The sequence below is a fragment of the Choloepus didactylus genome, chromosome 7 (genome assembly GCF_015220235.1).
Source record: "Choloepus didactylus isolate mChoDid1 chromosome 7, mChoDid1.pri, whole genome shotgun sequence".
In the NCBI taxonomy this organism is placed as follows: domain Eukaryota; kingdom Metazoa; phylum Chordata; class Mammalia; order Pilosa; family Megalonychidae; genus Choloepus; species Choloepus didactylus.
The window spans coordinates 96,888,383-97,176,740 of record NC_051313.1 but is presented as its reverse complement, the minus strand read 5'-3'; the positions used below and the strand labels follow the sequence as shown (position 1 = coordinate 97,176,740).

The following is a 288,358-nucleotide window of genomic DNA, read 5'->3' as shown; positions in this document are numbered from 1 at the left end:
AGCTAACAGAGGTTTTCTGGATACCATTGGCCATCCTCCAATTGCTGATGTGTTGCCTTGGACACTTTATGGCCTTAAGAATGTAACTGTGTAACCAAACAAACCCCCTTTTATAAAAGCCAATCCATTTCTGGTGTTTTGCATTCCAGCAGCATTAGCAAACTAGAACAATTCCTCTTGAGCTAATGAAAATCATTCTTTCAGATTTCTATTAGTTTCTTTAAAAGCAGGCAACATTTTATTTTGCTTGCCTGTCACTTCTTAACCGAAAGAAGTATCTTAAATAAAAATAATTAACAAATTGTAGTGATGCAAATCTCAGCATTACAAAACTGTGTCAAGAATTTTGTAAGCAATATTAGAACTCTCTATTATGAATTCATATTTAGTGTATTGTCAGTATTATTTTAATGGAAGACGTGAGAGAAGATGACAAGACTAGCAGTTTAACCCTTATTTTGTGGATAATGAGGTTGGACTATAGTCATAAATTACACTGCAATATCAGTCAAACCAGTTCATGAATCATAAGAACTTTTGATCTCTGGGTTTGAAATTAACTTCTTTGGGTTACATTATTTTATAGGCTACAATAGGAGGGCTTGGGGAGTGAATTTTTATTAACAGCATTGTAAAATAAATTTACTGGTTTTAAATTTTAGCAATAATAGCTAACATTTATTGAACACTTACCTTCTTTCTTTAGTAACTATTCCCATTTTACAGTGGGTGAATCTGAGCCCTGGAGAGTTTATGTAACTTACCCAACTTCAAATTACTAGCAAGTGGCAAAGCCAGAATCCAAACCCAGTGACTCGGCTTCCAGCCCAGCCCTCTGAATCACAACACTTGGTACGTATGAGGAAAATTTAAAATGGTACAGAATAAAATAGGTTGCCAAACAAATATCTTCCTCCTCCGTCTTTGACCCCTTGGGTTTCCTCAGTAGGTATTATTGCCTGTTAATAGATTTTTGTGTGTGTCCATTTAGAAATTATGTGCAGTTACATGTATTTGTATACATATCATGTACACTTTTGAAAGATGAAAATGATTGAATGCCTTAATCATTTAAATTTGAATACAAGCATTCCCAAGTGCATCCGTAGGCGTTCTTTTCTAAAAAAAAATTTTGAAATAATTATAGATTCACAGGAAGTTGCAAAGATGTGTCCCATGCACCCTTCACTCAGCCTCCCTTAGTGTTAACAGCTTGTATAATAACTATAGTACAATATCAAAACCAGGAGATTGACTTTGGTACAGCCACAGAGCATATTTATATTTCAGTAGTTATACATGCACTTATTTGTATGTGTGTGGGGGGTGGTTGTGGGGGTGGGTGGATGTATCTAACTCCCTGCAGTTTTATCACGTGTGTAGCTTCATATAACCACCACCACCACAGTACAGATACTTAAATATACCATCACAAGTCTCCTTCATGCTACACCTTTATAGTTAAACGCACTGCCCATCCCTAGACCTTAGCAGTCACTAATCTGTTCCCCCTCTATACTGTGTCATTATGATATGTAAAAAAAAAATTATATGAGAACTCATGAAATATATAACCTTTTGGGGTTGGCTTTTTTCACTCAGCATAATTTCTTTGAGGTTCATCCAAGTTGTGTGTATCCATAGATGTTTCCTTTAATTGCTGAGTAGGATTCCACGGATGGATGTACCACAGTTTGTTTAACCATTGACCTGTTGAGGGGCATTTGGGTAGCTACCAATTTTTACTTATTATAAATAAAGATCTTTGAATATTTGTGTGAAAATAGGTTTTCATTTCTCTGGAATAAATGCTTAAGTGCAATCGCTGGGTCGTATGGTAGGTCGGTTTTTAATTTTAAAAGGAACTGCCAAACTATTCTCCAGAGTGGCTGTAAATTCCTATCAGCAGTGTGTGAGAGTTCCAGTTTCTCCATATCCTGTCAGCATTTGGTGTTATCACTATTTTTTGTTTTAGCTATTCTGATAGATATGTAATAATCTTATTTTGGCTTCAGTTCACATTTCCTTGATAATGATGATGTCAAATATCTTTTCATGGGCTTATGAAATATGTGGTTTGCAAATATTTCCCCTGCGTGTAACTTGTCTTTTTATCCTCTCAAAGGGTCTCTTTTAAAATTAAATTTAAGTTCCGTTTTATTAGGATATATTCACATACCATACAGTCATCTACAGTGTACAATCAGCTGTTTACAGTACCATCATATAGTTGTGCATTTGTCACCACAGTCAATTTTTTGAATATTTTCCTTACTCCAAAAAAAGAAATAAATAAATAAAAATAAGAATAAGAATAAAAATAAAAGCATAAAGGAACACCCAAAGCATTCCACCCCCCATCCCACCCTATTTTTCATTTAGTTTTTGTCCCCATTTTTCTGCTCATCTGTTTATGCAATGGATAAAGGGAGTGTGAACCACAAGGTTTTCACAATCACACAGTCACACAGTGTAAGCAACATAGTTATGCATTCATCATCAAGAATCAAGGCTACTGGGTTGCAGTTTGATGTTTCAGGTATTTCCTTATAGCTATTCCAATATACTAAAAACTAAAAAGGGATATCTCTATAGCACATAAGAATGCCCTCCAGAGTGACTTCTTGACTCCATTTGAAATCTCTCAGCCACTAAAACTTTATTTTGTTTCATTTCTTTTCCCCCTTTTGGTCAAGAAGATTTTCTCAATCCCATGATTCCAGGTCCAGGCTCATCCCCGGGAGTCATGTCCCACCTTGCCAGGGAGATTTACACCCCTGGGAGTCATGTCCCGTGTAGGGGGGAGAACAGTAAGTTCACCTGCCGAATGGGCTTAGGGAGAGATAGGTCACATCTGAGCAACAAAAGAGGTTCTCTGGGGGAGACTCTTAGGCACAATTATAAGTAGACTTAACCCCTCCTTTGCAGTAACAAGCTTCATAAGGGCAAGCCCCAAGATTGACGGATCAGCCTATTAAGTTGGTAGTCCTCAGTGTTTGTGAGAATATCAGTAATAACCCAGGTGGGGAAGTCAAAAATTTCCTCATTTTCCCTCAGTTCTTCAGGGGGGCCCTGCAAATACATTTTTATTCTCTGCCCAAATTACTTTGGGATATATTGGGATTTGACACTAACCTGTATGAACCTATCAGATCTCACTTCCTATTCAAAGTTCCGTGTAATTATGGTGTTTGAATAAATTGACCATTTAATGTACATGTTAAATTATGTAGTGTTCTATAGAAAATATAGATCCTGCACCAAATAAACATCTCTTTCCTTGGTCTCACACAGCAGATGAAAATTTTAAAACACAGTCAAGATAGTCCTTTACCCTTTGGCCTGATTTGCCTTAGTCCTAACCAGATCTGCTTCATTCATATAGCTAATTGAAGTCTGAACTCTTTTTCAGCTTTTTAAACAGTTGCTTAACAGGGTCTTTTGTGAAGCAAAATTTTAAATTTCGTTGAGGTCTTGTTTCTCATTTTTTCTCTTTGTTTTAGGTTCTGAAGATTTTCTCCTATTTTTTTTTTAAAGTTTTATAGTTTTTCGTTTCACGTTTAAGTCCAAGATCATCTGTTTTGAGTTAATTTTTTATAAGATGTGAGGTTTAGGTCAAGGTTCTTTTGTGTGTGTATGTGTGTCTGTCTGTGTGTCTATGGAACTTCAGATGTTCCAATACCAGTACTGTTCATTGAAAAGGGATATACACTATTTTTATTAACAATAGATAGATTCCCATGTAATACTTGCTTTAATACAAATATTGTTTCATTATCTCAAGAACAGCTACTGATATGACTAATGTGATTTTACTATGTCCCAGGCATTTTTGCAATCTCTTCATATATATTTACTTACTTGATTCATATGATAGTCTTCAGAGGTTGATAGTATTCCTATTCCAATATATATATATAGTGAAATGAAGGTAAGAGACATTAAATAATTTGTCCAGTGTTATGCAGCTTGTAAAATGTAGAGCTAGTTTCAAACCCAGGCCATCTGTACCCTAATTCCATGCTCTAAACCACCAAATTACATTGCCTCCCAATTCCATTTTCCTTATGGTTAAATTTACACAAAAACATATTTTAGGGTAAATTTTATGTGGTAGCTTACCTGCCTTTTCATTAGTATTTGGATCCAAATAACAAATAATGCTCTTAAGGAACACTTAGAATGGGTTGCTTAAGTATTTAAATAGCCAAAATTGCTTTTTTAGAAGGATTATAGCAGACGTATCCTGAATAGGGGATTTGTGGTAACTCATAAACCTGAACTTTACATAGGAACTTTCTTTGAGATTTCCTTCTACCCCAAATTTCATAATGTTAAAGGGTGAAAATATTCTATAGTTTCAGGGGAATTTATCTTGTTTTTATGACCAACTATTTTAATTTCCTTATGATACTATTAGTATTTATTTGTAAGTATCAGATCTATTTACGTGATGGGCAGACTTATTCCTATTTATCCAGGTGACCATGTAACTTAAGATCCAAACCGGGATACTTTTGAGAGTGAAAGGGGCCGTATTAAAATTAGTTTAGGACAACAGGTATAAACCAGGTGTTTAACTTACCCAAGAATACAGCCCTGGCAACCAGTGGTTCCAGGGATCATGGCTGGCTTCTGGATTCTCTAAAAGTTTGAAGGACTTACAGATAAATGTCATTTGATTCTGTTTTTGGCCAAAGGGATGGAGGGGAACAAAAGAACAATTTGTGTCCAATTATTGACATTCTTTTTAAAAGCTTAAACACAGTTTTTTTTGTTGTTGTTGTTGTTTTTTTTCTAATTGCTTGTTGTGTTATACTCTATGACAGAGAGGGGGATGATTTTTTTTTTTCAGGTCACAGCTTAAGAGCTGCAGGATCAGTGGAAAGAGAGGGAAAACTAAGTCCACTTTTCTTAAATGTTGGTTAATTTCACTTGCCAAATCAGAAGAATCTAGGAGGAGAAAGACAAGGACCATGAACAAATAGGTCTAGTTCTACTGACTTCCCAGTGGATAGAATATTATGGTATTTTGTTCAGTAGTGTAAATGGTATTCTTGTTTTTTTTAACATCATAAATCTCATCATGAGGTTCCTTGGGAGTTAAGTGCTGCTTTTGTTCTTGGCTGGATCCTATAGTTTTTCTCTGAGTGATGCAGTGTAGTGTTGTGAAAAGAGCAAGGAAGGCTTAGTTTAAGCCTGGCTGGGGTGAGTTGTTTAGCCTCCCTGGGTCTCTTTATTGATAACAGATAATGTGAGGTTCTTCCCAGTTTTAGTCTGTATAATTCTATAAACTCTTGGGAGGGTGAACCTTTGATTATTGACAGTTCTGGCCCAGGAGTCATCATCTATAGAGATGTAAATCCAAAGCTTTTCTGGAATTCTTTTTTAAACCAGGAGGAATAAACTCTTGTGCCAGTACATTAAATTACTAATGTTATACCTTTAAAAGCATAGATCTATAAATAGTATGGGAGCCATATTATGGAGACCCCAAATTTGAAGTTCTTAAGAATGGACAGTAAAGTAAGTATTAAGTAGAGATTTAAAAATTTCAAAAAGAACAGTTCTTTGATTTTAAAAATTAAAATTTCTCAAAACATTTGAGTGGGTTTAGCCCAATGTACCTAGAGAAGAAGAAATTATATAGCAGATAAAAACACTGGTTTGATGGTTGCACTGTGTACAATCCCTGGCTCCTACCAATTGCCAGCTATCTAATCAGCTATCTAATCTTGAGCAAGTTTATTAGCTTTTCTAAGTATTGGAATCCTTGTCTATAAAAGGAAGGTAACAATAGTATCTATGCCAAAGGGTTACATGAAAAACATGTAAAAATCTTGCCAGTTTTGTTTCCCTGTAATCCCAGTTAGACACCAAATTTTTAATGGACTAATTCACTTGTGTTTGTAGGATGGCCTAAACTGCTTTTGCAAGTAGACCCAAATATGTTGATTTAACACAAAGAAATGAACTTTTCTCTCATACAACCACTCTGGGATGTTCCAGGCCTGGCATGAAATGGAGAATGAAGGACGTGGTTCTCAAATATGTTCTATTCAGTAATTGCAGAGTAGAAATCATTACTTTTTATGGGGCAGGGGGCAGGGAGCAGAAACACACACACCCTCTTGGCAATGACAGGACTTAGAAGTGTTCCTTCAGTATTAACCTTTAAGAGTTACAGGAGCATAGTAGATATTTATGATATTTATTGATCTTTTCCTTGGTTCACTTCTGGGATTACAAATAATCAAAAAGCTTGGCAGTCAGAATGGGGTTTCTAATAGACTGCATTACTTTTTCCCATGTCATATTACATGCTTTTGTTCTTATTTGGCTGGTGATTCTGTGTATGCTCTCCACAGGAATTGTGTTGATGCTCACCATGGTTCTATGATCCTAAGAAACTGGAGGCCTTTCATGCAGTTAGAGCTCCACAGGCATAGATTCAATGTGTTTGATGTCTGGAATCTTACCAGTCTTTCATGGCTTTCCTGCAGACAGCAGGATTAACTCTTTAACTCAGCATGATTAAGCAGGTCCATAATATAGGACATTTCTCCTCAAAGGACATTTCTGAGATACCAAAACTAGTTGTAGAGAAGCACCTGAGTGGATGTGTCTGTGTGTGTATGTGTTTGTGTGTGTTTGTGTCTGTCTGTGAGCAAAAGAGAGAGAGAGAGGGGAAGAGACAGGGGCAGAGAGAAAGAGAGGGAGGGAGAGAGGGATATTTAAAGCAGTGAAACAGGCCTTGATAGGGTTCTATAAACAATACTATTGTTTTCCATCATGATTCATCATCAAAAAGGGAAAGCTAGTCGACTAGTCCTTGGGAGGCATTGATAAATGTGCAGAAGTGTAGAAGACTTGTTGAGAAAGCAAAATTTCGGCAACATGGGGATACATTTTGATAGAGGAAAGATCATTCAAAAAGCAGATTGACCCTAGAGGGGAGGATTATGGGTAATGGTCAAAACAAAATTGCCAGTGCTGATTGTTTAAAATATACTGGATCCAGAGTGTAAGACTGAATCCCAGTTCTGAGGTTTTCCAGCCATAGAGTTGTCTTTGTTGACTTAGATCTCTTCGGTGAACCTCAGTTTGCTCTTTTAAAGTATGGTTAATAATATCTACTAATAATATTTTTATCATTTAATGTGAGATTAAATACTGAAACTACCTAGACAAGTGCATATGGAGATAAGAAAATGCTTGTTCACACCTCACCTCCCTCCCCCATTCTGTCAGAGTTCTGCCAGGGGCATCCTGTGGTCCTGCCATGTGGCCTGAGAATCCCTAAAAGGACCTGGAGTAAAAGGACATCCTGGGGCACTGAGTATGCCCTCTGATAACTCGTCAGGAGGCATTTATTCTCTGATTTGACTCCAGTCTATGTTAAGGATAGTAGTTTCATAGTGAGATTTTCTCCTAAGTATGGTCAGAAGAAATGAAACTCCTTGAAAAGAGGATGTTGCTTTCCTTTAAGGCAGGGAAGACTGATCTCAAAAGGATCTTGTTCATTCATGGTGTTCTCTAGAAGACTGAATGCCAAAAATGTTTTTGCTGATTAGTGCTTGTCTGTAACAGGGAGTTATGGATTGAATTGTGTCTGCCCAAAAGACATGTTCAAGTTCTAACCCCTAATCTAGACCCCAAGATCTAATGTGATCTTGCCTGGAAATAGAGTTTTTTAGGATGTGATTAGTTAAGATGAGGCCAAACTGGATTAGAGTGGGCCCTGGTCCAATGTGACTGGTATCTTCATAAGAGGAGGGAAATTCAGAGACACAGCAAACAGAGAAGATAGCCATGTGAGGATGGAGATTGAATTGCTGTAAAGCAAGGACTGCAAGGATTGCCAGCAAACCAGCAGGAGCTGGGAAGAAGCAAGGGAGGATTCTTCTCTACAGGTTTCAGAGAGAGCATGGCCCTGCTGACACCTTGATTTCAGACTTCCAGCCTCCAGAACTGTGAGAATAACTTTCTCTTGTCTTAAACCGCCGAGCTTGTGGTGGTACTTCGTTGTAGTGGCCCTAGGAAACTAAAACACAAGGTTTTATTCACTCTAGAGTAAAATGAGAAAAATTAGAAACATGTAGTTTCTTCCATAAAATAATTTGACTATTAAATTTATTTAAAGGACTGTCCATAAAAAATTTTGACTATTAAACTTATTTAAAGCACTGTCCTTTATTTTCAGATACTTCTTTTCTAATTTTTTGGTTTTAAAATTTCCTTTGATAATGTATTCCTTAAAAAAATAATTACTGGTCCATGAAATCCCATTGAAAACCACTATTTCTTATGTTTTGGACTCTGTTTACAGATGTCCTTAAAAAGGTGTACTGAACTTTGTTTTTGTCATTACCAAGTGTGGCTTTTTAGCATGTATTATATCCCATTTTCTTTTGTTCCTTTTAGAATCCTTATTTTCTTCTCCAGGTAACAATCAGTTTTTATTATATTCAAATATTCAAATAAAAAAATTCTACTTGATTTACTTTTTCTTTGGTGGAACTAGATGTAGCGTGAGCAGTAACTGAGATGTACTGTATTAGGTGTTCAGAATTCTACTTTGGATAAATTTTTATTAATGAAACTCCTAGTTAAAGTTAAGCTGGATATTATATCAGATCTCAACTCATAGAAACTCAAAGAGACTGCAGTCCCATTGTAGAAATTAATGGAAGTAGAGTTGCTATTGGGAAATTTATCTCTGGTTGAAGTGGAAGATGCATAATAACCCCAAAGATCTATAAACCAATTTAAGTAATTTCTTAAGATTGATGATCTTGCAACAATAAAAGCTGCAATTATAAAGGATAAGAATAAAAATGTATGAGATCTTTGGAAATTGTGTTTCCAGCAATTCTAGATCATGTTTATAAAAAGTTTAAGGGGCTTAAGTTTGACTTTCTTCTTAGCCACCTGGGTAATTTGTTAGAGGAAGAGGTACAGTGTGATGACATTTTATGAACTTTAAATCGTTTCTCCTTTGAAAATCATGCTGGGAGCTGCCATTTAAAAACAAACAAACAAAAATAAAATAACTCAGGAGGAATAAATATATTGGATTTAAAATGGGTGAATGTTATTGAAGTGTGTTAATGACCAAGACTGATCTTAAAACCAGAACTCACCTGTCTTTCAAGATGAAAAGTCCTTCGGCATAGTGCAAGTGTGGGCAATTGAGTCTAACGGCTTAACGGTAGATAAAAATGAATATTGACTACCAGAATGCAAATCAGAAAATTGTCTTTGTCATGGGGCTGTACTATGAACTTGGTTTCAAATGAACAAATGGGTGTTGGCCTCATTTTTGAAACTGTAGGATGTGGATTTAACTCACTGACCTAAACAAGGAACATAGGAAAAATTAAGAGCACTGTATTTTAATTTGCCTTTAAATCACCCAATCTCTTTAATGTTTTAAATCTACAAAACAAAGTGGAAAAGAACAGGGGTAATGTACCATATATGACAAGCATCAACTATGTCCATCTCTCATCCATGCGTTCTATGTTGCAGTAAGTTGTATGTTGAACCATGAGATGATGACAAAATGTTAACCATCTTCAGACCAAAACCAAATAATAACTACAGAAGTCCTCACCTTCAGAGAGCCAGAGCACTTAAAAATAAGAAGGTGCCTGCTCGGCAGTGAGTGACATCAACTGTGTTGATGGCTCAGGCGATTGTTAGCAAGTTTTATTTTTGTGTTGAACATAATATACTCGTGAAGGTTTTGAGACTGCCTTTAATGACCATTTCTGAGCACTTACTGTGTATGAAGCAACTTACTCTCATTCATTACTAATTCATCCATCTATGTAAAAATATTTTTGAGTGTTTACCACGTATTGGGTATTGTTCCAGATCCTGACGTACAGCAGTGGATATGACCAACTGCAGCACAGTGTCATGGGTTATAGTGGAGGGTGGGGAAAGAACCAACAATATTAAGTTAAACAAATGAATAAACAAAATAGCAAATGAAAAAGTAAAATAGAACAAGGTGAAGGAATAGAGATTGATGGAGGGAGGAGAATAAACCTTGACTACTCAAGATAGTATCTTCAGAAAAGCCTCTCTTAAGAGCTGACATTTGATGGGGAGCATTCCAAGCAGAAAAACAAGTGCAAAGGGGTTTCAGCATCTTGTTTTTATTTGTTTCTCATTTTTAAAATGAGGAAACAAATTGTACAAGATCAGCTTGTCTGAAGTAGCACTGTAAAACACTGTCATCTTCTTTTCCTAAGGCATGTTTGACCCAGAGCCTTTGTTTTTGGCCATTATTCTATAGTGCTTAGTGGAGAAGGGCAGCTGACTAGAGCCCTACATTACGAAGGCAACGAAACAAACAAACTTGAGTTCTGGTGACCAGAGGCCTGACATGGCTACCACAGTGGAGATTCCAGACCCTAATTCTTCCCCCTTAGAGCCTCCAGAAGAAAGGGGAGTGTTCTAGTTTGCTAATGCTGCCAGAATGCAAAACACCAGAGATGGATTGGCTTTTATAAAAGGGGGTTTATTTGGCTACACAGTTACAGTCTTAAGGCCATAAAGTGTCCAAGGTAACACATCAGCAATCGGGTACCTTCACTGGAGGATGACCAATGGTGTCCGGAAAACCTCTGTTAGCTGGGAAGGCATGAGGCTGGTGTCTGCTCCCAAGTTCTGGTTTCCAAATGGCTTTCTCCCAGGACATTCCTCTCTAGGCTGCAGTTCCTCAAAAATGTCAGTCTTAGTTGCACTTGGGGTATTTGTCCTCTCTCAGCTTCTCCGGAGCAAGAGTCTGCTTTCAGCGGCCATCTTTAAATTGTCTCTTGTGCAGCTCCTCTTCAAAGTGTCCCTCTTGGCTGTGGCTCCTCTTCAAAATGTCACTCACAGCTGCACTGAGTTCCCTCTGCCTGTCAGCTCATTTATATGGCTCCACTGATCAAGGCCCACCTAGAATTGGTGGGGCCATGCCTCCATGGAAATATCTCATCAGTCATCACCCACAGCTGGGTGGGGCACAGTTCCATGCAAACAACCTAATCGAAACGTTCCAAGTTAATCCCCACTAATATGTCTACCCCACAAAATTGCATCAAAGAATATGGCTTTTTCTGGGGGACGTAATACATTCAAAGCAGGACAGGGACATCAGGTTTAAAAATATTCACTTCTCTCCATTTCGTATATCCAAATTCTAGCAATCAAGAGCAGTTGCAAATTGATGAGTACAAATGAGTGAAATAAATAAAAATACCACTGGAGAAATAAAAGATATATGCCAGATGAAGATATAGAAAATGCCAACAAGCATACAAAAAGAGATTTCTCACTTAGTATCAAAGAAGTGCAAATTAAACCAAGACATATTTTTAATCTCTTTTATTAGCAAGCATGATAGAGACCATTAGGATCCAGAGTTGGTGAAGTTTCTATCACAGTTGAATGTAAATACCATATAATCAAGTGAGGCCATTTTTAACAGTCTTGCAGACTCTTTGTACACTATATTGGGTTGAATGATGGCCTCCTCGAAAGACATGTCCATTCAGAAACTGTGAATGTGACCTTAACTGGAAAAACAGTCTTTGCAGGTGTAATTAAGTTAAGGATTTTGAGATATGCTCATGACAATTGTCCTTATGAGAGAAGATTAGTGGAGAAGGAACACAGATAAGAAGACCCTGTGATGCAGAAGGCAGAGATTGGAGTGGCACTGCCCAGCCAGAATGCCTGAGTCACCAGATGTCAGAAGCCAGAAATGTGCCTCCTGGAGCCTTCTGAGGGAGCACAGCCCTGCCAACACCTTGCTTTTAGACTTGCAGCCACCCAAACTGAGAGAGAATATTTATCTACTGTTTTAAGCCACCATATTTGTGGTAAGTTGCTACAGCAGCCCTAGGAAATGAATACATAAGATAAATAAACCTTTAATGTAATAATATTTTGTAATGGCAAAAACTGGGTACAGTTTAAAAGCTTGTGAATGTGATTGGTTAAATAAATTATAAAGTCATTAAAAAATACAATAGATCTGATTATACTGAAAAGTCATCAATGATATTAAGAAAAACAAGATGTAGAAATTAAAAATCTGGGATATATGCCATTTGTATTAAAAATAAAAGAAAAAACATATTTGCATATATATTGAACATAAAGTGGCCTAGATATGAGGTGATTCTCCATTTTTCTGATAGTGACACTGTAAAATTCTTTATGGCTAACTTGAATATGTAAATATTTAGGAATATGGATGACATAATCAAAACTCTACCCATAAATTATTAATTTAGCTAAATATGCATATTCAACATCACATATATAAAATATTAACCTAGACAGATTCATTTTTCTACTCTTGCATTTTGTGAAATTTTATTCAAATTCTTGATATGTTATATATTAATTGAGATCATTTAGGGCTAATATTTCTTCCTCCCCAAAAAACTGTTCAGAATAAACTTACTGAGTCAGTTTTAGTGACTGAGAGAGACCATAGAACTGAAATCTTCCCAACATATTCTTGAAGTGTGGTATAGAGAAATCTGAGAAAGTGTGGTTGCAGACATTGGAGAAAAAGAAAATCATTTCATGTCTATACTCCAGTGAGTTCATTTTGGTCAATAAATTGCATGTATTCAGCATTGTATATGCATAGAAGAATGTTTGGGAGTATATAGAGGAAGCCATATCCAAGCTAACAGTGGTACCCTGGAGAATGCAATTAGTAGCGTCTGGGTTTTGCGTGTGACTTTCACATGCATTTTATTTTACACTTCTGTATTGTTAGTCTGTGTTGCATGGGCAAGTAATTCTGTAGTACCAGTACTAATTATAAATATAATTTTTTAAACCTACCGATCCTTCAAGATTCAGCCTACCTCTTACCTGTCACCTTCCTTCATTTTTCTCATCCAGAAATGATTTCTCCCCACAAAAATCTCCCTTTGGATTTTCTCTTTTATGCACTTTATACTTTCTAAAATACATATCTATATCTTGTTGAACAATTTAAATTTCCTCACAACCCTGCTGCAAAGTGAAAAGCTATTGAATAAATAAATGCCAATTATTTTTCTTACTTTCAATTTTATTTTAACACACATAATTGATTTTTTATGTATAGTTTTATAAATTTTAACACATATCTAGATTAATATAACTAACACCACAATAAGATGAAAAACAGTTTTACCACCTCAAAAAACTCCCCTGTGGGGACAAAATTTGAAATTTCAAAACTGCTCTTTTGTAGTTACATCCCCCACCCACCCACCCTGGCAACCACTGATCTGTTCTCAAAAACTATTTTTATTTCTTGTCTTTTCGAGAAAGTCATATCAATAGAATTATACATCATGTAATCTTTTGAGATTGGCTTCTTTCACTAAGCATAATGCCTTGCATTTGAGAGACATCCGAGTTGTGTGAATCAATAGTTTATGTCTTTTTATTTCTGAGTAGTATTCCATTGTATGGATATATCACAGTTTGTTTAACCATTCATCCAATAAAGGACATTTCAGTTGTTTCCAGTTTGGGCTATTATGCATTGAGCTATTATAAACATTAGCGTACAGGTTTTTGAATGAACGTTGGTCTTCATTTCTACAAAGTAAGAAAGTAGGAGAGGACTTCTGGGTCATATAAGTATATGTTTAACATTATAAGAAATTGCCAAACTTTTCCAGAGTGGCCAAACCATTTTGTATTCCTACCAACAATATGTGAGAGTCTTGGTTACTCTGCATTCTCACCAGCTCTTGGTATTGTTAGTGTCTTTTACGATAGCCATTGCAATAGGTATGTGTTGGTGTCTCATCATGGTTTTAATTTGCATTTCTAATGACTAATGATGTTGAATATCTTTTCATGTGTTTATTTGCCGTCTGTACTTCATTGGTGAAGTGTCTATTCAAGTACTTTGTCATTGATTAGTTTAGATCAATGTTTTTCATCAGGTCCACTATTAGCATTTTGAGTGATAATTCCTGGTTACACAGGTTGTTCTATGCATCAGCATATTTCGTATCCCTGGACCCCAGTCACTAAATGCTCAAAGCAACCCAGTCATTGTGATGACCAAAAATGCCCTCATATATTTCCCAAACCTCACTAGGAGGATGGTACCTCTTAGAACAACCAGCTTGGGACTTAGGATGTTTTCCTGTCACTGGAATCAGGTCAGTTTTCCCAAGTCACACGGATTTTGTGTGGAAGAGTGGCTCCCGTAACAGTATCAACGTTCTAGGGAAGAAGGGGAATGAATGCTGATCAGGCAACCAGCAGTCTCCACTATGATTTAACTCAACTGCTTTCCACAGCAGTCTATGCATCTTTCTGGCTTTTACTCATCCTCTAATAGGCACAGAGTGTCTGTGAATGAAGAACTGATAATATCCTCTCCAGATGTAATAAATATTATCTGGCCCAAGTTCCTCATGTTACCTAAGATGCCTCTTGTAATTTCTGGCTAGGATGGATAGAAGAGGGATGGAATAGTCCATATCTGTTTTTATTTATTTATTTTGCTTTCAATTAATGTGCTTATAGATTTGCAGTTGAACTTTGAGCTTGTTTCTTTAAAAACTGATTTTAGGATCCCAAATAAGTGATTTTTTTAAAGTCATAGATCCTTTTATGACATAGAAAGTGGAAATTGAACAATATAATAATTGATATTATTACCGGAAAGTCAGAGTCTAGTTGGAAACAAAATGTTAAATTACATAAGAGCATTTATAAAATATCTGTGAACTAGTATTCTGTGATATAAGCTAAAGATGTTGAGGAAACAAAGACCAGAGGGGTTGCAGACAAAGTCTTTGACTGGAAAGGGTAGCAGATCTGGAATCACAGGGCTCCATCCTAACCAAAAACAATTTACCTAACCTTACTCTTTGGTTTCTTCATTTGTAAATAAGGCATAAATGTTTCTCCTTTATAAACCTGTCATAGTAACCAAGATCAATTATATAATATATGCTACAATGCCTTGTAAACTGTAAGAGCAGTAGGATTCTGTCCATCACCACTGTCTTCATCATTTCCTTCTTTGTCATCATCATCATCTTCATTCCTTAGTAATGAAATTTTAGCTAGGTTGGGAAGTAGTTAAGGGACTAGGGAGAAGGTGAGAAGGGGAGAAGGTGACGTCTTAAAAGATTTAGAGCAGGTTATGTGTGTTCAGCATAATTTGTTGGCAAAGATCTCAAGATACTCAAAGATTTCTACCAATGCTCCCATGATATATCTGCCATGTAACCCTTCACCATACCCTTTTCCTACAACCGCCCCAAAGCTTCCTTAGACCCAGTACTGCTTCCTCTGAGGTAGCCTGAAGTCAGAGCAATGAGAACAAGAACCTCCAAAATACCTTATCACCTAATGCTGTCTTCTGCAAGTTGGAAATTATTTAAAAATATTGTAATTTTATCTTAAAAATGAACGTGAATTTTGAATTTTTCTCCATTGTATGTGTGGAGGTGGAATTATGTACCTCAGGAAAAAAAATATAATCTTAACCCACATTCCTGTGGGTGTGATACCCCCTGTAGATAGGATCTCTTGAAGATGTTCTTTTTGGTTAAGATGTGGCCAACTGAATCAGGGTGGTCTTAGTCCTGTTACTGGAGACCTTATAAAGATAAAAGCCATGGGAAGGAGCTGGGAGCCAGAAATCAGTGGGAGCCCAGATGATAAAGGAGAGGACATTGCCATGTGATGGGAAAGCCAAGGAATCCATGATTGCTGGCCAGTCAGTATGCGATGGATCCCGGGAGGAAGCAAGCCTTCCAGCCTCCGACACCATGAGACAATAAATTCCCATCATTTAAGTCAACCCATCATGTGGTATTTGTCATAGCCATCTGAAAACTAAGGTAGGTTTATATTTGTTTTAAAGTTACAAAGTGCTGTTTTAGTAATAAGAATTTTTTTTCCCTATCCTCTTGTGGTTAGTTAAGATGTAATGAACTGAAATTTTAATCTTGAAGATCTGAGCTAAATTGAGGAAACTTAAAATGTTAGGCTCTGCATCTCTGTAATTTCCCTTCCTGGTCTTTGGGTTTATTCTAGACATTTTTATGTGTGCCCACCCTCAAGCCTCTCTAAAGAAAGGTGCTCCACCGATAGTCCCATGGTTTTCAAGTTTTATACAAAGCATATCCTCACCCACCTCTATGTAAAGCTAACTGAGTCAGGGCAGCCAGTCAACTCAGAGCCAGTACAGTGTTTTATATCTAGCATAGAGATGGACTCTCTTACAATTAGGGAATAGGGTGCCAGTTGAATTCCCCTGAAGAAAAGTGATGATATGAGGGAGCTCAAACCTTGAATAAGTAGTAGAAATCCACAGTCTTAACTGCTTTAAGGGATAGTCAAATGACCAAAATGCTAAAAGATAGCATTATAAAAAGCTTGATATGTGCTAGTGTGTGGAATGAATGAGTAGGAAGATAAATTGGAAGCAGGGAGAGAGGTAGAGGCTCACTAAACCCAAAACTGTAAGGTTAAGGTGGATTGAGATGGGGTGTTGGCTGTGGAACCAGGAAGATTCATATATATGGGAAGTTGTGTGTTTTGCTACTTTAAAGAGTTACCAAAGTGGTGATAACTTTGAATGCTTCTTTCCTTATTTGCAAGAAGAGTAAAAATCAAATTTCTTGAACTTTTCTTATGAATGCTTATGCTCATTCTCTTGCAAATGCAGATTCAGCAATTCCCAGCAAACACAGAAAACAGTCTGGTCATTTTAGTATTTAGTCCTTAATTTTGAGAAGTATGCCAATTACTTGGTGCCTGGTTCCTGGTTCAAGAATTAAAAGCCACAATCAATTTTAAAAGCTGCCACCGTGCTTTTGGGAGTGAATGAAAGCAGAATGCCAAGTAGCCCTCCTCTACTGCTTCGCCTTGAGTTGTCTTTTTTGAGCATAATGGACTGAATGTTATTTGTGTGATGTGGAACTGTTTTCTTTTCCCATACAAGTGGGGCATCCTGTGTCCCAGGATCTTGCAATAGCTGTTTTAAAATGCACCTGAGTTTATTTTTTAAATGTGCAGTGGTTAGGAAATAATTTCAAGCAAATGGGTCCTTGCTCACTATTGTTGAAGTGTGTAGGTCAAATGCACAGCTGCTTTTGCCACTTTTTTTAGATGTTTGAAAGCAATCTATCCCATTAGTGGCAGACTTTTTTTCAATATCTCATTATTTCAAAAAAGGACCTTAAGGTTCATTCTAATAGCATTACTTAATTTATACTTCCATTATGAAGCCTTTAGGGGTATTACATCAATGAAATTAATGCCAGATGTGTTAAAAAGAAATAGCAAGGACTGACCAAAGGAAAGAACTCAGGGAACCAACAATTACTATTTGAAAAGTTCCTCTAAAATTTTTCTCTAGCATTGCTTGGGTGCACCAGCTTGCTTCCAATATGCAACAGGCAAGGGTAGATGTAAATTTTCATGTTGAGGTTGTATAAGAGGAAATAATTCATGGGATTACATAAGATATTTGACATATAGGGAATTTTATTTTTTTCATTTAAAATTTTTATATTTATTTTAAACTGCTATTTAAACTTGGCTTCAAATTGTCAATTTATATTTCCCTCATTAGAAATTCATGAGGAAAGATGATGAGTATGCATGAACAAATTTTGAGAGTTTTAAACTTCTCAAGGAATATGCTAGTGGTGAATATATAAAGTTGATTTCCCTGTGAATCATCATGACCTAATTTATTACACAGGTAGTGTTGCCATGGATGTTGAGAGAATAACAGCATATTTGGCAGAGACCTCTGATTTTGCATTTCTTTAAGGTCAGCTGTATTTGGTGACAGGCTTGCTCTAGTTCATATTATTAAATTGGGAAGCTGATATTTTTGTTCCCCCCTTTCTTTGACCGACACCATCATGGCTGGCTATGTTTTCCCTTACTTCTAGTATCTTCAGAAACTCTTATCTCCTCTTACCCAGGAGTCTATCAAAATATATTTTCCATGAAAGTCAAATAACCTAATTTATATTAACTTTAAATATTGATAAATAAAGTTATCCTTAGCCATAGTTAGTACTTCTTTTTTGAATTGTTATTTCTAATGAAAAGAAAACTCTTTTCCCCCTATAACTGAATACATCTTCATTGTGGAATATATAGAAAATATGTGCAAGTAAAAAGAAAACAATTTCCCATGATCCTGATCCCATCTCTATGATTATCTCTGTTAATGTCAGCATATATTCTTCATATAACAAAATGGGATCATCCTGTGTGCAAGTTTTACACAATGTTTTTTCATTTATTGTGATATTTTTCTGTATCTTTAAATATGTTGATAAACCATATTTAATATTTTCATAGTTTTCTGTTACATGTCTGTACCCTAGTTTATTTAAACAATCCAATATTATTTGACTTTTAGATTGCATCCATTATTTCAATAAAATAATTTGCCATAATTAACATTGTTTTGTCTATTTCTTCAAATATGATCATGACCATAGAGAAAAATAAATCTTCGTATGTCGTATTTCACTCCCAATGAGCCAGTGACAGAGAAATTTCTTGCCTCCTGAAATAATATCTAGTTTTTCAGTCATTTTCTCTGCTTACTATTGAGGATAGCCTTGTTTGTCAGCACACAGAAATTAACGAAAATTGAGCTAATTTGGCAATCACTAAGGCAGAAACGTAATAGCAAACAGTTGAAAGTTTGAAAGTGCTTTATATTAGATTGAAAACTAAAAGTAAACTATCTGACCCTTATTCAACCCAAGTAACTCTGATGTTTGGCAATACTGTAATAAAACTCAGATTACTGCATTTGTAATTAGATGCAGAACCTTTCACATGAATATTCATGCCCAAAATATTCTATCATGGTTTCTCTGAAGCCGTGATTCTTGGATACATGGTAGGTGGATCAGAAACTTTGCTTCAGAAAGATGCTGGGGAACTGAACAAGATAAATGGTCAGTGAGTGGAAAGGGGCTGGGTATTACTGAGGCAAAAATTTTGGTTCTTGATACATCATTGGCTAAGAGGAGCAAGGGAGAAAGAGAAGTGAATAATGTGACCCTGGAGGTAGAAGAATCGTCTGTCATTTGTTGAGTGGGAGCAAGTTTTGTGGCTATAGAACAAATTCTGTTGCATGTGTTTAATCTGAGCTTCCACCAATTTCCAACAGTGAGTTGGAAATGCAAAATTAGAGCTATAACAGTAAATGCTTACAAGTAATAGCTCTAACCAATAGACAAAATAACCACCCCTGTAGGGAAAGAATGTTTATTTGAAGATTGGAGGGGAAAATATGATTACAGAGAGTGAGCAGTCAGTGGAGGAGAAGGAGAGTACAGGGTCAAGAGGATCCCAGGAAGACAGAGCTTTGGAGAGCGATAACGATAGAAACTGAGGGTGTCTAACGGTATGTGAATATAGAAGCCAGATAAGAATGGAAAAATAATATCAACAACAAAAAGAAAACCTAAAATGTGTTAAGAGCTTACTCTGTGACAGCTATTGTACAAAGTACTTCAAATGCTATTGAATCCTCACAGCAATGGCTGTGAAGTGCAAGTTTTTATTATCCCCATTTGTAGAGGGGAATCTAAGCCTAAAGAGCTTACATATATTTCCCAAGATGGCATAATGTGCCAGATGGAGGACACAAATCCAGGAGTGTGCTGTTCTCTACTGACTGTGTCATTTAGCTAATCAGACTCCAACAGAGAGTATAGTAAATGGTTGGTGAAAAAGTTGACACAGTAGATTGGACTCCTCTTAAAAGAGTTTTTTTAATTGAAGGGAATGATGAGAGTCCTGTAGGAAGAAGGGAGGTGGTAGCATAGAGGAGAGTTGCTTCCAGAGTTAGGTCTTGGAAGAGGAGTGATGGTCTGCCAGTTGGTGGCTGATAAGCAGTGAGAATAAAAGCCATTTTTGCTGAAAAGGTCAGATTCTCCCTTGAGGTCAGGGTTCTGTACATGTTACTAGCATCAATACTAAAGGGACATAGAAGGAGTGGGTTGAAGACTAAGAAGTTAAAATCATTAAAGATGATAGGCAAGGGCCCCATAGGCAGAACGTGACATACACGGGAAGAAGTGGTGCATGCCGTGGGTACAGATTTTGAGGGCATAGAGTTTATTAAGAGATGACAGAGAACACTGATTGGAAATAGTAGGAGGGATTGAGGAGTGCTTTGACATGTTACCCATTGCCAGTAAGTGTGTGCTCAGGGACAGGAAGGTGATGGCAAAGCCCAAGAGCCACTGGCTTTCATCCACTCTGCTAGAAAGTTGTGTAACAGAAATGGGATCATGAGGGAAGGGGCAGGTTTCATTTATTGGAGAAGAGGTAAAAGCACTAATCAAAGCACAAACCTGAGCCTATGTTTCATCTCAAGAGGGCACAGTTGAAGGCACTGCGCTGAGTCTCAAGTGTCATTGTGTGAAATATTTGTGGGTAGGAGTTTGGGAGTAGACTGGTGATATCTGTTAGGGATGGTGACTGGACAGGATGGGGAGAAGTCCTGTGAGTTATAGACTACATTCCTTTTGCTCAATTTTGTAAAAAGAGTTGAATTTTTGGATTTTGCTAGGCCCTGATACTGAGTGCTTCTCTTGAGAGAAAGATGAAAATAGCAAGGAAAGGTAGGGTGTCAACTTTGTAAAGGAAATGGTGAAGCTGTTCTTGGTTGTCTGGATAGTTTTAGACTCTTCTTGAAGGTCTATGTAATAAAATTACAAATTTCTTAAAAAATTTCATATTAGTATCTTGAGTTTGGATATGCATAATCCTAACACTGAATCAGGATCCTCAACCAGTTTTAGTGTCTAGGCTGCTCAAGCAAATATCAATGCAATGGTTTGGGTTAAATAATGGGAATTCATGAGCTTACAGTTTTGAGGCTAAATTAAAGTCCAAATCAAGGCATCATCAAGGCAATGCTTTCTCCCTGAAGACTGGCATCCTAGGGCTGGCTGCCTGTGATCCTTGGCTCCTCTATCACATGGCAAGGTGCACAGCGGCATCTCCTGGTCTTGCCCTTATCTTCTGGGTTCCATCAATGTTCAGCTTCTTGCTTCCTGTGGCTTTTTCTCTCTCAGTCTGAATTTCAGTCCACTTATAAAGGACTCTAGTGATAGAATTATGACCCATCCTCACTGCAGTAACCTCATCCAAAGGTCCTACTTACAACGGGTTCACACGCACAGCAATAGATTAGATTTAAGAACATGTTTTTTCTGGGGTATGTACAACTTCATGCCACCACACTCCACCTTCTGAAACCCCAAAAGATCTGTTCTTTCTACACACAAAATACATTCATTCCCTCACAATATCCCAAAAGCTTTAAGTCATTTCAGAAACAATGCTTGGTACAAAGTCTCATCAAAATTGGTTATAAGCATGGTCTGTCCAGGGGCACAGTTCCCCTCTGAGTACCTGTGAACCTAAAGAACAAGTTATCTGCTGCCATTATACAATGGAGGGACAGGCATAGCGAGAAATTAGAAGGAAACGGGTCCCAACCAATTCCAAAACCCTGTGGGGCATCTCCATTAGATCAAGATCTGAGAATTATCTATAGGACTATGTTGTATCCTCTAGGCCTGATGGAGCACTTGCGGAGTGGCCATGCTCTCCCTGAACACTGGGGTGAAGTCTCCACTCTCTCCAAGCATCGGAATGGCTGCCAGTCTCTTTACAATCCCCGGGAACAGGCTCCACCCTCTCAGAGCACTGGGGTGACAGCACTCTTACTGAGTTAAAATCCTTTGGGGAGCTTTCAGAAAATATGGAAAACTAATCTCTGTGGGTAGGGCCTTGCTATCCCATATTTTCACAATGCTCTTCAGGTGCTTTCGACCCATGGTGAAGGCAGAGAGTGTCTGCCATACATAAAGTGAGGAAAACCAGGAATCCAGCCAGACAGCAACCCTTCTGTAGATGTGAACCCTCCACCTACATGCTCACATCCCTGCAGGGTCCGAGGTCTTGGTATCACTTGTCATCCATTTATGGTTAAATTGTGGAAACATTGGCACATGCTGGGTTAGTGCTGATGGTACTTGTTTTACAAGTAATATTACCCTATGCTTTTCTCACACAAAGATAAATGCTAGGTGAAGGAAAGCAAATTGAGGAACACGCAATTGTGCGTGGGTACACGTGTGTGTGTGACTAAGATATAGGGGAAACTTTCTTACCCTGGAAGAGGGCTTCCATAGTGCACTGTGAAATACCACCACATAGCCCACCCCTAACTCCAGGCCCTATCTTTAATGTGTTATTCAAAATTATATAAGTTGAGTTCTTACGTCATTTGCACTTTATATATATTTAATAACTTAATAGCTTAATGTAAACTATTTGTGGCTTCAATGAAGTAATCATTAAATAGTTTCAAAGTATCCTTGTGAGGTAATATCCAAAGGAAATTTAAGAGTATAATTCTTTATATATATATATGATTTATAATATATAATATATAAAATTTATCTTCCAGTTATTTAAAATACACATTATATGAAATTTTATTATGCTAAAGTTCAATGTTAAGGTATTCTGATTAAAAAGTTGATGATAGTTTAGGAATTGTGTCAGCCTTAGAAAAATGAATTTAAGGTAGGATATTGGTTTGAGAAGGGTGTGATGAAACTATACAGTGAGTAGACAGGTTTTTTACATGAGGAACTCTTGTTTCAGAAAAAGAGAACATTATTCATTCATTCATTCATTCATTCATTCTCTTACTGGGTAGACTTCTGAATCCCTGTATCTACTTTAATTTTACTTTCTCCTAGGTAAAGAATTAAGTCTTGCACATATATACATACTTACATATAAAACCTATATCTATACCTACGCATATATTTTTACTTTTCAAGAGTAAAGCATGTTCTCTATAGAAAAGGTATAAAGTACATATAAGCAAAGAGAACAAAATAAAAGCACTTGTAGTATATTTTTACCTTATCATTTGGCAATAACCACTGTGAATGCCTTTTATACACACATGCAAACACACACATGCATAACACACATGCAAGGGATTAATTCTGTATATACTATTTAATAACGAGGTTTTTTTTACAGACACTGTATTTGAGCATATTGTTGTCATAACATATTCTGTAACGTGAATCATTTGGAGAGTAGTCCATGGTTTGAATATTATAATTTATTTGACAAATAATCTGCCGCTAGGTTTAGATATTTAAATTTTATATTAGATTTAGATATTGGATTTAGATTAGATTTAGACTATTTAATAGTGTATAATTTTGTTTTGCTTTGGTTGTTTTTTGGCTTTACTTTTGTTAATAAAAATAGTGCTGGATTGAATATCTTTGTAGTCAAATTCAATGTTTTCAATACTAAATCATAAAATCGTGAAAGTGAAATTTGTCTTGTGCCTCAGTTGGTTGACATATGTAACAGTGTGCATTGTTTGTATTCTGGGGAATTGCATGGGCATTGTAGGATTATTCTCTTAAACTCCTGGAGATTTTGAGGATTCTGAAAGCCTGTTGAAGATAGTAAGATCTTCCCCTGATATTCCTACCTAACCCTGGCTACTTTTATACGCACCTTTAACATTAACTCATATGGATCCATGGCCTCTGTATATCCTGAACTTTCTAATTTTTGTACTCTATGTTGTTTACAACATCTATAAAGCTTTTGTTCCACCACAATTCCAATTCTGGCTTTTGAAATCCAAACCTTTCTGTTAACCAGCTCAAAGGTCACTTTTCAATAAAGTCTACCGCAGTCTTCCAGGAGGAATTTGTCTCCAACTCCTATGTGTTCTTCCAGGCCCCTGTACTGTGAATCTTTATAGTGGATCTAGTACAGTTTATCCAGAGTTCTGGTTTGCTAGAGCTGCCATTATATGAGATAGCAGAAATGGACTGACTTTTATAAAGGGGATTTATTAGGTTACAAATGTAGAGTTCTAAGGCCATAAAAGGTCCATACTAAGGCATCAACAAGAGGATACCTTCACTGAAGAATGGCCAGTGGTGTCCAGAACACCTCTGTCGGCTGGGAAGGCACATGGCTGGCATCTGCTTGTCCTTTGCTCCCAGGTTGTGTTCAAAATGCCTTTCTCCAAGATGCCTCTGAGCTTCTGTCTTTGCTCTTCTCTCTAAGCTCCTCTGTGTCCTTGCTTCTTTCTCCTAAGGTGTTTCTCTCTAAGCATCTGTGGGTCCTCTCTCAGCTTCTCTGGAGCAAACTCTGGGCTTCATCTTTTAGCTTAGCATCTCTAACATCCTTCTGTCTGCATCTTCAGGCATCTCTAAGTGTCAGCATCTGTGTTGGCTCTTAGCTTCCCTTAAGTAGTTCAAGTGAACTAATCAAGACCCACCCTGAATGGGCAGGGTCCACACCTCCAAAAAAATATCAAAGATCACACCATGGTTGATTGATTCACATCTTCATGGAAACACTCAATCAAAAGTTCCACCCAACAAGACTGGATTAAAAGATCATGGCTCAACAATAGAGAAGACGGTGGCATAGAGAGGAGTGGAAGTTAGTTAGTCCCCCTGGAGCAACTAATAAACAACCAGAACCAACTAGTAAATGATCTGGAATATCAGCCGGGGGACAACCGTGACTGTCCACACATCATGCACCAACCTGGATTGGGAGGAATGCCTGAGATCACATCATGGAATCTGTGAGTAGAAACTGTGGACCTGAGCCAGGAGCTCCCTCCCCCCATGTCAGCCTGAACTGCAAAGCCTCACTGTGATAGAGAGCAGCATTTTCTGAACAGGGAAATATACCTCAGTCCAGCTCCAGCTGGGGTTTTAATTGGCAAATGTGGACAGCTCAATACAAGCTATAAATCCCCCACAAGCAGAGAAAGGCTTTTAGTGATGACTGACCTTGAAGAGCCAGGGGACTTCTCTGACCCAAGAGGGGGAGCCCAGAGGACTGGGTGCTATCTATGGCTGACGGTGAAACTGGGGGCCATGGACTGGCTGTGAAAGGGGGCTTTTTGTCCCTTTTTCTTTCTCTCAACCTAAGTGGATCAGAGGAGAAAGCCTCAGCCATTTTCATTGTGCAGCACTCTGACCCAGACAAGGGTAGAGATAGCAGAGTCAGAGAGACAAAGAACCTATTTAAATACAGATGAAAACTCCCTAGGGGATGTATCTTCCCTAAGAGGAAGGAGGTGGTGCCCAGCTCTACTACCCACCTTCCATTCAGAACCAGACCCCAGAGCCTAGGGGAAAACAGCCAAAACAGAAACTAAGGAGGCCACACCTCCTTACACCAGTCAGGAGTTACAGGCTGACAGGTGCCACCTGCTGGGCAGAAAAGCACAGTGACCTGAGGCATCACAGGGTGTACCAATTTTCTCAGGGAAACCTGATACTGAATATATCACCCTTCTAGGACCTGAACCTGTTCTGGTCTGGGGAAACCTGATTGGGGTAACCAAGGAAACCAGATGCCTAGACAACAGAAAACTATAAGCTACACTAAGAAAAACAAAGTGATGGCCCAGTCAAAGAAACAAACTTACACTTCAACTGAGATACAGGAATTTAAACAACTAATGCTAAATCTTTCTTTTTTCTTTTTCTTTTGTCTCTCTACCTTCTTTGACTCTTCCTCCTGCTTTGTGGAAGAAATGGAGATGTCCTTATAGAGGTAGTGGTGACGGTGGTGAAATACATAAATACGTGGCTATCAGGGAACCATCAACTGTTTAGTTAGGATGGAATATATGGTGTGTGAACAAAACTGTCTTAAAAAAATGGGTTGATGCAAAAACCTTGAGGGCACTATATTGACTGAAATAAGTCAGACATATAAGGAAAAACATTGCAGGGTCTCACTGATATGAACTAATTATAATATGTAAACTCATAGACATGAAATGTAAGTTACCAGGATATAGAATGAGCAGTTGCTTATTATGAGCAGAATGTTCAACTAGGCTGAACTTAAATGTTTGGAAATGAACAGAGGTGATGGTAGCACATTGTGAGAAAAACTAACAGTACTGAATTGTGTGTGAATGTGGTGGAAAGGGGAAGCTCAGAATCACTTATGTCACCAGAAGGAAAGTTTGAGGTTGAAAGATGGGAATGTATAAAACAGTGAACCTTGTGGTGGGCAATGTCCATGATTAACTGTACAAATATTAGAAATCTCTTTCATGAACCAGAATGAATGTATGACACTACAACTAGTAGTTAATAATAGAAGGGCATATAGAGAAAAAATATACCTATTGCCAACTATATACTACAGTTAATAGTATTTTAACATTTTGTCATCAACAGTCACAAATGTACTATACCAATACTATGGTTAGGGGTATGGGAGGATTTCAGTATCCTTTTTTTGTCTTTATTTCTTTTCTGGAGTAAGGAAAATGTTCCAAAAATTGAAAAAAATTGTGGTGATGGATACACATCTGTATGATGGTACCGGGGGGCAATTGATTGTACACTTTGGATCTTTGGATAATTGTATGGTATTTGAACAATCTCAATTAAAAACAAAACAAAACAAAAAAAACAAACAGATCATGGCTCTTCTGGGGGCCATAACAGTTTCAAACCAGCACACCTAGTTTTGTCATTTGATGAGCTTTTATCTTATAGTAATTCTGTTTCAGTCATCTTTGTTTTGTTTTTGTAGTGTATTGCACAGTGCTTTTCAGATTTTGGACATCAGTACACATTAAATTCAAATTGGATTTAAATTTAATGAAGCCACTGCAAATCTTAAATTTTCTCTTTCTTTTTCATTGGAACACAAAAGTAGGAAATGGGTAGTGATAACAGAAATGGAACAAATTTTAACTTTCTGCTTATCTTAATCTTATCTCAAAAAAGTACAAAACACAAACCATACAAGACATCCCCAAACTCAACTTGGAAGTAGGCTGTTTATTTTTTCCCTCTCTACCTGTGCCTGAGACCTTTTAGTATACTTCCTAGGTCTTATAAAGTCCTGATATGGTCACCTGTATATATGGGAATATAACATGTAGGATAAAGCAAATCTGGATTCTGATCCCAGAGGTGCAAATAAAGAGCTATTTAATTGTGAGGAAAACTTTAGCCTCCATGTCTCAACTTCTTTAGAAAATGAGGGAACAGGAATAGAAGATTTTCATGGTATCATCTAACCATAAAAGTCTATAATTTTCTAACATGTTTGTTGATATATATATATATGCATATGTATATATTTTAATGAGGACTTACTATGGACTAGGCATTGTGCCAAGCATTTTATATTTTTAGATTATTGGTAACAGAAATCCAATTCAATATGGCTTAAAAATAAATTTATTGGTTTATATAACTGGGAAGATAAAGGGTATAAAGGCTTCAGGCTCAACTGAATTCAAGTGCTTGGATGCTGTGGTAAGTTCTTTGTACTTACGATCTTCTCTCAAGGATGAGCGCTTTCATTCTCCCTATTTTACAATGAAAGAAGCTCTAATGGAGAGCAGTAATAATGTGCCCAGGTCACATAGCTAGAAAGTGGCAGTACTGGGACTGGAACCCAGGTCAACATGGCTCTGAAGCCCAGACACTTAAGTATCACTGTGTTATTTAGTAAATTGAACCATATGAATTCACATTTTTGTGCTTCAAAACACTAATATCAGCTATTTCATAAGGTAAAAGAATGCACATGGCAGCAGAACTTTTGAATTTAGAGATATGGTCTTCATATTTTCTATCATTATGAGAATGATGAGCATTTGTGATGTCCCTTCTTTCATGGTTCAGAGAAATTGTCTTTCTTTTCTTCTAATTCTAATGCTGGCTGAATGCAATATGAAGTTTGAATTTATAGTTTTATCCCAGGCAGAGACTTCTGTAAAATCTCATTATAAAGTTCTAGTGACATGATATTAATTTCTTGATTTACCATAGCAGGTGGTCATGAAGTTAAAATGGAAGAAAATAATGCCCAATTACAGAATGCTATCATGATTACTAGTTTTGTCACCTTGGGCAAGTAACTGAACTTAATTTAGTCACAATAATCCCATAGACCTTGTAAAGTTATTGTGAAAATTAAATTAGAAAATGCACGTAAAAGGTTTAGCATAGTGTGTAGCTTAATGAATTTTACCTGTTATTATTATTTTCCTTTTGTATCCAGAATTTTTAGTGCATATCTTTGAGAATTGTATTCATTTGAGACATTCTGAGATGATTTGCTGGTGCAAGTATACAATTGGCTTGTATTATAAAGATTATTTAAGCACTGTTAGGTTTTTTAAGCCTTGGCTCTGCTGTCTAAGCCTGTGGTACTGTTTATGACAGAAGCTCACTTCAGAGATTAAATTTTCTTTTGATGGAAACCAACTTTGTTATCTGAGCTTCATGGGAGAAATTTGGTCACGTGCCACTCACTGATGTTCAGGAGTGCTGCCTATCTGCAAGTTTGTTCTTTCTCACTGAAAGACCAAAGTGCTGGAAGTTTTTACAATCAGAGCAACAGTTAAAAGGGTCTCTTTCTCTCTTTTGCTGCTGAAAGTCTCCTTCTTTATCAGTGCTCTCACAAGAATTTACATCCCATGGTGAGTCACGCAGTAAGTTTATTGCTTCCCGGCAAGAAGCTTAGAGTCAAGTTCTTGCAGCTATTCTTAGCTGTTCCACACCCTGCAATGGATGGAAGATACAAGATGAACTTGCAAATGACACATTATACTGCTGACAAACAGGGTGGCTTGTGTTCAGATTGAATTCCTGAGTCTTTTTTCTTTGGTGTATTAAGAACATAATGGAATGCACATGGAAAGCAGAAGCGTGCTTCTTTGCAGTTCACTGGGGTTCCACAGAGTTCCCCATAATCAGGGCTAAATTAACAATATTAAAGCAGTTATGATCTATGTTTCACTTCCAAGATCTCATTGTGATTGTAAATACATTGCCAATAGTGGCTTTGCTTTTGAATGGTAAGTAGAACATTGCATCATCATGTGCACGAACAAAATAACATTTCTCCTGGCAGCTTGGCCATTAAAGTCAGCATGCATATGGAAAGCATGTCTAATGAGATAACTTTTCCCACCTATCCCTACCCATTTTCTCAAGGAGCCATGCTTCTAAAGCAGAAGGAATGCATGTATATTTGTTACAGTTCTAATCACATTGCATCCTCATTACCTTTTTATATGTCTGTTTTCTGAGTACACTTTTTTCCCTTTATGTGTTCCCAACTTCTAAGATGATGTTAGGCACACAGCAAGTATTATGTATTGATATGAATACACAAATGTGTATTGAAAAGGGGATCATATTGTGTATATTCTTTCATAATATGAATTTGAAACCTAACAAACTTATCATAGACATTTTTCGAGCCATTAAATATACTGGTATGTATTTCTAATATATTTAATGTACTAAAGGTATCATAACTTACCCAGTCCTCTCTTATTGGACATGTAGTTCATTTCCAGTATATCATTATTAGAAAAAAATACATTGCAGTGTGTTTTTATTCAGTAACTGTTTGATCGTTATTTTAATCATTAATTATTAATTTTTAATTAGTAAATATTTATTGGGTGCCTTTTTTTGTGTCAGGCATTGTTTAGTGTCTGGGAATATCATAGAAAACTTTTTAGTGAGAGGAGAGACCCAATAAACAAATTAAGAAAAATATATAGTATGGAATCAAGCTAATCATTTATGGTCTGTTGCTATTCTTAATGTAAGTGACACACCAATAAATATGATTATACAAAATATATGGTTCAAAGGCAATCAGTTGTATGGAGAAAAAATAAACAGGGCATGTAGGATGGAAATTTAAAATGGGGTTCTAGGGATGGCCTGAGAAGGCAACATCTGAGTAAAGACCTGGAGGAGAGGAGTACCTGCTGAGCTCCTCAAGGACAGGGATTGTGCCAGTTTGGATATATTATGTCCCCCAGAAAAAGCCATGTTCTTTAATGCAGTCTTGTGGGGGCACACATATTAGTGTTGATTAGGTTGGAACCTTTGGATTAGGTTGTTTCCATGAGCTGTGACCCACCCAACTGTGGTAATACCTTTGATTGGATTATTTCCATGGAGATGTGGCTCCACTCATTCAGTGTGGATCTTGCTTGGTTACTGGAGCACTTTAAAAAGAGCCATACAGGCCAAGATGCTAGCTGCAGCTTACAGAGATATATTGGAGAATGCCATTCTGAAACATAACCTAGGAGCAAGCAGATGCCAGCCACGTGCCTTCCCATCTAACAGAGATTTTACAGATGTCATCGGTATTCTTCAGTGAAGGTACCCTACTGTTGATGCCTTTGTTTGGACATTTGCATGGCCATAAGACTGTAACTTTGTAACCAAATAACCCCCCTTTATAAAAGCCAATCCATTTCTGGTGTTTTGCAGAATGGCAGCATTAGCAAACTGGAACAGGGATCTTGCCTCTTCATTTCACCCTTAAGTGGAGATCCCTGCCTTCAGGGACCTCAGGATCTAAGGACTAATGTGATTTGGGTTATCTCCAAGTTGTGATATTTAGGATGATTTTCATATTATATTCAGAGATACTCAACCTTTTCTACAACCACCATGTATCACTTCTAAAGTAAGAAAAATGACATCCTAATTTTTAAAATTCTTGTTTAGATTATTTTGTTACAGTTGTTGCACTGTCATGGTTGTAAGCAATCTACCCCCTCAGCCTTACCCACGTGAACTGCTATGGAACTAAGACTCGTCCATCATGCACCTAGGAAGTCCTGTCTTTGGCTTTTCATTTGAACACTGTTAAGTTTTGGTCCTACGTTGATCAAGTTTGGGAAACTAAGATTTCAATGAAACACTGAAATAGGACACACTGTACAGCAGCTTGAACGTGAAAGGTCGAGCAGACCTTTGGGAGCAATTCATAGAGCCTTTTGCTCATCTCTTCTACCTTCCCACCTCCATTTTTGGAGGATGTTGCTTTCTCCCTTTGTTGGAGGCATACTGTTCCCTTCACCTCTGAGAGACTGCTCTGTGAATTGATGCACTAGGGAGTACTTGCAGAAGTAAACAGTGGGAGACCTAGGAGTGAGAGAGACCGTCTTCTGCTTCTGATAAAATGCTTTTATATTTTTGTGTAGCCTGTTTTAGTTCACCCTGTGATACTCAAAGCCCCAGTCTTCTCTGCATAGGAAAAATGTTAAAATCCATCTCTGGAAGCTTACCAGCAAGAATGCCTTTATTTCTACAGCTATTGTCTACTTTGATGTAAAATTCCTAGCTCTTTTTAGTGAAACATTTCTCTTACAGAGCAAAGAAGAAAGTTTTTTTTTTTAAAAAAAGTATTTTCAACCAAAGGAGGGAAAAAAGGAAAGAGTTTGCTTAGCAGTTCATGATATTAGTTTTATTCACTCCTGGCATTTGCATAGAAATTGATATATTCGAAAGTATTTTTACATCTCTCCTGTGATTCTCACAATGGTGTAAGGCAGGAGTATTATTTTTCTGCATGGTTTACAGATGAATAAACAAAGATGCAGAAAAGGTAAGGAAATTGCCTAAGGGCATAGGGTTAAAATTTATTGAGTGCTTAGCGGTGTCAGGCACAGCTCAACAATAGCCCAAGTAAGGTTGGAATTATTTTTCAGATGAGGAAATGAGGCACTGAGAAATAGGTGATTTGCCCAAGGACAAGCATAGTTAGTGACTGGCAGAGATGGCATTTAAAGTCTGCAGAGCCCTGGTTCTAACCCAGAATACTTAAACACTCTTCTATATGGCCACTCCCCTGAGTAGAAACGTGAGTCTAGGACTATAGTCGTGGGATCTGAGCAATGGAAGATCTCTAAGTTGCAACCATGGCGTGACTACTGCCTTGAGATGCAGAAGTAAGCCAAACTGGTCTCAGGAGTTTTATATTATTACAGTGAACTCACAATAAAATGTATGCCTAGAAATTCTATTATGTTCTTTTATACATAAAACTTTCCATAAAGGAGTAAAATGCCTATACATTTGCATTGTGAATAGTAGTTGCATTTATGATAGCAGGACCTGCATTCTTAGGTACTGTAGTTAACAAAACAGACCTCCTTAAACTTCCCTCCTTCCTGCAGGAATTCTTTACAACATCCATGACCAATACTCAAATCATTTCTGCTTGATCATACCCAGTGATGGCAAGTCCACCATTTTTTTTGAGGCAGTTTGTTCTATTTGGGGTTAACTAACCATGGAGAATTTATTTTTTTTTATATTGGATTGAAATCAATTTTCTAAATGCAGGAAAAAATTTTCTTTAAGGATTCCAAGATACAGTATGAAATCTCTGCAGTTAAATAAAACTCTAGTTTTATTGAAAGAAAGCAGAAGAACTTTACAAACTATTCAGGGCAGGGAAGTAAAAATAGAAACTAAATGTTCATCAAATATATTAATAGTCTGTAGGAGAAACAGTTTGAGAAAATGTGACCTGTAATGATATACTGTGTTAACTTGCATGGTTTCTTTCATCTTACCTCTGAAACTTTCATTGCACAGCTATGTTCTAATGGACAGATCAATACAAGCATATAATTTTGGATGACAGGCTTATGATAGAAAGGAATTTACACTGTGTGTAGTGATATCGTGTGTGTGTGTGTGTGTGTGTGTGTGTTAGGGGGATGAAGAGTGAAAGATGTAGGAAAATGAATTGGGAAAATTAATTGATGGGCTGTATTTTAATTAGCTCTTTCAGTGTCAAATTGAGATCCTATGTATTACATATTCTCACACATCTTCTAGGTGTCAGACTTCAAGGTTAGGTACTAGGGATACAGTGGCAAAAGCACAGAGATGAACTCTACCTTTAGGGCACTGTGTGTGGTTGTGCATAGTCACCACCAAGGTGTGAGTGGGGCTGAAAAGCAGCCAGCATTCCATTTGATAAGCCAAGCACCAGAGCACTCAGCTGTGTTTGCTTGGGGTGAAGGGATCTTTTATCTTACCAGCACAGATGCCTTTATAGGGCTTACATTCTAGCAAGAAAGGCAGTCTTTGATCAAATAGCTATCTATGTGATTAATGTTATAAAAGGGAGGTATAAAACATTCAATTTAGGTCAAAAGTCTCCTTGAGAAAGTGACATTAAAGATATACACAAAGGATGTGATTAGGAATTGATACCACATTGGCCTAGATGAAAAGTACCAGCTCACTTTTCTGTTTGTCATACAAAAAGTTGTAGGTGCATTGAACCCTCAAATATCAACTCTTGGCTCAGTGACAATAGTTGTAATCCAGTTAGTTGGGATAGAAGCTAAATATCTAGGGGAAGATAACGAGATATAGAAGGAGTAAAAAGAGGGGATACAGGGAAAGATCCATGTACGTTCTTCCACTGCAGTAAATTGAAACTCACTCCTCTGCAGTTTAATGTAGGTGGTTTAAACAACCACAACGACAAAACTAGGGAAGTCCTACAAATCCATAAGGACAGAACTGCTCTACTACAATTTAGAAACTGATGTGTTGAGTTCCTTGCACACCCTTTGCTAATGGTTGAGTATATGTTTTCACGCAGACAGGAGAGAGAGCGAGAAAGAGAAGGAGAGAGAGAGAGAGAGATTGTCAATTACTGTATCTTTAAAGATATGAACGAGTGTATTCAAAGACTTCTCTAGGGACCTAACTTGTTTTCTGTCCTCTCTCTTGATCCTGTTCAACCTGGATGTGCTGGTTCTACTTTAGTGGATAAAGTAAAAGACTGTGCTTAGCCCTCACATCAGTTCAGACCGTTAGTCCAAGCCCTTCTATGGGGAGCCCAGAGTTTTGGTGGTTATTAATAAATAGTATTTTGATTTGTCTTTGTGTGTTTGGCTCCCTTGGAACCCCTTGGAGTTGAAGTGATGGGCAAATTTGGGCATTCCTGTGTCTCTTGACATAATACTATTAAAATAGCAGCTGCCTTTACCATGTCTACTTTATTCTCAAAATTGAGAAGGGACTGGTATCTGAGAGGGAAAATACTTGAGTAAACAAGATGTGAATTAAATTTTGATACCGACTCATAAAATTTTTGAATGTTAATCTCAGATGGGAAATACTCATCTTCAGATTATCTCTTTATGAAAATGATACAGATATGATGGTGCAAAGTCACACAGTGAGCAAATGACCCTGGACACACCAGTGAACATTGTTTTAATAACCTTCTGAGCATAAATTATGCTACTAGTAATATTGCCATGTCTAAAGGCTAACATGTCTTTATAGTGTTTGGACATTTAGTTCTTGGGTGTTTAGCAAGAAAGAGTAGTAGAATATGTCTAACTTCATCATCTATTACTCTGACACACTCAAGGTAATCGCTCCATTAGCAGGCCAGAGTTAGTTTATTTTTTCCAATGAGTGTTTCCTAGTCTAGTTCTCAAAATGTTTTGAAATTTGATTGACTGAAATGAAATCTACTTCATATACAATGCATTTGCATTGATTTCCCAAAAAAAAATTCTGTCCAAAAAAGTAGACTTTTGTATGAAGATTTTTAAGATAGTAATTTTAATGCCCTTGCATGATACTATTGCACTCAGTTTATAAAAATAGAGAGTTAAAGTAGTGGAAAAGTAGAAATGACATATGAAATTACTAGGTGTCTGGAGAAATCTTTTGTAGTTTCGAATCTTCTCCCCGAAATGTCTGGATATCTCCAGAGTCACTGAAGACCACAGTTATCTACTCTTCTTTTTAAACATGACAATATTATGTCTTAAACATTTGATGTCCTTGCCAAGATTCTAAAGTGCGTCATGCTTAAATGACATTTTCTGAATCACAGTCATTTTAGCAACTCTTTCTTCTAAAGTTCCACTGATACATGATAAATCTTAGGAGAGGTTATTTAACTGTGTTGTAATTTGCTCTTTCACTGTTCAAAACAGTTTTCCTGAACATCTCCAAAGGGCCAGTTCTGTGAAAACAGGAAGCAAACCTCAGCCGGATGACAGTGTTCATTGGCTACAGGTTTAGAGGTTATGTGATGTGTTCAGAGTCACGAGATGTGATTCCCACTGTGTGTTCTGACTTGAGCCACACCACCTCATTTCCCACACCCCCAGAGTTTCAGCTAATACACATTTCAGTAACATTTAGATATCTTTGGATGAAAATGAAAATCCATGGAGTACATGTAGGAAACATTTTTGCTATTAAGGACAAAAAATCAGTCAATTGTTATATAAGAAAATTGCTCTAATTTCTTTTTTTGGAATGAGTTATCTGCAGAAGGGGGCAGAGAAGAGGGGCAATAAATTAGCAGGAAGAGTAAAAGGAAAGAAAGGAGGATGACTTGCAGTATGAGGTTGGAAAATACATATATAAATATATATATATAAATATATAAATATATATATAAATATATAAATATATATATATAAATATATATATAAATATATAAATATATATATAAATATATATATAAATATATAAATATATATAAATATATATATATATAAATATATATATACATATATAAATATATATATTTGCTGCAGAAAGAAAGACACACGGTGACTAGTGCACACATAGAGACAGTGCCTTTGGGAAGAAATCAGGGCAGAAAAGAGAAGAGATCTAAAGTTGTTCACTAAGGATGTGGACTGAGGTTTAGAGTCATACATTTTTTGGCTAAAACATTTTAAATCTGTGCTGTGTTTTCACAAGTCTAGCCATAGTTAGTGCAGAAAGAGGTGGTAAGTCTGCAAAAGATCTAAAGGGACTGAGATATCGGGGAGAGGTGTCTGGGACACTAGAAGCAGTCACCAGCAATTTGTCAATTTCACTCATCTGAGTAATTTTCCCAACTCATTAATGTTTTAACCAAGAATCTCATCATTTTAGTAGAAACACAGCTGGCTCTGGGAAGCGATGGAGGAAAGAAAGTGGAGAGAGAGAGCTAAGCTTACTGAGTGACTTGCTTCGAGGATAAGGTCTATTTGATAGGCAAGTGACAAAACTGTGTCAGGAGAGAGCTGAGTTCTAGCCTCTGTACTAATCAGCTATGTAGCCTTGAGTCAGTTACTTAAAATGTTAGCTTGTTTGTTTGTTTATCCATACAACAGAATAAACCTTAGTGTATTACATTACTTTGAAGATCAAATGTGGTAGTATAGGTTCTTTCCTAACAGTAAAGTAGAGAAAACAAGCAAAAAAACCCTGTAACCATTATCCCATTGTGTCAAAGCAGTATACTAGGCCCCAGACTCCAGTTTTTGAAAAATTTATATAATTCTGGAAACAAAGCATACGCATTGAATTTAAATTGGTCTTGAATACATGAGAACATTTTTGTGTTAAGCAGTATGCCAGTGTAAGGATTCAAAAATGAATAAGATATCATCCTTGCCTTCAAGGAGTCTACAAGGGAGAATTAGAGATTAATTCCAAAAATGAATGTAAATTGTATGTAAACAATGCAGATGTGAAAAACTAAAGAATGATTAGAGTGTTACAAGGTTAAACAAGGAAGTCATTGGTAAATCAAGCAGAGGTCAGTTTGGTAGTCCTGGTTGGGTTCTCGCACAAAGGATTCTCTAAGGATTTGGGTCAATCCCGTTAACTTTCTCAAGTTGGTTATGTATATTTTTAAGCCCCTGCCTTATAAAAGTCTTTGCTTTGAAATGTACATATTTTTCTGCTTCACGTTTTAAACATTTCATTTTAGGAGATTTCTGAAATCTTTTCCAGCTGACCTGATTTTACATTGGACACCTTCATGATCAAAAAGGTAATAGCGTATGGAGATATAAATTCCAAATCTTTCTGCATATGAGTGACAGGGCCAAATGAGCCATAGGGGAGAACAATTTATTTTCAGTGTTAGAACTATGTAGATTCTTTGTAGTGTTCTTTATTTCCAATCCAAATACTGTCCCAATGTATTATTTCTCCCCAAATGGGCTGTTCTTCCTCACTCTCTTTCTCTGTTAATAATACCATTATTATCCTATTGCAATTTTTACTTACTCCTTTTCCCCACCCCTCCCTTCATCCTATTGCCAAGTTCTGACAATGCTTTCTGTAAAATGTTGTTTGATTTTAATCCATCTACTCTTTGCGGCTAATATCCTGGAATATTTTAAGGGCCTTTTGTCAAGTTTCTCTCTCCATCCCACCAAACGTAGTATAGCCAGGTCACCTAAATACAACTTTAAAATAAACCAGGCCACTTCCTTATATAAAAACTTTACAGGGTCTTCTCTCTGATTGAGTTGAAACTGCTTTAGACTTTAAGACCATCTACGGTCTAGGCTAGTCTCTAATTGCTCACCCTACTCAACCCTTTGCTGTCATCTGATTTACTCACCTTTCCCTGAGATCAGGGCCCTTTCTTTTTCTTTTTCCCCAGGAGTATCAGAGAATGATGAGAAAAGAAGGAAGAGGGAGGATCAGGGAATACTGAGGGGGTGTTTACTCATCCCTCACAGAACTCTATCTAAGCCTCTGTTAATCAAGACTTAACTTTAATACTTATTTTGCTGTTTTTAAAAAAATGAAAACAGTAATAAAGGAAATTATCCATGGTATTATGGGAAACAGATGAAAGTAAGGAAACAGTCATATTTTAAGACAGTTATCATATATATTTTGAACAGAGATGAGGTCTCATGCCTGTCATTTACTGGGTACTCAGTAAATATTTGTTGAATGAATAAATGAATTTCAGGGGCAGAATTAAAGTGGCTCACGTTGTGAGGCCTTTTTCTTCTTCCCCTGATTCCTCAGTTCCCTCATCTTTCCCCCATCACCTTGTCTCTTTTAACCTAAGAATCTTAATACTCTCTGTAAAAATGTGCCTCTGTGTGTGTGTATGTGTTTGTGTGTGGGTATGTGTTCTTTTAAAAATTAATAGGAAAAAAATTCCATTTGAAGTTCACTTGTTTTGTACTATTTACAGGAAATATTTTTTGCATATGATAAAGATATTATGACTGATATTTAACAGTGGCAGGCTAACCCTGTACATATGACTAATTCTGTTGTTTCTCATTTAGGGGTAAATGTACCGCAAATAGGCATTAAGCAATTTAAACCATTTGGCTTTATCTGGCCAAATATTCCTATAGTAGGTAAATTCATTCAAGGTAGATTCACCCTAAAAAGCATAAGCTTTTTATAAATAGACATGATCAGGCCAGGGGTGAGGGATTCGGCAACATTCTTAGCATATAGTAATGAACAACTTGTTCCAAATTTTATTGTCCAAGGCAGATAGATATTTGTGCTTAGAGACTTCATTTTCTGCTTTTAGAATTCTACCTTGAACTTAATTGGTACAATCTAAGATCTAGAAAGGACACTTATGGCCTTAAATGAAATCATTTGTTCTATCAAGAACTTCTAGTTAGCGTTTCACTTGAAACAGATATGCCTACTTGGAACTTGCCTCTGGCTTGGACTTCCTTGCTTGAGGTTAAGATATTGAGGGGCCCCAATTTCCCAACTACTATATACTTTTGGAAATAACTCAAATGTATGGGGATAATTTTGACTTAAGGAAAGAAAATCATATAAGTAAGAGACAGAGAAATGATGCTGTCCATCAGCAATTTTTTATTCATTTGCCTACTCTTGTGTGTTTAGCCCCAGTCAGTCCCAGGGTCAAGAGTTAACAACAAGGTACACAGTTGCTTGTAGTTCAGGGCATGTGATTACATTTGTTCCATTTTGAGGAAAGGAGTGTTAGAAGTTTGAGGGTTTGCATAGTATCAGGCCTCTGGCTGCTGATGGCTAAAATACAACAGCCTGGAGCTTTGTCACCCTTCAGTTTGCTCCTCCCCACCATCAGTATTTGATACAGTAAGTGTATTTAATGTATTAGCACAGTGAGGAAGAGTGTGTGATACAAGTAACGTGAGATGGGAAGTCTTCAAAAAGCCCTTCAAACTTTGGTAACTACAAGATAAACATATCTCCCCCTTTGTGAATGAAGGCCAGATTGTAGATTTTGGGGACTATAAAGAGGAAGCTTAGAGGGAAAAGATTCAGGAACACCAGAGACAAGGAAGTTAATTAATTTATAGTAGGCCTAGTAGCTCATCTTCAGCAATTATAACTTTAGAAGTAGCAGGGCATTTAATGTATACATACACCGTACTATAGTTACTTCTGATTTCAGGTATGGGAGAATCTGGAATTAACAAGCAGCTGCCTATCAGAGGATCTCCCTTAATAGAGCTCTTCAACGTTTCTGAAGACTCATGATTTTTAGCAGGAGGGAGTCAGTGGTTAGGAGAGGCAGTATTCAAGGTGACGAGCTGCTCTGCCTTCAGATGTCGGCCCCAATCCCAGTGCTGCACTCACTAATTATAAAATGTTGGGCAATTAACTTCTCTGTCATTCAGATCCCTAATCTTGAGAATAGGAGCAATAACTGTGCCTACATCATATTGTCACTGTGAGGCTAAAATGAATTGATCCTTTCTAAACACCTAGATCCTTGCCCAGTTATCTGGACTGAATTATAAAAAGTCATCATTTCTTATTCCATCCAAGCCACCTCTAGTGTAAGAAATCAAGGGCAAATCTTTTAAAATATGATTTAGATGCATGCTCAAAGATAATAGTAATGTATAAAAGGATTTACGCCAAGGATGAATGCTTACTAAAGTATTATTTCTTCCCAGGGAAAAGCAATCACAGAAGTCTTAAAATATGGCATAAGGGCATTAGAGAAAATATAAGGATGAATACACCAGGGAGATTTATGGGTAATTCTAAATGAGCTTATGAAATCTTCTGTAAAGGAGATCCTTGCCTTTCTGGGATGGTTCAGGCAAGTCAGCCCTAGACAGCATTTGAAATGATTGGGGCTTGGGGGCACCCTCCACTATCTCGGGTTCCTGGGTCTTTCCACTAGCTGCCCAAACCCTCACTGGAACAGGCCACCTCCGAGTTACCTAGTCAGTATAAATTCTCACTTACTCCGCTTTGTCCTCATGACAAACATTTTGCAGATTTAATAGTTTTTGCTTATTTAAATTATCTTTTCAATGGAAGCAAAATGGATTTCTGACTCTGGTAGCTCTGTAAATATAATATTTTTTGATGATCCCTTCCAATTTTTATACATATGAAATCATATATAGCTGTGATAAAAATATATATAATTTTGTATTTTGTCTTCTCAAAATTATTCTGTATAACCTTTCTCTATTCCTGTTAGCAATAGAATCACTCATCAAATTGATACATGAATCTTGCTTAACAATATTCTTATGGTTAAGCATTTAGGTTGTTTTTATAATTTCCTTATAAAATGCTGTTATCAATGGCTGTCTTCATTTTGTTTTTTCTTTTTCAGTTTTCAAACTATTTCCTTAGAATAAATTCTAGGAAGTTGTAGTCCTAAATCAAAAGCATAAACATTCCCATATCCCAGGTACATACGAATATGCACTTTAGAGGGAACACAGCCAGAGTTCCCCTAAAAGTAGTGGGCTAATTCGTATTTCTATCAGCATTAAATGCATGCAATATATTTGGTTCTTAAAAACCCCATTATCATAATTCCTGAGGTATTAGGAAACAAAAAGCTTCACCAAACTAATTCAAATCGACGAATGACTGACGGCCTTTCGTCCTTCATTTTAGACAGAAATTTTAAGTAGTATATGTGTACACACATATGCATAACCTTCTAAATATCTGGGGACAAAGGGGCTTTCCCAGGTATTTAGATGACATCATATAGTAGAGTCCCAAATTTGCTTGGAGAGGCCAGTTTAAGTTGAGTTTAGGTAGAAATTAACTGAACGGAAGCAGTTATAATTTCTTCCTGCATTATGGTTTATGGAGAAACAGATTAGTTTCATAGGTGATTCGTTAATTCAGCAAACACTTAGGGAGCCTCTCCAAGGTATTAAGTACTGATTAGGTGCTGTGAAAATGAAAATGATACCTAAAGCATACTCATGGCCCTCAAAGACTTTCCAGTTGGAAGGGGGTGATAACTCATGACCATAAACTGTCATAATACTAACTAAAAAGTGATGTCTCAACAACAAAAATAATGTGGGAGTTAAATTGAAAAATAAATTATTTTGATGAAGTGATAATTTATATTAAACTTAAATATTCAACAGGGGTTCATTTCCAGAGGAAAAAATTCCACTTTCATTTTCATTTTAAGGTCAATGAAATTTATTTTCAAAACTATTTAAGTTTTTCTGCATGTATCAGTGGCATTGACACATGAATATATTTGGAAAACCTTATGAAATTCCAGCATCCTTGTGGAAAACAAACACTGAAATTTATCAAAGGCATTTATTTATCGAGGCACAAACTCGTTTGGGGAAGAAGGAGGTTGGGATTAATGGGAGAACCACTCGTGAATTTTAAATTTCATTAGTTGGCGTTTGATCTTTAGCATGACACTAAGATTAATTCAGTGTATAGTAAGTAATTATAGCTGAATTAATCAAATATACTGAAATTGATAAAAAGAAGAAAGAAATTGACTTTGCCATGCTGTTTGATAGTTGTCATTACATTAAATGCCTAACAAGTTCAATAAAATACAAAGTCAGTGCAGAAATAAAACAAAGGGGAAAATCCAAAATCAGTACTTCCTTTAATTCCCTAATTAACCTTCAGGAGTTGCTGCAGAATCCTTAAAGGAACAGTTTCTTTAGAGGGAGACATAAATGTCTTTTGTCTTTAGAATTGTCAGCTCACTGCTATTCAGTTTTCTAGGATTAGATTTGATCACTTTCTCCAAGTTAAGCTGAAATGTACTGCTCCTTTCTGAACAGGCAATCAGCATTTTGAGACACCTCAGGTTGAGGGGCTAATTGCCTAAAGTGAATTCTCTATTTTAATATTCAAGTCACAAAGGCAGGGAAGTTAAAAGGTTTTCTGCACATACCCTATACCTTGAACATTGCAGGCAGAGACCGGGAAATCCAGGATGCCACAGAACTGTGAATCTATTCACTGTGTTAATCAGGACAGGGTGCAAGTCATAAAACTTGAACTTTATAATAGTTTCGGCCCAAACAGAATTTACTGACTTGAACATACAAGGAAAGGTTGAAAATCCAGATCTCAGCTGAGATTGGGTTGCACAGGTCCACAGGGACAGTTGAAGCTGGGATTCATAGTAGCGAGTTAATTCCTGGGTACCCATCTCTGGTCCCTTCTTCATGTCGGCTTCCTTCTTTCCCACAGAAGACCGGGGTTTGCGACGTGGCTGGAAACAGACTACCAATGTCTCTTGAATTTTATGTCTCAAACCCTGCCAACAATGGGGATAGGCTTCAATAATCCATTCCCTGGTTTAAAGAATCCAGAAGAAAATTCTTATTGATCCAGCTTAGGTCAGATGTAAATACTGAACATTTTTTAAGGAAATAATTAATGGAGTGCTTTCTATCAAACACAGTCTTAAGCACTTTAAAAGTATTTTTAAACTTGTTTTTCACAACTCTATGAGATGGGGATTAATAGTATTTTTATTTGATACATGATATAATTGAGGTGTAAAAAGTTGATTAACTTGCCCCCAAACACTGGCTAGTAAATCTCAGAACCATGATTGATGGGGATGTAGGAGTTGACTCCCGGTCTCTTTTTTTCAGAGCCCCCTGCACTGTCCTTCTCTGTCTATCTTTGCAGTTAGCCTAGTCTAGGTCAGGTGCTCCTTCTAGCCTGTTGCCAGGTGGGGGGCCATGAAAGAGCATGTCCACTCCCAGAATAGTCAAGGTAGAGGTAGGGGTTGAGTTACAGGAATCTTCTGGAGCAAGGACAGTATCACAGATCCTTTCTACACTCATACCATCGTCACATTGATCTCAGTGGTGCTTGTTAACCCAACTAGCGTTGTTGCCCTGCCTAACACAGGGACACGTTTAGTCAGTTAGTCACTTGATGTTCAGCAGTGCTCCAAGTGTCCTAAGAATCCTCAGTTTCTCCAGGTCTCCCACCCAGAGGTCACAACTTCACTTCATGTGTATTTTCCTCTTTCCTCATTTTATTTAATTACTTATTAGAAGTTGGACATATGTTCATTTCTTCTTGAGATGTTTTCAAGATTAGAAAACTCATGAAGAAAGGTTGCCTGGGCCTGGAATTCAGAGATTTTTTTCCTTTCTTTCTCATTTAACTGGGTTAAGCTCTCATTTGGATGATTACAGATAACAAACAGAACCGATATATTCACATATACACATTTAGGTTGGGGTCTTTACAATTGCTTGATAATGAAAATGATGCTTCTTACTACAAAATTAATTAAAATACTCAAAATTATAAGAAAATGTCATTTTTTTTCAAATACTCAAATCGGCTATATTTATTTCAAACATAAGAGGCTGAGCCACAAAGCAAGTTTAATTACATCTTATTTCTCTTTGAAACTGTACAATTTATCAAGATAATTCTTTGGAAACTTCTTGTAGAAAATCCTGGCAAAATGTGGAGTGTTTGAGCTCAAAGGTGACTCTTTTTTGTTTACACAATGATCATTTTTGCTAAGAGTTTTGTATATCAGTGTATCTACTATGCAGTTCCTCATTTAAGTTTAGTTTTCCTCTTTTGTTCATTTAGGGGATAAACCATACCAAATATTGTTTTCTGTTCTTAAGTATTAAGAGATGGGTCATTTATAACATCCATGCACCTGTGCTTTATTATTTACCATCATAGCTATCCAGCTTACCCCTAAGCCAGTCTCTCTTCCTCATTCATCATTTTTGTTGTTCTTCCTTCAATTTTCTGTTACTTATATCATGCTGGGTTTCGCATAGCTTGATATAATGTCAGCTTTCCCATTACTTTTTGTGCCATTGTTTTTTATTCCCCAACAACTGATAGACTAGATAATGGTAAATTGTTAAACAGGATTGTTTTAAGCATAGATTCTCTGCTAACTTTTGACCACAGAGATACTACGTATATCCAGCTAATGATTTCCAAGCTGATAGCTTCTGCAGTGTACCTCTAGAACCAAGTTGCTGCTTTCATTTCTGGAAAAGTCAGGTCAGGTCAAATTTATTGCATGCAAAATATGCCTTCCAACCTTGAGGTGCTTTTTCCACAGCTATTTTAATATTCTGGGGTCTTTTGCTCTCTAAGAGAAAATAAATATAATAAATGAACTTACTTTTGAGTCATGCATCTTTTGGGGAGTTTGAGGAATCCTATAGTCCCCTTTTTAGCATATTGGTTTTAAATGCATGAAATAAAGTGAAAAACATTAAAGGAAACCACTCATATTGAAATACGAATATCAAAATATTTTAAAAATTGTGATAGAAATACGTGCTTCTTTAATCATGCATTAGATAACAAGATCTAGAGATGGGTCTGATAAATATTATCATTTCAAAGTAGTGATAAAAATAAGTGATATTTTGCTAGATCTGCAACACTTGTGATATAAAAATATTATTCATATAGTACCAAAATCACAGATATTGCTAATTCTACAGTGGTTGATTGATCACATTTAAGATGAAAGGAAATGTTAAATTTCAGTTAGAGACTAGTAAAATATAATTTTTCCCCATTATGGATCCCTTGAAATCTATCCATGGACCTCTTGGATAGAATTAGGTGAACACTTCAGGTAGCATTAAGAGCCGTTGCTATAAAATGTATGATGTAAGATATTATTTCCTTCCTAGGTTTTTTTTTCCCATACTTGTCTTTATTTTATTACTCATCTAACCATACATTGGATAAAAGGGATGTCAGACACAAGGTTTTTACAATCATACAGTTATAAGATAAAAGCTATATAGTTATACAATTATTATCAAAGATCAAGGCTACTGGGTTACAGTTCAGCATCTTCAGGTATTTCCTTCTGGTCATTCAAATACACTAGAAACTAAAAAGAAATGTATATATAATGATTCAGTAGTCATAATCCATTGTTAAATCCCAACTTTTCAGTTACAACTCCTACCTCTCAGTTGAACATTCTCTCAGTCTTCAGGGATATCTGGACAGTGACCATTCTAACTTCTTCATGCTGAAAAATGCTGTCAATATTATGGGGTAGAGGAGTGAAACTGGTTGATGTTCTTGGAGAGACTGGTACTTCTGGGTTTCAGGGCTTATCTGGCATAGGAACAATCCGGAGGCTTTAAGTTTCTGAAAAATAAACTTAGTAAGTAAAATTTTGTATAGAGTCTTAGATAGAGCCCAGGATATTCTTCAGTGTTTTCAGGAACACTGTTGGTTGTGGCTTGGCATACTGTGGCAATTTGCAATATTTGATTGAAGCTTGCATAAGAATAACCTCCAGAATGACCTCTGGACTCTATTTGAAATCTGTTAGCCACTAAAACTTTTATTTTGTTTCATTTCTTTTCCCTCTTTTGGTCAAGAAGGCATTGTGAATCCCACAATGTGACGGCCAGGCTCATCCCTGGAGCTGTGTCCCACATTGCCAGGGAGATTTACACCCTGGGAGTCTTGTCCCATATTAGGAGGAGGTCAGTAAGTTTATTTGCAGTTTGGCTTAGAAAGAAAGAGGCCACGCCTGAGCAACAGAAGAGGTTCTCTGGGGGTGACTCTTAGGCATAATTATAAGTAGGTTTAGCTTCCCCATTACAGAAATAAGTTCCATAAGGTTAAGATTCAAGATTGAGGGCTTGGTTTATTAAATTGGGAGTCTTGAGAGAATATCAGTAATTCCCCTGGTGGGGGACTTTAATGGTTCTATGTTTTGTCTCCAGTCCCTCCCTCCTAGGTTTTTGCCTTTTAAAAAACCTTCAGGAAGAGAGAAAATGGTTTACACAGATAATAAATTTATAATAACAGAATTTCAAGCACTGCATGGTCCTTTATTTTAGGGATATATATGCTTTTCTGTAACAGTGGTATGCTTTAACAAATGTTACAGCTTATAAATGCATGAAAGTCTCTATCAAAGTTGTCACCTTCATGAGTTGTTATCATATTGCATAATTTTGCTAAGACCAGAAATTTCCTAGGGAACACTTCTTCCTCAATTTTTAATAGCCAGAGTCCTAATCTTTTGAGTGCTTGATAATATTGTCTTTGAATAGCAAAGTTCATTTTTAGAAAGAGCCAAAGTCATGATGTATTAACTTGTTTGGGGTTTCAAAAAGGGTATAAATTTAAGTCCATTTTTAAAATTAGTTTATAAGTTAATTCTAAGAGAGGAATTTCAAAAACATTTAGAGAAATGGTAGAAACATCAAACAAACCTAGAGACTACCCAAAGTAACCTCTTTGTAGGAACAATGTTCATTAAGACATATGGTTTTAAATAAATCTTACTTTGTGAGCCATGCTTTATAATTTAGGGGTAGAGAGAGACCCTTCTGTAGAGCCTCAAATCCTACTCATGATTTAGGCATCTGTCTTTTCTGCCTCAAAATGAACCTAGCTCTGGCTCCATCTAGACTCTGCCACATTCTGAATGCAATGAGTTGCTGCTTATGGTAGTGTCCTTAAAATTAATCATTGTGTTCTGGAGTTTCCCAGCATTCCACTGCTTGAGGCACACTGTAATTTACATTGAGATGCAGCTGTAACACCTTTTGAGAAATATTAAGCACAGTAGAAACAGATTTTGTCTGAATCTGTCATCAGAAATAATCTTGTTCTACTTCTCTGTGTGAATATTTTGGGTTAGTGCATTGAGTGATTGATGTCCTAAAGCTCTTCAAATTTCATTTGTCCCTGCTTATAAATACCTAAGTAACAAAACAGCCCATACACAAAAATAGATGTTTCCAAGCATCCCTTTTTTTTTTCTTTCTGCCTCAGGGGCTGCTATAGGCTTTGATAGCTTCTCGTGGGAACCAGTAGCCCTGAAATTCCTGGGGATTTTTGCCCTCCCTCTCCCACTATTGCCCAACTATGTCAGAGGCCCAGTGGCTGCGGTCGTCACTGACCAACTTTTCTCTAGTAGCTTCTCAAAGCTGCCAGAGGGGTCCCAGTCTGTAACTCTGCCCTGATGACTTTCCTCAAGTTCCCAATCTCCATTCTCTTTTCAAATCTCCTCCACCTGTATGGTTAGCTCCAGAAGTGGGAGTGGGAGAAATGGGGGGTGGAACTCAGTGCATTTTTTTCATTAGCAAATTGACCTTTCCTCATAGTCCTTGAACAAACACCTCATGTATCAGCTTTCAGCTTTCTGTGGTTTCCTCTTCTGGAATGGCATTCCATTAGGGTGCTCTTAGATAGTGTTGTTTGTATGATAGCTCTGGTTTTATAAATTAAACTGGTTTGTGGATTTGAGAATTTTAGTACATTTTATTATATTACGGAAAAACAACAATTACAAAGTAGTTTGCAAGTTTCTGTGAGTTGAGGATTGCTATGATTTACTTTTCCTTTGGTTAGTCTTAAATGCACCTATTTTAACCAGTTCTTCTAAACCAAGTCATTCAGTTCACAGGCTCTACAGCAGTGGTTCTCAGACTTTTAAAATTTCCTGCTGGGTTTCTCCCTCAGAGTTCTTCATTCAGCATGTCTGGGTTGGGGTCTGATAATTTGCATTTCATAAAAGTTCCCATGTGATGCTGATGTTGCTGATCCCAGAAGCAGATTTGAGAATCACTGGCCTGGAGGACAGGGTACAGACCTAAAACTACTGTTAATCTCTGTAATTCTTACTATAATCCAAATCTCAACATTTCACTAAAGTGTGAATTTTAAATTGCTTACGCAAACAAAGGCAAGACTAAATGGAGGTACATCAAGCTCATTTATTATCTATATTTAATGACCTCTTTTCAGGCTTGCCATTATATATTCCACAATATATAAAGAAGAATTCTTACAAACTGGCAGTGAGTGGGCTACTATTTATGAATTCATATTTTTCATCTGCTACATCAATACCCTAAATTCTTTTTGTGGTTGATTTTTCTCCCAGCCATTTCTTTTGCTTTCAAGCTACACTTCCTTTGGGTTATGTTTTTCAGTGGTTTAAAAACTAAATTTCCATCAAGTTTGTTATCTTTTGAGTTTGAAGTTGATAGGTTGTTTTATTTACTTTTTTTTGAAACACTGTTGATAAAAGGCGCCCAGTATGTGCCTGCTGCGCTAGGTGGAAAAATGTAATTGATTTTATAGTAGTGCTGAGTGTTCAGCTCTGGGACTTGCCTACCCTTTGCAGATGTGTGAATTGAGTTGGAATGGGAGAATTTGGTGCTAATCACAAGCTTCTAGACTTCGTTTGGGAGGTGAATGAGTTTGGGATTGCTTTTCTTTTCTGGAGAAAAATGAAATCAAACCATAGGTATATTTTTCCTGTTGGCTCTCATGTCCTTACTTTAAAATATGAATACCTTTTGATTATAGTACAGGTAACTTAGCTCAGTTGTCTTCCTGAAAGATCCATAATTTTGATATTTTAGATTGAGAAGATTTGCATATAAGTGTTTGACTTAATATATGCAAATTAATGGGTATATTCATACCCATACTGGAAATTCCTGCACACTGTTTGGTGTTCATACAGCGTGTGAGTGGGGAAGCAGAGAGGCATGAAAGAATGAGCCCAAACTTGGGGCCATCAGTCTTGGGTTCAAAGCCCAACTGTGTTATTTGTTAGTTATGTTACCTTGGGCAAGTATTCAATTTTCTTGTCTATAAAAATGTACAGGGCCTGCAGGGCTGTGAGGGATTGGAAACTCTGAATGTAAAACACCTGGCACATGGTAAGGTGTTATTAAATAGAAGTTGCTATTATAGACAGAAATTCTTAAATTTGCCCATGAATTCCAAAACGCTCTTAACATCTTCATTTCCAAAAGCACAGCTGCTGTATTCATTTGAGAAAAAAATTTCCTAGATCACTGAATAATAATCAGGGCAATAACTACATGCCTCTTACTGAATTTTTATTCAAGATGATTTATGCTTATTTTTCCTTGCTTTTGTCGACTGCATGGCGGTGGATTTGTGATTGGTTTGTTGTTGAGTTTTAATAACCACATCAGAGTTTTTACCAATCCAATCAAATTCTTCAAAGCAACTTTTAAGTATGTAATAGTTATTAACAAGATTGCTATTATAAGTCTGGTATGTAGACTTAACCCAATAAATATTAGTGATTATGGTTAGTAATGGTAATTTTAAAGGTTCCATCACACATGCTTCTGACTGTAAATGCTTTAAAAAATGAAATAGCTTTATTTCTTTCATCACCTGCATCGGTTCACAGTCAGGGTGCAAGCTAATGATTGCCATAACTCTGACCTGAGTTCCTCTCTCCCATTTAAGATATCACTCTGGAGATATCTCAAAAAGAGCTGTTTCCCTTTCATTCCATAAGAACTCCTGGTCTCCCAACCACCAGGGTAGTTTTCCCAATTACTCTGAGCCCCAGAACCAAAGCTACTGCCTTACAGATATTTTTTTAGGCTCTCTATCAGGGACTCAACCCCAGAGATCAGCCCACAAAGCCAAGGCACGACTTACATTTGTCATCAGTTTCATTACTCTTAAAAGAGGGGTTTTTAATATGTATATTTCATCATTACTTAACCATTTTATTTTCTTTGTGTGGTTGACAAGTGGTTCAAAAGGTAGGAAGAAATGAAATTGGATCCTGGTTCAGACTGTTGTTCAGTACCGGAGTGAATTATCACTGGCTTTTAGCCCACTGCTTGGGTGGGCATCATGAAACATGTATTTCTGTTCTCTCTGCAGAAGCATTTGCTCCTTTCTACAGCCACCCACACTCCTGCCTCCCCCTGCTCCCCTTCCATGAACTTTGGAATCGCTGGATGTGCCAAGGGGTTACTTAATGCTGGGAAACCTAAGGGCCCTCTCTATAATCTCCATCAGTCTTCCCAAAGTCACTATGAATAAGCATAAATCGAACTAACAATCTCATGTTGCCTCTCCAAAGATTGGCAATGTCTAGACAATGTTTCTTTGCCCCCACCAAGCCCCATCCAAGCCAGATTGCTGCCTCTGGGCTCTGCCTGAACAGAGCAGCATTTGTTGACTTCGCTGTTGGCAGGAAGTCCTGACCTATAATTTAGAAAGGCTACTGTGCCCTTTCTGGAAGGAAGTATCTCTAGGACCCTGAAAGTAAGATTTAATTAATAGAAATGCAACAAAATGTACACATTTTCTGAAATGAGTCATGTCTGTAGCCAGTGTTTGCAGGATTTCCTGCCTGAAACCAAGAGAAGCCCAATAGGCTGCCTCTGGGTCACTTCATCCAGGCTTCAAAGAATAAATTTTATTAAGTGTCCCGAAGTCACCGACAAGATCGAAGCCTGAATACAATTTCATCTAAAACAGCCCTGCATGAAAACTGTGTGTCTCCTATATTCCCCAAATGAAAGTATATCAGCTGATCTTGGGGACTGATTGGTATTATATCTAGATTAATTTAGGCCAGTGTTTTCTGGGGATGAAGTGGAGGGGGGCGGGATTTGCCAGTGGCATTCGAATGAACGAAATAGCCCCCTTTCATCAAATTTAGTCTTCATGCCAGGCATTTTTATGTTAGCAGTTTTTAAAACTTTGTCTCTCTCCATTATATAAGGCCTGAATTATCAAAGCTGCCATACTATCCATCCAGATCAGCTCCAGGGAAATCATCAGTCCCCTTGACTGTTGGTAAATATCTATCTGGACCAGGGGTTGAAAAGCCTTTTCTGTAAAGGACCAGATAGTCAATATTTTAGGCTTTGCAGGCTATAAAGTCTATGTTGTAACTATGTAAACCTTCTCCTGTAGCGCCAGTAATCCCAGACCAGATGTAAATTAATGTGTGTGTCTGTGTTTCAATAAAACTTTGTTTATAGAAATAGATGGAGGGCCAGATTTGGCTCATGGGCCTTGGTGTGCCAACCTTGATTTAGACCTTTCCTGGGTATTCCATAAACTGTAGACTATATTTAAAATTTCAATATATAGTTATTTATTAGTTGTGATCTTGCTTGAAAAACATACCAAGGTGTCCTTTTCCTTTAAGAAATTAGAAAGGGGAAGAGGCAAGGGCTTTTAAATAGCAATTGGAAACTGTGTGTCTTACTAATATGAGGAAAAGGCAAATACCATATATTATGCACCCTGATGAAAAAAGTAGGACTGATAGCTGCATAAACCACAACACTGAAAGAAATCAGCACACCATTTATCAAGTTTGTCAGCAAGCAAATATTTTAAGAAGCAGATATATAAAGCTCAACAGTAGCATTTATATTCAAAATACATGGCTGAGGACATATTTTTTTCTTGCCAGATATATAGCTGGATTATTTAAACTATTATTGAGAATTATGGGGCATTTTTTCATTGATGAGAAAATAGCTTTATATACAAGTCAAAATGAACAGTTTTCTGAATTTGGAATCCACTTTGCTGTGGTCCAGACTGTTCTCAGCAATTTGACAGAAAAATGGAATAAAAACCTGAGTAGGTTGCATGTCCACAAGACCTACTGATATTTTGACAGAAATATTTAAATTGGTTGCATTTACCTTGCCAGACAGGCAGGAGGTTCTTTTTAGTATGAAAGCTGAAGACTTTGAGACACCTACTCCTCTTACATTCACAGATAAGGTTAACGTTGTTTGAAAATGTATTTGTACTCAACCCATTTTCTCTATTTTCTATCTAAAAATTTGTGCTTATAAAATGCCACACAGGTCATAAGTAGGTGAAGCAGTTCTCTAGCACTTGTTGCAGTCTAGCCCAAGGCACAGACGATTACCCGATTTTTCTTTCATTGTTTATCTGAAATTAAAATTTAACTAGGTGTCCTAGCATCCATAAGTATGATCTAGTAAATGGAACTTTCACTAGACACTATATTTTATATTGGGTATTTTTAAATGTAGATGCTTCTAGGAGGCAAGTCTTAAAGCTGCATCTCTCTTAGTTGAGTGCCTACTCTTACATCATGTTGCTAGTTAGGTGAGAGTTGGTTCAGGCAGGTAAAATGCCTCTTTAATGCAAGTGTAGGATACATTCAGTGTGAGACAGTATGTTTTCTCATGATGGGCGGGAAAAGTTTAAATTGGTTATTTGAATTTATTCACTCTTCAATGATTTGCAAATTAGGGGTAAGTAAAAAAAAAAATAGAAATTAATACTCACCCATACTCTTACTATCCAGTCTTACTATCCAGAGAAAACCACTATAAACATTTTGGGGTTTGTCTTTTTACATACATACATATAATAGGTAGAGTAGCTCAAATGTATTGACTACTCTGAAGCACTTTAGCTCTGAAATATTGCCTTTACATTTAATTTCCAAATAAACTGGCTTGATTCCCCATCCCACATATTGGCAGAAGTACAGGGCTCCCAGAATATTTAAAGATTCACCAAAAATGTCTGTCTTCAGTCCCATATAACCCCTTGCTCAGCATTCCTCCTTTAATGGATCCTCAAGCATCCCTCTTGCTGTCTCACTTCCTCTTTTCATGTTATTTAATTTCCTATTAGAATTTTCCCCTCTTCCTTCATTCCTAAAACCACTAGTAACACAGAACTCTTGTATGGAGTTGACTTTTACTGAAGGTTAGGAAGTTAGTGGAGGTGGATTACAGCACAGCACAGAATAGAAAGTAGTTGAGTACTATTGTACTTGTTGGGTAATTGTGTAATATCAAGTACTAGACATCCTGTGCCTAGAAGTTTCACTGCCATCCCCAGCAGTAAGGTTTTCTTACTGATTGACCTTTCCCTTGGGCTCTGGTCATCTGCCATTTTGTAATTCCAAATCCATTACCCATCTTGCCCAGGACCCCTTCATCTTGGTCCCCTTTGTCCTCATTCTAGAGCTTTCTCCTCATTCTAGAGCCCTGATATACCCATCCCCTGGTTGCTTTTGCTTCTCTCACCTTCTCTAGACTCAGTCTGAAAATTCTCATTTCTTTATTATGCAGCGGATGTAGACTCTTTGTTCCATCTCCTCCCCCACTTGGAACTTTCCCAGGGGTGTTAGACTTTCTCAAACTAATACACATGCACGCACACACACACACATACACACACATTTAAATAAAAAAGCCAGCTACCCTTTGGCTACCTAAAGAGCCAGAAGAAATTTTGAAAATATAGTATTTCTTTAATGTGAGCCAGACAAAATTCTTGTTCAAGACTTCCTTCCTCACCAGTCATCTCTGTCGGTGCAAGAACATTTATTCTCCTCTTTTCATCTTCTCTCTGATTTTCCTCACTCTGACCCCCACAGAATTTTTTTAAACAAGCTATGTTCAAGCTCTAAGGTTGATAATTTTGTGGTTCTACCTAAAATGCCCTTCAAGACTCAAGTCAAGGGTCATTTTATTTTCTTTTTCAGGGAAGCCTCCTCACCGCCTCATCTCTCCCTGCAAATGTTCTCTCCTGGTACCCTCTGACACTGATGTATCACTTTATAGTCCCCTTATTTGTTCACTTGTCTCTCCAGGGGCTTTCAGAGAGCAGCAGACTATGTCTAATTCGCCTCTCTCCATTTGCTTACCACAGTGGCTGGAACATAGTGGGTGCTCAATTCATGTTTTTCCAATGAACTGTGTGCATATTCTCTCTCCTTCCCTGACTGTCACCTGGTATGATCAATCAATGTGTGATATCATGGAAAGGATTTTGTCCTGAAAATGAATTGCTGTCATGCAGTTTAATTTTGATGAGGGGCAAGATCCTGGGCCAGGCCCTGCCTTCTTGGTCCTAAGACAACTCAGGTTTCCCTTGGTGGTAGGGAAAAAGGGAACCTCCACTGCCTGTGAAAGTTACACAGTATTTGATATCAGTAACTGTTCAGTTAAGAGTTTCAGTTGCAAGCAAATGAGAAGAAAGCAGTGGAACCAAAAATCAGTGTTTGAGTAAAAATGTGTTTATCAGAAAACTTTAAGACTTTTTGTTTACAGCAGATAGTTTTGATACCCATAATGACACATATTTAATGATTTTATTCATTATAATTTTAGAATTATTTGCATAGTATAGTTATGTATTCTCTTCTATGGCTTTCCGTGACATCTTTAAGCAGAATAGATTGCTCCTTTACATATGCTTCTGTTGCATTTTTGAGTTTATTATTATTTTTTAAAATATTTCAGACATATGACAAAGAGAAGTAATGGACCTTCAGTATTGGTTTAAACTTCTTGTGTACCCCCTTCCTGTCTCATTTCCTTAACTCCCACATGGAGTTTACTATCTTGGATCTAGTGTTTATAATTCTAATGAGTAGTTAACACTATTACTGTATATGAAAGCATCTATAAAATTAAGTTTAGTTAGTTTTGTGTTTTTAAAAGCATTAAAAGTAATGTTATAGTAGTTATTCTTCTGTAATTTGCTTATTTTCACAATATTATTTCTGAGATGTAGGTGTGCTGATAAATATAATTCTAGGTAATTTATTTTGTTGCTATATATCACAATATATTTATCTTCTCTCCTGTTGATAAGCATTCAGATTTTTTCTTCTTGTTTTCCTCTAATTTAAAGCAGTAGTAAAACATTCATATGCATGGTTTCTTGTGCTAGGTAGCAGAATTTTCCTAGGGCATATTGCTAGAATTGCTAGACCATAGGGTGCACCTATATTCACGTTTTCTCAGATATTGCCCAGTTGCTCTCCAAAGTGGATTTTCCAGTTTATTCTTTCTCAGGCTATGGCATTCATTTTCTGTTGCTCCACATCCTTGCCACCAGTTGGTATTGCCACTTTGATGAGTGGCAAATGATATTTCATCCTGCTTTTAACTTGCATTTTCCTGATTACTAGTAGGAGTGACTGTCTTTTCATGTATTTTTTTAGCCATTTACACTTCCTGTTTTGTGAATTTCCTCCTCATATAATTTGCTAATTGTTCTATTGGGTTATTTATCTGCTAAAATTAATTTTAGGGTTCTTAAAATATATTTTTGATTTATAATTTTTTTTTTTTTAATTTTATGTACTGCAAATATCTTTTCCCCATTCTTTGGCTTACCATAACATTTTTTTCCCATGGGTCTCTAGGAAAGTAGTTCATACTTATTGTGCCAGTTTGGATGTATTATGTCCCCCAAAATGCCGTGTTCTTTAATGCAGTCTTGTGGGGGCAGGCATATTAGTGTTGATTGGGTAGGAATCTTTGGATTAGGTTGTTTCCATGTAGATGTGACCCACCCAACTGTGGGTAATACCTTTGATTAGATTATTTCTGTGAAGGTGTGGCCTCTCTCATTCAGTATGGGTCTTAATTAAATCACTGGAGTCCTATAAGAGCACACAGACAGAAAGAGCTTGCCAGAGCAGCTGTGAGTGACATTTTGGAGAACAACTGAGAGAGACATTTTGGAGACAGCCATTGAAAGCAGACTTTTGCTGACACTTTGGAGATACAAGCCCAGAGTTTGCCTTGAGAAGCTGATGCAGATACATTTTGGAGAACGCATTTCGAAACGCAATGTGGGAGCAAGCAGACGCTAGCCATGTGCCTTCCCAGCTAACAGAGGTTTTCCGGATGCCATCCACCACCCTTCAGTGAAGGTATACTCAGGTTTATGCCTTGGTTTGGACACTTTTATGGCTGTAGAACTCCAACTTTGTAACCAAATAAACCCCCTTTGTAAAAACCAATCCGTTTCTGGTATTTTGCATAAGAATAGCATTAGCAAACTGGAATACTGGAATACTTATAATGAATGGTCTTTGTGTTTGTCTGTCCCTCATATGGTTATGAATTCAAGTAGGAGAAGGGACAGACTTTTTCATTTTTATTTCTTCAGTTGCTGGTGCATAGATGACACCTATCAAATATTGGTTGAATTGACTTCAGAGTGCTGTTTAATTTAATGTAGATGCTACTGTAAATTTGAGTTTTTACTTAAGACTTTCAATTTGAAGGCATTTCTTCCAACTATTATTGGTTCTGTGCTATATAAACATTTTTTCCAACTGAGAGAGTGATACTTTTGCAACCAAATCAGATTAGGCCCATTTATTAACCTTTAAAACAGGGCTCCCCTTAATTTCCTGGCAAAGAGTTTCTCTTAGAACACAGCTAAGGTCGAGATAGGTTAATATATTCAGATAGGATTGAAATAACAGATGCAGTGCTATTTCCAGTTCAGACTTGTTGGAGAAGCAGGGAGGAAGAAAGGCATAATTTGTACAATGCTTTGTCATCTTTGCAGCTCATCAGTATCAGCAGCTGACACAGGCAAGTGGTTGTCAATGAATTTTATTGGCTGACACTGACCTTGTCGTTGCAACCACTGCTTTCTTGACATCTGCTAATTTGACATGTGGCACCAGACTTGGTGTGCAGATGGTACCTTGGATTTGATGTACTGTGAGTTCTGTGACATTGTTAATGCAATTCCTTGATATTGTCACCATGTCATACCTTTGACATAAAAAAGAGCTGTGTACCGTCTATGTGAGTGTTTCTTGTTCATATTGCAGCAGTTATGCTTCAGCTGATATAACCATTTATAATGGTAGCAGACAACAGATGTCAAATTAGCTACGGACTGATGCATGCTCAACTTTGGAATTCCTCCAGGAAAACTTGATTTTATTATAACTTTATATAACAAGGAATAATTTAATTAAATTGTGGGTAGGAGTGATTATCTATGAATTTAAAGAATTTCTGAGTGTTTAAGCTATAACTGTTTTAAGACTAACCTTACACTGTAATTTTTTTAAAAATTGAGATAGGAAGAACTTGTCAATGTAAAGATGTATCAAGATTTAAGTGATTGATCTTGGGATAGGTTTGAAAATGCAATTCTGACTTTTTAACATACTTTTAGTTATGCTTTGGGATTGCAAAATAGAGAAACCACAGTTCTCACTATTCCCTCTTTTCTTTCCTGGAACTTCTTTCCCTCTCTCTCTGTTTCTCTCCATCTCTCCCTTTCTCTCTTTTCTAACCTGACATCTGAACATCCTTACACTCTTCAGGTAAAACTTAGGACTCCATTTTAGGAGGAGTAATTACCTGGTTTTATTCAAATAGTGTCCCTTGAAACTAAGAATTGCCCATAGTAATAACTGGTGATGACATGTTTATGGTGCTGCACATAATTACATTTATTGTAAGGTATGTCATCCCTTGATGATGGAATAATAAATGGGTAGCGAATGTTCTTGCAGCTTTTATTTGTGAGGCATTGTTCAATCATTAGGGTCATATTATCTAGATGTAAATGAAATAAGACAGGGAGAAGAGGATTAATCTAATCCACCCTGAATACATTCCAGAGTGATTTGCTTGCTTTTCTATACCTTCCAGCAGGTGGGTATGTGTACATGTGCAATAGCTGGGAACCTTTTTATAATTTGATTAATAAGGAGAGAAAAGTACACTTTGGTTTGCAAATTCTGGCATTTTTTTCTTATAGAATTCCTTAAACAGGGAAGAGTAGCACATTTTCACTTCCTTTTCAGCTTATTCCCCCAAGGTAGTAAAACTTTCACTGTTTCTAATATATCGTGGTTACTGTAAAGGCCTTTTTATCTCAGAATCAAGGGAGAAATTGACTAGTAAATAAAAGATCCGGAAATTCAGCTGTTATAAATGCCTGTAAAAATTTGTCTCTGTCTTATTTATTTTCTGTCTAAAGGTATGCATGTCAAAACTTGAAGGTTCTTTGAGATGATGCCGGACATGACTCTCGAAATGTGTTCAGATTCTGTAGCAAACACCAAGTTCTTGGAAGGTCCAGTAGCATGGATAGACCTGATGTCAAATCTACCGCATTTATCTTGTAGATAGCTCTTCTGTAGGAATTGTGTACATATGTTCTGACTTTAAACACAAACTGAGAGTCACATCACCATCTTAACCTTTCTCCTGACTCTGGTTCCACATTTTCTAACTGGCTGCTGTTCCAAGAGCAATTCTGAGTGGTGATCTCTGAGAGGCATTGTAGGATTATAGTTAAGATCACATGCTGTGGAATCATAAAGACCTGGGTTTGAGTTCTGGATCTGTCATTTGATTGGTGTATGACCATGGGGGAGGTTATTTAACAACTTTTAAGCATCAACATTCCCATGTGATAAATGAGGATAATACCTGTCTCAGATTTTGGGGAGGATCAAATGAGATAGTACTCAATGAATATGTAGTACAGTAAGAATTTAATAAATGTTAACTTCTAACTTGATGTTTATCATGATATCATGATTTCTGTCATCATCTCTGCTCATGTCAAAATTCTATGGGGGATATTTGAAGACAGTAGGTTTCTCATTTGTAACTAGGATACAGGCAAACAGAAGGAATACATGAGATTAAAGAGTGGGAGCCCAGCAGGGTGAATCTTAACAGATTTACAAGTATAACCACCTTATTCTGTGAGATGCCTTAAACTTGCCAAGTGAAGATCCATTTCTTTGAAAAAGTTATTGTGCATTGAGCTGCCTACCAGCAGTTGTCCTCACACAAATATCTATTCTTGCTTACTTTCTTATTCATTCCCCTAGAGTTCTATCCTCATCTCATGCTCTCTGTTTTCTTACCTGGGCTATCTTATCTGCTTACTACACTTCAGCTTCTTTTATGTTGGTGACTTTTAAGTTTACATCTGCTGTCCTCACTTCTGAATTTTGTTGTACATTTCCAACTGATACCTGAGCTCAGTTGCACCTCAACTGTATTATTTCTATAACTGAATTCATAATCTTTTCCTTGCCTCCTCCTCCAAATTATTTCTTTTCTTTTTTGCTAGTGACACAAATGTTTCTCAAAACCTATTTCTCTTTCATTCCCAGAGTCAATTTCTAAGTCTAATCTTCATTTTTCTATTTTCACATATGTACATATTTCATACCCTTAATGAATGTGCTCAAATATTCAAGAATGAGGGACTGATATCACCCATGTTCCCACCCTGAAAATCCTACTAAAAACATAATTCAAATAAGCAAGGAACAAATTGAAATCAGAACTCCTACTGTGGAATTTGTGACGAGAATTGAGTGGTATGAGCATTTTCCATTTGAATATATCTAAACTATTGAAGTAATTTTGATTATAAAACAGCATAAAAGTTTTACTTCTTTACACAAAACCTATTTTTTTTTTTAAAGAAATGTAATAGATTGGGACAAAATGGTACCAGAGCATACATACTAAGTGTTTCCACGGTGTATGGATAGGCAAACTGGGAGGAAGACAAGGTGGAAGGGTTTCCTCATTTTTAATGGTAGGACTGGCCACTAGATACAATTTCACTTCCAAATCTGGTAGATTAAAATATGTTTGTTTAAGCATGTAAGTGAAAATTTTACAGGTCACCTTTTATTGAAGTTAAATTATCGGAGAAAATTAAATCAAGGAAAACACAGATGAATGTCAAAACAGAAAATGAAGGAAATAACAAGGACACATTAAAAATGATAGTGCCAAGATCTAAAATATTTGTTGCAACAATGAATGTAAATGGAACAAATGTCTTCTTTAAATCCTTAATGGAATTCTGCTGCTTAAAGAGTAAAGTCAAAAATTTTAGGGCTGCATTCTAGATTTTCTGTATTCTATCATGTAGACGTCATACCAGCTTGAACGCCACTGCTCAGAATTCATGTAACCTAAATTCTGGAAAAACTGAACTACTTGCTGTTTTCTATTCAAATTCCAAATTCTTTGACCTTCATTCTCCTCATATTTGCCACCTTTGCATGTTTGTTCATTTGTTTTTTATCTGAAATTTTTAGACGATATAATTCAGTCTCACAGCTTTAAAAACTCATATCTTTATAAGTCCCACATATATATCTCCAGACAAGACCTCACATCTGAACTTTAAATCATATACCCAACTCCATATGCAGTCTCTTCATTTGGATATCTAAAAAGACCTCTCCCACCTAACATGTCCAAAATTGAACCCTGCTCTTTCTTGGTGTCGATTATCTACCCACAGTTTCTCTTTACAGTTAATGGCAACTCCAACCTTCTAGTTGCCCAGGCTCCAAACCCACCCACATCTAGTCCAATAGCAAATCATCTGGGTGCTACCCTCAAAATATATCATCTCCCTACTGCCCCCATTACCCTAGTCCAAACCTCATCCTCTCTTGCCTGGATTAGTGCAATAGCCCCTTCACTGCGATCCCTGCTTCTGTCCTTGCTTCCTATAGTCTATTTTCTATTTTTAAGTGCAAACTTATTCTGTGAAGTTTAGACTCCCTTATCACTGCCCTTTCCCAGGACATCTGGTCATAAAAAATCAGTTTAAATAAACCAATAGAATTAGTGTCTATTGACAAATAATTACTTGTTTGTTCAACATAAGAAAGCAGTGATACTTCAGTTGTATTTTTGCTTCAGGTTAATGAAGAATTCATTACAGGTTACTGAAAATTGATATTTGTGATTTGTTAGAACTAAGTAAAGCATATTTTTAATACCAATTTTTAAATATACATCTTCTTTTAAACTTTTTAACTTTTTTACTTAAAAAATATCAAAGCTACAGAGAAGTTTCAGGAATAGTATCATGAACCCCAAATACACTTCAGCTAGATTCACCAATTATTTAGCATTTGCCACATTTGCTCTATCTTTTCTTCCTTCCTTCCTTCCTTCCTTTCTTTCTCTTTCTTTCTTTCTTTCTTTCTTTCTTTCTTTCTTTCTTTCTTTCTTTCTTTCCTTCCTTCCTTCCTTCCTTCCTTCCTTCCTTTCTCTTTCTTTCTTTCTTTCTTTCTTTCTTTCTTTCTTTCTTTCTTTCTTTCTTTCTTTCCTTGCTTCCTTCCTTCCTTCCTTCCTTCCTTCCTTCCTTCCTTCCTTCCTTCCTTTCCTCTCTCTCTTTCTTTCTCTCTTTTCTTTTTTCTCTTCTTTTCTTTTCTTTCTGCTTACTTGCCTACCTATCAATCAATCATCTATCTGCCTACCTATCTATCTGGTTAGTTTTTGCTGCATCAATTGAGACTAAATTGTAAATATCCTCATATTTCATCCCTGAATACTTCAGCTTGGATCTTCTTAATATAAGAAAATATTCTTAGATAACACTATTATAGTTATTCGATTTAGAAAATCTAGCAAAGATACAATTCTGTTTTCTAACATACAGTCTATCTTCAAATATCACCAATTGTGCATTATAGCATTTCTTTTCAATCCAGAATGCACTCCAGGGTATTGTATTTTTGTTTCATAGTCCTTTAATTTATGTGTTTTTTTTTTTTTTTGCTTGTTTTCTCTTGTTTAAACTCATGTTATTATTATTATTATTTTTGGCCAAATGGAATGTGTGTTTTTATCATATCGTATCAGAAGGCACACGATATCAATTCGTTCAGTTATTGGTAATGTTAACTTTGATCACTTGATTAAGGTGCCAACTACATTTATATATTATGAAGTTACCTTTGTTCCCTTGTAATTCATGAGCCTTCCATAAAGTATCAGTGAGGAGATTCTTTGAGACTATATACTCTGTTTCCAGACAAACTTTTACCTGATGGTTTTAGCATCCATTGGGGATTCTTGTCTGATCCATTTATTATACAGAGGGTTTTGAAATTGTGATTTTTCTAGTTCTAACACTCTGTTTTTAGATGGTATTCTACCACTAGGAAGAACCTTCTTTCCATACCCCACTCATTTATGTGTATATGTGTAATTTTTATTATCATCTTGAACTTTTCCTGCATAGACCTTGGAATCAGCCATTTCTCCAAGAAGCCCTTGTTCTTTTTAGAGGGTATGGTATAGAGGAAACAAGATCTGGAGGATAGATATGTTCATTGCTCTTGGACTATCATTGCCTCTAGATTTTTTCCATGGACAAAAGTAAGGAAAAACAAATGAATTTTTATTGATACCTCTGATACCCAACAAATCAGATTCTTTCTTATCTCTCCACTTCATACTTATATCTCTTCTCCCACAGTGAAGGATCTACAATTACACACAACACTGTGGATTAATCTTACAAATACAATGTTGAGGAAAAAAAGCCAGACTCAAAAGAGTACGTACTGTGTTGAGTCCATTTAGATAAAGTGGAAAAGCAAGTGAAACTAATCTATGCTGTTAAAAGTCAGGATAGTGATTACCTTTGGGTAGTGGTGTGGTGGTAGGGACTAGAAGGAAAGAAGAGAGGGATTCTGGGGTGTTGATGATTTTCTGTTTTTTTCATCTAGGGACTGGTTGTAAGGCTATATTCAATACTTGTAAATTCTTTGTATTGTACTTACGTTTCATGCAATTTTTGGTATGTATTTTCAGCCTCAAATGTTACCTGGATTAATTTCTTTAGTTTTTCTCTTCATGGTTATACTGTCCATTCTATATCTGATTAGGTTCACTTGTTTTTGTTTATAGTCACTTTTAGGATTCTGCCTGTTCTCCTCCCCATTCTTGATGATTTAATTTTATCTTTTTGAATATGTAAAACAATAACATGATTTGAAAAGTTAAAATTATACAAAAAAAGTATATTCAAAGTATATTCCCTCCTCTCTCCCTTCCACTCTTTTTCCTCCCACGACTTGTAGGAAACTGATTTTATCACTTTTCTGTCATCTATTCCTAATACAGCAGCCAGAATGATCCTTTTACAGTATGAGATCACATTACTGGGTTTCTCCAAATACTCCAATAGTTTCCCATCTCTCTTAAGGTGACTGACAGGGCCCCAGCAACCTGGCCCTGTTTCCAAGCTCTCATCTCCTACGGTTCTTCCCCAGAGTCACAGGCCAGATACTCTGCCACCTCTGCCTCTTGACTTTGCTGTTCCCTCGTCCTGGTGTATTTTCCCCCTAGATATCTGCATGGTTGAGTCCCTCACCTCCTTCAAGGCTCCTCTTAAAAGCTACTTTCAGGGAAGCCTTCCCTGCCCAGTCTATTTAAAATTGTCCTCCTGCCCCACATGCTGGCACTCCCTATCTGTTTTCCATACTTACTTTTTTCTTAGCACTTACCACTTTCTAATTAATATATTATATAACATTGATTTTATTTATTGCCTGTCTCTCTCCTCTAGAATAGACACTCCATGATGGAAGAGATTTTTATCTGTTTAGTTCACTGTTATATCCCCAGAACCTAGAACAGTACCCAGCACATAGGTAGCATTCAGTCAATATTTGTTGAAGAAATGAATGAACACATGGTTAAGAAGGTAGGAATAGAGAATGGCCTTGGGAAGGTCAATACCAATATGGTATCAAAACCCAAACAACATACTGCAGGCTCCACACTTTAGCATTTGGAGGGGTGGTGGGTCGATCGGTGTGTCCTGCCCCAGGTGGGAAAACTGCTGATGAAGTGGATGTTTCAAATTTATAGCAAATAGCTTTGTGGTTTAGATTATTTACATATTAATAGAATGGACTCAAGGATGAAGTCAAGGTGGTGTTTCATAGAGGGAAAAGAGGATTATGAAAAGGAATGTCATTATAAATATATTCTGTTATATATATATATATAAAAGAAATATAATTTAAAAAGGAGGGAGAAGAGAAGGAGGTGGAGGGTCTGGGTGAAGATTGCTGAGGATGAAAAGCTGAAAGGCGCTAGGGCCAGATACTGAGATGAACTGTTTGTGGAGGCCGTTATACAAGATGCCTACTCCTGTGCTCAACAAGGGAAAAGGAGAACATTCCAGAGGAGAGATTTGGGTAATGCAATAGAAGTTGTGGATGAATTTCCTCTTCTAGAAGGAACTTGGGATTGATTGCTGAGCTGTGCGGTTTTGTGAGCTTTCACCTGCACCCTTCAGCTAGCCCCTCTCCCGTAGACCTCAGCTTTGAAGAACACTAACTTTGGGATATTGCATTACATGCTCTTCTTGTTGTACCGTCACCAAGCTGGGATAAGCAGAGGTCTCAGCTGTTCGCTTTTCTCTGCAAGATCTTCCACTACTTGTGTCTATTTTCCAATTTAGGGCTGAATACATCTGCTGCTGCTTGGGGCAGGGATGAAGAAAGTATTGTGTATAATTCATTTAATGAATAATGAAGATCTGAATAAAGGTTAATGATCAACTTCAAAAACAAAATAAAAGGAAATCAGGAAGAAAAATAAGGGCAAAGTCTAATGAAGGGGCCAAAGAATTTCAGATAACTAACGATGCTCTTGAAAGCTCTTGGTGGCTCCTCTTGAGTGCTCTGCTTCTTCATCATAGGGTAGTTGAGGAGGAAGAGGATCCAAGCTCTCAACTAGGATGGGTACATTTGTTGGGAGAATGTTATTTTGCCTAAATAAAATAGATTTGACTTGGGTGGTAATGCCATTTTCTGAACTGATTAAGGAAAAAATATGAAAGACACAAGATATTTTTAGATGCTTGTGGGAAAAATACTTTTTTGAACTCCTTTACTGTGTGAAATACTTGCCCTTTGCTAAAAGGCCCCATCTGCCAATCTGCAACCAGATTTGCTGTAGAGAAAGCCTGAATATCTGCTTGGAGAATGTGTCTACCTGGGTGGGTTGAACTTACTCTTTACTTAATTCAATTTGTTGAGCCTAGCATCGCCTTTGTGAGTCTTCAGAAAGGGCTTATGGTATTATTTTCACTTTATCCTTGGTTCTAAAGAGGAAATGTGAATATTCTTATGCTAGTGTTTTTTCCCAACCTCACACATATAGTTTAAGCTAGGTGGTTTTGTAATTGAGGTAAAATAGCCTGTCTTTTCTGAAGAAAATCCAGGGAAAAGAGAGAAGCTTCTAATAGACTTCAAAGGGATAAAATTTCCAGAAAGATCAGATGCTGGAATTTCAAGGAATAAAGAAGTAAGAAGATTATCTGTGAAGGAGATCCAAAGGACAGGACAAAGTACACAAATACAGGAATGGCAAAATTATTGATTTATTTTACCCTTCCATGCTTTCCCTGAGTTTTGTGGCCTATGAGGCAATTTTGATGGCAGAGTTGAAAGAGGCCAAAGACTGAACCACTACTTAACCTTATACTTTTAGTTCTATGCCCCTCATTTCCATCATCTCTCTAGTCCATTCTTTAAATTACAGGAGCTTCAAAGGATGTCTTTCAAAGCATATCTTTCTCTCAGATGTCAGGGCAGAATGGCTTCTCAACTTTGGAGGGTATGGTTTACCAGTCCTAGTTAAGCTCAAAAAGCCTCTAGTCTGAAAAATCAGCTACTGTGCAGGAATAACCCAAATTGAATAAACCAATTTTGGTCTCAAAATTGGTAAGTACATCTCAGAGGTTGAGCATGGCAGTCCATTAGGATGTGAGGAGAAGTTTTTAATTTATGCTAATTTTTATTATCACCATTTTTATTTCCATTTAGGTGCTTTTTTATATAATACATCTGTGCAGGAGTACTTGCAAATGGTTGATAAATACATAAATGTATAAATAAACAATAAATAGATAGATATTGTGTGAGGTGCTTGCCCTTTGCTAAAAGGCCCTGTCTGCCAATCTGCAACGTGATTTATAAGAAAGTATGTGCTCAACATTTTTACTGATGGATGCGTACTCCAGAAACTTTGGAGAACACTGCTCCTTTGACACCCCTACATTAAATTAAATAATCCTTGTGTGCTGATGCTCTGAGGCTGACACTTCCCCTTTCTGTGTTTAATAAACACTTAAATTCTTCCTGTATACTCAATATGGTAGAGGACACTGACTGCCTGGAAGGGACTTTTTTTTTTTTTTTTTTTTTTTAAATGAGCATGCTCATTGTTGTGCTATGGATGATAACTGAGTAAATTTCCTTAAAATTTTTTCAAATTAAAAGTTTTATTTTCCAAAATTAAACATTTTTGAGGTCAATAATATAGAATTTGAATCATTTCTAGTGGAACCTAAACCAAAAAAAAAATGGAAATAAAATATTTAGACTTCAAATTGTGGTTTATTTTTAAGATAAAAATTGTGTTCCCATAACCGAATCATTAGGTAAATACAACATAAGCATCTTTCTTTTTGAAGAAACTTGATGTTGTATAGTCGCCTTCACTGAATTAGTAAAATATTGGTTCATAGTAGCCATGCTGAGTTATATAACTTTAATTATATAAAGTTATATAAAGAGAGAAGTTCCTTCATAATAACATTTTAACAAGGCTAAAATTCCCATTTTTAGGATATAAATACCAGTGGGAATAACTTTAGCTGAGCTTGATTTTTAGGTGTTTGGTACTATATATTAACCTGATTATTTTTGATACCAAGGCTATAAGATAATTTTACTCCAAGGATTCAGAGACATACTTTTTCTTTTAATGGAGTGTATACTTGAAGTATACACTTCCTTTCTGAGCAATGACGGGTGAGCAGAAGCACCTGATTTTCAGGACAGTTCTATTTCTGATGGACTGCTTTTGCCACACAGTTTTAGCCCTGAGTCTGTCCCTTCTACAGGAAGTTCATACCTAACTCTTTGAGTCTTTCAGGAATCACAGAGGATTAGAACCCCCTTGAACCAACACCTAAAAAAAATAAAACAAAACAAAATGAAACAAAACACTGTGTCTATGTAATGTAATGTAATGTAATGTGATAGTGATAATAAAAATATTATCACTGTCATTAATACCAAATATACTTGAAGAATTTGCTAAAGCCTAAATTAAACTCAAATAGAGTTTCTATTTTAAACTAAAATCTGTAGTGAATGTACTCATTTTTTTAAAGTATCTAATTTGAAGTGTATCTAATTTGAACATTTTCAAAAACTATGGTAGTGTAACAGAACTAAGCCATCAAAACATTCTCTGAGCAAAATTGCAATTGATCCTGTGCATTTGCCTCCAATCCCTGTATTGAACCTCCTCACAGCTCAACAAACAATTTTCTCATTAATCTTTACCAACTGTAGCTCTCCCTGCTTTAAATAACCTTGTCTCTAATTTGGAAGCATCATTCTTAGAGAAATAAAAATAAGTTGAATGATCTATCAGTAATTTGTTTTCAGATACTTTATTTCTCTTCTTGTGCTGTTGCATATTAAAAGTGTGAGGAAACATGAGCAGTCATCCTCCAACTTTGCTTCCCCACCATCAGAAGGAATCTGATCACCCAGAGATTTAAGTTTATTTTCAACTTTTCCATTGGCAATAATCCTCCTGCCATGTACCTTCCAGCAGAAAATACTTAGACAGTTGAATAAAATGTACTGACCATCTTATTACGGTGTCTTGAGGTATAAAAAGTATGCACGATAATTAAATCAAAAATACTAATTCTCAGAGTCAAATAGCCTTAAAAATTACTCAGTCTCCTTTGCCACCCCACCCCAAGGAAAATAGCCTAACCTCCCTTACCAGGTAGCACATTTGACAGCCTCATTCAATGTTTTCTACTCTAGTTTGTTTGTTTTATCACTTTTATCCAAGCAATTTCTTTGACTGTTAAGACACTACTAATCCTTCTGATACCTAGACAGTCATTTTACCCTTGTCTGTCTGAGCAGCTGGTTGATATATGAACAACCTTCATAATGTAATGGGCACCAGTTGTGTGTGAAGCACTCTTGTCAATATTAAGTATTGCATGTGTGTTTGTGTTTGTTTAAAAGAAGGTGACTTCCGGTTTGCTAATGCTGCCATTATGCAAAATACCAGAAATGGATAGTCTTTTATAAAGAAGGTTTATTTGGTTACAAATTTACACTCCTGAGGGCATAAAAGTGTCCAAACAAAGGCATCAACAAGAGGATACCTTCACTGAAGAACGGCCAATGGCAGCTGGGAAGACACGTGGCTGATGTCTGCTATTCCTTTGCTCCCAGGTTGTGTTTCAAAATGGTGTTCTCCAAAATGTCTCTGGGCTTGTCTCTCTCAGCTTTTCCAGAGCAAACTCTGAGCTAGCATCTCCAAACGTCAGCAAGCATCTGGGTCTCCTGGCTTAGCATATCTCGGGGTGTTTCCTCTCTCTGCTCTTTGAAGGACTCCAGTAAACTAGTCAAGAGCTACTCTGAATGGGTGGGGTCAAATCTCCATGGAAACATTCAATCAAGAGGTCACACCCTAATCAGAAAGATTAATAAATCTGCCCCCACAAGATTGTATTAAAGAATACAGCTTTTGGGGGGACATAATATATCCAAACTGGCACAGTGACACATACACAAATACATACACATGTGTGACTTTAAAATACTCAAGCATTCCTGAAGGTCCAAGCTGCTGGGTCATGGAGAGATCTGTAACTTTGCTGAAGCATGAATTTGAATCCCATTATTTTGAGGTTAATGTTGGGAGCAAGTCACTTAGCTAATGATTGAGACAGCTGTATAGGCCAAAATTCAGCTTTTATTGCACTCTATTTGTTTTTCCACATTTTTGTCAGGAAAATACTGGAGAACAGTGTTTCTTACCCTTGGCACTATTGACATTTTGGACCAGAGAGATCTTTGTTGTGGAGACTGCCCTGTGCATTGTAGCATGTTGAGCAGCATCACTGGCCTCTACCCACTAAATGCCCATAGCAGTCTCCGCCCCTGTTGTGACAACCAAAAATGTCTCCAGATGTTGCCACATGTCCACTGAGAGGCAAAATAGCCCTAGGTTGAGGACCATGCTGTAGAGGAAGTTCCTGGCTGATGAGTGAAAGTTTCACCATCATAAACTGTACCCTTATTTCCTATAGGTGTGGCGTTTTATGTTGGGGTGTTAGTCTTGAGAACATATTCCATTCATGAAATTACGGAATTGATTTTAAAATTTTGTTTTTTCAAAGGCACTTAATTGAATATGGAAAACTAGAGTATAAAATCTGTGTTTCTTTTAAGGAAGACATTTGATAGCTGAGGCTTCTTAACATTCTATTCAGGGAGGTTTGGACTGAATATTATCCTGTTTTCCTGTTGGATATCAGTGTATCATATATAAGCACTCATATTTGACTTTGTTTGGGAGAAATTATTTTAGCAATTAAATAGGGGATAAAATGGAGAGTGTCAAGGATTCTGGTCAAGAGACTGGGTTAGCCTTGCCTATGAAGACAGGAAGAAGGGTGTATTTGTAAGATCTTGTGGAAGAAAAATCAGTGAGTTGCAAATAAATGGTAATTTGTATTGCTATCAATGAAGTCTAACTGTCCCCAGATTGTAGTGGGGAGCAAGCAATGACTTGCCTCTTTGTGTCTGGGCACGGCCCTGTGAGCCCAGTCACTGCTCAGAATCAACTCTTGTGGTCCTTCTGAAATGGTGACCTCCACTATAGACCTCTTTTAATGATAACCACACCTGTTGTTTGATAACTTCTAAAAATTCAGCACATTAAAAAATTTGTATTTACTGTCTTCCTTCTTTTCACTGAATTAATTTTGTGATTATTGCATTTAATTCTTCAGTTTGGGAGTCATTTCTCTATTCAGCAAAATTAACATGAACAGTTCTTGTGCTTCTGAATACTAATCCAGGAAGATTGTTTTCAGAAGGGAAATTGCAGCTAAGTGAAGCACTGATAATTTGTCAACCTGAATACTTTCTACAACATGACTTGACTAGGATCTGGAATTAAATACCAGAGAGAAAAGATTAAAAATAGAATAGGTTTCAGTTTCAGAAAGTAAATTCTCGAAGTGTCTTTCCTGTCCTTTTCATTCAATATACCACACACACTGGCACTACCATTTTGGCAAATGAGGCAATATTTTCTCTGGGGCTTCCAGATTGGAATGGAACTAAAAGGGCTGAATTCTTTTGACTGGATTGTTCTACATATTGGTGAGTTGCCATTTCAATACAAATCATGACACATTGGCCTAGAAACAGATTATTCAAATGGAAACAAGAAGAGAAAAAAGGGAAAATTTTCCCTTTTTTATGTATATTGGTGCAAGTTTGATTCATTTCAAAATGGTCCCATATTTGAGGGGCTATGAATGTCTAATTTGATCATCTTGTTTTATTTATATGTTGGCAAGGAGTACTAGAAGAATCAGGCAGATTTTGCAGGACCTATTTCTTTATTAATATTTTTCCAGTCAAAATATATTTAAGCATAGGTATAATTATATTATACTTATAAAGTAACAATAGTGTCATTACTACTAATATATTAATAGAGTTATTAATTGATATACAGTGATGTACATGACAATATAATAGAATTCATGATATACTAATAATAGAGTGGTCTCAAAACAATTTCTCAACAATTGAAAGATTTTGAGGTGCTAACAGTACTTGTAAGAATTATAATTCTATAGACTTCCCATCATTTCATTAAGTAGTTTGACTTTATTGCAGTGAGGATGGGTTATAGAGTTATTGAGTCTTAAGCCCTCAGGTCATCTGGTGCAGTTGCTTTCAAATTTTTGGACCACAAATAGTGTGTGTATGTGTGTCCATATAAATCTGAAACAGAATCTGTGAAATAGTGCTGCTTCTGATATTTTCTGTTAAATTCTATTGTTCCACTCTATTCTATTTTCTAATTCATTTTAAAAAGGGCTGAACAGGACTCACACACAGTCATGACTCATGGTTTGAAAACATTGAGCTAGCCCAGCTGCTGTGTGTGACACTTGGGGAATGTGGGGTCTGGCAAAATGAAGTGACTTTTCTAAGGTCAAACAGCTCATTAGCAGCAATAAAGAGTGGTCTTCTTAAAACACATATGGAGTTTCAGGTTCAAGTCGTTTGGCATTTGCTGCTTGCAAAATGGTTTATTTCTAGTACAGAATTTAGTTTCAAATGGCTCTGATGGAAATCAGGCGTCGGGCATTACCGTCTACTGTTGCACATGCACACACGCTGGCTCTCGCTGTTTCCCACTGCCACACCCCAGGCCAGAGAAGCCCAACCATGTTGTTGACTTTTACTGACCTTCAAACATGTGTCACCCTGTGGGAGGAACAGGGAATTACTGAGTGTGACTATTTAAACTCTGAGCCTGGAGAAACCGTGTGGACAAGCCTCAGAAGGATACTCTGGAGAGGTGTCAGGTGAACTTTTCCGCTCCGTCCCAGGCCACCACACCAGCTGTGTGAATTCTGTGGGCAAGTCATTTCATTTCTTTGGATCTCAGGTTTCCATATCTGCAATAGGGGATAATAACATCACTCCAACCTTCCTCCTTGGCTTTTTGGGAGGATTAAATGAGAGAAAAGAATGAAAACGTCTTGAAAGAACAAAATAATTTATGAATACAAAGTATTTTTTAAAAATATCTCTACTTGTCAAAATCAGATAGAGTTTTTCCCTTATTTTTTAAACATGGAAAGGCATGAAAACTGCTATTTATGATTGTTTGATTTTTCATCAGGGACAGCTTCTGGCTCTGATTTTCCCTTTCTGCTAGTCTAAAAGTGGTTCTGAATATAGTGTAATTGACAGTGAGGAAGATAACTGCACTCAGAGAAAACACTTGGCTCCCAGGCTGCTACTGACAGAGGGTGTAATGCAGATTCTCAATTCCCCACTTAAAAAAAAGGCCTCTAAACTGCACATCTTAAACTTCAGGCTGGTCTAAGATATAATAATAATACAAACAAACAACAATTTACAAAGCACTTAGAGTTGCTAAACACCCTTCTAAATACCCTACATATATTAACTAATTTCATCCTTCCAGCCACCCTAGAAAGTAGGTATTGTGATCACAATCACAATATATGTTAGGCACAGAGAGGTAAAGGAACTTGCTCAGACTCACACAGCTAGCAAATGACACCCAGAATCAAACCCAGGTGGTCTGCCCACTTCCAGAGCCCATACTCTTAATCAAGGATTGGCAAACTTTTTCTTAAAGGATCATATAGTAAATATTTTAGACTCTGTGGGTCATCTAGACTCCATCTCAACTATTCAACTCTGCTGAGCATGAAGCAGCTAGGTAATACCCAAATGAATGAGCATGACTGTGTTCTAATAAAACATTATTTATGGACATTGAAATTTGAATTTCTTTTAATTTTCATGTGTCACAAATTCTTCTTCTTTTGATTTTTTTCACCCATTTAAAAATGTAAAAACCATTCTTAACTCATGGGCTGCACAAAAACAGGTGATGGGCTGGCTTTAGCCTGGGATCACAGTTTGCTGCCCTCTACTCTTAACCATTGCAGTAGACTGCCCTATGTGTCCTGGGCACAGTAGAGGAAAGGGATGACACTGGGTTGCAACCTGAGTGTTTTAAAAGTTTCTGTGCTCTCTCTTTGGAGTGTGGTTGTTGCATGCTAATTACAAGGCTACCATTTTTTTTTCTTTTTAATGTTTTCCCAGGTTTGGTTTTCCTATCCAAACTCTAGAGAAAAATGTAAAGTAGATAGATTGGTGTATATAATGTAATGCAGAAATCAGTCATATTCATTTATTATCTAGAAATATTTTTCCTTAAACTTTCAGGTTTTTTTTTTGTTTTTTTTTTTTTTACATATTCTTATCTGAAGATATAAGTAAAATGAAAGGTTGGATTTACTGGTTTTATTTTTTTCATACATATGAAAATAGAACTATTAAAATGTATCCCCTAAAAACATCTTGAGTAACAGGTGCAGGGGTACATGTATCACACTTAGGGATACAGTGGTGAAGACCAGGTTTGGACACTTGCTTTGGCATTGGATAGACCTAGGATCTAACCCCTGCCCTTCGCCTGCAATTGTGCCACCATGGACAAACTGCACAGCTTCTGGGAGGCTTGGTTTCCTCCTTAGATGAGGAAGAGCCTACTTATCTTGTAATGGTGTTAGGATACCTACGAGATAATGCAGGGGTTGGTAAACCACAGCTGGAGGGTTCACCATCTGGTCTTGTAAATAAAGTTGTGTTAGAACCCAGCCAAGCCTATTCATTTGCAAATTGTCTCTGTGCTTACAGTAGCTGAGTTCAGAAGTCCTGACAGTGACAGTGTGACCCTCAAAACCTAAAATATTTACTATTTGGCCCTTTACAGAAAAAAAACTTTGTCAACTACTGAGAATTATCAGATAATGATGTAAAGCACTTAACAGAATTTCTGGCACATGGTAAATACCCAGAAAGAGCAACTAGTTTTATTATGTTGTGGTAATAGTGACAACGAAGATAAGGATTATGATGATAATGTTGGTGATAATAATAATAATAGATTATGATAATAATGGTGATGAAGAAGATGCTGATAATGATAATGATAATAATGATGATAAAGCTTTTCTTTGGTACCCAGCTTCAAATTCTTTTAACCTATTGTAGAAACCACTCCTCCTGTTACCCAGATGTCTAACACTTGTGGTTTTTCCTAGTTCCCTGGTATCAAAATTAATTCTCAGGAAAGGATCTGAAACTTGCTGTCAGATAAAAGGAAGGAAGCTCTAGATGTTTTTAGGTGTAATCAGCAGGTGTGGGGAGATATTTTGAGAAGACACTCTGACCTTCTCATTGTCCATTTTTGTATAAAATGGCCCTCTCATCTTTTCATAATTATTTTTTCATTTTGGACATCCACTTAGAAAATAATTGTGAAGTATTCACCAGGGATTTCTGTTTTTCTCCTAAGCTCACTGTAGTAGCGTTCACAAGACACAGCGCTGACAGGATTTACACACACACACACACACACAAACTCAGAGATTTATTGTAGGAATTGGCTTGCCACCAAAGGAACTGGTAAATCTGAATTTGTAGGGCAGGCTGCAAGTTGAAAATCTGATGAAGGTAGAGTTGAATTCCCCAGGAGATGCTGTCTGTCTGAAGCAGAGATAGAAATGATTCCTCTGACTGCAGAAATCATCGGCTCTTCCCTTAAGGTCTCCAACTGATTGGAGACTCCTCTCATTGCTGAAGGCCATGTCCTTTGTTGATTGTAGATGGAATTAGGCACAGATGCAATCAACTGACTGATGATTTAAATCCACAAAATACCCTCAAAGTAACGATCAGACCAGTGCTTGCTTGAACAAACAGCCGGACCCTGTACCTGGCCAAGCTGCCACATGCACTTACCCCTCACATTCACTTGATCAGCATCTATCAGAGGCCTTCGCCCATGTAGGGCTCCGTGGTGAGTCTGGGTCGTTTTCTGGGATCCCTTGGGCATCCTGGGAGATATGAGTTTGCATAGCCTGGCCTGGACCAGTTTTTTGAGATTTACAAAGCTCAGAAAAGGAGAAGGAATTTCTTTTTTGGTAATCCTAATATCTTGGCCATAGAAAGAACGTTTTCTACAAATTGCATATTTTTGCTGTGTCTATGACTAAAAAAATGTAACCCTTAATCTCACCACCCATGGACCCCAAATACATCTCAAAGTAAATGAGACCTACTCAGAAACTTATCATCTGTGTTTTCTTTCAGTTATAAATTCACGAATAGGATCTGTTTCTTCTTTTAAAGTGGTTTCCCTAGCAACTAAACCACCCTTATATGATCAGAGCAGTTTGTCACTTTTGAAGTTTGACTTTCTGACAAGACTTTCTGGCTCAGGGGGATGAAGAAACAACAGTCACATCCAAACATTTCAAAAACACTCAAGTGGTGAATTACAACTGGAAACTACATTTTAGGTGACTTTTCTGTAGATCCTGCGATGGTCCCCATCAGCACCCCCACCCCCAACCAGAAGATAGCCATCTCTTGAATAGTTATCTTTGAGAAAGACAACAGATGGGAGTGATTCTTTAAGTGCCTAAATTACCATAAAGATATATTCTGGGAAGCAACCGGAAGACAGAGAAATAGAAAGATTTGCAGCAGGCAGCCACACAAAGTGAACTCACCTTGTGATTGCTCTGTCTTGCTCATCTGTAGGCTAAAATAAACATTAGTCATGACCAGGATACTTCATGGAGCACAGATTTTAGCTGCCTATACTCATCAAGGGCCAGGACAAAGTGAGAGGAAAGGTGTTTTAGTTAATCTGCAGACTGGCTTTTCATTTATTATTATTATTATTGTTGTTGTTGTTGTTTATTTAGCTCTGGTGACTTTTCCTCTGTTATTGTTGTATTTACCAATGACCAGAGTCAGAAACTCACCAATTCTCAATCTCCTTCACCTCCATAATCTTATTCTGGCTCCTGCTATAACTAGAGCACAGGTGGGGTGGACAGAGCGATTGAAGAAGGAAAGAAGGGAAAGATAAACAGGAAAGTTGACTTCTTTCTTATGTCATTTCCTACTGACCTCTCAACAAAGGAGAGAGAGAATTAATGAATTCTACATACTAGTTGGTTTCTATAGAGACCCCGAATGAGCTTACAGTGAAAAAACAAAACAAAACAAAACATATGAGCAGAAACAAGAATAGCACAAGACTAGTCAAAATTTTCTCATCATAATTTGTTTTGTGATGTCATGATGAAGGGCACATGTTTTAGTTTGCTAGGGCTAATGTCCCAAAGTGCCACAAACTGGGTGGCTTAAAACAGAAATGTATTATCACAGTTCTAGGGGCTAGAAGTCTGAGTCAAGCTGTTGGCAGGGCCCTGCTCCCTGTGAAGTCTGTAGGGTGCTGACAGTGGCTTGCTGGCAATCCATGGCATTCCTTGGCTTGTGGTATAATCCAGTCTCTGCCTCCTACACATGGGCATCTTCTAGCTCTGTTTGCCTGTTGGTGTACAAATTTCTTCTTATAAGAAGGTGAGTCATATTGGTTAGGGCCCACCCTAAGCCAATTTGGCCTCATCCTAACTAATAACATCCTCAAAGATCTTATTTCCAAATAGGATCATGTTCTCGAGGCTGATAACACAATTCAACACACAACAGCAAGTTTTCTTCCTTGGAGCCTGTTCTCCAAGATTACAGTGCTCATAGTAAGAAAGTCAAATGGGAAGCCCCTCCACCAGCTCACACTTTAGATGGAGTACGTCTGGAGGCCCCCGCAGCAGCTAGCTGGCTTGGTGTTAGGCCATATATGGAGATAAATGAAAAAGGCATTTTCCTCAAAACAAGCAACTTAAATATTGAGCAAAATGAATGCCAATTCCAAGAATCAGAAGAAAAATGCTTTGAAAATATTATTTTCCTTAAAAAGGAAATTTATACTTTTTCCCAGGGGTCGGGACATAAGTGGGTTCATTTCATGAACTTTATGCAGATTATATTTCTTAGGTCAGGCAAAGAATATGTTTTAATGTAGCATTCTGTAAATATTTATCAAATGCCTATTTTATGTTTAATATTACACTTGGTGTTGTGGAAAGAGCAGCATGGAATGCTGACTCAGTGTGGTAGACTGTGGCACTCAGAAATGCGAACCCAGATCCGTCTTCAGGAAGGATCTTGCAGCAGAGTTGAGGGGAGTGGAGTTGGCAGACAGCCTCCAGCTGTCAACTTTAGGGTCGGTCTCATCTGCCCAGAGAAGCTTTGCTGAGGTCACCCTCCCCCAGGTAGCCCATATCTGGTGACTGAAAGGCAGTGGTGAAGGCCTGGCCACTTTGGTTGGATATGGGATGCGCTTACAGGTGATACTCACTCCAGAGCTCCCTATCTGATCAACCCAGGCCCTGTTAGGTCTTCATCACAGTTCAAATCCTGTTTCTGCCCAATTCTACTTCTGCCCTCTTCTTCTCATGGTTATTAAGCTCTTATAAACATCTTGCATTGGGATCTGTTTCCAGAGAACCCAACCTTTAACACCTAGTTATGAAGGCTCTTACAAATCAGGAGAAAACACTATTCTATTTAGATCCTTGACAGAGAGGGACGGGATAGAAATTCTGTAGGTATTCAGATGTGAAGGAGAGAGCTGAGAACTACAAAAATCAGAGATGGCTTCTTGGTAGTTCTGAACCTTTTTAGTTGAGCAGATCCAAGATATGTGAGAGTGAGCTGCTCCAAAAGGAGTAACCTGAGCCAAAGCAAGTGTGACTGTGAGGAAACTGACTTGTCTTAGTTCTCCAGGGCTTCTGTGACAAATACTACACACTGGTTAGTTTAAACAACAGGAATTTCTTGTCTCCCAGTTTTGGATAGAAGTCCAAAATCAAGGTCTTGACAGGCCATGCTTTCTCTCAAAGTCTGTAGAGTTCTGGTCCTGGTTTGTCAGCAATCCTTGTTCCTTGGCTTGTAGATGTATCTCTGTTTCCAGCACATGTTGATCCCTGCTTCTCTGGTTTCTCCTTTGGTTTTCTTCACTTCCTGCTCAGTTATCTCCTTATAAGGACTCCAGTCATAATGGATTAAGACCCACCCTCATTAAGTTTGTCCTCACCTTAACTGGGAAATAGTCAAACATCCTATTTACAAATTTGTTCACACCCACAGGGATTAGGACTTGAACATGTCTTTTGTAGGAAATATTATTCAAACTTCAACATGGCCTGACTAGAAGAAGAGTGCATATTAGGGGAAATGGAATTGTTGTTAATTCAGTTAAGATTAAATATGAGTGAGTAGAAGAGAGAAATCCCCAAGATAGGTGTTTACTCCTCTCTCACATAAAAAAAAATAGTAACCTAGTTTGGTGGCACCTCCTGCCAATTCATCATTCTGTCATCGGTAGGGTGAAGCCCATATCCTCAGGGTCTAATATGGTTGCTAGAGCTCCAGCCATCATATCCCAATTCTAGACAGCAGAAAATAGAGGATGAGATGAAGAAGCGCATGCCCCACCACTTTAAGGAGACTTACTGACAATGATACCTCATTGGTTACAGCCTAGTCACATGGCCACACCTAATAGGAAGAGAGGCTGGTGAATATAATCTTTAAACTGAGTGGCATGTATGCAGCTGAAAATTGGGGGTTTTATTACAAGTGAAGAATGTAGTACCATGTTTTGTTCAGATGATAGAAGTGAGACAAGAAAATAAGAAGACTTAAATTTGGTATCTTGAAAATGATAATGGCAATAAAACATTTCTAGAAATTATAGGGCAAAGGACAGTAATTTTATATGTGGCTGTGGAATGATAACTGATTTTGGACATTTTCCATTGAATATTATATTAATAATAATCGAACCTATGTTAAATGCTTTTTGTGTGCCAGGTACTATGTCAACTACTTTGTGGTATTATTTAATGAAGCTTATAAGTTAGGTCTAATAATTGATCTATTACAGATGAGGAAATTGAGTTTTTGAGAAATTAAGGAAATTGAGCAAAGTCAGACACCTTGATTGGTAGGGTGAGGACTCAAACCCATGTTTGTGATACTCCAAATCCCAATGACTGCACCATGTTGCTCCTATCAGAGCCAGGAAGTGACACCTCAAAGAGGAGAGCATGGAGCTCAGGAGAAAGGGCAGAAGGGTAGGTGTATTCTGAGGGTCAGCCACCTCTCAGGTATGATGAAACCATGAGGGGAGGCGTGGGAGGTGGTGGTGCAGGGAGGCATCAGAGTAGACCAGAAGAAAGATTTTCTTGAAGGTGAAAGGGACCAATGGTATATATACACAGAGGTCCAGAAAAAAACAAAGTCAACAATTTGAACAGTAAGAAGTCATTCATTTGCTTATCCTTATGAGTGCTGAAGGTAGGATGTGGCAATGGGTGGAATAAGTCCAGAAATTATGGATGAACTGTTTAAAACAAATAATCCTATTGTTAGTAATAGATGGCAATAACAGCTAACACTTACGGAATACTTAGTGTGTGCCAGGCACTGTTCCAAGGGCTAATGTGTACTAATTCGTATAACCACAGTGCTTTAAGGTAGCTACTCTTTTTTATCTCCATTTTGCAGATAAGAAAATTGAGGCAGTGAGAGGTTAAGTAATCTGTCCAATGTCAGGCAGTTATTGAGTGGCAGAGCTGGGATTCAAGCCCAAGCAGTCTGGCTGCTGAGCTCATGGTTGGTAGTCTGGGCAGGCCAAAAGTCCTTTTAAAAAGTAATGAATTGGCAAAGGTCCACAGATTTTTCTCTGATATAAAATCTCAGGCACAATTTCAGGACATGTGCTAAAGGAAATGTTAAAGGTACTCAGTGATTATCCATTCTTCTTTTCCTAAAAAACTCATTTTGAAGAGGGATTAGTTTTGTTTTGTTTTTTCCTATGGCAATTTCTAAAGGGAAAAATAACCAGTGTTTTTTTTTTTTGTTTTTTTTTTGTTTGTTTTTAATAATTAAAGTGAAGTTTGCAATTCTGAAGGAAAATACATAGCATTTTTACTAGTAAGCTTACTGAGAGAATTGCAATGATACATTATGGACCTTAGTAAATGTCTCCAGAAAGAAAGAAGACATTCTAGCTTTATGGGAAAACATTTTAATAATTGTGCACTGAAACAATGATTTCTTGTATCTCAAAATTCCTTTATGCCTACAGACTGCTCAACTGAATGTCATTAAAACTTCTAGAACTTATTTTTGCATAGTTTGAAGGTTCACCCTTCTCCTACACAGTCATATGCTGATTAAAAAAAAAAGTATGTATATAGCTGTACACAATATAGTATGGGCAGTATTGCTTAGTATTGGAATATAAGACTTACAGATTGCCGGCCTGCTCGGCACCCCTAACCCTTCTCAGGTAACCAGATTTATTAATATCAATATGTGTTTTCAAAAAAGACTGAGTGATCTTCTTTCCTTCCTTCCTTCCTTCCTTCCTTCCTTCCTTCCTTCCTTCCTTTCTTGTTTTTTTTTTTTTTTTTTTTCACTTTTATCCCCTGCCTTCTGACTTCAATTTTCTCATTCTTAAAATGGGAAAAGTTTCAAAATTTTATAAGCTTTAAAATGTAGATGCCTCCTTTCTTCAAAATAGCAATAGCATTGAATGAGACAAGGTATTTAAAGCTCCTGGGATTCAACAGTATACAATAAATAGTAGTATCTGTTTTGATTTTGTTTTTTCAGCAAGGAGATTCCCTGAGAGCATAAAGGAAGGAGCTCTCCATTTGAGGAAAAAGAAGCAGAAAAGTTTTATGGGGGAAGTGATGCTTGAATTGACTTCTTAAACTGAGTAGTTTTACTCTGACAGGTACTAAGGAGAAGTATATTCTAGGCTAAGGGAAAGGGCATGAAAAAATCAAGAAGCATTTGGTGAACTTCAAGAAATTATTGTTAGAAAAATATGGAGTACTGTGGAGGAAATGTGGGAGATATTTCTGGCAGGTATCATAAACACGAGGTGCTTAGAGCCTCACGGTTTTAGATTTTCTTAGCTAAATAAGAAACTTTGTAAGGACCCTGATTATCTGCTAGATCTAGCAGAATTCACTGCATCCTATGTGCAGCCAAAGTTTGGTTTTTATGAAGTACATTTGTCATGGCTCTAAGACTACAACTGTAAAATACCAGCATTTTTAACAGAGACCAAGAGTTGTTTAGAACAGCTTCCTGAGAAATCACCTGAAGTTGTCTTCAAGCCAGCTTGCATGACCTGTGCTTTCATCTCTGTGTAACAGAAATGTAATCTCTTGTTCTGGTTAGTAAATGCTGTACTTTTAACCTGAGAGTGTAGTGCTAGTAAAGGGTTGAAGGTTTCCAGTAGTACCATATTTGGTAACTATTAGCTTATTTGAGACTTGTATTGACTATTGAAAGGTGGTTAGTTTAGTATCATTTAAAATATTCTTAAAATATTTCTGCCAGGAACAGTACAGTTAGATTTTTGAATAAAATAGTTCTGTGAAAGAAAAGACTTATTGAAAAGTATTCATGTCTAGAATTTGGAGGTAATTAGAGTACGCAGATCTGAAGGGAACAGGTTTGCCTTCCCATGTAGACTTATCAATCAGCAAAATTCTTAGAATGGAGTTTTGTAATGAACCAGGATGAAATGGCATAAATATAAAGGCAAGAAAAAATCATAAAATTCAAGCAGGAAAAAGAGAAATAAAAATTCTATTTTTAAATAAAAGAACTTTGGAAGCCAATACTTTATATATTCAGTAACAATAATTTTAAGACATTTAAAAATAATGACTATGCCACTGGCATGCTTTGGTTTTAAATACATACTTAATGTTATATTGCTAGTTACTTTGGGAAACTCAGTACTATAACACAGAGCAGGGAATTTTTATTGAGAGCTTATCATGTGTGAGGTATCATGTTGGGAAGTCCCCATGTAAAATTGTATTTAGTTCTCACAAAATCCCTAAGTTTTGGATGATCTAAGTTCTTTATGGAAATGAGAAAGATGTTCTTCATTGTGTATTTTGATAGTCTCTTTATTTTAAATTTTGGGAAAATTTGATAAGCAGGTAAGATGCTTTTTCAGGTAAGCTGCTTGCTTTCAGTTTTCCTTTTATGATGCACAAAATACCTCTAAACAGTCTGCTATTTTATTAACTTGAAATGTTTCCTCTCTTCCATTCTGCATATTGCTTCATCATACCCTGAGAAGAAAATATTATCTTCTAAAGTGCTTCTTAAATACCTTTGAAACAACAGCCATTCCTTGGAAGCTTTCTTTATCTTATGTGATTTAGTCAGAAAAGTGCCAGTTGAATTAGAGTTGCAGCTACCACCCTACCATTCGACTGAGTGAGTCCTGGGAGACTTGCCTTCCCCTTCAGTTTTTGTTCCTTTTCTCTTGACCCACAGCACCCTTTGTTTCTTACCTCTTATTTCTCTACGTAGGGCAGGCCTACAGTATTAATTAATTAATTCAACAAATAATATATTAAGCATCTTCTATATGTTAAGCACCAGAGACGCATGGTGATTCAAAAAAGCATAATTAATTCTTGTCTCCATGGGGCTTACAGGCTGTGTTGGTCCCCAGACATCGCCCGTCCTGTGCGAATACATTGGCACACTGCAGCCATCAACTTGGCTTTTTTTATTTTTTGCCCCTGGATAAAAATTACTAAGGGCCAAATCTAAAATTGAAAAGAAAAGACAATCCCAGACATACTATGGTTTGCCTGCAAATCTTCACCAACTCAATTGATCTTTTACAAATGCACATGCATCTTCATTCAAAACAAGCTTTCAGTCTAAATGGTGATTGATTCCAGAGGGTATGGAGCAAATGTTAGATCCATGAACTTGCCATGATGACTGCATAACTCTTGATGAATCAGGTTTTTAGCAATGTGAGCATGAGTCACAGATTTAATAAAGTCTCTAGGAAAATGGTAGACAAGGGTCAAGCCTCCCCTTTCACGTTGGAATGAAACCATCAAGGGAAGGAAAAGGAGGAAATCATGCAGGTAAACGTGACAATCTTCTGATTACTCATCTCAATTAGAGATTTTTGTTAAATCTCATACATTTCATCTATCCTAAAAAGAAAGAGATACTAATATTTTTTTGGTGCCTGTTATGTACTGGGCTATACACAAAGGGTCTTATATGTCATCCACACAATAAGGTTTAATTTAATTTAATTTACCTTAATTTAATTTAATTTTCACATCCACATTATAAGGTTTTGATACTTTTATTATGCCCATTTTACAAATGAAGAAACTAAAGCTCATGGAATTTAAGTAACCTAAGATAATCAGTTAATAACAGGTAGATTTATTTAAACATGATTCTGACTCTAAATGCCATTTTATTTCCATTTGTAGAATTAATACATTAATGATGTAAAAACATCAACTTAGAGATCACTCATTAACTCAGATAACTCTGAAGAGAAATACTGTTGACTATATATAATGAAATAATTATGGTGACCATATTTAGTTATTAAACAATTTGTTTCAGTGCCAATGTTATACTATCCATACATGTGTAGCTTTAGCATTCACACAATGACAGTATACTTGTATTCTTTGGTTATTTGTCAATTCTATTTTAAACTTATGTTCCAATAAGCAAGAATTGCTTTTATAGGGAGAACTGACACAACAGTGTGATAACAACAGTCATGAGAGGTGGAGAAGTCTGATGTATATAGCCACATTTTGAGAATGAATACTGGAGGTTTGGGAAAAGTGTCCCTCACAGTCCAATTCTCCCAGGGTGGGATGATGTTAAAAACAAAATCCTTGCTGACTACAGCATTTTAATGTACCCTGTACTACCACCTTTCTTATAATTTTTTCTGGAAATGAGTATTTCTAAGATATGGCTGGCAGGAACAGTGAACAAGTAGACAACATGAACCTGGGTTCACCTAAACAGATCTGAGGTCAAATCCAGTTGCATCACACACTGGTCCAGCAAGTTGTTTAATCTCTGTCTCATTTTTCTTACTTCTATAATGGGCATACTATATCTGCTGAATTGTGAGAAATAAAAGAGATGGCCATGTTAGGTACAAAGAACAATGTCACATAAAATCACTAAATGGTATTTGTAAGGATTATACATAGGATAAAGTCTGTTCTCGGGATGAGTAGATGAGGTGTGCGAGGTAGCCAGGTCTACCAGGAGTGGGAGGAGTGATCCAGATGGGAGATGATTTTTTTTTTTTTGTCTTTCTTCATACACTCTGGCCCCTCACATGCTGCTTTGTTGCTGGTTCCTTGCATACACTCCTAAAATATCCACTGGGTGTTCCACAGCTTTGGAATTCAGTGTGGTTGCTATTTTTATATGGGCTGAATCCATAGAGCAACAAAATTATATAGTCGTTAAATCACTCTTCCTTCTCTACAGACCCCGACACTGTATGTTCCTTGAAGGCAGAAATCTCTTGTGTCCTCTCCGAATCCTGCCCCCATGCAGCACGAATGCATGCAATCATTCATTTACTTTTTTTATTTTTTTATTTTTATGTAATTTTATTGAGATATATGCATGTACCATCCAATAATCCAAAGTATACAATCAGTTGTTCACAATATCATCATACAGTTGTGCATTCATCACCACAATTTTTGAACATTTTCATTACTCCAAAAAAAAAAAAAACCAAGAATAAAAATAAAAGTAAAAAAGAACACCTAAAACATCTCATACCCCACATCCCTCCCTATTATTCATTTACTTTTTGTCCCCAAGCATTTATGACCCCCTCCTATGTGACAGGCACTATTCTAGATGTTAGGGATACAATGGGAACAAAACAGGAAAATTTCCTGTCTTGGTGCATACACTGAAATTGTAAAGGATGTTCTACATAATGATATAATTTTAATAGCAGCAAATGCTATGAAAAAGTACGAAGTGCTAAGAGAGTATACAACAGGAGGTTGTACCCAGCCATGGAGTTGGGGTGGCCTTCTTTTAGGTAGTAATTTGCTTCCTATATAGCAAATTATATCATGCTGCTTTAATCCTTACAACATTACTGAGACAGTATTATTTTCATATTTCAAATAAGTAGCTGATTATTTCTTGATTCATTCAAAATAGTCCCATTTGGTAGTGTCCCCCTTTCCGAATGTCCTGATTTGTGTGGAAATTCTATAGTCATAAATAAAAGAAGCTCAGGGAGATCAAGCAATCTGCCTCAGGTCAGTCACACAGCAAGTGGCAAAGGGTAGTGGGATTCCACATGGGTACTCTCTGACCTTAAGCCCATGTTCTTTCCACTATATTGTGAATACAGTCAGTTGGTTCTATTACTGTATTGCTGTCTATTTTATTCTTCCAGGCAAGATAAGGTAGCTTGGGACAAAGCTGACAAAAACTGGCTTTCTGACTTCTGCTTTCACTAATTCTGTTGTCATTTTTTTAAAAAAATAAAATACAAATGAAAATAAATGATTGATAAAAATCACATGTAAAAGGTCTGTAAGTATTAGTTGTTTTCTTAGTATGCATGTCTTTACACTTATATTTAGCCTGCTTTTTCTGTTGCTTAAGTATGAGGAAGCTAATATAATATGCGATTGCTTCTGAAATTCAAGATGTGACTCTAATGACAGAACATCAGTTATTGTTGTTCTTTTCTATGACATGATATCCTCCAGGCTAGGTGGTTCATGAGTTGCCCTGGTGAGCAGAACATGAATGTAAAGAGCATAGAGCTTTTAAAAATAATCAATTAGACTCCTCTATGTTTGAACAATTTTAATAACACTTTAAAACATAAACTTTTTTTTAACATTTTCAAAACCAAGTAAGACATGTATAGTTTTTCTGTGGAATATGATGAAGACTTTTTAAGAATGCATTCTTCATATGTAAATGTATCAGGAACATAAGTAGGGTGTTGCTTCCTTTTTCCTTTTTGTAAACTAAAAGTGCATATAAATCATATTATACCAACAGTCATATTGGAAACAAATACTATTTTGTCATCTCCCTTTATGGAATTGTAGTATGAACTCTGAGGATGCTGGCATTACTCTATCCACTTAAAAACAAGATTTTAGGAAGTGTACTTTGTATCAGAATTTAAGTTTCCTTTATGATGTAAATAGAAATGATTCACTGTGGGAATCTCAGAGCATTTCTATTAAATGATACACTTTATCCCAACTGTTTCCCCCAATCTTTATTTGTACCTCTTAAGACTTGTTTCAAGGTATTCTGACCAATTCATTATCCATTTATTCAATTTATATTCCTGCTGTCTCTGAATGGGTTGTTCATGAAGTGTTAGCACAACTAGGTTTATAGTTGTTACACGTGAAATCTCTATCACCACTTCTTCCTTTCTTTATAACTCTGCTGATGTACTTCTATCTCATTGTGCTTTCTATCCCATCCACAAATAGCATTTCAGTTAATAACTTTATGAAAAATTCTTTTTAATTGGAAACTACCTCTTTTATTTTGAACATGGACTAATGTTTAATATAGAAAACGAAATTATAGTCACCACCCAGATTTAACAAATATTAACAGTTTGTCATGTTTGCTTCAATAGGCAAGAACTCGACTACTTTTTTCTAATTTTTAAAAGTCATATGTATTTCCTCAGTGAAATTATCCTCTCTAACCAAACTACCTTGTTTTCATCAGCTATTACAGCACAAAGAAGTCTCTAGGATTGCCCAGTTCAGCAGTTCACACTGCAAGTGGGATGATAGTGTGCAAACAAAGGGTTCTGTGGCTAAATAAATGTGAGAAACTATGGGCTGAACAAAGCCTAAAAGGCCTCTTGACTGTGAAACTCCTCCAAATGCGGATATGGAATGCACAAATTCCTATATTCATTTGAACATCGAAACTCTTTCTCACTATACTTCTTGCAAGGCTGGTATTCTAGGGAAGGTATATTGGGTAACACTGATCTAAAACCCTTATTTTATGGACTAAAAAATTTCCCTGAGAATTTGTGATTCTTTCAAGATTTTTTAGCCATTTTAATGGAAAAACTGGAACTAGAATCTATTTTATCTGCTCTGACTTGGACATTCTAGGTTCTGAGTGCCCTATTATCTCTTCCTTGGTGTATTTATTTGTGAGAGTCATAAGTAGTGATTGTGGTTACTACCATCTTGCTACCTTTTTTAGCCTCAGAGGAACACTAGTGATATCTGTTCCAGTGGAACTGAGAAACTTGAGAAGATAGGACTGATTCTGTTTTCTTCTGGAAATCAATTTAAGGTCATCAAAATTTCTATCCTTTTGATTAGAAGTAAATAAGTTTAAGAGACATCCACAAAAAAAGAGGTCACCATCAGTTAAGAAGTTCATTGAACAAATATTTATGGATTAGTCCAGGGTTGGCACTATTCTAGGTGCTAGGAAAATAGCATTGATCACAACACAACAAAACAAAACCAAAAAAGGAACTTGCTTTCATGAAGTTTAAAATCCAATGATGACTGGTCTTTGTGGAGACAGTATTCATGATTTGCAATGGGTGGAGGTGACCTAAGGGTACAATGACTGGGGAACAAAATGGTCAACTGTAGTGTAGGCATACAATGGAATATCGAGCAACTACGAGAAGGAGTGAAACTGTGAGACTTGCAATGAGGTGAATGGATTCTGGGGACAGCATTTTGAGTGAAGTACGTCAGAAACAAAGGTAAACACTATAATGCCTCACCAATATGGACTAACTACAATGTGTAAACTCAGAATTGAATATGAGAGAACAGCCTAACAGGGAAATGGTTATTGTAATGGTCCCTAGATTGTAAGCTCTTACAGCAGTCAAATCTGTTCCCAAATTGTAATGGCTGTCTCCAAACTCTGAGATGCTGATCCCTTGGTGTATAACCTGATTGGTCTCTGGAACATTGGGTATCTGTGTGACACCTGAAACTCAGAGCTAGAGCTCGGCATCTATGAGTGTCAGTATTAAGGCATACAGCAACTGTTAAAAAAAAAAAAAAAAAAAGCTGAAAAAGAGCCCAGACTTCAGTTAGAGATATGAGTGAAGCAGATCTGGTTAAGACTAGGGCAAATCGGGCCAAAGGGTAAAGGTTAAAACTGACTGTGTGTTAAAACTTCAACTTCCATTTGAGACCAAAGGAAGAGATGTTTATTTGCTGTAGGATCTATATTTTCTAAACAGTATAACTTCTGCATTCAGAAATTCAAACACCACAATTACATGGAACTTTGACTAGGTAGAGGGATATGGTAGGTTTGCATCAGTTAGAGTGAAATAGCAACACATCCTAAAGTAATTTGGGGAGAATAAAAATATATATGCGGTGCCCCCCCCCCCCCAAGGAGATGCGGGAAAATGCAGAAGTGTTGGACTTCCTCACCTGGATTGTTGCTGATGTTCTCACAAACATTGAGGACTGACGGCTTGGTATGCTGAATCCTCTGTCTTGGGGCTTGCCCCTAGGAAGTTTCTTACTGCGAAGGAGAGGCTAAACCTGCTTATAAATGTGCCTAAGAATCTCCCCCTGAGTGCCTCTTTGTTGCTCAGATGTGGCCCTCTCTCTCTAGATAAGGCAACTTGGCAGGTGAAATCACTGCCCTCCCTGCTACATGGGATCTGACACCCAGGGGAGTGAATCCCCCTGGCAATGTGGGATATGACTCCCAGGGTTGAATCTGGACCCGGCATCGTGGGATGAGAACATCTTCTTGACCAAAAGGAGGATGTGAAATGAAAAGAAATAAAGTTTCAGTGGCTGAGATATTTCAGATGGGGTGGAGCAGTCACTCTGGTGGACATTCTTACACACTGTATAGGTAATATATTTTAGGTTTTAATGTATTGGAATAGCTAGAAGTAAATATCTGAAACTATCAAACCCCAACCCAGTAGTCTTGACTCTTGAAGATGATTGTGTAACAATGTAGCTTATGAGGGGTGACAGTGTGATTGTGAAAACCTTGTGGATCACACTCACTTTATCCAGTGTATGGATGGATGAGTAGAAAAACGGGGACAAAAACTAAATGAAAAGTAGGGTGGAATGGTGGGGGGATGATTTGGGTGTTCTTTTTTACTTTTATTTTTTATTCTTATTCTTATTCTTTCTGGTGTAAGGAAAATGTTCAAAAATAGATTGGGGTGATGAATGCATAACTATATATGATGGTACTGTGAACAGCTGATGGTACACCGTGGATGATTGTATGGTATGTGAATATATCTCAGTAAAACTGAATTTCATTTAAAAAAATCCAATGATGGAAAATAGATAACAAACGTGTCAGAGTTTGGTTAAGTGCTCTGGAAAAAAATAACACAGAGTAAGGGGAATAGAGGCAAAGGGCTGGTGTTAGAGTTACAATTTTATGTAGTGTGGTAAGGGATGTTTTACTGTTAAGGTAACATTTGAGGAGTACATCACTTGAGGACATGAAGGAGTGGTGACAGGCTCAGGAAAAACATTTCAGCAAGTGGGCTTAGCGTGTTCCAGGAACATACAAAGGTAAGCGTGGCAGGAGATGAGTGAGCAAGGGGGAGCGTGGTAGGGACCAGATCATGTCGGGCTGGGTAGGGCATTAAAAGGATTTTGACTTTTACTCTGGGTGACAAGGGAAGTCATTCAAAGATTTTGCATAGAAAAGTGACATGGTCTGACTTCTGTTTGAAAAGGCTACTTGGTGGAAAATAACGGTAGGGTGATGTGACAGATTGGTTTCCCCAGAAAGCAGTCTCTGAGACAGACATAATCATGCAGAGAGTTTATTGAGTTTATTAGGGAGTGCTCCTGGGAGTAGCAACTGTGGGAGAATGGCAGGATGCAGGATAAGGCAAAGGGAAAAATCAGAATGCAATGAAGTCTCAACAGAAGCCTCAACTGGGATTGGCCTTTAGTGTTGTCCCAAACTGGAGTCTGTACAGAAGCATCGACTTGCCATTGGGTACTGGTCACCCCTAAGGGGGAATGACCTTGGGCAGGGAGCTTTATTCAACTGGGAGCAGCTCCTGAGAGGACTACAGCTGAGTGCTGCCACATAGTCCCAGCAGCTGGGGACTAAGTTCTTCAGGTGTGAAGAGGGAATTGCATGGCTTATCAGAGCATCCTTTGCAGGAGGCAAAGTGGAAGCAGAGGGAATTGTTAGGAGGCCGTATTTCCAATAGAAGATGATAGTAGATTTGACTACTGGACTGTTAGAAGTAGTGGTAGTGAGATGTGTTCATATTCTGGATATCTTTTGAAAGGGGAGCCCACAGGATTTGTTTGATGAATTAATGGAGAATTATGAGAAATCAAGAAAAATCAATATAAACCCACAAATTTCAGCCCAAGCAACTAGAAATATGTACATAATAAATGCTGAGGTGGGGAAAATTTTAGAGGGTAGGGAACAGCTTCAGGGGAAGTAATTCAGTTCTAGATGTATTAAGTTTTGGATGTCTGTGAGATATCCAAGTGTAGCTATCAGTTGGATGTATGAGTGTATGATCCAGGGGAGAAATCGAGGCTAGGGATATAAATTTGGACTCACTGGCTTGTGAGTGCTATATAAGGTTATAGATCTGGTGAGATGACGTATGGAGTGACTGCTAGGGTACTTCAAATCTCAGGGGTCAGGTGGCACAAAACAGATGGAAAGGAGTGTCCAGAAAATAGGAAAAGGATCAAGAAGAAATGGTGTACCAGAAATCAAATGGGGAAAGTCATTCAAAAGACAGAGAGTGATCCATGAACACATGTTCCTGATGGGTAAATGTTTCTTATTATTTTCTGTGTTCCTTTGCCAAATTCAACCATGTTTAAGGCTTACTAATTTCTTTGGAATAACTAATTATGTTAAAGAAACAGATTCACTTAGGTGGTAAGTATCTTTTAATACTTTGAAGCTTCTGGTTTACTTTAATTAAGGAGGGCTGCTAATATCTTTTTTAACTGCAAGAATAACCCAAGGAGAAGAGAATCTACAAGCAGTAATAGAAGTAGAAGACGGAGTCAAATACAGATGAGTCCAAATTTAGTCTGTGATGTAATTTCATGCACCTTTGATAAGAAATCATTGTTCACTTTGAATGTCTTACACCCAATTCTGAGTCTGTGAATTAGGTCATTACTTACTGAGATCCCTGGATTCATTCATTACTTGGGAGATAGATCCAAAGCCCTGGTGACTCCCATCTTCAAAAGGAAAAGATGACTGAGAAGCAACCCAATGTCAGTCCCCAGAAGTAGAATAGCATCTCTGCTGAAACTAGAGTGAAAAATCACTGGGAAAAGCTTGAGATCACCACCATGCAATCTACTCTCAGCCCGCTACCTTTCACTCTCCCCTAATTTCATTCATCACCGGTGTCACCTGTGAGAACGGGTCCAAGTCTTTATCTTCATGTCTCCCAGAGCTTAGAACTGTGCATGGTACTCAACCCATGTTTATAAAGATAAATGGGATTTCTAGTACCTTCTTTTATCAGGCACAAGGCCTAAGGACAGACAAATGGACGTCTGAATAGCCTTGGCAGTTAGATCTATTTAATCACTTATATGCTTCTTGCACACTTTTGTGAACTAATCTATATTTTTTTCCCTCAAATTTGTTTCCCATGTCAGAAACAGAGACTATTTGTTCTATATTATTAATCTTAAAAGCAATATTTTAAGAGTCTTCTGGCTTGAAGGTATTGCTGTAATGTCTGTTCTGCTGCAAATTTTAACAAACCTTGCTTTTGGAAAAAGACTACTCAACAGAGCAGTTTGTGTTCCTTAGTGGGAGAGAAATCATTAAAACAGTTTGTGTCTATAAAATGCTTAAGGGTCTAGGGCATACCCTGGGGAAGATGACTTCTTATCTGTAGGAAAAGTGGTTATAATTGGAGGATAAAGAATCTTCCTTCTTCTCCCTACCATCTGGTTTAAGTAACTAACATGCTCTTTCATCATCCAAGACTGGGGCCTGTTATTTTCACTGGGTACTGTCACTTTCTATTCAAGTGAGAATGCTTTCTATAGAAATTGTCCTAGATAGGTGTGTATTTGAGGCTGTATGTTGTTACTAACCAGATGGCCGAAGCATGCTGTTATAACGCATGGATGGTATGTGCTTTGTTTAAATTCAAAATTATGTCTTCTCCTATCAATATAAGAAATAATCTTTAACACCAGTTATTATTAATTCATAAAAAAGGAAAGAAAATTATTAGGGAAAAGTTGCCCTTTAGACACAGAGCAAAATTGCAAAATTATAGATTAATTAATTTTCATGTAAAATGATTCAAGAAAGAATTTGAGTAGGTAAAAGGTCACGGCTGAAGTATTTGACTGTTCCAATCTGCCTAAATATTGCTTTATGTTTGGGGAAGGGAATGAGAGAAAGAAAAGATCAGAGGGGGAATGATGGAATGAGATAGAGAAGAAGCTTCATAATTTTTTGAATCCATGTAGAATAAATTGATTGAGCCTTTGATAAAGGACTGTCATCCCCCTTAGGGAGCCACATACTAGAACTTTGAGAGAAGAGTGATCTTCAAGTTTTTTAATGCTACCCTTTGATATTTTTATTCTTATGTTTTTATACACACAGACACACACATCCCTATTCCCCACTGAATAAAGTTAAAATATTTTAATACAAGACCTTTGATGATCTAGACTTACTCTGCTTTCCTAGTCTTATTTGCCTTTATTCTTGAGGCATTAAGAATATGTCATTTACCAAACTGAATAACAATAGTACTAACAGGAGTAATATGCAGAGAGTATTTGCCTGGACAGGGTTAAGGCTCTACATGCTGAATTTAATTGTGATCTTCACAAACACTCTGTGAACTAAATACTATGATTACCCGCATTTCCTAGGTGAGAAGACTGAGTTTTTGAGAGGTTCAGTAAACTACCCAAGGTCCCACAGCCAGTGAGTGGATAGGGCAGTGGCCCAAACCAGGGCAGACTGACTCGAGCCCTGTGCTTGCAGCTACCCGGGCTGCTTACCACTCTTGCTGTTCTGACAGGTGCCTCTGCTCAAATTCTTCTCTCTGCTTGTAACAAGTGTTATTCCGTCCCACCTTCATAGGCCAATGTGCCCCTATCATTCTAGGTGCAGCCCCAGTGCCACCTGCTCCATGCATTCCTCAGGTGACTGTGATTTCATTGCCCTTGGAAATTCCTCTAAGTTTTTCCTACACAAGCCATCAAAGCCCAGCAGATGGGCATCACTTGGAAGCTTGTTGGAAATGCAGACTCTGAACCTGCACCCCAGATCTCGTGAATCAGAATCTGTATTTTCACAAGATCCACCAAGTGACTGTATGTGCAATAAAGTTTGAGAAGGACTGTGATATGGATATGTTTTTTTCTGTTGCTTTGTATCTGTTATTTATATATATCTAGTTTGTATTCTCAATTATGTTGTAAGCTCTTTGAGGACAGGGAGGGTATTATAGTCTTTTTCGAGTGTCCGTAAACATACATGGCATAGAAGGTGGCACTTTGTTTAGGGCTGTAACACAGTATTTCAATTCAGAAATTTAAATCATTTTTAAATTCATAATGTATAGAATTATTTGGAATAGTTTCACTTTTGACAATTACTTCACTCACAGTGTTTCCACACATTCAGGCTTTTGATAATGTTGAAAATGTTACAAGGCATAATCTAGGTCCCTAAAATAAAACCTTCCTTTCTATAGCCTTTGATCTATACTGAGCTTTGGGGACACAACATCTTTCATTGCCAAAATCCAAATATGAATATCACAGAGTTGGAGAAAAATCAATACTTATAAAATATAAAAATAGAAATACTAAAAGCTGGAGACTCCAGTCAATTTCATGTGTGAAGTTATGAGGTTGGTTTGTCTTCAAACAGGACATTCACTCTCTTCCAGGAACCTTGGAATGGAATTTTGTTTTGACAAAAATCTGATTGCAAGCTTTATTTTAGAGCTAATTTTGTTAGGTAGCAAACCTTCAGTCACTACAGATGCTCCTTTGTCATTGCTTGCTATTTATATGCTGTGGAGCGATAATGAAAATTATTGATTTTTCAAAAACAATCACTGCATTTTATGGTCTTGATTTAAATACAGTGTTTGAATGTGGTTGCACCTCTAAATGCTCTCCATGAGCGTGACCAATGATCATCGAGATTGGCAGATACTGGGGCTCTCCATCAGCCTCTCATCACTGCACAATCTGGCTTCTCTCTTCCTTTCACAGAATGTATAATTGGAATACTCGCATGAAGAGAAAAGAGGGCAGACACATATAGGTGGAATTTTTTTTTCTTTACTTCTGATTCCATTTCAGCAGTCAATATGAACTCTCGTGAAGTTCCAAATCTAAAAATTATATGAACATAAATCTACTCTTTGGAGCTGATGAAATTCTCCAATTAAGGGAGGATTCCACTTCACCTCTTTTTAGAATTCCTTTTTTTTTTTTTCCGTGTGAGTGTGTGTGTGTTGTTTTAGTGAGAGGCTCCCTTCCCACCTCAGTCATTGGTTTGCTCACTCCCTTATGTGGTGAATCAATGCTTCCAGATCAGGGGCTTCCGAGTGACTGCGGGAACAATTACTTCCAAATGAACCAGTGCATCTTAGCAGGGAGCATTCAGACTACACCCCAGGTAAAAGGAAGTCTTTCCTTAATGCTTTCAATAACTTTTAAAGGCAGTGCACTGTGCTGATGGTGTTTGCTGCAAGAGGCTTTAAGGGAGAGCTGCCCGGGTGTAGATACATTTGGCTGTACAGCAAAATGTAATGTTATCTAGCAGTTAGTGGAAAGGGTGAGCTGATAAAGACAAAACAGTTGCTTACTGGGCAACTAAAGGAAATGCTCTTTGGTGTGTTGTTAATGTTAGGACACTCTGGAATGTCTCTTTTTAACAGGAGGCTAGTGGCCATCTGTGAGTGTGGGTGTCAACATCGGAAGGGAGAGAACTTCTAGAGAAATGTAAGAAATGAAGGCAGTACAGCCCAAAACTGAGCAGAGGAGCAGTTAGCTTGCATGACATGGGGAAAAACATCTCAAATTATTATTAGGCTGTCGAGTGAAGAGGTGACAGCCTCAGAGGTTTCAAGCATGTCAAACTGTACTTAGGAAAACATTTTAATCCTTTCAACTCTAATTCCATTATTAAAATACTGTCCTAAGGATAGGAACTAAAATGTTTAAGCAGCATTGACAACTGAAAGTGTTAATTGGCATTTAGCATGTGCAATGCTATTAACATGCATCTGTTTCTGCTTTCTGTGGAAAATGATTTTTCATCACCATAGCAATTCATTTCTGGGCTCCATTGGAACTTGGCCACAGAATGCAGTGAAACAGCAAATATTTTTTTCTTTTCTAAACAAGGGATTCAATAGTCTACTTGCTAACAAGTGACTGTACTGAATGCTGCGTAGTGTGGCTAGTGAAATTCCAATCTGTCCTCCAACTGCAATTCTGGGCAAATGAACATTGGATCCTTAGTAAGAAAGGAGGATGCCAGGAAAAGAAGGTGGAAAGAGTCTCATGGTAACATTGTACTATCTTAAAAGTGAATACCAAGCTATTGCCCTTTTTGTGTTGCTCTTCTGAGGCTATGTGTATGGATAGGAATTTTATCCCTGGTCTTTTTCTCCACCAGTAACCCAGGAAGAAGAATAAGTCTTTAGTCCTGTTAGATTTTCTTTTCTTTTGTTTTATTCTTGATTGACATCATGTGCTGGTCCAACTAAAATTGGAAATTGTGCTCTTGCACTGGTGGAGAAATTTTATGCAGGTTATGGATGTTTCTGCATGAAAATATAATAAAGTAGAAGGAAAAAATTTACTTCTTTTTAGTTACCTCAATTGTCAACATGCAATTATGTTTAGAAATTCAGTTGTTATAAAAGTACATCTTATTCATTAAAGCATCAGTTTTCATTCATAATTTGTTCCCATTTTATTCAGTAAAGTTATAGCTAATAGCCTCTAGAAAGTCTATGGTTTGTGACGTAATGATGGTGGAAATCTATTTGTATTTTAGAGGTTTATGTAGAATTGAGCTATGCAAATTGTGCAAGGCTTTTGGAGAAGTAAATGTATATGTTTTAGAAGGCAAAGACATCTACTGTTAATAATGGTTATATGTATTTCATAACCATGGGACACATACACTGTATAAGTCCTTTATATATCAGTATTTAAATTTGCACTGGATGGAACCCAAGATAGACCTATAGTCATCTTATGAGGAGGTGAGGGCAGGCCCATAGATCCTGCGGTCAAGGTCAGAATTTCATCTCTTGTTCCTTGGCTCCTAAAGAAATATCTTTCTTTCCTAGTCAAATGATATTCGATGACTAATTATCTAAACTACCCTCAGTTTTAGCTAAAACCACTTAGCAATTCCACTTTCCATTCCATCATGACATTGATGAGATTGGTCATGCAAAGAAATCTCCCTAGAAAATAATCAACCTAGGAAGTGTGTTGTTAAGCATTTTGTGTTGTGTAGTGCTTATATGACTAGTGGACTTCCTAAATCTTACAAGGTATCTAATGTTCCTACATACAAAGGAAAGCATTGTTTTATTATTTTCTGATGAACCTTGGAATTCTGACATGATTGCAATAGTGAAATAATTACAAATAGCTTTAAAGACAGAAAAGAGTATTGAAAAATGAAAGTTGTCTCAGAAGGATTTGTCTGTGTATTTTACAACCCCTAAAAACATACTTGTTTTTTTCTAGAAGGTACAGGTGTTTCAGTTATCGGAAAGTTATACCTTATAATAAGTGGTCTAGAGTTAATTTGTTAGGCTCTTCTAGAACTTCAGTGAAGTCTCCTACAAGGATATCCCTTCTCTTTGCTTGGCTTTATGCTCATCGAGAAAAAAACTCTCTGGTTGATAATCTTCTGTCCCAGGTACCCTGTTCCAGGTACGTTCTGACCCTGGCCTCACATTTATTGAAGATTGTGCCACCAAGCCATTTGTCTCCCTTTCTAGCCCAGCCTTACCATCATCCAATGTGGCTTTTATTTCCACATAGATGGCCCTGTCAACTTTCTCATATCACAGTTCCTTGACCTTTGCAACCTCTGTATCCTTTTTGTTTTCATCTTAGATACTCAAGGTCAAAGTCTGAACTTTGTAACCATCTAGAATTACTATCGCACTTCTAAATTTTAAAATCCCATAAACCACATCATGACTTCAGGTAGTTCTTTTGAAAACTCTCCATACCATCAAAATATTTTTCCTGAACCACAGAGACCTCTCCTCCCTTGAACCTATCTAGATGGAACTCCTTGGTTGATCATTTGCTCTACTCTCCGTGGTGCCCTCAATCTCCTTGTACTCTAACTTTCCGTCAAAACTATCTCCAAACATCAACTCTGTAAAGGCTACAATTCACTGTCTCTGTTCCTCTGAGAGGCAGCTGAGTATCCCTGGAAAGAATATCAAACAGCCAAGAAAATTGCTTCACTACAAATTCATGGGTTTATATTTGGGCTGGGCCTTCAGTCTGGTCTGTCAATTCATTTATTTGTTTCTGGCCAGACCTCTTTCCCATTGCTGTCATTGATGGTCTAGGCTTTTCTCTTTTCCCAAAAACTCTGAGTCACCTTTACCAGTTCATCTTCAGCTACCGGACCACTGAATGTTAGAGTCTGTAGGGTCATACATTTGGAGTGAGACCAGTAAACGTGGTTGTGCGATTTTCTCCAACACGGTTTACTTCTGTGGTGCAGGAGTCAAGTATGTAGAGGGTTAGATTTAGCAAGGACTTAAATAGGGATGATGATGTGAGAGAGGACAAAGGATTTGAGGGGTATTCAAGGGAGTGATTGTGATTTACTGCCATTAAAATGGATTAAGAAAGGAAGTGTGGGAAAACAAAGTGTTGGAAGGATCAGTGTACTTTCACCCTAGTGGGGTTCGAGGAATGTTGGCATTGCAGTACTAGAGGGAGTTGAAGAAGAGAAAGGGGATGGTGTTCAGAGAATAATAAAACCTGAATTTATGGCAAGGTTGCAGCTGTGGTTCTAGGCTAGGGCTATGAAAGGCAAGGAAGAGTGGAGATCAAAGAAACATGACATTAGAAAGATGATCTATTGGCATATCGAAATAGCCAGGTATTGTAAAAAGAATAGTGTTAGAGAGAGCAGTATGAGCCAGGAATTAAATCTTTGAGGAAAAAGCATTTGATTTGGGTGAACAGATGACTAAAACAAGGAGGGGTAGTGAGAGGTATGGCGTGAGATTCAAAGCTGGAGGTTTTTAGGTAGGAAGGAAGAATAATGGTGTGGCAACTTTAAAAAGGAGCAAAGACAACATCTCTCCTACTTCCAGATCTGGAGGTACAGGGGCTGTGGAAAGAAGATAGCTACCACTGAGAGCTTCTGGAGAAGTAGACAGACAAGTTTTAGTTAGAACTATTAGGTGAAGGGAATATTCAAAGAAGAGGGTAAGAGTATGGGGGATTTTGCCATTATTGACTGAATTACAGAAAGTATAAGTGAAAGGTTTCAAGAGTTGGAGCCAGGTACAAGATGGAAAGAAAACAGGGATATGCATAACATAAAGGAATAGAGGGGTGGCTTGTAGCTCTAGTTTTCTCATGGGCTGGGCATGAACAGGGTTGAAGGGCATGCTGCGGTAAGGCCCTAGGGGTCCAAGGCAGAAAGAGGTGACATAGCTTGAAGGGAGAAGAGGGTGCGGTTTTGCCAGGGTTCATCATAGTCCTGCTGACATAGGTCTGGAAGTTGCAGAGGGACAGTGTTTTCTGCCTAGATGGGGCTGGTTTTATCAAGAAAATTGATTATCTCAATAGTGATTTTCCTCATCGTTCACTTCTACTGCTTCTCCCACTCTACCAATTTCGTGAACTTTTTTCCGTGTTTATTCATTTCTCAAAGGAGGCCATGTTCCTTCTTCTGTTCCTTTAACCTAGTCCTTTTCCTTCTTCCAGGACCTTGCTCCAACTCTGACCCTTGCTTCCTTTATTGGTCCTTCCCCCAGCCTATAGATCTGTTTAAGTATACCTCATTAAAAATAAAAATAGTAAAACTGCCTTCTTTGACCCTACTTTCCTCTCTCATGGCTCTCAACCTGTCTCTTCATTTTTCAGTCAAACTTCTTGAAAGAGATATCTAAAGTACCATCTCTTCTTCCTCCCTTCCCATTTACTCCTCAGTCTATTGCTCTTGGCTTACTGTGCCTGTCTCTAGCCTTGTGTCTTTTAAAACCAGAATTATCTACCTAAAATTCTACTATGATTATGCCATTTACCAGTCTGTGGTGCTATAATGTTTCTCTGTTGTCAATAAGACAAAGTCCAAGCTTGGCACACACCCCACTGCTGCTTTCCATGTCCTGATTCATCTGGTTTTGTCAGCCTGGGATAGCCTTAGCCTCCTCTTCACCTGGACTTCACTGTCAGGTGTTGTCTTTTGCGGAGCATGTCAGGTTGGGTGGACACCCCTCATCACTGTTCCCTTTGTATTCTGTGCATGCTCTTGTTCTGCTTGTGAGTTATCTGTTGCCTGTTTCCTATTCATCATTGTATCTCTCAATCCTGAGTGCTTGCGGCATGGCAAATACTTAATAAAATTATGTTTGAATGAATAAAAGAGAAGGTATATCCTTGAGAGCAGCACTGGTATTCTGGTAGCCAGAAAGGCGTAACTTCTTGTTAAGGATAAAATGTTAGAAGTTTTTGCATGTTCGGTGACTGTGGGTCAATAAATTGTGCCTGCTAACCAGGGTCAAATGGATACAAGTTCATTTCAAAACTGAGGACCAGATGCTGTGTGTGGGATGACTCCACTGAGGTGGAGATGCCCTGTGATGGTCCATCTGATCGGCTTGCCAACCTACTGCTTTATTGCCATTCCCTACAATGGGATCTGCCTGGGGTTGTATTGCTTTCTCTGGCATATGATATCATAAGGAAAGGTTTTGATACATTTTGACTCTTCTTATAGCTGTTTTCTTTGGCAGTCATACACATGATCACAGGGCAATAGGCAATTTATCAAAATAAATGAGTATAGAGGAAATAAAGTCAAGATAAACCTTTGACAAAACTGAAAGTCTTATTTATTATGTATCTCATAGGTCTCTTCGGGTGATTCTGAAGCCAAACCTCTGGTCTTCACATTTGTCCCCACTGTCAGAAGACTACCAACCCACTCTCAGTTGGCTGACACCTCTAAATTCCTTGTTAAAATTCCCGAGGAACCAGATAAGAATCCAGAAACGGTAAATAGGGTAGGATTATGTTTATTCTTTCTTTCTTTTGAACACTTATATTAAATTGTCCATAGTAATGACTTGGAAATTTGTATGAATGTTTATTTCTTATGCTTAAAGTAAGATGAGTGTGAAATTTAAGGTTGACTAAAAATATAATTATGCAAAAGGTTATTAAATGTTATTAAATTCTAGGTTCTCTGAATGTATTATTCTCAGCCCTTTTGAGTTGGAGCCCTATTATTTGTTACTTGTGTGATATTCTGTCTCCTGGCACATACCCTCCGAAATGTATCTTACTATAATAAAAATGGACTTCAAAAAAAGTTTAAATTTAATCTCAAAAGAAGATACAAGATAAAATAATGAGGTGTTGTTTTACGTGTAATAAATTAGCAATGCTAAAAAATGTAATATTCAGTGTTGTGGCTGTTGTAGATATACTACCATGTTCAGACTTTGCTGCTGGTACGTGGCTTTGCTCCTAGCAAATTGATATAATTTTGTTGGAAGACCTTTATCCACAGTCATGAAACTGCCCATAAACTTTCTTGGAACTATATCCTAGGGGAATATTACAAAGGAAGTATAATATTGTATAAGATAATAACTAGGGGAAAGTAAAAACAACCTAATATCTAACAACCAGAGAAAAGGATTTGATAATACCTTGACAAAGCTATAATTAGGGTGATTATGCAATTCCATGGAAAATGTTAACCTTACTATATTACCTGATAAACTGTAAAATTATATTTATATCCTGATTACACTTATCTAAAATGAGACCAAGAGTGGAAGTGACATTAAAACAAACCAATAAAAACCCTGAAAATGACCTAAGTTAGAATAGTGAAATTATGGGTAGCTTTTTTTCCTCTTTAAAATGTATTTTAATATTGATTTATTATAGGTAAAATAGACTGGGGGAACTTGAGTCAACTGGAAAGCAATAAAATAAACTGATTTACCTTGTCTATGTGAAAACTTCTTATCTAGAAGATAGTAATGTAACTGGGATCCCAGGATTTTCAATGCTGCTATCTTATTTCAAAGACTAATAGGACCAAATTATTTCAGAGAAATCCTGAATACTGCATAAGGAATTTCTGGGAAGTTTGTCTCTGACAGTAGTCAAGTACATACAATATGTTTTTGGGATCCTTTGTTTTTAGGCCCTATAAATGATGTGACACCATAGACATAGGAATCATTCTCTGTTGTAAATCTCCAAAACTTCCTAAAATGGATTATTATATTCATTTGCTGATTGCAATTATACGTTTACAACCATATCTTCAAAAGGCTAAAGATTTTCTTCCCATTTTGTAAACATATTAATATTATAATAGAGTAGGGCAAGTAATCATTCACATGTATATTTAAGAACAATTTACTGGACATATAATATGGGCTTGGGACTGTGAATTCAAATATGAATAGCACAAATTTTCTCATATGACTTATTGGTTATTGGGAAGGCAGACAATGAAATAAAATGAAAAGTATATAATAAAAACTAAGGTAGTGATAAATGCTGTGAAAAAATACCACAGAGCAAAGGAGTAGAAGACATGGGAGTGTGGGGGAAGGGAGCTATTTTAGATCATTGATAATGTTTTACAAAAACCAGGTGTTTTTTTTTTGGCCGGCTTTTAATATTCTCTGCTACTCTCCATGATATGCAATCTGTCTTTGAATCCTTCTATTTTTTAATTTAAACTTCTTAGCAGCTTGGGTTTTGTTAAGATCTTGTAATTTAATATGTGAAATGACCATTGGCAGAGAAATCCTAATCACAGGTGTTTTGTGTTTTATCTTCACTATATCATCATTTGTCAGCTGAGAAGAGTAGCATGGGAGTATAAAATCAACTCCTTAGTTTATTTATATCTAATCAACATTTGACTTCTATTTTCTCTTCACGCATATAATACATACACATGTATTAATACATACTAAATTGACCACCAGTGCTGAACTTGTTAGCTTGTTTAGTGTTTTCTTTAGTTTCTTATTTTGAAAGAATTTTAGACTTAAAGCAGAGTTGCAAAGAAAAGAAAAATAATGGCCACTGAATAGTTATCAAAACCAGAAAATTGACATTGGGTTTTTTAAACACAATCGTAGTGTACACTGTTGCTTTCATTTAAAAAAAAAATGTTTTGGTAGCTTGGTAAAGCTGTCTTAGTCTCAACCTCATAAACTGTGTATTCATAGAAGATTGGCTGGGAAAAGATTTAGAATTACAAATCCAAAATAAAATAACAGTAAAAAATACTTTGGACTAAAAATGCCTACATTTTTTGGTGTTCTGTTCATGAGTTCTTCCCAATTAGTCTAGATTGTTTTGTCTGAATATCTATGCATTTTGTTCCAATTTTGCTTATCCTCTCAGACTTTTAGAGAGATTTATATTATTTCAGATCTTTTCAGTAGGATTTCCTTCCTTCCCTAATTTGTAAAAGATATACAGGTTGCTTGACCCTCATCTGAATCCTTGTCCAATCTCTGTTTATTTCATGAAATCTACTCCTTCAGGACAGATCTTCATGGAAAAAAATTTCAATTTTTTTAATCATATTTTATTTGGAGGCAATTAGATTTGTTTGTTGATGTTGATTCTGAGCCCTGTTTGCTTGGGCTTGGATGGACAAACAGAGGGCAGTAACAGTAAACCATTAACTTCCACCCAATCTCTCCTAGGCCAATCTGATCTTTTAAATATGGTTTCTAAAACTCTTGTCCTTGGAGATTATAATTGGGTTAAGCTTTTCAGTTTACATGCCGGGGGGAAAAAAAAAAAAAAAAAACTTTTATGAAACCTATGCCAATGCTTTTCCCTTTCTACATTTTTTCAGTCTAATTCCAATGACTACCTGACCTTGAATGCTGGGGGGCAACAAGGAAGAAACCAAGGGACATTAAATTATTCTTCAAAAGTTAGTGGAAAGATTTCACAAGGAAGAGGATTTAAAGCAAACGAACCTCAAGGAATGCAGCAAAGTGACCTCTTCAAAGCTGAATATGTCTTTATTCTGGACTCCGAAGGGGAAGATGAAGCCACAGGCAGAAAAGGTGACCAAGACCCCCCAGTGGTGGGGGGCACTGGAATCACCCGACCCAATACTCTAGCAATCTCCTCCAGTCTAGTCTCCGATGCCGTGCGTCCCAAGACACGGAGTGCTGATCTCCCGGCCCCATTGCATCCTGAAATGCCTCATGGGCTGGTCCCTCAGCAAAAGCACGGGCAGGTAAGTTTTATCTTCCTGCCATTAAAAAAAAAAAATCAAAATCAAGCATTAAATACCCTCTGTCTTTGGATGTCTGAGGCATACAAAACTCTTCAAGAAAAAAGTACATTAAAATCCCCAAATCCCAAGACCATATATCATCACAGTGTAATCACAGATAATAAATTCATAAGATAAAAAGATTATGCGATTATACTCTACAGCTGGCTGAACAGAAAACATTTAGTAACACATTTAGCTGGAGGGGATTTGGAGGAATATTACCTCTTCTTTTGGAACAATTTTTGGAGAAGCTTGATATTGGGAGTTTCTTTATTCAGGAGAGAGTGAGTGCTTGGTGAGCTGGGTGCATCAAGACACATTTGAAATATGACAAGAATCTAGTGAGAAGACATCAATGGATATTAGATATAGATTCATTGATCTTAATCTAGTAAAAGAGTAGTAAAAGGATAAACTAGGAAAAAAGAGTATGTAAGGAAAATAATTTTGCCATGTGTGCCTAAAGGAAAATGCCTGGTTCACTGTGGTCTTGGAAGTCACCAGAGTAAGGCTGGACTCAGAGAAGTAGGGAAAAGATTCTACCCCAAAACTTAGCAAGATTGAATAGTTTCTTCAAAGTGGGGTGCCTGTGGTGTAGAAGACCCATATCTGTGGTGGCAGGAAAAAATGAAGGTGGGGGAAGGATAGAGAGGCATTTTGAAGGGAAAAACAGGAAGATTTTGCCATTGATGGCTATTTGGTGTAATGAAATGTAAAAATGATCTTGACAAGACATAGAATGTCAGAAATGTAGAGGTTGGCTTTGGGAGAGGGTAGGTGATGTGAGTTCTAACTCCTCAATAATGAGCATGAGTCGGTACTGCAAAGCCCTGTTTAGGATCTACTAGATCAGGCATTTTCAGGCATCCCAAGGTAGCTTGGAGAACATGAAATTAATGAATTGGCTTTTTACTACTACTAGGATTCATGTAAAATTGTAGAGTAGGCAACTTACTCTTGGTGCCCTCCTACATTTATTTCTGCAGCCTTCCCTGACTTACTGATATTGTATTTATATTATCTTGAAGGATCTAAGCATCATGTTGTCCTCTAGTAATGGAAGACTCTCACTTTGGTGTCTCCATCCAGGCCTACTGGACTAAAACATTTATTTCCTTTTGAATTTTATTCAAAATATTCTAACCTTATAATTAAAGGTATTAGTAGTCAGCTGTGATAGGATAGGCTTAAACTTTTATTTCTTGTCTCAGGAAAGATGATGGAATAATCAAGAGGAAATGTGGGGATTTCCATTGTCAGTAGAGGGTAATTTAATGTGGCCCTTTTGAGGTAAAAAAAAAAAAAGGAAAATATTCTTAATGAAGCAATTTTTGGGTCTTTGATGTATCTTTTTCCTATTTCATAGAATTTTTTTCCAACTGAGCTAGATATTTTTTTTTTTTTCATGGGACAAACATATGAAACTAGAGACACAATACATATGCTGGGATCTTTTACTTTATAAAAGTTTATTTAGGACTAGGTTATAGTTCATGGTTTCAAGTCTCCATATACAAAGGCAAAGATCAACCTAGTTCTTTGGTAGTGGCTGAAAATAATGATTACCAGTAATGGAGGAGTACTGGATCCTGAAATGTTTGGAAGCAGCCATTGTTCCTATCTCTAGTACGTGTAATAATACCTTTGAGTGATGAATAGTAACTCATAACAAAATAAAAATAAGATGACCATTACTGTAATAGTCAGGGTTCTCTAGGGAAACAGAACCAACAGGAGATATCTGTAAATACTATGAGATTTTTATAAGAATTGTCTCACACGACTATGGGGATGGGCAACTCCAAATTCTGTAGGACAGGCCACAAGCTGGGAATTTCTGATGAATTCCTCAGGAGAAGCTGGGTACCTGAAATAGAGATGGAAATTCTCTCTTCTGACTGCTGAAATCATCACTTCTCCTTTTAAAGCCTTCAACTGATTGGATGAGATGTCTCTCATTGTTGAAGGCAATCTCCTTAGTTGGTTGCAGATGTATCAGCCATAGATGCAATCAAGTGACTGAAGATTAAAGTCCACAGAATTTCCTCACAGTAACAATCAGGCCAGTGCTTGCTTGACTAAACAATTGGACACCATAACCTGGCCAAGTTGACACATGAACTTAACCATCATGGTTACCTGAAAATAAAAACTAAAGAAAGATGACCAGAGCACCAAAGAAGGTAGTTTACAAAGCTTAACATAATCAGTAGTATAAATAGAATGTAGATCTAAAGAACATCCCATGATCAGGTTATCTGATGTCAACAACATAAGTTTTTCATTCAGAAATACTGTCAATTAAGTGAGTTTATGGTGTATCAGAAAAAATGGATGTATGTATAGAATTGCCAATGCGTTAATGCTATCAGTTATGCAGCAATAATTTATTAAACTATTCCTAAAAAGTATCTTTAGTTCTTAGTCTGACCTTTAAGCTTTCTATAATTTAGCCAGTACTCCCTTGTCTAGTCACGTCTTAAACCTCTTCAGCTATCCTGAACTCTCATCAAAGTACACACTTCATATCTTTCCATCCCCAAACCTCTGATTCCTTTTCTTAGAATGCCTCTCTCTTTCCATGCCCCCCGTCTCCACTTTGGGTGAGGCTCAAGTAGCACCCCTTCAAAGAGATATCTCCTTTGAGGAGGATTAATGCTCCTACTCCATTTTTGTGCCTTTGTTTATATTTTGTAGCCTTTTGTGAAAATCTCCATTATAACACCCTTTACCAGGTTGTATTAATTGATTTTGTCTTTCTTTCCCACTAGACTGAGAAAAACTTGAAGTCAAGGACTGTCTCTTGTTAGCTTCTGTATCCTTAGCACTTAGTGTAGTACTTTGCACATTGTTGGGGTTCAATAAGATGTGTAGAAAAAAATAAATATTCAAAAGTTCATATCCTGCTTGTCCTTAAAGGCCTAGCTCAGATTTTGACTCCTTCAAGAAGTGTGCTTGACACACTCAAGTGAAAGCAAAGTCTCCCTCAGTACAAATCTGGTAGCCTTTTGCTAAACTTCTTTTATAATAATTATCATATTTTAGTTTGCATTGTAACTCTTTACATAAGCCCCTTATTTCCCCTAGCAGACTGTAAAGTCCTGAAAGATAAAGTCCATGTTTAACTCATTTTTATTAAACTTATAATTTTATATTTTTCTGTTTCCTACAGTGGTTGCTATATTATCTTGAACATAGTCAATATAAATACTGGGTTGAATGTATAGAAGCCCCAGATACATTCTTTAAAGTGGCATGTTTAAGTCAAAACATTATTTTAAGAGAATCACTAAACAATTTAAAATTTTAAATGTCAGTCAAAAGTAGAACTGCTCTATAAAATAAGCAGTTAAATAAAAATCCTTTTAGATAAAATTAGTAAGAAAAGACATTGAATGTTGATGTAAAAATCTAAGAATTGCCTCACTTAGGGGTAGAATAGTGTTAAAACAGAGAGAAAACACACACAAACACACAGTGATTTATCTGAAAGTACTATGATAAAGGCTGGAGCTAAGGCAGTGGGAAGGAAAAGAGAGATTTGACGGGTAGAATTAACTGGTCTTGTTTATTGACTGTATGTGGGAAGAAACAAGGATTTGAATGTTTATAACCAAGGAGATTGGACTCATGTTGGCATCATTAATTAACAGGTCTTTGGAGGGGCTAGGAAGAGATAAGAGATCTGATGTTGAGCTTGAGATGCTTTGCTGGTACCACATGGTTGCTCGAAAGGAGCTGAAGGATGAAGGAAGAGAAACCAACAAAAGAGACTGAGAGAAGGGAACAAAGAAATTGGAGAGAGGAGCTCCATGAAAGAAAAGCTAAAGGGACTTCCAACAAAAATAGGATTCTGTAGTGTAAAAATAAAACAGGTTGACATAAAGTAGTACCCCTAAAATCCATTGAATCTAGAACTGAGGAGGTCATTTGATCACCTCAGTGGGAAAAGTGTTAATGGAGTGATAGGGACAGAAGTCAAGTTGAATAGGGGTATTGAAAGAAAAAAAATTAAAAAAAGAAATCAAGTTGAGAAATGGTTGGGAGGTGAGAGGACAGGGAGGTCATGTGTGGGGGATGGGATCAGATAACAGAAAAGAGACAGAAAACTTACTGGCCATTTTTCTCTGGATAAATTACCTAAAATCATGAGTTTTGCTTGCCTCATTTTTAAAACGGGGTGATAATATCATCCTTCCCGGTTGTCAAGATAAATGAGATAATATATGTAAAGTGCCTGGGACACTGCCTAGTCCATTTTAGGTTCTCAATAAATGTTTGCTTTAAGAGAGCAAATATACACTGTATTTAAGAAGTTTGAGATAGCAGCATGTTTCGAGGCACAGGGTAAGGAACATGTCAGGAGAGAGAAGTTTAATACATTTGTTAAAATGTAGCTTAAATGTAAGAACTGGGGAGAGAACATGGAAAATAAGGTCAGAAGAACTAGCTGGGATTAAATAAAGGAGGATTTTTGAAAATGCTGGGAATTCAGACATTAGCATATGTTTTTATTAAGTACTTAGATTTCATGGATCCATGGAAAGGATTAGAACAAATGATTTGAATGGTGTCCCAAACTTGGAAACCTTCCTTGTATTCTGGGCTTTAATTCTGTGATGAAATATCCTGCTCATATCAACACATTGCATTACAATATCCTTTTATGTGTCTCTTTACCCCTACTAGATTTGTGAGCAACTTGCCCCCAATTTTTTTCTTACTTTCTGTTCCCATTGCCAAACACAATGTCTGAAACACTGTAGATGTTTAGAAAATGATTGATTAACAAATGAATAAATAAACGAATGATCCTCCCCTTCACAAGTTGGTTCTGTAATGATCTTGTGTTACAAACGGGATAGGCATTCTTAAATGAACTCTTTTAATAAGCATCCATATCTGACAGAAAACTATTATAGAGTGTGGAAAAGACTGAAAGACTCCTCCCTCATAGTTCAGGGTTGTCTTCTGTGTATTTTGTTCACTTAAATCCAATCACCCATGGCTTTTAGCCTTAAGGTTGAAGGCCTTGAGAGAAGCTGAGAGGTTGAATTTCCATGTTTGATTCTGCTAACTGCTGGCCTGACTAGCTTAGAGTGCCACCAGTTGTGCCTGAATAATGACATGTTTATATTACTATGCCAGGAAGCAATTTGTACATGACCATCAGCTGGATGACTCTCTACCTGCATGCAGAGCAGAGCCACCTGGGGCCTGACTGCAAAGTTAAAAAAAAAAAGGAGTCTGACCTTGCCCAAGCAGGTGCAGGTGAGAGATGATTCGAGTAGTTACTCAGAATCTAAGTGGATCCTCTTGATCAAATAATTTCCTGTAGCAGTTGGTGACTATTAAAAATTTAGAAGTCTTCATTCTTTTCATTGATATATACAGTCCTGGGACAAGTGATTTATTGTTTTAAAAACCCTTTGTAGGGAGCATCCCCTTGCCACCTCTCCATTTCCCTTCTTGCTTAGGTTGAGTGTACGATTCCCTCCTCTTTGTTGCCTTCTGTGGTGAGTGAGACCGGATATGCCTAGGAGAATTTGTCTGAATCAGTGGGAGATCCCGCGCTCTGCTCTGAGGATGGCAGAATCCTTGCAATCCCTGGCTGATGGCTTGTTGTCTCCTCTGGGTAAATTAATTTGTGTCATTAGTCCAAGGCCCAAAGGAAGTAAAGCCCATACTCATTATTCACAGATTCTGTATTCATGGCACTTGTGTGGTCATTTGCGGACAAGCACAGAGTGGTGAAAAATTAGAGTTGCTTAATGTCCATGTTCCCAGCCGAGGTTGAACTAGGTTACACTCTGCCTTCTTGTTTCAGCTCTCCTATTACTGCAAATAAGTGTCCTTTGTGTGGTGTATTTAGTGCCACATTTTTCATATTTTTGTGCTTTTTGTTGGGTCATCTTGCTGTTTAAAATGGCCCCCATGTGTCGTGCTGGAGTGCTGCCTCGTGTTTCTAAGTGCAAGAAAGCTGTTATGTGCCTTCTGGAGAAAATATGTGTGTTAGGAAGTTTCATTCTGGCATAAGTGACAGTGCCATTGGGTGTGAGTTCAGTGTTAATGACCCAACAATATATATTAAATAAGGTATACTTAAACAGAAACACACATAAAACAAGGTTATGCACTGATCAGTTAATAAAACTGTTGTAACCAGAGGCTCGCCGGAACCTAATCTTGTATTTCCCATAGAAGCAATGGTTCAGTATATGCTAATTCAGTATTTGTGGCAACTTTATAGAAAACAACCACTGTGAATAATAAGACTTGACTGTACACTCATGGAAAATCAAGTTTCTTTGACTATTCCAGCAGAACTGTGATGTAGCCTTTTAAGAGCAGGGTAGCCTGATTTATTGATGTCAGAACTCAAACTTCTCTCTGTCTGGTGAGGCAAAACCACCCTAACTGAATCAGACATCAGAACCCATGATTCTCCCTAACCCCAAACCTTACTGCCCAGAGACTAGAGCAGAATAAGAGAGGAGAGTCCCTGACTAGGGTGATGATATCCTCTTCATAGAAGACACCATATCCCCACTCTCTGTGTCCTTTAGTTCTTGCATTTACTAGTCATGCCATTTCTTTATTCTTTCATGAAGGTAATATGCTATGCACTAGACATTAGGAGGTACAAACTTTAAAAAACATGGTTGCCTTCAAGGAACTTGGAAAGCAGGTATAACTGCAAACAATTGCAATGAAAATAACATGTTCAGAAACATGGAACCCTAGAGGCAGGACAGCTACCTCTGCCTGGTCTATTCACAGAAGCAATGTTGTATGAGGTGCAACTTAAAGGGCGGGTACAAGTTTCCCAGGCAGACAAGAAGTGTCCGGGCATTCTAAACAGCGGAAATAGTCAGGGAAGTTCTGACATATAAGAAGAGGATGGAAGAAGAGAAGCCCACACAGGCATATAAAAATGACTCATCAGAAAGGTAGGAAATAAACTAAGAGAGAGTGATGAAATGGAGGCCACAGATAAAAACAGTTTTGAAAGGGATGGAGAGACTGGAAATGTCAAATTTTACAGAGAAATCCAAAAAGATAAGGGATCCAAATTCTTGTTGGATTTCGGAAAAAATAACTCATTGCAGACCTTGGTGATGTCAGTATATGTGGGGTTGGGGTGGTGGGGAGAGTGCTGTTAAGAAGTCAATGGGAAGTGTATTCATTTTCCATTGCCACTTAACAAATTACTACAAATTTAGCACCTTAGAAAACATTTATTGTCTTCTGGTTTCTGTAGTTCTGAAATTCAGGCACAGCTCAGCTGGGTTCTTTGCGCACAGTGTCACAAGTCTGAAACAAAGGTGCCAGTCAGGCTGCACTGTCATCTGAAAGCTCAGTTAGGGAAGGGTCATTTCCAGGCTCCCTCATGTTGTCAGCAGAATTCATTTCTTTGAGGCTGTAGAATTCATGGCAGCTTGAGTCTTCAAAACTAGCAATAAAGAAAGAGAGTATCTACTGTTTGGAGTCTCACTTTCAGATCCTCTTTGTAAGGGGCTCACTTGATTAGGTCAAGACCCATAAAGCAAAATCTCCCATTTGATTAATTTAAAGTCAACTGATTAGAAAATGTAATTTTACCTCTAGAGTCTCTTCACTTTTGCCACATACTATTAGTTAGGTGCAAGTCATAGTTTCTACCCACACTCAAGCAGAGGGGATTATACAAAGGCATTGCTCTTTGTGAATCACCTTAGGGCTTGTCTGCACCAAGAAGTAAGGAAATCATTACAGAAATGGTACAGTACACACTTGGCTATTAAGAGAGCAAAATTGGCTGTGACTATGAGAAATATAGGATCCAGAAAGGCTTTGGTGTATGTGTATGTGAGTTTTTATCAGTTAGTTTTTGCTATTTAACAAACCACCCCCAAATTTAGTGTTTAGCTCACATATTTTGCAGGTCAAAAACTTGAACTATGATCACCTGGGTTGTTATGCAGTGCTGTGTCAGGCTCATCTGCTCTTTGCTGAGGCTCACTCACTTGTCTGTGATTGGCTGCTGGGTTGGCTGATGGCTGGTTAGCTGTCTGTTGAGATATGGTCTCGTATCCTCCAGTAGATTATCCTGGGCTCGTTCATGTCATGGAAATGCTCCAAGCCCGACAAGCCAGTGAGCCCCAATGTGCAAGTGCCTTACAGCCACTGCTGGCATCACATTTGCCAATGGCCTATAGGCCAAAACAAGCCATATGGCCAACCCAGAGGGTGGGAAAAAGGACTCTGCCTTTTTAATGGAATGAATAGAGAATTGTGGGCATTTGTACAATCTGCTAAAGTTTTATTATTGTATTTTTTAAAAGGCTGGGTGAATTTTGGGTTTATATTTATGTTAGAATGAGAAAGCTGGTAGAAAAGAAAAAAAAAAGATGAATACATAGACTGTGGAGGAAATGGATCAAATGATATTCCTAAGACAGCAAGAGCTGCTGTGATTCTGAGCACAGAGAGAACTACCTTTCAAAAGGAGAAATAAAGGTTAACCTTGTTTAGAATGAAGGAAAGTGGATGAGGGTGGATCTAGAAAAATCTGGTTTTCCTGGTAATCTCAAATTTTCTTGGAGAGAAGAAATCTAGGTCATCTGTTGAGTGTAATGGAGAAAGTGGCACAAAAGGGGTTAGTGGAGAATTTTAACCTTTTGGAGAAGCTGTTGTGCAGAACAGGTCAAAACAAACAAATCAAAACAACCAGTAAAAAAGCTGAGGGGCACAGGGCCCAGCTGAGACTACAGATCTTGAATTTGTGAAAATACCAATCTGCAGTGCCTTACGTGACCCATAGGTGAGTTAGAAAAAAGCGCCCCCTCTGTGCAGATGCAGGGAAGTTCAGCCCCTACTCTCAGCGGGCGCTTTTGTGCAGAGAACAATTCATAAATCAAGTGCAGTGGTCCTGCCAATCAACATGGTTGTTTTAAATTTTTTTGCACAGAAGCTTTAAGTGGACTGGGTTTAGGAACATAATGGCAGCTGGTGGGATTGTTTCAAGGGTGGGGATTTGCCAAGTGGATTGGCAAGAGTGAGTTGGGAAGAGACCAAGATGGCTGGAATGTTGACAATACTGACAAGAAGTGTGAGACTGAACAAAGTATTACTAAAACCTAAAATGAAATATAGCAGAGGGTGAAGGAGATGTGACTGATAGAAAGAGAGAGACTCTGTCATGAAGGAAAGCCCTTCAATTCATTGTAATAGATTAAGACATGGAGAAAGCATTGATGACATTTTGAAATGTTTCCAATGTTACTGTGAGGAGAGACCAATCATAGGAAAAAATTTAAAAAGACCTCTCCTTTTGTTTGTGGTTAACAATACCCTGAGTATACTATTAACTATGAGAGAATGCTTTCTTAAACATTAACTATTAATTCTACCATAAATGATCACATAACTGAATAAAAATGTTGTCATTCTCTAGTGGCAGAAACTTTCAGCTGCCTATCTAGTAGTTCTTTGATTTGAATATGTTCTCTAACCACATGGATCAGTTATGTAAACACTGGCTAAGCACAGTTGTTTCTAAGTAAAACTTGGGTGAGAGAATTGTTAAGCTTTCATTCTCAATTTGATTGAATTCTGCTTGATTTTTCAATTATCCTTCATTTTTGGGTATTCTGGGTTATGCCAATATATTCAATCAAATATTATTTATGTTGCAAGACTTCTGTGTTGCAAATACACACATGAATTTACATAGAGAAGAAAGGAATATTTTGGCTATATTTTCCTAGAAACTCAGAAGTTTGTGGTGAGTTGTTTGAACTTATCAATTTTAAATATTTTTAGAGCTCAAAACTGTGGTATGAACATTTTGCAGTAAACCTGTTCTTAACATGCTGTGAAGCAAAATCAAGAAATCTCTTTTAATGTATTTGTTAACGAAGTTGTTGCTAAGTTTAGTTGTTATTTTCATATATATTTTCCTGATATGTGTCTAATGCATTATATATATCTGTGACACAAAATATTCCTTAATATTTTGAATGACTTCTGTTCCCTAAATTCTTTATTAGACATGAGTGTTTATCCATTTATAATGATAGAATCAATAAATACTCTTTGAAGGAAAATCTGTTTAAAAGATTTTGCTTTAGAATCATTTATGGTTTTAGTTCATGTCCTAAAGTTCTAGATGATTTTTAAAATAGCACAAGACTACACCCATTTATATCAGGGGCTATCCCAAGCCTGCTTGTAAATGATACAATGTTTCTTTATTTTCTCTTTATTTGGTTGGGATTCTGAGAGGTAGATTACGTTTATAACCTGGTCTGGCTTTGACATGAAAGAGAACCTATTATTTTCCCCACAACCCATAGTATTTCTTAAATATTCATTCTGGTAAATAATTAGGGGAATATCTTTAATGAGCTAAAACACCCTCTAATTTTTTGGACTTTTCTTTTACTCATACAATTTTTCATGCTATGTTTATTTTGGGTGTTGTATCTTTTGACTCTGGGTAATATTTCAGATTTACAACATGTTATAGTTGTCCAAGTTTTTAGAATTTTAAACATTTGAAATGTGTTAAATCTTTTAAGGATGGTAGTCATTATTAGTATATTGCGGTTTATATTCTTACAGTGGAAGAAAATTTATTTCGTATTCCAAAGTAAATTTTGAAATTTATACTGATGCTGATTTATATCTTTTCAAATCACACAGTTCTAAATTAAGATAAATATTTTACATTTTGCCGATGGAATTATTTTCCACATGGAAACATAGACACAATTTTATATTGGTTTATATTCTGGGAATAAATGAGATTATAGGATATAATACTTCAGAGTTTATTTATACTTTATTTCAAATTCAAAACAATGCCTCATTGGCAAAACAGCATTTTCTTCATTTTTATGGAAGTCTAATATGCCTCTTCTTGTGTAAACTCATAGAAGGACTGTTTGCATGAACTCACAAGTTGACATAAATATTTTTATAGTTTCACAAATAATATCCTGTTTCAATCTGTCTGTTTCTCTTTCCTCTAGTTAACTTCTCCCACTACCTCTGATCAGCTTGCCTGTAAACCACCTGCTTTCTCCTTTGTTTCTCCAACTAATCAGAAAACACAACCTGACTCAGTTAACCTCGACCAAGCCTCTGTCCTAGAGGAGTTCCACACTAGGAGGCTGGATGGCAGTGGGGGCTTTGTGGAAGAAACAGCTTCGTATTTTCAAACTTCTACTCACTCTTCACCCTCTTTTGCATCGAAAGGCACCTCCTCGATGTTACAGTTTCCCCAGCTATCAGGTTCTAATTTATCCAGTCCAAGTGCAGCAGTTCAAAAACCTGGACTGACACCTGAAGTTCTGAAGAAGACGACGTTAACCTCGCATGTCCTTAGTCCCAGAGAAAGTCTGAGAACCTCTTCTCCTTCACCAGCCTCCGGTGCTTCTCTGAAGTCGAATTCAGCCTCATACATACCAGTCCGTATTGTCACGCATTCACTCTCTCCAAGTCCAAAGGCATTTACTTCCTCTTTCCATGGCTCTTCCTCCACCATCTGTAGCCAAATGTCATCTAGTGGAAATCTCTCAAAGTCAGGGGTGAAATGCCTGGTGCCCTCTAGGCTTTCCCTTCTCACTGCTATTCTCAAGTCAAAGCCTTCTCACCAAAGACCCTTTTCCCCTGCATCCTGTCCAACGTTCTCTCTCAACTCCCTGACGTCTTCCACGCTCACACTCGATCAAAAAGTAAAGCAAACCCCACCCACACCTAAGAAATCACTCTCAAGTTGCTCTTTGAGAGCTGGGTCTCCAGACCGAGGGGAATACCAGGTTTCTGAACTTACCCAACAATCCCTTCACTTACCTTTTTTCAAAAAGTCTACTCCCCTTTCTCAGGCGCCCTCCATTTCTCCTACAAAACATGTCAGTAGCAACCTTGTTTCTTTGAATGTGGAAAAAACACCATCACCCACTTCTTTGAAAAGCAATACAGCACTGTCCCCTCTGCAGCCCAATATGTTGAGTTCTGCTGCTCTTCCTCCAGTTCCATTAAGCTCTTCTCATCTTTCTTCTTTGAAGGCCAGACAGGACACTGATCTCAGGCCTCCTGAAAAGCCCAGGAGACTTGACCCACACCCTTCCACTATAGCCTCATCTACATTATCTTCTGTATCTTCTCCTATTAACCAGAGAGCCACACTCTCCTCTCCAGAGAAATGTTTCCATCCTTCCCCAGCTCTTTCAAACCTAATTAACAGATCTGAGAGGGCATTACCACAACTGTCAGGCCAGGGGAAGAATCCTTCAACTCCTCCTTCACCCCCTATCTTAAGTGCTAGTTCTGCCCCTCTTCCCAGCCAGGGGTCCTCCTCTCTCCCTCATAGTAATCTGTCCACCCAGGAACTCCAGCTCAGTCCCTCAGCACTGCTCCCAAATTTTGGCAGTAGAACCTTGCCTTCAAGACCTGGGAAATCTGAAAGCACAACATCCAACTACAGGTCATCTGTTTCAACCCCACCACCGCTCATTTCTCTAACAAGAACCAAGGAGCCAATTTCACCTTGTACATTGTTCATGTCAACAGGCCCTGAAAATAAGAAACTCAAGGTATTTTTTGCATGTTGCATGGTGCATGCTTATTTTAAACTATGGTGGAATCTTTGTTTTTCCAGGGAAAAAATCAATAACTATGATATTCATTTTGCTCCTACGAGGAAGTAGAGAAGTTGAAAGGGGGGCCAGTATTTGGTATATTTGAATGTGGAGGCAAAATGTGGAGAACTAAAAGCAGCTAGTTGAGATTTAGGAATGTGTTACAATTCTGATTCCTTAATAATGTAGACCCTATCCCCCCTCTATCAAAATATGCTATACTGACACAATAGTAGATAGCGTCAGTTAAAAATGGAATACTATCTTAGAGATAGGGCCATATTATTGTCAAATAATTTGGGTAATTTGGAAAACTTTCTGTTTTCCCTGTCCACATTCATTTATTATTATTAACTTTCTTTCCCTTCTATCAGGTTAATTTTTTTGGTTGCTCCCTATACAACAAGCTAAATCAATACGGATTTAGTTATATTTATATATATAGGGCAACAAGGAATAGAAATTTCCTTGGTTACATGAATATTACTTGATTTGTTATAAGCAATGAATCTTTAGTAATTTTGGAATAGAGAAAGGGTGAACAGGGTGGGTAGAAAGAAACAGAATTAAGAAAGGAGAAATGTTGGCTTTTAAATTCTCTGCAGCAACCCATTAATCAAGTATATGAAAATGGCACTTATTTTAGTATGGAAAGGGAAACATTTGAAGGAGCACAGTTCAACTGTCCTGATGGAAAGTACCTCTAATTTGGGGCATGATATCTTCCAAATTATTCTCAAATAATTCAGATTGTGGTCATATGCACTCAAAACTTGGGAGCTGTTATATAAATAAAATTAAATTATGTAAGTACCTGTATTAGAAGGGAGTGGGGAATTTCAGTTGGGTGCATTCAAGCAATGAAGTTTTAGAACTTGTAAATACCTTGGAGAGCTAATTCAACTCTGTGACTTTTTGAATGATGAACGTAAGATTGGAAAGCTAAAGTGATCCACATGATCTTGTTAATGATGTTGCAATACAATTAAACTTAAAAAAAACTTGCATTAAACACCTGTTGTATGCCTACCACTACACTAGTTTTCTTGAAATGTTTTTCTTTTTTATAGAAAAGCAAGAGGTAATTTTAGTTCATAAAAGTTCTGATTTTATTTAGCAGAAAATGTGGATAACATATATGGAGTTATTAAATCTGTGATACAGCTAGAAAAGTAATTATAGGCATATAAACCTGTGTAGTGCAGATTACATGCACAATAATTGCTGAGTTCAATACAGCAGGAATGTTATTATGGGATGTGGTTAGTAAGGAAAGTTATTGTAATGTCAGACCTATTGGAAACATTTAGGGTTTAACTTAACGAAGAAAAACGGAGTTGGCATTTCAGAAATGGAAAACAACCTGACAGATATACAGAACATGATCCTAAAAGACTATATGTGGAGACACAGAAGATTGGCCTTCAAATTGAGTAGTAATAGTAGTAATGATGATAATAAAGAGATACATACTTTCTGTAAGTTGAGAACTATGCTATTAGTTATACAAAACAGTAAAAAATTAATTAAAATGGATTATGTCATTTAATTTTTATAATCGTATGTGGTTGGTGATATTATTATCCCAATTTAATATAACAAGAAACTGAAGCTCATTGAATAACTTGGCTGGGTTACATATCTTGTACTGACAGAGCTGATGTTTATATTAATTTGAGGCTGCTGATTCTTGAAGCCATGTTCTTTATTATTATGATTTATTGCTACAAAGTAATAACTCATATTAATTAGCATTTAGCCTGATTTATTAATTCTCATAAAGAGAATTGTCATTATTAAGGAATAATAATCAGAAATCTCAATTTTAATAAAATGGGGTATTCTGAAAGCTGTCATAGCTTTAGATATTATTAATTCCTTGTTTTTTAAACTCTCAAAATGTGTTGGAAAAAATCTAAGTTTCTATGATTCTAAATTTGAAATGCTTATTTATTCATGGTAAAATGATCTGGTTATTATATTTTCCATACATATGTGCTTTTATGGAATTCATTTGCGGTGTGTTTTTAAACCTAGCTAATATTTCATTCCTTGCAACTAAACATTGCTGTTTCTTGAATTTAACAGTCATATCTTAAACTGTCCTGTCACACATTTAAATTACTCACTACCTTTGTGAAAAGTAATATTACCCCAGAAATTTCTACAAAGTATTTCTATTTGTGCTTTATTCATGGCTTGTCCTGTTTCTGCATCTAGTCAGAGGGTTGAAAGAAGGTAAGCCCAGAGGGGCTTTTGGAAAATAAAAGCCTATTTTTTTTTTTTTTTTTTTTTTAATCATCATTTTATTGAGATATATTCACATACCACGCAGTCATACAAAACAAATTGTACTTTCGATTGTTTACAGTACCATTACATAGTTGTACATTCATCACCTAAATCAATCCCTGACACCTTCATTAGCACACACACAAAAATAACAAGAATAATAATTAGAGTGAAAAAGAGCAATTGAAGTAAAAAAGAACACTGGGTACCTTTGTCTGTTTGTTTCCTTCCCCTACTTTTCTACACATCCATCCATAAACTAGACAAAGTGGTGTTTGGTCCTTATGGCTTTCCCAATCCCATTGTCACCCCTCATAAGCTACATTTTTATACAACTGTCTTCGAGATTCATGGGTTCTGGGTTGTAGTTTGATAGTTTCAGGTATCCACCACCAGCTACCCCAATTCTTTAGAACCTAAAAAGGGTTGTCTAAAGTGTGCATAAGAGTGCCCACCAGAGTGATCTCTCGGCTCCTTTTGGAATCTCTCTGCCACTGAAGCTTATTTCATTTCCTTTCACATCCCCCTTTTGGTCAAGAAGATGTTCTCCGTCCCACGGTGCCAGGTCTACATTCCTCCCTGGGAGTCATATTCCACGTTGCCAGGGAGATTCACTTCCCTGGGTGTCTGATCCCACGTAGGGGGGAGGGCAGTGATTTCACCTTTCAAGTTGGCTTAGCCAGAGAGAGAGGGCCACATCTGAGCAACAAAGAGGCATTCAGGAGGAGACTCTTAGGCACAAATACAGGGAGGCCTAGCCTCTCCTTTGCAGCAACCGTCTTCCCAAGGGTAAAACTTATGGTAGAGGGCTCAACCCATCAAACCACCAGTCCCCTATGTCTGTGGTCATGTTAGCAACCATGGAGGTGGGGTAGGCGAATACCCCTGCATTCTCCACAGGCTCCTCAAGGGGGCACTACATCTTTTTTTTTTTTTTTTTTTTTTTCCCTTGTTTGTCTTTTTTCTTTCTTTTTTTTTTTTTTTTTTTTAACTTTCCCTTCTTTTTTCAAATCACCTGTATGAAAAAAAAAGTTAAAAAGAAAACAAACATACAATAAAAGAGCATTTCAAAGAGACCATAGCAAGGGAGTAAGAAAAAGACAACTAACCTAAGATAACTGCTTAACTTCCAACATGTTCCTACTTTACCCCAAGAAAGTTACATAATATAGCAACATTTCAGTGAACTTGTTCCTACTACAACCTTCAGAAATTAACAGACCATAGTCATTTCTGGGCATCCCCAGAACGTTAAATAGCTTATCTGTTCCCCCTTCCTTAATTGCTCTCTACTGCTAGTTCCCCTACATTCTACATTATAAACCATTTGTTTTACATTTTTCAAAGTTCACATTAGTGGTAGCATATAATATTTCTCTTTTTGTGCCTGGCTTATTTCGCTCAGCATTATGTCTTCAAGGTTCATCCATGTTGTCATATGTTTCACCAGATCGTTCCTTCTTACTGCCGCGTAGTATTCCATCGTGTGTATATACCACATTTTATTTATCCACTCATCTGTTGAAGGACATTTGGGTTGTTTCCATCTCTTGGCAATTGTGAATAATGCTGCTATGAACATTGGCGTGCAGATATCTGTTCGTGTCACTGCTTTCCGATCTTCCGGGTATATACCGAGGAGTGCAATCGCTGGATCGAATGGTAGCTCTATATCTAGTTTTCTAAGGAACTGCCAGACTGACTTCCAGAGTGGCTGAACCATTATACAGTCCCACCAACAATGAATAAGAGTTCCAATTTCTCCACATCCCCTCCAGCATTTGTAGTTTCCTGTTTGTTTAATGGCAGCCATTCTAACCGGTGTTAGATGGTATCTCATTGTGGTCTTAATTTGCATCTCTCTAATAGCTAGTGAAGCTGAACATTTTTTCATGTGTTTCTTGGCCATTTGTATTTCCTCTTCAGAGAACTGTCTTTTCATATCTTTTGCCCATTTTATAATTGGGCTGTCTGTACTATTGTCATTGAGTTGTAGGATTTCTTTGTATATGCAAGATATCAGTCTTTTGTCAGATACATGGTTTCCAAAAATTTTTTCCCATTGAGTTGGCTGCCTCTTTACCTTTTTGAGAAATTCCTTTGAGGTGCAGAAACTTCTAAGCTTGAGGAGTTCCCATTTATCTATTTTCTCTTTTGTTGCTTGTGCTTTGGGTGTAAAGTCTAGGAAGTGGCCTCCTAATACAAGGTCTTGAAGATGTTTTCCTACATTATCTTCTAGGAGTTTTATGGTACTTTCTTTTATATTGAGATCTTTGGTCCATTTTGAGTTAATTTTTGTGTAGGGGGTGAGGTAGGGGTCCTCTTTCATTCTTTTGGATATGGATATCCAACTCTCCCAGCCCCATTTGTTGAAAAGACCATTATGGCTCAGTTCGGTGACTTTGGGGGCCTTATCAAAGATCAGTCGGCCATAGATCTGAGGGTCTATCTCTGAATTCTCAATTCGATTCCATTGATCTATATGTCTATCTTTGTGCCAGTACCATGCTGTTTTGGCAACTGTGGCTTTATAATAAGCTTCAAAGTCAGGGAGTGTAAGTCCTCCCACTTCGTTTTTCTTTTTTAGAGTGTCTTTAGCAATTCGAGGCATCTTCCCTTTCCAAATAAATTTGATAACTAGCTTTTCCAAGTCTGCAAAGTAGGTTGTTGGAATTTTGATTGGGATTGCATTGAATCTGTAGATGAGTTTGGGTAGAATTGACATCTTAATGACATTTAGCCTTCCTATCCATGAACATGGAATATTTTTCCATCTTTTAAGGTCCCCTTCTATTTCTTTTAGTAGAGTTATGTAGTTTTCTTTGTATAGGTCTTTTACATCTTTGGTTAAGTTTATTCCTAGGTACTTGATTTTTTTAGTTGCTATTGAAAATGGTATCTTTTTCTTGAGTGTCTCTTCAGTTTGTTCATTTCTAGCATATAGAAACATTACTGACTTATGTGCATTAATCTTGTATCCCGCTACTTTGCTAAATTTGTTTATTAGCTCTAGTAGGTGTATCGTTGATTTCTCAGGGTTTTCTAGATATAAGATCATATCATCTGCAAACAATGACAGTTTTACTTCTTCTTTTCCAATTTGGATGCCTTTTATTTCTTTGTCTTGCCGGATTGCCCTGGCTAGCACTTCCAGCACAATGTTGAATAACAGTGGTGACAGCGGGCATCCTTGTCTTGTTCCTGATCTTAGAGGGAAGGCTTTCAGTCTCTCACCATTGAGTACTATGCTGGCTGTGGGTTTTTCATATATGCTCTTTATCATGTTGAGGAAGTTTCCTTCAATTCCTACCTTTTGAAGTGTTTTTATCAAAAACGGATGTTGGATTTTGTCAAATGCTTTTTCAGCATCTATTGAGATGATCAATTGATTTTTCCCTTTCGAGTTTTTAATGTGTTGTAATACATTGATTGTTTTTCTTATGTTGAACCATCCTTGCATGCCTGGAATGACCCCCACTTGGTCATGGTGTATGATTTTTTTAATGTGTCTTTGGATTCGATTTGCAAGTATTTTGTTGAGGATTTTTGCATCTATATTCATTAGGGAGATTGGCCGGTAGTTTTCCTTTTTTGTAGCATCTTTGCCTGGTTTTGGTATTAGATTGATGTTAGCTTCATAAAATGAGTTAGGTAGTGTTCCATTTTTTTCAATGTTTTGAAAGAGTTTGAGTAAGATTGGTGTCAGTTCTTTCTGGAAAGTTTGGTAGAATTCCCCTGTGAAGCCATCTGGCCCTGGGCATTTATTTGTGGGAAGATTTTTGATGACTGATTGGATCTCTTTGCTTGTGATGGGTTGGTTGAGGTCTTCTATTTCTTCTCTGGTCAGTCTAGGTTGTTCATATGTTTCCAGGAAATTGTCCATTTCTTCTACATTATCCAGTTTGTTGCCATACAGTTGTTCATAATATCCTCTTATAATTTTTTTAATTTCTTCAGGATCTGCAGTTATGTCACCTTTTTCATTCATTATTTTGTTTATATGGGTCTTCTCTCTTTTTGATTTTGTCAGTCTAGCTAGGGGCTTGTCAATCTTGTTGATCTTCTCAAAGAACCAACTTTTGGTGATATTTATCCTTTCTATTGTTTTTTTGTTCTCTATGTCATTTATTTCTGCTTTAATCCTTGTTATTTCTTTTCTTGTACTTGGTTTAGGATTGGTTTGCTGTTCATTTTCTAGCTTCTTCAGTTGATCCATTAGTTCTTTGATTTTGGCTCTTTCTTCCTTTTTAATATATGCGTTTAGTGCTATAAATTTCCCCCTTAGCACTGCTTTTGCTGCATCCCATAGGTTTTGGTATGTTGTGTTCTCATTTTCATTCGTCTCTATATATTTAGCAATTTCTCTTGCTATTTCTTCTTTAACCCACTGATTGTTTAGGAGTGTGTTGTTTAACCTCCAGGTATTTGTGAATTTTCTAAGTCTCTGATGGTTATTGACTTCTAATTGTATTCCATTGTGGTCAGAGAATGTGCTTTGAATAATTTCAATCTTTTTAAATTTATTGAGGCTTGTTTTATGTCCCAGCATATGATCTATTCTGGAGAAAGTTCCGTGAGCACTAGAAAAGTATGTGTATCCTGGTGATTTGGGATGTAATGTCCTGTAGATGTCTGTTAAATCTAATTCATTTATCAGATTGTTTAGGTTTTCAATTTCCTTATTGGTCTTCTGTCTGGTTGATCTATCTATAGGAGAGAGTGATGTGTTGAAGTCTCCCACAATTATTGTGGAAACATCAATTGCTTCCTTTAGTTTTGCCAATGTTTCTCTCATGTATTTTGTGGCACCTTGATTGGGTGCATAGACATTTACGATTGTTATTTCTTCTTGCTGAATTGCCCCTTTTATTAGTATGTAGTGGCCTTCTTTGTCTCTCAAAACATCCCTGCATTTGAAGTCTATTTTATCTGAGATTAATATTGCTACACCTGCTTTCTTTTGGCTGTAGCTTGCATGAAATATTTTTTTCCATCCTTTCACTTTCAATTTCTTTGTGTCCCTGTGTCTAAGATGAGTCTCTTGTATGCAACATATTGATGGTTCATTTTTTTTGATCCATTCTGCGAATCTATATCTTTTAATTGAGGAGTTTAATCCATTTACATTCAACGTTAAAACCGTGAAGGCATTTCTTGAATCGGCCATCTTATCCTTTGGATTATGTTTGCCATATTTTTCCCTCTCTCTATTAATATCCTTTATTGTACCCATACCGAATCTCTTTAGTACTGAACCTTTCTCCAAGTCTCTCTGTCCTGTCTTTGTTTCTCTGTCTGTAGGGCTCCCTTTAGTATCTCCAGTAGGGCAGGTCTCTTGTTAGCAAATTCTCTCAGCATTTCTTTGTCTGTGAAAAATTTAAGCTCTCCCTCAAATTTGAAGGAGAGCTTTGCTGGATAAAGTATTCTTGGCTGGAAATTCCTCTCTCTCAGAATTTTAAATATATCGTGCCACTGCCTTCTCGCCTCCATGGTGGCTGCTGAGTAGTCACTACTTAGTCTTATGCTGTTTCCTTTGTATGTGGTGAATTGCTTTTCTCTTGCTGCTTTCAGAACTTGCTCCTTCTCTTCTATGTTTGACAGTGTGATCAGTATATGTCTCGGAGTGGGTTTTTTTTGGATTTATTCTATTTGGAGTTCACTGAGCATTTATGATTTGTGTATTTATGTTGTTTAGAAGATTTGGGAAGTTTTCCCCAACAATTTCTTTGAATACTCTTCCTAGACCTTTACCCTTTTCTTCCCCTTCTGGGACACCAATGAGTCTTATATTCGGACGTTTCATATTATCTATCATATCCCTGAGGTCCATTTCGAGTTTTTCAATTTTTTTCCCCATTCTTTCTTTTATGCTTTCATTTTCCATTCTGTCATCTTCCAGGTCACTGATTCGTTGTTCAACTTCCTCTAGTCTTGTACTATGAGTGTCCAGAATCTTTTTAATTTGGTCAACAGTTTCTTTAATTTCCATAAGATCATCCATTTTTTTATTTAGTCTTGCAATGTCTTCTTTATGCTCTTCTAGGGTCTTCTTGATTTCCTTCATATCCCGTACTAGGGTCTCATTGTTCATCTTTAGTTCTTTGAGTAGCTGCTCTAGGTGTGTCTCTTCTGGTCTTTTGATTTGGGTGCTTGGGCTTGGGTTAACCATATCGTCTGGTTTTTTCATATGCTTTATAATTTTCTGTTGTTTTTGGCCTCGTGGCATTTGCTGACCTTGATAGGGTTCTTTTAGGGTTTGTAGACCAGTTGAAGTCCTTATCTCTAATTTATCAGATCTACAGCTTCGTGGAGTACACTTTCTCTAACTAACCAGCAGGTGGCGTCCACGAGCCACCTGTTCTCCACAAGCCAGATCTCCCCTGCTTAGCCTTTTTGGTGAGTGGGGGAGTGAGTCTTGTGGGGCCCAATTGGTGTCCCAAGCTTGCGTGTGTAGTTGGTGTTGCCTGCCCTGTATGTGGGGCGTGTTTCTGGGCAGTCGGGGAGGGGGGGGTGGCCCTAAGAATCAAATCTCCCTGATGATCCTAGAGTTTTAAAGCTACTGCAATAGTCTAATCCTTCAGTTCAGTCCTGCCACAGTTTGTCTCTGCCACTGACCCACAAGTCTTTGGTATTGGCGTATGGCTCCTGAGACTTGCAAGTGGGCCCCTCTTCCAGGCTGTGCACCCCGGGTCCTCTGTTGAGGGATGACTGTGCTATGTCACAGGTGAGTGCCGTCCCCCCAGGGCAGTTCTGGGCTGCTGGGCTGTGTTGGGAGGCTCCCAGTCTGCTCAAATGATGGCTGAATGGGGCTCTGTTAATTCACACTGCTCCCCCTTCCCAGCTCTGGGACATTCAGCTGAGGTTGCAGGGAAGGCTAATGTCCACGCCCAGTTTTGTGGTGTGTGCCTGTTATTTGAAGCACTTCCGTCACACTGGGTTGTCTGGGGCAGCTCTGGGCTATGGGGCTGGCGATGGGCAGGAGTGTTTCCTGTCCACCAGGATGGTGGCTGTGAGCGGACACCCCCCTTTTCTTGGGAAGTTGTGTTGTTTAGTGAATTTTCTCAGCCACTGGATTATTGCCTTTTGTCTCAGAGCTCTCTTAGTTCTGCTCTTGACTTGACGTGTCCAAATTTCAATTCTTTGAAGCTTTCTGTATTGAGCTTCTTAGAGTAATTGTTTTAGAAAAAGCAAAAAGGATTTAAAAAAAAAAAAAAAAAAAACGGCCCTCCTCAGAGATCTAATGGGTTATTGAAATGCTAATAGACAAAGCAACCAGGGCCATTAAGGAAAGGTGCCCAGGGCAGAGAGATCAGCCTTGCTTCGGGATTTGCATATGCGCCTCAAGGCCTGATCTCCGCCCTTCCCCTTTCTGTGTTCACCAGAACTCCAAAAATCCTCTGCTTTTACTTTGGAGCTTCTCGTGTTGTTTTCCTTCTATGCCCGTCTCCTCTCTGCTGGGCTGGCTGCTCTCAGAGTCTCTGGTGTCTGGCCTCAGTCTATCTATGGTTGGAGTTTGAATCAGTAGAATGAGTTTCCGATAAGAGCAGCCACTGCAATTCTCCCTTCTCCTTCCTGGAGCTGACAGCCCCTCCTCCCCCGGGACTGAGCCTGGCAGGGAGGGGCGCGGGTCCCCTGGCCGCAAAAACTTACAGATTTCGCTGATCTCAGCAGTTCCACGTTTTCATGAGTGTTGTATGAAGTATGCCCAAAGACAGATTGCTCTGTGGTGTCCAGTCCACGCAGTTCCTGGCTTTTTACCTACTTTCCTGGAGGAGTAACTAAAACATACAGCTCACCAGTCTGCCATCTTGCCCCGCCTCTCCTAAAAGCCTATTTTTGAAGACCTGTTTCTTCCCTGCTTTCTTACTGCTCATAACATTTACGAGTTTTCAGCATTTGCTTCTTTTCTGTTTTATTTTCTTTAATACCAAGTGAAGAAAATTCAGCCTTACAGAAATATATGATAAAATAGATGAACATGAAAATAATAAAAATGATTATATTTTGCCTGCCATAAAAAATATTAATCTATTCCTTGGAACAAAAGAGATAATATTCCTTATCATGGGTAAAATTGCATGGGAAAAATGTAATAATTAATGATAACTTCTGCAAAAATACTATCTGAGACATGCTGCTCTTTGTCATTTTTGTTTTCTCTTGTTTTTTTGCTATTATCTCTCCAGGTAAAATTCAACCTACATTTTTTTTTTATTACAAACTATTATTTGCAGGAATTGTGACTTGAGTTTAAAAAATCCACTAAAATTGATCCTGGGATAAGTAAATCTTACCCTAGCCTCTTGACATTGGACTAGTTTTGTTTAATTGCTAAGATTATTTGATAGAATTATAGAAGGAAAGAGAAAAAAGCTTTGTGATATCAAAGAATTTATAGGCTTTTATGGGCTGTTTCTTGTCTTACTCCTTCCACTGTGGTGCTAATCCGAGCACAGGGTTCTCTTTGAAGTCACAGAGCTTCAGATTTAGATTGGCTTCACTCAGTCCCAGATCCTGAAAGAAAATAGGTCTTAGAACACAGATGGCCATCAAATTAAAACATGAATGTTTGAAGGATATCAGTTCAAAGTCTGGGCCCTACTGTCCTTTGATATTAAAATAAAATAGAACAGAATATTCTGAGCTAGATCCTGATATAAAGCATGTTTGATGTTTCTTTTTCGTAGATAGAATCTTAAAGGTTCTGAATCTGTTTGTGCTAGCATGATATAATTGATATCATATTTTATTTGGGGTACATTTTAAATACTATTTTGCATTATAATCATGGTCTTAGACAGGAGAGGCATCTCCTTGAATGTTGCCTGGGCTATTTTGATCAAAATCCATGTTGAGAACTTTCCTTCCCTTAGGAAAGAGTGGATATCATAAAGACCACCCATAGGGCTCTATTTAGGTTACAAATGTATATGTATTTTTAACTTTTTATTATAGAAATATATACAACTAAAAATTTCCGATTTTGACTTCATTTATAAAATAGTTTAATTTTTTTTCTCCTAGTGAGTTATCATGGTGTTCCATATGGGAATTTGAGGTTACCATGACATCAAAGCCTCATACAATCTGTCACTCACTGAAGATGGTCTGAAGATCTCTTCTAAATATGAGGGCCTCCAATGGCCCTAAAAGCTATTTGGACACAGCTTGTTTAGAGATTCATTTGGGACCTTTTGATGTTTCATGAGCCTTTTTGCTGGCATTTTACTTATAAAACCCTCATTCCTTTTAGGTGTCAAAACATTTCTAAATACATCATTCTGGAAACTTGGTGGCAACAGTCAGTACATGGACTTTTTCTCTATTTCTAGAGGGCTACATGTAATCTGGGAAATAAGCAATATGGAATATGTCTCCATGAGCTAAAATAATCTGTCTGGGTTCAAAAAAATCATTCACTTATTCAACAAATATATATTGAGTACCCATTCAAAGATGTGGGGATATTTTAGTGAATAAAACATTCAAAAAATATGATGCAAAGAATTCTTATATTCTAAGTAAAGGAAGGTAAAGGGTGTGGGGAAGGGATGGCATTGCAATTTGAAATAGAATAGCCAGGGTAGGTTTCTTTGAGAAGGTGACATCCAAGGAGATGATGCTCCTTAAAAGGGGGCAATCACAAAAAAGCCCTGAGGCCAGAGAGTATTTGGCAAGTACAAAGAACAGATGGGGGCAGGGTGGCCTTGATGGAGGGAGTGAAAGAAATTGAGGTTGTGGTCTGGTAAGCCAAATTAAGTCTTTGATTTTTACTTTGAGTAAGACAGGAAGCCATTGTAGTGTTTTGAATATAGTGACATATCTATCTGGCTGCTGTGTTGAGAACAGACTGTAAAGAATGGAAACAAGGAGACTAGGCAAGTGAGGATGGTGGCTCTAGGCAGGACAGAGCAGTGCAGGTGGAGAGAAGTAGTGCGTTCTGAATATATTTTAAAGATAGAGTAACACACATTCAGAGATCATTATGGTCAGCCATATGCAAAATTATAAAACAGGTGAAACTAGACTTGTTTTCTTGTTCTTTTTTTCTTCTTCTTTTTATCCACTATCTTTTATTCCACCCCTCCAAAAGGTTCTTGAGGCCGCTTTGGCTTTTTCAGACGCCCCAGGATTGTCCTCACTCCTATGTCACTTCCATATCTGGACCTACCAGTTCTATTTCCCATACCCTTTGCTTCTATCCACTCAGGTGTCAATGACTGACAAAACTGTCTCTTACCCTTCACAGGAATATCTGCATTTTAATTAGGGGTGGGGCTGTGCTGTTAACTCAAGGAAACTTTACAAGGGAAACAGAGATCAAAGGTCATGAGTTCAACTCTTGGAAGTTCACATCATGAGGCAACAGATGACTTCAGAAACTTAATGTTGGAAATGTCCTTCAGGGAATGCTTTGAGGAGAGAAAGAGGTCTCTAAGCCAGGTTTGTCTGGGACTTGACGATGGATGAGGAACTAAAATCTGTCTTTTTTCTTGTCCTCTGCATCTTATTGTAATCTTCAGTTAAATACTTGAAGTCAAAAAACATTTGCTGAACATCTATTCTTTGCCAGTTTGGCATTAGGTATTGGAATAAAGGAGAGGTAATATAACATCTCTCCTCTAAAGTAACTTCCAGGCAAATAGGGATGGTAAAAAATTGTAATACGATGAAATAAATACCATCAATTTAGGGTGCCAGAAACAAACAAAAAGTCATGAAGTTATTTCAGGATATTTGTTTTTTCCCATTGCTTTGCTTTGTTTTGTTTGGAAATGTTTTTTTATTTGATAAATAAAGTGATTAAATAAAAAGTCAGTCTTGGAGAGGGGTCCTATAAAGAGAGTTGTTCAGGGAATTTTTCTCATTAGCTACCTCTCTCATCTGCATTGCCAAACCATGGTCTACAGCCAGTTTTTGACAGTTCTATCCCTAGTCCTTCAATTATCAGGGCCATTATAGAGATTATCTGGGCTCTGCTGGTGATTCAGATGAAAAGGTGGTGTCTTGTATAATCTCCTTCTGTGAATTGGATCTGAGTTTGGGTCGGGCTTCATCTCAGGGCTGTTATCAGAGAGATTCTGACTCAGGCAGTGCAGGCATGGTCACTGAGGAGCAGGAGGCATATGGCTGGGTGATGCTCTCAGTAATGCTTATGGGTGCTTCTGTCAGGAGAAGTTGACCGTGGAAGTTGAGGTTGTCAGAGGGAGATGTACCTGGGAGCCTGATCCCGTAGGGTCCTGCAGGCCACTCTAAAGTCTTCGACGTTTACTTTGAGTAAGACAGGAAGCCACTGGAGGGTTTTGAATGGGGAGAGATTGTGTACCAATTCTAACAATTGGATATGAATTTGCTTTCTTGGAATGTAGGCTCTTCCCCAGATTTCTCTCTTCCTATTGTTTATGAGGTCTAAGGTCTCCATTCACCTACACTTAAAGTGTAGCCATAAGTCTAAATGCCCTTGTCAAGGCAACTAACATAGTTTACTTTGAGACCTCATGGGTCTTAATTAGTGGAGACTGTGTGGAACTTTAGACATCAGTAATAAGCTGGGACTAGGATGGTGATGGGACATGTTTTCTGAAGGCTGTTATTCAAGTTAGTGAAAAATTCCCTGACTAGAAGGATTTATAATTTTAAACCAAAGAGGGAAATTAACAAATTTGGGAAATTAACAAATTTTGTTCAGTGTCTGGAAGCCCTGCAGCACAGAAGAAGAAATATGTTCCAAATTAGAATAAAGAACCCCATTACTTGAAGTGTATATTGTTAAGGGAACCCATAGGAAAGATGGTGGACCCAAAAGGTATTTTTTATGTCAATGAGAGTGATTTTCAGACTGAAAAGGAAAGGAGTCATATGTTTTGGAGGAGCTTAAAGCCTAAGGTAGGTAAGGAACTAGAAAGACTATCTAGTTGCTCTAAATAAGCTGGTATCTCCTGGTCTAGAAAAATTTTATCTCAAAACACAAAATTTCTATTTCTATTGCAAAAATATTGTAAATGATGGAAATAACTGTGTTACAAGAAAAAATGGAGAGAACTATATTTCCAATTTTCACCAAAATGTAGAAGGTAAATTCTGAAAATTGTGGCCTGTATTCTTAGATTGTGAATGTTTCCAAAATGTTATAACTGGAAGTAAGACATTTTCTTCAAACAACAGGCATTTATTGGATGCCTTTTGTGTTCTAATTTTTGTGATAGCTTTCATGATATTGGGAACAAGAAGGAAAAATATGAGAGAGATGTGACATATTTCTGTAAATTCACAACTCTTCCCTGAGCATCCAATCCACAGCATTCCCAAGGGTACTTTCTATCCCATCATCTTATTTCAATTTTCTGCATAGTACTTATCTCCACATGACATTTATTTTGCTTATTTATTTGTTTGTTTATACTTTGTGTCCCTTCATTAGGATATAAGCTCTAGAGAGTAGAAGTTTTATATGTTTTGTTTACCACTGAATCTCCAGTACCTGAAGCAGTGCATGGTAATGGTACTCAACAAATATTTGTTTGAATCAATTAGTTGAAATGTCATATACAAATATATTTAAGGATACATTGATATATTTACAGAAGAACCCACTGGCAATAGTTTTATCCTTGGTAAATGACTTGAATGAAGATAAAAATGTCATGTCTAACAAAGTAAATCATGAAATTATACAAAAATCCTTATCTTTATGGTCTACAATGGCAAACAAACCTAATGAGAAGCAATTGGATAGATAAAAGTGCTACTTTGGTGTCCAGGAAAAAAAAAGTGTAAGTACAGGATAGAGTTTAATATCAACAAGTGTTAAAAAAGAAAGGATAAAGTGATTAGAAATTTTAGGTGATAGTGTGATTCAGCAATATAAAATGACTCCTGCCTCATTCTCATATATTTTAAACTCTCCACATAAACCAACCAAGGAGACAATCCTATATTCTCATCATTGCATTAATTGAGGTTAGTGTCAATATCATTGAGGAGATGAACATATTTTACTTTTTGTTAAACTTACATCTGGAAGATTGTACTCCTTTCAAAATTTAAAGGGATATTGACAAAGAAGAGTGATGAGGACAGTGGAATTCTTCAGTTGCAGATCAATAAGGAGGGAGTGAGAGAAGACAGGACAACTGCCATATAGAAGAAAGCTCTTGGCATGCACCATGGTTCCAAAGAGGGAGATGGGACCAAAGGAGGTTAGCAGGAGACATATTTTGACTCAATATAAGGGAGAGTTGTATACCAATTCCAACAATTAGACCAGAATGTGCTGCCTTGGGATGTAGGCAAATATTTTTGTGTTGATTGAACAGAGGAACAAAGGGATTTATGTCTTGGATGAGGGGGGTGAACCAGATGGCTTCCAATATCACTTCTATTCTATAATTCTAAGACATTATTTTCCAATAACAAGAAATTTCTCTTTATAGTCCTCCCCAACTAGATTCTTGAGGACAAGGGAACAAACATTATAAATAATATGCATCCTGAACTGAGAAGCAAGAAAATATGATGATAAATGCACAGTGTTGAGCTACACGGCCTGTATCCAGATTACAGTTATGACTTATTAGCTCAGTGACCTTGGATAAATTAATTAATGTCTCTTTACCTCAGTTTAGTATTGGTATTATGAAATAATATAATAAAAGTTGTGTTATATAGTATCAACCTAATAGGCTTGTTGTGATAATTAAATGAGATAATACACATAAAGTTTTTAGAATGGTACCTGGTCTATAGTAATGACTAACTATTGTTACTATTATTGCAACTGTTATTACAATTAGGTATATTAAAGCCATCATAGAATATTAATGGTATACTGTATTCTGCATTATAGATATGTTTAGATGTCCTGAGAGAGAAAATATCATCTTATATAGAGTATGGATATTAACTCTAGGCTGGTCTGAGTTCCAACCCCATTTCTAATCTTTATGGACTGTGGAATCTTAGAAAAGTCATTTAACCTTACCATGTTTCTTTTTTCTAATGGCTCTTCAATTAAATAATTATACGGCTCTTTGGTTATAGGACTTTTGTAAAAGTAAATGAGATAATATATGTAATTTGTCTAGTAATAAATATCAACTCCTATTCCCCAAGAAGAACTGGAATTTCATTCTCAATTCTCATCCAAAAAGGATGTTGTCTGGAGACCATAGGAGTGAAGGTTCAATATAGAAATTTAGGGCTCAGTCATCCTCCAGCCACTGTCCCTCATGTAGAAGATGGAAATGAGTTGAGAGTTGAGAGATGGTAGAAGGCCACACCTAATTCTTAAGGGTAGAAAGAGCTAGTTGTTGGGGATTTTGGGGAAGAATGTGGAAGATAAGTAAAAATTGAGGTTCATTCCTTGGAACAAATGCATGCAGGTTCTGAGACGTATCTTGTGTATGTTTTGCTTAGTGTATGTTTATGTATGAGTGTGTGTGTGCATGTTTGTGAGTGTATGAGTGAGGTTGACTGAGTGTGCTGAAGTCCAGATTATCTGGCTAAGGTGGCTTTCTGTGTCACCTGCTGGCATCTAGGCCTCAGGGTGCTACTTCCTTTTCATTATATCTACACAATAGGTGGAGAGAAAAGGAAAAAAGTCAAAAGAGGGAATGAGTTCTGCTTCTACATGCATACTGGCTTCCTTCCTCCTGGTCTTGCACTTTACTTTCTCTCTGCTTAAACGTCTTCCTAAGAAAAATGAATGTGCCAGTCTCGTAACTTCCTCACATCTGTTTAATGAAGATTCCTTCAATTACATCCATGAAACTCAAGGTTTTGTTTTATTTGATTACCCTGTTTTTTCTGCAGACACTTTGGTCTGCTTTCCAGGGCACTCAGAGAGCCTGGAGCTTTGTGGCAGTTTCCCCACTGGGCCCCTGGCAAAGTTGTTTGAGATGTGAGCTTTGAAATGATGGGAGTCTTGACCCTCATTGAGGATCATGTGACCCAGGGCAATATAAAAATTGGGCTTTTGATTGTGCTTTTATCCTGAGCTCTACAGCTTCCTCTTGTTTACCACCTCCACAAAATACTCCACAAAATTGTACTATATTACCTTGGGTTTTCCTTTAAAACTCAGGTAGTTTTATCATTTGATATGCCTCTGTGCCCTTTATTAACAACACTGTATTAGGAAGTATAGGGACTATGAGGAGATTTTTACAAAATGAATTTAAGTTCAAAGGCTTGCACTCCTAGTTTTTCCATTATGAAGTTAAGTTGCTCAGGTTACTTATATTCAAGGTATTGACTACATTGATGCTTGTTAAAAAACTTCCTCCTACATTTCATGTGTTTCGATCTTTGTTTTAATGAATGATGCAAGACTATGTATCAAGAATTCAATTAAATTTGTTGGTATAATATTTGTTAATTATGGCACTAAAAAAAAAAGAACCGCTTTCCTTTGAGGATCAAGCAGAAAGAAAACATACATTTATAGACGAGTACTCCTATGAGGGTCTGCTGCTAATGAGAAACTTATATATGTTTCTGGAAATGGTTTTTTTTTTTTTTTTAATTAAATTCAGTTTTATTGAAATACATTCACACACCATACAAGGAAATGGTGTTTTTAACTTCTAAAACTGGGTAACATATAACTGCCCATAACCTCTAGGTGTTTTACTATGGTATTTCTTTGCTTCTCATTCTAATAAATTATTAACACGGTGAGCTCATTTTTTCTGCTGAAACAAGTTGTTCAAGCGCAATAACTTTTCTTCATTTGATAACCTGGCACTTAACTTTGTAGAACTAGTCTAAAATTATGTCATATTCTTTCCCCTTTTCACTTCCACTCTTACTTTCTGGTTACCCATTCTAGCAATACAAGATCAAGTCAAGCTACAAGGCTTTTGCAGGAATCCCTACAAACACATTGCTTTTGGAACAGAAGGTCAGTGTTGGCTCATAAGTAGAGTAAATTTTATGTTTCTAATGCCGTTTTTAAAATGTTTTCTCAAATTTCTGTTGGGAAGATTTGTTATAAAATTCTGCGTTTACTAAAATAAAATGCTGCTCTTAGTTTAGGATGATATAATGAAAGCATCTTGGGGGATAGAACTGGAGGCATTATTAATTTATCACTAGAGGCTGGATGGGAGCCTAGAGATGTACAGGCTGCTGTGAGGCAGCCCTGTGGAGCTCGGTTCAGATTTGGAGAGATCCTTGTCCTTTGGAATCCTATATTGCTATATTCAAGATCTTCCACCTCGACCCAAAATGACCAAAAGAGGAGAGATGGAATGAGTTACATTTGGGCAACTGGACAATTTGGTTATTGACTGATCAACACTTGGTGATTAATAGCGACTTTGATTGGGTAGAAACATATTAGCGGAGTATCCAGCTTAGATGCTTAGATCCCATCATGGCTAGACCTTTTATTCCTTCTTGCCAAGCACAGATCGTGCTTCCATAATTAGGAGGGAAGATTGAGCTTGCTCCCAGTGACCTAGCTGCTTTCAGATGGTTCCAGGATATTTTCGCATTGCTGTTAAGTGCTATTAATTATAAAATTACAGGATGTTATTTCAGTAGGTTAGTCTTTTGTTTATGAGCACATTGCACATGTTCAAAAATGGCCCAAATTGAGGACTGCATCAGAATTGAAGTCAGTTACCAAGTCTGTGAAATTCTTTTTTAATATATTCTTTTTATCATGATTTATTTAGGCAATTTATCTCTTAGTGCATTAAGCCAATATTTTTTTTTTCTGTGTGATTATAGTGTTTCAAATACTGTAACTATCATTTGTCAAAATGTTAATGTTTGTCAACCAGGTGCTATTTTAATCACTGGTTTATGAATCGGCGTTCTTATCCTTTTAGCATGAGCTGGGGAATAAAACCTTTGTATGAGCTCTTGTCTAAAAAGAGGAATTGTTAGTGGAAAATGCTAAGTGACATATAGGTGAAAATTAAATAGATGGCATCTCGTACAGCTTACCACTCCAATAACTATATCCAAATTAACTACTGGTGTTCCAGAATCTATGTTCTATATCTGAAATCTGAAAGCTTTGGATTGGAGAGTCACTTGGGTACAGGGAAATTTGCAGCTTTTTATCTGGCTTCTCTTCTGAATTTCTACCTCTCATAGCTCTTTTAAAGACCAGATGGGACTAAAATGCTGATTTCAGGAGGATTCAGAGGTGGGTGCATGGAAAGTGGCACTTTCCCCAGTTGCCCCTTGTCCTACTGTCTAGGGTCATCATGTTGAGTCATCGTGGCAGTGTTCCCTCACTATAGACCCTATAAACTATAGACCCTCTGCTCATTCGGATAGACATTTTGGAAATCTGGTCAACAGCTTGACAAAGGGGAAATTAGGGCCCTGCTGTGTCATGTTTTCCTGCCATGATACTTGTCTCGCCTAACTTTGGCATATTCTTCTGGAACTGTGTGGTATCACTACATTAATTTTCTATTTAGATAAACAACAGGTAATCCTTCTTGAAAGGCTTCTGCAAGATAAGGCTGGATGCCAGTATTGGTTCCAGAATCTCTGTCCAACCTTTCATTCCTCTTCCAATTATCTGGATTAAAGAGATTGTAGTCTATTAGGTAATAATTACAAAAGAAGAATCATAAATTTAATTTCCAATTTCATCACACGTTTATGCCATTTCATAAATGTACATGGCAGTATCAATGTATGTTCAACCTAATGCAAGTTCATATAGGAGAAGTTTTGTATTTTTAATTTTGAATAAAATATACTCTGCAGGAAAATAATTATTTTTTCTTCTTGATACCACAAAATGTAGATATCATGATACCTATCTTTAAATAATGTTATTTTGGGTGTGTGTGTGTGATTATTGTGTAAGCACTAATGCAGGCAGTTGTCTCTCAGCCAAGATGTATTGTTTTTGAACCATAAGTATTTGAATTAGTCAAAGGTCACAAGATATGACATGAGTGTTCCTTCTTTAGTTCCTTTATATAATTCTCTCTATATTTTTTGCTGACTTTCCCATGTTATGTGTTCCTCAATGAGAAACTTCCTTTGTAAGAATTTTAAATAACAAATTCTTATCCCAAGAATTAATCAGTTTCCTTCAATTTTAAATAATATTCCTTAAATTATATTTTGCTGCTCCTTTCAGTGTTGTAGATTTTTAAAATAAATCTGGCAATTTAGGCATTTTTATCCATCTGTTTATACAATAAAATTCATCCGATGTCAATGAAATCAAAAGGACATTTTTCCCGAATTGAATGGGAAAATTAAGACTATAATCTTCAGAAACATCTATTTGGGGAAGAATCAACATTTTGACTATTTTAAATTGCAGAAGCTTTTCTGAGATCCCTTTAATATCACACAGAATACCACAATAAGGGGTAGGGTGAATGTTGCAATCTCCTTTTAATATTGACTTAGGGTCCATTATGTTAGAATGCCTTGAGTATAGAACTAATGTGCAAGTGTTGGATATTTCAACAATTAATTCTTTCCTCCAACCAGATTAAACCTATGGTGGCTATCTTATACCACATTTTGTTCCATAATGTATAGTATTATTGAAAAGGAGCCAGAATTACTTTTGAAAATAATACTAGTTTTAAAAGCAAGATTTTCTCCAAATTGAAATTCAGACATCCCTTGCAATGGATCTGATGTCAATATTCAACTTTGCAAGCATTAAGCTATCATTGAATCACTAGCTTAGTTTCAGCTTTAATCATTCTGGATGAAGTCCATCATTTTCAAAAGAGTAAATTTTGTTGGCAGGGGACATGAGGTTTCTGGTACTTCTCATCTGTAATTCATTGGCTGCATCAATTCTTAAATTTATGGTTTATCCCATATTCTATCTTTTTTTCTCCTGTGAACATTTAGTAGGAAAGTACTTTTAACTTAAGGTCTTAACAAAGGCTCTCCAGGATGAGATAAATGTAAGACATATTTTAACATATTGGCTTCAGGGTTTTAGGCTTAATCTCTTGCCAATAATCATCTTCTCTAAGACTGACACAAGGATGAAATACAAGTGATTGTAAAGCAGGAACAAAGTAATCAGATCTACTTGTATTTGTGACTATCCGCAGACTTTATTACATTCTGTTCAATATATTGTGCTCTGTAGAGAAAATAATTTTGAAATGGACATTTCAATATTGATATGTGTACTGCTATCCTTTGCAGAAAATGTTAAAGGTCTTTCTCTCTTATTGCCTAATTTTTCCTTCTGTCTTCTAAGTCTGATGAGCAACAGGTAAAAAGTTAAAATTAAACTTTTGGACACAAAGTAAAATTCAAAAGTAAATGGATTATGATATTGAAAGGAAAGATGAAATCAAATAATATGTTTCTTTATTGTCTCACAAGTAAATACTATTTTTCCATGAATGTCTTAATTTTTTCTTTAAATGTAATTTTAAATTCTCTCTTCCCTTCCTTATAAGTATTCCTCAGCATAAATCAGGGCTAGGGTTATGTACTATTTTACTAACAAATGGCATTGTTATCTGTTATTTTCAAGATTCTTTTAATTCATAAGTATGTGTGGTTTGAAAGAATTCTGGAGCAGTTCAAGTCTATAACAGCAAAAAATACATAGGGTAAAATATTTAAATGGAGAGTTATGGGATAAAAATGCTACTTTTTCTGGCAGAAGGAAGATAAAAACAGGCATTTTGAAGACAACAGTAAAAATTATGGTATAAAAATAGAAAAGGGGAGTTCTGAGATGTTTTTTCAGTTGTCAGATCAATTCATCCTAAACTGCCAGTTTAATTTTTAATGCATGAGTTGGTAAACTCCAATCTGATTAAACATATGTCTTCAGGCAAGAGTATTTTAAGATCTCTGCATTTCTCAAAACTGTAACATAAACCTCGTGAGTAACTTAACACATGTGCTGTATTAGAGGCATAACTTTATTTAGATTAGTACAAAATGTGAATGCATTCTCAATTTCTTTAGCAATGGAGAAGCACCCAGTATTCAATTCTAAGCTAATCAGTTCTGTTGTCTACCATGCATGTTCCTCTTTTAAAGCACTTGCTATGCCGTATTGATTTATGTTTATTTGTTGGTTTCTTTCTCTACCATGAACTATTTGAGGGAATATAGTAATTTCTTGTTAAATGTTCACTGAATGAGCATTTTCTCTACAGGATCTTAAGTCAGATTTTTGCTTATAGGAATATAAAAATAAAGGGGCCTATGACAATTGGAGGAATGATAATCAAGAGTCTTCCTCATGGATGCTACTTCTTTGGAAAAGATAAAGGGCCTTCTGCTGAAAGGGAATTTAGTTGGTTTTAGACTTGGTGACTAGACAATAGAGTCACAATGGATGTCATATTGAGTACTCCAGTGTATCAGCTACTGAGCTAAATGCTTTACCATCTTCACAACTGTTTGAGAAATTGGATACTTGGAGAAGCTTGGTAAATTTCTCAAAGCATCAGGGCTAAGTTACTGCATTGACCCTCAAACCAGATCTGACTGTCCCCCTACCTTTTCCCTGCTCACCATGCAACACTGATATCTGGCTAGCTCAAGTCAAATACCAAGCAGGAGATGATGATTTTTGGATTCCTGTCTACAAACCACTTTCGTTACTTGATAAAATGTATTTAAATCCTCATTAAATTAGAACAACAAAAGTAGTTTGTCTTTATGAGGAAAGATGAAAGGAATTGGAAATGTTTTAGGTCTGAGAATACTTGAATGAGTAAGAGGTTATAAACAGCCTGATTCCTGAAGGTACTCATAGAGATGAGGCCAATTAGAGGGAGGCAGTGCTGGCTGGAAATAAGGAACACTCTTCTGATATCCTTAAGTAAATGAAGGAAAGTTTTGGGTTCTCCTGCCATTTACCTACGATGGAGCAGGCTCGAAGCTGGCTGTAATGGTTTGCAGAAACTCCCTTCTGTGTGAGCAGGTGGGACATTTAATCCACCAGAGATCTTGGGACCAAAATGCTAAGTAGATTTCCTCAGTCCTTGAAATTTATTTTTAAATGAATCATATGAAAATAATCTACTGGTAAATATTTCTACATCTTTCAAGAAGGTGTACTTTTATATATCTGGAAGTTCCTTTGGCTTGCAGTGTACTTTTTCTCTTTTCTTCAGTGCTGAATGCTATTCAAACCCTAATCCCCAACTAAATAATCTAAGTGAGATTTCATTTGTTGAGAATATCATAAGTCCTCCAAATGGTTTTGTATTAATGACTGAATATCAAGCAAGCTTTTTGTAGTCCTCAGGGGATTTATTCCAGCAAATATCTGGTCAGATCCACAAAGTAAAGGAACATTTAGGGCTTGCATGAATCAATTTTGGTGGTGAATTTGATCATTACTAAAATACATAACTTGCCTATGAAATTTTTGAAATCTAGTTAGACATCACACAAAAAAATTATAGGCTGTTTTAGGTTACTCTTCCTTTAGAAGCAGTTGACTTTCAAACTCCATTTAGAGTGTAATAATTCATTCTTTTTTTTGGATTCTTAGATCTTAATCCTATTTCCTAAAGGACCAGGTTAGACTGATTCAACATATCTAACTAAAAATATGACTGCAATTCTATTACAGAGGCTTCTTTTCAGTGGGTAACATCTATTATAATTTATTGGCCTACTTTCCTGTAAGGACTTTGATTTACAATACTAGTTCATAGTCCTTGGCTCTTAATTAAAATGTAGTGCTAAACTCAGAAACTATTTCCTGCTAAACATCAGTTTTACTATGTCTCTTTTCAAAAGTTGGGCCACAAAGTTGACTGTTGTGATAAAAATATAAACATGTCTAATTATAGAACATTTCTTGTAATTTATATTATTTGAGAATCTTTAAAAATGTGATTCAGTGCCTGCCACATTTATCCCTCCATTGGATATAGTCCAATATGGCAGAAAAATATTTTTTAATAAATATTTTTATTGGAGAATATTTGGGGAGAACTCCACTTAAAATGAATAAATCTAAAGAAACATCATTACAATACTGTTGGCTAAGTTGTCAAAAAGCAATCTATGGTCAGACATCTTGTTAGTGGAGATTTAAACTATTTTCTTTTGATGCATTTTTGAACTACAATGGGAAAAAAGCTATTTATTTTTTATGGTTGCTGGAGGGACTGGATTAGGATGATGCATTTGACAAACGACTCTCAATAAAAAAAAATCAATTCTAGTAAATTTCAAGAATATTTAAACTCAAAACTGTTTCCCAAGAAATTTTAATGCAGTCTGAATATTTGCCCCATTTCAAAGTCTCAGCATTACTGACCTTGCACGAGCTGTCTTGCCTAATTTTCCAAGGGATCTGAATAGATATTTTCAGCAATCCGTGAGTGAATGTCAGTAATTTAAAGATATCTGCCTGCAATAAGTTTCCATAGACTAACCAATATATCAACCTTATTTGGTTTTGGCCGAAAAAAATATCGATACATTATGCTAACACTGATTACATGCTCAGATTTTGATGGCAAATAAATGTAATTATAATATGGGAAGAGAAAAAATGTATTTGTTACTTAAAATATTCAAAGCATTAAATCACATCTCTAGAGGATTTTGCCAGAGAGTCTTAAAATCTTATATCCATTATTCACTCATTCATTCAACTTCTACTTATTCATCCATTCATCTCTCAATCCATCAGGAGGATCTCTACTGAGCACCTATCACGTGTTCTATCTTGTGGATACAAAGCTAAATGCTATGTTTTTTGAAAAATGGTCCAGTAGGGTAGGAATGCATTTGAAAAAAAATAGTCATGATATAAAATGATTGAGGTATGTTAAAAGTACCATGGTGCCCCCAAAGAAGGAGTGACCAGCTGTCTGGTGTGAAGCCCAAGAACTATGTGGGAAGGAGTTTGATGGGGTTATTGGAGTGAATGGGGTTCTCTAAGTGGACTGAGAGTGGGGGAGGATCATCTAGGCAAAGTAAATAGCATGTCGTAGAAAATGTCACCATATGTTCAAAAAACCCAATTTTTTCTTCACAGTTTAAGGGCAGCATGTAAGTAAAGAGCAGATGGGAGGTATTTTTGGAAAACAAAGCAAGGTCCAACCAAATTTCTCTCCTCTGGAGTTTGGTCTCAGTCTTCGTCTTTCATTTCTGACCTTCTTCTTCTCTCCACAATAGTGCTATAGTTAGAGGCCGTGTCAGAGAAAAGTTTAAACTGAACACCGCCTAGAATTTATTATTATTATTATTTTTTGGAATTTTTTATTCCCTGCCATCTATTTCCCTTGATTAATCAAAAATTTAGAGTATGAAAGAGGAAAGCAGAAGAGAGACTTTTATGGTGAGTGTCTTAGTTTTCCAGCTGCCAACACAGATAACGTGCAATGGGTTGGCTGAAACAACAGGAATTTATTGTCTTGCAGTTTTGAGGCTGGGAGAAGTCCAAAATTGAGGCATCGGCAAAGTGATGCTTTCTCCCCAAAGACTGTGGCATTCTAGGAGTTACTTGGATTTTCCATTCACATGGAAATGTCCCTCTCCTTTCTCTTCCAGGTTCTGTTGACTCAAGGCTTCTAGTCACAGATTCTTTTGTCTGAATTTCTTCAGTAATCCAGATTAAGACCCAATCTCATTCAGTTGAGTCACACCTTAATTAAAAATATCTTCAAGTGATCCTATTTATAATGGTGGTTCACACCACCACCAGAATGCAGATTAAGGACATATATTTTAGGTGTGTGTGTGTGGGGGTGTGCATGATTCAAACTGCCACAGTAAGATAAGAGGCAGCCCTGTTTTTCTATTAGATTATCATAGCTACTGTTCCAGATTTCATTACTCAATATGGAGTTGTTGATTTTGAAAAATATTCTCAGTCAGTATTTTCCTTTCTGAGCTATTGATATGTGGGGAAAGATGAAATCTCATCTACTTAGATGTCACTTTCCTGAATTCTAGGGGGGTAGATCTCATGCCAAAATGACAACCTTACATAGTGCCCGTTGGAAGGTTGCATTAATATTGGGTGAAGGTTTATAGTTCTGGATCTGTATATCCCTGTTAGAAGGAAGAAAATAGTTACTGGAGAACAGTGAATTCTGTGGTTCCATGACTGATGTGACACTTTCTAGAAAGGTATGACTATATTAGAATGATAATGAGGAAATGAGGAATAGGAGACAAATCAAAAGAGGACAAGGCAGCCTGTACTTTTTAAAGTTTCACAAGACATGACAGTAGAGAGCTGAGAGTTTTTGTTTATTTACAAATTTGCCAGAACATATTTACGCAGGTAAATTATTTTTCTCTTGAAAGTAACTACCTTGAGAACTAGGCTACTTCTTTCTAATTAGTCTACAACTGCTTAACTCATTTGTGTGACCTCTTTTGGAATTGCCTTCAGACTCATGACACATAGTTTTTGAATAACCTTAAGATGTCAGATTGTCCAACTTTGTAAGTGGATTGGAACTGGGTATCTTGAAAAAACTTCCTATTGTAAAATACCCAGAATTGACCAAAATAAAACAAACATGCTTTTTAAAAAATAAATTAAATCATATGAAATTGCCATTTTTGAAGGTTATTGTCACTCAAATACTGGCAATTTCATGTGGCTCAACCCAGTATCAAAATGGGCTCATTAAAAATCATGGGTAATCCTCAAGGGTCAAACACCAAAAGCAAGCTGAAATTAAGATTGTTAATCAGGGTGTCATGCTCTGGTTGTTCTGGAGATGTGGGCAGATTCATTAACCATGGGGATTGGGATTTACTGTCAGCTTGGCAAGAGGGGGAGAAGACTTGGTACGAGGTGAGATGGAGAACTGGAACTTCATTCCTATCATAAGCTAGGACCTTGAAGAGTTACATGTCCAGTTACAGGATGGATTTGAAAAAAAAACTTGCAAAGGGAAATGACAAGCAAAGTTTCTTATATCAGCCTAGGTTCAGGGTAGGGGAAAAAATGGGGAAAAATCTTTAATCATATGCTTTACCTCAGGTGAATTTGGAATTTGAATTTATACAACCTCTATGATAAGGAAAATTTGTGCTGAAAATTTAAAATTAAAATTAATTTGCTTCCATCTCCTTCTGGAAATGGAAGAGGAGCTTGTATTGAACTAACTGCTTTTCAGATAACAATGATAACTCTGGAAAAATATAGAACAGAACTGCCTGAAGGTGTTGGAGAGAGACTAAGAGCAGATAGAAACCGCAGGGGGTGAGCACTTGGAAGAAGGAAGTCACATCAGGTGGATTTCTAGATTTTATGGTTTTTTACCTAAGACTTCTCACCAGGGAGCAGCTAAAGCTCATATGGAAACCTGAAGACTGCTGGTTGGAGAATCAGGGGACACGTTATGGGGTCATAGAGGAACTGGAGAGTGAGAGAGGGAGAACTCCGACAGAGGACAGAACCACCGAAGGGAAGCCCCAAATGCTGTGTAAATCCTGTCCAAATTTCTAGATAACCCCTGAATTATACAGGCACCCATTAAGCCCAGCTAAGGATTAAATAACTTAAAATAGATTTCATTTGCTTCCCAATACCAGGAGACAGAAAGTTTTGAGTTTGAATTTAGTTAAATTAATTGCCTGCTAAAACTAAGCACACACAAAAATAATATTCTTCAGGGGAACATAAGAGAATCTGGAGTTTTTACAGAATATCCAAAATGTCCAGGCTATGATCCAAATTTCTAGACATGCAAAGATACAGGAACATGTAGCCTACCTCAAGAAAACAAAAAACAAAAAACAATTATTAGATGTGTAGTGAGTTGCTCCATGGTGCATTGTGGGAACACAGGCTTAGGCAAAACAGAATCTTTCAGCAAATGACTGTTTTATTACTTACACAGCACAAATGGTCCAAAAACTTCATGTCAGAGAGGGCTAAGACACAAAGCACTATTTGGGATATAGAGGTTTACTTCATAATGCTAAATATTTAATTCATGAGAAGTTGTACTATTTCTAATTATGAATATAGCTGATAAAATGACCTCAAAGTGTGTTGAGGGAAAATTCTTAGGAGTATAGGGATAAATTAGTAGACCTGCTACAGTTCTGTGAGATGTATCATGCCATTGTCAATTATTAATAGATTAAACAGGCAAAAATCCAGTTAAAAGTAGAGATGATTTGAACAAAACAATTAATAATCCTGATCTTACACACACACACATTCACACAAATACACAGAAAATTGCATCCAACAGAGAATAATTTTCTTAGGCACACATGGAATATTTACAAAAATTGAGCACATCTTATACCAATAAATCTCAGAATACATGAGACATTTCCATTATGAGTAAGGAATTCTCTGGCTATGATATAACTAAATTAGTAGGGAATATTAAAAAATTGAATAAAAATCCCCATATATTTAAAAATTAAAAAGAAAAACTATTTTTAAATAACCCATAGATATAAGAAAGATAATGGAAGTTTTAAAAATGTATTTAGAATTGAATGTGAATGACCATACTTGTATATCACAATTTGTGGGGATTGGGAAAACAAGATAAATCCAAAGAATGTAAAAGGAAAGAAATAGTAAAGATATGAACAGTACTTACTGAAATGGAATACAAGTATGTAAAGAGGATCAAAGCAAAAGGTTAATCCAATGGAGAGACTAGAAAATTGATAATTCTCCAGAAATTAAGGTAAAAAGAGTACACACAAATACATTTAGATATGGTAATGAAGATATAATTACATGTAAAGTAGATATTAAAAATAATAAAGAACATTATGAAACCATATGTGTTGTTAAACTTAGACAAAGGCATGATTTCCTAGAAAAATGTAATATAACAAAACTGACTGAAGTAAAATAGATAGCCAAATAATTCCTAAAACCATTGAAGACAGTGAATTAGTAGTTTAAAAAAATCTTCCTACAAAAGCTTACATCAGGCCCAGATGATTTTATATATGAATCCAATCTTTAAAAGAGATTATATTTTATGCAAACTTTTTAAGAGGATAGGAAAAGAGGTAGTAATTCTCTATAACTCATGTTGTAAGGCTAGGATAATTTTGATATCAAAACCAATGAAGAATTAGAAGGGAAGAACAAAGTCGATCTCCTTTAAAAGCATAAATGCAAACAAATTAAGAAAACATATTAGCAAATGAAACCATCATTGTGTGTGTATATGTGAGCATTATAATTGAATTGGGTGTATTCTAAGAATATGACATTGATTTATGTTATCATATTAACTAATTACAAAGTAAAAGCATGGTTATCTCATGTAGATATAGATATCTCATATGGAATAAGAGTGTATATATGTAGAAAAAGCGATGATAAAGTTTCAGCACAAATTCACTGTAAAAATTTTTAACAGATGAGAAATGAATTGCTTTTCTTACAAAAGGGTTTATATCTGAAATTTTGGCAAACATCATATTTAATGGTAAAATAAAATAGGTATTCCTTTTAAAATCAGTTATTAGATAAGGATATTTGTTCTTCTATTTAACATATTACTGACGGTTTTAGGCAATAAAGGGAGAAAAGAAAAACAAAGGTTTGTAAGGAAGAAACAAAAGCTATACTTAATCTGATATGATTTCCTACATAGAAATTCCAAGAGAATTTACAAAATTACTAAAATAGCTAAGACAATTTACCAACTTCAATGAATATAGAAAGCAATTGAAATCCCATATTCCATAAAAAATAGATGACAGTTTTACAAAGGTACAATTTACAATTGCAATCATTTATACAAGATACTGAGAATTCATCTAATAAAATATGTACAATAACTTTTTGAGAAAAAAAATTTTATTGGAAGGTTTCAAAGAAATATTTAAAGAGCTATAGCTATGTTCATTGAAAAGATGCCAATGTTATTCATATTGATCTACAAATTAAATACTATTCCTACTAAAATGCCCCAACAATATTTTTGTGGAATTTGGCAAATATATCCTAAAATTAAATTAAAAGAATAAAGGGCCAAGGATTAGACAAGAGGTTTTGAAGAAGAAAAAAGTGAAGAAAACAACTCTATCAGATATTAGGGCTACTATGAAACTATGGTATAAAAATATGTTATTCATAAATCAGATAAATGCATAGATAATTAAAGCAGAATATAGAACTGCTCACATATATGCAAACTTGATAAATAGCAGTATCATAATAAGATGGGAATTGGTTATTCACAAAGAAAAATTAAGTAAAATGTAATTGTAACTTTTTTCCATGCACAAGATAAATACCATGTGCATTAAAGATTTAAATTTAAAGCAAAACTTTATTTAGGACAAAATGTTGGAAAAGATCATTATGATCTCTTGGAGCAGGGAAGAATTTATGAAAGAAGGCTGCAAGCACAAAGGAAAATATTGACATATTTCACCACATTACAGTGAAACACTTCTAGATATAATCAAAAGACATCATCACAATATGTGATAAAGGAAGCCAAGACTAGGAGACAACATTTACACCAGATACAATTGACAAATGATTTGTATTCAGATTATACAAAAATTTCCCCCCCCAAAAAACAAAAAAACAAAAAGCAGACTACCCAATAGAAAAATGAACAAATATATGAACAGAAAATTCACAGAAGAGGAAATGTGAATGATCAGTAAATCTATGAAAGATGCCCAATCTCAAATATTATCAGGGAAATGAAGTTCAAAACCAAAGTGAGATCCTATTTCATGTACATTGGAATGTTAACATTATTTTAAAGTGTGAAAATATGTGGTGTTGGTGAAGATATGGAAAAAAACAGGAACTCTCATTCATTGCTATTCTGAATGTAAAATTATACAATCATTTTAAAGAGCAATTTGACAATACTGATAAAGTTAAAATGGCCATACTCTGTTATGCTATTATGTGGCTATTTCAGTCTTAAACTATGAACAAGTGTGTAAGAAACTTGCTCATGGGTGATGGCTATTGTACAGTTTGTAATGGTGAAATTTGGAGATAATCTAAGCAGAGAGGAATATGCGTTGGCTTCTAGAATTTTGAATATTTTACTTCTTATTCTTGATGGAGTGTTTAGGCTTGTTTATTATATTATTCTCTCTAATGATATATGTGAAATGTATCATAATAAAAAATGTTGTTTCATTTTGAAAATGGTTAAATGTCATTTGAGGCCAAGTCTGATGAGTTAGGTGGTCAAGACATTTTGGATAAAAATGATGAAAAGTGAGGCATGATTTTAAAGTAAAGATTTTTTTTGCGTGTTTCTTGTAATTGTTATTTATGAGTGTAGCTTCCCAAAGTGACAGCTTTTAAGGGGATAGTGCTCATCTAGGTGTATAAGATGTCCAAGTTCCTTTTTGTGTATTTAAAAGCTCAGCCTCATTTCTTGATCGTGACACCTTACATCAGAGATTAATTTCACAGGAGGAACTTTAAAAATGTGCAACATGCTTCCAAATTAGAAACATTAGAGAACAGATCATCAAGTGTTTCATAGATTTTTTTCCTTATAAATATTGACATATACAGAATTTGGTTGAGATATAAGGCTCCTTTTGATTTTTTCTTTGAAGAAACTTTTCTAATGTGATCATATTTGACTAAAAGCCTCATATTAGAACTGTTTTATTTACCACTAGGCACTAGATGAGCCAGTCAAGACTGAAAGTGTCTCCAAGGACAACGTGTTAGACCCACCTTTGGAGGTAAAAACTTCATATCACCCCCACTTTTTGTATGGGATCCTGAAACTCATTGCTAACCCAGTACCTGGTTTCAATTTTTCCAGTTGTTTTCCCCTGCACAGCTCAGGCAGCAAACTGAAGAGCTCTGTGCTACCATTGATAAGGTCTTACAGGATTCCTTGTCTATGGTAATGCCTTAGACTAGAGTGTGCAATTCAAACATTTGCTTCGCTTCTCATCATTTCCCTGTACTTTAGAATTATGCATCATCATAGGCTTGTCCTTTTTCTTTTCCAGCATTCTTCTGACTCTCCTTCAAGTTCCTCACAGATGATGAGTTTTGATTCAATCAAAGTATGTACATATTTAATAAATTTACTGAACACCAGTGATTTACAAACTGCAAGACAAAGGCAAACAGTGAATTGGGAGATTAATTGAGTGGATAGCAATAACATTTTAAAAATAAAATAGGAAGAATGTAAAATATCACACTAATATATTACAAATGTAAGAATAGGCACTGTTTTATGACATTTGTTTCAATTTGTTTACATGTACACATATAGGTATGTGTGTACAGCACTGCAGAACAAATTGTATTTTTGCTGTGGGTCAAGTTCAAAATAGTTTGAAAGCCAGTGTAGTAGACTATGTTTTTATATGTTGATATCTTAAGAAGCTGGATAGAGCCAGGTGTAGAATTTCTAACTTACTCTCGTCTCAAAGCATTGCTTCAGTATTTATGTAATTCACAGAGCCACTTAGAATTGTAGAAGTAGAAAATGAAGAAGACTAAAGTAGCATTAGCTAAGGGCTTTAAAACAAATGTTATTTCTGGATTTTTTTTGTTTGTTTGTTTGGTTGACTGAATTTATTTCATTGTTCTTTGACTCAGAGGGACAGAGACTTGGATATTTTAGATTGTTAGAATACTACTAATAGATTAATTGTTGCAATTAAATTTTTCCTTCCTATATGTAGCCATTTTTATTTGTTGGGATAAAAAACAACATTTTCTCCAAATTATATTTTTAAATGCTTCATACATATCTTCTTATTCAAACATTTCAAATGCTTGTGGTTTTTCCCTTACTGATAATTTTTAGTTCTTTTTCAGCCTTATTTTTTCTCTTGGAATTAGTATTAATACTTATTGCATGTCCTTTAAAAAATGGAACATTGTGTGTATATGGAGTAGGTTTTCAATATGCAGAATTGCTCATATCTAGAAGAGTAATCCCAATTTTTAATTAGAGCACTATAAACAAATATCAATTAATAATGACATAGAAACCCAGTAACCAAGCATAGTCATTTAGGAATTATATTTTAGCAGAGGACCCACCATGGATAATTATAGTTTCTGTATTTGAAATCTCTTTTGTTGTATATATCCTTTAAGACTTTTAAGCTAAAAAGAGAAAGCTTTGTTAGATTTGTCAAAGAGATAATATATATTTAAAATATATTTTTATTTCATTTGTTGAACATGTTAAAAAAGACCTGCAATATATTGAATGCAATAGGAAAAGGTTTAAAAAGCAATATGTGAATAATAATCTATATTATCAATTCACATAGGTATGGTATTAAAAATATTGTTCTAGATCACTAACTTTAAAGTAATTATTTCATTCAACAAATAGTTTTCAAGTGCCTACCATGGGCATGGCTCTGTGAGGTACTGAGAATATCATGTTGATCAACGTAGAAAGGTCTAAAGGGCCTGCTTTGGGTGTAGAGATCAGGAGGTAGAATTCAAGCTGAAACCCAAGGGATGGAACAAAGACAGCTATGCAAAGATCAGAGAGAGTAGCTATCAGGCAGTAGATAGGTATGTACAAATTTCCTGGGGCAGGAAAATGCTTGTCTTGTGTTAATATGGAGAAGGCCAGCATGGCTGCAGTATAGTGAGCTAGGGAAGAATGGTACAAACCGAGGCTGTGAAAGTGGGCTAGAGAGAGTGATTTAGATACTTATTTGCCATGGTGAGAAGTTTGGATTCTAAGGGAAATGGGAAGCCATAAAAATATGAAGGGAATAAGATAGGCCAATAAAAGGTTCACAGTGGCTGCTATGAGGAGTCTACTGAGGTCCCTGTGCCAATGATGGCCTGGATAGGGTAGGTTCAGAGGAGTGGGGGAGAAGCACGTGGTTTTGAGTTATATTGCAGGGGTAGAATCGGAAAGCTGTGCTGAGGGTTTCAATGTGAATAGTGAGGGAGAAAGAATCATGGATGGCCCCTAAGTCTCTGCCTTGAGCATAGACCACAGCGCAGGAGGCTTAGAGTGGTGGAGGGAAGAGGTTGCATTCATTTTGGACAGGATGAGTTTGAGGCATGCATCAAGGAAAGCTTAGACATGTCTGTCTGGAGCTGGAAGTTACCAGCTCATGGTCACCAGACCTGGGAGTCACCAGCGCATAGATGTTGTGAGTGCCCTGTATGGAGCTCCAAGGAATGAAACAAAACAGGGGCCAGCAGAGGAGCTTGAAATGGCTGTCATGGTAAAGGAGAAGAGGGTGATATCATGGAAATATGAGAGGAGAGTGTATAAACAAAATACATAAGCAAATATATAACAACAATTGCATCTGTTACTACCAAGAGGAAGAGAAAAATAAAGCTAGAGAAGTGTTTATTAGATTTGGCTTATGCATTTTGAGACTATATTGTTGGTGCTTATGTGTTGGTAATCTTTACCATTTATTTCTCATTTTTATAACTTTTACTAGCACCTATAATCCTTCTTGTCCCTGGGGTTTTTCTTTTCAGTCTGTGAATAAAATAGTGGCCTTATGTTTATCATTTTTAATTCATGTTTTTTCTCAGTATATCCTTTCTGTTAGTTTATTTTCTATGTTTTTGTACTCTCTTGCCTAAATTTCTTCAGGACAACATGTTTCTGGATATTAATTTTATGTTCATTTTCATTTATATCAATTCTTTTTATATTTGGACTGACTTCTGCCATCTTATTTCATGTTCTTGACTCAAGTGTTTTCTTTTGTCTTGTCTTTCTTGCTTTCCTTTAGATATATGACTTTTACTGTTTTGAGAATTTTACTTTATATTTTCGTTGCTTTTGATAGTTAGCCATCAATTATTAAAGCCACTAATTATGTTTATTTTCCTGTCAATTTTAAAGCTTATCAATATCTTATCTTTTTATAAAATTAAGTAAGTACTGTAGCATTTTTTTCACTTTCCACTAGTTTTTAATCAAGCCATACACACACACAAACACACACACACACACACGCAATATGTTGGTATTTTTTGGAATTCTACATCTGAATTTTTGTGGTTATTCTTTTTCTTGATTGTCTCTTAATTTAGACATGTATCTTTATCTAGGTTTTTATTTTTCACATATCCATAACTTTCTCCTGGATTTAATTTTTCTTCTTGTTGGAATCTTGCTGAAAGATTGTATTCAACACAGTCTTTATGTGTAGATTCTGAGGCTTTGTACCCCTGAGAATATCTTTATTTTGCCCTTTCTCTTAGATTATAGTTTCACTGGCTATAGAATTATAGGTCCCTTTTCTTTGATGCTTTTTCCCTTGGGTTCTTTTTCTTCAACAACATACTTGAAAAGTATTTGGACAGAATGATATTTGTTCATCTGTTATGGAGTGATTATATACAGAGAGTTTCTGTATGCTTTTAGAATTTTATCTTTATTTTTAATTTTATTGACTTTTAATGTAATGTGACTAGGCATACTTTTTATTCTCTTATGTATCTTGATTGATACTTCTGTGACTTTTATCTGACATCTTCAGTCTTTTCTTTTTTCCTTCACATTATGGATGGTTTTTTTTAATGCATTTTTTAAAAATTGTGAACTTTAACATATATACATAACAGTGATAACTTTCAAAGTACGATTTAACAAGTAGTTAGAGAGCAAATTTCAAACAATGTCATGGGTCACAGTTCCACAACTTCAGCTATTTCCATTATTTTAAAATATAACATACTTACAGAAAGGTGTTAACTTTAAGTGTACAGCTCAACAAGCAGTTATAGAGGTTATTTCAAAAATTGTTATGGTTACAGTTCCACAGTTTCAGTTCTTCCTTATTATGCAATATAGGGTATATGCAGAAAGGTGAAGATTTTCAAAGCATAATTCAACGAGTAGCTATAGAGCAAATTTCAAAGGATGTTATAGGTTACAGTTCCACCATGTCATTTACCTCCTTTCAGCTATTCCAACACCCCGCATCTAAAAATATATATATATATATTTAATATGTTTATATAAAGCTTCAGGATTCATAGACCTTTGTTAAATCCCATCTTGTTTGTTGCTGCCCTTTCCTTTCACTTAGTCTCTTTCTCCATCTTCGTTGATACCTAGGCAGTGAGTACCCTAACTTGTCCATACTGAAAGTTGACAGTATGGAGAAGGGGGCTGCATCAGATTGTGGTTCTTAAAAGAGGCTGTTGCCTCTGGGTTTTAGGACTTGTCTGGCATAGGAACACTCTGGTGGATTGAAGGTTCTGAGAGATAAAACTTAGTGAGTGAATCTTTTGTAGAATCTCAGGTAGGGACCCTAGATATTTGGGGACTGCTTTTGGTAAAGGCATGGTGTACTGTGGCCATACATTATGGATAGTTTTTAGACATTAATTCTCCACATCTTCCTTTCCTCCTGGGACTCCTATAATACTGACTTTGTCACTTTTACTCCTGTACTCCATAGCTCTTATTTTTTATTTGCCTTCTATTTATAACTTCCTGATTCCCTCAGGAGAATTCCTTGATCTGATTTTCCAGTTCAAGGATTTGTTCAGTATCCATTCTGTTCTTCAGCCCCTATATTAAGTTCTTCATTGTAGCAGGGCATTTTTGTCTCTTTTATTCACTGATAAATCCCAAGTACATAGAATAGTGTGTGGTCCACAGTAGATACCCAATAAATGTTTGTTGAATAAATGAGTGAATGAAATACCTATCTCATCTCAGAGAGGAAAGGTGGGCCTATAAGAGAAAAATTGTGGGTTCAACAAGCAGTACTGAGTGCCCATTTGAAGTTGATAATCACAAATTTAAACTGAAATCAATTAGCTTCGATGAGATAGTTTCCTTGGCAATGTTTGGTTCTCATTTGCAAGTATGGATAAAATGGATGGTGTTCTAGTTTGCTAATGCTGCCGGAATGCAAAACACCAGAAAAGGACTGGCTTTTATAAAGGGGGTTTATTTGGTTACACAGTTACAGTCTTAAGGCCATAAAATGTTCAAGGTAACACATCAGCAATCGGGTACTTTCACTGGAGTATGGCCAATGGTGTCCGGAAAACCTCTGTTAGCTGGGAAGGCACGTGGTTGGCGTCTGCTCCAAGTTCTGGTTTCAAAATGGCTTTTTCCAAGGACATTCCTCTCTAGGCCACAGCTCCTCTTCAAAATGTCACTCTCAGTTGCTCTTGGGACATTTTTCCTCTCTTAGCTTCTCCAGAGCAAGAGTCTGCTTTCAACAGCCGTCTTCAAATTGTCTCTCACCTACAGCTCCTTTCTCAGCTCCTGGGCATTCTTTAGAGTTTCCCTCTTGGCTGTAGTAAGCCCGCTCCCTCTGTCTGAGCTTATACAGTGCTCTTGTAAACTAATCAAGGCCCATGCTGAATGGGTGTGGCCACACCTCCATGGAAATTATCCAATAAGAGTTATCACCCACAGTTGGGTGGGGTGCTTTTCCATGGAAACAACCTAATCCAAACGTTCCAACTTAATCCCCACTGATATGTCTGCCCCCACAAGATTATGTCAAAGATAATGGTGTTTTGGGGGACATGATACATTCAAACCGGCACAGATGGTAAGGCCCATTCAGGGTTGATTTTTTTACAGGTGACTGTGTCACAGAGAGAGAGAGAGGCAAGAGAAATGAAGGTATTAAAATCAGTGAGAATATGAAATCTCTGCAAACTAAGAGACAGTAAAGCCAGAATGGAACTGGCAGAAATCAGTGGTTTGGAAGTTCTTATGTGGCTGAAGAAATGTCACATTTGATGTACTTGAAAAATTAAGCTGCTGGATAGGAGGTAGAGTTCTGAGAGTGGGATGTTTGAAATTGAAATATCAGAGGTTTTGCATTTTATTGGGGAAGGCAAAGTCCAGGAATGATCCTGGGAATGGATGATTGAAGAGGCATGGATGAGAATATCTTTGGAGTTGAACAGCTCAAGGAATCAAGAAGACAGACTTACACATGAATTTTAAAATTGCAAAAACTTATGTAAGGAATGGGATGAAGTAAATAAGATAAAATTGCCAAAAGACTGATAGAGAGCTGTGATGAAAAGAAAATTAAAGTGAAATCATTTAATGAAGTGATTTTCAAAGAAATAGGGGAATTTGTATAGAAAAGAAAAGAGTAACGGTTTGAAAGTCTCAGTAGGGAAAAAAGTGAACACTTATCCCAGAAGTTGGATTCTTTTAGTGTTTTTGATTACTTTAGTAGTATAATTATTTTTTATTTTCATACAGATGCCTACAACTCTTCCAAGAGCAGCTGGTAGAGAAACCAAATATGTAAGTCCCTTTATAATTATATACATACTTTTTTAGTTGGCGCATATGCATGTTTTGGAGGGTACTCAATTATAGAGTCATTTAAATTGAATTAGTTAATTTTTTTCATAAGTGAAAAGGGGTAGGATGTTATGATTGGCTCAGATGTGGAAAATCAGGTAATGACTGAGATACTATATAAAGTAAGTTTATTGAATAAATTCCTTCTACTTTGATTAGTTTGACTAAAAAAATAACAACAACAACAACAACAAACAGAGCTCCAACACTTGATTTCTGTCTTTCTAGTTAGATGACATATTTATTTTTCTTATGGTTTATTGTGTTTAATACAAGAACATTTGACTCATATTTGAGACATTAAGATTTGCCCATTTCAAATGAGATTGCCACTTTATTTGATTTTGACTAGTTTGTTACTTTCCTTCATTTAAATTATTAGCAAATAGGTAAATTTCCACTTAAGAGCAAAAATAGATTAATAATGGTTGTGTAGGTATGGACTTGTACACTTAATTCTCTAAATAAATAAATTTGGGGAGTTGGCTCTGTTAGGAATTTTCCTAGATACACACACACACACGTGCGCACACACACACACACAGCCTCAACCTATCCCTACTCTCAGCTCACTTAATAATGGCATTTTCCATTACGTGGTCACCTTCTGACTCTGAATAAACATATTCTAGTAGGAACAACATTACTTCTTAAGTAGATGCTTAGTTTTCTGTGTGAAACAAACTAGTAAATTACACACTTTAATTACACATTATATTTCCTAATTTGTAGTTTGGGTGATCATCATCAAGACTAAATAGCTACTGTTTTGGTTTGCTAAAGCTGCCAGAATGAAATATACCAGAAATATGTTGGCTCTTTCATGGGGACTTACTAGGTTGCAAATTTATAGTTCTAAGGACATGAAAATATCTAAATTAAGACATCAAGAGGAGGATACCTTCTCTGAGGCAAGGCCAATGGCGTCTGGGTTTCCTCTGCACATGGGAAGTCACATGATGTCATCTGCTGGACCTTCTCTTCTGGGTTCTGGTTCAAAATGGCTCTCTCCAAAATGTCTCTGGGCATTTCTCTCATATATTTTCTGAACTCTCTCAGTTTCATCTGTCTTTTATCCTCCTATAGAGGCCTCCAGCAAGGGGATTAAGACCCACCATGAATGGCTGAGTTACATCTCAATGGAAACAACCTAATCAAAATGTCCCTCCCACAATAGGTCTGTCCTAACAAGATTAGATTAAAATGGTTTTCTGGGGCACATTACAGATTCAAACCTGCACAGTTATTAAATGTGTATTTTGTGACATATTGTCATTGCAATTTATACATTTCTGCCTTTATTTGAATTTCCTTATGACTAATTAATAAATGGGTTAAATTACTGAGCTCTATCACTTCAGGAAATAATGTTTAGAGGGTATGGGTAGGAACCCTGCTTAGATACATTTTTAGAAGCTTTCATCACTATTTTTTGTTATTTCTGGAAACCCTTTGGAGTAATACTTAAAAACAGTAGAGTTTGTGATAGCCTAGACCCAAATTCAAGTCATAGTACTGCTGCTTGCCAACTGTCTCTTCCTATGAAAATCACTTGGCCTCTCTGTGCTTTAGCTTTGGCTCCTGTAAATGAGAATACTAACAACTTCCTCGCTGGGTTGCTGTAAGATTTGGATGAGCAAATGAATGAAAAGCCATTAAAGTCATCCCTGAACCAAGGCATTTCTTAATGAGTGATAATTCTTCCCTTTCTTCTCCTTTGATATTGCTTTCATCCTCCCCTGTCTTCATTCTTCTCCTACTTATCTTTGGAAGATGAGAAGCACTGTGATTTTTCTGAGTTTCTTGTTTCTTTAGCTGGGTAGAAAAAAAGAAAGTTGCCCAACGATGTTCTAATATTCTTGTGGCAAATAGATTCTAAAAGATCTGATCCCAAGAAAAAGTAGCTAGAATTTTTACTTTACCACCTTTCTTTCCCATCTAGTCCTACCTTCCAAAGTGCCTCTGATTAGACTAATTTACAGTAAGGTGTGGATGTCTGATGCTTTCTCCCATCCCTCTCTAGGGATGATTAATTTGATAGTAATTGGAATAATTCTGGAGTGACTGCTTCAAACTCCATAGCCAGAGGTTACTTTAAGTTATTCTTCATTTTCAGTCAGTTATCAGACTTGATTAAAGTAGGTTTTTTCTCCCTATAATCTGGTGAGAGCATTTGAATCATCCAAAGTTAATATTGAATCATCAAACAGGTTCAATATAGACTAAAACAAATATAAATTCTGATTCAGATCAGGTTCTTGATTAAATTTGTTTTTTGTGAGAGAAGCTTGTCTTTACTTTCTCATACAACATGACATTTGAATTGTTGTTTGTGACACCTCATCTATGTCCATGTCTTTTGGAAGACTGAAGGGTAGTTTTACAATGGAAAGTGAAACCCAATTATTTGGTGCCAATTCATAGAAAAATCACACTGTACATTCTGATGCAATGATTACATTTATTAAGCAATGTCTTATATACTTATTTTGGGGAGAAAAAAATATTTTCTCAAAGTGAAATTTTAGAAAAGAAGTCCACCTCAGCTATAGGCATTGATCTTCTGTGAACAATGTCTTAAATACAATCCATTCTGGTTTTTTAAAATAGAATGACATTGTAGTATTTTCTTCTGGAAACTACAATATAAAATTGGCTCAGCTGTGGAATGCCACAAATACGCGTGATTGAGTAGCTTTCTTTCGATTAATTACTTTATTTGTCACCTATGTTTTTCTCCTTTCCTCTCCCATGGATACTCAAAATCAAATTTGAGGAGTTTATGGACTTTAACATTTCAATTTTTCACCTGTCTCTTCAAAACTTTGGAGAAACTAGTTGTCTTCACAGTATGCACCTGCTGGAACTAACTTGGTGTGTCATTGAATATAGAGGTTCTTGGATTAGATTCAACCAAGGATCACTCAGTTTACCAACTCCTTCTCCACTGAGGAGGTTGTAACAAAGGGAACACTTAAATTAGAATAAAGGAAGAAAAAGTTTTTGTTAACTTGAGGAAATCCTCAACCCCAAATCCCTATTTCTGGGGGTTCTTTAAAGCATAATATATATTCAGTTGATCATGGCTGGTGGAAAAATTGGCCAGCATGTTCTAGCTCTATTGTTCAACCTTCCGCTTTTGTACATTAATTCAACAAATATTTAGGGAGAGTCTGCAGTGTACCAGTCAGTGAGCAGTCCCTGGAGGGGGAGAGAGGAAAACAAAGGCTAGGTCCCCAATCTCTGAGGCTTTCATTCTGGTGGAGGAGACAGAGAATAAACAATTAAACACATAAGTGAGCAGAAATTAAGGAAGAATTGGCCAGAGAATTGGTTAATGTTAAAACAAATGTATCAATGTTTCAGTATTTTCAGAATATTTCCAACTTTCCTGGGAATATTATAGTGGCTTAATAAAATAATGAGAAATTGATTGATTGACTCTTCTTTACGGGGCCTTTGTTGAAAGGTTGACTTTTCCTCATTAAAGAAATGAAAATCAATATAAAAGAGTTTCCTTCTTTGATACTTTATTGCATATTGTTACATTTCTTATAATCTATTTTTTTTTTTTTTTAGGATGAGCCAGGTGCAGTAAAGCACCATCAATTCAGACTAATAAAAATAAAGATTTGCTTCAATTCTTGTTATGCCAACATTACAGGTTGTTTTAAAATTATTCAATTGAGGTTCTCTTAAGAGTAACAAAGTTGAAACCAGACTCACAACATGTTGCTTAGTAGTGATTCTTGGGAAACTAACAGGGTTTATTAGATTAGTTTATCATCAGTATTACACTTGATTCTTTTTAATAGATGCTAAATTCAGTAGCAATAGCTAATATTTTGAGCTTACTTTGCAAACAGGCTTAATTGTCTCATTTAAACCTTAAAAGGCAGTATGAAATAGGTATTATTTATACAACATTTTCATTTACAGAGGAGGAAACTGAATCTCAGAAGTCACAAAGCTAGGCAAAATTCAACCCAGTTCTTCCTCATGTCAAAGCCCCAACCGTGAGCACTCCTCTGTACCTGCAGGAGCTGGAAACAGTTTGTGTTCCTTAAATATTTTGTCCATTTGTATTTATACTCTGAATATGAATGCAAATTAGTTCTTTATGCCCAGTAACCTTCAGTCCAAACTTAGGATGAATGATTTAATATTTGATCATATTAACATATATATTATTAATGATTTACTATATTTCCAAGGTTTAAATCACTCATTTATATGTAAATTAACTCATAATTTATAATATAATGAATGAGTGATTATTTCTCATAGCACTGATTTTGAAATAGATTGTATTTTCCCATTTGTAAATGAATAAATTTTCCATTTCAATTTCTACTTCATTCTGTTTTCACTGTGTATCATCTTTGGAGGAGAACATCATTTTTTTCTTTGTATTACACTTATCTTTGTAAATATTTACTATTTTTCATTAACTGCTACCAGTGTAAATTCATTTCATTCATATAAATCAAAATCACAGTGCGCTTTCTTAATACAGCAACTTCAGAAAATAAGGCAAATATTTTGGGCCTATTACTAATTTATCAAAAAGCCCTTAGTTTGAATCACATTCTACAGAAAACAATTTATTTCATAAACTCTCTATATTTTATGTCTTATTTTAAATGCCAGGGAACTGACTTAGACAGACTTACTGAGTACTATGTAGTATACAGGTAAGATCTCATTTTAGAGAGCTCTAGGGGCAGAATAATGTCACTGTAATGGAACCATATTGCTTCCAAAATATCAAAGTAACATTTAAAATGTGTCAAACTTTATTTAGAATATTTCCCGCTATACAGACATTCAATAAAGGTCATCTCCAATTTGGGCTTCTCTTGTACTCCCCTCTCTGCTCTGCAGGGAAATGTTCCACCTGGGATGCTTCAGCAGCGATGTGGACTAACGCAGTCATGGCTCGCAGGGTCTGAGTTGGCTCTAAATGCAACTCCAGGTCCATTTTGGCCTCCCTAGGACAGAGCCAGAGGTTTGATGGGTTACAGGAGGAGTTGTGACCTGGAAATAACAAGAATTTCCAGTCTATTTCTCATTCTTTATTTCTTTTCTGCATTTTGCAGAACTATTTCTGAGATATGTGTGGGTGAAAGGGGATGAGGAAATGAAAGAAGGTTGGAATGGGATGGGTTTTGCTGAGGAGGAAGAGCAAGGGATTGAATGAGCTACACTCTATGCCTTGTACCCTTCTTGTCACCATTTTAAAACTCTTCATGAAATGTGAAGGTGCCACATTGCAGCCAAACTTCCCCTTGATCTGATCTTTTATTCCCATTTGCATATATGAACTATAGTTGCCATTCATTCTCTCTACGAATTGTGTGCATGACAAGTTGGAATCATCAGTCCCTAGCTCAAACACTCAAACTTTAAAAATATCTCTTAATCTACTTTCTACATTTAGTTATATTAATAACTTAGAAAATGGCTTTTAATGAGATATTCATACAGGACAAGATCTACAGAAAGTAGAAATGATGCCTCATAATACCCTCCACATGGCTTGGTGCCTAACATTCTCACCATAGGATTAATTCTGGTGAGTAGTGTCTTATGTACACATGACACAAACACTTTCTGGGTTAAGAGTAAAGATAATGGCTCATCATTTTATAATTTTATATCTTCTCAAAGCCAAGCTCAGCATTCACGGATTATTAGGTACACAATTCATATTTTGAGTGTTGTCTTCCTGTTACCTCTAGATCAGTCTTGCCTGGGAGAAATAACATAATTCAATTAAGACATTATGACTGATTAGGGTTCTCTGAGTCTTGAGAAAGAGAATAGTTTAGAGGACAGTTAGAGTGAACAGAGAAAAGATCAAAGAGAAACAACTTGCTGTTGAACCTGTTGTTATATGCAGGTGGGAGGAAGATGACTGCTGAAAGGGAAAGAGCATGCATGGCCAAAGTGGAAGTGGCAGAGTGCGGATGGAGAAAGCAACCTTTTAATACTTTTTATCTGATACAGCTTGATTTTGTCTCAAGCGCCCAAGAGTGATGCAAGCCAGAACTGTTGTCAAATGTGGGAAAAAGTTGCAGAGAGTACAAGGAAAAGCAACTCTAGACAGTGACTAAGATGCTCAGATTTAGTGCATGGGCATCTGGTATCAAGTCTATGGGTGAGGAAAATGTGTTTCTACAAAGCTGCCATAGCACAATTGGTAGTCTTGTGTAGAATTGACTTTTCAGTGGATTTCAAATCCTCATATTTTTTCCTTAATTTTCATCCTTTTACTTCCCATGTAACTTAACTACTTAAAAGACTTTATTTAAAAAAAGAAATTTTGGCTGTCATGATTTTTTGACCGCTGTTAGGTTTTGTTATGACCTCTTCCCTCTCTTTCCTATTTTTCCCTTCTCTTTCTCATCTCTCTCACTTTTCTTTTCTTTCTTCCATACTTAAAATGATGTCAAGGTCTGTAGAATATAGTTTACGGGATTTTGTTTCACACAAGAGTCATTCATAGATTTATTGTAAATGTCCTTCAAAGTTAGTATTAGCATGTATAGACATGAACAAGCAAGAACTTCAATGTTATTCAAATACAGTTTCAAGTTTATTTTTAGGTATTCCAAGTTGGTTCTCTGCCTTAGCTTAAAGGAACGATTGGCAGGTGTTCAAATGTAGCAGCCTTCTCCTACCATCTGCTGCTCCAATCTCAGCTCATCAGATATAATCTTCCCTTACTTTTTGGAAAACAATTGTCATGGTATTGATAATTTAACTATAAACACAGCATTTAATAAACAACATTAACCTAAATTAAGCAAGAATAAGGAGACTTCTCAAAGGATTTACACAAATGGTTGGGTCGTAGAAAGATTCTGATTATTTTAGCGATGATATACACAAGCCTTTATTCTTCCTCTCTGGAAGAGATATGCCATTATCGTTAATAAATATACATTCAATCCTGGGGTTCACATTTAATGTTCTCTTTTCTCTGGGAACATTTCTATAATAATGATGAAGTCCATTATATTAGAAAAGATAAAAATGTATTGGTAGAATCTAAGGCATATGATTGTTATATAAGGATTCCCAGTGAAGGAATAATTATATTATTGGGCTTTATGGAGATTGAATACAAAGACTTTTAGGTTTTTCCTAAGTGAATTAGTATATTTTCTAGAGCATTTTGTTTTGTTTTCCTAAAATAATCTCGAATTGTTTAGCACAATATACGGATTAAGTATCAGAAATCTAATGAAGTTGTGCAAATATTTTATTTTTTAAGGTGTAATTCTCCTTTCCTATAATTATCGAGATACATTTTAGTCATATTTTATTTCTGTTAAGATAGTCACATTTAATTCAACACTGAAGTTATTCATTATTATTGACAAAGTGCATTTTGAGGTTAAAAGCCAAACCCTAGGTGAACTGAGAAAACCATGAAGGCATTCGCAAGGGTAGTTTTCTGCAGCACAGAATATCCTTAAACCTCAGTGCACACTAACCTGGCTCACAGCAATTAGGGATGGTGAGTGTTCAGCCAAGAAACTCTGCTGCTGTGAAGCCACCAGGAATGGCAGCAAGTGGTGACGATCCCTCTGAAGAATGGCATGAGTAAAAAAGCAGAAAATAACAAGGTTGAACACAGAGTGAGAAGGACTGCAGGTGTCTTGCCATTAAGTTTGGTGACTCACACTCCTACGTACTTGGCAATACCAAGAAGAAATAGTTAAGCTTTTAGTTTTCAGTTACCGTTCATCTCTGAGAAAGCAAAAACAATATTGATATGTCCATTTTACACCATGAAAATACTTGAAATTTCAAAAAGAATAGAAATATATTAAAAATACCATTTTTTCGTATTTTAGCCAAGCATGTTCATAATTACGTATCTGTATGTTGACCACCCCTGTCAACACTGAAGGCTGAATTGAAGTGGGAGATGCAGCTTTCCATCTAAATGCATAAATTCTTGATGAAACATAGCTATTAAAATGCATATAACTAAACCTGAAAGAAATGAAAGGAAATCTCCTTATACCAGAAATGAAGTAAGAGTTCTGTAAGAGAGTAATAAGAAGATGCTAAACTCTTGGTAGAGTACAGATGCATCAGAACTTTGGTGCTAGGAGCCAGGAGCTGAGGTTTTAAATTTTAGTCCATGGTAATGCTAAGAACTGTGAAACAATCCTTTGGCTAAAACCAGGAGCCCAGAAGGCCACAATGACCGTGAGGCATGGAAGAGAAGAGAAGGTAAAGCCCTCCTCTATCCCTACTCTATACTCTTGAGTGGAAAAAGAGTCACTCACAAGAAAATGGGAATCTCGGTCTGTGAAATTGGAAGATCAGGGTGGAGTGGGGGCTTTAGGAGCAATAGGATGGGGAAATAAAATGGAAACTGCTCTAGAATGAGTGAAACTCTTAGGACCCCCACAGAGGCATACATTAAATACATTGTGGAGATGATTTCCCAACCCAGGACTTTTTGGACACATATGGAAATCAGCACCAAATTTACCTTGACTGAAGAGCTTAAACACACACACACACAATTAGTAAAGAACACAATGGAGGAGAGGCATGAGGAGAGCCAGTAGATACGACCAATAGGAGATTTAGCAGGTACAGAAAAATATGAAAAGAACTATAAAATAAGTATATTTATAAGGTTTAAATAGTTAAAAGGAGTTACAGACACTGAAGGGCAATATTTGAAAAAGAAACAATTTCTAGATGTGAAAAATAAAGTTATTAAAATTTAAAATTCAATTGGCACATAAAACATACTTATATATATCTATATAGTTAATGAAAACATAGACTCTCAGGCTTATCTGAAGATACCATGCAGATGTCAGCATAAATAGATTTTAAAAATATGAAAAGGAGTTTAAGAGAAATGGGGAATGGATTGAGAAGGTCCAATACATATTTAATAGATGTAATAGGAGAAAGATAATATTTGAAAATATATTCACTGAGAGTTTTCCTGGATTGAAGAAAAATATGTTTACTTAGAATGTAGAAACACATGACATCCTAAAAAAAGATAAATAAAAAGAAATCCACCCGCAGTCACATCATAATGAAATTACAGAATGTGAATGAGAAAAATCTTAAATGCTAACCACAGGTGAAGACAGATGATCAACCAAGTAATGGCATTTAGACTGACAGCGGCAACAGAAGCCACAGCTAGTGGGATAGTATCTTCAAGACACTGAGAAATAATAACTAATACCCTAGAATTCTATGTCCATTTGAACTGCCATTCAAGAATGAGAGCAAAATAAAAACATTGTCAGACAAATCCCAGGACAATGAGTTCTGATATAACTATCCAAGAATTTATTTCAGTAAGAAGGAAACTATGTCCAGATGAAAGGAATGAAATACAAGAACCTTGGATAAAGAAACCATATTAACTGGCTCTTTAATTTTAAACAATTTTAGAAACCAAATCATTTCGCTCCCAAATCATGAAAACTTTTCCTTTTATATAAAGATATTTTAAGGAAAATCTGCAAATGTTTTCAGTTTGTTGTGACTAAATATAAATGTTAGACAATGTCAGTATGCTTAAGTAAAATATGGAGTATATGAAGAATTAAATATTATATAACCTGGAAGAAGTTTTTATGTCATGTGATAGTGCTTGTGTTAAGAAGATGAGAAGGAAAAGCAAAATATAAAACATCATGTTCACTACTATGTGAACTGAATAAAAATGCATAGGATTTATATTGTAAGGCAAAGTACCCAAAAGGTTAAAAGTTTTATGGTGGTGTAATATTTTTCCTTTTACTTTATACTTTTTGAAATCCTAAAATGGACATATATTACTTTAATAATAAAAGAACTTCAAAGTACTTAAAAATATAGATTTATTATTTTATTATAGTATGAAACTCATTTAATAAACATCATGTTAAATTTTGCAGGCAAATCTCTCCTCACCCTCCTCTACAGTATCTGAGAGTCAACTGGTACGTATCCTCTTTATAACTCATAGACCCACTTCAGAAAATTCTGATCTCTCAAGATTGAAAGTGAACTGAGATATAATTTTATAGGCTTACTTGTCTAATAAAAGTTTACTAATGCTTTACTAAAGCTCCATGGTGGGTGGTTGCAGTTTACAAACACACGTAAAACATGGACCCTGTGTATATCCTAGTAGAAGCGTTAGACTTCTACTAGGAAAGTAGGACTTAAGGAAAGTGGGAAATGAGCTCTTTTGGACAAGAGGATTAGCATGTCAATTGTCCAGACCAGTGCTAAGCTGTAGAAATATAAACCAGACTTGAGAGCCATACATGGAATTTTAAATTTCCTAGTTGTCACATTAAAAAGGTAAAAAGAAGCAAGTTATGTTAATTTCAATAATAGGTTTTATTTAATGCTATGTAAATATCATTTCAACATGTAAGTATAAAAATTACTGAGATATTTTACATTCTTTTCTGTTTTTTGTACTGTCTTTGGAATCTGCTGCATATTTTATACTTATAGCACATCTCAATTCAGACTAGCCCCATTCCAAGTGTGACTAATGGCTACTATATTGGACATCACACAACTAGACTCTAGAATCTGTTATTTATGGATAAAAATTTTATTAAATAGAAGAATTACTTTTCCTTAAAGTGTTGTGCATTTTTCATTTTTATGGTGGTTAGTAAATTGAAAGCATGAAGTAAGATGCCTAGGTATTATTGGTTAGAGGTTTTCTTTATATTTTTGAATTTTTGTTGGCTATAAATATAAATTCTTGAGCAATAGGAACCTTCAGGAAAATTAATGAAAATTTCTAGAAAGTAGTTTGAGACATTAAGAAGACAAAATTTTTCCCCTTTGTAGACCATTGTTTTGGTGTCTTATATTCACAGTCTTCGAGTTATCTTGTAATTGTCATGCTTCAAATAGCGGGAAATGATAGCAATATTTTTGTTTGTAAACAGGAAAAATTGTAAAAAGTATAGTTTGGTTTTTAAAATAGCCTGATTGAATCAAACCATTTGGGTTTATTAATGTATATTCAAATAGTGCGTATATGTTGTGTTTGCATGTGTGTGCGTGTGTATGTGTATATATGTGTAATTTTAGTGTCAGTTGGTTTAGATCAGTGGGCAGCAGCCTAGTATAGTTGAAAGAATCCTGGAATGGGAGTCAGAAAACCCACTTTATACTTCCTGTTCTGACATGAATTACTCAGGTAATGCACAATAAGTCTGGGAGTCTGGGTCTCAATTTCCTAATTGAACAATAAGAGCATTCTATTACATGTTTCCCAAAGCCCTTCCAAAGCTGTGAATCTATGGTAACTAACACAGTAAAGTGAAGGAGTTGCCATGGAAACAAGCACTGCAATAACATTATGAAGTTGAATGGTTTTCCACTTTGGCTATGGAAACATTACTACAACTATTTCAATATTTTAAATAATGAAATGCTTATTTCTTGAGAGAAATCTGTGTCAATCAAGAATATTTTGAGCATCGTCATTTATAACTGCACTGAACATAATATGCAAAATATAGATTTTAGAAGTTGGATGATTAAATAATGGGTTTTGTTTTTCATATAGAGGTCAGTTCTTAGCTAAATATTTTAAGAAACTGTTTCAAAAAGAAAAATCCATATATATATACACACACACACACACACACACACACACACACACACACATACATATACCTATCTGTATATGTAATTATTTTATAAAATGAAGCATAGTAAAAATAACTATTTGAGAATGCAGTAAACTTTTTCTTGCTTAATTAAATAATTCTGTGTTTGAATTCTCTAGGGGGAAAATATAAAGCATTGCTTTGACTGATTTTGATGATAATTTCTTTGCTTTTGCTTTAGATCTTTTCTGTAAGGAATCTAAGGCATTTCTTAACCAACTTTTAAATTACGATTTAATCCCCAAACACCCTTGAGATATAGGTAGGTTTGTGAAGGGACTATTATCAAGCAAGCTCATCACACACAAAATGAATGCCTCTTGGATTGATACATTTATTTTTCAGTCACTTTAGTATCCATTTCATGACATGAATCCTGTGTTCACACTAGCTTGGAGTGGAAAAATCAGGATAGAAATAATTGTATAGAAGAGAAGTTATATGATGTTTCTTCTTTAAGTTTTAGGATATTGTTACTCTTGTTAAATAACAATTTATGAATGAAGTTATAGAAAATTTTTTCATGTTTGTGAATGAATTTCCTATATTTGCTATCATGGACTCTCTTAGGGAGTGATTTCTGAATAATTTAAATAAAGAGAATGCCCTTGAAAAATAATATTATGGTGTATATTTACACATACACACACACACATATGTTTATAATATATACATACACAGTTGCCATATAACTTGTAACACTAGCAATGTATATAATGCTCTTTGTTTATATGTGTGTGTATCACATAAAATTATTGGCAATATATGATATATTATGGCTTAATTATATAAATAAACATATGTTTTGTATGAAATAGGCAGTTCATAATTAAAATTAACTCTTATTTTAGGTGGGAGATGTAGTAAACTGAAGTGAAAATTTATGACAAATTGCTGGGGTAGCACAAGCTTGATACAGAAGCCTTTGCTTTTCAGATTTGACCTTTTAGGGACATAAGTTTTTTTCTTCTTAAATTGATTTACTTATTTGCTTATTTTCATTGAAACTACCAATTCAATATTGGAAGGAAAAAAAAGGAATTATGACTGTGACCCTTACTCTTTTTTTAATATTATTGTTATGGTAAAATATGTAACATAAAATTTGCCATTTTAACCATTTTTAAAAGTAGAATTCAGAGGTATTAATGACATTTATAATGTATGCTACCCTCACCACTGTCCATTGCCAAAACCTGTACCCATTAAGCAAAAATTAAGCAACCAGCAATCCACTTCCTGCCTCTATGATTTACTTATTCTGGAAGTTTTATAAAAGTGGAATCATCAAACAATATTTGTCCTTTTGTATCTGGCTTATTTCACTTAGTATAATGTTTTAAATGTTCATTTATGTTGCAACATGTGTCAGAACTTCATTCCCTTTTATTGCTGAATAATATTGCATTGTATGTATATAGCACATTTTCCATATGCGTTTATCAGTTGGTGGACATTTGTTTTGTCTCCACTTTTTAGCTATTGTGAATAATGATGCTATGAACACTGGTGTACAAATATCTGTTTGAGTCCCTGTTTTCAGTTCTTTGAGGTTTTTATCCAAGAGTGGAATTGCTGAGTCATATGGTAATTCTATGTTCAACTTTTTGAGGAACTGCCAAACTTCCACAGTGGCTGCACTGTTTTACATTCTCAGCAGCAATTCACCAATACATGAGAGTTGCAATTTCTCCACACCTTCACAACATTTGTTATCTTGTTATATTCCTTTTTTTTTTTTTAAATAATAGCCATCCTAGAGGATGTGAAGTGGTATCTTATGGTCATTTGGATTTGCATTTCCCTAAAGGCTCCTGATGTTGAGCATCTTTTCATGAGCTTATTGGCCATTTTTATATCTTCTTTGGAGAAAGGCATGACTCTTACTCTTAACTTAAAATATTTCCATTGTTTATTTTGGAAGTTAAATGAGTTTGTGTTGGGCTTATGAAACTAATTAACCAATCTATGCCTCAGTTTCTTCTTATATACAATAGCATTTTGGTACATCAGAACTAGACAGGAATTTAGAGATGTGAGTGTTGGAAATACCTATCGATAAAATGGAGATTAGGATAACTACTCTGTCAATCTGAAGGAGCTATTATCTTTTTTTAAAAATTCAGTTTTATTGAGATATATTTACATACTCTACAATCATCCACAGTGTACAATTAATTGTTCACAGTACCATCACATAGTTATGCATTTATCACCAAAATCAATTTTTGAACTAAAAAAATAAATAAATTTTTAAAAGTAAAAAAATAAAAAAGAATAAAAATACAAGTGAAGAAGAACACCTAAAACATCCCATTCCCCATCCCCCTATTATTCATTTACTTTTTGTTCCCATTTTTCTACTCATCTGTCCATATACTGGATAAAGGGAGCCACAAGGTTTTCAGAATCACACAGTCACACTATGTAAGCTACATAGTTATACAATTGTCTTCAAAAATCAAGGCTAAAAAATAAAATAATAATAAAATAATAAATAAAAATAAAAATAAAAATAAAAAAAATCAAGGCTACTGGGTTTCAGTTCAACAGCTTCACGTATTTCTGAAGGGGTGTCATAATATGTGAAGTTGCCAATAGAGCCGTATACATATGGGAGGTATAATTACACAAGAAATCTTGGAATTTGGAAGAGATAATATGAACAGCCTTTTTCATAGGGAAAAAGAGGCACAGAGTTCAAGTAGATGATCTAAGATCACAGAGTTATTGCTGTTGTCACTCATTTTGTTCTCTTTGACTTTCAAAAATGGAATCATCATTATGTATTTTAGATAATTCAAGGAGAACTGGAAAAGATTGATCAAGGAGTTGGGAAATTGGGCCTCACAGAAAGTGTAACATTCATTGGACACCTCCTGTGTCATAGGCTCTGTGCCTGTGCTTTATATGCAATGGCTGGCAAAAGTGATGACTTACTGAATCACAGTAAGACAAGACTGGAGGGGTCAGTCAGGTGGTTGAGGTTGTCCACCTGTGGGGAGTGCTTACTCCGGCATTATAAAAGGAACAAGAAGAAAGGAAGAACGTAGGATCTAGGATATGGGTGAATCTTCAAAATGCTTTCCTAATTCCTGAGCTGAATCGGAGCAGCATTCATGAAGGCTGGCAGGTCTCTTTTCTCTGGATAAGGAAACAGGTTACGTGCTACTAGATGGGTAAGCTCTGGCCTTGCTTGGTGATAGGGCAGCCTGGTTTAGAGGGCATTTGACTTTAGCTTTTGAAATTATCTGCCATTATAAAATGTTTGTTATTGAGCAGGATGGAATACTGAATCTACAGAGTACAAAACAATAGATTTTTAAATTAATGCACATAGCTAGACACAGGAAAAAGCAAAATGAGGCTTACTGGAACATTAAAGAAGCAAGTGCTTAAACTTGCAGATACTTTGTTCCTGGTTCTGAATGCCAGCTGATGTGTCCTGCTTGAGTGGTGCATGACTCATCTTTCTGAGGGCCCTTATGGTCTCTGTTGTTCAGAAAACGTAGCCCTGAAAGCTTTTGTGCAGAACCAATGTCTTCAAGCTTAAATGTGGTTTCTCCTTGACCAGTTTTTCCTTGACACCAGGTACTTGAGCGCTACAGCATTTATCTAGTACGCCTCCTCAGGTTTGAGTCATGCTATTGTCTTTTCTTTAATCATTGAAACATTTCAGTCTGACCAGTGGGTGTTGTTTATTCCACAAAATGTTTCTTGATCTATTGGATGTGGCTTTAAATTTTTGAAATCCTATGTATGTTTATTTTTATACAATTATCATAGTAATTATAAAACATTTTTTTAAAAGTTTTAGGTAGATACTTTTCTGGATAGTCTGGCTCACTTAATATCAACATTTTATATTTACAAATGAAAAATATGTATATTCATTTTGTTCCTTTAAAACTCCTTTTGTGCTTTTTTTTCTTTTTTTACAAAGTTCTGTTGTTCATGTTATCTCATTAGTTTCTCAAACTCATCCTGTGAGTTAGTATGGCAGGAATGATTATTTTCATTATTCTGATGAAAAACTGAAGTTCAGATATCTGCAATGCCATGTCAACAGTCCTATGGCTAATGGGTAGAATCAAAATCTATTTTCTTCCAATTTTGGGAGATTTAACCCACATCAATATATTTTGAAGTTTGGGATGCTTCTTTGAGGAAAACAACAGTTTAAGCATTTGTTTCTAAGAATATGATATTGTTTCTAGAAGACTAATAAATATTTATTAATTGAATGAATGAATTGGCTAAATAACTAAGAAAATATTGCTTTTGTCCACAATCTTGGCTCAATGAATGCCTTTGGGTTGGAAAAGCTTTGTGCCCCCAGAAACTTTAAGGAAAGGAAAAAAAAAAAAAAAAAACAACAAAGAATAAAGCACTGGAGAATGAAGACAAGACTCTGAAGCAAATGGATTAAAAAAACAATCATGGCACCTACACAAACTCTGGATCCACCAAATTAGTAGAATTTTTAGTCCAGCTCACAATTTGCTGTATGCTATATTTTATTACATTCTTGCTGTTTTGTTTGTTGCACATCTTATCTCTTCCAAAAAAATCAAAAGAAACCCTTGAAAGCTGGAACCCTATCCTTTATTTCCTTTGTTCCCCCATCAAACCAGCCCCAGAGTTTACTACAGTCATGAAAGACAATTAAAAAATATTAGTTCATTAGTTGAGGTTAACAAGAAAAGTGTTGCTCTAAGAAGCCATTATTTTAAAATCTTTGTAATGGATTCCCTAGGTCAGTGCTGGGAACTAATTTTCAACTTTGGTCTATTGCCAGAGGCAGTGCCAACTTGCTGTCATAGAATTATGATTAATAAGTTCCAGAGGACAGAAACAATATCTATTTTTACAGTGCCCAGAATAGCAATGTTCAAGTATAAGTGTATACTTGATAGATTACAAACATAAGTGAATAGCGGGCACAGACCAGCACACAAAAACCTGCCACTGGGTCCAAAGATTCTGCGTAGTTATCACTCTATTTATTGGACTGTTTTCCCCTACGACTAATAGTAGAGTTAGATGTGATCTCCTCAGCCCCATGCCACTCTTTAATTCTCTTTAATTCTTTTAATTCATAAAAAATGTGACACTGTGGTCTTTTGGTTTAAATAGTTTTATTGCTTAGCATTATGAGAGGGGGAATCACAATTATTTTTTTTTTTAATGGAGAGGTCTCTAAAGAGTTCATCTCTAGCCTTCACATCCTGTATCCCTCTGCAATAACTTTAGCCTTCTACTCTTATATCTGAAGGTGGAATGCACTAAGCTGCTTTCTTTATTTTGTTCCTTAATTGGTGAAAGGTGGTACAAATCTTCTATGTTGCAAAGGTCCCTCTTCTGGGTAAAATAATGGGAGACCCTTTACCCCAAGCAGCAATTAACACCTTATCTTAAGGCCTCCATTGTGGATTATAGCCTGTCTCTCAATCAGTTTATTCATTCTATGAATATTTATTGAGCACCTACTGGGTGCCACATAGTGTTCTAGGTATTAGAGAATCAGCAAAGATCTCTGCCCTCATAGAGCTTACATTCTAACCATGAAAGCAAGATAATAAACACATAAATAGATGTCAAGTGTTGATAAATGCTATAGGAAAATATAAGAAAAGTAAGGGGGCATAGGGATTCCTATTTTATATGGGTTATGAGGGAAAACTTCTCTGAAAAAGATGATATTTGAACAGAGACTCAAAAAAAAGTGAAGAAGAGAATCCTAGATAGGAATGAAGGAGCTCCAGATAGAAGGAAGAGTACGGGCAAATTCCTGAAGGAGGCTGTATCATGGTTTGTGTGCTAGAGTGGGGAGTGAATGTATGAGAAAGACAGATGAGGTTACAAAAAGAAAGGCTGGTTGGGTGTAAGAAAGATCAGTATGTTCATTATAAGGAATTGATATTTGCCGTTTGGAGAATTTTCTCATTTCTCTTTTCTGTGCCTTTTATGTTGACTAAGAGAGCCATTGCCCTTTATTATTTCTCCACTTAGGCTAGAAAGAAAATTATAGTTGCTTTCCCTTGTTAGAAACAAGCATTATGCAAAAAAGGCTCACCCAGTTCTGGAGGAGAAAAGAATTTATTTATGATCTTGCAAGAAAGGGCACACAGCCAAAAACGTAGTAGGCTGGTGTGCCAGAGGAAGAGAATGGCGATCTTTTAATCTCCTATTCCTAATGCACAAGTCCCTCCCCTGTTTCCCCATTGGCTGGGTACTACAGAGGTTACAGCCTATCCGAGAGAACTAACTAGCCCATCTTTGAGATTTTAATTTGTACAGCCTATCTGAGAGAGCCAACTAGCTCTTTATTGAGATTTTGAATTGATCAGCCTATCTGAGAGAGTTCATTCAGTTTAAATTTTCTGCTGGGAGTTCCCGCCTCTGATTTCACCTCATATCTCTTAACATTCCAGTAACCATGGTTACTTTCCCATATAAGGAGCTGGCGCAGATTCTCTCTTTCTTCCCTTTACCACAGGGCTTGTTTAAACTGGTTCTGCCTCCATTTTCCCTATTCCATGCTGTCTCTATGTGAAAACTAAACTTATCCCTTTCTTAACACCCTGGTATCAGTAGAATGACATTTGTGGCTATCAGTCATAAATCTAGCTCTTCTATGCATTCTATAGCAGATAAAAATGAAAGAAAGGGCTTCTTTGGGCTAATTTAATTGTAATATTGCTGGACAATGACATTCTTATAGTAGTTCACCTTTGATTTAACCTCCTCTAACTTGATTAATCTAATTTTGTTTTCTTCCTTTCTTTCTTTCTCTCTCTCTCTTTCTCTCTCTCTTTCTTCTTCCTTCCTTCATTCCTTCTTTCTTTCTTGACATAGACTTAGCAAATCAGATTTTCCAGAATTAGAGAACCAAAGTCTACTTGAAGTCTGAACACATGAGGTGACTGTAAGCAAGAATGCAGTGTAGATAAGAAGTTAATAATGGGCAGTCTGTTCTACAGCCTCCTATTGAGTGTGGACGTAGAAATACAGGTCAAATAGATGTCTCTAGGATACATGACCAGGGGAAATCTTCCTCTAGGTGAGCAGCAAAAAGTTTTAATGGGTTGAATTCTCTCAAATTTTTGAGATTTGAGTGCCTCTCAATTTTCAGTGTGCACATGAATCACCTGGGGATCTTGTTAAGAGGCATATTCTGGTTCAGTTGGTTTGAGGTGGGGCCTGAGAGTTGGCACTTCTAAAAGGTTCTCAGGAGCTGCTGTGGCTGGTCTACAGAACCCATGATGAGTAGAAAGGTTCTATGTAGTAGATAACTTTGTTTGCCTAGAGCCATTAGTTACTCCATGTGACAGTTTAGTCACTAGCAAATGTAGATTACATGGCCATCTGACATTGAGAAACTAAATATTAGGAAGAGCAGAGAGGAAGTTAACTATTATTCTAAGAGCCTTATGTGTGTGAGCAACAGTGACAGTTGCTTCACATATGCTCTTTTATAGATTTTCTAAAAGGTATCGTTCTGGTTTGCTAATGCTGCCATTATGCAAAATACAAGAAATGGATTGGCTTTTATAAAGGGGGTTTACTTGGTTACATATTTACAGTCCTAAGGCCATAAAAGTGTCCAAAGTAAGGCATCAACAAGAGGATACCTTCACTGAAGAACGGCCATTGGCGTCAAGAAAAACTCTGTTGGCTGGGAAGGCACATGGCTGGCATCTGCTTGTCCCAGGTTGTGTTTCAGCTCCTGCATTTCAAAATGGCATCCTACAAAAGGTCTCTGGGTCTGTCTCTCTTAGCTTCTTGGGAACAAACACTGGCTGGCATCTCAGCGTCAGCAGCTGTCTAGGCCTGTGTGGCTCTTTTTAAAGGACTCCAGTAAACTAATCAACACCCATGATGAATGAGTGAGGCCACACCACCATGTAAAGAATTCAGTCAGAGTTATCACCTACAGTTGGGTGAGTCACATCTCCATGGCAACAACCTAATTCAAATATCACACAAGGTTAGATTAAAAAATCATGGCTCTTTTTGGGGAACATAATATATCCAAACCGGCACAAGTACCTTGAGACCCTTGCTTGGATGATGGATTTGAATATGCAGAACAAGCCTTATGCAATAGCTCCATGTGGTATGATACCTGAGGAGGCAGGAAAGAAAATAAAAACATTTGTACCATTACCTATTTTGCAAGACAATCATGGATTAGAATTATAACCCTTTAGCAGAAATAATGGCTTTTCCAAGGTGATACAGTCTATTAATAGTATTATAAGACTAAAATCTCTGTCATTGGTGCTTTCCTCCCACAATATTATGCTGCTTCTTGGGAATGGATTTTTAACCAAGTCCAGAGAGACACCAAAACAAACGTGATACTTTTGATGTCTCGGACACTCCAACTACAGGGTCCTTGAGTAGGTGGTATATGTGTGTGTGTGTGCATGTGTTTCTGTATGTATGTGTTTGTGTATATGGAGGGAAGAGTGTGGATGTGTGAATATACATATTGAGCAGGAAGTCATCAGGTCCTATGGTGTTCCAGGAATGCTCTCTTCATAAAAGCATTTGTGCCATGTTTAAGGGAAGAAAACAAAGTAAATTTAGAGGACTAGTGAAAAGTAAAACCATATAAAAGTGAGATTACAATGGCCAAATCAAGGATGTGAAAGTTGGCAGTGGAAATAAAGCAGAAGCAATGAATTTAAGAGGAATCAAAAATAAAAAAGTACTAGGACTCTGTTATTGATTGGAAGGGGGAAGTTATAGAAAGGTGGATGTTTAAAAATGACTTCACAGTTCTAGTGGTATTGTATCTACCTATCATCTCTTTCTTTCTTTCTTTCTTTCTTTCTTTCTTTCTTTCTTTCTTTCTTTCTTTCTTTCTTTCTTTCTTTCTTTCTTTCTTTCTTTCTTTCTTTTTCTATCTATCTATCTATCTATCTATCTATCTATCTATCTATCTATCTATCTATCTACCTACCTACCTATCATCTATGATGTAGGTATAGAAGTAATTAAAATCATGGGCTTGATGATCAGACCACACTTGGATTTAAATCTTGACTACTCCACATATTAGCTGCATGACTTTGTCAACTGACTTTTCTATTTAAGCCTCTATCATGGTTGCTTGTGAAGAATTGATGAGATAATCTAAAATATTGAGCACAGTGCCTGATTCCATATAGCTAAGATACGGGATCTGGGTCTCTGGGAGAATGATGGTGTCTTTAGATGCAGTGGGTCCTCAAGGGACAAGCAGTTTTTGAATCATGGGGAATGGCATGAGCAAGGTGCAGAGACTGCCATAAACATGATTTGTTAGTGTACAATGGTTTATGGAGAGTGCACAAGTTTTAGAATTGCAAAACCAGGGTTAAATTTCCAACAATCAAAAATGGAGAGATAGTTGGGTATAGAGTGTATGGTTAAAGGTCACAGGACAGGAAGTGTGAACAATGTCAAAAGCAAACTTTGGACTCTGCCCCAATCAAAATGGCAGAGTAAAACATTTCATAGCTCCATCCCCTACAAAAGCTTTGAACAACAAGCAAGAACTGGCAGAAACATCTTTCTCAAAGCCAGGAAACGGTTAAAGGATTGAAGTCACAAGTCAAGTGCCCAATCAAGAGACAGTCTACTTAAAAGCAGTAGGACCTTGTGTTGCCCTGGCTGGCCCCTCCCCCACCCCTCACTGTCTTGGCACAGAGCCAGCCCACGCTCACAGTGCAAGTCTATGGTCCTGGTTCCAGAGGGAGCAGAGTAATCCTTATGCACATAATGGGAGTGTGTATGTCTGGCCCAATATGTCTGATGGTGGCATGAGGGACTCACAGTCCCAGAACTTGACCTGCATACAGCAGTCCTACAGAATGCTGTGGGAAAACCATCAAGTTGTGCTGCCTGGGGCAAGGGATTGCTGGCTGCAGGGCATATAGTGCAGTGTCTGGGACTGTGAAGAAACTGTTTCCTAGGGAAAAGGGTGCATTCAGGCCATATAAATGGGGAAATTTCCAGGACAACTTGTTCATGCTCAAGACAGGAGGGAAGGATTAGGGAGGTCCCTACCCTTTGGCCTGGAGCTGGTCTCCAAACTCATTGTATGGATAAGTCCCAAAAGAGAGCACTCCCACAGTCTGCGAGAACTGGGAAAGATGTTTTTTTTTTTCTCCTCCTCTTCCTCCTGCTTTTCCTCTTCCTCCTCCTTTTCCTCTTCCTTCTCCTTCTTTTTAAAAAATTAAATTCCTGGCATTCAATGAAAGCTCTGTCACAGCTGGGTACAAGCTTAAAGAACAGATGCCTCAGAATCTAAATTGCACTGACAACACATTAAAATATCAGAATTTCTAAGTTTCAACAACAGGCTAGAAAACATACAATTAAGCAGGAAGTGATGGCCCAGGGAAAGGAAAAGATTAAAGCATTAGAAACCATTGATGAGCAGGACCAGACCTGGGACATACCAGACTTTAAAAAATAGTAAAGGTCCTAAATATGCTCAAAGGAAATTAGGAAAACAATAGATAGGCACAAAGAGAATATCAATAGAGAGGTGGAAGTGATGAAAAGGAATCAAATGAAGCTGAAGACCACAGTACAAGAAACTAAAAATTCCCTAGGTGGGTTCAACAGTAGATTGGAGCTGGCAGAAGAAAGAATCAGAGAACTTGAAGATAAGACAATTGAAATAATTCAGCTTGAGGAGCAGAAAAAATAAAGAATGAAGAAAAGTGAACAGAGCCTGAAGAACCTGTGGGACTCTATCAGGCATGCTGATTTATGCATTGTGGGAGTCCCAGAAGGAGAAGAAGGAAAGAGGCAGAGAATATTCAAGGAAATAATGGCTGAAAACTTCCCATATTTAATCAAAGACATGAATATACATATCCAAGATGCTTAATGAGCTCCAAACAGGATATACCCAAATAGATCCATGCCATGGCACGTTAAAATCAAACTGTCAAATGCCGAAGATAGAGAATTCTGAAAGCCACAAGAGAGAAGCAAGGTGCCACATACAAAGGATCCTCAATAAGATTAAATGCCGATTTCTCATTGGAAACCATGGAAGTAAGAAGGCAGTGGAATGACATTTAAAATGCTGAAAGCAAAAATTACCAACTAAGTATTTTTGCCAACCAAGAATTCTAAATCTGGCAAAACTGTCTTTCAAAAATGAGAGGGAGATTAAGATGTTCCCAGATAAACAAAACTGGAGGAGTTTGTCACCATTAGACCAACCCTCCAAGAGATGCTAAAGAGAGTTCTTCAGGTTAAAGGAAAGGACAATAAACAATAGATCAAAGCCACGTAAAGGCATAAAGTTCGCCAGTGAGGGTAACAACATGGGTAAATAAAAATGCCAGTGATATTTTATTTTTGATTTATAACTCCACTTTTTATTTCCTACAGGATCTAAAAAGCAAATGCATAAAATATAATAATGAATTAGTGGTTTTGGACTCATAATGTACAAACTTATGTAATTTGTGAAAAGAGCTACATAAAAGTAGCAAGATAGAGGAGTATAAGAACATGGTTTGTTTGTACTATTAAAGTTAAGTTGGTATCAAAGCAAATGAGATTGTTAAAGATTTAGGATGTTAAATTAAGCTCCATGGTAACTACAAATACAATATTGTAGAATATGCAAGATTACTGAGACAGAAATTAGAGTAGAGGCTGTCAGGGATGGGGGGCAGGGGAATGTGGAATTAATGCATAGTATGTGTAGGGTTTCTATTTGGGGAAGTAGAAAAGTTTAGAAATGGAAACTGGTGAGGCTACTGCAATATTGTGAATGTGATTATTCTCATTAAATGGTATGCTTTGGAGTGGTTGAGATGGGAAAGATAATGTTGTATATATGTTCCCACAATTAAAAAAAAGAAGAGGAAGAAATATAACTAAAGAGAAAATGACAATTAAATGCAATACTTGATCATGGATGAGTTCTGGCAAGGGAAGAGAAAAGGCACAAAGGGACATTATTGGGACATGTGAAAAAAATATGGAGTGTAAACTTTATATCAGTGCTGTTTCCTGAACTTGATAACTGCACTGAAAGTGGTTACATAAGTGAATATCCTTGTTCTTAGGAAATGGGCACAGCAGTATTAAGTGTTTAGGAGTAACCTATACTCAAGTGTTCAGAGAATGGATTGATAGGTAGAGAGAGGGAGGAAGGGAGGGAGAGAGAGAGAGTGAGAGGAAGAGAGAGAGAGGATGGGAAGTAAGGAAGGAAGGAAGGAAGGAAGGAAGGAAGGAAAGAAATGGCAAATGTGGCAATATGTTAAAACTGGTGGATCTGGATATCTGGGGTGATGGGTAATTTGGAGTTCTCTGTATGCGATTTGTATTATTTTTGTAACTGTCCTGCAAGTTTGAAAGGATTTAAAAATAAAAAGATAAGTACATGAAAAAAAGCAAGCTTTGTCCAGTTTTCTTTTGCCTAGAGCTGTCTTCCATGTCTGTGAAATACTGACTACTGGGTGGCAACAAGTTAAGGTGCAAGAGCAAAAAGAGGCCTAAGGAAAGAGGTGACGTATACAGTGAAAAGTCAGCGCATCAGTATCAAGACCAAGTCAGCAAACCAGAATGAAGAAGACTCTTAGAGTAGAAGAAATAGGATAAAAACCATCATCAAACTGCCAGATGACCATCAAAACCAGAAAATTCATAGGTACTAAGGAGCATAAAGGCTGATGGAGGAACAAATAATAAGCATCAGTAACTGAGTCTTATACTGAAGGTGTTAATTTCCTTAGGTTGACATAACAAACACCCACAAACTTGGTGGAATGGAACAACAGAAAGTTATTCTCATAGTTCTGGAGATGAGAAGTCTGAAATTAAGGTCTTGGCAGGTCAATACTCACTCTGAAGGCTCTGGGGAACAAAGAATCCTTGCCTCTTCCTAGCTTCTGCTGGTTGCCATTGATCCTTGGTTTTCTTTGCTAGTTGCTACCTCACTCCCATTTCTACCTCCATCTTCACATAGCCTCCTTCTCTCTGTGTCTTCTCATGGCCTTCTTATAAGGACACATTGCATTGACCTCATCTTAACTGATTACATGTACAAAGATCCTACTGCATTCACAGGTCTGGGTGGACAAGAATTTGGCAGGGACCCTATTGAACCCAGTACACTATCCAGACAGAAGAGTCTTTATTGTGGGTTAATCCTGGAGGATGCTGGTTGCAAGAGATATGATCCAGTTGAAAGACTCCAGGCTAGGACAGTCCAAAACAGCTGCCTGCCAGCAGCATAGGGACCAGGCAATCATGCTTCTCTGGCAGAGGGATCCTCCCCCTAGCATATTAGCTACTCCTGGCAAAATGTCTTCTCTCTGCTTTCCTCTTTCTGTATACTGCTGCCAAGCTTAGCCCCTAAAGTTCCATGTTGGTTTCAGAACCTGGTGTGTCCTGAATATGGAAATTATTGTACTGATTTTCTGCCTTACAAAGGAGTAGGTGAGAGGGAGAAGGTTCAGGAGCAGAAGGAAGGAAAAATGGTAAAGGGAGGCAAGTGGAAAAGAAAGACAGAATGTCTGGACAACTTAGAATCATGGCATGGAGAAATCGGTAACTACTTGGGCTTCGTTCTTTGCCAGCATTTTCTGAGGGAATACTGTGCTCATATGTATTCTCAACTGCATGACTTCATGCATAATTGGATGTTACTTCCTCATTTTCTCCCTTGAGAGAGAAACCAGAGTTTCTTAAGTGAGAGATTATTTTTTTTTAATCCTTGGGAGGATAGAGGCCTTTCTCAATCTGTGTTTCCCTAGTTGACATATAAATTACAGAGAACTGAGAAAATATCGATAGAAAAAAATATTACAAAGCAGCATTTATTCAAGACTCAAAATATATCAGGTGCTTTATAGAGCAGAGAGATAGATGTAGTCCCTGAAGGTTTAGCTTATAAGCATCAGCATTAACTGTGGAGAGCTAATTTACCATTTTCCAAAGGGAAATGGAGTTGAGAAGAATGATTGCAGCAAAATGCTTAAACAGACAGTGTCACAACTTTTTATTGAATTCTTGTGTGTTTGGGATGTTTTTGCAAACTTTTGCGACATTTTACAGTTTAACTAGATTTTTCAATCATTTTGCAACATTTTACAGTTTAACTAGATTTTGGTGGTTGTGAGACAGCATTTTCAAAGTTTCCCAACTAAATCTAGATCAATACTCCCTTCCTTCCTTCTCCCTCCCTACCTCCGTCTCTCTCTCTCTTCTCTCTCTCTCTTTCTTTTCAAATTGACATTTGGTACTAATATATGATGCTTGAGTGACATTTGTAATATATTAGCTAAAACTCTTTTGATTGCAAGTTACAGAAGTAAACTTGAGCTAGATAATGTTTTTTAAAAAAGGGAAAATTGTAGGGAACCTCAGGACAAGAAATCCAGCTGCCTCAGGAATGCTTTGGGACTTGGTTTTGGAAAACCCCCAGGTCTCCTCCCTGTGGGCTGGAGCTGTCCATGTACTTTTCTCTAGCCTTCCTGATCTTGGCAGATCTGTGTTTTTTTTTCTGGTGGATTAAGACTTTCTCACAGCTGCCCAGATGACATAACTTCAGTCTCCTAAGGTTACTGAGAAGCAGTTTAAATCCCAACCCTCTAATCTTGATGGAGAGAATCTGTGTACCATCCAAACTCCTCTCTTCCTTAGGTCAGAAGGCCATTCCTGGTTCCATCATACATAACATGAGCATGGCTTCTGCAGTCCCCACTTGATTTTGAGGCATGTGGGACAGTTTCCAGAAAAGAAAGTTTTATGGGCTTGATGGATGTGCCATACTTGATGCTGCCATGCCCAGAATGCTGCCTGGCACAGTAGAGGCTCTTAGTAAATACTTGTCAAATGAAATGGTCATTGTCCGAATGCACTGGCAAGGGCAGAAGAGCATGTTTGACCAGATAAGTGAAGAAGTTTTTACATTTTGAATGTCATGATAGTAGATCTTTGAGACTTGATTGCTCTAACAGTTAACTCAAATGAAAGTTACATTAGCTAAAACCATTTGATTTGGGGTTGTTTTTGTGTATTTGTAAAATCATTTTAAAATTAAAAAATATAAATTTTAATGAGTATAACATTTGAATGACTTAACAATTCCCATATTTATTCATTTTAACAGTGTTTATTTCTCTCTCTCTCTCCTTTTAATATTTGACATTCATGAAAGACTAAGCCTGGAGTAATTCGCCCAGTCCCTGTAAAATCCAAAATACTACTGAAAAAGGAGGAGGAAGTCTACGAACCCAACCCTTTCAGTAAATACCTGGAAGATAATAGTGACCTCTTTTCTGAGCAGGTAAGCATATACATGAGAAAATATTTGATATTTTGAAAAATGACTATATAAAACATAGAGATGCCCCTATGAATATAATGTACCTAAGAAAATGTTTGTTTGGTTAGAGTACTTTTGGTAATAAAAAATGATCTATTTTGGCACATGAAGGAATTCTTATGGATTTCCAGGATGATATTTTGAAGTATTTCAACCTTTTTCAATACAATTTTTCCACCTAGTGTTGATAATATTTTGGAAAACAAAAAATTACTCTCTACAAAGATATTATGAAATAACTGGTGGGGTGGGATGTATAGCTGTTTTATTATATCTAGAATCATACTACCTTTTGAAGAGATGGAATATTTTAGTTTTGGTATATTAGTCACTGACAGAAGTCCTATGGTTTAGATTTGTATTAATACAGTAGAGATGATGCGATACTCTGGATTGAGCAATACTAGTTAGGGGACAGATGTTGAAGTTGTTTAAAGATTTTTTGTTCATTTTGATTATATTTTAAAAAGATACATGAGATTATCCTTATATACCCCATACGTTGGAGGAGGCATAATGGAAGGTTGCCCATGGTGTTCTACAAGACTTGGAAGATTTTGAAAATACACATTCATGCGATATAAAACTTCATAAATTATTTCAAAGATAAACTTTACATCTTTATTTGCCCTGTTAAAATGCAACAAATGGGCTTGGATTCTATATTTTATATCTTAAACATTATTACCTACATAAACAATGTAAGCAACTCAGAAACCCTTCTGTATACAATTGGGATACATAAGATCCCCACGTTTTGCAATCTATAATAAAGTAGACTTATAAAGGAATGTAAGGTGACGTGCTCTTTTAAAGTTTTGCTTTAAAAATGATTGATGATATTCTTGAAAATAGAAATTACATTCATACCTATAAAACCTAAGGAATATTGCATCTGCCACATATTAGCTTTATGGCAATGAGCAATTTGTTTCATCTTCTAGGCTTCAGTTTCTTAATGTGTAAAAGGTGGCATTCAAATCATAGTTTTAAGGATCCTTTAAACTCTAAAACTAGGGTTGCTTAAAGTTTATGATTAATCCTGCCTGGATCTGAAATCTCTATACACCCTTGAAAAAGTTCATTATGAATACCTGTCATGATTAGCTATTGTTTTTATGTCTATTAAATTGAGATGAAAATATTTTCTATTGATCTGTAAATACTTTGTGAAGACTGCTATGATTTTGATGTTAGATTTTTTTTAGAAGAAAGGCACTGGAAACCATTGAAAATGATAATGACAATTGTTTTCATGTTATAGAATAAAATGTTATCCTCAATTTAAATTAACTAGAGAAATCTTACTGATAGGTAGGATTGTCTTCATTAATTTCACACATAGCAGAAGTGGAAATTCCTGTTAAGAAAACATATTTTCATTATCTACAAAAACAATGACTAAATATTGCTTGCATGGAACTAATATGTTAGAGGCTTCATGTGAAGTTTTAGATGGCGTGGGATCATTTTAAAAAGTCTCTAAAAAATCTAGTGCTTGTATGGAAACCAAAATATCAACAGTTAAAATAAATTTCACATATTTTCCATGTAGCCTATATTCTTCAAAATATGTTCTAATGCTATAAAGTAATTTCCTACTTTTGTATTAGGATAATATCGAACTTATGCAATTTACTTCAAACAAGATTCCCTTTAGAATATCAAGTTAATTTACCTATAATTTAACACCATTTACTGTTTTCTGAAATGATAAATTCCATTTTCATGGGCAGGAAACTCTTCTCATTAAAAGGAGTTACCATTTCTTCTCATTGCTTTTCCCGACTATAAAGCAAGTTTAAAGCTCTGTTTATGTCACAACATAAATCTACATGTTTCCAGATAATTTGTTGAAAACTTGAAGACTTTTATAACTTTTAAGGTGCCACAGACATAATCTTGTTTATATTTTCTTTCGACCATCGTATTTTTGTTTGTATCTCATGTTAAGTGTGGAACATAGGAAGTAATAGGAATCTGCAGAAAGAAGTCTAGCATACAGTTTTTAACTGAATTCCAAATATCCCTTGGTCTTATTCATTGACCTTGCATGAGAGGAAAATGTAATAGAAACTTGGGGGCACAGCATACCTGGGAAACTGTGTGTACTCTGTATTGAGCTCTAACTACCAACTCAACGTGTCCAGAATCTCCAATGGAGGCAGACAAATGTATTTTGCCTGATACAAAAGATAGTTCACAAATGTAGATGCTTAGACCTACGTACAAAATAAATTGAGTAATAAAAAATGTATAATCTTAGCATTGCTACTTCATCAGACCTTCAATAGAAGAGAGCACACTCAAATTCAGTTCTAGTCACTATTGTATTCTCTTATACTGCGGCCGCAGAATAAATTGAATGGTTCCAAACTCAGGTGATCTCACCCACCCATGTAATGGAAAATTCTTTAGCCAGACAGTTGGGCAAAATTGAGGCAGCTCACATTCTCTAATCTGCCTTGTACGGAGGACAGTTCCACATGACAGGAGATGTTGGATGGGATTGTTAAGTCAATAAATTTCCCCTAGCATTTTCAATGCCATAAAATATGATTTCAAAACTCTCTGTTGCAAAATGTCAGACACTAAAGATGATGAGACCAGACAGGAATGTATTTACTATAGCTAAAAAAGGTACAACTGGGCAGCCTTTTGAACTGATAATGAACTAAAAATCTGCCTGGAAACAGCTTCTGAGTACTGAAAGCAACGTTTGAAACCAATTGCATAATCAAGTAATTGAGACTTACTAATCATCAACTTTTACGTCAAAATGGCATAGACCAGAAAGTACCATTCTATATTTGATGGATTTTTAACAAAATCTCTTCAGAATGAAGGTTATGCTTTCCTGAAATTACCTTTAAATCCATTACTATATCAATTTTGTGGTCCCTTTGAGTCATTGCACAATATCCTCCCACTTCACATATGGATTTAGAACTACGGTGATGTGCTTTGAAGTATGATATTCCTATTGATAATTAAAGGTAGAGTTGGAAAATAATTAGCAGAATTGATTGGCCTAATTAACAGAATTGATTGGCCAAATGGACATCCACAAGACATAGAAGGTTGGAAAATCAATTCACTGGTGTGAGTGAAGATACTAAGGAGCCAAATAGTTTTTAATTTATTCTGAATGCTTGTGAGTTTGCAAAACTTACTGATTGTTTTCTAAACTATCTAATTTGTAAAAGGTGATTTCTTCATGGAAGTTTCTCAATTTAATATGAAAAGCAATTGCTAACATCAGTTATATATGTGTCATGTAAAATTGTCTCTTTATTTGTAAATTATTAATTCAACCCTTAATATCAGATATGGCCATTACCTTCTTAAAGACCTAGGGAAATGAATGAAACAGATTTTGGATAGAATTCAAGGGAGACTGTTGTTATTTCATCCAATTTTCCCAGAAATATTTTTCTTTTTTCTTTGAGAAATAAGGCTTCCCAGCACATATGCCTCTTAAATTTTATTTTCCTTCTAATTTGCTTCAGTGGGGGAGAGAATATATTTTCGTGTGAAAATGACCATTTAGAGAATTTCCTCCTCACCACCTCACAGAGAGCATAAAAGGATAATTAGAGAGAGTTTTGTTCATTGTGGTATTTTCATTCCTTCTTTTCTTATTATTTTTCTTAGACATCTGACTCACAGCCTTTCCCTACCAAATTCTCTCTGTATGACATTCAACTTTAATAATTATGTCAGTGACTTTCAGATTTTGATCTAATGATTCATCAAGTTACATTTCAACTGTGACCTTCTACTTCACTTTCTTATGTCACCGACATGTTAATATTTCATGGAAAATGCCCATCCTTGCCCTAAGGTGAAACTGACAGTACTGCCTTTTATTCTGAACGATGTGCTTTGTCACAAATTACTTTTTCAACATTTGTTTCTCAATGTAGATGGCTCATTCTCCTCTGTCATAAAGGTATCTTTTATCATTGCTTAGTCTTTTACAACATTAAATATTTTTTGGTTTAAAAGATGTTTAACATTTTAGGTCTAGAAATGATAAATGAATTGCAGGATTGTTTTAAGAGAGACTCTGAAATTCCTTTTTAGTTTTACATTTCTTTTGGAAGGGTTGGACGATAGATACAGCTTCTTCAAGTGTTACCATGTTGTTTTTGTTTATTTAATGAATTAGATTGTTGTGAGTTTTTCTTTTTTTCCTCTTCTTTCCTTTTGTTTCTATTCCTTCCTTCAGCCTTCCTTCCTTTCTTTGTGCTACTATATGTATTAGACAATTTATCGTAAATAGGATATATACTATTTGTAATAGAAAATATATCATTGATATGATAAACTGTTTTCTTAGTTTCTACCTTTAAAAAATTGTCCTTTAGAGACAATATTTGCTTTTAATCCAGTTATAATCAAGTAGGTTCACCTCTTTGGACTTAGGATTTCATATCTCCCTACCCCAGCCCCCCTTTTTTTGGATTTAGTTTTCTCTTGACCTTGTGTACATATGGAGTTTAGAAAATTGGAACTATAACATGGAATTCTCTGTTGCAGTTGTTTACAGTGCCAAGAGAGATTTCCTGCTTCACTTTATCTGCCTTATGTAGGGGAAAGAGCCTTGAGAGATTTTTACTCGCTTAAAACACACACACACACACTCACACACACACACACACACACACACAAAGAAGATTTATTTTCCATTCTATCATAATTGTCTTTGAAGCATTAGTTGCTTAAAAAATATTTGGTGGATTTATAGTATCTGATTATGTACCTCAATCTACTGTGAAACAATGACAGTTTGAAAGTTTTATGCAAATGTGTTATTCTATGTTTTGGTGACCCTTGATGTCCCCTGCATATCTTTATTCAAACGGGATTGGTCATTGTCATATTTAGAGCGTCTTATGTAAAACATGCTCCATTTTTAAAACAAGCTCTTGTTAAAATAGAATTTAAAAATTCCACTTTGGTTTTATCCAAAAAGTACTGAATAATCGAATTTTGAAATAGAAGGCAATTGTATAAAAAAACTTCACATAGTAGGCAAAATAAATGTTAATAGATTAAAAATGAGAGATTTCATTTGTTGGAAGGAAAAAGATGCATTCTTGTGTTTTACTTCATAGGAGTCTCTGTCCCAAACTTTCTCCTTGAACGTTGTGTCAGTGTCAGCTTGTGAATAGATGTGCAGATGGTGACAATCAAATGACTTTGGCATTGTTTTTCCCTGTAGTATGCACAACATTTTTTGTAAGACTAGAATGTGTTACTCCCTCTCTCAGGACTCGCTCAATACCTACCTATACAGTTTCAAATCCATAACTACCATAAAATGATTTGGAGGATAGTTATGAGTAAGTATACTTAGGAAATGTAGTCAGAGTGAGGGGCTTGTGTTTTTTCTTTCTCTATTTTCTTTGACCCATGAAAAGTGGAATTGAGGTAGAATACCTACATAAAGGAGGGTATGGTAAAAACTGGATTTAGTTTTTGTATATAAATGCTAAGGTTGATAATGTTTGAAATATTTTATAATCTCTAAGTACTAGGGAAATTGTTAATACATTTTAAAATGTGAGTGACAAATGTAAAGATCACAGTTAGATATGAAAGGTTTGAAGATAACTTATGTGAAGAGAATTGGAAACCTTCTCTTCCTCTCTGAGATCCAAGATAAAATAACTTAAGGTAGGTACTTTAGGCAGAGGAAACAATATATCTAAATGAAGAGAGCAACCAAAAGAATACATAGAAGAAAGAATGAAGTAGAGCTAGGAAACAGACTTTTAAAAATTCCATGAAAAAGTAAAAGAATTTCTTGAGATGTCCAGACTATAGAAGCCTGTGATTTAAAATAAACATATGGCAAAAAGAAAAAAGCATTAAAAAAAATGATATGTGTTTTTCTCTATTTCAAAGGTTGCATGGAAAGGAAGATCTCTAGTAAATTTGTAAATTCAAAAATTGGCTATTCCTCAGAGATGGGAGAGTTGGTAGGTTTTTAGAGTTTTTCAAACTGATGTTCCAATCTCCAAATATGGACATCCTAAATGAAATGGGATGAAAGTAAAAAGGAATATCTATATAATGATTCAGTAATCATAATGTAATCATCCCTCAATCATAATCATAATTATCATCATAATCATCCCTTAAATCCTAACTTCTCAGTTACAATGTCAAAAGATTGTCCCTTTGCAAGATGTTGTAAAGGTGTAAAGCCTAGTTGCACCTCCCTGTTTTGGAAGCCATGTTCAAGCAGGGTCTGATGACCTTATTCATTTAATGTAATTGAACCAAAGGAAAACTAAAGTAGCTTCGTTTGCAGAAAGAACTCTGAAGTGTGTGTTCTAGTCATAACCGTGGAGTTAACCAGTTCTTCCTTTCTCTGGGGAAAGTACCTAACACAGTGCACATGGGAAGTTGGAACCTCATCAGTGAATTGAGGGGATTGGACTGGTTTTCAAGGGGGGGGGGGGTGATTTTGCCCTATATGGAATATTTGGCAATGTCTTTAGACATTATTGGTTGTCATAACTTTCGGGTGCTACTGGCATCTAGTGGGTAGAGGCCAGCGATGCTGCTAAACATCCTACAATGCACAAGACACCCCCCCAAATGAAGAAATATCCAGCCCAAAATGTCAACAATGCTGTTTGAAAAACCCTGGACCAGCTCGCTGTGTTTTATAACTAATGGAACTCAATACTTCATCTCTGCCAGGGTTATTTCAGTTCAAACAACATTGATCAGGTGCCTTAATTTTGTGTTTGAACGAAGAACTTCTCCCTATTTGATTTACATAAAGGAGGTAAGTTTCCATTTATGGGATTTCCAATTCCCAAATATTATGCCATGTAGTCCATCCTCAATGATAGCCCTGTTTGAGAAAGGGACATGCATTTTCATTGGTTTGGTATATCTGCAATAATATGGCTCCCCACATTTCTAGACAGTTCTCCCTCTTTCTTATATTCCCCTGATTACTAGGTTTCAGGACAAGCAACTAAAATAGAAATTTAAAGAAGCCAGGCAATCTGACAATAACATAAAAATACATGCTGTTTTGATTAAGAAGTTCCCTATATTGGACATTATTATCTTCATCTGCAACTGAGGGTGTTGTACGAAGTGCTATTGAAAGTGCCCTCCTACCCTGAAATTCCATGTTTATGTCTTTAATTATAGCCATCTTCATACTTCAATGTCCATGGGTAATTCAAAACAGGAAAAAGTAAAAAGCAAATATTTTGTATAATTACTTAGCTCATAGATTTGGACAGATGGAAAGTCATATAATCTACCACCTAGGTCAAAATCATGACAAATAATACCCATCCCCACAGAGTTTATTAGGATGTTTGTGTGAGTGTGTGTGTTTTTTTCCCTTTGGATTAAAAATTTGGGGTAGGGAATTTTTTCTTTCATTGAAAATCACTTCCTATTTGGAGAGTATTTAGAAATCATCAGTACAATGTGTTGCCACTATTTCATTCTGAAGTAACCATAATTTTGTTTTGTTTAATTTTCTTTTTAAAACTATACATTTATGTTTATATGCCTATATTTGTGTCTATAGATAGAGAAGCTATAGATATAAAATAACCTTTTTAAGGGTTCTGGTATTAGCTACTTATATTACTTTTTCCTTTTTTCATTGGTAAACTTGACAGCTATTTCTGTTGCAGATACCCTGATAGGAAGACGTAGTACGCAATGTAAAATTTAAATGAAGATGATTCTTGTAATGAAAGTGAAGGCTCCTTAGCAAGTCCTTCCTGTTTCCTGGCCCTGTTTCAGACAGAGAGCAATATCCTGGCTCTGATTCTTTAAATGCTAAAGACATCATGACTTTGATTCATTTGTTCTTTAATCACAAAGGACTCCAGGATAATCCTAGCAATAAACTTTGGGGAACATTTTTGTTTTTTTTATCTCTTTCTGTAGGTAGTATGTTACTAGGTGACAGTATCTGTATAAGAAACCCAATTAAATTGTAGAATACCAACTCTTCCAATTAAAATCCTTGTTAAGAAAATAATGGATTAAAAAAAACTTCAGGATATTAAAAACTATGATCATTTTTATTTGAAATAGCAGTTTGTGAATGTGAACAATATGAATGCTGCCTTTAATGCACCTAAATACACATATTTTGTAATATGAAGTCATTTGTAATGGTATAATATAAAACATAACTTGTATGTACACAGTCTGCTCAGACTTTCAAAATAAGAAGTGGTTATTTTTAAATTTAAAGTTATCTAAATACTTTTAGGATCAATAAAGCAGGAATTAATTGATATTTTTAAGTAGGCTGTCTTAACTTTAAATCATTATCTCAAAATAATAAATCAAAACAAAACAAAAACCATGGTCTATTCCTGGTTTTCCCAACAAATATAGGGCAGTTCCTGGGCACTGAATGGCATAGAAATCAAGAAGGGCAGAGCTGTTTGTTTTTCTACATGCTTTATAAAGAAGGTCCTATCTTCTTATAATAAGTCAGAGATCTGCAGGTATCAGGCAAGTAAAAATAAAATTTTAAGCAACTTACCATGCTTGGACACTTAGTAAAATTTTTCTGTCATTCTTTGAAATGGAATAGTTCTTATGCTCAAAAATGTCTTCTGTTTTAAATCCAACCAGTTTTCAAAAATATTTTTTCCCACTCAAAATGACATCTCATAGAGCTGTGTAGTGTGTGTGTGTGTGTGTGTGTTTAAGGTTTTTCTGACAAGACACATTGAGCAGACATTTCTGTTCTATGGTTCAAATATCAAACTAGGCACAGAGGAACTTGTAAATCTTGCCATTTCTCCCTGTTCTACCTGGGAATCCAGTGCATAAATTCCCTCTAATCTCTGAGTCCCCAGATTTACCAGGGATGTTTGTAACCACCACCAACTCCACTCCCGGATTTAGCCCAGTCGTGAAGGTGAAGCATAGTGGTCATTCTCAGTCCCATGAAGGAACTTCTGGTCCCCTTGCTTCCCTCCGTTCCCTCCATCCTCTTCTCTGGTCCCTCCTCATCCTCCTCCCTTCAGTCCATGTTCACTCTGATTAATTATATATTCTTCCAAGTTTTGAGACCCTATGACCTATGCTTTCGAAACTCAAAAGCCTTTTCCCCCAAAGTATTATCTCAGCCATAGGTTCCCAAAATCTATTTTGAAACTCATACCAAAGTTGATTCTTTCCTTTTCCTTTGCAATTCTGCTTAAACATTTCTATTCTGAGATCCGCAGGTGGAATTAAGTCTTAACTGCTTGGGTTGGTGGGAGGACCATAGAGTACCAGACTATGGGGAAGAAAGAATTGGTTGAAATCTCCAAATATTCTTCCCTGGTATGTAGTCACTGCAATGTTAAGCAGTGCTGTGGTTTCCTGATGGTACCACTACTTCTTTCTACACTTGCTTTCTTTCTCTCTACTGTTACTATTCAGTCATTTAACATGTGTTTCAGGCCCTGCAATTAGCACTAGTGATTCCACAGGAAATAGCGGACAATACCCCTGGCTTCATGGAGCTCAGATTCTAGTCAGTTCTGAATATCCTGAACATTGTTCTCTGTCTCCTTCCTGCTCCTCTTAACTTTCTCTGCAACTTCTGTACTTCCTCTTTCTAAATTGTCTTTTTCACACTCAGGCTGTGTACTTCAAGGCCTCCTACTGCAAGGAGAGGTGATGTGCCTGGACCTCTGGTCTGTTAAGGGACCCTACTCTGGGTGCTGGTAACTGGAGACTTTGACTTTCCTGCTTTCTGCCAATGAGGAAACACCATGATAGAGTGCAGTGGAACGATCACAGGCTCTAAGTGTTCTTGGAAAGATCAGTTGGCTTACTGAACTTTAGTTTCATACTTGGAAAAATGGATTTATAATATCCACTTCACTTCATGTGATTAAATTAAAAAGTCACTATTGAAAGTCTCTGGAAATCTTAAAGGAAATGCAGATTTCAAATGTTGATTGTTAAGAAAGAGGTTGACTTCCTACTGAAGTGTCACTAAATATATTATTCTCCTCCTTTTCTCATCCCTTATGAGAAATCACTGAAGTCTGTTTTCTTTATTATCTTCTGACTTCTTCCATTTAAATTGCTTCTATCCCCTAAATATATCCAGGTCAGCAGTGTAGGACAGGAATTAAACTATGTGTATAGAAAAACATAGAACTCAACATTTGACTCTTTACTGCCAACTGTGATTAATTTTGAAATATTTTCTCTTTCTTTTCACTTGTGTGTGCCTCCATCAAATACAGTCACACTTATCCGTGTCATCTGGCTCTGTGAAACTAGCCATCAGACAATCATAAATTTTAAGCATTAAATTTTCCAAAGCCTATTTCCAAAATTATGTTTTAATGATTTTTAAAAACTTTTAAGAATTTAAATAGAGGACTTGAAATAGCTAAGCATACGCTAACTTCTTTCATCTTTCACAAGCTTAGATTTTTTTGGTCCAAATCAGGATTAGAAACAGATAAGTGCTGCTTTAAGTATGTCTGTTTTAAAAATGCATATGGAATCTTCAAAACTAGGGCATATGAACAAGAAGTTATGCCATATGTTCAAATTAAGAGACCTACTAATTTATATTGGCTTGATCTTAATGAAATTTAGAAAATTAGAATCTTTTGCTCCTTGGTAATTTGTGGCGTCTGTGATGATATCTGTAAAATGTTCCTGTATCTTTGAATGAAAGAGTCACTCTTTAAGAGCATATTGTAACTCTTCTTGACTTTATTAACAGGCTGATGCTTTAAATTAGGAACTAGAGCAGGAATGCTGTGATTCTAATTTTAAATTGTTATAAGTTCCAGACAGGAAAGGAAAGCTGAAAATAAGGGTTGCATTAAAAAATAAGTGTTGCTTTACTAAAGAAGTGGGAAGAAGGGAGAGAGGATGGAGTTAAAGGCTCCAATAATTTCACCAAGGGGTGCTCTGAGCTGACAAAGGCATCTTACACTCAGACAGATAATGTCCATCGTGTGAAGAGGAGACAGCAGAAGTAAGGAGAGTGGATTTTCACCCTTGGTTTCCAAACCACAGGAGAGGGGGTGACTTTAAAATGCCAATAGCAATAGAGCCTCAGATGTGCAGGCTTTAATGAGAAGAGCCCCAAGTGCCTTAAAATGCCTTTTGGTGTTGCAATGGGAATAGCTTCCACGGTTAAAAGTTGGACTTTATGACTGAGTAGAAAGCAGACTTTTTCTAGAGTGGTGAATGCGACAGATATGGCTGCAGCATATTAATCTTCTGGTATCTCCATCCAAACAGAATACTGCAGGATCTGTAGTTCTCTTAATAAATAGGGCTAAATTAATTTATTCACACTGCATATTTTTCTGCTAATTTTTCTCTAATGAACTTAGATACTATTTGCATCACAAGTTCTTGTCTTCTTGAACTTTTGTAGGATATGATACTATAATCATCCAAAATAACTAATTTCTTTTAAAAAATAAAGCTCTTAGGTAAGCTTACTTTTTCTTGAAAAATTTGTTGTAATGGTTTTTGTACTTAAGAAGAAAATCCTCAAGTAAGTGAAAAAATTTTCAAAAATAACTATATTATATATCTCACTGGTAGAAATATGCACAAGATTAGTTTATGACTCTTGTCCTTCTCTCAAAGAACTAGAATTTTAGATATTCAGATATTGAACACAAAAATGGAGAAAGTGAAAGTAATTTTCAGGAATCATTTAGAGTAGAGATCTCCAAAGTAGTATATACCAACCTCAAGAATATTCACTGGGGTGGGGTGGGGGGAGGGCACAGGACAGAAGTGATAGAGATTTTATTTATTTACATTTTTAGATATAAAACAAAAGTAAAACAAAACAAAATAAAACAAAAAACCTTAGCCCATGGGTGGAATTTGGTCTGCCACCTATTTTTGTAAATAAAGTTTATTGGAACAAGTCATGCCCTCATTTATATATTATCCATGGCTGCTTTCACGCTGTGGTGGCAGGATTGAGTAATGTGATGGAGAACATATGGACCACAAAATCTACTATATTTACTTACTGGCCCTTTGTACAAAGTATATAAACTCCTGACCTAAAATAATAGGAAAGGCTTTAGGCTCTTCTGATTTATAAGGAGTTACATTGGTCTCCTTTGTAGGTCTGTGGTTGTGTGCTAGAGAGTTGCACATCACACAAATACTATGAGTGAGATTTCCTGGGAACGCATCATGGTTCTCCAACTTAGGGCAAAGGACAGTGGGCTCTCTTCTGGCTGTTCCTTCAGCCTGTTGCACCTTATTGCAGTTCATGTGCCAAGTTAGCCAGATATGTGGTTTATAATTTGAACTATTTTAAACAATCCTCACAAAATGGGTAAATGACTTTATAAAAATAAAAAAAAAACAACTCATACAAAATAATCTAGACTGAATATATACTTACATAGGCATAAATAACAAGAAAATGGCAGAAGTGATATAAATCCTATGTCTAGTATAAGCTTGTTGTCAGTCATAAATATAGTTTTTGTGTGTGTGTATTTATTTTTTAATTTAATTTTATTGAGATTGTTCACATCCATACAGTTATCTGAAGACCCGAAGTGCACAGTCAGTTGCCCACAGTACCATCATACAGCTGTGCATCCAATACAATTAATTTTTTTTCCAATTTTCAGAACATTTTCATTACTCCAGAAAAGAAATAAAGACAAAATAGAAAGCTCAATTCCTCCCCTACCCCTAACCACCCCCCTCCATTATTGACTGATAGTATTGGTATAGTACAGTTGTTGCTGTTGATGTAAGAATGTTAAAATACTGTTAACATTCTTACCTAGTTTGAAATAGGTATATATTTTTTCCCTATATACCCCTCTATTATTAGCTTCTAGTTATAGTGTCATACATTTGTTCTAATATTTGTACAGTTAATCAAGGACATTGTCTACCACAAGATTCACTGTTTTATACATTAACCTCCAACTTTCATTCTGATGACATATGTGACTTGAAGATTCCCCTTTCCACCACATTCACACATACTATTCAGCACTGTTAGTTATTCTCACAGTAATGTGCTACCATCACCTCTGTCCACTTCCAAATAACTTAGGTTCAACCTAGTTGAACATTCTGCTCATAATAAGCAACCTCTCCCCATTCTTTTGCCTCATTCCATATCCTGTTAACTTATATTTCATGTCTATGTGTTTACATATTATAATTAGATCATATCAGCAAGATCATGCAATATTTGTCCTCGTGTCTGACTTATTTCACTCAATGTAATGTCCTCAAGGTTTCTTCATCAACCTGTTTTTTGTAAAGACAGTTTTGTTTACTCACCATACTTTCCATCCTAAGTAAATAATCGATGGTTCCCTGTATAGTTACATATTTATGTATTCACCACCATCACCACTGTCTGTGTAAAGACATCTCCATTTCTTCCACAAAGAAGGAGGAAGAATCAAAGAAGGTAGAGACAAAAGAAAAAAGAAAAAGAAGAAAAAAAAATGTGACAGCTAAAAAGCAACCAAAGGAAATATAGAATTAAACTAAAGTAGAATAAAAGAGTCAGACAACATCACCAATGCCAAGAGTCCCATCCCCTCCCTTATGTCCCCCTCTTATAGGCTTTTAGCTTTGGTATCTTGCCTTTGTTACATTAAAGGAAGCATAATACAAAGTTTCTGTTAACTATAGTCTCTAGTTTGCATTGATTGTACTTCTTCCCCCATACCACCCTATTTTTAACACCTTGCAAGGTTAACATTCATTTGTTCTCCTTCATGTAAAAACATATTTGTACCTTTTATCACAATTATTGAGCACTCTAGGTTTCACTGAGTTATATAGTCCCAGTCTTTATCCTCTCTCCTTCTGGTGTCCCACATGCTCCTAACCTTCCTCTTTCAACCATACTCTCAGTCATCTTTGTTCAGTGTACTTACATTGCTGTCCTACCATTACCCAAAGTTGTGTTCCAAACCTCTCAGTCCTGTCTTTTCCTATCTGTCTGTAGTGCTCCCTTTAATATTTTCTGTAGCACAGGTATCTTGTTCACAGACTCTGTCATTGTCTGTTTGTCAGAGAATATTTTAAACTCTCCCTTATATTTGAAGTACCGTTTTGCCAGATATAGAATTCTTGGTTGTGGTTTTTCTCTTTCAGTATCTTAAATATATCACCCACTTCCTTCTTTCCTCCATGGTTTCTACTGAGAAATCCACACAGTCTTATCAAATTTTCTTTGTATATGATGGATCACTTTTCTCTTGCTGCTTTCAGGATTCTCTGTTTGTCTTTGATGTTGGATAATCTGATTATTAGGTATCTTGGAGTAGGTCTATTCAGATCTATTCTATTTGCAGTATGCTGTGCTTCTTGGATCTGTAATTTTATGTCTTTCATAATAGATGGGAAATTTTCATTGATTATTTCCTCTATTATTGCTTCTGCCCCTTTTCCCTTCTCTTCTCCTTCTGGGACACCCATAACATGTACATTCATGCACTTCCTGTTGTCATTTAATTCCCTGAGAGTTTGCTCAAAGTTTTCCATTCTTTTCCCTGTCTGTTCTTTTGTATGTAGGATTTCAGGTATCTTGTTCTCAAATTCCTGAGTGTTTTCTTTTGCCCCTTGAGATCTGCTATTTTATGTCTCCATTGTGTTTTTCATGTCTTGTGTTGTGCCTTTCATTTCCATAGATTCTGCCAATTTTTTTAAACTTTCGATTTCTAACTTATGTTTCCCCAATGTTTTCTTTAGAGCTTTCATCTCTTTTGTTATATCTTCCCTGAACTCATTGATTTTGTTTTTGAGTTGATTTAGCATATTTCTTTGAAAATCTTTAATAGATTGTTTCATTAAAGTGAAATGATATCTTAAGTGCATCTTGATTGAGGTGTAAGTTTGTTTGGGCCATATCTTCATTTTTCCTAGTGTGATTTATAGTTTTCTGTTATCTAGGCATCTGGTTTCCTTGGTTGCCCCAGTCGGATTTTCCCAGACCAGAACAGGTTCAGGTCTCAGAATGGGGTTATATTCAGGGTGTATCTTAGAAGAATGACAGACTTCCCTGTGAGATCTTCAGTCATTGTGCTTCTCCTAACCTGGCCAGCAGGTGGTACCTGTCAGCCTGTTGCTCCCAACTGGTGTAAGGAGGTATGGCCCCTTCAGTTTCTGTTTTGGTGTTTCCCCCCAGGCTCTGGGGTCTGGTTCTGAAGGGAAAGCTGGGCCCACCTCCTTACTTTTAGGGAAGATACGCCCCATAGAGAGTTATCATCTGCATTTGAATAGTCTCTCTGACTCTGTTATCTCCACCCCTGTCTGGATCAGAGTGCTGCGAACTGAAAATGGCTGAGACTCTCTCTTCTGAGCCCCTCAGGTTGAGAGAGAGTAAAAGGGACAGAAAGCCCTCTTTTGGAGCCAGTACACAGCCCCCCAGTTTCACTTATTGGCCAGAGGTAACACCCAGTCTTCTGGGCTCCCCCTCCCAGGACAGATGAGTCTTCTGGTTCTTTAAGGTCAGTTGTCACTAAAAGCCTCTGTCTGCTTTTTGAGGGGTTGTTGCTTGTATTTAGCAGTCCACATTTGCTAATTAAAACCCCAATTGGCGCTCAGCTGAGGTATATTCGCTCCTTGGAGAGTGCTGCTATTTTCTGCCACAGCAGGTTTTGCAGCTAAGCCTGCCATGGGGGGAGGGGCTCTTTGCATGGTTTCACAGCTTTTGCTTACAGATTCTATGCTGTGAACTCAGTCATTCCTCCCAGTCCATGCTGGTGTACAATGTGTGGATAGTCCTGGTTGTCCCCCAGCAGTTATTCCAAATTATTTACTAGTTGTTCCTTGTTGTTTATTAGTTGTTCCAGGGGACTAACTAAATTCCACTCCTCTCTATGCCCCCATCTTGCCCCTCCTCATCCATAAATGTAGTTGTAAACATTGGTAAACTATTTGAATTTAACAAGAAGTAAACCATTTTTTGACATTATTAAAACTATTTGAAGTAAAGACATATATCTACCTAGAACTAAAAGTATATTTTTTGTCTTGAGTTTTAGCTAACAATAGTATTATGACATCATAATTAGAAAGACATTTGCAAAGTAAGCATCCAGGACATGAAGATGCTGTGTAAGGTTTTAGTAATAATTAAAGACATTGGGTACTCAATATTATAATGTTTTGTTTTGCAGAAGTTACTAATAAATGAGATACCTTTTGAGGAATGTTAATAGAGGAAAAAATAAAAAGCCAATTTAATTTGGAATTATGTGTTTTTCCTGCTGCAGTAAACATTGTAAAATAACACATAGAAAACAACAGAATATTGAACTAAAATTCATTACTTTGTAATCAAATACTGTTAGCAAGTGCATAGAAAACACCCCCAAAGATTTGAAGTAAGTAATGAGCTAATTATACTATATTGGAGTTTTATTATGTAGTTGGATCAAAGTATAGATTTAAAAATATTCTCCATTTACAGCATTTGCACTCTAAATATGGAATAGACAAAAAATGATTGACTTTTTTGACCCATAAAGGAAAATTAAATCAGAAAATTTATTCCTGAACTAAGTGACTTATTTTATAAAAACATTGTTCTATTGGAAACCTGTGACGGTATAATCAACAATGGAGTAAGTGCTTTAATTGAAATACACATATATCTATATCTATATCTATATCTATCTATCTATATATATATATAAACACTGTGATTTGAGGTTGTAGGTATATCAACATCTATAGATACAATATACAAGACCTCTAAAACTCAATCTTTACAATGAGATAGAGAATGATAATGAAAATTTTTTAACCTTGTAGAGGTTCTTAAGTTATGGCTAATATTTTAAAAAGTGACAAACTTCAAGATGCATTATGATTATTTTCTTTCCAAAAATAAAAGTGAAGTTCCCGGTTATTTGCAATTGTAAAGTCAGTAATTAGTTACCTTTTATTATGCTGATATCCAAAAGCAAAAAGGAGAAGCAAAAGTACGAATGAATTCCTATTAAAACACAAACAATTAAAACAATGTGGTTGAGAATATTTGAAAAAGAGAAAGTATTCCAGGTACCCCAAACAAAAATAAAGGAGTGGTTATAATCTTAAAAGGGCAATCTGAAAAAATAAACACTAACAAAACAAATAAGACCCCTTATAATACTAAAGGATAACAATTTTCAGTGAAAATACAAACAATATAACATCAGTCTTCATAAGGCAAAAATAAGAGAGAGGATGAAAAAAGTAAAAATATTAAATGGTAAAATATTTTAATTCATTTTTCAGTTTATGATAGATTAAGTTGAAAAACCAGGTAAGGTAAATAATCTAAAGTAAATATAATTAATATATATATTTGGATTCTTTACCATACAAAAAAAAGCTGCTTTTCAATGACCATGGAACGTCACAAAATTTACTTATATATGAGATCACAAAGAAACACTTCTTAAATCTAGATGTAGAAATAATATGGATACATTTATCTAGATACAAAGAAATTTATAAATGACATACAAATCTCTGCTATCTGGAAATTGAAAATTTTGCTTTTCAATAAATATTTGATTAAGGAGGAAACTCAAAACACAATTTTTATCAGGAAAAAAGTTAATGAAATTATTGTCTATTAGATCTTATGAGACACAGTTAAAAGTCCTTAGAAGAAAATTTATATTTGTAAATACACTAAATGAATGAATAAGAAAGAGAATAAAAATAAATCAATTAAGCATTCAACATGGAAAATTAAAAAAAAAAGTCCTATGCATTATAAAAGCAAAGAAAGAAATTTCTCAGGATTAAAAAAAGATGAATAACTGGAAAACAGAAAAGCTGTAGAAATCATAAATACAAAATTTCTTAAATAAAACATATAAAATGAATAATCCATTAAATAAACAAATCAATAAAAAGGGAAAATGTAAAATACAAAATAAATCAGTGGGGAAATAACTATCAACATAGAGGGCACTAAAAATATCATAGATTACTTTTCTCAGACTATTGTAAATAAATTTGAAAATCCAAATGAAATAAATGTTTTTACAGAAATATAATTTTCCAGGAAATATGATTTCCTGAAAAAAAAAAAAATTAAAAAGACCCCAATATGCCAATTACCATAAGAAAAAACAGAAAAAAAAGTTGGCAAAAAGTTATCCTCAAGAAGTTCCAGGTCACAAATGGTTTCATGGGGGTTATTCTGACAATCTTTTAAAGAAAAAAATAATTTCAATTCTAAAGAGTTGATGACTATAGTAACAGAAGGATATCTTCCAAATTATTTTATGTTGCAGGTTTAACATCCTTACCAAAACCCAACAGAGATTGTACCAAAGGAGAAAACCTCCTCCCAAACTCAATTATGAATCTCAGTGCAAATAATTTAGCAAACATAATTCTACAGCACATTAAATAATACTGCATTCTGACCAAGTGTGACCAAGCAGAAAAGTAGCTTGATGAGGGGAAATTGACAAAGCAGATACTAGAAAGCTAAATCCTAACTGGCCGTAGAGAAAGCCCACTGTCGTTTCCGTTTCTAACTCAGAGTTCTCAAAAGGCTTCGGAATTGTGGGTGTGTGATACCTCTGAAAGGAGGGCAAACAAACAGTACCTATTATAAGATAGGGCAGAAGCTATTTAAGAAGCAGTTATACCCCTCTATGTTTCTGGAAGACTGACTTTCTTCCATCCTAACAGAATAATTCTCCCTCTGGAGAGATGAAGACAGGATATCCGGTCTGGGGACACCTGGTAGAGTGGAGGGCAGTGGAACTACATAGGACTGAGTGATGCGGTGCGTGGTGAATGCTGTGATGCCCTGTGCCCCTATCTCTTCTACCATGCACCTCTCAGAGCGCCAGGCATTTATTTTCCAGCCAGGAGATTGGCAAAGTCTTCATCAAGTAATCTGATCAGCCAAAGAGGAAAGACATTAGGTTACCGCCATAAAGCTTCATTGTGCAATGAAACTCAATCCAAAAGCCCATCCATATGCTCAGAGTTTCCAAAGACCTTTTAATTCCTGCCTCTAAAACATGAGAAGACCATTAAGGATATTCAGATGCATGAGAAAAACCTCCAGCATGAAATGTAAATACCAAAACCTAAACAAAGTAAAACAAAACCAACCAAACAAAAAAATTGGAAGAAACATTTTTCAGGGAGAAAAAAGCCAAGAATATTAATATTTTCAGATCGATCAAATATTGCCTCCATAAAACAAGAACAAGCTGCTATTAAAAGGGGAATGTTTAAAGAACAAAAAGAATTCTTAGAAATCAAACACAAGACCACAGAAATGAAAAATGTAGTATAAATATTAGAGGTATGGTGACCTAAAAGAGAATATAGAAAATAAATAAAATAATTCAAGAACATTTTCCAAAAGGTAGGGCAAAATTTTGTAGATTAAAAGGCTCCACCAAGTTCCTACCATAATCGATGAAATTATACCTATGCCAAAGCACATTCTGGGAAATGTTTACTGAGGAAAATAAAAAGAATTTCTTTGTGCTTCCAGGGAGGGGGGAAGATAGGCCATAATATGAATGATCAGAAATCAAAATGATTTTGGGCTTCTCAATCACACTGGACAGTAGCCAGTATTGTCTTAAATGAGTAAATGCTGCCCACATTCCATTAAAATTGCCCACTACCACCACTCCTACTTAACAGTGGTAGAGATAATGGCAAAGAAAGTAGACAAGAGAAAGAAATGAAAGTATAAAAACTGGAAAATGTATATTTGTATCTGCTTGTTATGTAAAATTAACACTTCAAGCACAAACAAGAAACTAATAAAAGTAAACACGTTTAGTCACCCGTTTGAGATACAGGATTAAAATCTCTCATTTCTACAAACTTAAAAACCCTAGAATTATAATTTTTAACCTGCTTAAAATTTCCCAAATAAAGAATTTTAGTAAATGTTAAACCCATTGATTAAATATATAAAAAATGGTACATCTGATACAGTAAAAACCAAGTAGTGGCTTTAAAATTTATGGCTTCAACAAAATGTATTCAGCTTATACAAATAATAATAATAACAACAACAACAACAACAACAACACAGGTTTAGAAGTTGAATTTACCTGTTAGGCAAATGTCATTTTGAGCAATAGGTATCATTGTATACTAAATTTCAGTTTCACACAAAGTCAAATGTATTCATTCACTGCTTATGGAGTAGAGGAATAATAGAATGCATTACAGAACTCATAGGAAATAAATAGTATTAGTATTAGAATTTTTCTGTATAAATTTGGAATTTATATTTTAAGATGTTAAAATGGATATTTCTAAGAGTTTGGTAACGTAGGAAAATACCTCCAGAGATATTCCTCTGTTCTTGTCACTAAATAGTTTGCTTTCGCTCATTTAGGGGGTTTGGTAAAGGTAAGAGGACAATAATCTTTATGACTAGGTAGAAAAAAGTAACCTGTGTGCTTACAATATGGACCTGTTTTCATAAATAATTCAGCTGTATGTTAGCTAAACACTAACCCACAGAAAATATAATCGTCTCATTAAAAAAAAAGAGAGCGAGAGAACAATTAGGAAAGGAATGTTACAAAGGAAGAACAAATCTAATACCACATTCATTAAGAATTGTGCTTGACCCTGAAGACACACAGTTGAATAAAGCAGGTTTCATGTTATAAGGTTCATGTCCTAAAAGGTTTTACTGTAGGATAATTAGTTTATTTTCTTACATGTAAAAGTTTCAGAAATATAAGAGGTGCTTATATATCCGCAAAAAAAAGTAGCTCTTTTGTTTCATAGATATACACATATATGTAGGCTCTTTTTGCAACTTTTCCTTGTAGGCTCAACTTCTCATTCTTCTTGTTTCTTCGTTCCATCACATAATTCTTTGCCTCATTTAGTTAACTCCTACTTCCTCAAGGTCCTCATTCATCCTCTTTGCATGTCACAGACCCACTCTAGTTAAACCATCATTACCTCTCCTCCCTATAGTTTAATTCATCTATTTGCTTTACTGCCAGTTTCTCTTCACAGCAACACACTGCCTAGAATCCAAGAGCTCATTCATTCTTTCCAGAGTCACCTCTGGCTGTTCCTTTGTACATACTCAATCCATCGGGAAACTTACTGTGCTGTGAGCTAAATCAGCAACTGGCTCTTCTGTTCACATGTAAACTTTCTCTGCAGTGCCTTTCCCCACATTCCCAGTTTCTTCCTGACAAAATCACAAGCATCCTTGAATTAATTTCCAGTGCTGTCAATTCCCATGAAGACTTTTCTAACCCCATTCCACCTCCTTTGGGGTGGGATTTTTTCCTTCCTAGAAATATTCCTCCCCTCAATACTTTCAAAATTAACAAACTCAGGACCTTGCAGGGGACACTCTGCAGGCTCTGTTTTATTTTGCGGAAGATGCTGGAGATGGGGTGGGGGGCGGGCAGCTAAAAAGAATACTGAAAGAGACAAATAATACACTATGAAAACATGTCTTGTGAGAAACCCACATATGAGGAGAGTTTTTCTTTTTATTAGTGAGAGATTCTGGCCAGACTTCTGTAATATTTAGACCTAATTCCAAGTGTGCCTTAATTTTGTCCACTAATGCACTCTTTATGCCTTTCTTCTTCCCAGGATGTGACAGTTCCTCACAAGGCTGTTTCTCTCCATCCTATGTATCAGACTAAACTCTATCCTCCTGCTAAGTCCCTGAAGCATCCACAGACCCTCTTACATGCTGACTGTTTTACCCCAGGACCGTTCAGTCATTTGTCCTCCTCACTGAGTGATAAACAGAATTCTCATACCCTGGTCGGTCACCACACATATAATAAGGTGAGAATTCCCTGCTGAAATGGGAACTGTTCTGTGCTGTGAATCTCTTTCATAGATAATTTTTAAAACTTAAATGTGGAGGTAACATATATTAAGTATATGTAAATTTGTTTTAAATACATTGCCTTATGAGAAGGTAATAAATACTCTTGGGAAATCATAAAAATTTATTTTTATTTCAAAGCCATTTCTTGATTTATGTTTCTCATTGTTTCATGTACTAATCCCAAGGTGAAAATACCAAGAAACCTTCCAAAAGCTTACAACATGCCATAATTTCTCCCTTCAGTGTTCTTGATAAGTGTCTTTAAATAACAATGGCTTGATGAGGAGGCACTTATAATTGAAGTCAGTGGCCATAGAAATACTTACAATTCCTTCAGGTATCTATAAAGTAGAAATAACATTTAATTTAAAAAATGTGCCTATATGCCTCATAATAGATGGTAAAGGTATGTGTAAAACATCATGAAATAGTACCTGAAATTAACCTGCGTAAAATAAAATAAATAAAGCAAGTGAAAAAATTATTTATAGTTGGCTTTGGAATGCGGTCATAAATGTTCTATTAAAAGTAAGCAGCCAATATCACATGGTGCTCAAATATATGTTCCCTTTGCATCACCATAAGTCTGTATTAGCTAGTACAAACTATCAGACTCTGAAAATTTCCAAAAAGATTGTCTGGTCAAACTCAATCTGTACCAAATCTTTTTGTGAATTTCATACTCTTGTTTAAAAGCCTTTATTTAAAAAATTCACCATATCTAATGAAACATACCTAAATATTTAGGAACCACTCAAGGCTATATAGCACAGAATGTAGTAAAACAATATTCCTTAGGTAGGTCCTGAAATTTTTTAAGGAAAATGTTCATAAATGCAGTCTAAACACAAACAATAATCTAAGGATTGGACACTACTATCTGAGGAAAATTCACTTTTTATATTAAATAACTCTATTATGACTAAATGATCAATCCTGAATGAAACAATTTTTAAAATACCCATTTTTCTGCCATCAAAATTTTGGGAAAAGTTCAGGATGACATTTTTCTGACCTTTGGTTGTTCTTATTCTTGGTATAGAAAAAAGAAGTATTTCTGGGAAAGTATAATATTTAAGAATGATTTTATATCATTTGAAATTCTTCCTGATTTAATTCTTGTCAACATCTATGGAATCCACTTAGTTATTAGAATTAATTATAATTTTCTTATAAATTATAAAATGTGATCTATGCTTATAATTATTTTCTTATAAATTGCAATCTATGCTAGGATTATGATTGTATTTTGTAGATAACAATTACATTAAGTAGCTCATTGTTTTGATATTTTGGTAGTGGTTCTGAGAGTGTTCAGAAAGAATCGAGTCAGTATTTCATCCATATTTTAGCCTTTGCTTGGCCAGACTGTGAAGGGCAATATATGAAAGCCATCTGAAATTGGGCAACTATTTTCAGTCTACATAGTCTTTGTAATAGATTTTGTGTCTCAGGGTCCAATGTTTGTTGATACTGATCAAAGAGCTGTTCACATCCTTCCCCCACTCCCCAAAGAAGAAGAATATAGTAAGATGCCTTTCCTCGAGGGAAGGTCTCAGTTGCTTAGCCCTTTCTAGTATTCTGAACACCTCTAACTCCAAAGCCCTTTTTTTTATTGTTGTTTTTGTTAGCCCCACCTCCTCTCTGCCAGATTCCTCCCAGCTCCTTTGATGCCTGCTCCTGGTTTATCTGTGCCTGGAGCTTTTATTCAGCAGTGTGAATTTGTTAATTAATTCTGTAAGTGGTGCTGGGTTGGGTCCCCCCTCCTTGCTCCCAGCACAGATTGTTTCCTTTTCCCTCAGGGAACCAGCTCCAAGACAGTCTACCATGCCTGGGGAGAGGGGCGCCAGCCCCCTGGTCAGGAAATTGTACAATTTTGGCTGCAATTTTAGCCATTCCATCTATTCCAGATTGGTGTATGATGCATGACCAGTCACAGACATCCCTGAAGTGGCTGTCCATACAGTTCCTGGCTATTTACCAGCTGCCCTAGAGGAGTAACTGGAGTCCACACCTCACCACTCCACCATCTTGCCCCACCTCCTCTTACTTCCCTATTTAATCCTTAAAAGTAATGTCTTCAGTGGATAAAAGCATGGTGTCTGTACTCAGTCTGTGAGTTCATTTTTTGGCTCCACCTCTTCTAATTGGTGATATTGGGCAAATAATTTAACTTCTGTGTGCCTTCATCGACTTATCTGTAAAATGAAGATGATAAGCACATTTAACTTAACAGTGTGTTAAGAGGATATGATGGTCTAACGTGTAAAGCACTTAGTACAGAACTTGGCACATAACAAGAACTACATAAGAGTTAGATCTTATTATTACTAATGCTTCCTGGATTATCATTTCCATTCCTCTCCGGGATCTTTAGTCTTCTTTCTCCACTGGACCCCTCCCCTTTGTTTGCTGAAACCTAAAAAAACAAAAACAAAAACAAAAAATAAAACCCACTCCCCTTCTCATTTTTCTAGATATTGCTGATACACATCTAGCAATTTAAAGATTTTCTTTCTCTCAAGGTGATAGACATTATCTCCATTCCCTTGCTACAAACTCACTCTTTAACTCATTCTAGAAAGCATTCTGACTTTCAAGATTGCCCTCTTAAAGGTAAACTACTTGTCAGTAAACCCAGCTGAATTTTCTCAGTCCTTCTCTTTTATCCCTCTGTAGAAACTGACACAGTTGATCATTCATTCTTGAATGTCTCTCCTCATTTGTCTTTTGGAATTATAGGTGCATTCCTACTCCCTAACTGCTCCTCCTTTGTTTGCTTTGTGGATACTTCCTCCTCCTCTAACACTTTCTCTGAAATTGCCCCCACTATTTTAGTAGCAATAATTCTCAAATCCACATTTCCAGTTCTGCTTTCTTCACTGAGATCTAGTTTCATACCTTCAGCTGCTTGCTTATCATTTCCTGTAGGATGTCATGTTGTCACCTCAAATTCATCATTCATTTCTCCTCAGAGTAGTTCTGCTCTGGCTTCCCTACGTCTATCATTAATACTACAATTCTCAGTCCTCAAACTCAAAACTTGAGTCATCTATTATGCTTTTTTACCAAGTTGAATGGGTTCTTTTGTTAAATCTGCCGTATTTTTCATCTCACACTACTTTTATTATTAATCTACTTCATTTAAACCACTGTACTTATTTTTCTCCAGGTATGCCTCAGGAATATCTTACTATTCAAATTGTTCATGCATTCTCCCCATAAAAATACCTTCATATTTTCCTGTTTACTTATGCAAACCATTGTCATACTTTAAGAATTAATTTAAATTATTATTCTTCCTCTATGAAGTTTCCCCATGTCTCAAAATTCAAGATGATGTTTTTCTTCTTTTAATTTTTTTAATCCTTGCCTGTGCCATTCATCTGATACATATTATAGGTTATCATGTATTTTTTAGTTGTGCTTGCCTTAGTGTCCTTCTAGGGTGAGACACACTTAATATGACATTTTGCACATCATAGGTATGGCAATAAATGTGTATTAATGATGAGCAAGTCCTAAAATGACCCAAATTATTTACTGGGATTCCAAGATACTTGAATAATTATAGGGTGATTTCTATTTTGGGCAGAAACTAAATCTGAGTCAATTTGTGGACCCGCCAGTACATTTGGAATAATCTCAGTCAGTTGAGGATCTCCCTTTTGTTGAGGGCTGCATCCAATTTCCAGGGGCCTGATGGAGTCCCTTGGCATGGGGAGTATATGTAGGATGCTGAGATGGAGGCAGGGGGCTTCTGGGTTTCTTCTGCTATATATTTGGACTCTGGCATCCACTGAAGTGTCCTCATTCCTGTCTGGTTTCCAGCCATCATTCCATATAATGCATTGCTTGCATCCTTTTTTCATAATCTACAGGACGTGCCATTGATGGCTTTTAGGTCAACTTCTTCCATGCCCCATCACATGTATGGGAAACAATTGTTAACCTGCATTCTGGGAGAAGATAAACTCTGTGAAGCTATCTCAGAACCATCAGCTTAGATTTCCTACATATCCTCCTGCTCTTTTCTGTTCCTGCCCCCTTTGTCATAGGGAACTCCATAGGGCCCAAGAATGGAGGCACAGGCCAACTCTGCTGATGATGTACATTAACATCTAAAAGTCTTGTTTCATACCCTACCCCCCCCTCTTCAGGAATATTTATTCTCTAGATCAGATAACCAGTTTTAGATTCTTATATGTATCTTAGTTTTGGTTTCACTGACATGACTCACTTAACGGTCATTTATTTGAGAGGTGGTTCAGGAAACACCAGTTAGGAGAATGGGGAATTGCGACAAGGAGGAGGTATCTAATAAAGGGTGTGTTATCAGGTAAATTTCCACTCTTGGGTAACAGGAGCTTGATCTTCCTTGAGAACAGTGGGACCCCGTGTAGAATACATAGCTCAGAGTCAGACTATCTGAGGGGGTGGGAGGGACCAAGAGTGTTATATACCAAGTCCTGTTATTCATTAATTGAGGATTGCAACTGTGCCTGGAGGACATGAATCCCCAGAAAGAGCCCTCAGGCCAGAGAAGCAGAAGCAGGCATTTTGAAGTCTGGAGGTTGGCACTACAACATTAAGGGCTTAGATGACACACATGGGTCAGTGATTTGTGTTATATATAGATTATATATATAATATTTATGATCCCAATTTGAAGTCCAGGGTTCTACATATCAAAACCTTAACTGCTTTCTCTATTTATGAGATATTATACCTCACTCAAGGCTATGTTTGTTTTCACACTGCTGAAAGAATAAGGGAACAAGGAAATGTGTGTCTGGGTGTGTGGTGGCGTTATCCTAAAATTTTATCCCATCCCTAGTCATTATGTCATTTTCCCTCAATTTTACAAGGCATTAATTTTTTCTTTTTTTTTTTTAAACTTTTAAGGTAATAAAATACCATGCACAGCACATTGGTTCATGTTTAGGTTAAGACCTGCTAGAGTCCATCTTCTATTTTTGCAAATTCAGTTCATTTAGAAAGATTACTGTTCCTAGGCACCACTATTATGTTGGCATACAAGTCTCAGCTACTTTCTTGGCCTTCAGGTAAGGAAAAGAATATGCATATAAAGTATGTACTAGAAGTTTATTGCTCTCCATAACTTTTACTCCTTTCTCCCTTTTCTGCCTTAGTTCTCCCATTTTTTTTCTCATAATCCCCAAGGTCTATGTTTTTTCAACTCAACACCCAATTCTAATTCTTCTGGCCTACTTTCACATTCCAATTTAACTACTTAGTTTGATACAGTTTTTCCTCTTTTCTTATGCCAACTGCATTTTCTCCCTTTTGTTTACCACAATATACAGGCCATGTCCTGGGGAAGTTCTCTCTTACCCTTTTCACTAAGCCTTCAGATCCAGGATGACTTTTCTGATCTACTGGGAGGAGCAAGGCCAGGATTTCCTAAGTAGGAAGACTCTATTTGCAATGAGGGCTTGGGGAGTTTTACAAGCAAGAATAAGATCTTTATAGACAGGGAGACAGGTTTGAAGCCCCAGGAGAAATTTCACAGCCATCTTGACGGTATCTTCACTTTCAGGTTTCAAAAGATGTATTATTTTGGAGCACAGTTTGTGACTGTGTAGCAATTTTATTTCACATTCAGTTTTCTAAAAATGCATTATTCTTGCACCTTTCTGTGACCATAAACCATTTTATTTCAAGTCTGCTTCTGCCCCTTGAAAGAGGAAAGTATTGCTGATTTCCTTACATATGTATCTATGCAAGGGTGAGTTCTAATGAAGCTTTTCCTAGCAGTTTTAATTTGAATATGTCAGTGCTTATCTTTCGGGCAGCCATTCAAAAAAATTCCTTCCACTAAAGCTTTCACTTCAAGGAACATGAAATCAATTCCACCTATATATATTCTTCCTGCCCCAAATTCCTTCCAGCCCTGACTAATCCCACTCTTAATTGCACAGTCACATGCTCCTATAATTTTTGCTGGAAGTCAGGGAAAGCCTGAGATCTCTTTCTCAGAGAGAAAAATGTATATTCCTGTGTAGAATGATCACATGTCCTGATTTGTCTGAAATATTTTTTTAAAGTACATGAATAGGAGGAGGTATACATTTTAGAAAGAATTTTTTTTCAAAAGCTGTTTGAAAAGAAATATTTTATAGGCCTACTAATGTAATAAACCATTTTAGTCAATAAAAATTATAAAAATTATATGATTTCAGTTATTTTTATTTTCCTCCTCTCATTATCAGAACTGTCCTGGTTTGTTCAGGAACAGGGTCACCCTACATATAATGAAATCAACTTAAGTTCATCTGTATACTCTACTTATAAGTCAACATAAGTTGCCAATATTATTTTATCTATGAATTGTTTTATGCCTAAATTTTAAAAAATAATTCACACTCTTGCTCCAGCTTCCTTACCTATAAAATGGCAACAGAAATTGAATCTCTATCATTAGATTGTTACCAACAAGATCAAGTGATATGTGCAAGTAAAACTTGTACATTCGTACTTAAGTACTGTTTTATATGCTTTACGGCTTGCTACCTATTATTAATAGAGTTTTGGTTCATGAAAGTGAAGAAACAACCCATCTGCATAACAAGTAGGACATTATTTTCACTTAAAATGCCTTTTTCTCTTTGATTGCAACCTATTTATTCATTCCTTCAATACTTTCAAATTAATTCACTTATTAATTCCTTTAATTCCCATTTCTCACTCCAATTTCTTTTCTACCCTTAGGCAACTATTCTAGGATATCTTTTTGTTTGTATATTTTCTTTCAAAACTTGCACTGTTATTTTGTATCCATGTTTTAATTTACATAAATGCTTTTGTTCCACATACTTCACTCTTTCTCTGTTTCCTTCTCTTTTCTAGTAGGACCTTGGATTTGGTTCCAGTACTCTAGCTCAGGAACCAAACTGAGCTGACTACCTCAGAATTATTTGGGGAGCTTTAGAAAAATGCAAATCATGAGCCCCACTTAAGATCTATGATCTTAGAACTTCCAGAGTCCACTGGACTCCATGATCTCCAGGTTTTTACCTTATCAAAAATTCTCTTGCCTTTTAAATTCTCTAATGATTCAGCAAGGAAATGAACTTCATTATGAAAAAGGAAAACTATTTATACCCATAAGTTTATAGATGCTTGATTATAATAGATTTTTTTTTTTTCCTCATAAAACCCCTTATAAGCAAAAGGAAACACAACTGAGAAATAGAGGATTTATTAGCTTAGGTCACAGAATTTGTTTTTTCATTAGAGGAAGTTATAATATGTTGGTTGAGTTCTTAATCAAAATTGTCCCCATGTGGTTGTAACATTTACAAACGGGCTTGAGTATTTACACATCCAGATTCATGGAATTTTTGAATCACAAAGTACATAGTTTCTTTTTCCTGTGTACTACTTTATTATAAGTCATTTCTCTTTGAAAAAAATATCATAGCTGCCAAAATGTACTTTCTTATGATTTACTTTTTATGAAATTAAAGTACCTTTATTATAAAAAGAGATTTAAAAAATATAACAATCCTTTATATTAGAATTATGTTTTTGCTGAGAAAGCTGAAGCATTTTACTTGAAGTATGTTTTATCTTTATGATATGTCAGCAGAATGTTTACTGATCAGTTTTTATTAGTAGCTCTTGAGATTGTAGATTAAGAATAAAGAGGAAATATAACTTGTCTGCAATGAAAAACTGGGAGGAGTGAGCAAAATGAAGGTGTTTTCAGTCCAACTCCATCCATTATGTCTCTCTTTTCTATGTAAAGGATTACTCCACTTATAATAAGCTAAGGCTGGGTTATCTATTAGAATAGTGAGGAAAGCTACCTAGCAAAATTGGTTATGAATGAGAATTACACAGTTAGGGAATATGGAGAGGGGGAAAAAAATAGGAAATAGGTAGCCAATTCCTTTGGGGAGCTGGGCTTTATTCTCTTTTGTTTTGATACCAGAGAGTATTAGGTGTTGGCACTCCTACTCTGGAGCCTCCCTTGAGATTTCCTGGTGGCGTGGTACTGTGTGAGTAAGACAGGAGGACTGAGGAAGGAAAGAAACCTCCAGGTCCAGGATGGGTGGGTACGAAGGCCCCTCCACAACCTGGCTTTAGCCTGCTTCCTTTCCTACCGTGTTGACTTTCCTCATTCACTTTTTTTTGCTCAGTTTTTTTCTCTTATTTATTTTCTAATTACTGCATTTTTAAAGTTAATATTGTTACCAGTATTGAATGCATCTTAGTTATCATTGCATTACCACTCAGATAATTGACTCTATTTCTATAGAACTCCAATAAACTAATTAAAGTATTAAAATACTAGGCATATTTCCAAACATGAGTTAATTTTTTTATTTGCTCCTCTGAAAGCAATTTTCTTTTTTGAAGTTTCTTCTGATATTTTAGCGGAAATCAGTCAACAGAAGTTAAAGCAGATTATGTCTTAGCTGGGAAAGTGACAATATAAAGTAATTCTAACTTTCACCTATTGCTTCAAAGGCGGAGGAGGCTTTGAAATAATTTGTTTTTCTAATGTAAGCTGTAAATATTTAGATCTAACAGTGTGAAAAATCTTTTATGGATATATTTCAAGAACAAAGCAATACCCCTTTGGGATAAGCAGCTTACAGCTGTCATAGCTTCAAAATGAGAACAAAAACACTAAGTGACTTGGCTCAAGGTTACCAACACTTTGTCTAATTAAATACCTATATTCTCTGTTACTAATAACAAATAGCTTACACTTTGCTACTCTTTTCTTCCAGCATGAAATCTAAGAGCCCTGGAGCCTGGAAGTTGACAATTTTTATTCATTTCACAAAGATTCATTGGCTATGCATAAGTTGCTCAACAAAGTGTTCTGAGCAGGCACTGGAAGACAAGCACCCCTAAAAAAAGGAACAGCCTTCTCTAAGTACTTGTTTTCTACATGGGAAGGGCAGAAATTAAACAAATAGGGAGAAAATTTATTACTTTATGATTACTGTGACAACTACCATGCAGAAAATACTCAGGCAGTACATATAACAGAGGTCCTGATCCATTGTGATGACTCAGGAAAGACTTAATGAAGAAAGGTTGCTTGATCTAAGATCTGAAAAGAAGCGAAGGTTGAGGACGGGCTGGGCATTCCGGTCAGTGGGAACAGCATGGGGGAAGGTTTCAAGGCAGGGAGAAAAGGAAAAGAGCAAGCTTGAGAAAATGAAAGCAGGCCAGAGAATTGAAGGTGCAATTGGTATCAGGAACTACACTGTGAAATGAGCAAGAAATAAAACTGTTAGACAGCTTCCACATTGTTGAGCTTAACAGGTTATCTGAACTGGGCAGAAAAAAACAGGGAAAAAGTTGAGGGTCCCTCAAATTTTGTAAGAAAGAAACTAATATCTAGAAAAGTTGAAAATAAAATGACACTTTACAGAGAGTATTTTATTTAAATTTCAAGAGGATCATTTAAAGTAGGTTTTATTCCCTTTATTTTACATATTAATGGAGGCTCAGAAAACTTAAATAACTTGTTCAAGATTCCACAGAATCAGCTCAAAAGCTGGTGCTCAGACTAACTTTACTGAAGAGATCAAAATAATCAATGAAACATAATCATCAACTTCACAGCCACCATGACCCTGGATTCACAGGCTTCCATATGATCCCATACACTGCCAGTTATTCAGGACTAGAACAAGCTACTGAGGCTGTTCACCTTCCTTCAGTTGACAGATGAGGAAACTGAAGGCTAAAGATGCAGAGTGATGCACCCAGGGTTCCAGCTTGAGTTACTGGCTGAGCCTGGGTTTATCATGAACCATATAATGCTTCTCACATTTCATCTTCATGTCACTGGACAAACGTGGTGGGTTCTTTGCCTGATGCACTCAAATGACCAATTCCTGAGACACCAGGCTTTCAAAGAGAGGAAGAGTTTATTGCTAGATGAGAAGCAAATCAGATGGCCTATCAGCCCCAAAATCTGTCTCCTCTAAGGAGTTCAAGGTTTTTATAGATTCAAATGAGGGGAAATGGAGTAATTACCATTTCTATAGCAAGTATAGGCAGAATCAATGCAGAAATGGAATTGTTACTATTTCAATAATAAATATAAGCAGAACTGAGGGGAGATGGAGTTATTACCATCTCAATAGCAAGTATAAGCAGAAAGGAGGGGACCCACACTCCAATGTTCTTTTAGCAGCCACAGTTCCAAAGGTTAATGGTAAGAGAATCACTGTATATATACAATTAACACAGTGATTAAAATATACTGAAGCTGTAACCGAGAAGTTAGGATTTAAGGGATGATTATGATTACAAAATCATTATATAAAAATTCCTTTTTACTTTCTGGTATATCAGAGTAGACAGAGGGAAATACTTGAAATCTCTAAAGTGTAATCCAGCTGCCTTGATCTCTGATAATGATTGCACAGCCTTTATCTTGTGCCCTTGTGATTGTAAAAACCTTGGACTAACCTTCACTTGTACCCATTTTATCTGTTTTTTTCGACTTTAGAGTCATATGATCACTGAAGTCAGCCCCTAATGTTTGTTAATGAAGGGCTTTGGATCAGCCCAGAACTAACCCACCCCAAGTCCAAAGTTATCTTGGTAACTGAAGCTGGATCTAAACAAAATGGCCTGCCCTGATATGCCCAGTAGCTTAGACTTTAACCACAACTCACCTATACCTCATTATAATACATTATAAAAATCACTCCCATCATCATGTTAAGGCCACCTGTTTCTTACACAGGTTCTCTGACTAAGCATGTAATCAATATGCACATGCTCAATAATTAAATCACCTCTAATTACATCATCTGGGACTCTTGTGCTCATTATCCTAAAACCTGCCCATCTTTTGATACTATAAACTATAAGAATTACTGCAGTTCAAGGAGACAGATTTTGGGCCAATAGGCCATCTCCTCTCCTGCTTGTGCCTAGTAATAAACTCTTTCTCTCTTTGAAACCCCAGTGTCTTAAGAATTGGTCATTTGAGCACATCTGGCAAAGAATCTACCACCTTGGTCCGGTAACAAGGCAGTCACATTTATTGAAAGATGTCATCTTGAATCTTGGAGTCAGAATTTCTTTCTATCCTCCTTGTTAATAATGTTTGCTATATTCCAACTGTAAACATAATTAGAAATCCTTCTGTGTGAATAAACCAAGGTAATTTATTTCTGATCAATTCTAAAACTTTTCTAACAACTTTCAGAGATAATGGGAATTGCATAACAATTATGATGCTGTAGGAGAGAAAAACTTTGAGGTGGATGGAATAGGAAAAGAACTTTATCAAACTCCAAGTGGGTTTTTAGTGTTTTGAGATTTTTCAGGAAACCAAAGCATGGGCACTATTTGCATGTGCCAAATTATTTTCAAGATGGATGAATGAGTGTAATATGTTTGAAAAAAACATTCTGTTCAAAATGGCTGGGTGCAGATTAATTGGACTTTTAACGTTAAAAATGGATGCCAATAAGCAAGTATTTTAAGAGAAACTTCTGCAAAATGAAGTATCAATTATATTTAGTTTCTCTACTAGATTCTCCACTAGAGGGCAAGAAGAGCATTCAACACGTTAGATGACTTACTGACAGGCTGGCATTTGAATCCAGGCATGTTTCAGGTTATCTAATTACCAGTCATCGTTCTTAAAATGGATTTAATATAGTCATAAACAATTGGCTTTTAAATTTCTTCCAGGAAACTGAGAACAATCAATTTCTTATTCATAATTCCATTTTTTTTTTTCTTACTTAATCTTAGTGACAAAGACATCTATCTGTTCCTGAGCTCATTTTTAAGAGTGGTATTGAATATATAATACCTGGCTAGAATTTTTCATTGAAATGCTTTTAACAAAATGGTTTTAAAAATTAAGAAATTGCTAATTGGAAAGAGATGTGTGATAAGAGATGAGTTAGATGACATTTTTAGAGAGGAAGAGTATACTTTGAGAAAGAGGATTTTTAAAGCTCTTGTAAAATAACGTGCTGGCTTGGAATTTACTGACTATGCTTGTATTTTATTGGAACTAGAGAAAACAAGCTATCATCAATTTGCATCTGTTCAGATGTGGGCACCAAGAAAAAAAAAGCTCCTTGTATTTCCTAGTACCCTGCTGCCGCCTCCCTCTTCTTATTGCTTGATATCTTAGATCAGGTTCTTTAGAAGCAGAGTCTGAAACAGGTTCAGTTGTTCCTGATTTATTGAGGGCTAGCTCTGCAGAAAATATCCTGTAGGGGAGGGAGTGAATCCTGATGCGGAAGGGCAAAAAGTTAAGCAAATGTGGTCTCCAGTAAGGCTAGTCTTGGGCTAACTCCCATGGAGAGGGCTCTGAAGCATAAATGGCAAAGTTCTCCACCCTTGAAGCAAAGGGGCTCTTTGATATCCCTTATCAGTCAGTCATTGGCTGAGGGCTAGGGTTGAGGTGTGAGTGGAATTCAGGGATAAGAGGCAATTCTTAGCTAAGGGCAATGCTGTGTGTAAAGGAGCAGCTGTGAGCACCCGCTTTGCATTATCTCTGAAATACAAGGAAGGTTGATGAAACCATTTTATCATTGCAAAGTGAGTCTTTAAAACATGTCTTTTGTTTATCCTTGGGCAGAGTTGCTGATCTACCCTTCTTACCCTTTTAAAAATGTCTCTTCTATTAGGTTGAAACACAGGAAATTGCCCTTATTCAATAATTCTTGACCAATAAAAACATTGATTTTATCAATTTCATATAGTTCAAGTGAATTGTTTGTCTTATTGTTTTAATTTATTTTTTAATTCTTTTACTTACTCCATTGCAACAACAGCCGTATATACCATGTGGTATCACACAGTCAGGGAGTCTCTTACTCTGAAACTTCATGGAGACATTTCTCTACCTTGCTTCTTCTTGCTTAACATGACCACATTTTACTCCTTTCTCTAAAGCATAATTGATACAGAGCAAATGCAGGATTCTCTGCCTGATGCTCATAACAGCCAATCTATGACACCTGGGTTTCAAAGAGAGCAAGAGTTTAATGCTAGGCATGAAGCAGGAGATCAGATGGCCGAATCTGTCTCCCTGAGTCTAAGAAGTTCAGGGTTTTTATGGATTCAAACAAGGGGGATAGAGTTGTTACCATTACAATAGTAAGTATACACAGGGCTGAGACTAGACCAGAATAACCATTATAATAGTAAGTATAAGCAAGGCTGAGATCAGGCTAAAATGACTGTTATAATAGTGAGTATAAACAAGAGTGAGACTAGTTGAGTGTTAGGTTTTTTGATCGGGAAGAAAAGATACTAAAACTTACTTATAGGAGCTTTGTTATGAAGCCATGAGCAGGCGGACTGAAGCCTAAGAAAATGGCGATAGCCCAGAGCAAGGGAAATAGTAAGGCTTATATGGGAAGGTTGGCGGTAAGTTCTTTGTCTAGGGATGGGGAGCTGGCAGGCAGTTTCTCAGTGGCTACTTTGGGGAAGGGGGAAGCGGGGTAGTTAGCAGGTTTTCACTGGCTGGTTTGAGAACAGGAAAGTTTAAAATTTTAAATGTTATCGCAAACTTGCAGGATTCCCAAGGGCGGGGGTCGGTGGCTCACCTCGGACGTGCAGAATTTCTAAGGGCGGGGGAGGAGGGGGGACTGCCTAACATTGAGTTTCAGTAATTTCAGGTATTCCACCTATTCTACATATAGAAAGAAAAAGACATCTATATAATGATTCAGTAATCATAATCATTTTTAAATTCTTAATTTCTAGGTTATGTAAACACAGAATTCTTACAGATTGCTAAATTTTTTGTTTACCTAAGTGTGGCTGATCACAGCATAAATCAGACATTTCATTTAAAGCCACTAAATAATGATCCCCATTTGCCCTCCTACAGACCACATAGTCCATATCTTGTATGAATCACATGAAAATCTCTTTTGGGAAAGAAAACAGTTGGGCCCTTCCTCAGGTTGTATGTAAATATTTATTTGACTCCTATTGGGCACTCATTTTCATAACTCTTTTGAAGTCATTCTTGACTCTAAAAGCATTAGAGGGCAACTACTGGAAAATCGTAATACTTTGAGGCTATATTATTAGGTGTTTATGTTTATGAGGGACATATCTTCTTGTTCATTGATTTTTTTTTTTACCTGTATATAATATCTTTTTTGCCCCTATAAAAGTTTTTTGAAATTCCCTTTTTAAGATAAGATTTTTTTCTAGCATTATTTTAGTTCATATTGGACTTATAAATCTTTTTCCTCCTTTTATTTTCAACCTTTATAAGTCTTCTTGTTGGCTTGTGTCTCTTTTGACCACACATTTTTAAATTTTGATCTTTTTTCCCTTTAGAATCTTTTTGAATGTATATGAGTATCTCATTTACATGAGTTTATCTGCATATTATTTCACATTTTCCATTATTGTAATTTCTTATCTCTTCTTTCCTGTTTTCCATTGGAAAGATGTGGTTTTTTTTTACTGGCTTAAAATTTATGTATTCTGTTTTTGTTGTTATGGTAACCCTTAACTAAGGGACCCCTATTGATATCTACATCATCCCCTGGTAAGGTCCATTTGGCCCCTTCCATTACCTCTGATTGTGTTGATGTCCAACTCTAGATTTTTATTTCTGGAATGTTGTAGTTAAAATTTCTCTTTATTTTCTCTTCTGTTTTTTTTAGGGCAATAACATATTTAAACAGGGAGTTTTATTATCTTTCCCTATATCTCTTGCAGCATTTTTCTGTATTTGTTTCTTTTCTTATTTGAGTACTTGATCCAAGAAAGTTCTCAATGTGGGTCTTTATTAGGCAAGTATTCTAAGGCCTTGTATATCTTGGAATATATTTTACATATCGACATTTGGATGACAATTTAACCATTTATAAAATTCTAGATCTTAAAAATCTTAGAGAAAGTTGGTAGTATCATGAGCATTTTTATCATACTTTTTAAAAGAACTTACCCTTTTGAATGGCTAAAACATACTAACATTGTAGAGTTTTTCTGTGGGGTTCTTAGCAGTTAGTAAATATCCCACATGATTTATGGTATGAAATTTGAGTGAAGAACTATCATGGCTGTTACCACATGGTTCTAACAGGAGCATAGCAGTTCCTTGGATATGCTAGGAGGAAAAGAAGATAGATCTCCAAAAGGGAGTTCTTAGATGACAGCAAGACTCTGGAAAGCAAGGCTGAGTGAGAATCCCTTAAGACCTTCCACAATCTAAGACCACATCTTTACAGTCCCTGTCAGGACCATGCAGTTAGGGCAAGAGTGGGGGATGGGAAATACTATGTGTCCTGATCATTTACAAGAATATAACTGTGATGGCAAGAGTATTAGGGAGAGCTTACATCATTCCTGAAATTTATTTTGAAAAATTCATAAGGAGATGTATGGATGGAGGAAAGGGGCCCATTCCAGGAAAATGAGGCTGGTTGGCGTAATACAAGAGGCAGCCTTCTAGTTAACTGAAGACATACAGTCCTGGTTCATCTGTCTATTTGCCTTTCACATACCCGATCCCTCTTCAACACCATCCACAATTGCCCAGGATGCTGCCGGGGCGAGATGGGAGGGTGTGGTGGTAGCAGAGAGCAGAGTGGAGTCCTTAGGTCTCCAGAGAGGGGGTGGGTCCTCCTCTTTAGAAACACTTTTCCAAATCCTACCCATTAACATACTCACAAATTCTGGGATACGTTTCCTCCAACTTGGAAATAACTGGTTTCTCTTTAGGAAGAGCTGGGATAGCACTAAGGCTGGGGCAGGAATTAGAAATATTTATGAGGTGGAGAGTCTTAATACTGAGCTATTCATTTTCTAATTATATGTCATTGGAATAATATTGCTAATAATCCTTAATATCTGTTGAAGAGAAAGAACAGGAGGAAAATAAACTTCTGCTGACAGGATCTTTTGTGAAGAAATGGAGACATTTAATTTATGATTGTACTAGAGTAGTATGATATTGAAAATAATTGAAAATGATGTTTTGCCTGTGGTACTAAGCAATTGATTGTGCCCTTAAAGGATAAAAGAAAGGAAAATAACAACAAATATGCTTCCTTGTCGATTCCAATTCCAGTTTCTGGAATTTATTTTGAGACCTAAAATGGTGTTGGAATATAGATTTTGCTCCATTTTCCTTACAGCCTGGAAGCTGTGCACTGGAAAAGTGAAGGTGTGGGTAATCCCGCCTAAGGAAGTCGTTTTCTACTTGAGAAAGAAAGAGCTCAAGATGAAAAATGTGAACAAATACAAGGATGTGTATTTGTTTTCAAAACAGGCTGAACATATAGCAGAGAAGAAAAAAAAAATTCCATTACTGTCCTTTAGAAAGTGGTTTTAGGGGGAGGGGATTCTAAAATGTTCCAAGTCTCTGCCCCCTGGTGTGGAACAGGAAAAGACTAAGAATAAAAATAGCATGAAGTGGGGATTTTTCAACCATAATCTCAAAAGACCTGTTACAGAGATCAGAGCAGAAAATTCCTTAGTGTTTTCTGGTATCCTTAGAACTCAAACTCCAATATAAAGATATTAGTGATCAGCATTCAACACCGAGTGTTCTGTGGACTTATAAAACAATTAACATGTACCAAATTTCAACTGAGCACATGATAATATTTGGCAGAAGGGAAAGTTGTGAAATTTGGCAGTGTATATAAAAGTTCCTATTAGCAGGATTCTATGGAGAGTTCATTCTAACCATTGCCATAGACATAAATCCTACCTCTGTTTCTGCTCAGAACAGGAGATTCTAAATGCAAAGAATTGTTTTTCTGAGACAACACTCATTTATCAATCAATAGATTTTTGCTTAAGCATCACAGAACCATTGAATTATACAAGTAGAAAGAGAATTGGAACTCAATTAGTTAGGGCCCAGATTTTAAAGATGAGGAAAATGAGGCCTAGAGAGAAAGTGATATTCCCAAGGACACAAAGGGAGTTCATTCCATAGTCAAATGTATAAACCCTTGGCATCACCAAAAATAGATATTGTACTTTTAAATTCTAAAAATAAATATTTACACAACTGATTTTTTCTGTAATATATAAATATATTTATATATTAGGGTAATGCAGATTAAATTTTTAAGACATATGGACAATTGTCTTTTTGATAGGGAGTGGCATGTTTCTGACTATCATTGAAAGTGGCTTTTACCTCATAGCACATATCATGAGCTATCCTCACTAAGGAGAAACTCAAAACTGCCCTTGTTTTGTTCCAAGGCATGGAATCTTGAACAATAAAATCAATCAACTAGTGTTTGGTGCCCAACTGCTAGGATAAAATAGGCCCTGTCCTCAAGCACCTTGCAGACTTTTTGGAAAATAAAATTAACATATATTTTAGTGTCCATTCACTTGATTATTATCCATTCATTTGATAAGCATTCAAAGGGCTTACTCTTTGAATGGAGATCATGCATGCAAAATACCTGCATAGTAATTTTTGAGTCTCAGATCCTGCCAATCTCGGTCTCATTCAGTCATCCACCCAGTCTGGATTTTCTCACTCTCTTCCAATCAGCCATACTCTTGAGTAGTTTCTTAATAGCTACTTAATAGCTACTACTTCCATATGAGCTCTACAAACTCCTTATCCCTATTAGGAGACATCCTTCAGATTTCAGCCTCTTGGGAAAATATTTCTTCATCCTTCCAGGCTAGGTCAGATTTATATGTGATGAACCTCATAGCACTCTGTAGTTTTATTCCCTAGCATATTATTTCATATTGTTGTCTATATATTCCTGATACATAGTTAATATCTGTCTCTCCCACTAGACCATAGTCTCCAAGGGTGGAGACAATATCTGTTTACTAACATCCAGTAAAGTACCTAGCACATTTGTATGTACTTAATTGAAAAAAAATCTGTGCTAAAATACTTAATTATGCAAGCTACAGTACAGCTTAGTTGATTAGGATATTTTGAATATAGTTTGTTTCAGTTGTGAATAGACGAATATTTGAAAAACATGAATTCCATCAATTCATATAAAAATGTCAACTATATCCTTACTACTCAACATGTGATAGCATCAGCATCATAGCTAGCACAGGTTGAAATGCCTGTTTGAAATGCAGAATTTTAGACCTCTCTCCAGATTTGCTGGGCCAGAATCTGAAAGTTATAAGATTTTCCAGTGTGCTTCCTGTGCACTGGGCTTTGTTGTGAATCAGGGATTGCAAACTCAAAATGCTTTGTTTAGCCAGAAAGGTCACTGGAACGAGTGAAACAAGTCAGATACATATGTGATAATGATAATAGGTGCTATGATGTCAGATGACTTCTGACTCTTGGACTCCCCACAGTAGAATGGTGGAGACTGTGCTGACATGGAGATCTTTAGGTTCATCTTAAATGAGCAGGCTGGTATTCAGATGTGTCTTCCACAGTGGCTGCACCATTTTATGTTCCCACCAGCAATGAATAAATGTGTGTTCCTATTTCCCCACATTCTCTCCAAAGTTATAGTTTTCTGGTTTTATTTAATAGTAGCCATTCTAGTGGGTGTTAAATGGTATCTCATTGTGATTTTGATTTGCATTTCCCTAATAGCTGGTGATGTTGAGGATCTTTTCATGTGCTTTTTAGCTTATTGTATTTCCTCCTTGAAGAAATGTTACTCAAATATTTTGCCCATTTCTTAATTGGGTTGTTTGTCTTTTTATTGTTGAGCTGTAGGATTTCCTTATGTATTCTGAATTTTAAACCATTATCAGATGTGTGGTTTCCAAATGTTTTCTCCCATTCAGTAGGTTGTCTTTTCACTTTCATGACTAAGTCTTTTGATGTGCAAAATTTTTAAATTTGAAGAAGTCTCATCTATTTTTTTCTTTCATTGCCTGTGCTTTGGATTTAAAGTCTAAGAAACCACTGCCCAACACAGGGACCTGAAGATGCTTCCCTACATTTTCTTCTGGGAATTTTGTAGTCCTGGTCCTTATATTTAGGTCTTTGAAACGTTTTGAGTTAATTTTTGTATGCTGTGTGAGATAGGGGTCCTCTTTCATCTTTTACACATGGATATCCAATTCTCCCAGCACCATTTGGTGAAGAGACTAATCTTTTCCAATTGGATGGACTTGGCGGCCTTGTCAAAAATCAGTTGGCCCTAGATGTTAGGCTTTATTTGTGAACTCCATTGGTCAATATGTCTAGCTTTATGCCAATACCATGCTGTTTTGATCACTGTAATTTTGTAATATGCTTTGAAATCAGGCAGCATAAGTCCTCCAATTTCATTCTTCCTTTTCAAGATGTTTTTGGCTACTTGGGGTCTCTGACCCTTCATATAAATTGATAATTAGCTTTTCTATTTCTGTGAAGTATGCTGTCAGAATTTTGATTGGGTTTCGTTCTATCAGGTAGAATTCATATCTTAATGATATTTAGTCTTCCAATCCATGAACACAGAATGTCCTCCCATTTATTAGGTCTTATTTGATTTCCTTCAGCAGTGTTTTGTAGTTTTCTGTGTGCAAGTCCTTTATATCCTTGGTTAAGTTTATTCCCAGATATTTGATTCTTTAGTTACTATTGTAAATGGATTTTTTTTCTTGCTTTCCTCCTCAATTTGCTTATTACTAGTGTATAGAAACAGTACTGATTTTTGCTTGTTTATCTTGCATCCTGCCACTTTGCTGAGTTTGTTGATTCACTCTAGTAGCTTTGTTGTCAATTTTTGGGACTTTCTGTATATAGAATCATGTCATCTGTTAATAGTGAAAGCTTTGCTTCTTCCTTTCCAATTTGGATGCCCTTTATTTCTTTTTTCTTGCCTAACTGCTCTGGCTGGAATTTCCAGTACAATATTGAATAACAGTGTTGACAGTGTGGATCCTTGTCTTGTTCCAGATCTTAGAGGGAAAGCTTTCATTCTTTCACCATTGAGTATGATGTTATCTGTGGCTTTTCATATATTCCCTTTATTATGTTGAGGAAGTTTCCTTAATTCCTATTTTTCTAAGTGTTTTTATAAACAGAGGATGCCTGATTTTGTCAAATATCTTTTCCTTGTCAATGGAGATGATCATGTAGTTTTTTCTCTTCATTTTGTTAATACGGTGCATTGCATTAATTGATTTTCTTATGTAGAACCACTCTTGCATACCTGGGATAAAACTCACTTGATCATGGTGTATAATTCTTTTAATATTCTGTTGGACTCAGTTTGCAAGTATTTTATTGAGGATTTTTGCATCTATATTCATTAGAGAAATTGGTCTGTAATTTTCTTTTCTTGTGGTATCTTTATCTGGCTTTGATATTAGGGTGATGTTGGCCTCATAGGAGTTCAGTAGTGTTCCCTCTTTTTCAATTTTTTGGAAGGGTTTAGACAGGACTGGTGGCAATTCTTTATGGAATAATTGGTGGAATTCCCCTGTGAAGCCATCTGGTCCTGGGCTTTTCTTTTTTTGGGATTTTTTGATGACTAATAAAATCTCTTTTCTTGTGATTGGTCTATTGAGGTCTTCTATTTCTTCTAGAGTCAGTGTACGCTCTTCATGTGTTTCTAGGAATTTGTCCATTTCATCTAAGTTGTCTAATTTTTTGGCATATGGTTGTTCATAGTGTCCTTTTTATTTCTGTGGGGTCAGTAATAATGTCCCCCCTCTCATTTCTATTTTTATTTATTTGCATTGTCTGTCTTTTTTTGTCACTCTCTACAAAGTTTTGTCCATTTTATTGATCTTCTCAAAACACTAATTTGGTTTTGTTGATTCTCTCATTTTTTTTTTTTTTATTCTCAATTTCATTTATTTCTGCTTTAATCTGTTATTTCTTTCCTTCTGCTTGCTTTGGTGTTAGTTTGCTGTTCTTTTTCTGATTCCTCCAGGTGTTTAGTTAGGTCTTTGATTTTAGCTCTTTCTTCTTTTTTAACATAAGCATTTAGGGCTATAAATTTCCCTCTCAGCATAGCCTTTGCTGTATCCCATAAGTTTTGATATGTTGTGTTCTCATTTTTCATTCTTCTCAAGATATTTATTGATTTTTTTTGCAATTTCTTCTTTGTCCCACTGTTTGCTTAAGAATGTGTTATTTAACTTCCATATATTTGTGGATTTTCCAGTTCTCTACCTGTTATTAATTTCTGGCTTCATTGCATTATGGTCAGAGAAGATGCTTTGTATAATATCAGTCTGTTTACATTTATTGAGACTTGTTTTGTGACCCAACATGTGGTCTATCCTGGAGAAAGAATGACCCATTTTCATTTGAGAAGATTGTATATCCTGCTGTTTTAGGGTGCAGTGTTCCATATATGTCTGTTAGGTCTAATTCATTTATCATATTATCCAAGTTCTTGGTTTTCTTATTGTTATTCTGTCTAGATATTCCATCTGTTTATGAGAATTGTATACCAAAGTCTCCAACTATTATTGTAGAGATGCATGTGTCTCCCTTTAGTTTTGCCAGTGTTTGCCTCATGTATTTTGGACACCATGGTTAGGTGCATAGATATTTATGGTTATTATTTCTTCTTGGTGGATTGTCCCTATTTTTTATATAGAGTGTCCTTCTTTTCTCTTATAACATATTTGCATTTAAAATCTATTTTGTCCAATATTAGTATAGCTGCCCCCAGCTCTTTTTTTGGTTGCTATTTGCATGGAATATCTTTTTCCAACCTTTAACTGTCAACATATTTGTGTCTTTGGGTCTAAAGTGGGTCTCTTGTAAACAACCTGTAGTATAGTTGGTCTTGCTTTTTTATTCTGCTACTTGGTGTCTTTTGATTGGAGAGTTTAGTCCTTTAACATTCCGTGTAAAGGCAGTACTTACTTCAGCCATTTTGTCCTATGATTTTTATGTATCTTTTTTTCTCTCTTTTTCCTTTATTGCAATCTCCTTTTCTGTATAGTTGATGTTTTATAATGTATGTAGGTGATCTCATTCTCATTTCTGTTTCTGTATATTTTTAAAATACTTTCTTTGTGGTTACCCTTGCATTTATATTGCACAATCTACATGTGTAACTGACTAATTTGAAAAGATACCAACATAGCTTCAGTAGCATACACATTCTCTTCTCCCATATCCCTCTTTTCCCCGTTTATGTTGTTTTTGTCCCACTTTACCACTTTACATTTTGCATGTTTGTTATACGAAATGTCTTTTTCTTGTTCAATTGTACTCTGTCATAGAAATTGAAGAGTAGAGTTGTATATTGAAGATGTAGTACTGTTTGATTTTGTCTTTACCCATTTGGTTATCCTTACTGATAACCTTCATTTCTTCACATTACTCCACACCACTCTCTCCTGTCCTTTCCTTTCAACCTGCATAACTCCCTTTAGTAATTCTTGTAGGGCAGGTCTTTTGTTGGTGAACTCTCTAAGTTTTTTGTTTATCTGTGAATATTTTAAATTCTCCCTCATTTTTTAAGGACATTTTTTCTCTTTCAGTACCCTAAATATATTATACCCCTGCCTTCTCACTGCCATGGTTTCTGATAAGTTGGTACTAGTCATTTTGAGGATCCCTTGTATTTTACAAATTGCTTTTCTCTTGTTGCTTTCAAAATTCTATCTTTATCTTTGGCATTTGACATTCTGATTAGTATGTGTCTTAAAGTAGGTCTATTAGGATTTATTCTGTTGGAGTACATTGTGCTTCTTGGACATGTGTATGTATGCTTTTCATAAGAGTTGGGAAATCTTCTGCCATTATTTCCTCAAATATAATTTCTGCCTCTTTTCCCTTCTCTTCTCCTACTGGGACACTCCTGATGCATATGTTTGTGTTCTTCATGCTACCGTTCAAATCACTGAGACTCTCTTCTATTTTTTCTATTATTTTCTCTATCTGTTCTTCTGACTGTATGATTTTGATTATCCTGTCTTCCAGCTTGCTGGTTCTTTCTTCTGCCTGTTCAAGTCTGCTGTTGTGTTCCTCTATTGTATTTTAAGCTCTACTATCGTGCCTTTCATCCCCATAATTTATATTTCTTTTTATACTTTCAAATTCTATTTTCTGCTCACACATTGACTTTTTAATATCTTTTGTCTATTTATGCATATTTCCCTTCATCTCCTTGAATTGATGTAGGAGATTTTTTTGAACTTCCTTGATTAGTTGTTCCAAATTCTGTTTCTCCTCTGTTTTAACATTTGTCCCTTGACTGAGCCATGTTTTCCTTTTTCTTAGTATGGTTTTTAATTTTTGGCCAATATCTAGGCATCTGATTATCGATGCGTTAACTCTGAAGGTCTATTTCTCCCTCTTATCTGGGGTTGTATTGGTAATTGGCTTTGTGTTAAGGCTCTTCTTTGATGATTGGTCCAACTTATTCTAGACCTTTAGAATAGACTGTGTTTAACTGATCAGATTTTCTCAGCTCTTCATCTGATTCTGGCCCTGGAAATGTGGTACAGTTTTTTTAAGATTACACTTTTTGTATAATTGTTTCACCTCTGAGAGGAAACTTCCTTTCCTCTGTTTCTCCTCTGGAAATTTTGATCTGTTCTTTTGTTTTTGTGCAGAGTTTTCTCCTCAGCTCTTACTATTTGTTCAAATTCTCTCCCTCACTCATTTTCTCATTTTCCTTTCTCTTTTCTGTTCTGGGACTCTCCTCTCTTACAGCTGTTCAGTATAACACCCTCCACTTTTTTTCCTCTTTGAGACTTTTCTGCCTCCAATTTCTTTCTTGTTAGAGTATCCTGCCCTGTGGAGCTGGATGGGGTCAATCCAGAAAGGTGTGTCACTACAAAAGTACCATTTTGTGTTTAGGTGGTCTATTCAACAAAACTGGATTAAGTGAGTGCAGCACTTTCCAGCCACTGTAATACTGTAGTCGCTCTCTTTTTTTCCTCCTGGGAACTCTTTTGTTTGCAGCCCTCCTCAGCAGCTTGTGTTCCTCCCAGGTCTCTGTGGACATGGGTCACTATGCCTGGATATGTGTGGGGCTCTATGCTGTCTCCAGTGGTAGGTGGGAAGGATCTGGTCACTGCCTCTGAGGAACTTCCAAACTGTGTGGGACTGAGTGAGGGAGATGGAATGGACTGGCAGGGCTGGGATGGAAGTTTTCTACCTGACATTTCCCTTTTTTTTTCAATTCAATGTTTGTGGAGTCCTTCTTCAGTCCATACCATCCTCCAGAGTTCTAAGCATGTGGTATTTGTCCTTTTTATTTGCTGAATCTCTGGGGAGGTTTATTCAGAGGATGTCTTACATCACCATGTTGATGACATCACCCCCTAAGTTTACTTTTAAGAGATCTTAAGAAGAATATACTCTAGCTTGAGTAGTTCACAAATTTTAGTGGGCAGACAGAAGGCAAGGGTACAAATTAATAAAGATAAATGGAGTGAAAGAGGTCTATTTGAGGATGTGGTTCAACAAAAAAAGCAATCCCAAAGAAGTGAATTCTGAACATATGTGTAATACTACTGATGATTTTAAAATATTAAAACTTCTTGCATGACTTCCTTAGCATCATACATTTTGTCAGACACAAATATCTATTTCTTGCCACAAAAATAGAATACTGTTTTACACAAAGTAAGCTTCAAATTCCATTTCTCAAATAGATTAAAGACTTAACTAGTGATTTAACCACATTTTGCATATTTTTCTTTTTCTAGTTGTAAGATTTTACTTTCTTCACTTGGTTGAAGTTTTATCCCTTTATCTTCATTAGAGAAGTTTGTATCATCTCTGGAGAATCAGTGACATTTATGAGAAAGCTCCATACTGGTAACAAACACTTCAAAAGGCTTTATATTAGTTTTGTGGCAGCTGTGATCAACAGTACAATAAAAATCAACTGAAAGTTTTATCCAAATACCACTTGTTGATTATCCAACAGTGGTGAGTGAACAATGGTCAAATTAATCTGCTGTGCAATGCCTGGGATTGGAGTTTCCATCCAGAATAAAAGTGTGTTTTGTCTCCTGTTACCTGATATTTCCATTTCATTGAATCTCCTACATTGAATAATGTCCTGATGATAAAATTATCAACCTTTCAGTTACCTTTTTTCTTTGAGGCAAAATAGTAATTTGCTCTCTAGAACACTTACCACTAAATAAATAGCCTTGGATGATTCTCTCTGTCCTTCAATATTCACCTAGCAAGCCATTCATCTAGGTAGGACTTATTTTAAGGTTTTAGTTTCATTGTTTCCATTCTGAGACAGGATTTTCACATCTTGTTTTATTGTCCTCCCCACTTGACATCTCTAGACCTCATGTATCACTCTATGTCTGCATTCAGCTTTATCCTCTTGTGTTTCACATGTATTTCTCCCCAAGATTTCCCATTTTTCTTTCCTAATCAACAATATATTGACTTGTGTACCTGCTTCTACTTTGCTCATCCTGGAGAGTAGAGGGACCCTCAGAAAGACTTGAGTCTGTTATCTGAAGTGCTGCCATCATTTAAACCTTCATCTCTCTCTGAAAATAACTATTTAAATATCTTCTAAAATCCTCTCACCACAATCATTCTTCTGCATATCAACCATGGTGCAATTTTTTTTTTTTAATACAAATCTTATCACACATGTCCCTCTCTTGCTTAAAGCTTTTCAATGGCCTCTCACTGCCTAGCAAATAAAGCCCAGACTCCTCATCTGACATGGACACTCCATTGTATTGTTTCTCCCACATGGTCTTTCATAGCACTACCAGCCATCCCTGAACTGCTTCTGCTTTCTGAATAGAACACTCTTTGCCTTTCATATGTGGCTTTTCCCATTGCTAAATGGCTCACACTCATCCCTTCTCCTGTTTTCCTTCCTGTCTTTCCTCTTTACCCCACTGCAGATCATCCCAGGCTTCATGCTTGCTTACTTTGAGAGCCTAGTCTCTGGAGACTGTCACTGTGGATACTAACTCTGTCTCTGCCATTTATTGGTTCTGGATTTTGAGTAAATTATTCAACCTCTTGGTGCTTCAGTTCCTTTATCTGTGGAACAGGATAATATTGGTTCCCACCTCACTGAGTTGTAAAACCTAAATAAAGCAATAGATATAAATGTGTCATGTGAGCACACAATACATCATTATGAATAAATATCTATATACCATAATAAAACATTAATATCATTTTATTGCATAGGTTCAGTCAATTTGAGAATAATAAAAAGGAAAAACTACTGAGATAAAAGATCGTAAATAGATGAAAGCATTCCAAAGGCAAATACAAATGATTGGGAGTTACCAATTAACTTAGCTTTGCCATTTTCTGTTGTCTTTTGTTGATTATGATAATCAACACATAGGTTCTGAGATCCAAGATTAAAATGTCTTGAACTTAAAATGAAATGAACTTTGATGAATACCAATGTTGGAAAGAAAGAATGGAATACAAAGTCAGCATCACAATGATTCAATTGCTTTTTCAATCTCATTTAAACATTAGGGTATTAAGAACATTTTCAAATTTTAGAATAATTCTCCTCTATCTAAGGAGAATAGAGGAATGGATATTTGATATCATACAACCTTCTATGATCCATAAGTTGTACCACTTATTCTAGGTATATTAAAGGCTGCTGTATTCAGGACCAATTACTTGGATTTGAGGTTTGAAGTGGTACAGAGGTCCAATCTGAAGCCATGCTTAGGATCTCAGGAGCCACTGATGAACAGGAGAAAGCAGATGCATTCAGCTGCTTTCTGGAATGCTGTTTAGATCTCTAGTTGGCTTTGGGGCCAGATCAGACTTCTATTTAAAGAGATAGTCTCAGGAAGCTAGGAGACCTGATACTATGATACCCAGAGGATTTCATGGTTGGGAACAGAATGTAATGGCTGGAATTTAGTGAAGCTTTAGTTTTAAATTAAAGCAGATTCCCTTCTTGAAAGTCTGCTGAATAGAGTGATGCCTAGAGTAAGGCCAGTGGGGATCTTCTCGGCTGTCCCCTAGCGGCCAGTGCTAGCGTCCTCACGGGGCCAAGACTAAATTGTTTGACTTCTCTAAATCCCTGTGGAGGATTAGGACTAGTCTAGTCACTCTTCAATTGATTTTTTTGCCCAAACCAGGATCTTATTGAAAATGAAAGAGGGCCAATCATTTCTATAGCCCTGATTTGCCCTGGACAACAATGGAAATAAGAACTGTTTCTGGTAAATGGGGACCCCTAAAACTGCGGTTACCCTAAAGATGGAATGAGGAAAGTGATTACCATAAAAGGGGTAAATAGATTCATCACAGATGATTGCTCTTCCTTCTCTTTGTCTCTGTTGCTCTGTCTTTCTTACCTATCTATGATTTTCTTCTATCTTAATAAGGCCAAGTGTTTCTATAGTGCTCAGAAGATCCATGTAATAATAAAAACCCACATAAGCAAGATAACTGGTAAACTACCCTATAATATCATCTTATAAGACATCTTGCAATGTTTATGAAGTCCCTGTGTACTGGGACTGTTAATAGTCACAATAATGCATAATGCTTTAAGTATGTTCCTGTTATGCATTTACTTTCAATAGATACATCTACACTTACTGTGGATCTGAACATGATTTGTCTCTTTTGCTTTGGAGTTTTTCATTTAGAAGCCTATGCATGAGGCATGAAACATAAATTTAATTTCATTTCCTCTCTTGAAATATGTCATTGTGTTTTGACAATTAATTAATTCAATAAATATTTAATGCCTGTCAATGCTATGTGCTAATAAGCACTGTTAGATTTTGGTGGGACACAAGATAAATATGGTATGGTCTTATGTTCAAAATGCTCACCATCTCTCAAAACTTTTTCCTATGTTAAGAATATCTTTCTTTCTTTGATCATCAAATTTTAAAGTTTACATTTGGTAGAATCTACTATGATCATCTATTTAAATGAAATTTAAATATTTATTTCTCTTCTACTCCTGATCACATCCTGGGCATGTTTTCTGTGAAGCTGAGTCATCCAATGGTGGCTATTCCTGAACATGAGACTCTTGATTCCAAAGAGGTAAATGTAAGATAGTTGCTTTATGACTGGGGATTCATTTATCCGTTTCTGTTTGATGTTAGGTTGTGGAAATAAACCAATCTTATTTTAAAATAATTTTAATAAAAATCATCCTTTTTTTTCCTCAGGAAGAATTATTGACTAACTGGCCCACCCTGTGTTGTTCAGAATCACCTGATAGTTAAAGTAAATGTCTGCTGCTTCTCAGAGTGGAAGGTGTTACTAGTGTTCCCAAGTGTGTAACACCTTGATCACAAACCAACCCCTGTCTGCCTTTGTAATTTTCTCTTTGGGATTCATATGGAAGACTACTGTTGTCTTCTTTTTCTAGTGAGTCATGGCTGTCCCATATGCATACAATGTGTCTTCTGTATCAGAGGTTACATGGTATTTCATTGTATCCCTGTGTTTTAGCTGCATTGAAGGGTGACTACTTAGCTCATTGAGCACCAGCTCTGCAGAAGTGAATTTTGCACATGGCATGTGGTAGATAGGCAAAAGCAGATTGACTTAAATATAGCCTCCAAATTTGCTGCAAATGTTTAGCCACTTCCAAGTTTTGAATTGACAAACAAAAATAAATTTTAAAACTTTCTTTTATTTTTGTAGATGCTGATATAGTAAGGAAAAGCCTGTAAAGAAATATTCTCTCTGTGGTTTATTCAATTTTCTGTTCATCAACAGGAAGAATAACTGAGCAGTGTTTGCTTCCTCTATATCCTCTACGATAAAGTGGAAAATGTAGTTTTTTAAAAAAAATCACTTTTCAAGGACTTACCTTGAAGAGAAGGGGTGAGCTCATTCATTTCAGACACTCACAAATTAGGCATGCTCAATTTTATAGCCTCTGTGTTAGGAAAAAAAACAAGTGTGATTCAAAAAAGAAGTAGGAATAATAAAGTTCTGATGAGAAGACTAACTGATCTGAATTTTCTTTTCTAAGACATATTTTCCACAAATTAAGGCAACCTACCTTACTTTTCATAAACTGACATCACTATTTCTGCAAATTATAAAACCTCTATCATGCAAGACTAATGTGGGTCTTTGCTCTAACATTTTTCAATAAAATATAAAGGTATATTATGAATAGGTATTGATTTATATCCTTAAGCACATCTCTGTCAATTTTTAAAGACAGTATCCTAAAAACAAGATTATTGGTTCAATGAGTATGTACATTTGGAAAACTTTTGACACCTATAACCAAACTGCTTTCATGAAAAACTGCAGGAATTCACCCTATCAGCTGCATGTTATAATACCTGTCTCCATGACCTCTTTGCTGCATTGAGAATTATCATAATAATTATAATTGCTAATTTATTAAGAGATTACTATGTGTTAGAAACAGTGTTATGTATTTTATATGCTTACTTAATTTCACAAAACATTCTGAGTACTATAATTATTCTCATTTTACAAATGAGGAAACTGATGCAGAGGGAAATAAGTATATTGCTTAAATCCAAATAGTTGGAAGTTCCTGTCTGTACAATTAGGAATTGAATCCAGATCTTGATTGCCTTATGACTGTGTTCTTAAGCACACTACTATATTTTATCTAGCCAGACTAAATCTTTTTCTCTTTTAGTATCTTAAAATAGTTGCCCTTTGAAGTAAATTATTTTTCATGTGAATTTGCATTTTAAAATAATTTACTTTGTTATTTTTTCTTTATTTTTGTGTATTTTGTTTTAACATTTATGTTATGCATGGTGGTATTTTTCTTATTGAATTGTAAACTCTTTATCAAATGTGTTAGCCCTTTCAGTGTGATGGTGGAAAATTGTGTAATAGTAAAAAACTGGATGCAATATATATCCCAAAATAAAATTTTCACATTTCAGATGAATATAAAAAATTTTCAAATGTTCTTTTTCTCAAATGCAATAAATTTGGTTCAAGTTCACATAGGCTATATCTACACAATAGGATTGTATTTATACAATAAGAGAAAATCGATTGGTTATTTAAATACGAAAAGCATCTAGTTCAGATAATGAATGCTGGATTGAGAACTTCTGAATGTTAGGTAATGTGAAATAGTTTGTGTAGCCAAAGAAAACAGGGTGTGTGTGTTATTTACGTTTTTTTGGCACCAATTTTCATAACCCTGGAGACTAAATTTAGAATTAAGCTAGTGAATAAGATGTCAAAAAATGATTTTAGCCCCTGGTTTCGAATACATGAAAAACACCATAAAAGAAGCTAAAATTTGAAGTTTAACATTTGTTAAGGACATTGAGTTACTGTTAGTATCAAAAGAAAAGTAAATGATTAAATAGAAGGACATTTTATGCTTCCAATGTACTATATTTTACGTCTTAGAAATGATGGCAAACTTTGGAGCAGTTTAACAACTTTTCACATTTCCTTATGATATGTGTTCAGACTGTACTATGAACTATATATTTTCCCCAAAACCTTTCTTTGTTATTTATCTGCAAAATAACAACCAAGAAAAAGTATATATTTTTATAAAGCAGTTCTGATCTTATGATTATATGGCCTATAGAGAATGATTCTAGTTACAAATCAAAAACAAGCAAAGAATTATGTAAGACTCCTTGATTGGTTCTCAGATTTCCCCCGGGTTTTTCTTTTAATTTTCTAAAGACAGTTGTCTGTCTTTCTTATGACCAGACTCTCCTTTCTTGAATCCAATCGTAATTCTAGATATCAATCATGAAACTAGATACTAGATTCTGGATAACAGATCATGATACTAGATATTTTGTTTTTGTTTTTTTTTTTAATAGCCTCGTGATTCATTTAAGTAAAAACAGACCTCAGAATTTGTCTGATTTGACTCACTCATCATTTTTATAATGCACATGATTTATAAAGTTACATTTAAAAGGACATAATTCCACTTTTCTAACTCAGCGGTTCTCAACTCTGGCTGAATATTAGAATCACCTGGGGTGACTTTTTTTTTATTGAGATGAAATTCACATAACATAAAATTAACCATTTTAAAATGAACAATTCAGTGGCATATTCACAATGTTTTACAACCACCACCTCTGTCTAGTTCCAAAACATTTTCAGCACCCCAAAATAAAACCCACTGAGCAGTTATTCCCCATTCCCCTCTCCCTCAGTCCCCTGGTAACCACCAATCTGCTTTCTGTTTCTATGGGTTTACCTTATTCTGAGTATATCGTAAATTAAACCATATAGTTTGTGACCTTTTGTGTCTAGCTTCTTTCCAGTTAGCATATTTCAAGGTTTATGAATGTTGTAGCAGGTATCAGTGTTTCATTATTTTTTATGGCTGAGTAATAATCCCTTATCTGTTTGTGCTACAGTGTGTTTATCCAGTCAACCACTGATAAGCATTTGGTTGTTTTCACATTTTGGCTAATGTAAATAGTGCTCCTATGGACATTCCAGTGCACGTATTTGTTTGAGCACCTGTTTTCAAGTGTTTGGTGTATATACCTAGGTGTGGAATTGTTGGGTCATATGACAAGTCTATTTTAAACTTTTTGAGGACTGGGGTGACTTTAAAAATTACCAATGGCAGGAATCCACTCCATGCAAATTAAATCAAGAGTCCCAGGGAATGGGTATGTGTTTTAAAATCTTACAGGTGAATCAGATGCACAAGAAGAGTTGAGATCCTCAAATTGTAGCTCCTTCACTGGCAGTTTAGGAAAGCCAATGGAATCAGTTATTCAGTTTTGGAAACAAAATAAAAATAGGAAGAAAAAAAAGAAAGAAGAATTATTATTAAAAAATTCAGTCAGTGCTTTCAATTAATAAAAATTTGGGCCACATATTCCTGTCCAGTGTCATAGAGGTGTAACAGGAGTTTTAGTTTGTGGTAAATTAATTTTAAAAGAGATCTGTTCCCAATTGAGGTTTATTGTTAAGTTCTTTAGTAACACCTAGTACTTTGTTTCTCTTTCTCTTGGTGTGGCAAGAGTAGTTTGGAAACTACTTGGGCTATGGCTGGGCATAGTATTTGGTGCAAGCTGAGTCTAGGGTCTTACAAATAATTTCAGACTTTATATGATCTGTAAAAAATATTTGGCTATTAATGGGCCCTCATATAATCTAATGGGATCCTTAGATAATCAATTTGGTCATTATAGTCAGCTGACAAATCAGTTTTCAAAGGTCACTTTGATAGATTTCCACCATTTACATGAATACCATAAACTCCAAGTAGGTGAATATTTAACACTATCTAATTTGGAGCAAATTCCCTGCCTGAAATAAATGATTTCTGAATAGGGTTACTTAGAAGAAAGTTAAATTTTAGTTGCAAAAATTATTGCTAATTTTATTTATTATGTCTTGCAAATTCTGTAACTCTTTGATCCACAACCACTCTATAACCCACTTCTTCTTCTATAGACCCAGTTGTGAAAGTCATACTTGGGAATGATACATAAATAGACCTGACACTTTTGATGTCACATGCTACGTGAAACCCTATGCCTATTTTATTTTCAGCTTGAGGGTCAAGGCAGGTTTTGCCCAGGGCACCATTAATTTAGTTCCAAAAACATAATTTAGATGCATTTGATTCTCTGATATTTTAGATACCCCCATTGTTATTAATACAAAACAAGAGAGATAATTATTCACTAGGTGCTAACAAAACACATACAAGGCAAATTCTTCCCTTGTTTTCTTATTCCTTCTTTTGGAAGATTTTTTTTAAATTGGAAAACAATAAGATAATAAGTGACAAAAATCCTATTCACAAAATAATTAGAAAATACAACTTTTAAAAATCTCATAATAACGACAAAAAGTTAAATTCCTAGTAATAATAAAAAACACAAATAGTACTTGTAATGATTTGGATGTATTATGTCCCCCAAAATGCCATGTTCTTTGATGGAATCTTGTGGGGACAGATTGTTAGTGTTGATTGGGTTAGAATCCTTTGATTGTTTCCATGGAGATGTGACTCAGTCAACTGTGGGAAAGACCTTTGATTGGGTCTTATTTAAATCACTGGAGAGCTACATAAAAGAGCTGACAAACAAACGGAACTCAGTGCTGCTGTAGCCGAGAGGCATTTTGGAGACAGCCATTGAAAGTAGACTTTTGCTAGTCCAGAGTTTGCCTGGAAGAAACTAAGAGAATTCCTCCAGATGCCTAGAGAGAAACATCCTGGGAGAAAGCTGTCTTGAAACCAGAACCCTGAAGCAGACGCCAGCTACATGCCTGTGCCTTCCCAGCTGGCAGGTTTTCCGGACACCATCAGTGTTCTTCAGTGAAGACAGCCTATTATTGATGCCTTTGTTTGGACACTTTTATGGCCTTAGGACTATAACTTTGCAACTAAACAACCCCCCTTTAAAAAAGCCAATCCATTTTTGGTATTTTGCAAATGGCAGCATTAGCAAACCAGAACTGAACTGAAAAATGTTAAATGCTACCGAGGGATATAAAAGAAACCCTGAATAAGTAGGTGGATAGGAAGAATCACTATTATAAAGTGTAAATTTGGCCTAAATTAATATTTAAATTTAAGAGGAAAAGACAAGTAGATTCTAATGTTAATATGGAAAAGTGAACAAGCAAAAATACCCAGAAATGTTATGAAAATAAGAGTAACGGTGAGGAACTAGCCCTGTTAGATATTAAGAATCTCAAATAATTAAATCAGAGTGGTATTAGCAAATGAATAGACAAGGAAATCAATGGAGCAGAATTGAAAGTTCAGAAATAGATCAAATACAAACCTTTTACTGAATTTTTAAATTTAAATTTAAATTATAGTATTTTTAATTTCAAAAAGCTCTTTCCTTTTTAAAAAATACCATCCTGTAAATATAAATTTCTTTTTTTATAAGACCCTCTCTGTTCCTTATATCATTTCTGTTTATTGTTTTGGTCTTTTATGTTGGGGGTTTGTGGGAGGTTGAGGCCTTTGTCAATTAGTGGGATTCTTTGTAGGGCAATCAGGTGGTAAACCTGATTTTTTAGTTTGAATGATCTCAAGTCATTTATAAGTCTTCTCTTTCGAGCTACACCATTTTTCAAAAGAAGAATCATCTGAACCTTTGTCAGTGTAGGCAGGCCATTTGTGTTCCAAAAATCAAGTGGAGTAAGGAGGCTGAGAATCCACTATTTCACATGGAGAAACAAGGTCCCCCTTGTTTCAGTTTGCTAAAACTGCCAGAATGCAATATACCAGAATTGAATTGGCTTTTACAATGAGGGTTTATTAGTTCAGAAATTTACAGTTCTAAGGCCATAAAAATTTCCCAATTAAGGCATCAACAGGATGATACCTTCTCTGAAGAAAGGCTGATGGCTTCTGGGGTTCCTCTGTCACATGGGAAGGCACATGGCCACAGTCTGCTGGTCTTTCTCTCCCAGGTTTAGCTTCTGGTTTCTGTGGCTTTCTCCAAAATGTCTCTGGACTTCTGTCTTTGCTTCTCTGAGCTCTCTCCAAAATGTCTCTGCTTTTTATCCTCTCATATAATCCAACGAGGAATTAACATCTACCTTGAATGGGCAGGGTCACATCTCCATGCAAACAACCTAATCAAAAAGTCCCACCCACAATAAGTCTGCCCCCACAAGTTTGGATTAAAAGGACATGGCTTTTCTGGGGTACATAAGGGATTCAAACCTGCACACCCCATTTTCATTCAGGCTTTTTTCCCCACCTGCCTCTCTGTCTGGTCCTCTCCTTCCATTTCTACAGAATAAAACCTCCAGGCTCCTGCAGTAGTGGAGGGGCAGGGGCAGGGAAGTAGGGGTCAAAAACCTTCTTCCCATTCCTCTGATATCCTTAGTCTCACCCCTGACCTTCTCTGCATCTGGTGCCTCCCAGACCAGAACCTTTGCAGTGTTCCTGGACCAGATGCTTTTGCTTGTGGGAGATTGCCCCCTCTGTGGTAACCTGCTCTGCTCAGTTACTCCTCTGCCTTCCATACCTTCTGGTAAAACCTGTTCATACATCTTGTCCACTGCTATTTCCTCTCCCACACTCTGCATCTCAACTCCCAACCTTCTTTCTCCTTGTGAATTTATCCTTTGTATTCCTTTACTGTCATTCATATTGGGTTTGGAGAGAGAATAGGGATAAACTTAAGTGTTCAAACCTCTATGTTTAACTATAGTCTATGAGTTACTTATAAAGGAAAGTCACACTACGTTAAAAAAAATGTACACACACACACACACACACACACACACACACACACACACACATACACACAGGAAATCCTTTCCTAAGACTTGGTGCTACACATTCAACCTAATTATTTGGAAAATCAAATTTCTGTCTGTTGCACAATAATCAGAGATGCTTTGCAAGCAGAAGAACCTGGCTAGATGGCTAACATTGCACTGGAAGAAAGTAAAAATTACCTTGTTGAGAATAAATACCTGGATCCTATACTTTATTTATAAAATGATTTTTAAAAAATTAGGATGCCATTTTTAATGTTTTATTGTGACAGGAAATAAACTTGGATTTGAGTAGGTGGATGTATGTGGCATAAGCACTAACATTTTAAAAATGTGTTATTACTTTTTCAGGGAAATTCAGCAAAATAACAAAAGAAACTTGCACTTTTATATAGTAGCTTAAAAATGTCAGCTTCATGAGAGAAAAATATTTTTCTAAATCCAGGTTGTCAGAATGCAAAAACTGAGCTGAATTTCAAACAGATCCCATTACTCCCCCATTAAGCCTCACTCAAGGTCCTAACACTAGATAGAGACAGTCAGCAAAAGCTAAGTATGGAGTTAGTTACTATATTTTTTTAAATAAAAGGCAGATTAATTATTTTTCTAACATACTTGCTGTAGCCTAGAATTACTTTTTCATACATTTTTTTAATTGTGAAATTTAGCATATATACATAACAGTGATAACTTTCAAAGTATGATCTAACAAGTAGTTAGCAAATTTCAAAGAATGTTATGGGTTACAGTTCCACAATTTCAGTTATTTCCTTACCATGATATATAACAGATATACAGAAAGGTGATAACCTGCAAAGTATGATTTAACAAGTAGTTATATAGGTAATTTCAAAAAATGTTATGGGTTACAGTTCCACAGTTTCAGTTATTTCCTTATTGTAAAATATGACATATATACAGAAAAGTGATAACTTTCAAAGTACAATTTAACAAGTAGTTATAGAGGTAATTTCAAAGATAAACATTTGATAAAACATTTAAGGGTTGACAAGATAAATCTGCCAGTAAGACAACTATGACTGATTGGCTGTTGTCATGCTATATAAGCTTTTTGTGTTTATTTTATTTTGAATTTCAGAACCTCCATTGACATATAAGGTTCTAATCTTGTGAGACAAGCATCCCATTTCTCTGTCTTTATTCTACAGATGAGAACATACAGAAGAGAAAATCAGTAACTTGTCCATGGAAGCCACTTTCATTTTCTGGTTTGATTCAAAGGTAAAAGTGAAATTATCAAGAAGAATGGGTGCATTCTGTTCTGTTCAGCCAATTTTCTGAAAACACTATTTCTCAAAATCAAGTTTTCGTGAAACTTGGATTTTGCAGAGAGTTCAAGGTTGTAATCTCAGGAAAGAATTTGAAATCTGTGTATTATTATTAATTGTTAATTAAAAACAGACTCCTGTGCTTTGAAAGAAACTGGTTAGAGGGCCTAGGTAAATTTGTTTTATAAAAAGGAAGGTGCTTAGTATGAGCAACTGAATGGATAGCCACTTTGCTCATGCATTTGTATGGGCGAAGAAATAGTAAAGGGAGGGACATTCCTGCCACCAGATTTGGAGGCTGTGAGCTCCATCAAAATGCATTTCCTGTGTTGTAAGTCCCCAGTCTGGTTGACAAGGGCTAGAACTGAAATCTGAGGGGATTTGACTCAGAAGGATCCAATACAAAGAAACAAGTCTTGCTTATTTTTCTCTTCTAGGAATTCAGTTGAATCTACTATAAGAGAGGTTGGGGGTGACAACCATAGACTCCCCCCTTCCAAGTCATCCCACCAGTTTGAAGTTGGGTTTTATATTGTAGTAAGTCATGCAATGCTGAGCAGAAGTCAGGAACTGGAAGGACTTAGACTTTGGAAAACTATGTCCAGTTTTTTTAAAAGAAGCAAAATTATAAAACTGACTAAGATGGTGGAGTAGGGGGCTCTAGGACTTAGTTTGTCTTCCGTGGGAGCTAGTAAACAGCCAGGAACCATCTGAAAAAACAGTTCGAGGGCTCCAGAGATCAGCTGAACAATATATACCATCCAGGAAGGAGAGGAAGGAAGAAACTGATAAACTTCAGTGAAGAATTGTGAGTAGAACTCTCCATGCTGTGGAGGCTGGTGCCTATCCCCCACTCCTGCAGCAGGCTGCCTTGGGAGTGAGTCTCTGGCTAGAAATAAAAGTCCTTGTTCTGGTTTGCTAATGTTGCCATTATGCAAAATACCAGAAATAGATTGGCTTTTATAAAGGGGGTTTATTTGTTTACAAATTTACAGTCTGAAGGCCATGAAAATGTCCAAATTAAGGATCAGCACAGGTATACTTTCACTGAAGGAAGGCCAATAGCGTCCGATAAACCTCTGTTAGCTGGGAAGGCATGTGGCTGGCATCTGCTGGTTCTTGGTTGTGTTCTAGCTCCTCTCTCAGCTCCCGTGCATTCTTCAAAGTGTTGCTCTTGGAGCATTTTGTCCTCTCTTGGCGTCTCTGGAGGAAACACTGGGCTAGTATTTCCAAAAAGTCAGCTCTCAATGGCCATCTCCAAAATGTCTCTCTCAGCTGCTCTCTAAAATGTCAATCTCAGCTGCTCTGAGGTCCTTCTGATTGTGAGCTCTTTTATAGGGATCCAATGATTAAATTAAGACCCACCCTGTATGGGCAGGGTCCATATCTCCATGGAAATAATCAAATATTTCACCCAGAGTTGATTGAGTCACATCTCCAAGGAAATGCTCAATCAAAGGATTCCAACCTAAACAACACTAATACCTCTGCTCTCACAAGATTACATTAAAGAACATAGTGTTTGGGGAGACATAATACATCCAAACTGGCACATTCCACCCCTTGGACCCCAAAATGACATGATCTTTCCATATACAAAATACATTTATCCCATTACGATATCACAGAAACTGAAATCATTTCAGTAACAATAGTTAAGTATAAGATCCCATCAAAATCAGTTACAGGTGTGATCTGTCCTAAGGCAAACTTCTCCTCTATCTGTGGACCTGTGAAACTTAGAACAAGTTGTCTGCTGCCAATATACAAAGGAGGGACAGTCATACGATAAACATTTCCACTGCCATAGGGAGAAATTGAAAGGAAAACAGGGTTCACAGCACCAAAACAATTCCTAAAACCTGCAGGGTAAACTCCGTTAGATTTCAAATTCTCAGAGTCATTCATACAATGATGTGTTATCTTTGGGGCTTGAGAGAGCCAGAGTCCAACTCTTTCCAAGGACCTTTGCGGCAGCCCTTTTCTCTCCAAATGCTGGAGTGAGTGCTCCAACATACCCACACATTGGGGAGACCACCTTCTTGGCCCCACCCTCCTCAGACATCAGGGGGCACTTGGACTTTCTTCTGTCTCTGGTGCACATGCTCAACCCCTTCGAAGCAGTGAGATGGCGGCCAGGCTCTCCTCAATCCCCTGGGAATGCGATCCACCCTCTCTGAGGCCTGGGGTGGCAGCACTCTTCCTGAGCATCTAGGCAGAAGGCCCGCCCTCTGCCTCCAGGGCAAACTCCCCCTTTCCACATGCATGGACCGCTCTGCTCTCTCTGCCTGAGACCTGTTGACTCCAGACCTCAATCTCCATGGCTCTGTCCTTGAAGAAATTTTTCCTTCAATTTGTTCCTTCTTTGTCCCCCCCAGTCCAGACTAGCAGTGGTTCCGTTTATACAGATCTTGCAAAAATTCTGTAGGCTTGGCATGCAGTTTACAGGGGTCAAAGCCATCAGACAATAGGACTTTCCACAAATCCTTTCTGGATAACTCCATCTCCAATCCTCCAATCCTGGCTTGTACTGAAATGGATGTCTGGTTCCATGTTTGGTTAAATCCTCATGTAGGGCTGTAGCCTCTGGGGTCTCACATACTGGATGTCCAGAGTTTTCCAGACCATCAATTTCTGGTTTCTTTGCACCCAAAATTTCAATTCTCAGCTTATCTCTGTTCTGTCACATTTTACTATAAGCTGCCAGGAGCAGCCAGGCTATATCCTCTATACATAGTCTGGAGGTCTCTTCAGTTAAGTGTCCCAACTCTTAACTTTCAAGTTCTGCCTTCCATCTGACACCAGGACACAATTTTGCCAAATTCTCTGCCACTTTAAAGCAAGGATTGCCTTCCTTCCAGTTGGCAATGCCACATTCATCATTTCTGTCTCATCAGAAGTAACTTTAGAGTCCATGTTTCTACCAACAGTCTCTTTAAAGCAGTCAAGGCCTTTTCTATCAAGTTCCTCACAATTCTTCCAGAATCTTCCCTTTATCCATTTGAAAAACCATTCCAACATGTTTGGTACTTGCAAACTCAGCAGCTGCAGCACCCCACTTCTCTGGTATCAAAATCTGTTCCCATTTACTAACGCTGCCATTATGCAAAATACCAGAAATGGATTGGCTTTTATAAAGGGGGTTTATTTGTTTACAAATTTACAGTCTGAAGGCCATGAAAATGTCCAAATTAAGGCATCAGCACAAGTATACCTTCACCAAAGAAAGGCCAATAGCATCTGAAAACCTTCTGTTAGCTGGGAAGGCATGTGATTGGCATCTGCTGATCCTGGGTTGTGTTCCAACTCCTCTCTCAGCCCCTGTGCATTCTTCAAAGTGTTTCTTTTGGGGCATTTTGTCCTCTCCTGGCTTCTTCAGAGCAAATACTGGGTTGGAATCTACAAAAAGTCTGCTTTCAGTGGCCATCTCCAAAGTGTCTCTCTCAGCTGCTCTTTAAAATGTCACTTTAAGCTGCTCTTTAAAATGTCAGTCTCAACTGCTCTGAGGTCCTTCTGATTGTGAGCTCTTTTATAGGACTTCAGTGATTAAATTAAGAACCACCTGTATGGGCAGGATCCATATCTCCATGGAAATAATTTTAATCAAGCATTTCACCCACAGTTGACTGAGTCACATCTCCATGGAAACACTCAATCAAAGGATTCCAACCTAACCAACATACATCTGCCCCCACAAGGTTACGTTAAAGAACCTGGCATTTTGGGGACATAATACATACAAACCAGCACAGTCCTCTTCTCCCAAAACAGGGGGTGTGTGAGGCACACCAAATACTGATCATGGCTTTTGTTTAGAGAATTCAGATTGCTGGCTTTGAGTTCAGCTATAATTTCAACCCATTCAGGAAAAAAGCAGGCAGCAGCCTCTGTTTCAACCCCACCCCTAACAGAAGTGGAAGTGAGAGTGATTTAGAGGTGCAGTGCCACCTTAGGGCTGTGGGGAACAGTTTGTTGAAGGGTAGCTTTTCCCCAAGAACTGGGTGGGGTACAGCCAAGCACCAATCATGACTTTTGTTTAGTGGAATTTGAATGCTGGTTCCCAGCTCTGAGGACAGCTGAAGTTTCAACCACCCATGACAAAAACAGCTGGCAGCTTTGTTTCAATCCTGCCCGTGGCAGGAGTGATTTAAAGATCCAGTGCCACCTTAGGGCTGTGGGGAACAGTTTGCTGAAGGACCACTCTTCCACAAGAAATTTGGGTGGGCATGGGGCACAGCCCAGCACTGTTTGCAGGTTTTGAATAGTGAATTCAGATTGCAGGGTCCCGGCTCTGAACTACATTTTCAATCTGCCCGATACCAAAGTGGCTGGCAGCTTCAGTTTCAACCATACTCCTAAGAGGGTTGGAATCAGTTGGGACTTAAAGGTACTTTGGGACTGAGAGGAACATTTGCTGAAGAGTGCTATCTGCTGGGCAGGCCAGGAAAGCACAGATTTGGGGAACTGTCAGAGAGAAGTATGGTATCCTGATGGGTTTCCTCCCCAGGACACTTTGGAACTGATCTGTGCCTCTTCATGGGATGCTGGCCTTGTTTTCACTGGTAAATACTAACTTGGAAAAGTCCTCTCTGTGGTGACCCTCTTCCCAGGATTTGTCCCCTGGGCAAAGGCAGCTAGAGATAATCAAAGGAGTGTTAAAAAAACTATAGAGGCAAATAAAAAACAAACAGAGCAGATTAACATTCCTGGAAAAGGAACAGAGGAAAGGAAAGTTTCACCTGGAGGTTAAACAATTGCATAAATAGTGCTATCTCAAAAATTATACCATATATCCAGGGTGAGAATCAGATGACTAAGAGCTGAAAAAATATCATCAGCTAAATACAAGCTATTTTAAAGATCTAGAATAAGTTGAACCAAGTGTCAAAGAAGAGTTTTAGCACAAAGGCAATCAACAAGAAAACCCCAGGAAAAAGAGAGAAACTGACCTACAGAATAAACTCACCAAGAGAATCAGATGCCTAGACAAAAGCAAAAGATTACAAGTCATACTAAGAAGCAGTAAAATATGTCTCAGTCAAAGGAACAAATTAAAACTTCAGAGGAGACTCAGAATTCAGAAATACTAATCAAAGATGTTCAGAGAAGCCTGTTAAATCAACTCAAGGAGATGAAGGAAGATATAGCCAAAGAGATAAAGAATATTAAGAAAACACAGTATAAGCACAAAGAATAATTTGAAAATATGAAAAGAAACAACAGAAATGATGGGCATGAAAGACACAATAGAATATTAAAGGTACAATAGAGGAACACATCAGCAGATTTGAACAGGTGGAAGAAAGAATCAGCAAACAAGAAGACAGAACAGTTGAAGTCTTACAGACAGAAGAACAAAGAGAAAAGAATGAAAAAATTGAGTAGGGTCTCAAGGACTTGAATGATAGCACAAAGAATCATGGGTGTCTCAGAAGGAGAAGAGAAGGGAAAAGAAGCAGAAAGAATATTCTAAAAAATAATGGCTGAAAATTTCCCAACTCTTATGAAAGAAATAAATATACATGTTCAATAAGCACAATTTACTCCAAATTTAATAAATCCTAATACTCCTACTCTGAGACACACACTAATTAGAATATCAAATGCCAAGGGTAAGGAGAGAATCCAGAAAGCAGCAAGAGAAAAGCAATTTGTCACATACAAGGGAAGCACAATAAGTCTAAGTGCCAATTTCTCATGAGAAATCATGGAGGTAAGAAGGCAGTGGTATGATATGTTTAAGATACTGAAAGAGAAAAACTGCTAGCCAAAAATTCTTTATCTGGCAAAACTGTCCTTCAAAATTGAGGGACTGTGTAAAATATTCACAGATAAACAGAAACTGAGAGAGTTCATCAACAAGATACCTGCTGTATAATAAATACTAAGGGGAGTGTTTCAGGCTGAAAGGAAAAGACAGGAGAGAGAGGTTTGGAGGAGAGTGTAGAAGTGAGGTTTATCAGGAAGGATAACTAAAAAGATTAAAAGGGACATAAAAATAAGATATGACATATAAAATCCAAAGGATAAAGTGGTTGAAGTAAGACTGTCTATACAGTAATATCATTGAATGTTAATGTATTAATTCCCCAATCAAAAGACACAGATTGGCAGAATGGATAAAAAAGTATGGTCCATCTATATGCTGTCTCCAAGAGACTCCCATTAAACCCAAGGATACAAATAGGTTGAAAATGAAAGGTTGGGAAAAGATATTCCATACAAATAGTAACCAAAAAAGAGCTGAGACAGCTATATTAATATCAGGCAAAATAGATTTTATATGCAAAACTGTTATATAAGAGACTACGAAGGACACTATCTATTAATAAAAAGGGCAATACACCAAGAGGAAATAACAATCATAAATATTTATGCACCTAACCAGGATGCCCCAAAATACATGAGGCAAATACCAGCAAAAATGAAGGGAGACATTTCTACAATAATGGTTGGAGACTTCAACACATCACCCTCATAAATAGATAGAACATCTAGACAGAGGATCAATTAGGAAACATAGTAATTGAATAATATGATAAATGAGATGGATCTAAAAGACATATAAAGAATATAGCACAACAACACGGCAGGATATATATTTTTATCAAATACTCATGGATCATTCTCCAGGATAAACCACATGTTGGGTCATAAAACAAGACTTATTAAGCTTAAAATTATACAAAGCACTTTCTCTGACCATAATGGGATGAACGTGGAAATCAATGACAGTTGGCAAACTGAAAAATTGACAAATACATGGAGGTTCAACAACACACTCTTAAACAAACAGTGGGTCAAAGAAGAACACTATCTATTAATAAAAAGGGCCATACACCAAGAGGAAATAACAATCATAAATATTTATGCACCTAACCAGGGTGCCCCAAAATACATGAGGCAAATAATTGAATGTTAATGTATTAACTCCCCAATCAAAAGACACAGATTGGCAGAATGGATAAAAAAGTATGGTCCATCTATATGCTGTCTCCAAGAGACTCACCTTAAACCCAAGGATACAAATAGGTTGAAAATGAAAGGTTGGAAAAAGATATTGCATGCAAATAGTAACCAAAAAAGAGCTGAGGAAGCTATATTACTATCAGACAAATAATTGAACCAATGGGTCAAAGAAGAACAACCAGTGGGTCCTTGATTGCAAGGGAAATCCATAAATATCTTGAGAATGAAAATGAGAAAACCAGCATATCAAATCTTATGCAAAGGCAATACTGAAAGGGAAATAGAAAAAGAAGAGCAAACTAATCCCAGCAAGCAGAAAGAAAGAAATAACAAAGATTAAAGCAGAAATAAATGAAGCTGAATTAAAAAACAATAGAGAGAATTAAAACCAAAAGTTGGTTCTTTAAAAAGATCAATAAAATTGACAAACTTTCATGTAGACTGACAAAAAAAAAAAAAGAGAGATGCAAATAAAATCAGAAATGAGAGGGGGGACATTACTACTGACCCCACAGAAATAAAAAGGATCATAAGGTGATCCTATGAAACAACAGTTTGCTAACAAATTAAACAACTTAAATGAAATAGACAAATTTGTAGACATACACCAACAGCCTACACAGACTCTAGAAGAAATAGAAGACCTCAACAGACCAGGAACAAGTGAAGAGATTAAACCAGTCATCAAAAACCTCCCAATAAAGAAAAGCTCAGAACCAAATAGTTTCATAGATGAATTCTACCAATAATTCCAAGAAGAATAACTATCAATTCTGCTCAAATTCTTCCAAAAAATTGAAGAGGAGGGAATACTACCTAACTGATTCTATGAGGCCAACATCACCCTAATACTAAAGCCAGGTAAAGATACTATAAGAAAAGAAAATTATAGACCAATTTTCTAATGAATATAGATGCAAAAAAACTTTAACAAAATACCTACAAATCTAATCCAATATAACATTAAAAGAATTATACACCATCATCAAGTGGGTTTTATCCCGGGTATGCAAGGGTGGTTCTACATAAAAAATATCCATTAATATAATACACCATATTACCAAATTGAAAGGGAGAAACCACATGATCATCTTGACTGATGCATAAAAGGCATTTACAAAATCCTGCACCCTTTCTTGATAAAAAACAATTCAAAAGATAAGGAATAAAAGGAAACTTCCTTAACATTGTAAAGGACATATATGAAAAACCCACAACTAACATCATTCTCACTGGTGAAAGATTGAAAGCTTTCCCTCTACAATCTGGAACAAGAAAAGGATGCTCACTTTTACCACTTTTATTCAATATTGTGCTAGAAGTTCCAGATAGAACAGTTAGGCAAGAAAAAGAAATAAAAAGCATCCAAATTGGAAAGGAAAAAGTAAAACTTTCACTATTTTCATGATCCTATATATAGAAAATCCCCCAAAATTTACAACAAAGCTACTAGAGCTAATAAAGGAGTTCAGCAAAGTGATGGGATACAAGATCAACATGCAAAAATCAGTAGTGTTTCTATACACTAGTAATGAGCAATTTAAGGAATAAATCATGAATAAAATTCCATTTACAACAGCAATTAAAAGAATCAAATATTTACGAATAAAGTTAAAGAAGGATATAAAGAACCTGTACACAGAAAACTGCAAAATATTGCTTAAAGAAATAAAAAATTCTAAATAAATGGTAGGGTATTCCATATCCATGGATTGGAAGACTAAATATTTTTAAGATGTCAGTTCTACCCAAATTGATTTACAGATTCAACTCAATCCCAATCAAAATTCCAACAGTATACCTTCCAGAAATGGAAAAGCCAATTATCAAATGCATTTGGAAGGCTACAGGGCCCTGAATAGTCAAAACATCTTGAAAAAGAAGAATGAAGTTGGAGGACTCATACTTCCTGACTTTAAAACATATTACAAATATACAGTGGTCAAAACAGCATGGTATTGGAATAAAGATAGTCATTTTGAGCAATGGAATTGAATTGAGAGCTCAGAAATAGACCTTCACATCTATGGCCAATTGATTTTTCACAAGGCTGCCAAGCTTACTCAGTTGGGAAAGAATAGCCTCTTCACCAAATGGTGTTGGGAGAATTGGATATCCATATGCAAAAGAATGAAAGAGGACTCCTATCTCACACCATACAAAAATTAACTCAAATGTTTCAAAGACCTATATATAAAAACCAGTACTATAAACTCCTAGAAGAAAATATAGGGAAGTATCTTCAGGATCTTGTGTTAGGCAGTGGTTTCTTAGACTTACACTAAAGCACAAGTAATGAAAGAAAAAAATAAATAAATAAAACCTGTTCAGATTTAAAATCATTTGCCTATCAAAAGACTTTGCCACAACAGTGAAAAGACAACCTACTCAATGGGAGAAGATATTTGGGAACCACATATCCAATAAGGGTTTAATATCCTGATTATATGAAAAAATCCTACAAATCAACAATAAAAAAAACAAACAACCCAATTTAAAATGGGCAGAAGACTTGATAGACATTTTTCCAAAGAGGAAATACAAATGGCTAAAAACCACATTAAAAGTACTCAACCTCACTAACTATTAGGGAAATGAAAATCAATACCACAATAAGATATCGGTTCATACCTACTAGAGTGGCCACTGTTTAAAAAAAAAACAGAAAACTGCAAGTGTTGGAGAGTATGTGGAGAAACAGAACACTCATTCACTGCCGGTGGGTTTGTAAAATGGTGCAACCACTATGGAAGACAAGTTGGTGGTTGCTCAGGAAGCTAAATAAAGAATTGCCATATGATCTGGCAATCCTACAACTAGGTGTATACCCAGAAGAAATGAAACCAGGGACATGAACAGCCATTTGCACACCAATGTTTATAGTGGCATTAGTCACAATTGCCGAAAGATGCAATCAACCCAAGTGTCCATCAACCAATGAATGGATAAACAAACTGTTATATATACATACACTGGAATATTATTCAGATGTAAGAAGGAATGAAGTCCTGATACATGCAACAATATGGATGAACCTTGAGGATATTATGTTGAGTGAAATAAGCCAGACACAAAAGGACAAATATAGTATGATCTCACTGATATGAACTACTTATAATAAGCAAAACCATAGAGTTAAATATAAGTTACCAGAAGATGGCATGAGGCTAGAGAATGGGTAGCTGATGATGAATTTGTGCAGAATTTTTATTTAGGTTGATTGTAGATGTTTGGAAATGGATAGAGGTGATAGTAGTACATTATTGCTAGTGTAATTAAGAGCACTGAATTATGCATGTGATTGTCACTGAAATGGGAATTTTAGGTTTGTGCATGTCACTAGAAGGAAACGTAGAGGATGAAAAATGGGACTGTATAACGCAGTGAACCCTGTTTGTGAACAATGACTATGGTAGTAGTACAAATACAAAAATGTTCTTTCATGAACCAGAACAAATGTAGGCCACTATTATAAGTTGTTAATAATAGGGTGGTATATGGGAAACATACATCTAATGCAAATGAGGGACTATAGTTGACAGTAATTTTTTTCTTAAACAGTACTATTTTAATATTCTTTCATCAATTGTAACAGAGGTACCACACCAATGCTAAATGTTAGTAATGGGGGGTGGGGTGGGGCTAAAAGTGGTATGGGGTTTTTCTTTTTGGAGTAATGAAAATGTTCTAAAATTGTAGTGATGAATGCACAGTTCTGCGATTATACTACGAGCCATTGATTGTACACATTGGATGGATTATAGAATGTGTGAATATATCTCAATAATACTGCTTTTAAAAAAATGAAACAAACAACAACAAAAAAAAATAAGAACAGAGTTAATAACTGTTCGTTTGGAGCTCAGGTCATCCAGCTATTGGATGATCTTGACCCCTGATTCAATGTTGTTCTTTCTAGAGTCCATTACACCTGCATTCTCTTTCATTCTTCCTTTACAGTATCTTAATTACTGAACATTTTATAGCTCCTGGTTTATGGATAATATATTCTGATACTAGATTTTGTGTTTCTACACCAAATTTAATGATTACATGAATGTACAAATACATCTAAATTTTTCAGAAAAAAGAATATCCAAAAAATCAATATACTATGATATATATTTTCTGGAAATGGATTTTTTTCTGGAAATATGAAGTCTGGTTTCATATTTACAAGGTCATGTATATAGGTTTTTTAAGGAGATGGCAGCTTTCATTTGGTAGGAAAGACTATGCATAGTGTTTTTTTTTTTTTTGTATTAAGTGGGAAAGAAAAATAAATTTACACCATTCATTCTTGAAAATACTTTCTATGACATTGGTTTAAAATTCAGGAGATTACATCACTTATTACTCAAAGTTAACTGTAAACAAAATATGTTGAATTTGACTCCATTAAAATTATTATTTTCTTAGTGTTTCATTAATTTCTTATATTTCTTATTATATTTTCTTATATCTAAAATAATCATGTTTTTCATTTGACAATATGGGAACATATTGAGCATTAACTGCAAGGGTGCTCATCTGAAAATAAAAGAATTATTTATTTTATCACTGATCTTCATCTTTCTTACATGTTCACCTTTGCATTTCACAAGTTATTAAGCTCTCTCCCTATATTTAGATTGGCAGAGAAGGTAAAGTCCACAAAATGTCTAAAATCGTGGCTTTATCTATCATAGAATAATGCGTAATTCCAAACCAGCTGCTGACTCATGATGTCAAACATTACTTTGATCTGCCAGTGGGTTCAGGAAGAGCAGGAAAGCAGTGCTGAGTATTTTAGCCTGGTGTCATTGAATCAACGACCTGTTCTTCTTCAGTATGTTTTAGTTATTCATATAATTGTAGAATCTTATACTGTATTTTAAAAGTAACTTAGTCCAATATTTTATTTAGTTATACTCTTGTCTACAGCTTCCCTCCTTGTGTATCTTATGTTTAAGATATACTTCTGTTCTTCTGGTGGCAGAGTTTATTAAAACAAACTAACAACTACAGGAACAACAATAAAAAAATAGAAAATATTGAACAAACTGAGATTTAATTTCAAGTTCTTGGGAATGAAATTTAATCTTCTTGAGCCTCAATTTCATTCTCTGTTAAATGGGATCAAAGGATTATGGTGAAGTTATGTATTAACTTGTAATACTTGTAAAGAGTTTAGCAGATAAAGTATATAACACTTAATAGGTGTTATCCATGATGATGACAAATTTTTTAGTCTCTTGTATTAAGTACTCAATGTTGGCATTTTCAGGAAAATTAAATGAATGGTAGTTTTTATTTATTAGATAAAAGGGAGGTGATATAATTTAATCCTATTTCGTACCTTCATTCTAAAGCTTCAGAAGATTCCAGATGATGAAAGCTATAACTCACTTCTATTTCATAACTGTTGAATGGCCATACTTTATGGCCAGAACAAATCTGTGTAGTAATGGAGCTACCTCCTTGTCTTAGTATCTTTTACCCTGCCTCCTCCTTCTAGTCTAACAAATGATGTTTCTCCTAAATGATGGAGAATGTATCCATGTTTAACAACTCTACTCAGCTGCTTGGCCATAGCATCCATACTCACGGGTTTTCTTTCTGCTTTGCTTACCCCTTGCACAATGCTCATATTCAAGTTGGAGCCAGCTGGGAGTCACAGCTCCATCTGATCAATGCCTCTTCATCCCATGATTCTGCCCAGGGTAAAGCAGGGAGAGTTCCCTACAGAACAGCTGGCATCCTTCATTCTCCACCAGACACTTTGGCATGCTGCATTGTCATCTGGAAATATAAAGTTCTGGTGGCCTCCTCCTTTGGTATCATTTTGTCCCATTGTTCCAATAAAAGTAATGTTTTAGAGCTAAATTTCTCTTCTGGCCTTATCTCTGAAACTTTCTTTTATACTTTCTTTCTCGACTTGTATACTCTGCCTTCCCAGCTGCCAATACTCTTCTCCACTCAGTTAAGTTAATCTTATCTGTTCCAGACAATCTAAGCCTGTCAAATAGGAACATACAGAAATTGAATGGATAAATTATTGGAATCACTCCCCTACCACATAGCAACATTATAAAGTCAATCACTATATATAATGTTCATTTGCATGTCTCTGTCTCTTGTAATGTTGCATTTTGCAAAATCTAGGACTTAATCCAATCCCTGTTCACTTTACATCCTTGTTTTAGATGCTACATTTTAGGGAATGGTACAGTCACTGTTAAAGGCAAGCAAGGTAAAACAGCAGTCAGTTGATTGAAGGATGAGGGGTTGTGGGTAGGATACGGCTATGCTGATCCTCAAGGTTGCACCAGCCTCTCAAAACCAAGGACCCCTTGAACCTCTGCTGAGCTCTCATGAGATGCGTTTGAAATGAAGGTACAGTTGTGTATCTTTATTATGCCAGTAATTGTGTAACAGAAAAACAGCTACTGAGGGAATAAAAACAAACTAATTTTTCCTACTATAAACCACATTTTATGTAAGATGCTATGCTCAAATGTATTAACATGTAACTTTTTAGGTATATTTTTCTGAATTGATTCATCTCCATCAAGCTGACTACTATTTTCTCTTATTTTGCAGCAATGAAGTTGGAGCAGAAGCTAAAAACACAGACTGCTGAAGTCTTTCGGAATGCTGGTGCTAACCACTCACTAGATTTAACTTTTATTTTTTTCAGAATGAGTGCTCCCTTTATGAACTGCAGTGCAGCAATGGAGCTAAAAAAAAGTTTCCTGCAGTCATATAGCATCTTAAGTACCCTACTAACACCCAGCATATTAGAGATTTATCTACAGCTTCTCATACCATTGTTTGAGCCTTAATACCTTTTATTAAGCTGACAGCAATACTAACATGCCCCTATATTTAGCAGCCAAATAAAATATTATGGGTAAATAAAAGAATGGCTGGGACAATTTTTTTCAACATTATTTAATGCATACATTACTTACTGAATCTGATTATATTCCCTTTTTGCTTCACTTTTTTACATGTGAGAAAAAGTTTGTTTGTTTTTAAAATGAGTTCTTGCCACCTTTCAGGGGGCTCTAATATTCAGGGTTCTACTGGGGAGAACGCGAACATGAGAGAGTTTGTATTTAGCATAATGCACACTGTCTTCCTATTCTGTTGGGTTTCTGTGCTTCCAAGACAGGCTGGATACTGGGAAAGCCACTGGAATGTCTCTTTCACTGTCTCTCTGCCTGTCACCACGTGATTCTTGTGAAGCCTACCCAGAGTCTGCTCCTCTTGGGAGCAGCAGACTATAGAGCAAATGCACACTGGAGGAAGTCTGCCTTCCAGTGCACCTGGCACCCACTGGGTGGACCATGTTCCACTTGTTTCCCAGTTGTCAGCCCCAGTCCACTCTAGCCACCTTGAGTGGTTTCCTTCTTATTTCCTCTGCAAATATGGGAAGGTAAGGGTGGCACAGACTTAGGAAGGATACACAGCAGTTCTGGACAGTGACCTCCTGGTGTCGAAGGAAACTTAGATAAAGCCCTCAATTCATTCTTCCTCCCCCAGACAAAAGCTACTTCTCTATAATCTGCTAAATTGTGTGAGGACATCACTTAAGATTATTATTAATAATAATCTCTAGCATTCACTCTACTCTAACCACATGCCAGGCACAGAACCAAGTGGTTCACATGAATTTAATTTAACATTCACAATGAGCCTGTAAGGTAAGTTATATTAGCATCCCTACTTCATAATTGTGAGACCAAACTCCAAATGAGTAAACCAAGCTGGCTAAGTGATTAGGCAGGATTCACATCCAGTAATCTGATTCTAAGACCACACATTTATATGCAATCATTCATTTGTTTGTTCATTTATTCATTTATTCATTTTTGGAATTCAGTTGCAAAAGGTTGAGTTGACCACACTTCTCAGTTGATGGCAGATTGTTATTATTATTTGGGGCAAGGCCTCTCTCATATGTATTTGTTTGATGGGATGATTAATCTTCCCATCTTAATCTTAATCTTGGCTTTTTTCTTTACTTTTCTTTCTATTTTGTTTAGTTTTTTTTTTTTTTTTTTTTTTTTTTGTTAGGGAATTTTTAGGTTTACAGAAAAATCAGTGAGATCATACAATATTTGTTCTTTTGTGTCTGGCATATTTCAGTCAACGTGATTCCATGTTGTTGCATGTATCAGAACTTAATTCATTTTTTATGGCTGAATAACATTCCATTTTATGGATATAGCACATTTTGTTCATCCATTCATCAGTTGATGGACACTTGGGATTGTTTCCATCTTTGGCAATTGTAAATAATGTCATTATGAACATCAGTGTGAAAATATCTGTTCAAGTCCCTGCTTTCAATTCTCTTCAGTATATACATGAAAGTGGGATTGCCAAGTTATATGTTAATTCTACACTTAACTTTCTGAGGAATCTCCAAACTACCTTCCACAGTGGCTGTACTACTTTGCATTCCCACCAACAATGAATGAGTGTTCTTATTACTCCATATTGTCTCCAATACTTGTAATTTTTGTTTTTGTAATAGTAGCAATTATAGTAAGTGTGAAATGATATCTCATTGTGATTTTGATTTGCATTTCCCTAATGGCTAAATATTTTGAGCACCTTTTCATAAACTTTTTAGTCATTTGTATAACTTCTTTGGAGGAATATGTCTTAGTTTGCTAATGCTGCAGAATGCAAAACACCAGAGATGGATCGGCTTTTATAAAACGGGGATTTATTTCGCTACACAGTTACAGTCTTAAGGCCACAAAGCGTCCAAGGCAACACATCAGCAATCGGGTACCCTCACCGGAGGATGGCCAATGGCCTCCGGAAAACCTCTGTTAGCTAGGAAGGCAGCTGGCATCTGCTCCAAAGCTCCGGCCTCAAAACGGCTTTCTCCCAGGACGTTCCTCTCCAGCAAGCTTGCTTCTCTTCAAAACATCACTCCCAGCTGCACTCTCTTTCCTCTCTTTGAGTCAGCTCATTTATATAGCTCCACCGATCAAGGCCCACCCCGAATGGGTGGGGCCACGCCTCCATGGGAACATCTCATCAAAATTATCACCGACAGCTGGGTGGGGCACACTCCAAGCAAATCCAACCAGCACCAAAACGCCTGCCCCACACAAAACCACAAAGACAATGGCATTTGGGGGACACAACACACTCAAACCGGCACAGAATATTTATTCAAATATTTTTTCCCATATTTAAATTGGGTTGTTTGTGTTTTTGTTGTAGGATTTCTTTATATATTCTCAATATTAAATCCTTATTGGGAGGAGGTGGGGCAAGATGGTGGCATAGAGAGGAGTGGAGTTTAGTTAATCCTGTAGAGCAACTAGTAAATAGCTAAGAACAACTAGTAAATAATATGGAACAACTGTTGAGGGACATCTGTGACTAGATACACATTGTACCCCAACCTGGAATGGGTGGAATGGCTGAGATCACAGCATAGAACTGTAAGTAAAACTCCCCAAACTGCAGTGCTGGTACCCCTCCCCCAATGGCTTGGCAGGCTGAGTTGCAACAATTCCCTATGGAAAAAAGAAACAGGCTATCTGGAGCAAGGGACAGTAACTCAACCAGGCTCCAATTGTGGCCTTAATTAACAAATTTGGACTACTGAATATGAGCTACAAGTACAGATAAACCCAGAGTAAGCAGGAAAGGAACCCTGAAGTCTCTGCCAGCAGAGAAGAGACAGAACTGATGGAAAAACAAAACAAAAAAAAAAAAAAACAGAAACAAATAAAAGCAGAGGCTTTTGGAGATGGCTGAGGTCAGGATACTGGAAAATGGCTGTGTCCCAAGAAAAGGGGCACAGAGAACTGGGTACAAACACTGATTGGCCAGTGAAAATAGGGGGCTGGGGACTGGCTCTGAAAAGGGGCTTGCTTTCTTTTTCCTTTTTTTCCTCTCCCATTCTAAGTAGCTCATTAGAAAAAGCCTCAGGTATTCCAATTGTCAGCCCTGACCCAGGCAAGAATGGAGTTAAGAGAATCAGACAGACAAAGGAGGAATTCAAATGTAGGAGATAATTCCTTAAGGTATGTATCTTCCCTGAGAAAAGGGGGGTGGGGCAAGCTCAAGTGGCTGTCCTCCCTTATAGAACTCAGACCCCAGGGCCTGGGAGTGGGGGGACAAGAAACAACTTAAGCTTATCTTCTGACACCCTCAGCCCCTGGCCAGGACAGGGTCCACTGAGAATTAAAGGGACTGCATCTCTTTGCACAAGTGGGGAGTGGTGGGCTCACAAGAGGACAGGATAGGAAAAACACAGAGTCTAGAGGCCTCACAGGAAAGTCTGAAAACCTGCTGGGTCTCATCCTCAGGGAAACTAGGTACTGATTACACCTTCCTCCTGAGACCCGGGCCTGTCTGGTCTGGGAAAATCTGATTGGGGTAGTCAAGGAAATCAGATGCCTAGACAACAAAACATTATGAGTCATATTAAGTAAAACAAAGATAAGGCCCAATCAAAGGAACAAACTTACACTTCAAAAGAGATACAGGAGTTGAAACAACTAATTAAAGGTCTTGAAACAAATATGCTAAATCAATTCAAAAATCAAATCAATGAGTTGAGGGAAGATATGGCAAAAGAGATGATATAAAGAATACATTGGGTGAACATAAGGAAGAACTCAAAAGTTTGAAAAAACAATTGAAAGAACTTATGGGAATGAAAGGTATAATACAAGAAATGAAAAACACAATGGAGACATACAACAGAATATTTGAAGAGGCAGAAGAAAGCATTCATGAACTAGAGAAGACATCTGAAATCTTACACACAAAAGAACAGAGGGAAAATAATGGAAAAATAAGAGCAGGGTCTCAGGGAATTGAATGACAACATGAAGCACATGAAAACATGTGTCATGGGTGTCCCAGAAGAAGGGAAGGGAAAAGGAGGAGAAACAATAATGGAGGAAACGATCACTGAAAACTTCCCATCTCTTATGAAAGGCATAAAATTACAAATCTAATAATCAGATTATCAAATGTCAAAGACAAAGAGAAAATTCTAAAAGCAGTAAGAGAAATGCAATCCATCACATACAAAGGAAATTTGATAAGACGGTGTGGATTTCTCGGTAGAAACCATGGAGGCAAGAAGGCAGTGGTATGATATATTTAAGATACTGAAAGAAAAACTGCCAGCCAAAAATTCTTTATCTGGCAAACTGTCCTTCAAAAATGAGGGAGAGTTTAAAATATTCATGGATAAAACAGAAACTGAGAGAGTTCATCAACAAGATACCTGCCATATAAGAAATATTAAAGGGAGTGTTTCAGGCTGAAAGGATAAGACAGGAGAGAGAGGTTTGGAGCACAGTATTTGGTGATGGTAGCACAATATTGTGAGTACATTGAACAAAGATGACTGTGAGTACAGTTGAAAGAGGAAGGTTAGGGGCATGTAGGACACCAGAAGGAAAGATAGAAGATAAAAACTAGGACTGTATAACTTAGTGAAACCTAGAGTGGTCAATGATTGTGATTAAATATACAAATATAAGAATGTTTTTACATGAGGGAGAACAAATGAATGTCAACTTTGCAAGGTGTTAAAAATGGGGTGGTGTTGGGGAAAAATACAAGCTACAGTCTATAGTTAACAATAGCATTGTAATATACTTCCATTAATTATGACAAAGGCAATATATCAAAGCTAAATGAATTTCTATAAGAGGGGGGATATAAGTGAGGGGTATGGGGTTCCTGGCATTGGTATTGTTTGATTTTTTTATTGTAGTTTTAATTTTATTTTTTCTTTTGTTTTGCTTTTTAGTTGTCTTTTTTTCTTTATTTTTCTTTTTTCACCTCTTCCTCTTTGTGGAAGAAAGGGAAATGTCCTCATATAGATAGTGGTGGTGAATGCATAACTATGTGATTATACAGGGAATAATTGAATGTTTACTTAGGATGGAATGTATGGTGTGTGAATTAAACCATCTAAAAAATAAACAGAGGGATACAAGTGCTGGCAAAAATGTGGAGAAAGGGATTTACCTAATCACCATTGGTGGGGAAGTAGAATGGTGCAGCTTATCTGGAGGGCAGTATGGTGGCTCCACAGGAAGCTAGGCATGAGGCCCCATATGGTTCTGCAACTCGGTTATTTTGTATATACTTGGAAGAACTGAAAAGCAGGACATGAATGGACATTTGCACTGTGAGGTTTATGGTGTCAGTATTCATGACTTGCAGTGGATGGAGGAGGCCTAAGGTACATCAACTGATGAATGGAATGGTGAACTGTGCTGTATACATACAATGGAATATTGAGCTGCTACAAGAAGGAGTGAAGTTGTGAGGTTAATGGACATTGAGTACAGTATGTTGAGTGAAATAAACCAGAAATGAAAAGAACATTAAAATACCTCACTAAAATGGACTAACTATAATGTGAAAACACCGCAAATTGAGTCTGAGAGCATAGGTTATCAGGGGAAGGCTTATTGTGAAGGCTCCTAGGCTGTAAGCTCTTAAAGCAGTTACATCTATTCCTGAGTTGTAATGACTATTTCTAAATTCTGAGATTCTGAGCTCTTTGTGTATAACCCGGCCATTCAATGGAACTTTGGGTATTGGTGTGGCACCTGAGACTCAGAGCCAGAGTCCAGCAGCTATAAATCTCAGCATTACCCCATACTGCAAATGTTAGAGTCTGAAAATAGCAATCAGACTTCAATTAGAGATATGAATGAAATTGACTTGGTTAGGAAAAGGCAAATCAGACTAAAGGGTGAAGGACAATATTGACAATGTTTTCAAAACTTCAACTTCTTTGTGAGACCAAAATAAGAGATGTTTATTAGGTGCAAAATCTATATTTTTTGTAACCCACTATATAATTTAACATGTATGGTCAGTTTATTCAAATAACATAATTACATGGAATGTTGAAAGGGGAGTGAAATCTGGTTGGTTTGTACAGGTCAGTGTGAAGCCCCAGTACATCCAAGAGCAATTTGGGCAGAGAATAAAAATGTATTTGCAAAACCCCCTTGAGGGGCTGGGGGAAAATGTGGAAATATTTAATTTCCCTACCTGGGGAATTAATATTCTCACAGGCATTGGGGGCTACCAATTTAGAAGGCTGAGCCTTTGATCTTGGGGCTTGCCCTTATGAAGTTTGTTACTGCAAAGAAGAGGCTAAGCCTACTTATAATTGTGCCTAAGCATCACCCCCAGAGAACCTCTTTTGTTGCTCAGATGTGGCCTCTCCCTCTAAGCCAACTCTGCAGTTAAACTCATTGCCCTTCTCCCTACATGGGACATGACTCCCAGGGGTGTAAATCTCCCTGGCAATGTGAGACATGACTTGTGGGAATGAGCTTAACCCTGGCATTGTGGGATTGGGAAATTCTTCTTGGATCAAAAGAGGGAAGAGAAATGAAACAAAATAAAGTTTCAGTGGCAGAGAGGTATCAAATGGATTTGAGAGGTCATTTTGGAGGTTATTATAGATACCCATTTTTAGTTTTTAGTGTATTGGAATAGCTAGAAGGAAATACCTGAAACTGTTGAACTGCAACCCAGTACCCTTTATTCTTGAAGATGATTGTATAACTATATAGTTTACACCATGTGACCATGTGATTGCAAAAACTTTGTGGCTCCCACTCCCTTTATACAGTGTCTGGACAGATGAACAGAAAAATGAGGACAAAAAGTAAATGAATAATAGGGAGAGATGGGGGGTATGGGATGTTTTGGTGTTCTTTTTTACTTTAACTTTTATTCTTATTCTTTTTTGTATTTGGTAATGAAAATGTTCAAAAATTGTGGTGATGAATGCACAACTATATAATGATACTGTGAACAATTGATTGTGCATCATGGTTGATTGTATGGTTTGTGAATATATCTCAATAAAATTGAATTGAAAAAAATCCTTATCAGATATGCCTTCCAAATATTTTCTCCCATTGTGTGGATTGTTTTTTTTTATTGTCATGATAGAGTCCTTTGAAGTGCAAGGTGTTTTATTTGATGAGGTCCCATTTATCTATTTTTCCTTTTGTCACTTGTGCTTTGGGTCTAAAATCTATACATAAAGGTGAGGGTTGCTTTCTGAATTCTCAATTCAATTCCCTTGGTCTATATGTCTGTGATTGTGCCATTAAAATGCTGCTTTGATGTCTAGGGTTTTGTAAAAAGTTTTAAGATCGGGAAGTGCAAGTCCTCCAACTTTGTTCTTCTTTTTCAAGATGGTTTTGGCTATTTGGGATCATTTACCATTCCATATAAATTTGATGATTACCTTTTCCATTTCTGCAAAGAAGGCTGTAGGAATTTTGACTGGGATTGTATTGAATCCGTAAATCACTTTGGGTAGAATTGACACCTTAACAATATTATGTCTTCCAAGTCATGAATATGAAATGTCCTTACTTAGATCTTCTTTGATTTCTTTTAGCAATATTTAGTAGTTTTCTGTGTACAAGTCCTTTACATCTTTAGTTATATTTATTCCTAGATATTTGGTTCTTTTAGTTGCTACTCTAAATGGAATTTTTTTTCTTGATTTCATTTTCTGATTGTTCATTGCCTATGTATAAAAAGATTACTGATATTTGGGTGTTGAATTTGTACCCTGCCACTTTGCTGAGTTTGTTTATTAGTTTTAGTAGCTTTGTTGTAGATTTTTCAGGATTTTCTGCAGGATCATATCATCTTCAAATAGGAAAGTTTTCACTTCTTCCTTTCCAATTTGGATGTCCTTTATTTCTTTATTTTATCTATTTGCTCTGGCTAGAACTTCCATAGCAATGTTAAATAAGAGTGGTGACAGGGTCATCCTTGTCTTGTTCCAGATCTTAGAGGGAAAGCTTTCAGTCTTTCACCACTGATTATGATGTTAGCAGTGGGTTTTTCATATATGTCTTTTATCATGTTGAGGACATTTCCTTCTATTTCTATCTTTTGAAGTGTTTTTATCATGAAGCGATGCTAGATTTTGTCATTGCCTTTTGTGCATCAATTGCAATGATCATGTGTTTTTTCCTTCTTTCTGTTAATGTGGTGTATTACATTAATTGATTTTCTTGTGTTGAGCCATCCTTGTATATCTGGGATAAATCCCACTTGATCATGGTATATAATTCTTTTAATGTGCTTTTGGATTCAGTTGGCTAGTATATTTGTTGAGGATTTTTGCATCTATATTCATAAGAAATACTGGTCTGTAATTTTCTTTTCTTGTGGTATCTTTATCTGGCTTTTGTGTTAGGGTAATGTTGGCCTCAGAGAATGAATTAGGGAGTGTTTCCTCCTCTTCAACTTTTTGCAAGAGTCTGAGCAGGACTGATGGCAATTCTTCTTGGAATCATTGGTAGCCTTCACCTGTGAAGACTTTTGATCCTGGGTTTTCCCTTGTTGGGAGGTTTTTCATTACTGATTCAATCTCTTTCCTAATTATTGATGTGTTCAGATCTTCATTTCTTCTGGAGTCAATGTAAGTAGTTTTTGTGTTTCTAGAAATTTTTCCACTTCATGTAGGTTATCTATTTTGTTGACATACTGTTCATAATATCCTCTTATAATTCTTTTTATTTATTTGGGGTTGGTAGTAATGTCCCCCCTTCTTTCAGTACTGATATTATCTATTTGAAACTTTTCTCTTTTTTTTTTTCCTTTTTTGGTCTAACTAAAGGTTTGTCAATTTTATTGATCTTTTTAAAGAAGCAACTTTTGGTTTTGTTGATTATCTATTTTTTTAATTCCCCATTTAATACTCTTGGCTTTGATCTTTGTTATTTCCTTCCTTCTGCTTGCTTTAAGTTTTTCTTTTCTATTTCTAGATCCTCAAATTGTGAGGCTAATTCTCTGATTTGATTGCTCTCTTCTTTTTGTAATGTAAGCGGTTAGAATTATAGATTTCTCTCTCAGCATTGGGCTTTGCTGTATCCCATGATATGTTGTGTTTTTATTTTCATTTACCTCAAGATATTTCCAAATTTCCCTTGTGATTTCTTCTTTGACACATAGGTTATTTAAAACTACATTTGAAAATTTCCACATATTTATGAATTTTTCATTTCTCCCTGTTATTAATTTCTACCTTCAGTCCATTGTAGAGAAGATACGCTGTATGATTTCAATATTTTAAAATTTATCAAGACTTGTTTTGAACTAACACATGAGCTATCCAGGAGAATTAATCATGTGTTCTAGACAAGAAGATGTATTCTGCTTCTGAAGTTTTCTATATATGTCTGTTAGGTCTAGTTGGTTGAGAGTATCATTAAAATCTTCTATTTCCTTATTAATCTTCTTTTTAGATATTCTATCCATTATTGAAAGTGATGTTTTGAAATCTCCTACTATTATTGTAAAGCCCTCTATTTCTCCCTTCAAATCTGTCAATATTTGCTTCATATATTTTGGGGTTTTCCCATTACATGCATATATATTTATAATTATTATGTTTTGTTTTGTTTTTTGTTGTTGTTGTTGTATTGATCCCTTTAACAGGATTGTTCTAGTTTGCTAATGCTGCCAGAATGCAAAACACCAGAAATGGATCGGCTTTTATAAAAGGAGGTTTACTTGGTTATGAAGTTACAGTCTTAAGGCCATAAGTGTCCATCAACAAAGGGTACCTTCATTGGAGGATGGCCAATCATGTGCAGAAAAACCTCTGTTAGCTGGGAAGGCATGTGGCTGGTGTCTGTTCCAAGTTCTGGTTTCAAAATGACTTTCTCCCAGGATGTTCCTCTCTAGGCCGCAGTTCCTCAAAAATGCCACTCTTAGTTGCTCTTGGGGTATTTGTCCTCTCCCAGCTTCTCCGGAGCAAGAGTCTGATTTCAATGGCCATCTTCAAACTGTCTCTCATCTGCCGCTCCTGTGCTTTCTTCAAAGTGTCCCTCTTGGCTGTAGCTCCTCTTCAAAATGTCACTCACAGCTGCACTGAGTTCCTTCTGCTTGTCAGCTCATTTATATGGCTCCACTGATCAAGGCCCACCCTGGATGTGTGGGGCCATGCCTCCATGAAAATTATCTCATCAGAACTATCACCTACAGTTGGGTGGGGTGCATTTCCATGCAAGCAACCTAATCCATCCAACTTAATCCCCACTAATTGCCTGTCCCACAAGATTGCATCAAAGAATATGGCTTTTTCTGGGGGACATAATACATTCAAACCAGCACAAGGACCTAATGACCTTCTTTGTCCCTTGTAACAGTTTTTGACTTGGAATCCATTTTATCTGATATTAGTTATAGCTGCTCCAGCAATAGACAGCATATGGTGGGGTCATGTTTTTTCTTTAATCCATTCTGTCAATCTCTGCCTTTTGATTGGAGAGTTTAATCCATTTACACTTAAACTAACTACTGATAATGCAGTACTTTCTTTTGCCATTTTACTATTTTTTATTCATAGATATTATACCTTTTATTAACCCTCAATTCTTCTGTTAATGGTTACTTTCATATTTATCAGATTTTTTTGTGTTGTACTTTTTTGAATTCCTTCTTATTTCTTTCTGTATATATATATTTATATATTTTATTTGTGGTTACCATGGGGTTAAAATTTAACATCCAAAATCTATAACAATATTATGTGATTTGATACCAACTTAAGTTCAATAACCTACACATACACTGTTACTATACCACTCTGTTCCCCCACATTTTTGTATGTTACAAAATTATATCTTCATATAATGTTGTGTATGCCCAACACCATAGATTTATCATCACTTTTTCTGTGTTTGCATTTTAGCAACTGTAAGGAGTAAGAAGTGGAGTTAAATACCAAACAATACAATAGTACTGGCATTTGTAACGACCCATGTGGTTACCTTTATTACTACATGGTTACCATTAGTATTTTTGGCAAGTCCCCTCTCATGTATTTGTTTGATTGGATGATTATATTTTATAACATTTTCTATATTCCCTTCCCTGCCATTAAACACATCATCTTAGTGTGTTTAATGTATGCCCTTTGCTTATTTAAATTGTAAAGATGTACATTGTTTTACTTCACATATGATTACTAAATGTAAATGGTCATGGTCTCTCTCTATTTTTTCCCTCAGCACTGTTTTTAACCTCTATCTATGTTAACGTGTGGACATTCAGTGCATTGTTTCCTCACAGGTGCACGTGCACCCTCAACACGTTTTACCTAGCCATCTGCCTGGTGGTGAGCTCTCAGATTGTCTCTAGGTTCCCCTCTACCAAAAAACAATTATGACACACATTCCTGTATGTGCCCCATTGTGCACCTTTGTGAGGCTTTCTCTTCAATAAATACCTAAGTTTAGAATAGTTTTGTCTTAAGGTATCACAGGTATATAAAGTATTCTTACAGGTATACTCATATAAGGAATATAAGATATCCTTAATGTGATTAAATCCTCTGCGATCACTTCCCAGAATGGGTGCACCCATCTTTAGTTCCACCTGCAATGTCTGAAGGCTCTTATATCCTTAAGTTCCTTTCTACCTTTGGAAGTCTGAGATTTAAACATTAGATATGCTGTCACTGAAGTTTACTCTTAAAATGGGAAGGTGAATATGGTTTCATTTTAAGTTTTTCAATTCACAGGGGCTTTATTACCCTTTAACTCATTGCGGTTGTCAGCCTGATGGGTTGACTGAGATCAGCCAAATAGTGAATGATGAAACATATGCAAGGTTTTTTTAAATTTCCCTACTATGTTATTTCTCCCAAAATAACTCCATCTGAACATTATGGTCTGAGTTACTTCTTCAGTTTCTCAGCAAATCTCAGAGTCCTAAGATCTTTGATGAGAATGGGGATTGGTGGGGAGGGGGGTTGGCGGGAGGGTTAGGGGTTAGGGGAGGGCAAGTGTTGGTTATGGGGAAAACTTAGGGAATTGGCTGTTTTTCAGGTGGGTTGGCTACTAGCATTCTGTGCCCAGCAAGGGGTTTGGGAGCACAGTGGATGTTTGGGGAGAGGAAAGGGAGTAGCAATAGGTGATACGGAATAGACAGATGCTGAGACTATGTCTTTGATTTCTCCCAGAAGCAGACTCTGAGATAAGGATTTAATACACATAGGTTATTTGGGACATGATCATAGGAAACACTGGTAAGGGAGTGAGGAACTGAACTAGGGAAGGGAAAGAACAAATAAAAATTTCATTATAAAGCCAGTTTCTACAATGGGCAACTGTGGATTATTCCCAGTGGGGAGTTCTATGATATCAGATTGAACAAGCGTCAGAGTTAATCCAATTTAAAGGCAAAGAAACCGGGGGTATTTATTCTAAAGCTTGACTAACAACCTTTAGGTAGCCATGACTTTTTTCTTTTCTTTTTTTTTCTTTTTTTGACTTTTCACTATTCATGTCCAGTAGGACCTGTTATTTTCTTGTGAAATTTTAATTTGGTGAAAATCACACAACTAGTGACTATGTTTTTTATAATCTCTGAAGTAAAGTGCAGAAAGGAAGAACTAAGTGATAGACTAAGTAAGAAGAGAATAGGCTCAGGATTTTATTTATAGGGTGAGGAGAAAATTCTGAAAATGGAACCTGAAGAACAAAAGTCCTTCTTTAACTAGACTGTAGTGGATTTCCTTTTTTAAAATCACTTTTATCCATTAGAAATTATATCAACTGTATGAGAGGATAACTTGGCTTGCAAGAAGGAAAGATTGATTTGCTTAGAGCGAGCTCAGAGGCCTTATAATCAAATAGCATTTAGGAAGAAATTCTGAATGTGTTCAAAATATAAATTACATTTGGGGGACTTTCCACAGGTTACTGTGGTATATTGTAAAATTAAACATATGCTCCTCATATGTTAGAACATATCATTCTCAATTTATTTGACAAGAAATCAATTTTCCTTTATTTTATTATTTAATGAATGCATTTTAAATTCTTATTATGAGTGTTTTCTAATGGAATTATTTGGAATTATTCAGCATCATTTAAGTACCTATGTCCAGATTTTCCTTCATTGAAAACTCTGGGGGTAAATTCAAAAGATGAAACATGTTGATAGGCAAAAGAAGACTCATAAGTAATGTAAAATAAAAAAAAGACAAAATTTTCCAGGGGGAAACAGATTGTAACTCAGAAATACTGAATCAAATCTCTAAAATAAAAACAGTGGGAGCCTTTACTGAAAAGGAAACAAAATCCCTGCACAATATTTAGCCAGGAGCATGCTCTATAGAAATACAGAGAGGCAAAAATGTTAGGATAAGAATGGGAATGAGACTGGAAAATATTCTTCACAGGACTTTTAAGGCTTTTACAAATTTGAGCTGAGATAAATTACTTAGGGGCATAGAAATTCCAGAGATGTTTCCAACTTTGTTTTCAGGTTTCAGTCAGAGCCACTTAAAAAAAAAAAAAAAATCGGTACTAGTTTTGATCAGAAATATCAGAAACTGTGTGAACCTAAAGATAACATCTATATCTCCTCCCTGGTGAACAGATAAAACTTATGTAAAATTTTTTACTTGAGTCATTTAAGATTAGAGAAAGAAGTAGATCTTAAGGAATATGCTATAGACCATGCTCTGAATTTTGTTACATTCTTAGGTAATTTTAGTGATGACACCGGTGTCCACAGTTATAAACACATTAGATGGATTCAGCTGAATTTGGGGAATTACACCACCAAGAAGTCAAACTCTTGCCTATTATAAAATTGCAAGTTAGTACTCCCAGGAGGAAAATTTCCCTATTTCAGGATTTCTTTTTGCACAAAACAAAAGAGATGCCTTAACAGAGAGGGAAAATTTTAAATATGTATGTTTTCCTCTCAGTTTCCAGTCCTATCAGTAATCACAAAGTTTACTCTCCTGCTAGAGAGCTTCATCTCTAAATAGAAATATAGTGAAAGGCTAGAGTAATTTTGATTCAAAGATCTATCCTGAACCTACAAGAAGGGTAGTTTTAGAATATCACATTTTCAGTGTTTTTAAAAACAACATTAAAAAACATTACCATTTGGTGTTACTTTTCTCCACTAAACTGTTTATGAAATAATTAAAATGCATATAAAATAAATCATTTTTAAGCTATGTTTGGCTCAGAGCAGCAAATTTTTATAGTTTTTGAAAGAGATTTTTTTTTTTGAAATTGAGAGGACAGTTTTTAATTACTATCTAAGCTGAGTATTGACTTTTGAGTCTGTATTTTTCTTAAGCTTTTTAAATTGAAAGTGATAATTATTTTTAATTTTTAAAATTAGTCCAGAAAAAAATTTCATCTTACACACACAGGAGATTACCCCTAAGATTGTATTTATTGGGAACACAGATACTGAGGTGCCATACTCATGTAGGAAAGAAAATGGATCAGTATTAAGTTAAAACTTTCAAGATAAACAACCTAGCTTTTGGGTAAATAATAGTATACCTTTAGGAGGCTCAGATTTTTCATCTGCAAAGTATCTTCAGACTAGACTTTTTTCTCTTAGTTTCCTTCCAACTAGAATAATTATGTGACTCTCTCACTCAGTTTTTGGAAATGCATTTTACTTTCCATTATGAGATTGAGGAACAGAATAACTTTCAGAACATGAGATTATGTTACGGCACTATGGACCTCTTAGAGTTCTGGGCTCTGTCTCTCAGAGTGATCAAGACCAGTTGTATCAGAATGAGTAAGAGTGCTTTTTAAAAAGCCATTTTCTGATTCTAGTGCCATACATATTAAATCAAAATATCTGAAATGGGGCCCAGAAATCTGCTTTTTTAAAATAAACTCTCCAGGTGATTATTATGCAGACAAACTTTTGATAACCATAGATTCCTAGCTCTGGTGGATAAATGTGTAGAATTGTTAAGATAACCAGGTTAAATACTTTGCTTATTTTACTAGTAGGGGAGAGGAATAAGAGAGAACCCATATCAAATCAAATAAGGTAGTATAATGTAAGTAAACTGAATATGGCTAGGCCAATAATATGATAGAAATAAATATCTAGACCTGGCAATCTACTGCTAAAATCTGGCAGCATAGAGAAGGACTCACCGCAGTTTTGGATTTCAAGTCAAAAATAGAGGATAGAAAATAGGAACAATTAAAGAAATAGCTTATATTCTTTATTTTGTTCCATATGCCAAAGCAGAATGAAGGAACTAGGTTTTGTTATGAGGCCCCTCAAGGATCCAAATTCAGGGCCAGACTCTTCTATGTATGTTATTTTATTTTTGTTATTTCCCAAAGTCATACGCAGTGGGCATTGTTTGCCCAGCACTACTGAAGAGGAAGCTGAAATTGAGAAAGATTAAATCCCAAGGCTAGGATGTGGCAGGATTGGATTTGAATTTTGGTCTCCTTTGCTCCCAAGATTTTTCTACTTCTGGAATTGTTTTTCCATTTTTATCCTGCCACAGATAACAACTGAAAAAAAATTCCCTTGGAAAGCATGTCACTCAAGGTAAGGGCAGGACACTAGAAGCTAATGAACAGAGATCAGAACAGATAGGAGCCTCTTCACCAGCTCAGGCTGCAGGTAGCACACTTCTTTTATTTTGCAGGTTTACAGTTCAAGTCTCCACTTGCTCTCTGAGTGGGAAATTTGAAAAATCATGTCTTGACATTGTGCTCTGTTTCCCCTTGCCCAACTCGTCCTTTAGGCTAGATGAGCTTCCTTTTGGGGACCCTGATTCCACTTCTCCCAGGCAATCTTAGTGGGCACCTGTGCTGGTTTGAAGCTGTTATGGACCCCAAAAGAGCCATGACCTTTTAATCCAATTTTGTGGGGTGGGAACTTTTCATTGAATATTTCCATGGAGATGTGACCCTGACTATTTAGGGTGGGTCTTAATTAGAACACTGGAGTCCACTAAGAGAGCTCACAGAGAGAAGGAGCTCAGAGAAGCTGAGAGAGACATTTTGGAGAGAAGCTAAGGTATGTAACCCAGAGTCTACTCTCGGGGGGAAGCTAAGAGCCGACACAGACCCAGACACTTGGAGACGCTGGGAGATGCAGACAGAAAGACATTTGCAGATGCAAAGATAAGAGATGAAGCCCAAACATGACCACAGACATAGGGGACTGGTGGTTTGATGGGTTGAGCCCTCTACCATAAGTTTTACCCTTGGGAAGACGGTTGCTGCAAAGGAGAGGCTAGGCCTCCCTGTATTTGTGCCTAAGAGTCTCCTCCTGAATGCCTCTTTGTTGCTCAGATGTGGCCCTCTCTCTCTGGCTAAGCCAACTTGAAAGGTGAAATCACTGCCCTCCCCCCTACGTGGGATCAGACACCCAGGGAAGTGAATCTCCCTGGCAACGTGGAATATGACTCCCGGGGAGGAATGTAGACCCGGCATCGTGGGATGGAGAACATCTTCTTGACCAAAAGGGGGATGTGAAAGGAAATGAAATAAGCTTCAGTGGCAGAGAGATTCCAAAACGAGCCGAGAGATCACTCTGGTGGGCACTCTTACGCACACTTTAGACAACCTTTTTTAGGTTCTAAAGAATGGGGGTAGCTGGTGGTGGATACCTGAAACTATTAAACTACAACCCAGAACCCATGAATCTCGAAGACAGTTGTATAAAAATGTAGCTTATGAGGGGTGACAGTGGGATTGGGAATGCCATAAGGACCAAACTCCACTTTGTCTAGTTTATGGATGGATGTGTAGAAAAGTAGGGGGGGCAGACAAACAGACAAGGGTACCTAGTGTTCTTTTTTACTTCAGTTGCTCTTTTTCACTCTGATTGTTGTTCTTGTTATTTTTGTGTGTGTGCTGATGAAGGTGTCAGGGATTGATTTAGGTGATGAATGTACAACTATGTAATGGTACTGTAAACAATCGAAAGTACAATTTGTTTTGTATGACTGCGTGGTATGTGAATATATCTCAATAAAATGATGATTAAAAAAAAAAAAAAAAAAAAAAAAGAGATGAAGCCCAGAGTTTGCCCCAGAGAAGCTAAGAGAGAACTGCCAGATGCTTAGAAGGAAACACTCCAGAAGAACCAAGCAGAGAGCTGAGAGAAGCGAAGAGAGACAGAAGAAGCCCAGAGACATTTTGGATAAAGCCATTTTGAAATCGAACCAAGGAGCAAAGGACCAGCAGACGCCAGCCTTGTGCCTTCACAGCTGACAGAGGTGTTCCGGACGCCATCGACCTTTCTTCAGTGAGGCTATCCTCTTGTTGATGCCTTAGTTTGGACACTTTTTTGGCCTTAGAACTGTAAATTTGTAACCTAATAAATCCCCTTTATAAAAGCCAATCTATTTCTGGTATTTTGCTTAAAGGCAGCATTAGCAAACTGGAAGAACACTAAAATAATTAAATGATTCTTCATAGATTCACAAAATCTGTTCCAATATGACATCCTATGGATGTAGTACTGATAATTTTAACTTTCTCTTTTTTTAAAATTCTGCCCCACTTGGCACCCACCATGATAGAGGAAGATTTACAGATTGTATACTTTCCAGGAAGATTTACAGATTGTATACTTTCCAGGGTGGCCAGCTGTCCTTCACCTCTTTTTCTCAACCTGCTTTACCACAGTGATGTTGAAAACCGCACTATTCCTGGAAGAGTCAAGTAAGCTTGGTGTGATTTATGCACCATTTCAGAGCACATTTGCTAAATCACTCTCAATTATGCATAGTATGCTGCATCTTATTAAGACTGGCTTGAACACATACCTATTTCTAAGAGAAATCCAACACCCTCTCCAAGATTTCTGTGAATTCCCAAGGACTTACATTTTGTTCTAGCTTCCTTTAGAACTAATTCCCAGTTTCTATTGACTATCTATGCTCTACTTTGTATCTTATTGTTCCACATTTAGAGTGTCCCCAGAGTGTGTCTACTCCCTTTACTTGATAATTCTCACCTTAAAGTCCCGCCCAATAACCCTCGAAGTAGACTTTTGTGGGTAATGATGAGAATTGGGGAAGGCAGAGAATTATAACAGCAGTATCAAATGGCAGATGATTTAAATTGGAGTTTAGATCTCCTTGATTTTAAAAGGCAATGAGCCATTTATGCCAATTTGGTGTCTTGGATTTCCTCCTTGGGGCTTGGGTTCCGTCCTTCCCTTCCCTTAGCTCCCCTCCACCCACAGATTCTTTCTCATTTATTACATAACTATTTCAATATCTCTTTCTCGGATATTCTTCTTACTTAGCTGAGTGGCTTATTAATTTTCCTAAGTAAAAATAGTTTCCTTACTTAGTGTCCTTTCTAAGAGGTGAGTTAATCTATTTTCCTATAAATATACAGAAAGCAGTAGATTTCTGGTAAAAATATACCACAGCTTTTGTCCTTCTTATTTCTATACAGAAAGTGAAAATATCAGAAACCTCAAGCAAATTGGTATTATCAGAGCAAGAAAGCAAAACCCAAAACAGAAACCTGTTTTGTCTAATCTGGAGTTACTCCTTCAGGTGTCCTCTGGATACAGGGCTTCCAAGACAGGTGGGTCTTCAGCACCTTTCTTCTATACAAACCTTCCATATCCTCAGTTCCCCTTGGTCACTGACTTAACTTGGTCTCTTTTTCATTGCCAGGCCCTCTTTGGATTCATGACTTAAGGTTGAATCCACCCTTGGACTGAATCTGGCACTTCCCTGAGGTAAGCACTTCTGTGAATTTCCATCCTGGAAAGTTGGCCATGTTCAGGTCTCTGGTCCAGCCTTTGGAATCTCAGGCCCTTGGGCCAAGCCATACAGCAAAGGGGTGGAGACACAGTAGACTGAACTATTTTGGAGTTTCGGTTGGTGGCCATGCATTGATTAATAATGGTGAAGTTCACCTATGCCTTCTGCTCTATCTTAGAAATAGATACTAACATTGGGAGAAACAGTGAAATTTGCTTTTGATTGAAAATACACTTGACTTCCTGGGAAAATGTCCAGAAAACTTTTAAGTTTCTATTGATCAGCTACGTGTAAGTTGTACTTACTTTAGAGGATTTAAATGGAGCAGAATATATGAGGCTAAGGTTGCATATCAGCTCTGAAGCTCAAGGTCATTTTTGTTTCATAAAACACTCCTTTAGGCTTATTAAAAAATTATGTGTCAGCTTATTTCCTAAGTGGATACTTTATCTCTACTATTAATAAAGAATATAAATGGAAACCTTCAACTAACTGAATGGTCCTTTCAGCTCTCATCCTACTTCTATTCATGCCTAGAGCCAGGCCCCAACTAAGAAACTATGCCTGGTACACACAAACCCTGATAAGCTTCTGCTTTGTTGTACTGTCCTGAGGAATGAGCTTCAGTGATTTCCTAAAAAAAGAATTTCCCTTCACTGTCAGGGCCAGCCCAGAAACAAACTCAGTGAAAGTTTCCTGGCAAACTCCTCTTTGCAGTAAACTCTCAGGGGGCATAAAAGCCACTTAGGCAGTCATCTCAGGCATATGAATTTGGGAGGGTTACAGCCTGTTAGCACCTTCACCAGATTCGGGATTAGGAGTGGGGTGGCTGATCCTGTCACATTCCCCCAGCTTCTGACCATCAACCATTTCCCGATTTGCTTCTTAACACACACACACACACATTCATGTTCTCTTGCACACATGCTGTCTCTCTCTCTTTACACAGACCCAAGACATAAGGGGTTGAGACAACTCTTTCCAGCCAGGATGGAACACATGACATCAGTCTCCTTCAAACCCTCCATCCCATTCTCGCAGCTGAAGTATTTCCTGAACATGGCCTTATCTATGGAGTCTTGGTTTGGCTTCAGAATCCTCCACACAGAGTTCCAGGCAACCATAATCAAGGGGGTTGGTATAGTAGAATGAGTTATGCACCCCAGAAAAATATGTGCTCTTAATCTTAATCCTTTGGTGAGAACACATGATATATAAGCCCTTTCGAAGATTTTATTTTTTAACATGTGGCCACCAGAATCAGGAGGGGTCTTAATCCTATTACTAGATGCCGTACAGAGAGAAAGTCATAGGCAGGAGCCTCGTGCTGGTTTGTATATTTATGTCCCCCAGAAAAAGCCATAATCTTTAATGCATTCTTGTGGGGGCAGACGTATTAGTGTGGATTGGGTTGGAACCTATTGGTTCAGTGCCCACAGAGATGTGACCCGCCCAACTGTAGGTGATAACTCTGATTGGATAATTTCCATGGAGGTGTGGCCCCGCCCATTCAGTATGGGCCTTATTTAGTTTACTAGAGCACTGTATAAGCTCGGACAGAAGGAGCTCATAGCGAGCTGGAGCTGAGACAGACATTCTGAAGACAGCTGTTGGAAGCTGATGCAGACATTTTGGAGAAAGCCATTTTGCAACGCCACCTGGGAGGAAGCAGATGCCAGCCATGTGCCTTCCCAGCTTTCTGGATAAAAATGGCCTTTCTCCAGTGAAGGTACCCTTTGTTGATGGACATTTTATGGCTTTAAGACTGTAACTGTGTAACCAAATAAACCCCTTTTATAAAAGTCAGTCCATCTCTGGTGTTTTGCATTTCGGCAGCACTAGCAAGCTAGAACAAGCCTGATGCAGGAGTTAAAGGAATCTGAAGAGAAAGGAGAGGACATCGCTGTGTGTTGAGAAGGCCAAGGGACCAAAGCATTGCTGGCCAGTCAGAACTCTCTGACTCTAGGAGGAAGCAAGCCTTCTAGCTTCTAAAACCATGAACCAGTAAATTCCTGTTGTTAAGCCAACTCATTATGTGTTATTTGTCTTAGCAGCCTGGAAACTGAGACAATTGGAGTTTATTTTCACAATGAAACCTGTCATCATCCCTGCCTTAGAGTGTTACCAGTTAGTCCTTTGATAAGCTTTTCCTTTCTATGCCTTCTTTCTCATCCCCAAGGATCACTCCATCTGGTTTTCTAAACCAGCTCAGATTCCCAGTACTCCCCTTAGAACCAGGCATGTGAGGTCCCTTCTCTAAGGCCTGCACTTCAGGGGCCCCTTAGATTTGGAGTGCCTTGCTCAAAATGTCTAAATCCCCCTCCAGTTGCTGGAACCAGCAGGGCTGGGATTGCTACCCAAATGGGACACTCTGAGTTTGGACAAGGGACTGCATGGCCTATAGGTTTGTCTCAGGGACTCAGGCCTATAGGTTTGTCCCATGGTTCCATGAGTGGGTTGCAGTTCCAGGAGAGTAGTGTGGAAGCAGATGACTCACGCCCCAATGCGTTATTTCTTTCCTAGTATCAGACAAGATCTGTAAAATGAGGATTTTTCTTCCCAAGTGAATCTCAAAACTATCCTGATATTTACACTCTGAGGTTCTCTGATTAATATGTACCATCCAATGTTTCATTAAGCACAATGATTGAATGAGGTTATTAACCCAAACTAGTAGACCCAGGGAATTGTGGTCAGAACTTCAAAGTTCAGGCACTAACAAAATGATTCATTAACCAAGCTCACCAAATCTTAAGTCTATACTATTTTACTAGATAATGGTCAATGGACTCTCTTAACTATGAAAAAAGCATGCCTTACAGATTCCATCTTTGCACAGTTGCCTATATAGTAAACCTGGCTTTTGCCTCTGTCGTTTGTGACAAGCAAAGACAGTGAATCCAAGGAAATAGAAAGGAGAGGAGCTAGTCTGAGTTCCTCCTGGCCCTGCAGCCACTGTCCATTGATTCCAAAGGACCACCTGCCTCCCTCCCCTCCCCACAGAATTTGTTCTATAATGCTGCCAGAATGCAAAACACCAGAAATGGATTGGCTTTTATAAAGGGGGCTTATTTAGTTACACAGTTACAGTCTCAAGGCCATAAAGTGTCCAAGGTAACGCATCAATAATCGGGTACCTTCACTGCAGGATGGCCAATGGTGGCTGGAAAATCTCTGTTAGCTGGGAAGGCACATGGCTGGTGTCTGCTCTGGAGTTCTGGTTTCAAAATGGCTTTCTCCCAGGACATTCCTCTCTAGGCTTCAGCTTTTCTCTAAAAATGTGACTCTCAGTTGCTCTTGGGGTGTTTTTCCTCTCTTAGCTTCTCCTCTTAGCAAAGGCCGTCTTTCAAAGGCCGTCTCCAAAATGTCTCAGTAAACTGCAGTTTCTCTCTCAGCTCCTGTGCATTCTTCAAAGTGTCCCTCTTGGCTGTAGTAAGTTTGCTCCTTCTGTCTGAGCTTATATAGTGCTCCAAGAAACTAATCAAGGCCCATGCCGATTGGGTGGGTCTACACCTCCATGGAAATTATCCAATCAGAGTTATCACCCACAGTTGGGTGGGACACATCTCCATGGATACAACCCAATCCAAATGCTCCAATTTAATCCCCACTAATATGTCTGCCCCACAAGATTGCATCAAAGAACATGGCATTTTGGGGAACATAATACATCCAAACCGGCACAGAAGTTAAAAGAAAATAGAGGCAATAGGTTAAATATAGCTCTTCATGATAGGAGAAGCATCATAATAGATATAAACAAGCAGGTAGATATTTTCTATCTTTTGAAAAATAATGTCTGAGCACTTGCCATGTGCTATGCACTATGTTAGTCACTGGATTTGCAAAGACAAATAAAAATAGTTAACTACTGACAGGAAATTTACACACATGAGTGGCAGACACATGAATAGCTGTAATGGTGGGTTTCTTTGCAAATATTAAACCCACATATTTTCACATCCTTCCTAAATGTGTTTCTTTGCAGCACTCTCCAAGCTGAGCCATCAGGCTTATTGTCCCAGGGAAGGAGAAGAAAATCTTGCTTAGAAAAGAGACCCCTGATTAGTTTTAAATCTTAAAGGTGACTTCCTTGACCTTTTTAGGAATTCTGTATCTCTGAGAGAGATGGTAAAGGAAGAAAGGGTCTTCTAAATTATCCTCTATTAGCATATCAGGAGATGTGCAAAAGGCTAAATAGAAGAGGCAGGCTCTCTGTACCAGAGGTAGAGTGATCTTAGGACATTAGGAGAGGATATGGAAAGCTAGGTACTAGGCTTGATATTGGTGGAAGAAGAGCAGAGAAATAGGTTAAATGAAGAGGGCAGGGCCTGAAGTTTTCTCCTACTTGCCTGGGTGCGGGGCAATGGGGTACCTTGAGAATGGTGAGCTTTGGAAACTTTTAGGTATGTACTGAGGGTAATGGGAGGTGGGGGGAAGCCCAGTCTACATGGGAGGAAATGAAGACCCCTGGAAGAATCCTAGCCTTCGGCTTGTTGCCACATCCAAATGGTCTGGAAATGGAGGTGCTGCAGGAGGAAGCTGGGTAGATTTGTCTCCCCAAGGCCTGTGTACAGTTTAGGAGATCCAGGGATGCTAATGAGGCTAGAGAGCTAAGAGGCCCACGAACACTTCATTGGTCATTGGTTGCGGGATCAGGCCAGACCAGCCCTCTCTACAGAGGCTCCAGGGGACAATGCACCCTTGTGAGGCTTTCATATTCACCACCACCTCAAGGACACAGTAAGGCCTTCACAATACCAGATGCTTAAGGAGGAGAGGGATGGGAGTGGACATCTGAAAGACCAAACATTTATCTAAAGTGACTTAGTTATTTAAAGAGACTGTTTACATTTTTTAGCACTGAGCTTATGCAATTCAACTAAATGTAATCTCTGCTGGGGACAATTAAGGTAGCATATATAATATTCACCTTCAGCGATACCGGTAACATGCAACATGGCCACCAGGGCTGATGCAAGAACAGCCTAAGCTATAATTAGCCTTCTTCTAGGAAGTAACAGTAGTTCCCGCCTAAGCAGTAGCTAGTTCGCGCCTAAACAGTAGCCGCCCATTGGCCATCCACCCCAGCAACAGCAGCCACCAATCCCAGACCGCCACTTGTTGTTACTGGCCACTCCCTCCACCCTTAGAGTATATATACCCTGCCTCTTCAATAAAATTTTGCAGCTTGATCAGAAACCTGTCTTGCTGTCATTCCTCGTGTCTCTTGTCCCATACCATTCTTCCTTCACAGAACTTGGAGCTTCCGTTGATCGTCCCGTGGGCCGGGACAAATCTCCCTTACCTACCATCCAGCTAAGTGAGGGCTCATGAGGAAACTCACAAGCTACACTTTCATTGCATATCTCAGTGAATGCATGACCCTACCACTCAGGGGATTATAATAAGGTTTAATCAGGAAAGTGCATCGTTCAGAATGCTGGATGGAGACAAGTGCAAAGGAGGATATATATATACAATATGTAGTTAATGAGAGGGCTTCTTTGTTGATGCAATGGTAAAGACAAGTTCTTAAAGGATAAGTAGGAATTGTTCAGGTAAACTTAAGGAAGTGGGATTGGCATTCCAGGCAGATACCACATGTGAAAAAGTCTAGAAGCAAGAAAGACCATACTCTGGGTGCTCCAAGTATTTGCAAGTATTGCATATGGCTAGAGCACATAGTTTGAGGCACTTCTTAGGTTCCTTAGAAAAAAGACTCGAGGACAGAGATTTCAGAGCAGGAATTTATCGGGAAGTGCTCTCAAGTGACAACACCTGTCAGGGAGTGAGGAAGGCAGAATTGGGCAATGGGAAAAGTTGGACTAGGATGCAGTTACAACAGAGCTCAGGTACCCCACAGTGAGTTCTGCAGCTGGGATCGCCCTTTAAAGTTGTCCCAGATTGAGGCAAGGAATGGGCCTTTATAGCCTCCACTGACTATTCATCGAATACAGGCTTTCCCAGAGCTGGAGGAGTAACCATGGGTGGGGCAGATCCCTTTGTCTGAAGGCAATTTCCAGAAAAGCATTTCAGCTGTGAACCTTCAGGTGGCAACCTTCCAGTGTTGGAGGGATGAATGCCTCAGGCTTGAAGGATGATCTGAGCGGCACATCATATCCACTACAATGCAGACATATGCAATGGCTGAAGTTATAAAAGTAAGCACATACCCCTTAATACTGAGCCTTATCAGTCACATTAACAGGTTTGGGCATTGTGCGAAAGCAATGGGGAGCTACTGAAGAGTTTTAAGCAGAGGGTTAAATCAGTACAATTATGTTTGTATTTTAAAAATATCACTTTGGCTGCTAGGTAGGGAATTCATTAGAGAGACTACTGGAGCCAGAGAGACCTGCTAAGAAGTTGTTGCAGTCATAGACAGAAATGATGAGAGTTTAATATTTTAAGTGGAGGTGGGAATGAAGAAATGTGAACTGATGAGGGAGATATTGAGAAAGTTTTGGTGCGATGAACTTATTGATTGATGGGATATGGATGGGATGGGTGCGAGTGATGAAGAAAGATGAAGTCACAATTTCTGACCTGGGAATCTGAAATAGGAAATTTGGCCAAAGATATTGCTATGCATGTTTTATTTCTTATTGTTTCCTTCTGGGCACATTGAAAATTCTATTTGGCAATACCCTTGAATTTAGGAGGAACCATGTAACTATCTCTGGCTAACGAAATGAGAATGGATGTGGTACATATTTCTTCCATGATGAAGCAACAGAAACCCTTGTGTGTGTCTTCAGTCTTTTTCTTCCTCTTTGGCAAGAAGTGGGGAGACCATATGTTGAGATGGTAGAGCCCTAGAAACAAAGCAGCTGGATCCCTGAGTCACTGCATGGAGGACAGCTGCTTTGGATTGTAACATTGTCAAGAGGAGAACTTGTGTGAGTTAAAAATAGACTTTGAATGTTAAGTTTTGAGATTTTGGGCTGTTTGTTCCTGCAGCCTAAGGCTAGACTATCCTGACAAATACAAGAACATAGTAGGAAAGAGTGTGTATGCGTGTGTGGTTGGGGGCAAAAAGAGAGGGGAAGGGATAGGGAAGATTGTGAATTTCACTTTAGAATGTTGAGTTTAAGATAACTGAGAGATGTTTAAGTGGCCATGTCCAGCTGTAGTTGAAAATGAGGGTGAGAAGTCTGAAACAAATCTAGACTGGGGATATATAGACTTTGAAATTATCATCATATAGCCAATAATTAAAGCCATGTAAGGAGTGATTCATACATAGCACTTTGATCTAGAATGATTTGAGAATATCCTTTTACTTGGAATGGTCTTTTAAGGTTTTTTTTTTTTTTTTGGTCCTATTTAGAAGAGGAAGATTTATCCTTTATCTTTAAGCTTGTATTCACTATACAAGACAATCTCAATATTGCATATATTATACAAATCTTTTCATTTTTCCTACATCATGATGTTGTGAGGCATCAGCATGCCTTGCTTAAATATAAGTTGAAGAGCAAACAAGCCAAGCAACTATCATTAAAAATCTGCAACTAGTTTCTGTTTCCCCTGAAGTGAGGTCTCAAACTCAAATTAGTAGTTGTTTCGATAGATCATCTTAAAGGGCCCTTTGGTTACACAAATGTGAAATAAGAATCTATATAGTACTGTTGACAGTTATGAAGCAACCTGACTAGCACTATTTTAGATAGAGAAGCTATGAGATCTACTTAGTAACATAAATTTTATGTGATTCAACCAAACTTCTAAAGCTGCAGAATTTGTTGCTTTTTGGAAAGTAGAAATATCAGATAGGGTGTCTTATGAATTCAGCCTGCACTGTGCTTGAACTGTTGCCTATTTTCATTGAGTTGTATTGTTTGTTCCTGCTTAACAGTTAGTTGTTGGGTGCCTAAACTGAGATTCAGAGTTCAACAGTGAAAACATACAGACATGAGATTTGTACCATGTTGCAAGAGGGGCAGAAACAAGCAAGCAACTTGGGTGTGGCTCAGCCTAACGAGGTCTAAACAGTTGATGTCCTTCATAAAGATAACCCAGATGTGAGAAAATATACTGAACTAATGTATTTATCATCATTTCACTTATAAACTGGGTCATATATGGACTTTAAAAGGACTATACCAAAAGATAAGGATAAGGCCAGAAATCAACTTTGGTTGTCTTTGAGTCCAAATCAGATGTTTTCTCCTCTTGACCACACCATCTCAAATGAGACCATTTCAGGTATGTTATTTATATCCCTTTATATTGTGCAAGGGACATGTTCCTGTTTCATTTTTAATTTTTTTCTTGTCCTTGGATCTTTGAAACATTTCAAGAAGAGTTGTTGGTCTCATTCACCCTTTTGTTTGCTAAGACAAGAAAAACACTGTCCTTCTCTCTCTTCTGATGTTCTCTGGAGCAGCTGCTGGAAATGACTCAGCCTTTCCAGTCAGTGGTGGTTACTGTCGCATGGGGGTGAGAAAGAACCCACAGCATAACATCCCTGGGTGCCTACTCCTGGCAAAAGGCAAGGAGTTCTGGCTTTGTTCAGAACCATCATCCCTCTCACAACCAACTTGCATCCCTTCTCACTTTTTCATCTAATTTTCCTCATTCAGTTCTAATTGTGCAGCACCATTTTTTGAACAGGTTGTTAGCACTATCTCTGTGAGTAAATGGAATGTGAAATACCCTGAGGATCCCCACTCATGAATAACAAACTCTTCTTCTATTCTACAAAGGGAAGAAATGAGATTGCTGAATATTAATAGCCCACTAGAGATTAGAATTTAGAATTAGACAAGATCTCTGCCTAATGGGTTTATTATACAAAGGTAAATGATAGGAAAGGGAGGGGCAGAGGAAGGAAATGATTTAGGGAGGAAACTAATATATATTAAGTGGCTATTATATATCTGATACAGAAGCTTTTATATTTAGAAAATTTCAGTTTATGGACTCTCACCATGTGAACAAAATCATACTGCAATCAAAAGCGCCCACTACCAATACCTAGGGTTATTAGTAGTGTTAGATCATTTTAGTCATTGTGTTTCTTGAGTCACAGACAGGAAGTCTGTCATGCCTGTGTTAGAGCTGGGGTCACTTATGATCATGATTAACCCCATCAGGCCTCTTACATGCAAAATAAATGCCAAAAAGAAAAGGCCTTTTGGGATGGAAAGTAGAGATAATTTTTTTATAAATTGAAAGTGATGAGGAAATGGATGAGTATTGAACAAGTGTAAGGGATGCTTCATTTTTCAATAAGAATAAATCCAAAGGATATAATGCAAATACGTGAAGGGCTTTGTGTCTGTACCGTTGAAATTTATAGGCAAGAGATGAGGGAAAAGTGATTGACAAAATGAAACAGTTTTTGAATGTGTAGCTTCAGCAGTTGTTTTCAAGCCTAAAGTTATCCCACATCATAACAAGTAAATTGCAATTTCTTGGGATGAGACCTGGCGGCTGGCTTACTGTGTAATTTTTATTGCTTCCCAGATGATTCAGATCTACAGCGGGTTTTGAGAAGCACTGGTTTAGCAGTTTGGAGGTGAGGCTAGGGGTTTGTGAATGTAAGGGTTTTATACTTCTTCAGAGTGCTGGTGATCCTGAATTGAAGAGATTCCCCAAACTGGTTATTATTCTATGGGCACAAAGCCCCTTTAAATTTGCACAATATTAAAACCAGTAATGAACCAGCAAATGCTCATACTGTATGCTAAGAAGTTCCCTTTCACGTGTATAGAAATCATTGAGAAAGTGGCTGATCTTATTCACACATTTTCATGTAGATCAGACAGTCATGTTTTGAAAAAGATTCCTAATTGAACATGTATCAGCAAGAAGGAGAAGATAATGTTTGGTTTGAAGTCATTTTAGGGGAAATGCAAGCTAAAACCTTTTGAATCCCTTTGGACTTTAAACACATTGACTTAAGATCAACCTTTTGAAAACCAATCTTTGCAGATAATGTTCTCATACATTTTCTTATTTAATCCTCAAAGAAACTCTGTAAGATTGGTAGTATTCTTCTGATTTTAATATTTGAGTTAACTAAGCCTATAAAAAGATAACTAAATTGACTAGTGCCATACCACTGGTAAGGAGTTTCAATCTGATTTTGTTTTGAATCCAAAGCTAAGGTTCAGTCTGATATACTATAATGTCTCTTATACAATAAATACATGGAATTCATGTAGTTAATGAATGAAATAAAACTTATAGTAGGGTCCATGAGGTTCTAAAACAATATTCTTTGCAGAATACTTTTACAAATGCTTAGATTGTTTAAATCTTACCCACAGGGCCACACTTCAGCCCTCACTGATTTCATTCACTTAGATGTTGACTATTAACTATAGGTTGATGCCTTCCAAATCCACATCTCTAGCAAACAGAAGCCAGTTTCTTATTAGACATCTCTGTGTGGATAATACACCAGAAAATCAAACTTAATATGTTCCAAACTGAGTTCATATTTTCCCCCAAACTGCTTTTCTTCCAGCTAATGCTATCTAATCATTCATTCAAGAAATCTGGAATGCACCCTAGGCAACCCTATTCCCTTTCCCCCAAATCTAATTAGATGGTTTTTTTTAAGTATTGCCTTCTAATATCTCTCTTATTTGTTCCTAATTCTCTATTCCAGAACCACTTCTCAAGAGCAAGTTCTCATCATCTTTTGCTTGGACTACTGAAATAATTTCCTGACTGATCTCCCAGTCATCTCACTCTCATCCAATCTATTCTCAATTCTGCTAACATAACGATCTATCAAAAAAAAGAAATCCCGACCATATCCTTTTCTTGTTTATGAATCTGGAATGGTTTCCTGCTTCAAAGATTCTTTGGTTACAAACAACAAACACTGACACAGGTTAATTTAAGCCAAATGAAATAATTTGTTGGAAGGACAGTGGCATTCAAGGAATGAAGGAAATGTTGAATGGACTGGGATCTTGGTCAGTAATGATGGATATTTTTGGGGGGTGTTGGTATTTGAGTAATTCAGCTCCTTCTGCTTTCTATACCAGTCACTCCACTCAAGATTCAAATTCTCAGGAGAGAGCAACCTGCTTATCTTGTGTCCTGTGACACCTCTGGGAGACCTATGAATGATGGTCCCACCAGGACTATCTGGAAAGGGAGAAGAGCAGATCTCCAAAGAAAAGTGTAGGTTGTTGTTTTAAGAAGAAAAAAAAAAACAAAAAACAAAAAACATTGGGTGACCTAAAACAACTGATCCTTATTTCCCATCATTTTTGGAAGAAAGTCTACATTTTTTAATATGTTCTTATCATTCAGGGTCCAAATGATCTGACTTCTAGCAGTTCTGTAACCATCCACAGCAGGTGAAAATAAACCATGTAAAAGGTGCAGTTATTGCTGACTCTAGGACCATTACGTAGCATACTTCTACTACTTGTTATTTCCTTCCATTGTTATTATCGTTGTCTGTATTAACCAACTGATTTACAACCATGCTGTAATCAGATGTTTCTCATACCCCTCCTTTACAGCCAGATAATGTCTATCCCAAGTAGTTCAGTGGCTTGATAGGCCAACTTACAATCCTTAATTTGAATGTTTACTAACCAATCACAATGCACCAATGTCTCTAACTTCACCTCCCTTTGTTTAACAGAAAACCCTAAGCACTTCCAAGCTGGGGAGACAGATTTGAGCTTTACCTCTTGTCTCCTTACTCGGCCACCTCATAATAAAGCTCTTTCTCTCTTTGAAACCCTGGTGTCACAGAATTGGCTTTGTGCGCATCAGGCAGCAAGCCCACCTGTTTGGCAAGTCTTCAAATAAGCCACATGTTATATGCTGCTTCCAAGTCTGCAAACTTTGTCTACTTTACATTGCAAGTGTTTTACTTATTCTTTAGGACACAACTAAAATACCAGTTCATCGGCTTTGTCTTCCATATTCCTACCAGGAAAGACTGACCACACCCTCCCTTGTGCCCTTGATAAGCCCTCTACATATCCCTGTAATAACATTTACCAAATATCATTGCAATGATTTCTTTACAAATTGGATTCCCTGGCTATATTGGGTTGGTCTTTAAAGATTAGGATCAAGTTTTATTAACCTGTGTATCCCTGAATACACCACAGTACCTGGGATATACTTGGAGATCAACATATACTTTTTGAGTTAAAGAATGAGTGAATAAAAGTGCCTTTCTCAAAGTATGATACTGCTGGACACATGCTAAAAAGATGAGATTGCAGGTCTATTTCTTATTTTCAAGTGCCTCTTGTGAAATAAAGCACTAATTAAAATTTTTATTAGCTCTAGAGGTAACTTTTTATAATTCTCATTGTTTCCTATATCAATACATTGAAATTAGAATTTTGGTGCTAAAAGAAATTTCTTTTGCTTGCTCATATGCTCTTCTTCTCTTTTTCCCCTAATAACTTTTTTCTGTTAACTTTTATTATAGTCCTTTGTTAATACCTTTACTTTAATGCATTTTCCTTCTTGTTTTCTTTTCTTTTTTGGGGGGAGGTGTTATTTTTGGGCCTTTTGATTATAAAGTTTGAATGGTGAATGGTCACTCCCCTGACCTCACTGAAGCAAAGAATTGGCAATATAACTTCTGTGAGAGGCTATTGAACCACAGTGGAGACTGGGTGGGATGTGAAATGGGGCCTTCCTCAGGGTCTCTCTCCCCCTTCCTTCCAGGCCCAAATAGATGCATCATCTGGACCCATTAGAGGTTTTCTTTGGTGCCTGATTGTCTAGACCAAATATTTCTGTCCAGCACTTCTTAATCTGCAAATGCAAACTGCATGAATCACTGAACCGTGCAGTTCCATGTTGAGAAATAAAATAGGGACTTCAAAATGCTATTGAAAAAACATAAAAAAAAGAAAAAACATGTAGAACCCAAAGTACCTGTTTAATTATAATGAGAAGTTAGAGACCTTTAAAAAAATTGCTAAAATCTGGACCTGAGTCCAGCAGCTTGGAATATTGTCATTTGGGGAGCTATTGCAAGATCCTCTTTTTCATTTCATGCATCTATTAAGTTTATTTTTTCCAATTTTTTCAGCAATGCGCAGTTAGAACCCAAATCTGCATTGACTGGTAAACTTCCACAGAAAGAGTCGAGTCTTTAGTGCTTTTACAACACCCAACCAATCAGTGAAAAATCCCATGACTTTTCCCTAGAACAGACTCCTTCCCCCCTGCCCTGTTAATCACTGGGTTGGAAAAGGACCTGCAAAGGCCAAGCTCAGTCAAGAGGGCCAGGTGGACATTTGGACAGAAAGTTATGATGGGACAGGAAGTGTACACTGAACTTGATGTTAAACACTCTATAACTGGTTGTGTGACCTTGACTTAATTACTTGAGCCTTAGTCCTTCATCTATAAAAACTAAAATCAGGATAATAGTTATAATCTCTGCCATCAAAGAAATGTCATGAAATTACGCACACATACTAACACACAATGATATGCAGACATATACTATAATATGTAAAACCCTCCAGGCTCTCTCAGCAGCCTAATCCAAAGACAAGTGCTTCTTATAGTCATGAAAATCCTTCATTCTAAAACTTAAATTAACTCGGCAGAGTAGAAATAAGAAGGTAGTTTAAAGTAATTAATTGATGACCCAAAGTATGAAGAAAGAGCATTTTGTGTTCAGCATGTCTTCTCCATACCCTTTTCTTGCCACCCCACCAGTTGTTTTTACTACCTTATGACACAATCCTCTGTCTCTTTTCAGGGTCAAGGGATTATGCCCCAGCTTTTGAAAGGTCAGTTAATATTACTTGTTACCTCACCAAAGAACACTGACATTACCTCAGGGAAGTTTTTGCAGATTCCGTAATTCTAAGGAATAAATCTCTAGTGGTAGAATTTAAGCCAAGAAGAGAAATTGTTTCAGTTTCCCTGTTCTCTTTTTTCCAAATCTCTTTGTACTGGATTGAAAAGGTAATGGAAAAATAATATCCCACCAAAAACACAACTCAGAAAGGGTTTTTGGTGTAACATGATATTATCCCTTCCTAGTTTACATGTTGCCTATTTAGATATATCTAAAAACTGCCGGTTATAAACATGAATACAATTGCCAGTGCCCAGTCCATTTTTACAGCCTCTAACTAAGATAATGTGACAGGAAGTTTATTTGGTTGACTTCATTGTTCTAAAGGTAAAATCATGGAGGCTGCTGATCTTCTCCATCGGTTTTGTTTGTGGGTGTGTGTGTGCAATGGAGTAGTAAAAATGATCACAAGAAGAGAGACTAGAGCACTTTTCTTCTCATATAAAAGGCAGCTCAGCCAAGGAGAATGGTCAAGTTGGAGAACAGTGTGGCATGGTGGACTGTAACTTTTCTAGTTATATATCCACTTCACCCAAATTTTTGAGAAAGCATCCCCAATATGTATGTATTGATGTCCTTATCTAGTATCTCAAAGCAACCAGAAGGTGATGAACACTTATATGAATCCAAATTGCAAACAAACATGATATTTTCAAATTTTTTCCACCTGATTTCTTGTTAATTTTAAAATATTGTAATATACCGAAATCAGGGTTTATCAACAGAGGCATTATTAACATTTTTGACCAGGTAATTATTTATTGTGGGGGGCTATTTTGTTCATTGTGGGATGTTTAGCAGCAACCCTGGCTTCTGCCATTAGATGCCAGTGGTACCTGTTGAATTGTGACATGAGAAATTTCTCCAGACAGTGCTAAACTTCCTCTGGGGGGGGGGGGAAGCGTAAAATTGCCCCCAGCTGGGAACCACAGATTTAAATGAATATATTAGAAGTAGAATTTGAGTCAAATATGCCACCTTCAATGTGAAGTTTCTTTGTAGGGATTTTTTAAAAATCTTTTTCAATTTAGAGAGGGTTAAGTAGTTAAAGAGATAATATAATAGTAGATATACTTACCAGACACTGATAAACCGTGGTATTTAACAGTGTGCTGTAAACAAATAGTTATCCCATCCAAAGATAGGGGAAGCTGGGACACTAACACACCAACTCCTTCAGGTATTCATTGAGGGGTATTTATGAGTTGGGGGAGAGGGCTAATTCTTCAGCATTTCTGGCTTGTTAGGCAGGTGGGCAGAGTAGTCTCTGGTCAACAAAGACCTCAGGCAGTGGGAATTCCAGCCAGCTTGTCCTATATTGGTAAATCTTGTGGGAATATGGGCAGGGTGACAAGAGCTTCGGCTACAAGCCTACTAACAGACTGAAGGAATTGGATGGAAGAGAGGTTGAAGATGTCTGAGAATGAAGTGATAAGTGAAGGAATAAGATAAATGCTGGCAGACTCCAAATCACAGATGGAAGAATTTGTTGTGAACAGTAGGACACTTCATCTTCTAAGTCCAGAAGAAAGGTGGGAAGGATGGCTGCAAATGTAGAGAGGTTTATGACATTGATGACAGGAAGGTATGGGAGTAAGATTTGCTGTCTTTGCTTTCTTGGTAACCTCTAAGAGAAGGTCTTAGAAGTTAGAAGATAGAGTAATGAGTTAGGAAAGGGAGGAATTTTGTGATAGCCACTGAGTGAAATGGGAGTAAAGAAATATGAGCAGCATTGAAGGCTCAGCTAAGATATGAAACCAAAAATTTGTGGTGGCTCCAATCCTATTGACAGTAGATCATCTCCATCTGTACTCAGTAAACTTGGTACAGGGGCAGAGAATGCAAAATTCAGGACTCATTTATTTATTGAGCACCTTCTCTGTATGTGTCAGGCACTGTTATAGGTCGTGAAGACCAAACAGTTAACAAAATTCCCTGATCTCATAGAGCTTACATTCTGATGAGGAAATATAGAAACTAAATAAGCTCAATGAATAAAATTATAGTATATTAATTAGCGAAATGCACAAGGAATGGGGATAGAGAGTGCTGGTGTTGGAGAAGGGTTATAATTTTAGATAAAGCATGTAGGCAGCGCCTCTCTGAGAAGGTGACATTTGAATGAAGATTTGAAATAGGTGAGAGATTGAGTCATGTGGATGGCTTGGGGGAGGGTGTTCCAGGCAGAGGGAATGGTAAGTGCGAAAGTCCTAAGACTGGAGTGTGCCTGGTATGTATGAGGAATGGCAAGTATTCTAGTGTGACAGCTGGACCAATATGAGCAATGAGTAAAGGTTAGAAAATAAAACTGGAGAGAGAACAGAGCTGGGGTGTATCTTGTAGAGTCTTACAGCCATGGCTTTTAGATTAACTTAGTGCTGGAAGAATGGGGAAAGATGAGGTGTGAGAAATAGAGAGGGAAAGGGCCAAGAATGTTGATGAAAACATATTTAAAATGATTAGTTAGAAGGGAAGGAAGTGAGTCCAAGACTGAGCAGATACATTGGGAGCCTTAGGAAGAATAGGAAGAGAAGCAGGAGAGAATGAAAGCAAAGGGGGAAAGAGTTTCCAGGTGGCAGGTATACTTATTAGAACATTTATGGAGCAGGTTTGATAAAAACTTTGCATTTTTATCTCATCTAAACCTTCCACTCACCTGATGTGGTAATAAATATTATGATCCAAAATTTTCAGATGATGGAATTGAGAGAGAGAGAAATTAAGCCACTTGCCCAAAGACAGAAGTGAAACTAGGATTTGCTCTGCAGCAGTATCATTCTTAGGCTCTTTTATTGATCAGTTTGCTATACAGTGCTAAAGGCTGCAGAAGATTTATATACAAGAAAGGGTGGAAAAAGTTTCATGGAAATTGAATGTTAGGAGTTCATTAGTGACTTTTGAGACAGCAGTTCATTATGAGGTGGGAAAGTAGACAGTGCTTTGCACAATGGATGGTAAGGGAGTACAGACAGCAGTTGCTGGATAGGAGAGGTGGGGGATTATGGAGAGTAAACCAGAATAATGTAGAATTAGAGAAAAGAGATTTGCCCTTGTTTATAGTTTGAAAGGAAGGTGTCAGAAGAAAGCAACACAATGACGGTTAAGACAAGGGGTTAGGGAACATGTTTGAAGGATTAGAATTATGAATTAGCCTTGGAGAGGGAGACTCTCATT

The 288,358-nt window shown here is 36.6% G+C and overlaps 1 protein-coding gene across 1 annotated transcript; it reads left to right on the top strand.

Annotated features, from left to right (window-relative positions):
* The first annotated feature begins 93,402 nt into the window (after positions 1–93,402).
* LOC119539691 (muscular LMNA interacting protein) lies at positions 93,403–252,562 on the top strand. The gene is made up of 14 exons (XM_037843397.1): positions 93,403–93,498; positions 98,966–99,118; positions 101,962–102,354; positions 113,412–114,977; positions 133,144–133,215; positions 146,883–146,948; positions 147,032–147,115; positions 147,225–147,281; positions 153,428–153,472; positions 163,471–163,515; positions 180,407–180,535; positions 202,196–202,396; positions 238,695–238,767; positions 252,366–252,562. Exons 1-13 carry the CDS (start codon positions 93,403–93,405, stop codon positions 238,722–238,724), a joined length of 2,937 nt encoding a protein of 978 aa, XP_037699325.1. The 3' UTR covers positions 238,725–238,767; positions 252,366–252,562.
* The last annotated feature ends 35,796 nt before the right edge of the window (positions 252,563–288,358 follow it).

What these genes read in the sequence shown, in the direction of transcription:
- LOC119539691 (XM_037843397.1), top strand. Translation starts at nt 93,403, where the DNA reads ATGCTTCCAGATCAGGGGCTTCCGAGTGACTGCGGGAACAATTACTTC. An exon ending in GCATTCAGACTACACCCCAG is followed by an intron (nt 93,499 to 98,965) that starts GTAAAAGGAAGT and finishes TGTATCTCATAG; the next exon opens with GTCTCTTCGGGTGATTCTGA. An exon ending in CTCAGCAAAAGCACGGGCAG is followed by an intron (nt 102,355 to 113,411) that starts GTAAGTTTTATC and finishes TCTTTCCTCTAG; the next exon opens with TTAACTTCTCCCACTACCTC.